This window comes from Carcharhinus amblyrhynchos, chromosome 9 (assembly GCF_965287045.1).
Source record: "Carcharhinus amblyrhynchos chromosome 9, sCarAmb.v2.hapA, whole genome shotgun sequence".
Lineage (NCBI taxonomy): Eukaryota > Metazoa > Chordata > Chondrichthyes > Carcharhiniformes > Carcharhinidae > Carcharhinus > Carcharhinus amblyrhynchos.
The window spans coordinates 94,168,393-94,456,750 of NC_137332.1; the positions used below are offsets into that span (position 1 = coordinate 94,168,393).

Sequence of the window (288,358 nt, forward strand, 5' to 3'; positions counted from 1 at the left end):
ACAATACTACAAAGCCCCCAAAGCACGCATCAACAACACTTAAAAAACCCCCTTTACATCCTCAGGATGACTCAGGAACAGAACTGGATACTTCAAGTATTGGGTTTCAGATGTTTCAGGAGGGACAGGGAGGGAGGCAAAAGAGGTTGGGGAATGGCACTGTTGATCAGAGAATGTGTCACGGCTGTAGAAAAGGAGGATGCCATGGAGGGATTGTCTACGGGGTCTCTGTGGGTGGAGGTTCGGAGCAGGAAGGGGTCAATACTTTACTGGGTGTTTCTATAGGCCACCCACTAGTAACAGGGATGTTGAGGAACAGATAGGGAAACAGAACCTGGAGAGATGTAATAATAACAGAGTTGTCGTGATGGGAGACTAATTTCCCAAATATCGATTGAAATCTCCCTAGGGTAAGGGGTTTAGCTGGGGAGGTGTTTGTTATGTGTCTTCAGGAGGGTTTCCTGACACAGTATGTGGATAAGCCTACAAGAGGACAGGCTTGATTTGATATTAGATAATGAACCTGGACAAGTGTCGGATCTCTCAGTGGGAGAGCATTTTGAGGATAGTGATCATAACTCTATCTCCTTTATGCTAGCATTGGAAAGGGATAGGATCAGACAAGCTAGGAAAATGTTTATCTGGAGTAAGGGGAATTATGAAGCCACCAGGCAGGAAATTAGAGACATAAATTGGAAGGAGGTTTTCTCGAGGAAATGTACAGACGTAATGTGGCAGATTTTCAAGGAATGTTTCTCTGGAGTTCTGCACGACAATGTTCCAATGAGACAGGGAGGTTTTGGTAGGTTACAGGAATCGTGGCGCAGAAAAGTTGTAATGAATTTAGTCAAGAAGAAAAGAAAAGCGTACAGAAGGTTCAGGGAGCTAGGTAATGTTAAGGATCTAGAGGACTGTACAGCTTGTAGGAAGGAACTTAAGAAGGAAATTAGGAGAGCCAGAAGGGGTTATGAGAAGGCCTTGGCAGGTAAAATTAAGGAAAACCCTAAGGCGTTCTACAAGTATGTGAAGAGCAAAAGGATGAGATGCGAAGGAATAGGACCTATCAAATGTAATGGTGGGAAAGTTTGTATAGAACCGTTAGAAATAGCAGAGGTGCTCAATGAATACTTCATTTCGGTATTCACATGGAAAAAGATCTTGGTGGTTGTAGTGCAGGCTTGTGGCGGACTGAAAAGCTTGAGTATGTGGACATTAAGAAAGAGGATCTGTTGGAGCTTTTGAATAGCATCAAGGTAGATAAGTCGCCGGGACCGGATGGGATGTATCCCAGGTTACTGTGGGAGGCCAGGGAAGAGATTGCAGAGCCTCTGGCAATGATCTTTGCAGTAAAAAGTCTGACAACACCAGGTTTTAGTCCAACCTATTTATTTGATAATATACTCACTAGCTTTCGGGTTAGTCCCTTCGTCAGGTGAATGGAGAGTTCTGGCCTCAGACAGAGCATATAAAGCACAGACTGTTTAGAGATTACTGATTAAAATGCGAATCCTTACACCTAACCTGCTGTTCAAGACCTGAAGTGGCTGACAATGTGAGTGGTAGGAGCACTGATCACGGTTTAAAGAGATGTGTATTGTCTCCAGACAGTACAGTAAGTGAGGTTTTACAAACCCAGGCAAGTCACGGGGGTTACAGATAGTGCGACATGAACCCAAGATCCCTGTTGAGACCGTCCTCATGTGTGCGGAACTTGGCTATCAGTCTCTGCTCAGCGACTCTGCGCTGTCGTGTGTCGTGAAGGCCGCCTTGGAGAATGCTTAGACAGAGAGGTTCTGGAGGATTGGAGGATTGAAGATGTGGTTCCTATATTCAAAGGGAATAGAGATAGCACAGGAAATTATCGACCGGTGAGTCTAACCTCTGTGGTTGGTAAGTTGATGGAGAAGATCCTGAGAGACAGGATTTATGAATATTTGGAGAGGTATGATCAAAAGTAGTCAGTATGGCTTTGTCAAAGGCAGATCATGCCTTATGAGCCTGGTTGAATTTTTTGAAGATGTGACTAAACACATTGACGAAGGAAGAGCAGTAGATGTGGTTTATATGGACTTCAGCAAGGCTCTCGTTCATCACTCAGAGGGTGGTGGGTGCGTGGAATCAGCTGCCAGCGGTGGTGGTGGTGGAGGCAGATTCGATAGGGTATTTTAAGAGACTTTTGGATAAGTACATGGGACTTAGTAAGATAGAAGGTTAGAGGTAAGCCTAGTAGATAGGGATATGTTTGGCACAACTTGTGGGCTGAAGGGCCTGTTTGTGCTGTAGTTTTTCTATGTTCTATGTTCTAAATTCCCCAGACAAGGGAAAGCCTTGTGTCTATTTTTGTGTTTCCCACTCTGGTAGAAACTAGAATGGACCCTGGTCTTTATCAACCTTCCAATTACAGGAAACCTCTGCCTTCTGTCTCCAGACCCTTTTTGTATGAAGAGGGGAGATTCGACATGACAGTTTTGCAGCAGTCATTCCAATTTCACCTCCGTTTGGAAGGATATTAATGAAGGGCACAGTCTCCGTCTTGTTCTATTCCGGTGTCCCTGCTGGATGTATTTCCATTGACTAAAGCAACTGAGGCTTCAGTTTGAGGCCTCAAACTGGTGTCACCACTGCAGATATCAGAGCAGCTTTCTTGAAGGTCAACCCACGGAAAGCAACTGGCCCGGATGGGGTATCCGGGTGTGCACTCAGATCCTGCGCGGATCAGCTGGAGGGGGTACTCACAGACACCTTCAACCTCTCTTTACAACAATCTGAGGTCCCTATCTGCTTTGAGAAGATGACCATCATCCCGGTAACTAAGAAAAACCAAGCAGTGTGCCTTAATGACTATCAGCCGGTGGCTCTGATATCCATCATTATGAAGTGCTTTGAAAGGTTAGTCATGGCATGAATCAATTCCAGCCTCTTGGACTACCTGGTTTGCCTACTGCCGCAACAGGTCCACAGCAGATGCCATTTCCCTGGCCCTGCAGTCAACCCTGGAAGATCTAGACAACAAGGACACCTATGTCAGACTCCTATTTAACACTGGTGATTTTCTTGGGAAACTCATCTTCAAACTCTGTGGCTTGGGCCTTGGCTCCTCCATCTGCAGCTGGATCCTGGACCTCTTAACTCACAGACCACAATCATTAAGGATGGACAACAACAGTTCCTCCACGATCATCCTCACCACAGGTACCCCACAAGGCTGTGTTCCCAGCCCCCTACTATACCCCTTATATACCTGTGACTGTGCGGCCAAATTCCCCTCCAATTCGATTTTCAAGTTTGCTGATGACACCACCATAGTGGGTCAGATCTCAAACAATGACAAGACAGAGTACAGAAATGAGATAGAGAATCTGGTGAACTGATACAGCAACAATAATCTCTTTCTCAATGTCAACAAAATGAAGGAGATTGTCATTGAATTCAGGAAGTGTAAAAGAGAACATGCCCCTGCCTACATCAATGGGGACAAAATAGAAAGGGTCGAGAGCTTCAAGTTTTTAAGGTGTCCAGATCATGAACAACCTGTCCTGGTCCCCCCCATGCTGGCACTGTAGTTAAGAAAACCCACCAACGCCTCTACTTTTTCAGAAGATGAAGGAAATTTGCCATGTCAGCTACGACTGTCACCAACTTTTACAGATGCACCATAGAAAGCATTTTTTCTGGCTGTATCACAGCTTGGTATGGCTCCTGCTCTGCCCAAGACCACAAGGAACTACAAAAGGTCAGTGAATGTAGCCCAATCCATTCACTCTGTCTACACTTCCCACTGCCTTGGCAAAACAGCCAGCATAATTAGGGACCCCATACACACCAGACACTCTCTCTTCCACCTTCTTCCTTCAGGAGACAGATACAAAAGTCTGAGGTCACGTATCAACCGACTCAAGAACAGCTTTTTCCCTGCTGCTGTCAGACTTTTAAATGGACTTACCTTGCATTAAGTTGTTCTTTCTCTGCACCCTAGCTATGACTGTAACACTACATTCTGCACTCTCTCCTTTCCTTCTCTATGAACAGTGTGTTTTGTCTGTATAGCATGCAAAAAACAATACTGTATGTTAATACATGTGACAATAATAGATCAAATCAAATCAAAGGCTCTTAGATAATAAATTGATATTGGAATGATCCCATTGGTTAGCTGATGAGTCAGATACTGGTTACAGGTGGGATGGTATCATTTCCAAATGGAAACTGCAGGTTTATAGTTAGTTCCCTTTCTGACAGTGAATCTGTTACTCTCTCGTACAAAGAATAAACGCATTGCTATTTGGAGATGAATGTGATATTATTCAGAATAATCTCAAAATAGGAACTTCAGCCCATTATATATTTAATTTTCACTTCGCCATACCAGAGAAAGAGGATTTGAAATGTGTGTATGGGGAAGGGGATGTATTTGCAAACCAGCTACTGCAGGTAAAGCCCATTTTCAGAGTCGGGTCAAGTTACTTGATGTTGTAAATATTCACTGATGTATATTGTGCATTGCCTAACTGCCCCAGCCCATGTTCTCACAGGTCCTCCTGCCCTGCCTAGCTGCTGGGGTTTATTCTCACCAGGTTCCTCTTACCCTGTCTATCTTGCCCACCACTGTCTCTGCCATTGAGTCAGTTCTCACATCCCTGCAGAATATTTATTCACTTGTTTATAAGCGTTTGCCATTCAGGACCTTATTGAGAACGATTGACATCATGGTACTGGGGAAAATTTGGCTGATGACTGCTAACCATTTCTCTGTCAATGAAGCCTCCTCATACCTTCCACCATCTACACTGCCCAGAACATCCATCACAGCAATGCTGTGGCCCTTATCATTGAGTCACACTTGCCTTTCCTCTATTTCTGATACCTCCTTCTTCTTTGAGATCATTGTTTTCCACCTCTCTAGTTGTCGACTATCCTCCAAATCACACCTCAGATTTCTGAGTTATCCTCAACCATTTCTTCTATCAGCTTTTGCATGGAGTGGCAACTTATTTTCAGTGCTTCACACCACTGAACTCATTCTTACTCTCTCCTGATTTTTCTGATCTGCTACCTTCCTTTAACTTCTTCCTCCATATTCATGACCGCCCCCTTGAAGGTGTCTACCCTGTGACACCTCTACACTTATAGATGATGCACTTTCTAACCACTTCATTACATTCTTCACAATCTTGTCCAACCCACTTCTACATCTACCCTAAGACAAAAGCTTCCCCCAAATCTCTTACAACAGCACAAATAAGCTTCTAACTCTCAACTTTTAACCCTCTGTCAATATTTCTGTTGTTGTTATTCTGTCTAACCTTTGCTCTCTTCTTACTTGGGTATGGCTCTGATATCCGTGCATTGAAGTTTCAGACTGCACATATCTGGTACAGGACTGGTTTAACTATCATCAGATCTTGTTGGACCCCATCTCTCCTGTGGGCTTCACTCTTTAACATTCCACCCATTAATCACTTCAGGATTGTCATGGGGAATAAGGGTGGGTACTGAATATTTTTCCTCTAGTATAAACTATCTTTTTAAATTCCTCTCCTCTGTCCACCTCCCACTGAGTTCCTTGATGCTGAGACCATGGTCATTCAATCAGCTGGCTCTGTTTCTTCCCCCCCACCCCCCAATCATTATCCCTGATGATCTGCTCAATGGTCACTGATACCTGTAATGATCCCTTCACTGCCTCTATTCAGCAGATTGCTTGTCCAACTAGCAATCTTGGATCACCATCAATTTCCTCTTGTTGAATATTGGAAAGACTGAAGTTATAGGCTGGAACATTCCAGTTATTTCTGCTGGCAGGATCTTCCAGCACACTGATGGCATAGCCAGCAAAGGGTACATTCAATATGAAATCCCATTGATAATGGCAGGACCAGAAGATCCTGCCACAAAACATACCAATATAGTGTGTGGAAAATCCCTGCCCATTGCATGAACAACAGGTAAGATTGCACCCAATGCTCCTGGCATCCAGCCAAATCTCTATTCACTGCAGTCAGATGGGAAAATCCAGCTGGTGTGAATGGTGATAAGATTCTAGCATTGTGCAGAAGAACAAAGACAATCTCTGAACCTGTCACTGATCCCATCCCTCTTATTGCCTCTGGTCTTGGGTTAAACCAGACTGAGCTTTTGAGTTTTGCCTGAGTAAGATTTTAAGGCTGATAATCCAGTGCAGCACTAAGGATCACATGGTCACAGAATCTGTTGTTTAGATTAAATTCTTTTAGCCACAGCCTGAGTTGTTCTCTCATAGATGTAAAGATCCTATGATAATATTTTAAAGGCAAACAGTGGTTAAGTGCCCTGGTTTCCCTGCCAACATTGTGACATTCATTGCAGGATTAATGCCTGGTCATTATCACATTGCTGTTTGAGGGGCCAAACATTGTATGGCAGAAACACAGCCACCAATGACTTCAAAAATGTATTTCATTGGCTGCAAAGCACTGAGACATCTGATAAGGATTGGTTGGATGCCTTCTGTATAAGGATTGTCCACAGCTTGACTTTAGTCCATCTACCACTGGAAACCACACCTCTAGAATCACAAAGCCCATTGTGCTTGTGCTGGCCAAAATAAACTGACCAATAAAAGAACTAGCTGCTCATTTTAATCCCATTTTCCTGTACCTGGTCTGCAGTCTTGCAGGTTATTGCCCTGCAATAACCTGACTAGCTCACTGCTCCCTGGTCCATCTCCCATCCTTCACAAACTTCAGCTCATCCAAAAATATACTTGTTGAGAGAACCTCTCCAATGACTTCTGTTTTCTCTTCTGCAGAATTACTTCTGTAGTTCCTGAGGATCTATCCTTAACCTCCTCCCATTTCTTATAATGGGTTTACCTGTGGATATGGTCTCCAGTCATGAGCACCAAGACCATAAGTATTAGAGTAAGAAACAAAGGAAATAACTGGGAGGAGGTCATTCATCAGCCCCAAACTTGCTCTGTCTTCAATGAAGGCATGACTGAATGTGGCTCAAACTTCACTTTCCTGCCTTTTCACACAACTCTTGATCTTTGTATTAAAAAGTGTCTAACTCACTCAAATATATTTAATGGTCCACTAAGCTTCACAGCTCACTGGAAAATTTCAAAAGCCAACTCTGCATCTAAATGGCGACCCCTTATTTTGAAACCATGGCCCACAATTCTAGATTCTCCCATGAAAGAAAATATCCTCTCCTGTCAACTATCTCCTCCACCTCAGAATCTTCCATGTGTCAATACGATCATCTCATTCTTGTAAACACCAATTAGTTAGGTCCAACCTGCTTAACATCTCAAGACAACCCTCTCAACGCAGGAATCTTTGGGATTTGTTTCCAAGCCAAGTCTATCCTTTACTATGTGTAATTGTAACAAGACTCCTCTACCTTTATATCCCCTCCCCTTTGCAACAGAGGCCAAAATTCCAATTATCTTCCTAATTCACCATACCTGTTGCTAAGTCTGATTCTTGTACAATATTCAAATCCCTCTATCGCAGTAGTCTGTTTAAATCCTCTTTTATTTTGCATGTCAAAATGGACAACTTCACATATTCCATCTGCCAACTTTTTGTCCATTCAACTTAATGTTGCTTTGCAGACTTATTGCATCATCCTAGATTTGCTTTTATTCTCACAAAGTTTGCTGCCAATACATAGATTGTAAATAGTTGAAACACCAGCATTGATCCGTGTGGCATTCCACAAATTAGTTTGTAACTTGAACATGACCCATTTACCCTGTCAGCCAATCCTCTGACATCATGAGCACCATCTTACCTTGTGCAGTAACTTTAATTAAATACCTTGGAAATCCTATTATATCTACTGATTCCCTTTTATCCACCCATTACATTTTCAAACAACTCTAGTACCTGACTGACATTCACATATTTAATTCTGCTACTCTTGATGAGTGCTTGGGACTTCATCCTTTGTGATCCATGGTAGAGTTACCTTCACCTCAAGTGAATTCAGCACAACTTTAACTTCTTGATACTATCAAAGACAGCTCAGTGATTAAGCCAGGAACCTCAATTCAAGCCTGCTCAGTAAAGCATTCAGATTTTTAAGTGCTCTCCCATTAAAAGTTTCTTAATTGTATTATTCAGATTCAACTGGAAACCAAGAGGCACTTCCTCAAATTTGTATATTCAGTCAATACTTGCAGAAACTACCTAGGGATATTGATATAACCTAGTTATTGTAACATTCTATAGTTAGTTCTTTGACAGTCTAGTTATCTACTGATATCTCTAATGAAAGTGAGGACAGTAAACCAACTGGGATTTATTCCCAGTCCAATAGGCACAGATTTAGTCTGAACAGAAGACTAAGTGTTCTTCCTAACCAGAGACACTGCTCCAGTCTGGCTGTGGTTGCTCTAGTAACCAGTTATATTTGTATTGAATCCAGTGTTGACCCTAAATTGAGTAAACTGCTTTGGATGGTAGTCTTGCAGCTATAAATCAAGATGTGGTCAATAGTCTTACTGTAGGTTGGTTTGGGTATTTCAGGATACCCAGGTCTCTTTACAGCATTAATTTTGTACTGTAAGTGGTTGTTAGAATGTGCACACCAGAAAGGGGGCTCATAACTACTGCCAAGTGCACCAGCCTCTTACTGGGCGCAGAAAAGAGGAAGAGAATTTCTGCATTGCTCCAGTGATTGGATTGAGTCCAAGGTGAATTGGGGAATGAAAAGCCCTTAAATTACTGGTGTGGCAAGAGAGAGTAAAGCAGCAACAGCAAAAGTACAAATGATCTTTAATCAAACTGGTTCCACTATGACAGACATTCAAAATTTAGAAATCAAATGTGCATAAAATCATTCAGATCCTAAATTGGACTAGTAAATAATGTAGATTTCTAATCATTTAGAACAAGGCTAAGGCTGAATGAACAGCAAAGAGATGTTAAAACGGGAAAGATTCAGACTTACAGGGATCAGTGCTGGGTATCTCATCTCTGGGTAGGAGTTGGGAAGGTGTCACTCATCAGGACTTGGGTTGACAGTAAATTGTACACTGATTATATTCCAGTTTAGTTGTGTATTTAACATGATAAACAAGCTGCAGTGTAAAAATATCCCATAACAGCAAAATGTTAATTGCAAGTAATCAAAAGCCAAGGTCAAGCAACATGAGCTGTAATCACTCTGGATTCTGAGTCAGGAAGAGTTTAAAGGTGCATTTAAAGCTGTTTTCATCCTGTCTGCTGTTCCAATATCTCCAATCACATCCATGAGTGGGCCAGTTAACTGACAGCTGCACCCATCAGACCTGAAACAAAAGATTCAGGGTTAGAAAGTACAGGGACCATTTTGATAGAGCTCCAGACTGCACATGGTCAGCCTGCAGTTAGCCTCAATGGGCACTTGTTTGACAGACAGACAGTAGAGCTCAATATAAAGATTGGAAGCTTCTTTGGAATTGTATTGTACAACACAAATGGTCAAGATTGTAAACATGGAGTCCTACCTCACAAAGCTATTACTATAGTTCCCATCATTGCCAAATAACCTGCTTTATTTGTACATTTTTTCCAGAGATGGGACTGGTAGAAATAGGGTTATACATTGTGTAAGGGGGTAGCCATTTTGGGTTAGGACAAGCAGAGGCAGAGAAAGATATAGATAGTAAAGGGGTGGGTAAAAGAGGAAAGAGAGGCAGAGAAGAGGTGGGAAAAGAATACTGTATGGAGAGATGCTGAATTGTTTATGTTCTTAACCTAACATAAGAAATAGGAGCAGGAGTAGGCCATCTAGCCCTTCAAGCCTGCCCTGCCATTCAATAAGATCATGGCTGATCTGAAGTGGATCAGTTCCACTTTCCCACCCTCTCCCCATAACCCTTAATTCCCATGTCTGTCAAAAACCTACCTGTGACTTAAATATATTTAGCGAGGTAGCCTCCACCACTTCAACGGGCAGAGAATTCCAGAGATTCACCACCCTTTGAGTGAAGAAGTTCCTCCTCAACTCTGATCTAACCTGCCCGCCCCTTATCTTGAGGCTGTGCCCTCGAGTCCTGCTATCCTTTCTAAGCAGGAAGAATCTCTCTACCTCTACCCTATCCATCCCCTTCATTACCTTATATGTCTCTAAGATGGACTATTCTCATTGATATCAGTATCATTTCAGACAGATTAGCTGTGATTGAATAAGACAGCTTCTCAAATGTGTCAGATCCCCATCCTTCACACCTTTTAATAAGGGAGGCAGAAGGAATAGATTTAGGGGTAAATGGGATTTATTCTGTGAAAAACATTTTGCAGATTTTAATCAAGATGATTTGGAATTTGATGAGCTGATGAGGAAAAGTACAGTTGCTTTGCAGTTAGACAGGGAGAAATTGTCAGTGTCTCCAAAACCAGAAACAGAATCCAGTTCTGGATGGAGAGGAGCTGTTTCTTCTAAACAATTCCCATTCACCACCACTGGTGGAACTGGTTCTCACTCAACAATTTCCCCTTTAACTTATCTCACTTCCTCCAAAAGGTGTGGCTATGGGCACCAACATGGGTCCCAGATATGCCTTCTCTTTATTGGATATGTGGAGCATTCCCTATTCCAACCCCCTCCCACAACTCCTTTATTGATACATCAATGACGATGTCAGTGCTGCATCATGCTCTCATCTGGACTTGCAAGAAATTTTTGCTTCCAATTCCTACCCCTTTATCAACATCACATGGTTCACCTCTTGACACTTACTTTCTCTTCCTTGACCTCTATCACCAGAAATGGAAACAAACTGTCCACCAGCATCCATTACAAGCCCAATGACTCTCACAACTACCTGACTACAGCTCTTCACACCCCACATCCTGTAAGGACTCCATCCTATTTTCAGTTCTTTTGCCTCTGATGCCACTTTCCAAAATAGCACTTCTGATAAGGTTTCCTTCTTTATAGAGTCAGATTTACAGCATGGAAACAGGCCCTTCAGCCCAACTTGTCCATGCCACTTTTTAAAACCCCTAATCAACTGCCTGCATTTGGCCCATATCCCTCTATACCCATTATACCCACTATACCCATATAGCTATCTAAATGCTGAAAAACAAAATTATACTTGCTTTTACTAGCATCTCTGGCAGCTTGTTCCAGACACTCACCTCTGAAAAAAATTGTCTTTCTGGACACTTGTACCTCTCTCCTTAAACCTATGCCCTCTAGTTTTAGACTCCCCCTACCTTTGGGAAAAGATATTGACTATCTAGTGATCTGTACCCCTCATTTTACAGACCTCTAAGACCACCCCTCAGCCTCCTACACGAGGAAAGAAATCCCAGTCTATTCAGCCTTCCCTTAATCTGTCAAATCCCAGTAGCATCCTAATAAATCTTTTCTGCATACTTTCTAGTTTAATAATATCCTATAATAGGGTGACCAGAATTGCACACAATATTCCAAGTGTGGCCTTACCAATGTCTTGTACAACTTCAAGATGTCCCAACTCCAGTATTCAATGTTCTGACCAATGAAACCAAGCATGCTGAATGCCTTCACTGTCTACCTGTGACTCCACTTTCAAGTTTTAAGTCAGTTTTCCTCCCACTGTGGTTGACAGGGCTCTCAACCATGTTGACCCATCACAGGGGCATTGCTCATCCTCCCTCCCAGAACCAGGATAGCCTTGATCTTGCTTTTTGCCCTACCAGCCTCCACTTCCAAAGGCTCACCCTCCATTTCCATCAACTCCAGCATGATACTACCATTCAACACATCTCCCCAACCCTCCCACCAAAATCAGCATTCTGCAGGGATTGTTTGCTCTGGTATACCCCGATCCACTTCAGAGCCAACATCTCACCTCCTGCCCATGGCACCTTCCATGCAAGGATAGAAGGTGCAACACCTGGTCACCATCCCAGGGCCTAAAAGGCACTTCTGCTAATCTGGTCTATTGCATTTGCTGTTCCTAATGTGGTTTACTCTACATCAGGGACACCAAATGCAGACTGGGTGACTGCTTTGCTGAACACCTCTGGTCTGTCCACAAGCAAGGCCCAGGCCTTCCTGTCACATGCCATTTCATTGAATTAGAGGCTGGGACTTTTGCAATGTTCAAGTAAAGCCCAATGAAAACTTGAGAAACAGCACCTCACCTTCTGATTGTTCAGTCTGGAAGGCTATAAAGTGCCCATTCATTGAGTTCAACAATTTGAGCAGAAATTCTCTTCCATTTCTTTCATCTCTTTTCATCCATCTTACTTTATTTTTCCACTTCTAAAGTCTCACTTGCCATTGTTTTCCAACAACCTCCACCCATCCCACCGGGGTCAACTGCCACATTCCTACAGTGTACCTTTGATCTCTAAACACTATTCTTTGCCTTTATCACCACTTACATTCCCTTGCCTATGCCATTTCTATATGTTAGATCACAGCTCCTATAGTATAATCTGGTCCGATTTTTCTTTGTCTTCAGCTCTGCTGAAGGGTCATCCAGATTCAAATCGTTGGCTCTATCCTCTCTGCAGATGCTGTGAGGCCTGCTGAGATTTTCCAGCATTGTTTTTGTCTAATTCAGCATTTGTAGCATTGTGCTTTTATCTGTTCATTTGTGTTTGAATGCAATTGTTGAGTCATAGTAAAATTAGTTTGTTTTCTTTAATGCTAATAAAGTTTATGTTTAATTGCCTGGGGAAAATATAGAAGTTAGAATGGGAAAGAACAGTATAATAATTAAGGTTGAGTAAATATGGTGCACTTTGATAGGACTATGCAAATATGCAACTCTAAGAAGGTTTAGCACCAGCCCTTTAGGTTCTACAGAAAGCTCTCAGCTAAAAGAAATTTAGAAAAATCTCCACACAGCTTTCATTCAATTTAATTTGCAAGTATTTGACAGGTATGATCGTCTGTTAACTCACTGGGCTCCTGACCAGAACCACAAATAGATTTTTCTTTCAAAATCCAGGTGCCAATTGATGCAGTTTTATGTCATGAATAAGATTAAAAGCTATTTTCAAGTTAAGACAAAACTATGCAAATGCCATTTAAGTATTTTTTCTTAATTAGGAACAATGTTCAAGGTAAATGAGCAAAAAGGAACTTTAGTGCACAAACAAAATCATAATTTGGAATTGGGAATGTCTGGTGTAACTGGGAAATGCCATCTAAAATAAAGCAAAATATGCTTGTATCTAGAGTCAAAGATATTCTATTTCTATTTTAAGGTAGGAGGACATTTGATTGAACTGTAAAGTTTCTCCAGGGCTCAAAGATTAAGTGACACCTATCATGTGTTAGCAAGGTCACATTGGGTGCACTTATGAGAATTAGACTGAGGCTGGAATTTTTCTAGCTGCTCACACAAGCAGGATACTCCAGTCCTGCTGACAGCACACTCCCATTGCAGGTTCCTCAGCAGTGTATGGCAGAATCAATAGTAAATTGAGTGGTGGGACCAGAAGATCCTGCTGCTGCAGAAACACAGCTAGGAGGATCCTACCCTAATTAAATTGCATTCCTCTTGGAGATTACTGCCTGTCTCAGAAAACCAAATGTGGTTAGTCTGGCCACTAACTGAATCAGGACTATATATGGAGAGATGAGCAAAGATTAAAGATCAGCTGAGTCTAGAATATGTTGGCATGATAAAGATGCTGCACAAGTGTGCAGATGTGATGTTCTGTTTACTTCACACACAATACAAGGACATCTATTTATTGATGATAGCTCAGCCTTCAACATTCCCACAAAACTCATCTTCAGACTGTGGCCTGGGCCTCAGCACCTCCCTCTAATCTGAGTTAGGAAGTTCAGGATGCAGTCAATAAGGATAGGCAACACCTCTATGATCTCACTGGTGCCCCACAAGGCTGTGCTCTTAACCCCCTTCCATACTCCTTATACCTAATTCCCCTCCAATTTGGATTTTTAATTTTGTTGATGACACCAATTTAATGGGTCAGATCTCAAAGAATGATGAGACAGTTCAGGAATGAGATAGAGAATCTGGTGAAGCAACAATAGTCTCTCCCTCAATGTCAAAAGGAAATTGTTATTGACTTCAGAAAGTGTAAAGGAGAACATACCCCTGTCTACATCAATGGGGATGAAGTTGAAAGGGTTGAGACCTTCAAGTTTAGGTGTCCAGATCACCAACCTGTCCTGGTACTCAAATTCCAACACTATATAGTTAAGCCCACTAACACCTACTTTCTTAGAAGACAAAGGAAATTTGGTATGTCAGCTATGACTCAACTTTTATAGATGCACCACAGAAAGATTCTTTCTGGTTGTATCAGTTTGGTATGGCTCCTGCTCTGCCCAAAACTGCAAGGAGCTACGAAAGGTTGTGAATGTAGCCCAATCCATCATGCAAACCAGCTTCCCATCCACTGACTGTCTACACTTCCCACTGCCTCAAAGCAACCAGCATAATTAATGACCCCACACCCCAGACATTCTCTTCCACCTGTTGAGAATAAGATAAATCTGAGGTCGTGTGCCAACCAACTCAAGAGTAGCTTTTTCCCTGCTGCTGTCAGACTTTTGACTGAACTTACCTTGCATTAAATTGATCTTTCTCTGCACCCTAGCTATTAGTAACATTACATTCTGCACTCCTTTCCTTCTCTATGAATGGTATGCTTTTTCTGTATAGTGTGCAAGAAACACTTAATACATTGACAATAATCAAAATGAGAATATGGGAAAATCAGCTGGTAAAAAGATCAGGAGATATTCAGTAATATTTTTATATATCCAGTTCAATCCACTCAAAAGTCCAAATCAGAGTCTCAGCCACAGAGACATTCCAGATCTAGGCCTCTGTCTTGGGCTTGATCTACATGATCCAAACTGATTGAGCTTTGGAGGTGCAGGGCCTGCTCCAATCTCATTTGCATCTTAGTGCAAAAGGCCAAGATGCCGCTTTTAAAAATTGCTTCAAATGAAGCCTCAGTGTAACCTTCTGACTTCAACCAAGCAGATTGTTACTACACTTGATCTTATATTCAGTCAAATTAAACAAACAGATCTGTCATGTATAATTTCTTCAACCAGCATGAAACATTCTTAAATCAGAGGCATTGATACCTACTTCATAGACAAGCTGACTTTAAAACAGATACTGCTTAGAGTCAAAGTATTACAATGTAACCAATAGTTACATGCTGAGGGACTAGCTGACCCAGTATGTACAGAAAGCAGATGGGGATTGTGGCCTGTGTTACTCAATGTAGCTTCTTTATTAAATCTTTTATCTTTGGTTCACTTTGTGAAGTTAGTTCTTTAATTGCTTGCAACTGAAGTATCAATACTGCCAGATGAACGTTAAAGTTCAATGAATTTTGAATTGGGATGGAAGGTTAGGAAGTAAAGTATGAAATTGATTACAGCTTCAAAGAGCACTGGGGTAATCTGTAGGTGGGGACAATTACTTCAGATGGATAGTGCCAAGGGTCACATTTCACTCCAGAAACATTTTCACTTAATTACAAAAATTCCTTTGAATCACAAGCTTTACCTCACCATCCATAATCTTCTGAAGGTGGAGAAAGGGAACAAAGTAGTGTACAGATTACCCCAATGTGGGCAAACATTACCACCATGAAAGGCAAAAGTGAAGACAGAAAATAAATGGGACTGCATTAGTAAATGCTGCACTTTGTTTACAGATGTCCTGATTCTTCACATCCTGCCTTTTCCTCAAGGATCAACACCTAGCCAACAGGGATGGAAGCCCCAAGATCAATGCCAGAATCCAAGAGACTGACTAGGTGAATTTTGGCAATTTCACAGATGTCATAACTATGATGTGACTACATGGTAACTGTTTAATGCAAGTGAACACCCTGGTTAGACCCATTTCCATCATCTTTGTGCTCATACAAATGACAATTGTTCTGTTCATCCTGTGTTACTTGATTCTTCACAGGAGGCTACAAATTCAGTGGATTTGGACTAGAAACAAATTGAGGCCTAAGTGAAACCACAAGGTAAATTGGATAGTGAGGGATCAATAAATTGACAATATTTGACCCTCAGCCTGGGGACTGTTGGTAGTTTGAGTGTGATCATTTTGTAGTTTGACTCATTAAGTTAAGCATTTATGCTAAAATTGATGGGAGCCATTAATAAAAACAAACCAATATATTGGAAACCAGCTGGATAAATCAAGTAGATGAATTACTCATGTCACAATTAAGTTATGTTAGAAAGCTTGGAAATGTTATTTGGAACACAAATGTTTATTAGTCTGAAAATACTTAGGCAAGCTATAATAATAACAACATGTTAATCTTGACTAAGGGTAGCTGAATAAGTCTGAGGGACCTCAACTCCCAATGACAGCCAAGTAAACCACTTATTGGCCATGACTGAATCCCACTGTGCAGAAAGGGGCCATTCAATCCAAATCTGCACCAACTCAGCACCTCATCCAGGCCCACCCTGTGCCCTATCCCATAATGGCAGACTTGAGACATTAAGGGGCAATGTTAGCATGGTCAATCCACCAACCTGCACATTTTTGCACCGGAAGAAACCAATGGAGAGAATGTGCAAGTGCCACAAGATGGAACAAGGCCAGAATCAAACCAGGAAGGCACCAGTCTAACCACTGCCACTATTCCACAGTCGAATTGCTTTACCACTGAGCTTTACTCTCAGCCTACCTTGAGGGCATGGTCTTTAGTACAGTGGGGTGGTATATTGGTTAGCACTGCTGCCTCAGCACCAGGGACCTGGGTTTGATTTCCAGTTTGGGCCACTGTGTGGAGTTTGCATATTCTCTGTGGGTTTCCTCCCACATGGGGATAGGAATAGAGGGAGAGAGGGTAGACAGAAAGTGATAAGATAATGTTTGAGGCGCTGACAGCTGTTTTCAATGTTGTCAATTCATTACTTGCTTAAGGGTGATGAGAAGTTTGTTCACTTGTTAAAGTTCTGATACTTTGCTTTTTAATCTGACTTGTTACCTTTTTAAATGAATAAACTTTGAATTCACCATTAAGGTGTTTGTCATGTGGTTATGTCTCTAGACCTGATCTGATTTATGATTGGGGTTCACTTGTTTACAATAACCCCACCATAAATCTTGGTAAAACTGACTTTCACCAACACTGGAGTTTGGCACATTCTAAATCCAATTCCTAATCAGTGCAGAGGAAGCTTTACTTTGTCTAAACTGCTATATCTGAGCTGGGTAATTCTAGCTGTCAATGCAATGATAGAAATCCATAACAGATTTGAAATAGTTATTTGCTGAAATACTTATGTGGGGGCCATGATTGCTGGAATCCAGGATTGCTAAAAGTAAAAAAAAACATGGTTAGTTCACCAAGTCAGAAGGTTGTGGGTTTACATCTTATTCTAAGACTTGAGCAGAGGTTAATACACAATGGTGAAAAGCAGGATAGTCATTCCTGGTTTGACCAATATTAAACCATTGCACATTTACAGACAGATTCTGGTCATCATTGCATTGCCCATCTGGGAGTTTGTGGTTTATAAATTGCCCTATTTCCCACATTACAATAGATTTCATTGACTATAAATATTTTGAGACAGTGGTTGCGAAAGAGACTACAAGTTCAGATTTGGATCAAACGTTATTCAGATAATAGATTGAAAGCTTGTCTGAGGAGCATTGACCAGGATGGGGGTCAGCCAGATAAATTGAGCAGTGCTGAATTTTCCCACAATTATAAAAAAGGTTGAGTTAACCTGCTATCAAAGAACAGTACAGCATAGGAACGTGCCCTTCAGCCCACCAAGTCTATGCTGACAGATGCCTCATCTAAATTTTTTTGCCTCTCCATGGTTCATATCCTTCTATTCCCTGTATTCCCTTCTATTCATGTATCTATCCAATTGCCTCTGCAATGTTTAACTAGATCCCATAGTAGCTTGTCAAACAACCCAATGAACAAGATCTCAAAAACATTTAGCATAACAAAACATTATATTGGCAATTTAGTGATTTTTTTAGAAGTGTAATTTGCCTGTTAATGTTTTAAGTTTAATTGTTATGGCTGTAGAAAATTGTGGAAGACAAGCTCTCCTCTCCCCACCCTCACAATAAATGTCATCAAGAGTAGATGGAACTATTCCCACTGCTGAAAGGATCAAGAACTAAAAGTCACAAGTTTAAAGTAATTGAAAAGCAGCAAAAGCAAAGAGAAAAAAATCATGCATTAATTGGTTACGGTCTGGAATGCATTTTGTTGTGAAGACAGGTTTAAATCAAAGTATTCATAAGGAACTATAAAATAGACTGGTCCTTGATGGCCACTGCATCATGTGGGCCAAAGGGCCTCTGCTGTAATAGGATGATAGAGAAAGCAGAAGTGAATTGCTCAGTGCCAATGCAGACACAATGGGCTGAATGACCTCCTTCTGCATCTTAAGATTCCATAAACAAGTATTAAGTTCCAACACCCTGATGTTGACAATTTTCACTCAAGCCCAATGTCCCTTCACATGGTAGTCACAGCTTGTCTTCCTTTGCTAGCTGCATTGCCACCTCAGTGCCTTAAACCCAGAATTTCATAATTCTAGTGGTGTTCAGCACAGTCAAATTCACATGTTTACAGCATTACTTCTCTGCCCTCAACCACAGACTGAAACAATACAATGCTATATTGAATTCAGGGTCTCATTTCTCCTGCACATAATCAACTCTGAACTTCTTTGGTTCTCAATCCTTCATCTCAGATACTTGCAAAAGCTGCAACAATTACTTGTCTGCTACATTTAAAATAAATGTCTGGTTACATTGCAATTTAATGTAGCTCAACTTCATTTTAAATGCCTATAGTGCAGAGTGTGCACTTGTGACCTTTAGTTCTTGATCCTTTCAGCAGTGGGAATAGTTCCATCTACTCTTGATGACATTTATTGAGGGGGTGGGGGTGGGGAGAGTAAGTGCTTGTAGTCTTCCACAGCCATAACAATTAAACTTAAAACATTAACAGGCAAATTACACCTCAGTTTAAAAAAATTCACTTTAAGTTGCCAATATAATGTTTCATGCTAAATTGAGACCTTGTTCATTGGGTTGTTTGACAAGCTACTATGGCACGTACATTGCAAAGGCAACTGGATAGATACATGAATAGGCAGGTAATAGAGAGATATAGAAACATAGAACAGTACAGCACAGTACAGGCCCTTCGGCCCTCAATGTTGTGCCAAGCTAAGTCCAAACTCAAGATCAAGCTATCCCACTCCTTATTCTGGTGTGCTCCATGTGCCTATTCAATAATCACTTGAAAGTTCCTAAAGTGTCCGACTCCACTACCGCAGAAGGCAGTGTATTCCACACCCCAACCACTCTGAGTAAAGAATCTACCTTGGACATCCCTCCTATAACTCCCACCATGAACCTTATAGTTATGCCTCCTAGTAACAGCTACATCCACCCAAGGAAATAAACTGTACTTCCACTCGACCTATTCCCTTCATCATCTTATAAACCTTTATTAAGTTGTCTCTCATCCTCCTCCACTCTAAAGAGAAAAGCCCCAGCTCTCACCTTTCCTCCAGGCAGAGGCAAAAATTAGATGAGGCATCTGTCAGCACAGACTTGGTGGGCTGAAGGGCCTGTTCCTATGCTGTACTATTCTTTAATAGGTTAATTTAAACAACCTTTTATAAAAAGTGGAAAAATCAGCACTGCATTAGTGTGTTATTACATATTAAGCTCCAGAAGGACAATTTGGAAATATCCAATAGTGATTCCAACTACTTAGTCAGAAAATTGTTCAGAGGGAAGGAATTTGCTGCCTGTGGTTTTGCCTTCTATAAAAATTTCCCAGCAAGATTTTTCTGGTTTTGATTAGTTTCTTTCCCCATATTGCACCAATACTCAAAACTAGCCAACTCCCAATACAAGGATTGTTACCACAAGCAAGGTTAACATGTCAACTTTAGGTTGGAAGCCAGGAAGGCTTAATTAATATTTGGATGTTCTGAGCCATCCTCTTTTGATAAGCCTATGAAATCAGACTACCCAGAGCCACATCCTGAGGGTAGGGGTTTCTTACCTTTAGCGTTCCTCAGCTTCATAATCACTCCAGCCAGCAGGATGGTCAGTCCAATTCCAAACCCCACAGCTCCAACAATGATCTTGTGTTTCTCTGATTCAGTTGTGCTTCCCACTTCTGTACAAGTGAAACAATCCAGGCATTACAGCAGCACAAGGTGTTTTATTGAACTAGATAGTATTCTCAGCGACAAACAAGAGCTTGACGGTAGTCACATGACTACCAAGCCATAGGATGATTGACATATGAAAGGAGTTGAGGAGAAAGCTTAAAGGTTCCTACTGATGTGCTTCACAGCACAGTGTGCTACAAAAGTAATTACAAATGCAAATGAAGTAAATCTTTGCTTTCAGTTGTGTTGGCATCTCCAAATCCTGCTGAACCTTGAGCCTCCCACACATGCATTGGCTGGGAATAGGCTACACATGCATGGTTTAGGGCTTAACTGATGTAAAAAGATCAGAAGCATGCATGAGATTCTTTTCCAGCAGGCACATGCAGTTTGGATTACCAACATTAAACATTGAGTACCTTGTGTAGCCCTTGCCTGGCTGACATACACAGGAGATCCCAGGTTCTTTGAGAATTGGAGATGCTGACCATGAAGTTGAAGACAAAGGCCCCATGCACCTACACAAAAATGGAGGCAAAAGCTGGGGAGAAGTAAAAAAATTCCCAGTAAGACAGAGATAAGAAGCAGGGACCAATAAGAGAAACAGCTCAAGATATTCCTTGTAGACTTAAACTAAATGAAAATTGTATTAAAATGGTGGCATGTATTTAGAAGGTTTTGAGGATAAAATGTTGGCAGGCAGTTCAGTTGGAGAAATTTTTAGTACAAAAGGTGTGCAATGACAAAGCGGGATAAATGGTTATCTATTGTGAATAAAGCAGGAAAGCTAGATTTGTTACGAGTGACAAGAAAGTTTAATTTCTTATGTAGGATTCCTTTTACAACATGACATCTATAAAAGGAGACTGCTAGAGCTAATGATGAGTAAAGTCTGGTTAGCACCTCAAGTCCAGTAACAGTCATTACACCCATCTTCCAGAAAATGAAGCGAAAGCAAATTTGGGAAAGATGGCACAATAGAATAAGAAGACTAAGTGGTTAGAAGCACACCAAAATTGAACAGGTAGAGAAACCCAAAGATTAGGGTAAAAGTGGACAGACCACAGAACCCTTGACAAGGCTCCTCAATGGAGAAAATTTACAGCAAGGCTGAATAAATTTATTACAAAGTGATGCTAGGTAGTGGTTCCTCAGGGAAGTGTACCAGGGCTGCCCTTTGTTCACTGCTTACAGCAATAACTGCTAGAACTGAGATTAGTCTGAAATGTAAACTATTTCCCTCCCCTCAGATTCTGACACCTGCTCAGTGCTCCCAGAATTTTGCTTCAAGTTGTCCTACATACATTACGTTTCTTACCCCAGTCTGTGTTCTTGGGTTCATTCAGGCTGCTGTGTTCCACACGACAGGTATATTTATCTCCAGACACAGGCTGACATTGGAGAAGATCCTGAACCTGATAAGTCCAGTCACCATTTGAGAACAGGACAGTGTTGATGACACCATTCGGAACGGGCACTCCATTTTTCAGCCATGTGACCTCAATCTCAGGAGGGTAAAATCCAGTAACATGACACAAGAGCAGGGCTGACTGTCCAGAATGTGGCGTTGTTTTAGGTTGGACAGTGACTGTTGGTTTGACTGGAATAGAGAAAGTTAATTTAGAAATAAAGAACATCGAATAATGGCAGCAAATGTCCGATTTTCATCTAGCCTTACTATTTGTGTAGCGTTTGGGAAGACCTTTTCTGCAAGTTCTGGCCTTCAAATCAGGTGAGACTGGCGAGACTTGCCAGTCATGGAATTGGAACACAGATCCACAGAGAAGAGCTTGTTACCCTGAAGTGTGGGAACACCTTTACCAAGTGGTGGCTTCAGTAAGATTCATGAAAGTGAAATGAAATACCAGGCCTCCTATTGGTCTATTTGTATTCATGCCAAATGGCTCAAACTTGATTAAAAATCTCCAGAAATGGTGACACCTGAAGCAGGGACCAAGGGGTAATTTGATATTCAAGTAACTGGCTGGACGCACCATAAAAGAGTGTGGCTGGGCACTAGCTCATGCCTTTCAGTAAAATGAAAAATGTAATGATAGCCTATTAGTACATTTATCTGATCAAGTTCAATGTCTTAAGGGAAAAGTATGACAGTGAGCAAGATCCTAGATTTAGGTTAAGACTAACTTCAATGAGACATAGCAAGCTAGGCAAGAATATTAATGGGTAAAGAACAGATCTGGAGAAGTGTTCAAAAAGTTGACAAAATCAGTGTATACTCCAAAAGGCAAGAGCTCTATTTGCCAAAATAAGACAGGCATGGGTAACACCACAAAATTAGATTCCAGCATGTTTTGCTTTGAGAACAAAATGCTAGAAAAATGAAGATCTGGCAAAGGTGTGGCTATGCGTACCTGCATGGACCCCTATTATGCCCACCCTATTGTGGAGCACTCTTTATTCCAGTCCTACTCAGACCCACTACTACAACTGCTGCATGCTCTTATCTGGACTTCAAAAAATTTAACTTTGCTTCTCTTATCTTCAGTCCATCTGACACTTCCCCTCCTCGATTCAACTTCCAGTGAAATACCAACCACTGACTCCCAGAGCCACCATGACTACAGCTCACCACTACTTCCTGTAAGGACTGTTTCTCCATCTCCAACACATCTGCTCTGATGCACCTTTGAAAATGGTGCTTGACATTTTTACTTTAACTGATGTTCTTACCTGTAGTTGACAGGGCACTCAACTGGGGGGGGTTTGACTGATTTCTTGCACCTCTCCCCTCCTCTCAGAAGGAGGGTATTGTGGAGGAGGGGGCCCCATCAGTTGCCATATTCAACCATCTTCTGCTAACTCCAACATGCCACCCCATTGTCCTCCTGGTCAAAATTCCACAAGGATTGTTCTGACACCCACAACTCACCATCCCATGTAATTGTAGAAAAAGTGAAACAGCTGCTTTTTTGCCTCCTCAGCATAAGGATCCAAACACTTCAGGTTAAACATTTCACTTGCACTTTTTACAACTTAGTTGACAGTATTTAGGAACATAAGAAATAAGAGCAGGAGTAGGCCATCTGGCCCTTCGAGCCTGCCCCGCCATTCAATAAGATCATGGCTGATCTGTTGTGGCTCAGTTCCACTTTCCCGCCCTCTCCCCATAACCCTTAATCCCCTCTTATCAAAAACCCATCAGCCCACGTCTTAAATATTTAGCGAGGCAGCCTCCACCACTTCAACGAGCGGAGAATTCCAAAGATTCACCACCCTTTGAGTGAAGAAGTTCTTCCTCAACTCCGTTCTAAACCACCCCCCCTTTATCTTGAGGCTGTGCCCCCTAGTCCTACTGTCCTTTGAGCAGGAAGAGTCTCTCCACCTCTATCCTATCCATCCCATTCATCATCTTATGTGTCTCAATGAGATCTCCCCTCATTCTTCTAAACTCTAATGAGTACAAGCCTAGTTTATTCAGCCTCTCCTCAGCTCAACCCCCTCAACTCCGGAATCAGCCTAGTAAACCTCCTCTGCACTCCCTCCAAGGCCAAAGTATCCTTGCGTAAGTGTGGTGACCAAAACTGCACACAGTACTCCAGCTGCAGCCTCACCAATGCCCTATACAGCCGCAGCAAGACCTCCCTACTTTTATATTCAATCCCCATCGCAATGAAGGCCAGCATCCCATTCGCCTTCCTGACCACCTGCTGTACCTGCAGGCTGGGTTTTTGCGACTCATGCACAAGGACCCTGAGGTCCCTCTGCACCGTCACCTGCTGCAGTTTTTCGCCACATAAGTAATAGTCCTTCCTACCATTATTCCTACCAAAGTGGACCACCTCACACTTGCCAACATTAAATTCCATTTGCCATTTCCTGGCCCATTCGCCCAGCTTATCTAGATCCTTCTGCAGACTCTCCACACCCTCCGTGCAATTTGCCGTTCCACCAATCTTGGTGTCATCAGCAAATTTCAACACCATAGACTCGGTTCCCTCCTCCAGATCATCTATATAAATGGTAAATAGCTGAGGCCCCAGCACCAACCCCTGGGGCACTCCACTAGTCACCAACCGCCAATCTGAATAGCACCCATTGACCCCCACTCTCTGCCTCCTATTTGACAGCCAATCCTCTATCCACGCTAACACCTTGCCCCCACCTCCATGTCCCCTTACCTTCTGCAATAACCTCTTGAGGCACCTTGTCAAACGCCTTCTGAAAATCAAGACAGACCACATCCACCGGCTCTCCTCTATCCACCGCCCTAGACACATCTTCATAGAACTCCAATAAATTCGTCAGACACGACTTCCCCTTAACGAAACCGTGCTGCGTATTTGGTACTCCCAGTGTGATCTCTACATTGTGGAGACTAAACAGATGAAACTGCTCAGTCTATAACCTTCCTGTTGCTTGCCATTTTAACTCTGGATCTTACTCATGGCCACATGTTCATCCTTGGCCTATGTTCCAGTGAAGCCTGGCACAAGCTGGAGAAGCAGCAACTCATCTTTTGGTTGGGCACATTGCAGCCTTGGGGCTTGACATTTGATTGCAAGTTCAGTTTTAAAACCCTTAAAAATCTCATGTCTCCCCCCTCCCCACTAGCCCATTTGTCTTTGGTTCTTAAAGTTGCTAATTTTTGTTGCCATGTCTTACAACTCTCCCCTCTTCAGTTCTGGTGAAGGGCTGAAAACCTCTCCAGACAGATGTTGCCAGGTCTGCTGAGTTGTTTAAAAACAGAGTACCCAAGAGCATAAAGAAACAAAATTCAGTTATAACAATGGCAGCTACCCACCCACCAATATGGAAATTTGTTTAGGGGTGCTTCTGCAAAAATCCAACCCAGCCAATTACTTCCTATTCTGTATCATTGGGGAAGTGATGGAAGGTGTTGTCAACAAGCACTTCTCAGCAATAATCTGCTCACTGCACTCTGTCACAACAAGGCAAGACAAACTGCTTTTGACAGAATTGGTTTATTGAAACAATTAGTTAGATACACCTTTGCAGCAAAATCATTGTACACTAGATTAGCATAAAACATGCAGTCCATAGTTAAGCATTAGAAATATCATTTATGGGGTTTCGGCCAAGCACTGTAAAATGGAAGTTCAGCTGACAGACATCTGATGAGCTGACGATAGAATAGCAGAAAAAGCAGTCAATCTCCTCACACCATCCAATGTGATTCTCAGAAGGATCAGTTAGATAAGACAGAACAATTTTGCCAGTGACATACCAAATGAGGAATCTTGTCCATTTGAACACTGGTTCTATTCCACACCACACACGTCAAATCTGACATGATAAAACTGTTAAAGTTCCAGATTCTCTCTGCATGGGTTTTCTCCTCAATATTTGCCTTAAGAGCTAGGAATAAAATTTCAATGAAATTCATTAGCACTCTGGAACACCATGAGGACACAAGGTGCTACACAAGATTTTGTGATGGTTCCCATCATTAGGCATCTTTGAGTGATATGGCAGGCAGCTGGTCACTGCCTGCCAATGATTAGAAATTGGAAACTCAGGAGCCTTTGTATGTGCTCATCTACATCTGGCACAGTAAGTCTCAACATCCAGTTAAAGTCCAGATTTTTTTGGCATCAAGCTTTGAGCACTGCCCTTCTTCAGGTGATGTGGATATACCAGCATTGGACTGGGGTAAACAGTAAAAAGTCTGACAACACCAGGTTTTAGTCCAACCGATTTATTTGATAGTAAACTCACAAGCTTTCAAGGGGTTTCCCTCTTCTTCAGGTGAATGGAGTGTTCTGGCCTCAGACAGAGCATATAAAGCACAGACCGTTTTACAGATTACTGATTAGAATGCAAATCTTTACACCTAACCTGCTGTTCAAGTCCTAAAGTGGCTGACAATGTGTGGAAGGAGCACTGATCACAGGTTAAAGAGATGTGTATTGTCTCCAGACAGTACAGTAAGTGAGGTTTTGCAAACCCACGCAAGTCGTGGTGATTACAGATAGTGCGACATGAACCCAAGATCCTTGTTGAGACCGTCCTCATGTGTGCGGAACTTGGCGATCAGTTTCTGCTCAGCAACTCTGCACTGTCGTGTGTCGTGAAGGCCGCCTTGGAGAACGCTTACCTGAAGGTCAGAGGCTGAATGCCCGTGACCACTGAAGTGTTCACCAACAGGAAGGGAAAAGTCTTGCCTGGTGATTGTCGAGCGATGTTCATTCATCTGTTGTCGTAGGTGAGTCATATTACTTACATCTATATTATGTACAAGCTCAAAGTCCTGGTGCACTCTGCCACCCTGATGCTCCTGCATGAGGTGCAGTTTCGGAACCAAACCTCATTTTATGATTATGTTAATCTGAATCAAACTCTACAGTTCAGGAGGCCATTCAGCTCATTGAGTCTGCACTGACCACAATCCCACCCAGGCTCTTACCCCTTGATATTTACCCACTAATCCCTCTACCCTTCACATCATAGGACTCTTGAGCAATTTTTAGCATGGCCAATCAACCTAATCTACACTTCTTTAGCCTGTGAGAGGAAACTGGAGCACCTGGAGGAAACCCATGCAGACATGAGAATGTCTGAAGTTTGCAGTGACCCAAGCCTGGAATTGAACCCAGGTCCCTGGAGCTGTGGAGCAGCAGAGCTAACCACTGTGCTACCATGCCATCCTGTGAGAGAAAGATCAAACCATTAAATGCTGTTCTCATGGGGAAATCCAGACATTTGATTGTGGTTTCACATTTTAAAATGGACATTGTGGGTCATGTCTACTGAGTTTATAATGAATTAAATCTTTGGATCAGTTTGGTTACAGGATTCAATGATATAACTCTGGATTTACCAAACAGTTTCTAAAATCACAAGATTGGTCTCAAGATTTAACAAGAAATGATTGTTGCATTGAGAATTGGGTCAGTTATTCTGAAAAGGCAGGAAGTGTCCTTGAATGTCAGCTGAACAGCTGTTGGAGCACCTCAGACCCTGGTGAGTTTGGCTTGCACGATTCATATGGGGTGATTCTTCACATGAAGTAGGATTCAAACAGTGGGAAGCAACCGATTTTCCTGCTGGTGGCAGCAACACTCAAGTCTTTGGGATAATTGCAGTCAAAAACATTGATGGAAATGTCCCCAAAGAGACTGTCTTAAAGAAATATGGGGTGAACTGTGCCAGTCTCTTGGGTGTGCACAGCAATCTTTCTACACTTAGTGCTCTGTGATTCACACCATTAAGGGGGCTCCAGGAACCTGACTCACCCAAAGTGGCTGCAGCTATGTGCTGTAAGGCAGGGCAAGTTGCATTTAAACACTAATGTTAGTCATACCAGGAAGATGACACCACGTAAAGCAGCCCCATGGTTCACCAAGAGCTGGGATGGCTGCAGTAGAGGGTTCTTCCAAGATGGTTGCAATGACCTGGGAAGCTGTGGCAGTGGGTACCTGTTCAAGCAAAATGTCCATCTGGAATGTTTATATCAACCCATCCCTGTCACCCTACAGCCTCCCAGCACATGATCCCCTAGCACCTTCCTCCAATCCCTCCGACAAAACAGCCCCCACTCCTTTGTAGAGGCACAGTACTGACATTTGCCAGCTGATTGGAATATGAGGGTGAGTGCACTCTACCAGCCATCAGGTTTTCTATTCTCCCTTCTGTTCCTGCAGGAAGGATGGCCCATGACAAGGGAGGAGTGGAAGAAAAAATCAGAGGTGGGGTCCCAGAGCTGAAGAGAAACAAAGGAGAGCTGTGACTAAATAGGTTGGCATGCAAAATGTTAAGCCACAAAACCTTCATTAATGACCTCAAGTTACCAGCTGCCCAAACACTTGTCCCTCCCTTCCACTGAACCACATGTCTTTTGCAGGAGGACCTGATGAGGCCAGGCTGTTAGGAGTCAGCCCCACCCCATTGTGACCCCTATGGAGACTAGTTGACAATCTGAGGAAATGACCCAACTGAAGACAGGCATCACATGCACCAGCCAACAGTGCAGATAGTTACCTCAGTGCAACATGTTAGTGGTCAGGATTCTGGAGCACAAGTACCATCCAGCTACTGATGCTCATCAGGTGGAACTGGGAACATCTGAGGACAGGCATGGAAATCTGCTAGAGCCAAGGGTACAGCTGAGCACCAGCCAGGTGCCAGGCCTCTGGGATCTGTTATCCTGAAACTGCTGAGGATACAGAAACATAGCCAAGGATTGCAGGAGGGGCTGTCAGCAACTGCTAGACTGTTCGGAGGAGTTCCACAGCCTTCAGTAACAGGAGATGGTGCCAGCGCTGAGCACTGAGGCCAACACTGCAAGAGTGGCACCTGGAGTGGAAAACCTGGGGCAGGAATGCTCAAGTTGCTGAGGACCTAAGAACATGCTCAAGACAGATGGTAATGACCACAGGCTTGACTTAGTCTGAGGACAGAGGCAGAGCTTGGCCCAGATTCAGAGGACCATCATTGAGGACTCGCATATCATGGATAGGAGGCAGTTGGACCTCCAAGACTTGCAGAACCAGATGCAGAGGTCTCTGGAGCTCACTCCAACTGCCCCTCTGTCCAATAGAGGATAGAACATAACAGCGCAGAACAGGCCCTTCGGCCCTTGATGTTGCACTGACCAATTAAGAAAAAAAGCAATGACCCTCTAACCTAAACCATTCCCTTTCCATCCATAAACCTATCCACAAACCTCTTAAACGCCCCCAAACTTGGCAGATCTACAACTGCAGCAGGCAGGGCATTCCATACCCTTACCACCCTCTGGGTAAAGAACCTACCCCTGACATCCGTCCTATAACTACCACTCCTTAATTTAAAGCCATGTCCCCTCGTGCTAGCTTTCTCCATCCGAGGAAAAAGGCTATCACTATCCACCCTATTTAAACCTCTAATTATCTTGTACATTTCAATAAGGTCTCCTCTTAGCCACCTTCTTTCTAACGAAAACAACCTCAAATCCCTCAGCCTCTCCTCATAGGACCTTCCCTCCATACCAGGCAACATCCTGGTAAACCTCCTCTGCACCCTCTCCAATGCCTCCACATCTTTCTTATAACGTGGGGACCAGAACTGTACACAATACTCCAAGTGCGGCCGCACCAGAGTTTTGTATAGTTGCAACATGACGTTGCGGCTCCGAAATTCAATCCCCCTACCAATAAACGCCAAGACACCGTATGCCTACCTAACAACCTTACCGACTTGATTTCCAACTTTCAGGGATCTATGCACATATACACCTAGATCCCCCTGTTCGTCAACACTATTCAGAGTCCTACCATTAGCCCTATACTCTACACATTTGTTATTCCTGCCAAAGTGAATTACCTCACACTTTTCCGCATTAAACTCCATTTGCCACCTCTCGGCCCAGTTCTGCAACTTGTCCAAGTCTCTGTAAACTATGACACCCCTCTTCACTATCTACCACTCCTCTGACTTTGGTGTCATCAGCAAATTTACTAATCCATCCTTCTATACCCTCATCCAGATCTTTCTAAAAATTACAAACAGCAGTGACCCCAAAACAGATCCCTGAGGCACACCACTTGTAACCGAACTCCAAGACGAATACTTTCCATCAACCACCACCCTCTATCAGCTAGCCAATTCCTGATCCAATTAACTAAATCACCCTCAATCCCATACATCTGCATTTTCTGCAGAAACCTTCCATGGGGAACCTTATCAAATGCCTTACTAAAGTCCATATATACCATGTCAACTGCCTTACCCCCATCCACCTCTTTGGTCACTTTTTCAAAAAAAAAATAAGGTTAGTAAGGCACAACCTACCCTTCACAAAACTGTGCTGACTACCTCCAATCAATTCATTACTCTCTAAATAACTATAAATTCTATCCCTAATAATTTTTTCTAATACTTTGCCCACAGCAGAAGAAAGACTCACCGGTCTATAATTCCCAGGAAAGTCTCTATTCCCCTTCTTAAACAATGGGACAACATTTGCTATCCTCCAGTCTCCTGGCACTATACCTGTGACCAATGACGACCTGAAGATCAGAGCCTGAGGCTCTGCAATCACTTCTCTTGCCTCCCAGAGAATCCTAGGGTAAATCCTGTCTGGCCCAGGGGACTTATCTATTTTCAAACCCTCAAGAATATCTAGCACATCCTCCTTATCTACTTCAATACTATCCAGTTTACAACCCTGTAACCGTGTTCTCCACAACTACATTTACGTCTCCCTGCGTGAATACCAAAGAGAAATATTTGTTCAGTGCCTCTCCAATCTCTTCCAGCTCTACACAACTTCCCACTGCTGTCTGACTGGCCCTAACCAATCTTCTATTCTTAACATATCTAAAGAAAGCTTTAGGATTCTCCTTAATCCTATCAGCCAAAGTCTTCTCGTGTCCTCTTTTAGCTCTTCTTAACTCACTCTTTAGCTCCCTCCTGGCTAATCTATAGCTTTCTAGTGCACTACTGAGCCTTCAAGCCTCATCCTGACATAAGCCTCCTTTTTCCCTTTAACCAGAAAATCAACTTTAGTGCACCACAGTTCCCTTACTTGACCATTTCCTCCTTGCCTGACAGGGACATACTTATCAAGGACTCAGTAGCTGTTCCTTGAATAAACTCCACATTTCAGATGTTCCCAGCCCCTGTAGTTTCCTAGTCCAACCTATGCTCCCTAATTCTCTCCTAATAGCCTCATAATTACCCTTCCCCCAGCTATAACTACTGCCCCAGGTTCATGCCTATCCCTTTCCATCACTAAGGTGAATGTAACCGAATTGTGGTCACTATCACCAAAATGCTCACCAACTTCCAAGTCTAACACCTGGTCTGGCTCATTTCCCAGCACCAAATCCAATATAGCCTCACCTCTAGTTGGCCTATCTACATACTGAGTCAAAAAACCTTCCTGCACACTTTGTAAAAACTGACCCCTCTAACAAGTTAGAGCTATAGCTATTCCAATCAATATTAGTAAAGTTAAAGTCTCCCATAACAATTACCCTATTACTTTCACTCCTGTCCAGGATTGTCTCTGCAATCCTTTCCTCTACCTCTCTAGAACTTTTAGGAGGTCTATCGAGGTCACCCTGTTGGGAGTCTTTTCTCCTATTTCTAATCTCAGCCCATACTACCTCAACAGACAAGTCCTCAAACTTCTTTTTTGTCACTGTGATACAGTCTTTGACTAATAATGCCACTCCCCCCCCTTCTACCTCCTTCTCTACTCCAACTGAAGCATTTGAACCCCGGAACCTGCAACAACCATTCCTGACCCTGCTCTATCCATGTCTCTGAAATGGCCACATCAAAGTTCCAGGTACTGATCCACACTGCAAGTTCATCCACTTTATTGCGAATACTCCTCGCATTAAAGTACACGCATTTCAAAGCAAGCTCTACTCCACCCCCACAATGCTGTGCTTTACAGCTCTCATCTATGACCCCCTTAATCTCATCCCTGCTACTCAGGATCCCACCCCCCCCCCCGAATCAGTTTAAACCCCCCTACATAGCCTTTGCAAATTTCCCCCCAAGATATTGGTTCCCCTCTGATTCAGGTGTAGACCATCTCTCTTGTAGAGCCCCAATTGTTCAAGAACCTGAACCCCTCCCTCCTGCACCATCCCCTCAGCCACGAGTTCAAACATTCTCTGTTCTTCTCTAAACTATCCCATGGCACAGGCAAGAGTCCCAAGATAACCACTGTTTCATTTGGCCCTAAGTTTCCACCCCAACGCCATAAATTTCTGTTTAATATCCCCTTCCCTTATCCTACCTATGTCATGTGTCCCCACATGAACTATGACTTGGGGCTGACTCCCCTCTCCCTCAAGAGTCTTGAACACCCACTCAGACATCCTGGACCCCAGCCCCTGGGAGGCAACACACCAGCCCCGAGTCCCATTCATTACTGTTGACCCTATCTGTCCCCCTAACTATGGAGTCCCCAATCACCAGGCCCAATCTTTTACTTCCCCTACCCACCTGAGCCTTCACAGCAGGCTCACCTCCAGAGACCTGCTCCCTTTGCCTATCTCCAGTTGATTCTTCCTCAACTGTAGCCTCCAGGACAGAAAACTTATTTTGGAGGGGAACAGCCCTGGGGGATTGTCTCCCCGATTGCTTCTTACCCCTCTTCCTAGCAGTTACCCAAGAATCATTTTTAGGAGTGACTATCTCTTTGTAACTCCTGTCAATGTCTGCCTCAACCTCCCGAATTATCCGGAGTTCCTCCAATTCCAGCTCCAGCTCCTTAACACGATCCTCTCGGAGCTGCAAGCGTGCACACTTTCTGCAGGTATAATCAGCAGGAACACTACTGGTGTCCCTCACCTTGTACATACTGCAGGAGGTGCAGCATACTGCCTGAACTGCCATCTGATACAATTTCCAGGAGGGAAAAAACTTCCCACACACTTATTAGGTTAGAGGGAGGAGGGTGGGATACTCTACCTGTGTAGAGGATCAGGTTTCCTCTCTGTACCAATTTATAGGGTCAGAGAGACAAAAACTACAACTACCAGTAAGCCTCCTTATGAGGACTTCCGGTTTCTAGTTAATTTAAAAAAGTAAAGAAAATCTACCACTGCTCGCCACTAACAAAAGAAAAAGTTAAATTACCTTAAACTTGAACTCTACACTCGCCCAAATCACTGCCTCTGTGCTGCTCCACAGGAACAATGGCAGGTACCAGGAGCACTAAGGGGGGGATAAAGGCCTTCCCCAATGTCACTGGCTGTCCCCCAACCTTTCCAAATACCCACTTACTGGACACTAGTGCATCTCATGGACAATGGGCTGATTAGGGTAGCACAGCTACATCAGGCCCTATGCCCCTTGCCTGGGAACACCCAGCAAGGGCCATCATAGATGGTGTAGAACAGTTGGCCACCTCCTAGATGTGCATCCTAGGAGGTCACCTACATTTAATGGTAGGTCATGCATTAAAGAGTCATAGGGTCACCAAGAGAGCACTGTAGTATGCACTACAAATATTCACTAATATTCTTGCACCCCACAGGTGTGACTCTGCTGCTTGTGATCAACTGGGTAAAGTTGATGTTCAAGAATGCCTGCAAGGCTCAGTCTTGTTAATTGCAAGAGAGGCCATTCAGACAACTGCATCTGCACTGATCACACCTACCAGAGTCAGTTCCCAGTGCCATGCACCTATGCCAGATGACTGGTTGGTATTCCAGGTGCTCATCCAAAAAAAATGGTTTAGGGTTATGAGGTTACTGGCCCCCAGTGATGTGGAGATGCCAGTATTGGACTGGGGTAAACACAATAAGTCTCAACACCAGGTTAAAGTCCAACAAGTTTGTTAGCAAACACCACTAGCTTTTGGAATGCTGTTCCTTTGTCAGGTGATTGGAGAGTTCTGATCACAAACAGGGCATAAAAGCACAATTTATAGAGTACTGATTAGAATGAGAGTCTTTACAGTTAATCTGCTATTCAAGGCTTAAGATGCAGACAAGGTGAGTAGATAGCATTAAGCATAGGTTAGAGGCATATTGTCTCCAGACAGGAGAGTTAGAGATGTTGAAAGTTCACGCAAGTCATGGGTTACAGATAGTGTGACGTTAACACAAGATTCTGGTTGAGGCCATCCTTGTGTAGGGCTTGGCTATCAGTTTCTGCTCAGTGACTCTGCTGTTGTATGTCATGAAGGCCACCTTGGAGAAAGTTTCTGAAGATCAGAGGCCAAATGCCTGTGACTGCTGAAGTATTTGCCAACAGGAAGGGAACAATCTTGCCTGGTGATTGAGTGGTGTTCATTCATTTGTAGTGTCTGCATGGTCTTCCCAATAGACCATGCCTTGGGACATCCTTTCCTGCAGCACATCAGGTAGACAATGTTGGCTGAGTTGCAAGAATGCACCATGTACTGGTGGATGGTGTTTAAGTGAGATAATGTCATCCATGTCGATGATCTGGCAAGTCTTGCAGAGGTTGCTGTGGCAGGGTTGTGGGGTGTTGTGGTCACTGTTCTCCTGAAAGCTGGGTAGTTTGCTGCAGACTGTTTGAGGTTGTACAGTTGTTTGAAGGCAATTAGTGAGGATGTGGGGGATGGCCCTGGCAAGGTGCTCATCTTCAATGACAAGACTCCAGAGAAGATGTTGTAGCTTCTCTGCCCTGGGGAAGTACTGGATGAAGGGTACTTGTCTGAGGTTGGTGCTGTTTTTTTGCTGTGGTGCATCAGAACTGTTGATTGATGAGTCAAGTACCATATCCTGTTCATGAAGGCATCTTTCAGTGTCTGGAGGTTTCTGTCACAATCCTCCTCTGATCAGATCCTGTGTATACAGGGGGCTTGTCCTTAGGGGATGGCTTCAATATGTTTAGGGTGGAACCTGGGAGAAGTGGAGCAGTGATGTTGCAGGCTTGCAGTAATGAGGTGACTGTCCCTTATGGAGATACATGTCCAAGAATGCAACTGATTCTGGAGAATATGGAGAGTCTGATGGTGGGATGGAACTTAGTTGTTTGTGATTGACATTTTCTTCCTTTGGACTCATGGTGAAAGGATGCATCTAGTGTACAGCATTGGTTGAAGGTCTTGTGCATTGAAGTCTTGTTTGAGCCTGTGCATGTTTGCATATTGAGGTGCGAATTTGGTCCCCATGGCTGTTTGTGTCTGGATGAAGAACTGGTTGTTGAAGATGAAAACATTGTGGTCCAGGATAAAGCAGATGAGTTGTAAAATTGCATCTGGAGATTGGCAATTGTTGGTTTTGAGTACTGAAGCAGTTGCAGCGATGCCATTGTTGTGGGGGATGCTGGTGTAGACTGCTGCGACATCCATTGTGACGAGGAGTGTCCCTGATTCAACTGCTCCATGTGTGCTGAGTTTCTGTAGGAAGTCTGTAGTGTCGCAACCAAAGCTGGGGGGTTCTTTTACAGTGGGTTTCAGGAGGCCCTCAAAGTAGCCAGAGAGGTTCTTGCACAGGGTCCCATTGCCTGATACAATGGGATGGCCAGGTGTTTGCCTTGTCTATCTTTGGAGGCAGTAGAGATCTCCAATGTGGGGAGTACATAGAATGAGAGCAGAGGATGTTCTGAAGGTCCAGATCAAAAGGTCTTGATCAGAATGTTGAGTTGATGTGTGTTCTTGGTCAGATCTGAGTGTAAGTGTTCCTTGTTGTTCAGCTGTTGGTACACTTCTTTGCAGTAATCTGTCCTGTTCAGTATGATGATGGCCCCTCCTTTGTCTGCTGGTTTGATGTGTTGCAGTTGGTTGAATGTGGATCGTGTTCTGTTGTGCTTGGGTGATGTTCAGAGCTGTCTTGAGTGCAGCTGATGAATCTGGTGTTGATGCACCTACTAATGGTAGAGACAAACATGTCAAGTCAAGGGCAGCAGTCTTCTGGAGGAACCCAATTGGACTCTTTCCTTGTCAGTTGCTGCACTGCAGATCTGTCAGCTATTCCAGTTCATTGGCTGTCTCCTTGTGTTTGCTGTTGGCAACTTGGTTTGTAGAAGAACTCCTGCAGCTTCATTTGCCTGATGAATTCCTGTGTCCATTGAGAGACTGGTGGGGGGTCCACTTTGGTGGTGGGGCAGAAAATGAGCCATCGGCTGAGAATTTCTACTTCATCTGGTTGTAGTCTGACATTCTCCAAGGTGGCCTTCATGACATGAGTGCAGAGTTGCTGAGCAGAAACTGATAGCCAAGTTCTGCACGAGGATGGCCTCAACTGGGATCTTGGGTTATGTCACGCTAACCCCCATAAGTTGCCTGAACTTGCAACATCTCACTTACTGTTCTGACTGGAGATAATATACATCTCTTTAACCTATGCTTAATGCCATCTCCACTCATTATCTGCACCTTTAAGACTAACAGATTAGCTGTAAAGACTCATTCTAATTATTCTGTAAACTGTGTGCCTTTATATGCCCTGTGATCAGAACTTTCCACTCACCTGAAGAACAGCATTCTGAAAGCTAGTGGCATTCACTACCAAATAAACCTGTTGGACTTTAACCTGGTGTTGAGACTTTACTGTTTACCCATGTTGATACAGGACTCCTGGTCTGAACTCCTCTGCCCCATTGCCTGCCAGCCCCCCAGCATTGTAAGCCCACAGTGCCAGACAGCTCTGGGTGGCATCCTCATGATCAGACCTAGGCCCCTTACACTCTCCTCTCCCAAAACCCCTGGATTATGGGCCCCCCAGCCTCAGTGGACCTGGGCACCAGGTGTGCAGTCAGAACAAGTAGGAGTCAGACCTTGTTTTGTACCAGAACAGCAACTCACTGTGGCACAGTGAGTTATCACCCTTCTGCCTGGACCAGTAATTGCTGACATGGCCAACCCAGGATCATCATCCTGGTGATATGTGAAGGGGACAGTGGTATGGTGAGCAGGTTTGAAGCTGGTGGACTCCACACCTCATTGAGAACCTTGTGGCAGAGAGGGCTTCCACCACCATCCTGCCTGACCCTTGCCACCTCCTGCCCTCTATTCTCCATGTCTCAGCCTGGGTCCTCCACATCCTCCTGGGGCCCTCCTTTCTAAAGGCATCTGCTTGGGCCCCCTCCATGAAGTCTCCCTGCTGCAGTGCCATGTTCTGAAATGAAAAAGCAGACCACCAGGATGCAGGAGATCCTGAGGGCTGTACTGGAGGGCCCCACCAGAGCAGCCCAGGCAGAACAGCATCTTGCTGTAAGGAGTTAAGAATATGACATTTAGCAAAGAAAACAAAATCTGCTGTATTAAAAAATCAGTCTGCACAGGAAAATACAGAGTCCTCACTTCAAATAATTGCAGCTATTAAACAGCTTTTTACCCCTTTGAGGGGGGAAGAGGAATTCAAGCAAAAGGCATGCTCCAATTGACAGACTTAATCTCATTTGCTAACACAATTAATCCTTTCAGTGAAAGTCAGTTTAAGGCCTCCAAGTTAGAGTGAAAGGGAAAACAAAACCAAATATAATAAATATAGGCATGTGGACTTGGATCCTTGTGCTGGGATTGGCCCACTTATCCATATTTTAGCTTCAGGCCATGACGATGTGGCAAGTATAGAGCAGCTGGAGGCTTGAGATTGACACCATATTGCTTAGGGTATTATTTGGGACAGTTCACTGGGATCACATGAATATTTTGCAAATTAGCTTCCCATAAACATTGGATTTGCTGTTGAGGTTTAACCTCACTAAAGAAACAGGAAAGGTCCTCAATCTAACCTGGACTCCTTTTCAACTCCCATTACCAAATGGTTTCACACTGTCTTCCTGTAGTTGCCATGCTAACAGCAATCACCCAGGCTGACAGGAATATTCACCTATTATCCATTTGGTTTGTATGCTTTGGCACCACTAGGTTCTTTCTAGTACATCCCTGCTATCCATTTGATGTTTAGCATATGAAGCAGTGAGACTGCAAGGCAGCTTTCTGGAAACTTGTGCTGAGGTAGTTCTGATGGACAAGTATTCAAAGAATCCTGTAAGGCCAGCTGACCCATCAATTCCAAAGCTGACAGAAAGCTTGTCCAATTCCCATAACACTACAGATTTACCATGGCTGATCCACTAACTACACATTGGATTGTGGGAGGAAACTGGAGCAAGCCCACATATGGGAGAACTCTACACGTTCAGCTAAGGCCGGAATTGAACCTGGATCCCAGGTACTGTGGTAGTGCTAACCACTGCCACCCACACAAAATGCTCATCTCTTGTTCACATTTCTCATACAATTGGAACAAGGAGCCCAAACAACCATTAGTTCCAGAAGCAAGACCATGCACTTAAAACAGGTACTGTGAAACAAAACCCACTTGTTCATATTCCTTATGTGGCCCTGATTGGGCTCGTGTCTCCTGAAACAGCCTGACAGGAGCCTCAAAGATGGAATAATTTTTGACCAAGTTATCAGTGGATTATTTGGCTAGTTGGGTCAGAATTTACTGAGCATTCCTCCAATGCAGAATTCTACATCTCTCCCAATGTAGAGAGATTAAACACCAGCAGCAGTCTGAGCTCCTTCCCAGGATCTCCATCCACAGGGAGATGTCCTGATCTGCTTGAGTTTATGATTCACTTAGAGGAGGAGGAATGCCAGAATTATCAAGTTTGATCCTATACAAAGGGATATTCAGTAAAACTGCTCTGTATGGTGTGGGATTAAAAGGAGAAACTAAAAATTAAGATGCGGCGATGTGACAAAAACTAAATAAAAATGTTAGCACCACGATTCTAGAAAAGTCAGTGACAACTGATCACAAATTCGAGTCTGAGACCAGTCTCCAGAACTGTGGACGGAGATACTGAGAAGTAACAGACTGGTGGTGATTAACCTCACTGACTACATACTTTTAAAACACCGTCAAACGGGAGAAATAGAATTGCTGCCAGTGTACAGGGAGGGAGTGGGGGGATTGGGAGCACCCAGAGGGTCCCGGGAACAGCGGGGGCACAGCACGATCCCAGTACAGGCCGCTGGTGGCATTTACCCTCCCACTCACCTCTCCGGGACAGCACATCACTTTGGTAGATGGGAACGTTGGTTTGACACATGACGAGTGCTTGCTTGTAGTGCGCTTCCGCCTCCTCTTCAGTCCATCTCTTCACACTCCCCTCCATCCCGTTCTTCACCGCGATGTACTTCTTCTGGTTAAAGTCGAAATACGCGATCAGCTCTTGGTCATAGACATACTGCTCAATATAGGTCCAGTTCCCGGTGTCGTTAAACTTACATCCGCCAATGTAGTTAAAGGAGTGAGCCCCTGTGAAAGAGAGAGACTGAGTTACTGCCCAACACACAGCCCAGAGACACCGGGAAAGGGCAGTCCCATCACAACATGGGGAAGACCCACTCCCCTCCGGGAAAACCCCCACATTGTCTCAATAATCCCAGTAAATCACACCCTGACCCTGTGTAGGGAGGATCAGGACAGCTGTGGGGTCACTCCCCTATCCCAACCACCCAGCACTGCCTGGAAATTGGTTCCATTCTGGATGGAATAAACCATGTGGAACTTAGTGACTGAGACACTAAACCAGCCATGACAAATCAGCTATGATTTCCCATGGGGGAAGAGAAAGAATTGAGGGCAGTCCCAGTGATGAGGTGGCGTGTTAAAGGATGGGATGGTCAGTGAAAGATAGTCACCATAACCCCAGGTGAACATACTGGCTTTCCTCGAGTGATGATCTATAGTCAAAAGATGTGACAGGTCAGTAGGGGACCTCAGCTCTTTTGTGCTGACAAGGCTAGATTTAGACAAGGTAAGCACTAGTTCAGGACTCATGTCCAGAGACTAGGGGAAGGGGAGGTTGGTGATGGAAGGATTCAAGATACTAGAATTGAGGGTACTTGGAGGACAATAAATGACTGAAAAGTTAATACAATGTCATCTAGTGTCAGAGAGCTAGGAAAGGTTAGGTGATCAGCAGTTGGATAAATGGGGGTCAAGGGAGCACAGTCTATCCATGAAATTCAGATTAGGGGAAGGATTCAGGACCAGTACAGAAAAATGGCATGGCGATAACAGGACATGCTCTCAGCTGACTGAATCTACTGCAAGGAAAAATTCAGACAGTTGGTAATGTAGGTTTTTGTCCACTGCTCAGCCCTGCATCAGGGCTCCCAATAGCAATTAGTCAAACCAATTCTGCAGCAGATGTTTGCAATGTATTCAGATTGTGAATATTGTTACAATTTGAAATGTCTTTGTGAAGTGTAATGACATTCACATTTCTTCCAATCAAGATGCACACTTGATGTACTGCACAGTGCAATACTGTTCAAACTATATTGGTCATGTTGCACTAGGAGCTTCAATATAATTGTTAGGATTAAGCACAATTTGCATGGTTTTACCTAGTTACCAGCTTCTGGCCATTCCCCACTGGACCCTGGGGAGCAGCTACCCCAAGCTTCAGTGCCTCCCTCAGCATGTAATCCTGGGCCTTGGTATATGCTAAACAGCTTCAATACTTGATCAGGAACCAAATTTCAGGCAGATCAAAGTGTCTTAGTTGATGATTCCCACAACAGCTGATGTGTTAAAGTCTGTCCCTTGGACTTACAGCAAGTTCAGTGATGCCAAATTACCACAGTAATGCACATGCAAAAAGCTGGGATGGCCCCATTTCCTGGAACGCAATATTCAACTGTTACAGCCACTACAGAATATGGGCAAGTAATCAGAAGTAATGGAAAAACAAAGGGGAATAAATCACAAGCACATGGGCACTTTAATTTGTGTGTATACACAATTCTGACTTTCAATAACACCAAGATCAAGTTGAGGTGGAGGACAAAGGTTTGAGTGGTGAAGCTGGAGGAACAGTATTTCAGCTTGCTGTGGAGTTCAAAAACTGAGATTATGACCACTGATTTATTGTCACATTAGTATAGCAAAATATGTTTCTTGTACTAGACAGGCAAAGCATACTAGACAAGAGGAATGCAGATAGTATTTGTCATGCTAGGATGTGGAGCAAGATCAACTTAAACAAGTCAAGTCCATTCAAAAGGCTGATGCAGCAGGGAAGCTGTTCAAGTCAGTTGGTATGTGACCTCAGATTTGTAACTTTTTCCAACAGAAGGTGGAAGAGTCTGTCATCCTTAACTATGCAGGCTGCTTTTCCAAGGCACCAGGAAGTGCAGACAATGGGTAAGCTGGTTTGAGCGATGGATTGGGCTTTGTTCACAACCCTTTAGTTTGTGGTCTTGGACAGAGCAGAAGCCATACCAAGCTGATGCACCATAGAAAGCATTCTTTCTAGTTGTATCTATAAAAGTTGAGTTTATAGACCCTGACATGCAAAATTTCCTTAGTCTTCTGCAGAAGTAAAGGTATGGTAGGCTTTTGTAAATATAGCTTTGTCAAGGAGAGACTAGGACAAGTTATTGGTGATCTGGACATGTAAAAACATTAAGCTCTTGGCCATTTCTACTTTGTCCCCATTGATGTAGACAGGGGCATGTTCTCCACTATGCTTCCTGAGTGGACTGAATCTCCTTCATTTTGTTGACATTGAGCAAGATATTGTTGCTGCACTAGGTCACCAGATTCCCATTCTTGTACTTGGTCTTGTCATTGTTTGAGATCTGACCCACTACTATGCTGTCATCAGCAAACTTGAAAATCAAGTTGGAGGGCAACTTGGCCAGTTATTCCTTATACACTATATTCCTTATACACCTATGGGTGTACAAGGAATATAGTGAGTACAGCCATGGGCACCAATGTTGAGGATGATGGCAGTGGAGTAGGTTATATTGCCCATCCTTACTGATTGGATCCTGAGCTTCCTAATGCACAGACCCAGAGAAAGCTGAGCTTCAGAATAGTGTTGAAGGCTGAGTGTCAATGAATGAGTCTGCCATTGGTATTGAGTGCAGGGCCAGGGAGATGGTTGTGGAAATAGGTGAACTTTAGTGGATCCAAACAATCCAGGAAGCTCGAATTGATTCTTTCCATGACTAACTTGAAGAACTTCATGGATGACAGTCATTAAGGCATACTGCTTGGCTTTATAGTACTGGGATAGTGGTCATCTTGAAGCAGATAGACCTCAGATTTGTGAAGAGGGAGTTCTGCACTCATTCATAGCTTTTGTTTCACTTGCCTCATTACATACTAGTTTCTTCTGCCTTTCAACTGAAGAAATCATTCATTGACCTCTTGATCCCATGCCTTTATCACTTTAAAAGGTGTAGAAATTGACCAAAAATCATCCACTCCACAGATGCTGCCAAACCAGAGGAATATTTCAAACATCTGTAGCAGTGTATCCAGAGATGTGATCAATTCTCATGCATCTCATTACATCTGTTAACTAGCACCAACACCAGGCTGCATGAATATAGTAATCTGGAGCTTCAACTTACTGGCTGGAAAGGAGTGAAAACCTTTCCACTCACTACCCAAACAAAATAAAGCTATAGCCTGGACCATTCAGCCCATTACATGCACCAGTTAATTAAAAACTGGTCATTCATTTTAATCCCACATTCCAACATCCATCTGTAGCCTTGCAAGTTACAGTACCTCAATGCAGATCCAGGTTCCTTTTCAATAAGTTCAGTGTTTCAGCCTCAACCACCAATTTAGTCAGTGAATTCCAGACACCAGTGATAAGAAATCCTCAGGATCACTACCAATCATCCTTTAGTTTATGCTCCTGATATGAGCAGTCAGGAGGAAATCAAGTCTATCCTACCTAGATCCTTAACCTCCTCTGTTCCAAGCAGAATGACCCCAGCCTATCTAATCTCTCCTCTGCTTAAATTCAAGCCCTGGCAAATTCCAATAAGTCTCCTCTGCACTCAGAGCATTAATGTCCTTCCTGACAAAACTCCAGCATGGCCAATTCCATATGCTTTCTTTATACCAGTCCACCTGTCTTGCCACCTTTGGCTCATTTCCTCAATGATTCAATATCTTCCCAGTTATTGATTATTCTCTTGCTCCATTTGCCCTGGAAATATTTGTCCACTCAAACTATTGATATTCTTTAAGAGGTGATTCACCAGGATGTTGCCTGGGCTGGAGCATTTCAGCTATAAAGGGCTGGTTACACTCAAATTGTCCTCAGAGCAGAGAAGGCTTAAGGGACCTCCGAAAAGAAAAGGCATCAACAGGAAGATTTACTCCCTTCAGTGTCAATAACTAGGAGACATTGATGCAAGGGGCAGGGAATTGGAGATTTCATAGAATCACTACAATATAGATGGAGGCTATTTGGCCCATCAAGTCTGCACCAACTTTCCAGAACATCTTGCCCAGGTCCACCCCATCAATACAATCCCATACATTTATCCTACTAACCCCCTCAACCTATACCCAAGGATTACAAAGGCCAATCCACCTAAACCCACACACCTGGAGTGTGGGAGAAAACTAGAGAAAACCCACAGACAGGGAAACATGCAAACTCCAGTCACCAAGGCCAGAATTGAACCTGACTCCCTGGTGCTGGGAGACAGCAGTGCTAACCACTGGAGAGAATCTAGAACTCACCCACTGAAAGGGTGGAGGAGGAGACGGGAACCTCAACATTTAGATGAGCACTTGAAAGACCAAAGTGCAGGAAAATGAGATTAGTGTGGATTGGTGTTTGACAGCGGGGACAAACATGATGGGCCGAAGGACCTCTGTGCTGTAACTGATTTTCCACTGCGGGGCTGATCGGTTTTATTTGCAAACTTCACAATCATACTTCATATTTAAATCTAAAGAGATAAGGGCAATTATTTTATTTTTCCTCGCTCCCTAACAGGGTTCTTACCGGCCCCGCTCTCTCTCTCTCCATTGAAGATGAGCAGGCTCCAGATGAGGAGGGAAATCCGGATCCAGAGGGATCGGGAGCCGCTCACTGGGAACAGACACATTTCACCCACAGCGGCTCCGAGACAGACTGAACCCGGACTGAGTCCCGCCAGGATTTTAAATACAGACACTGACCAATCACAACGGAGCATAAAGATTGACCAATCACATACTGATACACTGACCAATAAAGAGCAAGAAAGTCACCCAATCAAATCCATACATCAGGGGAACAGGATAACCAATCAGCAATAAGAACACGGGCAGGGAGCCAGAGGAACCAATCAGAGTTTGGAACAGGTAGCCAGTCACAGGTGGGCAAAACCATCCAATCAAAGGCGGGCTCCTGGATACAACAGACCAATCAAAACTGATCTTTCGGGTCAAACCAAGTAAACAAACTTAAATTACATTTGGACAAAGAAAAAGGGGGCAGCTCCCCAAAAGGAGGGGGAACGGCCCGAACAGAAACAAAAGGTACAAAGGAAACTTAAGACACGTCAAATCAAAATGTGATTATCGGGGTCTATAAGGCACCTCAGCCCCTGCGGTGCCCAACGGGCACGGAAGGCCTCGACAGTGCCCGCGGACACCGTGTGCTCCCTCTCCAGGGACACCTGGCCGTGAACGTAGCCGCGGTAGAGGGGCAGGCAGTCGGGACGGACGGCCCCGTCGATCGCCCGCTGCCTGGACCTGTTGCAGTCCATTTAAACTTCCCCTGTGCAGACAGGTCCGTGGGAGGCAGCAATGTTCTCGAATCATACAGTGCAGAAGGAAGCCATTCGGCCCATCGAGTTTGCACAGGCCCTATCCCCATAACCCCATGCATTTACTCTAGCTAGTTCCCCGACCCTAAGTGGCAATTTTAGCATGGCTAATCCACCTAACCCGCAAAGCTTTGGGGTGTGGGTGGAAACAAAGGCACCCAGAGGAAAGACACGCAGACATGGGGAGAATGTGCAAACTTCACACAGACAGTGACCCAAGCAGGAATTGAACCCAGGTCCCTGGCACTGTGAGGCAGCAGTACTAACCACTGGAGACAATACACATCTCTGTAACCTGTGACCAGTGCTCCTTCCACTCACATTGTCAGCCACTGCAGGTCTTGAACAGCAGGCTAGGTGTAAGGATTCGCATTTTAATCAGTAATCTCTAAACTGTCTGTGCTTTATATGCTCTGTCTGAGGCCAGAACTCTCCATTCACCTGACGAAGAGGCAGTCCCCTCGAAAGCTTGTGAGTATTATCAAATAAATCGGTTGGACTAAAACCTGGTGTTGTCAGACTTTCCACTGTACTGTCACAGGAAGCTGCATCTGGAGGGGCAAATAATCAGAGCAATTCATTAATATCTTTAGGCATGATGTGGAGATGCGGCGTTGGACTGGGCACAGGAAGAAATCTCACAACACCGGGTTAAGTCAACATTTACCTGATGAAGGAGCAACACTCCGAAGCTTGAGCTACCAAATAAACCTGTTGGACTATTATCTTTAAGTGAACATGAATCAGCTCCTTCAGTACAGTCTGGGCTGGCATTCTTCCATCTGGGACTGAGTCTGAGGTCTGGAGGCCGATTGCAAATCGCTAATTAATTATACACCTGGGATTCAGTGCCATATTCTGTGGCACCACAATGTAGAGATCTTGGTTTTGAACTGGATTGGGCACAGTAAGAATTCTCACAACACCAATTTAAGTTCAAGTTTATTTGGTATCACAAGCTTTCAGTGCACTGCCCCTTCATCAGGTGAGTGGAGAGTTGGGTTCACAAACACAGCATATATAGACACAGATTCAGTTGCAAGATAATGGTTGGAACGTGATTCTTTACAGGTACAGACAATATGAGTGGAGAGAGGGATAATCACAGATTAAAGAGTTGTGAATTCTCTCAAGCCAGGACAGTTAGTACGATTTTGCAAACCTAGGCCAAATGGTGGTCACACATAGTGTGACATGAACCCAAGATCCCGGTTGAGGCCACCCTCACGTGTGAGGAACTTGGTTATCTGTCTCTGCTCAATGACTCTGCATTGTCATGTGTCTTGAAGGCTGCCTTGGAGAACGCTTACCTGAAGATTGGAGGCTGAATGCCCGTGACCCTGAAGTGTTTCCCGACAGGAAGGGAACACTCCTGGCTGGTGATTGTCCAGCGGCGTTCATTCATCCGTTGCCATAGCATCTGCATGGTCTCCCCAATGTACCATGCTTCAGGACATCCTTTCCTGCAGCGTTTCAGGTAGATAACATTGGCTGAATTGCAAGAGTATGTACCGTGTACCTGGTGGATGGTGCTCTCACGTGACATGATGGCATTTGTGTCGATGATCCAGCACGTCTTGCAGAGATTGCTGTGGCAGGGTTGTGTGGTGTTGTAGTCACTGTTCTCCTGAAGGCTGGGTAGTTTGCTGCGGACAATGGTCTGTTTGATGTTGTGCGGTTGTTTGAAGGCAAGAAGTGTGGGGTGGTCTTGCGAGATGTTTGTCTTCATCAATGACATGTTGAAGCTCTGGAGAAGATGTCATAGCTTCTCTGTCCTGGGGAAGTACTGGACAATGAAGAATATTCCGTTCGCCGTGTCCCGTGTTTGTTTTCTGAGGCGGTTGGTGCGGTTTTTCGCTGTGGCACGTTGGAACTGTCGATTGATGAGTTGAATGCCATATCCTGTTCTTACGAGGGTGCCTTTCAGTGTCTGTAGATGTCTGTTACGTTCCTCTTCACCTGAGCAAATCCTGTGTATACGGAGGGCTTGTCCATAGGGGATGGGTTCTTTAACATGTTTTGGGTGGAAGCTGGAGAAGTGGAGCATCGTGAGGTTATCCGTGGGCTTGCGGTACAGTGAAGTGCTGAGGTGACCGTCCTTGATAGAGATGTGTGTTCAAGAATGCAACCGAGTATGATAGTGGGATAGAACTTGTTAATGTCACCACGTGGTTGATCCAGTGATTCTTTGCTAGAATCCATCATCAAAGAAGAAATAGCGAGGCACCTAGAAAAGAATGGTTTGATCGAGCAGATGCAGCACGGATTCGTTAAGGGGAAGTCGTGTTTGACGAATTTATTGGATTTCTATGAGGATGTGACTAGTGTGGAAGACAGAGGGGAACCGGTGGATGTGGTGTTTTTAGATTTCCAAAAGGCGTTTGATAAGGTGCCTCACAAAAGGTTGCTGCAAAAGATTAGGGTGCACGGAATTGGGGGTAAGGTGTTAGCGTGGATAGAGGATTGGTTGTCTAACAGGAAGCAGAGAGTTGGAATCAATGGGTGCTATTCTGGTTGGCAGTTGGTGACTAGTGGAGTGCCGCAGGGATCGGTGCTGGGGCTTCAACTGTTTACCATTTACATAGATGATCTGGAGGATGGGGCTGAGTGTAGGGTGACGAAATTTGCTGATGACATGAAGATGAGTGGAAAAGCAAATTGCGTGGAGGGTGTGGAAAGTCTGCAGAGGGATCTGGATAGGCTGAGCGACTGGGCGAGGACCTGGCAGATGGAGTATAATGTTAGCAAGTGTGAGGTTATCCACTTTGGCAGAAATAATAGTAGGAGGGATTACTATTTAAAAGACGAAAAGCTGCAACATGCTACGATGCAGAGGGACCTGGGGGTCCTTGTGCATGAGTTGCAAAAACCCAGTCTGCAGGTGCAGCAGGTGGTCAAGAAGGCGAATGGAATGTTGGCCTTTATAGCGAGGGGGATAGAATATAAAAGCAGGGAGGTCTTGCTGCGACTGTACAGGGTACTGGTGAGGCCGCAGCTGGAGTACTGTGTGCAGTTTTGGTCACTGCACTTGCGGCAGGATACATTGGCCTTGGAGGGAGTGCAGAGGAGGTTCACTAGGCTGATACCGGAGATGAGGGGGTTGGACTATGAAGAGAGACTGAATAGACTGGGTCTGTACTCGTTGGAGTTTAGAAGGATGAGGGGGGATCTTATAGAGACGCATAAGATAATGAAGGGGATAGATAGGGTAGAGGTAGAGAGATTCTTCCTGCTTAGAAAGGATAGCAGGACTAGAGGACACAGCCTCAAGATAAGGGGGGGGGGTGCAGTTTCGATCGGAGTTGAGGAGGAACTTCTTCACTCAAAGGGTGGTGAATCTCTGGAGTTCTCTGCCCGTTGAAGTGGTGGAGGCTACCTTGCTAAATATATTTAAGTCACGGGTAGATAGGTTTCTGATAGACAAGGGAATTAAGGGTTATGGGGAGAAAGCGGGAAAGTGGAACTGATCCACTTCAGATCAGCCATGATCTTGTTGAATGGCGGGGCAGGCTCGAGGGGCTAGATGGCCTACTCCTGCTCCTATTTCTTATGTTCTTAAGTTCGCCGTGAGTCCAGCAGAAGAAAATGTCATTGCTGTATCAAGTGTATAGCATTGGTTGAAGATCCTGTGCGGTGAAGAGGTCTTGTTCAAACTTGTTCATGAAGATGTTGGCATATTGAGGTGTGAATTTGGTCCCCATGGTTGTTCCGTGTCTCTGGATGAAGAACTGGTTGTTGAAAGTGAAGACATTGTGGTCTAGAATGAAGTGAATGAGGTATAGAATTGCATCTGGTGATTGGCAGTTGTCGGTGTTGAGTACTGAGGCAGTTGCAGCAATGCCATCATCGTGGGGGATGCTGGTGTAGAGTGCTGAATTGTCCATTGTGACGAGGAGTGTTTCTGTTTCAACTGCTCCAAGGGTGCTGAGTTTCTGTAAGAAGTCTGTAGTGTCGCAATAGATGCCGGGGGTTCTTTGTACAATGGGTTTCAGGATGCCCTTGATGTAGCCGGAGAGGTTCTCACACAGGGCCCCAATGCCCGATACGATGGGACGGCCGGGTGTGTTTGCCTTGTGTATCTTCAGAAGGCAGTGGAGATCTCCAACGCGGGGAGTATGTGGGATGGCAGCATGGAGGGTGCTCTGAAGGTCCGGATCAAAGATCTTGATCAGACTGTTGAGTTGACGGGTGTGTTCTTTGGCCAGATCTGTGGGTAACTGTCTGTGGTTTTCCTCATTGTTCAGTTATCGGTACACTTCTTTGCAGTAATCTGTTTTGTTCAGTATGACAGTGGCCTCTCCTTTGCTAGTTTGACGACGTTTGATATTCTGTATCAATGTTTGATATTCTATGGAGGACATGGAGCAGGTCCCACCATTATCATACAGGCAGATGGAGGCCTGCCATTGAGAAGGCCCATCTTCTTCAAAGGTGGGTCTACACTGACTCTCTGACAAGGTATCTTACCCAGCCCTCTACCTGTAACCCCATTTCCCATGGCTAATCCACCTAACTGTCAAATCTTTGGACTGTGGGAGGAAACCGGGGCACCCGGAGGAATTTCACATAGACACGGGGAGAATGTGCAGATTTCACACAGTGACCCAAGCTGGGAACTGAACATGGGTCTCTGGTGCTGTGAGGCCACCTAGGTGCCATATTTAAAAGGCAGCTGTCTTACCATTGAAGAAGATAGACCTCCTCAATGGCAGAAGCTGGAAGTTCCACCTGATAAATATTTCCTCCCACCCACTGTTGTTGTGTTCTGGGTTCTAAGATTGCTGGTGGTTTCCATCCTATGTATTATATATGTGTGTATATATATATAATATATATGTTGTATAATATATTATATTATATATATATTCCATCGTCATTGGCTACAGTTATGGTGCCGGAAGACTGGAGGATAGCAAATGTTGTCCCCTTGTTCAAGAAAGGGGAGTAGAGACCATCCTGGGAATTATAGACCAGTGAGCCTTACTTCTGTTGTGGGCAAAGTTTTAGAAAGAATTATAAAGGATAGGATTTATAATCATCTAAAGAGAAATAAATTGATTAGGGATAGTCAACACGGTTTTGTGAAGGGTAGGTCGTGCCTCACAAACCTTATCGAGTTTTTTGAAAAGGTGACCAAAGAGGTGGATAAGGGTAAGGCAGTTGACCTGGTGTATATGGATTTTAGCAAAGCGTTTGATAAGGTTCCCCATGGTAGGCTATTGCAGAAAATGCAGATGCATGGGATTGAGGGTGATTTAGCAGTTTGGATCAGGAATTGGCTAGCTGATAGAAGACAGAGGGTGGTGGTTGATGGGAAATATTCAACCTGGAGTTCAGTTACAAGTGGTGTACCTCAGGGTACACCACTTGTTTTGGGGCCACTGCTGTTTGTCATTTTTATAAATGACCTACATGAGGGTGTAGAAGGATGGATTAGTAAATTTGCTGACGATACCAAAGTTGGAGGAGTTGTAGACAGTGAGGATGGATGTTACAGTTTGCAGAGGGACATAGATAAGCTGCAGAGCTGGGCTGAGAGGTGGCAAATGGAGTTTAATATGGAAAAGTGTGAGGTGATTCACTTTGGTAAGAGTAACAGGAATACAGAATATAGGGCTAATGGAAAGACTCTTGGTAGTGTTGATGAGCAGATAGATCTCGGGGTACATGTGCATATCTTCCTGAAAGTTGGCACCCAGGTTGATAAGGTTGTTAAGAAGGCGTACGGTGTGTTAGCTTTTATTGGTAGAGGGATTGAATTTTGGAGCCGTGAGGTCATGTTGCAACTGTACAAAACTCTGGTGTGGCCACACTTGGAGTATTGCGTACAGTTCTGGTCGCCGCATTATAAGAAGGATGTGGAGGCATTGGAAAGGGTGCAGAGGAGGTTTACCAGGATGTTGCCTGGTATGGTGGGAAGGTCTTATGAGGAAAGGCTGAGGGACTTGAGGTTATTTTCATTAGAGAGAAGAAGGTTACGAGGTGACCTAATTGAGGCATACAAGATGATCAGAGGATTGGATAGGGTGGACAGTGAGAGCCTTTTTCCAAGGATGGTGATAGCTAACACAAAGGGACATACCTCTAAATTAAGGGGTGGTAATTATAGGACGGATGTCAGAGGTAGGTTCTTTACTCAGAGGGTAGTAAGGGCATGGAATGCCCTGTCTGCAGCAGTTGTGGACTCGCCAACAGTACGGGCGTTCAAATGGTCAGTGGATAGGCATATGGATAACATTGGAATAGTTTAGGTTAGAGGGTCATTAGATTGGTTCCACTGGTCGGCGCAACATCGAGGGCCGAAGGGCCTGTTCTGCGCTGTAGTGTTTTATATTCTATGTTCTATCCTGAACTTCAGCGATAGCTCCAGGTATTCTTCAGGTAATTCATAGCATCTGCACCTCTGTTAGTCTCGATATTGCTTTACATAAAACTTTAAAATTATACCTCTTATACTTACATATGTTCATGAAGGATCCATTCTCCTACAACACTAGAATGATACAGCACAGAAGAAGACTGTTCAGCCCATTGTGTCTGTGCTGTGTCTTAAGTAGAACTATTCAGTTAGCTGCACGTCCCTGCTCCAGTAAATATTTTCCCTCCAAATGATTATCTCATTTTCTTTGACTATTACTGGTGCATCTGCTTCTTCACTATTCAACAAGTGTCTACATTATCGCTTTTTAACAATGTAAGCTCAATTGAAAGCACCAATTATCTAGAGTTGGAAGTTAATATTGTGGTGAGACCTAATTATTTAGGTACGAGGAAGAATTTTGCGCTGCAACAACAGTCTGAAGAGAATTTTTCCAGCTGGGATTTATTGTTCATCCAGCATATTGATATTGGGATAAGCGTTTAACTAGAAAATATATCTGTTAGAATACTGTGACCTGTAATTTCAAGAATATTGAGAGACATTTATGTTGTGTTTATCTTTCTGATATTCTAAGAGATTATTAAACCTTAAGAGTGAAAGTAACCTTAGGAAAGAGGGGATTGTAGGAAAAGCAGAACACTTTGAAAAAGGGTTATTAGTGATATGGCTAATTAAGTTAGATTAAATGGATAATAAAAATAAAAGCACAGAATAGTAAACAGGCAGCAATGCATTCAAGGAAACAAAGATGCAACAACAAATTAGATTTCAATGGGCCATTTTGTTATGTTATAATTGGCTAAAGTGCTTCACAGGGATTTTATAAAACAAAACATGACTTCCAGTCACATCAGGTCAGGTTGTTTCGCTATTCACATATTGAGGAAAGGATGAATCTGACTTTTCCTTAATCCAGTTTTTTAAGACTACTTTTACAAACAGGAAAGAGACAGTAAAACGATTTCCTCTTCACACCTATCCATAGGCAGAAGGTGTTTCAATTAGTTTTTTAAAAAATCTGTGGCATTTTCTCAATTTCCCCTTGGATTTTGTGATCCAATTTTTCTGATTATTGACAGCAAACTCGAGTTAGCATTAATTTAGAAGGTTAGTTTATGTTTCACATTCAAAATGCAGGGAAGGAATGTTAGCAATGTCCCACTCCCGACACACGCACACAGTCAGTAAAGATGGGGGTAAGTGTGAGGGAAATAGAGTAAAGGAGTTTTACAGTACAAGAGGCTACAGAAATGAATAATAGTTCTCAAGAATCAGATGTCAGAGTCCATTGAGGAATTCTTTCACATGGCTTTTCAGTTCAGCTGGCCAAAGACTGAGGTGTAGGATTCGCCTTCAGTTTGGGCTGATACAATAAGATGATGAGAATGCACGGTGACTGAGGCCGGGATTTTCTGCTCCCGTCAGCGTCAGGTGGGTTTGACAACAGGAGTGGAAAATATTGCGAGGAGGCCAAAGTCGCATTTTACTTTGCGCAGGCCATGTTTCCTGCCAGTTGTCAGTGGCAGGCCACGTTTCCCACCATTCAACATCATGAACATCATTATGATACAATTATATCATATGTTGACTCAAGGGAGAGCAGGATTCTGGGACGGGGCGATAACTTGGGGTAAAATGGGAAGACTGCCATGTGTGAAAAGCACTGTTCCTGAGGTTGCCTTCTGCTGCTGGCCCACAGGTTTTTTGGAAGGGCCTCACAGAGAGAAAGGAAGCTTGGAGCAGTGTGGTGGGTGGGTAATTTATCACTGTCTGATGGTTCTACTCAAATTGGGGATGGCCTCTGGAGTCAAATTATTGACAAGAGCCAGTCTCATGGAAAGACATGTTAATAATAATCACCCTGTTGCAGCTAAGATCGTTCAGCTATAACTCGGTTGACATCCTGGAGTCCAACTACTAATGCAGTTTTTGCCCACTTAGTCACCACTTACGTGTGGGAGTACCAGTAATTGCCACTTAGCAATTAATTCTCGATGCACTGGCTTCCAAAATCACTGACTGCCATGGTGTGCCTCTATCATTGCTGAATGAGCAAGCAGCTACATTCCTTTAGAGTGTTGGCAATGGTTTGAGGAGACTGCTCCTAAACTTGGGCTGTGTGCTGAGGTGTGTAGTGATGGACAAGGACACACAACTTGTCCACTTCAAGCGGGATCAGTGAACAAGTTGTGTGTCCCTGTCTGTCACCGCCCCAAAAACACTTGTATGCGAAAACTTGCAAAATCCTACAAGGGTCATTTGTGGAGCCCTGAGCAACTGGCCATAGCTTTGACCACTCTATCCTGACGCTTATATTCTGAGTAGCTATCAAATCCCTGACATGTTTGAGGGTCCACAGCATCTACAGGGTTGGCTCATCGGCAATAAGGGATGCTCACAGGAAGTGATGATGATGCCTATGAGGAGGCCAAAGAGTGCTGCTGAGACCAGATGCAATGAGGCTTTTGCTGCAGCTCACTCTTTGGTGGGGATCATGGGATGCTGAAGATGAGGTTCTGTTGCTGAGACTAGCCTGGTTGAGCCCTGCAATACAATCCACAAAGGGTGTCATACATTGTAGTCATCTGCTGCACCTTCAATAACCTGGCACTGCAATGGGGAGGAGGAACTGCCAGAGGAAGAGTTGGGGGAGTGACACATTTCTTTTGGTGAGAAGGATGTTGAAGAGAACGAAGCTGCAGAGGTCCTGAAGGGAGAAGACATCAACCATGAGGCAATGACAAAGCAGATGAGCTCAGGATGTTTTTTGTTTACTTATTGGTGGGACATTGCGTTGATGACTGGCCAGCATTTACTGCCCATCTCTAATTGCTCTTGAGGAGGTGATGGTGAGCTGCCTTCTTGAATGGCTGCAGCCATGTTCTGTGGGTTGACCCACAATGCTGTACTGATGATCAAGAGTAGACTGATTGGGCGGTAATTGGCTGGGGTGGATTTGTCCTACTTTTTGTGTACGGGACATACCTGGGCCATTTTTCAACATTGTTGGATAGATGCCGGTGTTGTAACTGTATTGGAAAAGCTTAGCTCGAGAAGCAGCAAGGTCTAGAGCACAAGTCTTCAATACTACTGTCGGAATGTTATCAGGGCCCATTACTTTTGCAATATCCAATGCCTCCAATCGTTTCTTGATATAGAACAAAGAACAAAGAACAGCACAGCACAGGAAACAGGCCCTTCGGCCCTATAATATCATGTGGAGTGAATTGAATTGGCTTGCAGAGGAGACAGAGCATTGATCCTCGGAGTTTCTGAGAATGTCTGGCCCATGGCAGCTCAGTTACTCTCAGTGACTTGGGTCATATCAATTGATGTAGCGGGGAAGTTTCAATTCGCCTGATCCTAAGGCATCTTTCCTGAGTGGAACCATTGAGATTCAGAGTCACTGGAAGCTAAGGCAGTTGGGATGGGGGGACCAGCCACAGCTCAAAAGGTGCGGCGATCTCACATCGACAATGACTGGAATGAGTGACATTATATTTGTAAGTTGTGGAGACATGCTCATATCTTTGAGATTAAGGCATGACTGACGCATTAGTCACTGTGAAGGGGCATCACCAATATGGGCAATCTTACACAAAGCACATAGAGCACACTGTCTTTTTCTGGTGCAGGAGTTCAGTGTTACAGTCGGGACTACAGGAATACAGAACATCAGAACAAGGAGTCATAGAAAGGCTGCAAAAGTGAGAACTCATTTACAGAGGTGAAAATCATGTACAAGTGCTTAACACTTGTGACCACATTGTGAAACTAGAGCTCCTTAACCTTTCTAACCCTGCTGTCTTGGTGCATCCTCAATATCTACAGCAGAGGTGAAGGCAGCCTGCCGTCTGTCACACCCTATTGCTTGTGATGATCTTAGAGGGTGTACTCTCCTGTACCTCCCCCAATGCATTCACATTCTTCCTGTAGTGTGGCGCCCAGAAGTAACAACAATATTCCAGCTGAGGCATAACTAGTGACTTGTACAAGCTCAGCATAATCTCCTTCCTCCTGTAATCTGTGCCCCTGTTACTAAAGCCCAGAATATTCTCTGCTTTATTAACTGCTGTCCACTTCATCTGCTACCTTTAATGGTCTAAGCATATATACACCCAGATCCCTTTGATCCTTCACCCCTTTATGAATTATACCCCTTATTTTATATTGTCTCTCCCTGTCTTCCTATCACGAAAAACAGGAGTCCCAATACTGACCCCTGGGGTACACCACTACAAACCTTCTTCCAGCCTGAAAAATATCAGTTGACCATTACTCTCTGCTTCCTATTATTCACCCAATTTTGTATCCATGCCCCTTTTATTTCTCACCAAGTCTGATGTGTGGCACTGAATCGAATGTCTTATGAAAGTCCATGTACACCACATCAACACCATTACCCGACCAATATCAACCCTTTCTGATACTGTTAGTTAAACATGATTTTCCTTTTAAAAATCCATGCTGGCTCTTTCTAATGAAACCACGTTTGTTCATATGGCTACTAATTCAATCCTGAATAATTGTTAATTCTAGAAACTTCCTCACCACTAATGTTAATCTGATTGGTTTGTAATTGCTGGGACTATCATTTCTCCAATCATCTGCCACCTCCCCCGAGACTGGAAGATTATGGCCAGTGCCTCACACACTTCCTTTGATATCCTTGGTAAATCTCATCCTGTCCCGGTGACTTATCAACTTTCAGTACCTATACTTTATTCAACACTTCCTCCTTATCAAATTTGAACTATTCTAGTGTGTTGAGATCAGGACAGAAACACCAAGCCTGGGCCTTAAGTTGTTACCTTTGATTTTGGCATGGGTGAGCATAAGATGTTTCACTCCATGTATGATTCAAGTAACCCACTTGGAAAATTTTATCAAACAAAGTTTATTTAAGAACACAGTTAAAATATAAAAAGAAAAATTAGCATAACTTTACCAATTACAAAAAGTATGATATTGTATGAACTTTACCAGCTAACTATACTGTTCCAAGTAAAGAACCCTCACAAACATATATCCCTTTCTTCACATGGCACAAAAAAAGTATGCTCACGTGATGCTGGATTTTGCAGCTGTTTAACACCTGCTGTGAATTAGTCCTTTGGATGTTGGATGTTGGACAGCCTTCCCAGTCTTGGACATTTCAGCATGCCTCTGGGAGAGAGACTGAAATGCACTGTCTTCCTTCACTAACTTCTAATAGCGACTCAAAAAAAACAGCAGAATTTTCAACTCCAGAGAGAGTGAAGAAAAGAACTCTGTCTCAAGTCCAAACAGCTCTGAGCCAGTACCTAAACCAAAACTAAAACCCTGTATTTTGCTGTTGAAACGAATTGTCCCAATGCATCACCTAACCTGTCAGTCATCCCCAAATCAAGCCCCAGTCAGTAATCCCCAGGGATTATTTAATCCCCAGGACACAGCATTAGTCCAGATTAAAAATAAACATGATGTCCATTATATTGCTTCAGTAACAATTAGAGGACACCGACTACAGACAAAATGGCGCCAAATAAATTAACAGGGTCTGTTTGAAAAAAATGCCATTATTAAACATGATGTGGCGATGCTGGTGTTGGACTGGTGTGGGCGCAATAAGAACTCTCACAACACCAGGTTAAAGTCCAACAGCTTTATTTGGTATCACAAGCTTTCGGAGCGCTGTCCCTTCATCAGGTGAGTGGACAGCTGAGTTCACAAACACAGCATGTATAGATACAGACTCAATTTGAAGATAATGGTTGGAATGCGAGTCTTTACAACTAATCAAGTCTTTACAGGTGCAGACAATGCGAGTGGAGAGAGGGTTAAAGAGGTGTGAATTGTCTTAAGGCAGGAAAGTTAGAAAGATTTTGCAAGCTCAGACCAAATGGTGGCGGCTACACATAGTGTGACATGAACCCAAGATCCCGGTTGAGGCTGTCCTCATGTGTGTGGAACTTGGCTATCAATTTCTGCTCGGCGATTCTGAATTGTTGTGTGTCTTGAAAGGCCGCCTGGTAGAACACTTACCCAAAGATCTGAGGTTGAATGCCCTCGACTATTGAAGTGTTCATCGACTAGGAGAGAACATTCCTGCCTACTGATTTTCGAGCTGTATTCATTCATCCATTGTTGTAGTGTCGACATGGTCTTCCCAATGTACCATGCCTCGGGACATCCTTTCCTGCAGCACATCAGGTAGACAACATTGACCAAGTTACGTGAGTATGTACCACGTACCTGATGGATGGTGTTCTCACATGTGCTGATGGCATCCGTGTTGATGATCCGGTATGTCTTACAGATGTTGAGGGGCGAGGTTGTGTGGTATCATGGTTGCTGTTCTCCTGAAGGCTGGGTAGTTTGCTGTGAATAATGGTCTGTTGAGATTGTGTGGTTGTTTAAAGGCAAGTAGTGGAGGTGTGGGGATGGCCTTAGTGAGATATTCGTCTTCATTGATGACATGTTGAAGACTCTGAAGAAGATGTTGTAGCTTCTCCGCTCTGGGGAAGTAATGGATGACAAAAGGTACTCTGTCAGCTGTGTCCCAAGTTAGTCTTCTGAGGAAGTCGGGCTGGTTTTCGCTATGGCATGTTGGAACTCTCGATTGATGAGTTAAGTGCCATATCCCGTTCTTAGGAGGATGCCTTTCAGTGTCTGTAGTTGTCTGTTCCTCCTCATCTGAGCAGATCCTGTGTATATGGAGGGCTTGTCCATAGGGGATGGTTTCTTTAGTGTGTTTAGGGTGGAAGCTGGAGAAGTAGAGCATTGTGACGTTATCCATGGGCTTGTGGTACTTTGAAGTGCTGTGATGATTGTCCTTGATGGCAATGTGTGCGTCCAAGAATGTAACCAATTCTAGAGAGTAGTTCGTGGTGAGTGTGATGGTGGGATGGAACTTATGTATTTAGCGTATAGCATCGGTTGAAGGTCCTGTGCAGTGAAGAGGTCTTGTTTGAACTTGTACATGAAGATGTTGGCATACTGAGGTCCAAATTTGGTCACCATGGCTGTTCTGTGTGTCTGGATGAAGAACTGGTTGTTGAAGGTGAAGATGTTGTGGTCCAGGATGAAGCGGATAGTTGTAAAATTGCATCTGGAGATTGGCAGTTGCTGGTGTTGAGTACTGAGGTAGTTGCAGCAATGCCATCGTCGTTTGGGATACAGCTGTAGAGTGCCGAGACATCCATTGTGACGAGGAGTGTTCCTGCTCCACGTGTGCTGAGTTTCTGTAAGAAGTCCATAGTGTCGTGACAGAAGCTGGGGGTTCTTTGTACGATGGGTTTAAGGATGCCCTTGACGTAGATAGGGTCCCACTGCCTGATACAATGGAACTGCCTGGTGTGTTGGCCTTGTGTATCTTCGGGAGGCAGTAGAAATCTCCAATGTAGGGAGTAATGGTGTCGTGGGAAATTTACCACTTCGGAGTCAGACTTGGAGGTTTCAACAATACAGTTTTATTTTGGACATGAAGCTTTGGGAGAAAGCACTGGTACTCTGCAGTACTTGGCAGCTACCTTCTCAACTACACAATGGTAGTTGACCATTTTTTACCTTTTAGACAATAAGCAGTATGGACATTAGCAGTTAACACATCGTAACAAGTTGAGTAGGCAGACATGGACATCGATAATTAACACATTGTTACAAGCAGACAAGTACGGACATGGACAGTTAACATATCATTGTTCATAGAATGGATACATTAATGCAGTTATGTCCTCGATCAATGACTGGTTTTGATCTATTCAGTGGCTGATCTTGTTACATTTATGTATTTATGTCCCCATCTGTGGCTGACCTCAGACTCATTGTTCTGGGTCTGCCCTTATCTAAAGTGTCTCAAGCTCTGACCAGCTTCCTGCAGCATTTTGGATCCTGCATGTTTTAACTTCTAATTAACTGTCTGTGCCAAAAGCCAGAGCTTGTTAATGTCCCTTCCCAGGTAACCATTTTGTATCCATCACTTTAATTCCCCGACAACATTGGGATGAGAACATGGAGGGCGCTCTGAAGGTCTGGATCAAAGTCCTTGATCAATCTGTTGAGTTGGTGTGTGTGTTCTTTGGTCGGATCTGTGGATCCGTAGTTTTCCTGGTTGTTCAGTTGTTGGTACGCTTCTTTGCAGTAATCCATTCTGTTCAGTATGACGGTAGCCCCTCCTTTGTCTGCTGGTTTGATAATAATGTTGCGGTTGGTCTTGAGAGTGCGGATGGCATTGTGTTTTGTTTGGGTGATGTTTGGGGCTGTCTTTTGATGCAGCTGAAGAATCTGGCATTGATGCATCTCCTGACAGCTTGGGCATTTCTTGAAGGCACAGTATCATCACAAGTGACAGAGTTTTCTCGATTGTTACCAGTCTGGGTAGCATCTACCTGTTTGGTACATACGGAAAGAATGTATTCCTTTAATACCAAAACCACGCCCATTGCCTCCATGTGTAAGTTCTCTTTTAGATCCCTATTTGATCCTACCCCTTTTACCACATTTTTACTACTTATATGTCTGTAGCAGATTTTGGGATTTCCCTGTTGGTTGTCAGTCTTTTCTCATAATCCCTCTTCCACTTCTCCAATATGCTTTTTTTCACCTTTAATGCTCTGTATTTCTCTTGGTTCCCAATTGTATTTTCGACCTGACACATGCCATAAGCATTCTTCTTTATCTTAATTTGTAGCTCCTTTTCACTTCAGAGAGTTCTGGATTTGTTTACCCTACCTTTCTCTTTGAAGGAAATGTATCTTGATTGTCTCCAGACTACTTCTGTTTTGAAGGTAGCCCATCATTCAGTTACGTTTTTCCCACCAGCCTTTCATTCCAGCCAAACTCTGTTCTTGCCCCATGAAGTTGGCTCGCCCTCATTTAATTATTTTACTTTAACGCCTATTTTCCTTTTCAGCCATCCTAAACCTTACAATACTATGATCACTGTTTCCTAAATATTCCCCATGGACACAAGATCTACTTGGCTAACCTCATTTCCCAGAAGCAGATCCAACAGTACATTACTCCTCCTGCTGTAGAAAATTTTCCTGAACACACTATGGTGTTGTAAAATCAGTGTGTTTTAACCCTTATACGGTGGACAAATAACTACGAGGAGACGTCTTATTAGTACAAACAATATTTATTTAAACCCACACAATCAATAACCATCCGACCAACAATAAGTTATCTTACAGAAAATACTAGAATTCAAGTACAATACAAGACCTTGACTTCACTTTGTGTGACTGACAAGTACCCAAACAGATATTGGCCTTTATCTGTGTGCTGGTCTTGGTAGTTGTCTGTGTACTTTGGTCCTTTGCTCTGGTCTGGCATTCTGGCTGTAGTCTCTCTTTCTTCCTTCTTGGGTGTGGTGGCTCTCCTCTTGCTGGCGATGTTCACCATTGTTGTAGCTTGTTCGTGGGGTCAGAGAGAGAGAGAGATTCCTGGTTGTGCAGCGCCCTTTATACCGTTTGGTTTCACGCCCCTTTTTGGCCATTGCCAATCAATCAATCAGGACTTGATCACCCTGATCGATAAGAGTCCGATCAGGTGTTACCACACTGATCTCCGGGTGTGTCCCCAGCGGCCATGTCTGTAGGTGTTGAAGGCACATAGGTCACATACCTTCCTCCTAAATAAGGATTCACGGTGCCTTTACGTCTGGCACACAACCCAGTGTGACCAGAAAGTCTCTTTCATCCTGGAGATGGCCCATATCCTGTTTATTCACTCATTAGGATTACAGCCTGTTTGTCTGTCTTTAAACTGCAGTCTGTCGGTTTAGTTTCTTGCCCAATTGTCCCAGAGTGCTTTACAAAACGCCATTTTAGCTGGCTCATTTGGCTACAATGGGAACTTTGGTCGCTTTCCACCCTTTACACTATCACACCTCAGTCTACATTTGGGTAATGAAAACCCTGCGTTATGATTACCACATAATGTTTACAAATCAATCGTCAAGAAAGCTGCTCTGACATTTGCAATGGTGATTTCAGATACAGGTTCATCCAGGGCTTCCAGGGTGGAGGGCGTGCTCTCACTGACCTCTCGCTCAAAACGGGCATTGAATGCATTGAGCTCATCAGGGAGGGGTGTGTTGGAGCTGGCGATTTTATATGCCTTCACCTTGTAGCTGATTATGGCTTGCAGGCCTTGCCATTGTCGGCGAGGGTTGGTGTGGCTGGCCTGGAACTCTAACTTGATCTGGTACTGTCCTTTGGCATCTTTGATGGATCTCCTTAGATTGTACCTTCCTTCCTTGTATAGGTGAGTATTGTCTGACTTGAAAGCCTCAGATCTGAACTTCAGCAAGCAGTGGCTATCCCTGTTCATCCGTGGTTTCCAGTTGAGGAACACACGGATTTGCTTCATGGACACATAGTCTTCTACACACTTACTAATGAAGTCAATTAATGTCGTGGTGTATTCGGTGTCTGTGTGTGTGTGTGGGTTTCAAGGTGTCTGTGTGTGTGTGTGTGTGTGTGTGTGTGTGTTTCCCATTGTTTGTGTGGGTAGGTGGGTTACCAGGTGTCTGTGTGTGTAAGTCGGTTTTGTGGTGTGTGTGTGAGTGTGTCTCCCAGATTTTATGTGGGTGCGTGGGTTTCACAGTGTCTGTGTATAGTTGGGGTTTGTGGTGTCTGTGTTTGTGTGTGTGGGTGGGTTTTGCGGTGTTTGTGTGTGTGTGGGTGGGTTTTGCGGTGTTTGTGTGTGTGTGGGTGGGTTTTGCAGTGTTTGTGCGTGTGTGTGTGAATTTCCCGGTGTTTGTCTGTGTGTGTGAGTGAGTCTCCTGGTTTTTTTGTGTGTTGGTGTGTTGCTTGGTGTTTGTGTGTGTGGGTGGCTTTCCTGGTGTTTGTGTGTGTGGGTCAGTTTTCCATTGGTTGTGTGTGTGGGTGGGTTTTGTGATGTCTGTTTCTGTGGGTGGGTTTCGCAGTGTTTGTTCCTGTGGGTGGGTTTCACAGTGTTTGTGTGTGTGGGTGATTTTCCCAATGTTCCCTGGTATTTTCATTGGTCAGAACACTGAATACAGGAGTTGGGATGTCTTGTTGAAGTTGTATAAGATATTGGCAAAGCCACACTTGGAATACTGTGTATAGTTCGGGTCACCCTATTATAGAAAGGATATTATTAAACTCGAAAGAGCGCAGAAAAGATTTACTGGGATGCTACCAGAACTTGATGGATTGAGTTATAAGGAGAGGCTGAATAGACTGCGACATTATTCTCTAGAGCATAGGAGGCTGAGGGGTGACCTTGTAGAGGTCTATAAAAATAATGAGGGGCACAGATTAGCAAGATAGTCAATATCTTTTCCCAAAGGTAGGGGAGTCTAAAACTAGAGGGCATATTTGAAGGTGAGAAGGGAAAGATACAAAAGTATCCAGAGGGGCAATTTTTTCACATGAAGAGTGTTGAGTGTCTGGAACAAGCTGCCAGAGGTAGTAGTAGAGGAGGGTACAACTTTATCTTTTAAAAAGCATTTAGATAGTTACATGGGTATGATGGGTAAAGAGGCATATGGGCCAATGTGGGCAACTGGGATTAGTTTAAGGGTTTTAAAAGAAAGGGCAGCATGGACAGGTTGGGCCGAAGGGTCTGTTTCTGTGCTGTAGACCTCTATGACTCTATATGTCTATGTGTGGGTCTTTTTTGTCTCTGTGTGTGAGTGAGTCTTCTGGGTTTTTTGTGGATGGGTTTGTTTTCCTGGTGTGTGTGTGTGTGTGTGTGTGTTTTCCGAAGTTTGTGTGTGTGGGTGAGTTTCTTTGTGTGTGTGGGTGTGTTTCCCAGTGTTTGTGTGTGTGGGTGAGTTTCTTTGTGTGTGTGGGTGTGTTTCCCAGTGTTTGTGTGTGTGGGTGTTTCTTTGTGTGTGTGGGTGTGTTTCCCAGTGTTTGTGTGTGTGGGTGAGTTTCTTTGTGAATGCGGGCGGATTTCCCGTTGTTTGTGTGTGTGGGAGGATTTCCCTTGTTTGTTTGTGTGTGTGTGTGTGGGTTTTGCGGTGTTTGTGTGTGTGGGTGTGTTTCGCGGTGTTTGCGTCTGTGTGAATTTCCTGGTAATTGTGTGTGTGTGTGTGTGTGTGTGTGTGTGTGTGTGTGTGTGTGTGTGTGTGTGTGTGTGTGTGTGTGTGTGTGTGGTTGGGTTTCCTGGTGTGTGTGTGTGTGTGTGTGTGTGTGTGTGGTTATATGACGCAGGCCAGAAACTCCAGGTGTTTTGTTATGTTAGACTGCACCCTAAATTTTTCATGCCAGTTTTGTACTGGTGAGCATTGTTATGAAGTTGGTTTTGTAAAATCATTTTTAAAAAGTGTAAGATGTTCAACCAATGGGATTAGTTAAAACAGTGAAAGAAATCCCAAGAGATGTTGAGGAGCTGAAGGAGAGTCCACAGCCTAGGCATGGGCTGGATAGTAAGATAGCACCCAATCTTTTCAAAGACTTCTCTGTGTGGGTAAGATTTACTCAGGTAGAGCAGGGGGAGTAGGTAAAGAAGTTAAAACATTGGGAGATATGGGAGCTAGTCTATTTATAATGGTAAGAGATAAAAATATTTGCACTCTTTCTAAAATATTACCCAAGAAATTGGTATTCCATGGAATAAGTGGAGAGAGGTGTAGTGTTCCCCTGTGTAAGATAAGACTAGAAAGTCCAATGAAGACTGGGGAAGTGATAGTGGCAGTGATGGAAAACCTGGCTATTCCAGAAATACAGTTTATCCTTGGAAATGATATAGCTGGATCACTGATCAGTGATGCCTATTGTAGTGGAAAAGCCAAAAGAAAACCAGGAAACTGAGGAGTTAAAAGAAAAATCACCTGGAATTTTTCCAGACTGTGTGGTGACAAGACCCCACAGCCTTAAGTTAAAACAGGAAAGGAGAACAAAAGAGAAAGATGAAGGAGTTGAGGTCCAGTTATTTGACACTCTGTTTGCTGAGATAGTAAAGGAAAAACCTAAGCAGGTAGAGGATCAGGAGGAGGCGTTTAGTCCTGAAAGATTAATGGAATTACAACAGAAAGATGAGGCAACAAAGGATTTATATCATAAAGCCTACTCGGAAAAGGAATCAGAGAGCATTCCAGAATGCTATTACCTTAAGGATAAAATCTTAAGGTGGAAATGGAGACCATGGCAGGTTAGTGCAGATTAGAAATGGGTGGAAGTTCATCAGATTGTGTTGCCAGTAGAATATAAACAGGAAGTATTGCAGGTAGCGCACAAATTACCTGTAGGAGGTCATCCCAGAGTGAGGAAGATTCAGGCTAAGATACAGAAGTATTTTTATTGCCTGGATTACACAAAGATATGGTTGAATTTTGCCATATCTGACATACGTGTCAGATGATAGGAAAACCATAGGCAGTGATAAAACTTGTGCCCTTGATACCAAGTTCCATATTTTGAAATACCTATTACACAGGTTATAATTGATTGTGTAGCTCCCCTCTCTAAAAACAAAAGTGGGACCAGTATTTGCTAACCATAATGGATGTGTCAAACAGGTTTCCAGAAGCAATTCCTTTACGGAATGTCAAGGCAAAAAAGGTTGTGGAGGAGTTGCTTGCTTTCTTTACCATTATGGATTACCCAGGGAGATTCAGTCAGACCAAATTATTTAAGGAGGTCATGGATAGTTTAGGCATCAGACACTTTACCTCCAGAGAGCTGAAGAGTCTTGTCGTCTTGAATGGCCCTGATACTAGGCTGGGAAATCTGGGGAACTGGGTTGGGTGAGTATCCAGAATACAAGGCATTTGGCAGTGGGGGGAGGGTGTGGAGAAGGGTGGAGGAGGTGGGGATGTGGCTACCAGTGATGCTATGACTAATGATGTTAATGTCAATATTGAGCCTTGACACCAATGAGCTTACCCTTGTCTGTCTCATCAGTCATCCACTGGCCTAGTTTGTTCCTTAGTTTTGATGGATGAGACATTTATCCTCTTTAATTTAGTTCTGATGTATGCCAGTGCACTGATTGTGTAAAAAGATTAGCTGTTGAGGGGCAATCAGCTCCTATTCCAGTATTACCAGTATTACCTTCAGCATTAGCTTAGAGGGTGAGCAGAATTACTGCACCCTGGACAATGAGTAGATGTTTCAGAGCTCTCCAGGCCACTCAGCTCTAACAGGTATTATTGCAATGTTGTCCTCACTGTGGGCTGGATGCCAACGCATTTCATCAGGCCTCAGGGCTCAAAAGGGTATCCGAAGTTGATGTCCATCAGTCAGACTGAGTGGGGAGAGGCTGGAGTAGTGTCTTACCCAGTCTGGGAGATTGTGCTTGAGTGGAGCTCAGTGTGATGGTTAGCACAGCAGTCACAGACCATCCGAAGAATGCTCCCAGGATTGGATTGACAGAGTGTGGACTGGACACCTCATTGTTCACTCCTTCTCTTTTTTCCCATATCGTTAGTAGACAGAGACACAAGTGGAGCCAGTATTTGGCAGTAATCCTTATTGTTGTGAGACAAGGGAGACAACACTGTGCTAACACCTGAGTCTCTGGGGACAGGAGCGGAACACTGAGGAGGAGCGAGTGGCAGGGCCTGCTTAGCTGCCAGAGGCTCATCACAGAGAGTGGTCACTCTGATGTACCATCGTCAGGCCTGCGTTTACAGGCAGTGGTTGATGTTCTTGGAGATGAGTGAAAATCAGTGCGAGAGGCTCTGATGGTGGAGTTTTCCTGTCCCGCCTGTCATGGGAACTGTAGTGGCTGGGATATGGCCTATGCAAAGGTCCATTGACCTTGGGCGGGATTTTCTGGTCTTGGGGCGAGTGTGGCAGGAAAATCCCACCCTTTATGTCCAGGGACAGTGTGACGATGCTGTGCCTAAACAAGTTGTAGCTGACATTACCTGAAGGGGTGAGGAAGGCAGAGGTAATGGCAGTGATCGCTCTGCATTTAAAATTGCAGAAACACAGTTGGAATCAGTAGAAATGGCTATGATTCAAATAAAGCAGCTTGAATTAGAAGCAAAACAAAGAGAAGGAGCAACTAAAGCAAAAGAGAGAGGTAATTGCAGCAGAAAAAGAAAGTGAGAGAGTAGAAAAAGCAAGGAAAAGAGGGAAACAACAAGCAAAATAATTGAACCTGCTTGAATTACAGATCCAGGAAAAAGAAAGGAAAGAGTAAGCCTGGCAGAGGGAAAAAGGAAAAAGAGAGAAAAATTGAACTTCAGAAACTGGCATTGAAAAGTGAACATCAATGGTGGAGGTAAAAGTCTAGGGGTAGTGATGAGGACAGTGAGGAAGAGGGAACACATCATAGTCAATGTCCAGGTGGGAATCTGAGAAGGATACAGAAAATACTTTTTCATTTCATTTGAGAAAGTAGCTAAACAAATGAAATGGCCACAGACCATGTGGGTATTACTAAGAGCATAAGAACATAAGAAATAGGAGCAGGAGTAGGCCATCTAGCCCTTCGAGCCTGCCCCGCCATTCAATAAGATCATGGCTGATCTGTCGTGGCTCAGTTCCACTTTCCCGCCCTCTCCCCATAACCCTTAATTCCCTTGCCTACCAAAAAGCTATCTACTGTGACTTAAATATATTCAGTGAGGTAGCCTCCACCACTTCAACAGGCAGAGAATTCCAGAGATTCACCACCTTTTGAGTGAAGAAGTTCCTCCTCAACTCCGTTCTAAACTGCCCCCCCCTTATCTTGAGGCTGTGCCCTCTAGTCCTGCTATCCTTTCTAAGCAGGAAGAATCTCTCTACTTCTACCCTATCCATCCCTTTCATTATCTTATACGTCTCTATAAGATCCCCCCTCATCCTTCTAAACTCCAGTGAACACTGACCCAGTCTATTTAGTCTCTCTTCATAGTCTAACCCCCTCATCTCCGGTATCAGCCTAGTGAACCTTCTCTGCACTCCCTCCAAGGCCAAAATATCCTTGCACAAGTGCGGCGACCAAAACTGCACACAGTACTCCAGCTGCAACTGTACAGTTGCAGGAAGATCTCCCTGCTTTTATATTCTATCCCCCTCGCTATAAAGGCCAACATCCCATTCGCCTTCTTGATCACCTGCTGCACCTGCAGACTGGGCTTTTGCGACTCATTCACAAGGACCCCCAGGTCCCTCTGCACCGTAGCATGCTGCAGTTTTTCGCCTTTTAAATAATAATCCCTCCTACTATTATTTCTACCAAAGTGGATAACCTCACACTTGCTAACATTATACTCCATCTGCCAGGCCCTCGCCCACTCACTCAGCCTATCCAGATCCCTCTGCAGACTTTCCACACCCTCCACGCAATTTGCTTTTCCACTCATCTTCATGTCATCAGCAAATTTTGTCACCCTACACTCAGCCCCCTCCTCCAGATCATCTATATAAATGGTAAATAGCTGAGGCCCCAGCACCGATCCCTGCGGCAGTCCACTAGTCACCAACAGCCAATCCGAATAGCACCCATTGATACCAACTCTCTGCCTCCTATTAGACAACCAATCCTCTATCCACGCTAATACCTTACCCCAAACTGCATGCACCCTAACCTTCTGTAGCAACCTTTTATGGGGCACCTTATCAAACGCCTTTTGAAAATCTAAAAACACCACATCCCCTGGTTCCCCTCTGTCTACCGCACTAGTCACATCCTCATAGAAATCCAATAAATTTGTCAAACACGACTGCCCCTTAACGAATCCGTGCTGCGTCTGCTCTATCAAACCATTCTTTTCTAGGTGCCTCGCTATTTCTTCTTTGATGATGGATTCAAGCATTTTTCCAACTACAGACGTTAAACTAACCGGCCTATAATTCCCTGCCTTTTGTCTGCTACCTTTTTTAAACAGTGATGTAACATTAGCCATTTTCCAATCTTCCGGCACTTCCCCGGAATCCAGCGAATTTTAGTAAATAATTACCAAGGCTACTGATTCAAATAAAGTTGATAGATAGAGCTAATGATGTATTTATGTGACTATCAGAGGAGATATCCAAAGAGAATTACGATAAAGTGGAAAAGTTGCCTTAGGTGCTTATAAACTAGTGCCAGAAGCCTGTATACAACAATGTAAATCTTAGGAAAGAATGTGGTCAAATGTACATAGAATTTGAAAGGACCAAACAGACTAATTCTGATAGATGGATGAGGGCCTTGAAAATAGGCCAAACATATGATGCTCTTCGAAAAACAGTTATTTTGGAGGAGTTTAAGAATTTACTCCCCAAAGTAGTGAGAACTCATGTGGAAGAGCAGAGGGTTAAAACTACAAGATTAGCAGCAGAAATGGCAGATGATTATGAATTAGTTCATAAATTAAAGTTTGGTTTTCGGCCCCAGTTTCAGCCTGTGAGGGATAAAAACTGAAGAAAAGAGAACTACTCAGGTGGTTAAGGTAAAGGAGATCTTGTAGGAGATAATAAAGACAGTGTACCTCAGGTTTAAAAGGAAACATGGGAGGGTGGAAGAGAAATAAAAAGCTTCATATGTTTTCACAGTAATAAAGTAGGACACACAAAGTGAGTGTTGGTTGTTTAAAAAAAACACAGGGAAGACAGATGTGGTAAAACCGGAGAAGGCAGTGGGGTTTGTTAACGTGGTAAAGCCCAGTTGAAATGAAAGAGATGCAAAATAATCTATCGCCTGGTCAGGAATTGATTAATAAGAAAGTGGCAGATCTCTTTAAAGAATTTACTTGTGTGGGTAAGATTTACTCATGTGCACTAGGAGTAGTAAGTAAAGATGTTAAAATTTTCAGAGATATGGGAGCAAGTCAATCTTTAATGGTTAGAGATGAAGAATGTAGTTTGAAAGATTATTGCCAGAAAAGATGATAATATGTGGAATTCAAGGGGAGAGGAGTAGTATGCCATTATCTAAGGTGAGATTGGAGGGTCCAATGAAGAGTGGTGAAATGGTAGGTGAAGTAATAGAGAAATTATCTTGGCCAGAAATAGTTTATTTTGGGGAACGATATAGCTGGATCATAGATGGGAATGATGCCTACTGTGGTTGAAAAGCCAGCGGAAAATCAAACAACTGAGCTGTTGGAGGACGCATATCCTGGGACTTTTCCTGATTGTGTAGTAACAAGGTCACAAAGCCACAAGTTAAGACAAGGAGAAATCAAAGAGTGAAGATAAGAAAGTTGAAATTCAATTATCACAAATGATTTTTGGTCAAATTGTTGAAAGAACAAAAACAGGTGGAAAAGGAAGTGGATATTTTTAGTTCACGAAAGTTGGCAAAGTTACAACAGAAATATATAGGAATAAAACAGTTGTACCAGAAAGCATACATGGAAGAGGAATCTGAGTATATACCTTAAGAATATCTTAATGAGGAAATAGAGACCTTTACATATTCAGGCAGATGAAAAGTGGACAGAAGTCCATAAAGTGATATTGCCAGTAGGCTTTGAAAGGAAGTGTCGTGAGTAGCACATGAGGTACCAGAAAGAGGTCATTTGGGAATAAAAAAACTCAAACTAAAATACAAAAATATTTTTATTGGCTTGGACTGCACAAAGATGTAGATAAATTTTGCCAATCACGTCATACATGGCAAGTCATAAAACAACTTGTGATAAAACCAACACCTTTAATACCCATTCCAGCATTTGAGGAATCATTTACAAGGGTTTAAATTAATTGCGTAAGACCCCTCCCTAAAACAAAAAGTAGGAATCAATATCTATTGACTATAATGGATGTGTTTACTTGATTTCCAGATGCCATTCCATTATGTAATGTTACAGCCAAAAGAATTGTAGAGGAGTTACTTCAAATTTTTACTGGATATGGGCATCCCAGAAATACAATCAGATCAAGGAGCAAATTTTACATCAAAGTTGTTCAAGGAGGTTATAGAAAGCTTCGGAATAAAACAATTTAAATCAATTGTATACCATCGAGAATCACAGGAAGGGTTAGAATGGTGGCATCAAACTTTATAGACAATGTTGAGAGCTTATTATCAAGATTATCCAGAGGATTGGGATCAAGGAATTCCATTTGTAACCTTTACAGTTAGGGATGTACCTAATGAGTCAACCAAATTCAATCTATTTGAATTGATTTTTGGTCTTGAGATAAAAGGACCACTTAAATTAATGAAAGTGCTGCGGACTTTGATGTTAGCTTTTACCCTTTACCCTTTGAGTAACCAGACAAGTCACAGAGTTTTTTTAAACAGCTGTTTTAATGCAAGTTGCAGCAAGGATGCTGGAAAGCTATAGTTCTGTGTATACCAGAGTGGAGTATTCCAAGATACATTGGCAATTATAGTATTTAAATTCAATTCCATGTAATTAACATAAACCAATGACAATAACTTGCTTCACTGTAATACCCAACCAGTGTGAAAACGTAATGCATCATTGCTACAAATGATCATAGTACAACTCGTTCTGTGGATCACTCCCTTTGAGTTATAGACGTTGAATTTAATGAGCTTTGGCCAGCCTAATGGCCTTGGTGTATGACTGTGAAGGCTTTTAAAAGAGCTTTGTTTTTCATAGGAGCTTGTGTGACTTTTAAACCTGTGTGGCTATTAACCCTTTCAAAGAGAATTTGGTGAGTGAGCATTCTGAGACTACTTTGTTGGGCAAGTTGTCAAATTTTAGGGAAAGTTTGAATAGAGCAGGTGAATTGGCTAGACAACACTTAAAAGTGGCACAGCATGTGATGAAACAGGAAATGGATAAGAAATCAAACAATTATAGATTTGCTATTAGAGATAATGTTTTAGTATTACTACCAGTAGTCGATGTATCTTTAAAAGCAAGATTTAGTGGGTCTTATCAAATTGAAAGGAAGTTGAGTGAAATGAATTATTTGATAAGAATGCCAGATAGAAGGAAAACTGTGTCATGTGAATATACTTAAATGGTATTTCAATAGGGAAGGAAAACAGAAGAAGGATGTGTTACTGGTTTTACTCAGAAAGAAGACCTAAATCTAGGTTATTCTGAATTTGACATTCCGCAAGTGAAGTTGGATAATTAGAAAGTTATCAGAAATTGGAATAAATTGTTGAATTATCCGATCTAGTAATTAAAATCACACGGAGAAATATGTGGGGAAAGGCTGGGAAGTACTAAAATAGTTATGCATAGTTATAGATGTAGGAAATGCTGTTCCAATTAAGCAACACCCTTATAGATTTAACCCTCTAAAGTTGGCACAAGTTCAAAAGGACATTGAAAGCATGCTTAAAAATGACACAATTGAAATTAGTTGCAGTATAGGTGGTACCCAATGTTTGTGGACTACAGGAAAGTTAATGCGGTTATGAAATCAGATTCCTATCTTATTCATTGGTTGGATGACTGCAATGAGAATGTGGCACAAGTGACTTTTACCTCCAAACTTGACTTACTCAAAGGTTATTGGCAGGTACCTTTATCCGAAAGGGTGAAGGTGATTTCAGCTTTTATGACACCAAGTGGTTTGTACCAGTTTAAAGTCATGCCATTTGGAATGAAAAATGCCTAGCCACATTCCAAAGATTAACCAACAAAGTAATTTCAGGATTTAGTGATTTTTAGTTAGACATGGAAAGAACATTTGGAGCACCTAGCAGAATTTTTCAATTGACTTCAGGAGGTGTACCAAGTCATGTTCTTCAGCCATACAATTGGACATGGACAGATGGCCCCATGGGATGTGAAAACAAAGGTTATTGGGAGTCCCCGGTACCGTTGACCTGAAGGAAAACAATGAGATTTCTGGGCCTGAGTGGTTTTTACAGGAAATTTGTGCCGAATTTTAGCCGCAGGGTTGCTCCACTGACTGACTTACTGAAGAAGTGTAGCAAATTTCAATGAACAGTGGAGTGTCAACAGAGATTTGACAGCCTGAAGGCTGTGCTAATCATTGCTCCTGTGTTGGGCACACCAAATCACACAAAACCATTCACAGTGACCATTGGTCGAGTCATGTGGGTGTTACTGCTTTATTATTACAATAAAATGATGAGAGAATAGAAAGGCCTGTTGGGTATTTTTCCAAAAAGTTAAGTACTCATCAGAAAATTATTCAACCGTTAAGAAAGAAACCTTGAATTTAGTACAGGCGTTGCAATATTTTAACATTTATGTTGCCAGTAATCATTTGAGATGATTGTGTATAGGATTGTTTAGATGGAGTTTATTGTTACAGCCTTTTAATTTGAAAACGATATATGTGGCAGGAAGTGAGAATATGCTTGCCAATGCTTTGTCACAAGTTTGATGAAAGAAGAACAAAGGACAAAGCACACTACAGCACAGGAATAGGCCCTTCAGCCTGCCAAACTTGCACTGATCACATTGTCCTATCTAGACCAATGCTTATATCCCTCTATTCCCCGTTTGTTCACGTATTTATCCAGATAAGTCTTAAATGTGGCTAGCATGTCTGCCTCAACCACCTCACTTGGCAGTGCATTCCAGGCCCCATCCAACCTGTGTGTAAAAAAACTGCCCCTGCAGATCTCCACTGAACCTCTCCTCCCTTTACCTTGAACTTTGCCTCCTTGTAACTGTCATTACTGTCTTGGGAAAAAACTTCCAACTGTTCACCTTATCTATGCCCCTCGTAATTTTATAAACTGCTATCAGGTCGCCCTGTAGCCTCCGTCTTTCCAGGGAGAACAATCCCAGTTTATTCAATCTCTCCTCATAACTGATGCCCTCCATACCAGGCAACATCCTGGTAAACCTTTTCTATACTCCTTCCATGTTCTTCTGATAGTGTGGGGCCAGAATTGGACACAGTGGGCAGTATCTTACCATTGCCTTGCGTCCATTTTCATCACGAAAATTTGGTAAAGTCGGGCATGAGGCGAGTCATGCGAACTGTGCCTGTTGTCACCCTGGTTTGCACTTTACCACAGCCCAAAAATGGCTGTGATTGGGAACCCACCCAAAACGAGTGCAATGTCAATTAAATAATTCTGAATATATTGTAATCCACTGGGCTGTATGCCCCACTCTACCAGCAAATCTGCCTTTACCACCGCTTTTGCCCAATCCAGATCGGTCTGGAACAGATATGCTCAATAAAAGTCCAATTCTGGTGCTCCATCACTGAGGATTAGTGAGGAGGTTAAATGCCTATTGTCGGACGGCTCCGTGCGGCTCACAGGGAGTCCTTCTGTGATGGCCACATTGTGTTTTGGATTGGGAGGGGCCTGTGAGTGTGTGGGGAAGGGGGGTGGTGTTGCTGATCATGGTGTCCAATGTCCAATTTGCAGCACGGACCCAGGTATCAGCACTGACCTTGGGTCTTGTGGATGCTATTGGGTCCTAGTGTATGCAGCACTGTTGCAGGTGTGCCGGAAACTCTTTGAAATGGCAATGCTGCAGCCTCAGGGCTTTTCAAGCAGCACTGTCTGTGCTCACGATTTTGAGAGACAGGATCTTGCAGCACTTAGAGAGGCAAGGACTTATTAGGGACCATCAGCATGGCTTTGTGAGTGGGAAATCATGACTGATAAATTTGATTGAGTTTTTTGAAGGGGTAACCAAGAAGGTAGATGAGGGCAGTGCAGTTGATACTGTCTTGACTTTAGCAAGGCCTCTGACAAGGTACCACATGGTACATAAGAACATAAGATGTAGAGATCCTGGAGAGAGTGCAGGGGAGATTTACCAGGATGCTGCCTGGTATGGAAGGGCTGTCTTACGAGGAAAGATTGAACGAACTTGGGCTGTTTTCCCTTGAGAGACGTCGGCTGAGGGGGGATCTAATAGAGGTTTATAAGATTATGAAGGGGATAGATAGAGTAAATGGTGGTAAGCTTTTTCCGCTATTAGAAATGGATAGAACGAGGGGTCACGGGCTTAGGGTGAGGGGGGCTAGGTATAAGACAAATATTAGAGGGCAGTTTTTCACGCAAAGGGTAGTGGGGGTGTGGAATGCACTGCCGAGTAAGGTGATGGAAGCAGGCACGCTAGGGTTGTTTAAGAGTCACTTAGACAGCCACATGAGCGGTCTACATATAGGGGGATATAGCAGGCCTTACTAAACATTGTAGGCTTGGGATTCCGTTTTTGCCTTAGGGATGTTACAGTTTTTACCTGTTTAATAATGAATTTTTTGTCTCCACAGGCATTTAGGTCCACCTTGTTGACCAGCAAGGGGCATGCATGCGGCAGGTTGTAGTGGGCTGCTCTTGGATGTTGCTTCGGGAGTTGCCTATTGCTTCATGTCGTTGGTGTGCTTAAACTGGACCATCTTGAGGGCAACATGACAGCTCAGAGACTATCTCTGTTGCTGTGCGGACACATGGATTTGGGCCTGTGTCTGTGGGAGTTTGCGCGTTCTCCCCGTGGTTGCGTGGGTTTTCTCCGGGTGCTCCGGTTTCCTCCCACATCCCAAAAATGTGCTTTTAGGCTGATTGATTGGGTAACAAATTGTCCCTATATTGGACCTCCCTGATCCTCGCACATTAGGCGTAGACTAAAATCATGAATAGGTCACTGAGACAATGGGACGGCGGTGCGGGCTCATTGGGCCGAAGGGCCTGTTTCCCGTGCTGTGTTGTTCTTTGTTCTTTGTTTGTATAAGAAACAGGAGCAGGAGTAGGCCATCTAGCCCTTCCAGCCTGCCCCACCATTCAATAAGATCATGGCTGATCTGAAGTGGATCAGTTCCACTTTCCCGCTTTCTCCCCATAACTCTTAATTCCCCTGTCTATCAGAAACCTATCTACCCGTGACTTAAATATATTCAACGAGGTAGCCTCCACCACTTCAACGGGCAGAGAATTCTAGAGATTCACCACCCTTTGAGTGAAGAAGTTCCTCCTCAATTCTGTTCTAAACTGCTCCCCCCACTTATTTTGAGGCTGTGCCCTCTAGTTCCGCTATCCTTTCTAAGCGGGAAGGATATCTCTACCTCTACCCTATCTAGCCCCTTCATTATCTTGTAAGTCTCTATAAGATCCCCTCTCAGCCCTCTAAACTCCGAGTACAGACCCAGTCTATTCAATCTCTCTTCATAAGCTAACCCCCTCATCTCCGGTATCAGCCTGGTGAACCTTCTCTGTACTCCCTCCAAGGCCAATGTATCCTTTCGCAAATGTGTGGACCAAAATTGCACACAGTACTCCAGCTGCGGCCTCACCAGTGCCCTGTACAGTTGCAGCAAGATCTCCCTACTTTTATATTCTATCCCCCTCGCGATAAAGGCCAACATTCCATTCGCAAATGTGCCTGCACAAAAAACTTGTATACGCATCCTCTCCTTTACTTTAGATATTGTAATTTCTCCCACTCCTGCACCCTCCCCCCACTAATTAGTTTAAAGCCCTATCTACAGCCCTAGTTATACGATTCGCCAGGACTCTGGTCCCAGCTCGGTTCAGACGAAGACCATCCCATCTGAACAGGTCCCATCTGCCCCAATACTGGTGCCAATGTCCCATAAATTCAAACCCATTCCTCCCACACCAATCCCTGAGCCATCCATTCATCTCTTTAATCCCATTTACCCTGCTCCAATTTGCACATGGTTCAGGTAGTAATCCAGAGATAACCACCTTGTCAGTTCTGCTTTTTAATTTGGTTCTCAGATTATCATACTTCCTCTGCAGATCCTCAGTTCCCATTTTGCCTATATCGTTGGCACCCACATGAACCACAACGACCGGATTCTCACCCTCCCACTCCAGGTTCCTCTGCAGCCCAGATGAGACATCCCGGACCCGAGCACCAGGCAGGCAACACACCCTTCGGTATTCTTTATCCTTGTCACAAAGGACAGTGTCTATAACCCTAACGACACTATCCCCAATTATCAATACATTCCTCTTTACTCCCTTCACTTTGACCTCTGTACTGTGGGCAGTTTGCTCATGGTGGGTTGTTGCATAAGGTTAAATCTCACAGGGTCCAGGGTGAGGTAGCAAAATGGATACAAAATTGGCTTCTTGACAGAAATCAGAGGGTGATTGTAGAAGGTTGTTTTTCAAACTGGAGACCTGTGACCAGCAGTGTTCCTCAGGGATCAGTGCTGTGACTACTGTTATTTGTCTTTCACATTAATGATTTGGATGAGAATGTAGGAAGCATGGTAAGTAAGTTTGCAGGTAACACCAAAATTGGTGGCATGGTGGACAGTGAAGGAGGTTATCTCCAATTGCCATGGGATCTTGATCATTTGGGCCAGTGGGCTGACAAATAGCAGATGGAGTTTAATTTAGACAAATGCGAGGTGATGCATTTTGATAGATTGAACCAGGGCAGGACTTAAACTCAGTTAATGGGAGGGGCACAGGTTCATAGCTCGTTGAAAGTGGAGTCACAGGTGGATAGAGTGATGAACAAGGCATTCAGCATGCTTGGTTTCATTGGTCAGAACATTGAATATAGGAGTTGGGATGTCTTGTTGAAGTTGTACAAGACATTGGTAAGGCCACACTTGGAATACTGTGTACAGTTCTGGCCACCCTATTATAGAAAGGATATTGAACTAGAAAGAGTGCAGAAGAGACTTACTAGGATGTTACAGGACCTGATGGTTTGAGTCATAAGGAGAAGCTGGATAAACTGGGACTTTTCTCTCTGAAGTGTAGGAAGCTTATGGGTGAACTTATAGAGGTCTATAAAATAATGAGGGCCATTGACCAGCCAGTCAATATATTTTCCCAAAGGTAGGTGAGTTTAAAACTAGAGGGCATAGGCTTAAGATGAGAGGGTCTAGAGGGGCAATTTTTTCACGCAGGGGATGGTGAGTGTCTGGAACAAGCTGCCAGAGTAGTAGTGGAGGCGGGTACAATTTTGTCTTTTTAAACATGTTTAGACAGTTAGATGGCTATAGGGAGATATAGTCCAAACGCGGGCAATTGGGACTAGCTTAGTGGTTAAGAAAAAAGGGTGACATTGGCAAATTGGGCCAAAGGGCCTGTTTCCATACTGTAAATCTCTGACTCTATGATTCTACTGCATGAGTTCTGGGTGTGTGGGAAGGATGGGTGGGGCTGTGTTCGTGGGGCATGGGGGAAATGCAGCATACCCAGGCCCATCACTCTGGTGTTACAATGTTGCAGGAGATTGTAGGATTTGGGCAGTGGGGGGGGAGGTGCAGAATGGAGCCCAGTTGCACAGATATAGCCCCCTAGTGACTGAAGCGCTTGGTGATCAAGGCCTCCCTTGCCACCCTCACATGCCTGATCCTGGCAGGCAGGAGGGTGCTGATGATTCAGAGATCATAGAACCCTACAGTGCAGAAAGAGGTCCTTTAGCCCATCGAGTCTGCACCAATCACAATCCCACCCAGGCCCTGCTCCCATATCCCTACATATTATACCCACTAATCCCTCTAACCGACACATCCCCGGACACTAAGGGACAATTTCTTCGCATGGCCAATCAACCTAACCCACACATCTTTGGACTGTGGGAAGAAACTGGAGCACCCGGAGGAAACCCACGCAGACACGAGGAGAATGTGCAAACTCCACACAGACAGTGACCCGAGCCGGGAATTGAACCCAGGACCCTGGAGCTATGAAGCAGCAGTGCTAACCACTGTGCTACCGTGCTGCCCGTTATGATGATGCCTGGTGCAAACTAGTCTGACTCCTACCTGAGCTCCGCACCTGGACCCATTTCTATGTAGTGGGTAAGGGATCTGAAACCCCCATACAGGGCCCTGGGCTGAGGTAGGGTGGGGGACAGGAGGGAATCGCTCATGGGTTCTGGGGAACCAATGGCTTCATTTCCCCAATGACACAGCATTGAGGGGCCTCCCTAACTGACATCAACATGAAGAACCCCTCTGACAATTGTCAATGGAAGAGGATTCCTGTTTGAGACAAATCTGAGACAAATTAGTCACAAGTGGGTGGTGGAAAAACATTTATTGTTTCCAATAAATGTGTCAGAAGAATAAGTTCTAACATAAAAACATGTGAACAGAAAACGGTAAGGTGCTTTAAGATCTATCTAACTCGCGCAGTTCTTCACCCGTGCCATCTCACTGCAACTATAACTTCCTAATCTTACGTGGCCTACCACTACATCTCGATGTCTCCCTAAAATGTAGATTGGAGGTGGAGGGGGCCAGTTGCCAACCTCACCCCATGGCCTATGATGTGCTTGGCAGGCATCCTCTGAAGGCCCTGGCCAGCTTCAAGGTGTCTGGGACGTATTGATGACACCTTTTTCATCTCACTGCCCCTCAGATGCCCTGCTGTCAGGAAGGGGGGAGTTAGAAGGTGTAGCAACGGCCACAGACTCCTGGCTGGAAGGCCCTGGCATGGGCTCGAGCCCTTCCTTGATTCCTGTGGGTCCCTCGGTCACTCCATGGGACGGCGGTCCTTCTGCAATGTTTTCTGCTTCTCCCGAAACTCTGGCGTCACCTCACCCTGCCAGTCCTGGAGGACCACCTGCATTCTACCCATGGTGGTCGAGCCTTCAGCATTGCCACCTGAGTTGGGGGCCACCTATTAATGGTGGCAGCAAGTGCCCTCTAAAACAGGGCCACATCTACAGCCTTTCAGTCATTACCCTCTGAATGGGCCACATTCTCAAGGACTATTGATGTAACCGTTGTGTCTCAGCACTGTCCAATTGGATCTCCTGCAAGCTCTTCAGCCTCTCAGACATGGGCCACAGAATCTTGAGAAGCCTGTTGAGTCCCTCAGCTGTGGCCTGCTGTGACTCAGCCATGGCCCTCTGGGACTCTGCTGTGGCCTGTGTGACTCAGCCATGGCCCTCTGGGACTCTGCTGTGGCCTGTGTGACTCAGCCATGACCCTCTGGGACTCTGCTGTGGCCCGCTGTGACTCAGCCATCACTTGGAGCCTGCCACTCATGGTGAGGGTTCCCTGCCCCAGGCTTTCCACCCCATTAACCGCCCTTGCAGTGTTGGCCTGGGGACCACACAAGACAGGTGATAGTTGGTCTGCCTGCAAGTTTTGGGACTCCTCCCTTAGTCCTCACGCCCGGCAGGTCCCCCTGAGCCAGAAGCCTCAGACGTTCCCCCCTCCACCTGATGTACATCAGCAGATGTGTCGTGCTCACCAGAGACTGACACAGATGCTTCACGTGGCCCACCGGTGAGAGAGTCTCTGGGATGGCGAGTTGTGAAGTGAAAGCTGACGCCAAATGGTGCCACCCTTGGAGGTCCCTTCACCCTCTTCCTCCGAGGATTCTTTGGAGCTGTCAGTCTCAGGATTTATGGGAGTTGCAGTGGGGCATGATTCCAGATGGTCCTGTGGCATCCGGATCATTTTATGCAATACAGGACAGGCACAAGGTTCAGAACAAGGGAGAGAAAAGAATCTGGGAGGTCAGAAAGTTGCTTAACATTTCTCCATTGAACACAGAAAAAAGCACCAAGAGGATTACATCACAGGAACAGAAGGGGGGAGGGGAGATGGGGGGGGCGGAGGGGAGATGGGGGGGGAGGGGGAGGGGAGATGGGGGGGGAGGGGGAGGGGGTAGGGGTGGGGTGGAGGGGGAGAGGGGGGGAGAGGGGAGGGGGGAGGGGGGAGGGGGGAAGAGGGGGGAGAGGGGTGAGCGGGAGAGGGGAGAGGGAGGAGGGGAGGGGGGAACGGAGGGGGGAGAGGGGGGAGGGGGAGGGGGGAGGAGGTGACAGGGAGAGGGGAGTGGGGAAGGGAGAGGGGAGTGGGGAGGGGAGTGGGGAGTGGGGAGGGGAGAGGGGAGGGGAAGGGAGGGGGAGGAGGTGACGGTCAGAGGGGAGTGGGGAGAGGGGAGTGGGGTGTGGGGAGGGGTGAGGAGAGGGGAGAAAGGGGGGTGGGGAGGGGAGAGGGGAGGGGGGAGGAGGTGACAGGGAGAGGGGAGTGGGGAGGGGTGAGGAGAGGGGAGAAAGGGGAAGGGGAGGGGAGAAGGGGGAGGGGAGAAGGGAGGTGGTGGGAGTCGAGGGGGGGAGAGGAGGGGCAGAGGGGAGGGGGTGAGGGGAGGGGGTGGGGGGAGGGGGTGGGGGAGAGGGGGAGCGCGAGGGGGGGGTCACTGCCACTCTGCCTGTGATTGGTGCGTGGATGGAGGTGCGAGATGACTGCCTGTGATTGGTGGGGGGGGTGTGTGAGGGGAGAGGTGGGGAGTACTGCCACTGCCTGTGATTGTGAGGGGAGAGGGGATAAGATTGGTCTGGGTGGTGGTAAGTGGGGGGATAAGGGAGTCAGTAATTTGGGGGTGGGAGGGGTCTAATACTATGGGGGGGTCAGGTGGAAGCATCATCCAGCCCAGCTGGAGTCTGGCAGGAGAGCAGTGTTTATTTTTGCACAATTGCAGTTGGAAGCTCCAGTTGGAGCTGCACAGTTTTGGGTGTGTTAAACCCCAGCCCTAGGCACTGTATTGAGAAATGTACTCGCTCAAAATTTTGCAGGCAGGGTGCATAGGGGGGCATGGGGGGAGGAGGCCTTAATAACACACCCAAAAGACGAATCTGAAGCCCTCCCAGTTTCAAGTCTGCCCAGCACTTAGACAAAAAACAGTAAAATACCACCCAGTATTCCAAATATGATCTAACCAGCATTCTATAGAGCTGTAACACAATTTGCCAATTTTTATACTTGGTGCCCTGACTGATGAAGGCGGGCAGGCCATATGTTTCCTTCAGCACCTTTTCCACCTGCGCTGCCACTTTTAAAGATCTGTGAAGCTGTCCTCCCAAATCCCTGGGTGTGTCCACACTCTTGTTGCTTCTGCCAGTTATTTTATAGCCCCCACCTGAATTGGATCTACCAAAATGCATTTGTTTGGATTAAATTCCATCTGCTATTTCTCTGCCCAGTTTTCCAGCCTATCTGCATCCTGCTGTGTTCTCTGACAATCTTCACCATTAGCCGCAACTTGAAGAGTGCAGAGAAAGTAGAAAAGTACTTAAACTGGGAGTTAGGAGGGCAGAAAGGGGTCATGAAATGTCATTGGTAGACAGGATTAAGGAGAATCCAAAGGTATTTTATCTACATGTATTAAGAACAAGATGGTAGTTGGAGAAAGAGTTGGTCCATTCAAAGACAAAGGAGGGAAATTATGTGTAAAGGGTGTGAGGAAGTGGGTGAGATCCTTAATGAGTACTTTGCATCGGTGTTTGTAAAGGAAAGGGTTACGTTGATTGATGGTGTTTTGGAGGGGCATGTAAAACCTCTCGACTAAGTTACCATTATGAGGAAGGAAATGCTAGGTATATTAGAAAGCACTAAGATAGACAAATCCCCAGGACCAGATGGCATCTATCCTAGATTACTGAGGGAGACAAGAGATAAAATTGCTGGACTTGGGGCTCCATTATTATCCATCAGTGTTTTGCTATCCTGCTGAGCCCATTAATCAGAATTGTACAGAACATTATGATGAACAGATTATTAATCATGAAAGTACAGCTATAACAAAAAAACTACAAATCTTTTTACAACTTTATACAAGTTTTAATGAAATCTGTGACATGAGAAACATCTTAATGTACTAACATTGTTCACGTAGCACTAGAACAGGGTTAACAAATTAGTCTATCTGAATAAACGATTTGAAAAATGATCATGAATTCTAAGACACAGTTTTATCAAGAATATATCAATGCTCCATGTGTTCAGAAATTAGTTTCAGTTTCCGGCAGCTTCACAGGGAGTGATGAGAGCACACAATACAACAATGACAGATTCACAGGGCAACAAGAGGACACAGTGCGACAGTGATGGCTTCACCCTGGGGCTGAGCATCTTCTACCTCCCACCTAAATTGAAAAGAAAATCATCACAAAGACATTGAAAACAAGGCACACTGATTTATTAAAATCTCATTACCTGCACAATCCCTCGATCAGTACATATTAACTTACAAAATAGGAGCAGAGATAGGCCATTCAGCCCCTCGAACCTGCTGTGCCATTTCATAAGATTATGGCTGATCTATTTGTGTTTCAAGTTCAACATCCCAATGTACCATAATAATCCCTTGCTTAACAAGAATTTATCTACCTCTGCCTTAAAATTATTTAATGACCCTGCCTCCACTGTCTTCTGAGGCAGAGAGTTCAAAGTAGCACAAACCTCTAAAAAGGTTTCTCATTTCTGTCCTAAAACTGTGCTCCTAGTTCTGGATTGAACCACAATTTGGATGGTATGGTGGCACAGTGGTTAGCACAGCTGCCTCAGTGCCAGGTACCTGGGTTCAATTCTGGCCTCGGGTGACAATGTGGAATCTGCACATTCTCCGGTGTCTACGTGGGTTTCCCCTGGGTGCTTTGGTTTCCTCCTACAGTCCAAAGATGTGAAGGTTAGGTGCATTGACCATGCTAAATTGTCCCTTAGTGTCCCAAGAACATATTATTTATATATCAGTTAGGGAGAATTAGCATGGTAAAGTATGTGTTACGAGGGGATAGGGAAACGGGGATAGGACCTGGTTAAGAGTTGGTGTGAATTGATGGGCTGAATGGCCTCTTTCGGCACTTTAGGGATTCTATGATTCTAGAAGATGAAACATTCTTTTCACATCCACCTTTTTGAGACTGCTTTGGATCTTATACATTTTAAATAAGTCACCCCCAATCTTCTAAACTCCAATGGAAAAAGCCCAGCCAGTCCAACCTATCATCATTGCAGGCACTAATCTAGTTAAACTCCTCTGAACTGCCTCCAGGGCATTTAGATCCTTCCTTAAATAAGGAGACCTAAACTGCACACAGATTCGAGATGTGGTCTCACCAACTTCCTGCATAATTGAAGCATCACATCCTCACTGTTATGTTCAGTTCTTCTCAATGACGGATACCATCCCATTCACCTTTTTAATCCTTGTTGCACCTGCATATTGACATTTTGTGACTCATGCACAAGGACTCCTGGATCCATCTGCACTTTGTAATTTTGCAGCTGTTCTCTGTTAAAGTAATTCTCTGCTTTTTTTTATTCTTCTGGTCAAAGTGAACAACTTCATATTTTCTCACGTTATACTCCATCTGCCATTTTTTGCCCACTCACTCAACCTATCAAATCTGTCTTCCACCTCCTTATGCCCTCTTCACAACATATTCCCTACCTATCTCTGTGTCATCTGCTAGTGTAGCTACCATGCCTTCACTCCACTCAAAGTCATTGATATAAATTGTAAAAAGCTGAGGTCCCAGCACAGACCCCTGCAGAACTCCATTTGTCACATCCTGCCAATTAGAACAAGACCCACTCATGTAGACACTGTGTTTTCTGCCAGCCTGACAGTCAATCTTTGATCCAGGCTAATAATGTTATCCCCTTCACGTTTGCAAACAACACCATCATAGTGGGTTGGATATCAAACAATGACAAGACAGAGTACAGGAATGAGATAGAGAATCTGGTGAATTGGTGTTGTTGACTTCAGGAAGTGTAGTGGAGGACATGCCCCTGTCTACATCAACGGGGATGAAGTAGAGTTGGTTGAGACCTTCACGTTTTTAGGTGTCCAGATCACCTACAATCTGTCCTGGTACCCCCATGCCAACACTATAGTTAAGAAAGCCCACCAATGAACAAAGAACAAAGAACAAAAGCAGCCCGGGAAACAGGCTCTTCGGCCCAATGAGCCCGCGCCGCCATTTTAACATTACCAGTCCCCCCTCCACCCATGGCCCTTATCTATGCCTATGGCATTCCACATTGAGGGAAACTAATTTAGGGACAATTTGTTACACCAATCAGCCTAATAGCACATCTTTGGGGTGTGGGAGGAAACCGGAGCACCCGGAGAAAACCCACACAAGCATGGGGAGAATGTGCAAACTCCCACAGACACTGGCCCAAATCCATGTGTCTGCACAGCAAACAGTGATAGTCACTGAGCTGCCGTGTTGCCCAACATCTGGTCCAGTTTAAGCACACACTACCGACATGAAGTACTTGGCTATTCTCGAACATCCAAGAGCAGCCCAAGTACGACCCATCGCGTGTATGCCCCTCGTTGGACAACAAGGCGGACCGGCTTAAAACCTATGAATGAAAAGAGAAAAACATTAGTATCATTCCACATCCTTATACATTACCAGGGATGTCCCAAGGCTACTGAACCTTATTTAAAACAATCCCCTATATTCCTCCATCTCCAACCCACTCATGTGCCTGTCTAAGTAACTCTTAAACAACTCCAGCGTACCTGCCTCCACCACCTTGCTTGGCAGAGCATTCCATACCCCCACTACCCTCTGTGTGAAAAACCTCCCTCTAACATCCGTGTTATACCTCACCCCCTCACCCTAGGCCTGTGGCCCCTCCTACTGTGCGTTTCTAACATAGGAAAAAGCTTACCACTGTTTACTGTATCTATACCCTTCATAATCTTATATACCTCTATTAGATCTCCCCTCAGTCACCGTCTTTCAAGGGAAAACAGCCCCAATTTGCTCAATCTTTCCTCATAACCCAGTCCTTCCATACCAGGCAGCATCCTGGTAAACCTCCTCTGCACTCTCTCCAGGGTCTCCACGTCTTTCCGGTAGTAAGGCAACCAGAACTGGATGCAGTACTCCAAATGCTGCCTAACCAATGTTCTATACAACTGCAACATTAGACTCCAGCTCTTATACTCTATACCCTTTCTTATAAAGGCTAACATACCATAAGCTTTCTTCACAACCTTTTCCACTTGTACTGCCACCTTCAAAGACTTGTGCACTTGCACCCCCAGGTCCTGCTGAGTTTCTATACTCTTTATAGGTCTACCCTTTATCACATAACTCCCCCCTACATCATTCCGACAAAAATGCATGACCTCACATTTATCCAGATTAAACTCCATTTGCCATATATCTGCCCAATATACCAGCTTATCTACATCCCATTGTATTGCCTGACACTGCTCCTCACTGCCCGCCAATCCAGCCATCTTAGTGTTACCTGCAAATTTGCTGATCGCACCACCTACTCCCTCTTCCAAGTACATAAGAACATAAGAACATAAGAAATAGGAGCAGGAGTAGGCCATCTAGCCCTTCGAGCCTGCCCCGCCATTCAATAAGATCATGGCTGATCTGTCGTGGCTCAGTTCCACATTCCCGCCCTCTCCCCATAACCCTTAATCCCCTCGCTTATCAAAAACCCATCAACCTGCGTCTTAAAAATATTTAGCGAGGCAGCCTCCACCACTTCAACGGGCAGAGAATTCCAGAGATTCACCACCCTTTGAGTGAAGAAGTTCCTCCTCAACTCCGTTCTAAACCGCCCCCCCTTTATCTTGAGGCTGTGCCCCCTAATCCTACTGTCCTTTCTGAGCGGGAAGAGTCTCTCCACCTCTATCCTATCCATCCCATTCATCATCTTATACGTCTCAATGAGATCTCCCCTCATTCTTCTAAACTCTAACGAGTACAAGCCTAGTTTATTCAGCCTCTCCTCATAGCTCAACCCCCTCAACTCCGGTATCAGCCTAGTAAACCTCCTCTGCACTCCCTCCAAGGCCAAAATAACTTTGCGCAGGTGCGGCGACCAAAACTGTACACAGTACTCCAGCTGCAGCCTCACCAATGCCCTATACAGCTGCAGCAAGACCTCCCTACTTTTATATTCAATCCCCCTCGCTATGAAGGCCAGCATCCCATTCGCCTTCCTGACCACCTGCTGCACCTGCAAGCTGGGTTTTTGCAACTCATGCACAAGGACCCCGAGGTCCCTCTGCACCGTCGCCTGCTGCAGTTTTTCGCCACGTAAGTAATAATCCTTCCTACCATTATTCCTACCAAAGTGGACCACCTCACATTTGCCAACATTAAATTCCATTTGCCATTTCCTGGCCCATTCGCCCAGCCTATCTAGATCCTTCTGCAGACTCTCCACACCCTCTGCACAATTTGCCGTTCCCCCAATCTTGGTGTCTTTTATATATATTACAAAAAGAGGTCCCAGTACTGAGCCCTGTGGCACACCACTAGTGACAGACCTCCAGCTAGAAAAGGACCCTTCCACTACTGTTCTCTGTCTCCTCTTACCAAGCCAATGCCCCTACTTTGTCAGAAGATGAAGGAAATTTGGCATGTCAGCTAATACTCTCACCAATTTTTACAGATGCACCATAGAAAACATTCTTTCTGGTTGTATCACAGCTTGGTATGGCTCCTGCTCTGCCCAAGACCACAAGAAACTACAAAAGGTGGTGAATGTAGCCCAATCTATCACGTAAACCAGCCTCCCATCCATTGACTCTGTCTACACTTCCTGCTGCCTCGGCAAAGAAACCAATATAATTAAGGACCTCATGCACCCTGGACATAATTAAGGACCCCATGCACATTCTCTCTTCCACCTTCTTCCATTGGGTAAAAGATGTCTGAGGTCATGTACCAACCGACTCAAGTGGCAGCTGGAATATAATGAAGAAAAGTGAGAGGTTATGCACTTTGGAAGCAGGAATGGAGACAGACTGTTTTCAAAATGGGGAAATGCTTAGGAAATCAGAAGCACAATGGGATTTGGGAGTCCTTGTTCAAGGTTCTCTTAAGGTTAATGTGCAGGTTCAGTTGGCAGTTAGGAAGGCAAATGCAATGTTAGCGTTCATGTCAATAGGGTTAGAATATAAGAGCAGGGATGTACTTCTGATGTTGTATTAGGCTCTGGTCAGACTCCATTCGGAGTATTGTGAGCAGATCTGGGCCCTGTATCTAAGGAAGGATGTGCTGGCCTTGGTAAGGGTCCAGAGGAGGTTCACAAGAATGATCCCTGGAATGAAGAGCTTGTCGTATGAGGAACAGTTGAGTACTCTGGGTCTGTACTAGTTGGAGTTTAGAAGGATGAGGGAGGTGAAATCTTATTGAAACTTACAGAATACTTCGAGGCCTGGATAGAGTGGATGTGGAAAGGATGTTTCTACTCATTGGAAAAACTAAAACCGGAGGGCACAACCTCAGATTAAAGGGATGATGGGCTAAGGCAACAACCTTTGAGAATGTGGCCCACTCACAAGAGTAACGGCTGAGAGGCTCAAGAGCTTGTAGGAGACCCAATGGGACAATGCTGAGACACAGCGCGCTACGTCAATAGCTCTTGAGAATGTGGCCTATTCACAGAGGGTCATGGCTGAGGGGCAGCAGAATGTGGCCCAGTCTCAGAGGGCACTTGCTGCAGCAATTGACAGATAGCCCCCAACTCAGATGACCATTGCCGAGGGCTAGACCATCATGGCAAGATTGTCTGTTGTCCTCCAAGACTGGCAGGGCCAGGTGATGCCAGAGCTTTTGGAGCTCACTGCAGAAGCATTGCCATCCCATGGAGAGGCCCACAGGGACCCTAAGGGAGGAGGAAGCGTTCAAGCCATGCCGGGGCCTTCCAGCCAGGAGTCTGTGGCTGTGGCTACACCTTCTGACTCCCCTCCCCCACTCCTGACACTGGGGCATCTCGAGCAGTGGTTGAAGAGGGTGGAACCTGGCCAGGGCCCTCAAGGTTCAGGCTCTCGATAGGATGCTTGCCAAGGGCATCACAGGCCATGGGGTGTGACAGGCAGCTGGCCACCTCGGCCTCCAATGTACATTCTGGGGAGATACTGAGACGTGATGGTAGACCACGTAAAGTTAAGAAGTTGGAGCATCACCAAGACGGTATGGGTGAAGGAGAACACCAGTTAGATTTAATAATTAGGCACTGTGAATTTTCACTTGTACTTGTTATATATGAGCACTGAGTTTGAAGGCACTTTCATTGGCACCAATGTTATTGCATCCCCCAACTGTGACTAATTTGTCTCTGGTTAGTCTCAGGAATGTACTTACCCTGATCTTTATCAGAGGGAAATGATACGGGTGGCACAGTAGCACAGTGGTTAGCACTGCTGCTTCACAGCTCCAGGGACCTGGGTTTGATTCCTGGCTCGGGTCACTGCCTGTGTGGAGTTTGCACATTCTCCTTGTGTCTCCGTGGGTTTCCTCCGGGTGCTCCGGTTTCCTCCCACAGTCCAAAGATGTGCAGGTTAGGTTGATTGGCCATGCTAAAATTGACTGTAGATGCATCGGTTAGAGGATTAGTGGATAAAATATGTACAGATGTGGTGTTAGGGCCTGGGTGGGATTGTGGTTGGTGCAGACTTGATGGGCCGAATGGCCTCTTTCTGTACTGTGGGTTTCTATGATTTTTATGACACATTGATATCAGTGGGGTACAGTCCTCAGTCATAGCTACTGTGAAAATCAAGGCGCTCAAATTATTCACTGGCCACCGGGGGTGTCATGCACCAACTTACAACATGTCATGGCATCCCCACAACCAGGGAGACAATCCCACACATCCCCAACCCTGCCCAACCCAAGGCTTGCAACAGAGTTTAACAGTCCACTATCTCGCCCCCAGATGTGGGCCCAGGTCCCAGCATGAATGTGGAGCATAGGTAGGAGTCAGACGAGTTTATTCCAACGCATTACCACAGCGATGCATAGCAAGTCATCATCACCCTCCTGCCTGCCACAGAAACTCGCTAACACAGCTTACCCAGGCTCACCACTCTGGTGTTACAATGGTGCTGGGGGCCTCAACTGTTTACCATTTACATAGATGATCTGGAGGAGGGGGCTGAGTGTAGGGTAACAAAATTTGCTGATGACACAAAGATGAGTGGAAAAGCAAATTGCATGGACGGCACGGAAAGTCTGCAGAGGGATCTGGATAGGCTGAGTGAGTGGGTGAGGACCTGGCAGATAGAGTACAATGTTAGCAAATGTGAGGTTATCCACTTTGGCAGAAATAATAGTAGGAGGGATTACTATTTAAAAGGCGAAAAGCTGCAGCATGCTACGGTGCAGAGGGACCTGGGGGTCCTTGTGCATGAATTGCAAAAACCCAGTCTGCAGGTGGAGCAGGTGATCAAGAAGGCGAATGGGATGCTGGCCTTTATAGCGAGGGGGATATAATATAAAAGTAGGGAGGTCTTGCTGCAACTGTACAGGGTACTGGTGAGGCCGCAGCTGGAGTACTGTGTGCAGTTTTGGTCGCTGCACTTGCGGAAGGATACATAGCCTTGGAGGGAGTGCAGAGGAGGTTCACTAGGCTGATACCTGAGATGAGGGGGTTAGACTATGAGGAGAGACTGAATAGACTGGGTCTGTACTCGTTGGAGTTTAGAAGGATGAGGGAGGATCTTATAGAGACATATAAGATATTGAAGGGGATAGATAGGGTAGAGGTAGAGAGATTCTTCCCACTTAGAAAGGATAGCAGGACTAGAAGGAACAGCCTCAAAATGAGGGTTGGGCAGTTTAGATCGGAGTTGAAGAGGAACTTCTTCACTTAAAGGGTGGTGAATCTCTGGAATTCTCTGCCTGTTGAAGTGGTGGAGGCTACCTCGCTAAATATATTTAAGCCATGGGTGGATAGGTTTCTGATAGATAAGGGAATTAAGGGTTATGGGGAGAAAGCAGGAAAGTGGAACTGAGCCACGACAGATCAGCCATGATCTTATTGAATGGCGGGGCAGGCTCGAAAGGCTAGATGGCCTACTCCTGCTCCTATTTCTTATGTTCTTAAATGATGAGGAGAGATTAAACAAGTGAGAGTTATCGCCCCCAAATTGTCAAAAACTATGGGATGAAGTGATCAGATATTTAAGATATTATTGGGAAAGAATAAAAGGTTGATAGAAGTTATTTTCATGAGTTGTTGAGTCTAGGATTAAGTGACATAGTTTAAAAATTAGAGCCAGACATTTTAAGAGTGAAATTTAAAAACCAATTTAAAAAAAATTTAGTAAAGGATGGTAGAAGTTTGAAACTCTCCCCCAAAGAACAAGCTAGACAAGTTATTAATTTTAGATCTGAGATTGACAGAGTTTTATTATCCAAATGTATCAATGGAGCAAAGGCCAGTGTGTGGAGTTAGGTTGCTGATCAATATGACCTGATTGGTTGATGGAATAAGCAATTGGGGGCTGACTGATTGTGTCAGGCTGCATAGGAACAGGAATCAGAGTGTACAGTATTTCCCAATGATCGAGAGGTCTCATACATGTTGTGACAGAGATCATTTACTGCCTGGTGAAGTAGGGAAAAAGACAAATGCATTTTGTACCTGAAGGGAAAGGGTTAATGGATTTTGTACCTAGAATATGTCACAAACATAACCCTTCCTCATGACTGATCTCCTTAAGCTTATACTTTGGCACTGTAGCACAGTGGTTAGCACTGCTGCTTCACAGCTCCAGGGACCTGGGTTCGATTCCCAGCTCGGGTTACTGTCAGTGTGGAGTTTGCACATTCTCCTCGTGTCTGCGTGGGTTTCCTCTGGGTGCTCCGGTTTCCTCCCACAGTCCAAAGATGTGCAGGTTAGGTTGATTGGCCATGCTAAGAAATTGCCCCTTAGTGTCCGGGGATGTGTAGGTTAGAGGGATTAGTGGGTATAATATGTAGGGATATGGGGGTAGGGCCTGGGTGGATTGTAGTCGGTGCAGACTCGATGGGCCGAAGGGCGTCTTTCTGCACTGTAGGATTCTATGATACTGTTCCTGGCAGTAATGTAAGTTATTTGTTCATGTTAAAGTATGTGAAACTTTTATAACAGCTGTTAGTTAAATGTGACTGTTATTTTGTAGACTTTGCAAATCTTACCTGTTTGTATTAGTGGGAATCGTTACACAGACGGTAGTTTACGATACCGGCTTTTAACAGCTGCTGATGGCAGATCACGATACCGGCTTTTAACAGGAAGAGTCCTGCTGGGACAGCCACGATCACACAAGTAACTTCAAAGAAGGGATGCCAGCACTGCTAGAGAAGGGATTTCCTGTGTCCTGCCTGCAGGACTGTAATTCCTGATTAACTCTGGGGCTGCATCATCACCCAGGAAGCAAGAACTGGAGGTCTGGCAAGAATTGGAACTTTGAACCATGATTCCTGCTGGAGCTCATAATGTATAAATGTCCACTTGTGTTCTATGAGAAGTCTGGTAAGCCTTAATTGGAGCCAATTTCTCCCCAAAGCTTTGGAATAAAAACCACTGTATTTTGACTTACTGTCTCAGAGGTATTATTTTACCTACAACATTTGGTGCCAAAACCCGGGATCTGTTTGCGGACTCAGGTTGAATGGCCACAATCTGGGTACTGGAATAGATCACCGAACTTAATAGAGTGAGTCAAACTACAGTGGATAAGAATTTGTGTTGAGAGATTGTGTTGAGAGTTTGAGAGAGTGAAAGATGTCTGAACTGAACATAAACAGACAAGGAGGCACTTGTCCTTAAACACCCAGCCTTAGACCGGTTGTTAAGAGGGGAAATCCCCCACGCGATGGTCAGGAGTTTGAAGTGGGTGTAAAAGACTGGTGAAAGGTGCCTGGAGTGTGATGTTCAGATGTGAGTACAAAAGTGACTGTCAGTGATCACCGGAGTTAAAGGAAAAGCCGGCTTAAGCTTAAGTTTAATAGTGTAAGCTTAATAGTGTAAGTTTACAAGTGTAAGCGGTGGTACGGAGGGCACTGATCACCCCTGACAGGTATTACCAGACTCTGATAAAAGCAGCCTAGGAGTGGGAGAGCGAGAAGGGAGAATAGAAGACTCCAGGTGGTGAGTATAAACTTACCTGTATTATAGCGGGATCACAAGGACAGTGGGGACCCCAGGATTCCTGATGAATGAGTAATGAATAAATAACTGAAAGGGACAGATTCATTAAACAGATGAGAAAAGGTGGGTGGAACTCATCTCATCCGTTAGCCCAATGACGAAAATGTTTGGAAAAGGAAAAGAAAGACAGAACTAAGAAAATTGGAATTCTCTTGGTTCACCAGTTGGCTGGATTAATTAGATAATTAATTGGATAAGAAATGGGTTGACGACAAAGCAAAAATCAAAATGTTGGGATTACGCAATAGAGAACTAGAAAAGAGAAAGCAAATTTTAGAGGACCCTGGTTGGGGATCCTTGCCTCCCTATAGGTCGGCCAAAAAACCCACAGCACCCGTAAGTTGTTTGCTGGAGCAGACGAATGAAGGAGCAGAGAGAGAGCTAAGACTTTACCTGTTAAAAACCTGTTTAAAATAAGTTTAAAGCACTTTGTTCTTTGTAGAACTGTTTAAAGCATTTATTTATTGTATTTACTGCTTTAAGAATTGTGAGGGAGTGGTTATCAGGCAGTTGTGGGCCATCAGCTTTAAATCAGCGCCAGGTTTAAAAGGAGGCCTGGTGTAGACAGCGGGCAGCGTCGGAGCGGGCAGTGGAGTGAGAGGGAAGCAGAGTGAGCTAATAGGGCTTAATATCAAAAAGGGCTGGAAGGAAAAAAGGCCAGGTGAGTTTGTTTGAAAAACAAGGAAAAAAATTTTTTTTTCAAACCTACTACAGTGAATAATGGAGGGGCATGTGATGTGTGGTTTCTGTATGATGTGGGAACTGGTGGACTCCAGGGTCCATCCCAGTGAACATGTCTGCAGTAAGTGCAGGTTGCTGGAGGAGCTCCAGCTCAGGGTAGATGAGCTGGCCTCTGAGCTACAGACACTGAGGCTCATCAGGGGGAGAGAGGATGCCATTGTCAATGGGGTGCAAGTGACATCCACCCCCACTAGACTGGCTAACTCTAAGGGTCAAGAACAAAAGGGGGCTGCTGGGAGGAGGAAGGGGGGTGAGGAGCGGAGGCCTCAGCCTCTTAATCTGCATTACAGGTTTGAGGTTCTTGCTTCCAGTCTGGAAGAGGACGAGGCAGGAGAGGTTGGTGAGCAAACTGCACACGGTACAGTGATGCAGCAGGACATAGGCAAAGAGAGGGGGAAAAGGAACGTAGTAGTGATTGGGGATGGTGGGGTGAAGGGTATTGACACTGTCCTTTGTCACAATGACAAAGTGCACAGAAGGGTGTGTTGTCTGCCTGGTGCTCGGGTCTGGGATGTCGCAGCTGGGCTGCAGAGGAACCTGGAATGGGAGGGTGAGAATCCGGTCGTTGTGGTACATGTGGGTGCCAACGACGTAGGCAAAATGCGGACTGAGGATCTGGGGAGGGAGTATGAAAAGCTGGGAATGGAATTAAAAAGTAGAACCAATAAGGTGGTCATCTCTGGGCTACTGCCTGAATCGTGTGCAGACGGGCGTAGGGTTGACAGGATTAAGGAAGTGAATGGGTGGCTCAGGGATTGGTGTGGGAGGAATGGGTTTGAATTTATGGGGCATTGGCATCAGTATTGGGGTAGGTGGGACCTGTTCGGGCAGAATGGGGTTGGTCTGAACCGTGCTGGGACCAGAGTGCTGGCGAATCGAGTAAAGAGGACTGTAGACAGGGCTTTAAACTAATTGGGGGGGGGAGGGTGCGAGGGTAGGTGACGTTACGAGGTCTAAAGTTAAGGATAGGGTACAGGTAAGGGAAGAGGCCGAGGATGTCCCAATAATAGAGGGAGTAGGGGGCATGAGTATGGTTGGTGGCGTTACGGCAAATAGGGTCCAGAAGAAGGCTGGGATGAAAGCGCTTTATCTGAATGCACGAAGCATTCGGAATAAAGTGGATGAGCTGGTGGCGCAGATCGACACAAATGGATATGATCTGGTGGCCATTACAGAGACGTGGCTGCAAGGTGACAGGGACTGGGAGCTGAATGTACAGGGCTATCAAGTGTTTAGGAAGGATAGGCAGGAGGAAAAAGGGGGGGGCGTAGCTCTGCTGATTAAGGATAGCATCAAGGTGGTAGCAAGGGATGATATTGGAGCCAAGGAGCAGAAAGTGGAATCGTTGTGGGTGGAGATTAGGAACAGCAAAGGGAGGAAGACGCTGGTGGGTGTCGTCTATAGGCCCCTGAATAATGATCTGGAGGTGGGGCGGGCTGTTAACGCGCAAATAAGTGCGGCGTGCAGGAATGGGACGGCCGTAGTTATGGGGGATTTCAATCTACATATAGATTGGTCGACCCATGTTGGACGCGGTGGGCTCGAGGAGGAGTTCTTGGAATGCTGCCGGGATAGTTTCCTGGAACAGTGCGTGTTGGAGCCGACGAGGGAGAGAGCTATCTTGGATCTGGTGCTATGTAATGAGGCGGGTAGAATTAGGGACCTTGCGGTGAAGGATCCTCTTGGAGAGAGTGATCATTGTATGGTGGAGTTTCTGGTGCAGATGGAGGAGGAGAAAGTGGGTTCCCGGACACGCGTACTTTGTTTGAATAGAGGGGAGTACGGTAGGATGAGAGAAGAATTAGCGAATGTTGACTGGGGGAGCGCGTTGGTGGGAGGGTCTGCTGAGGAGCAGTGGAGGATCTTTAAGGAGATCTTTCTTGATGCTCAGCAGAAATTTATTCCGATGGTCAAAAAGGACAGTAGGAGGAGAGGTAATAAGCCGTGGATAACGAAGGAGGTGAAGGAAAGTGTTAAATTAAAAGCGGAAGAATTTAGAGTAGCTAAGAGTAGTGGGCGAGAAGAGGATTGGGAGAGGTTTAAATGTCAACAAAGATTGACAAAGAAGTTGATAAAGGAGGGTAGGAGAAACTATGAAGCTGGGCTAGCACTTAATATAAAAAAGGATAGCAAGAGTTTTTATAAAGATATAAAAAGGAAGAGGCTGGCTAGGGTGAACGTTGGTCCTTTGGAGGATGAGAAAGGGGACCTGGTGGTAGGGGATGGGGATATGGCTAAGGTACTGAATAACTTTTTTGTTTCGGTCTTCATGGAGGAGGACGTGAATAATTTGCCGGGTGTTAGTGATGGAAAGGTGGTAGGACTGGAGGGTCTTAATGACATTACTGTTACTAGAGAGGCGGTGCTCGACAGACTGGAGGGGCTGATTGTGGACAAGTCCCCAGGACCGGATGGAATGCATCCGAGGATTCTGAAAGAAATGGCGGGGGTGATAGTGGATGCCTTGGTGGTTATTTTCCAGACGTCGCTGGATTCCGGGGAAGTGCCAGAAGATTGGAAAACGGCTAATGTTACGCCGTTGTTTAAGAAGGGTGCCAGGCAAAAGGCGGGGAATTATAGGCCGGTTAGTTTAACGTCTGTGGTGGGTAAAATGTTAGAATCTGTCATTAAGGAGGAAATTGCGAGGCATCTTGAAGGGAATTGCTTGATAGAGCAGACGCAGCACGGTTTCATTAAAGGGAAGTCGTGTCTGACAAATTTACTGGAGTTCTATGAGGATGTGTCTAGGGCGGTGGATAGAGGAGAGCCAGTGGATGTGGTCTTTCTGGATTTTCAGAAGGCGTTTGACAAAGTACCTCACAAGAGGTTATTGCAGAAGGTCGAGGGACATGGAGTTGGGGGTAGGGTGTTAGCGTGGTTAGAGGATTGGTTGTCAAATAGGAGGCAGAGAGTGGGGGTCAACGGGTGCTATTCGGATTGGCGGATGGTGACTAGTGGAGTGCCCCAGGGGTCGGTGCTGGGGCCTCAGCTTTTTACCATTTATATAGATGATCTGGAGGAGGGAACCGAGTGTAGGGTGTCGAAATTTGCTGATGATTGGGGGAACGGCAAATTGTGCGGAGGGTGTGGAGAGTCTGCAGAAGGATCTAGATAGGCTGGGCGAATGGGCCAGGAACTGGCAAATGGAATTTAATGTTGGCAAGTGTGAGGTGGTCCACTTTGGTAGGAATAATGGTAGGAAGGACTATTACTTATGTGGCGAAAAACTGCAGCAGGCGACGGTGCAGAGGGACCTCGGGTTGTGCATGAGTTGCAAAAACCCAGCTTGCAGGTGCAGCAGGTGGTCAGGAAGGCGAATGGGATGCTGGCCTTCATAGCGAAGGGGATTGAATATAAAAGTAGGGAGGTCTTGCTGCAGCTGTATAGGGCATTGGTGAGGCCGCAGCTGGAGTACTGTGTGCAGTTTTGGGCGCCGCACCTGCGCAAAGATATCTTGGCCTTGGAGGGAGTGCAGAGGAAGTTTACTAGGCTGATACCGGAGTTGAGGGGGTTGAGCTATGAGGAGAGGCTGAATAAACTATGCTTGTACTTGTTGGATTTTAGAAGAATGAGGGGAGATCTCATTGAGACGTATAAGATGATGAATGGGATGGATAGGATAGAGGTGGAGAGACTCTTCCCGCTCAAAAAAGACAGTAGGACTAGGGGGCACAGCCTCAAGATAAAGGGGGGGGCGGTTTAGAACGGAGTTGAGGAGGAACTTCTTCACTCAAAGGGTGGTGAATCTATGGAATTCTCTGCCCGTTGAAGTGGTGGAGGCTGCCTCGCTAAATATTTTTAAGAAGTGGGTTGATGGGTTTTTGATAAGAGAGGGGATTAAGGGTTATGGGGAGAGGGCGGGAAGGTGGAACTGAGCCACGACAGATCAGCCATGATCTTATTGAATGGCGGGGCAGGCTCAAAGGGCTAGATGGCCTACTCCTGCTCCTATTTCTTATGTTCTTATTATGTTCTTATGTAAGAGACTTCGACCCAGATGGGGAAGAGGTCTATGATCTCGCTCCCATAACTCAGGGCGGGACACTACAGAATCCCACTGCCGCTCAGAATCCCGCTCAGAAAGGATAGTAGGACTAGAGGACACAGCCTCAAGATAAGGGGGGAGCAGTTTAGATCGGAGTTGAGGAGGAACTTCTTCACTCAAAGGGTGGTGAATCTCTGGAATTCTCTGCCCGTTGAAGTGGTGGAGGCTACCTCGCTAAATGTATTTAAGATGCGGGTTGATAGGTTTTTGATAGGCGAGGGGATTAAGGGTTATGGGGAGAGGGCGGGAATGTGGAACTGAGACACGACAGATCAGCCATGATCTTATTGAATGGTGGGGCAGGCTTGAAGGGCTAGATGGCCTACTCCTGCTCCTATTTCTTATGTTCTTATGTTCTTATGTTCTATTTTGTGTTTAATTACAGTTTGGAAGAAAGAAGAATGAAGGCGACTGTCTTAATCTGTTTTCTTTGTTTCTTTCAACGTTTTATTTTAATGTTTTAATGTTCTTTCCTAATTGTGATTTTACAACAGTGGGTTTGATAGGGAAATTATCCTGCATGTTATGGAAGTATCTAACTTCTTTCTGTGTAAGAGTTAATAAGGGGTACCACAACCAAGCATATTCATATCCATATTTGTGTATATTGTTGCAGGGGTTTAGTGACCAACAATCTGGAAAAGGGACTTTGGTTGACAGTCACTTCCAGGAATGTTAATGATACACACAGCTTGTGCTCCACATGTACTTACCTCTAGGTACCGTTTTGCTGCGCTTGCAGCCTCTGTCTCTCTTTGATCAGCAAGATAACCCCTACAACAGCACTGATGATTCCCAGGAAGAGTCCCAGAGCACAGATCACTGTCCCTGTACCCGATTTCTCCTCAGGAACTTCAGGTTCTGTACAGAGAGAGGCAGGAAAGCTATGAGTGTCTCACATTGAAACACATGGTGAACACGGCAGAGTGGAGAGACCATTGAACAAATCTACAAACTGGTGGAGAGTTTCACTGACCAGACATATGCATCAACAATCTGGATACCGGTCACAAATGTCCACAATACCATGTGATGCAATTATATTCACATATTCAAAGATCCACAGGCTAGGTATTATTGCTGATCATAAATTTAAATACAATGTTAATACATCCACAGTTAGACTACCATCTATAGAGAAAGGATATTAATGTACAGAGAGAGTAGTGTAAGGTCACCAGGATGCTATCAGGGATGGAAAACTAGTTACTAGCAGGGATGTGAGATACTTAGAAATAAGGCAGAAAAGGCAGCCATTTGGCATCATATCATTGCAGGCTTTTTGAATGAGCTATCCAATTAGTCCCATTCCAATGCCCTTTGCTCCCTAACTGTGCAATATTTCTTCTTCAACTATTTATGCAACTTTCTTTGAAAATCATGTTCCTGTCAGCTTCCTACACTCATTTCCGTAACAACTTGAGTTAAAAAAAACTTCTCCACTCTTTGAAACACTCAACAAACATATACCAACCAACTCAAGAACAGCTTCTTCCCCGCTGCCAAATCTTTGAATGAACTTACCTCATGTTAAGTTGATCTTTCTCTGCACCCTAGCTATGACTGTAGCACTACATTCTGCACCTTCTTTCCTTCTCCCCCATGTATTCTATGAACAATATGCTTTGTCTGTATAGCATGCAAGAAACAATACTTCTCACTGTATATTAACACATGTAACAATACATAAAGTAGTTGAAGAATGGAGAATTGTATCACATCCAATGGCTGAAGCACAGCACATCATTGAAGTTATATTTGATCAAGTATTAAAACAGGAAAAGAAACAGGATTTTGAGGACAGCGTGGGACAGTGGGATTCAGGATTATGGGGGGAGGAATGGGGCAATGGAATTAGTTAAGGATTTATGCAGAGCTACGGGGGGAATGGGGATGGGGAAATGACTTTGGAGCTGATGCTAAGCAATGTGAAAAGAATGGCTATCAATTGGTTTTGTTTATAAATGAGAAAGGATTATGGGCAGTTTGGGGCAGTGGGATTAGTCTGAGATTAAAAGGGCACTATGGGAAGAATCCAGAGCAGTGTGACTAGATTGGGATTGACATGGGGGTATAGGAAGTGAATTTTATAAATTTCTATGAGATCCCTCTCACCCTACTAAACTCCAGTGAATATAATCCTAACGGACTTAACCCCTCCTCATATACCCGCCCTGCCATCCCAGGAATCAGCCTGCTAAACCTTCACTGTACTCCCTCTATAGCAAGGACATCCTTCCTCAGATAAGGACACCAAAACTGCACACAATATTTCAGGTGTGGCCTCATCAATGCCCGATACAATTGCAGCAAACTATCACTATTCCTATACTCAAATCCTCTCGCCAACACACCATTTGCCTTCTTTACTGCTGGCTGTATCTGTGTGCTTACTTTCAGCAACTGATGCATGAGAATTCTAAGGTCTCATTGAGTATCCACCTTCTCAACTTACACCCACTCAAGTAATAATCTGTCTTCCTATTATTGCTCCCAAAGTGGATACCCTCACATTTATCCACATTATACTGCATCTGCCAAGCACGTGCCCACACACTCTGTCTGTCCAAATCACACTGAAGCATCTCTGTTCTCAGCTCTCTCTCCCACCCAACTTTGTATCATCTGAAAATTTGCAGTGAATATATTTAGTTCCCTCTTCTAAATCATTAATATATAATGTAACAGTTGGGGTCCTAGTACAAACCCCTGTGGAACCCCACTAATCACTGATCGCCAATCAGAAATAGGTCCATTTATGAATAGTGGAGGTCCCAGCACTAATCCCTGTCATATTTCACTAGCACGCAAGAGACATTAGTTTTCACTGTATGTTAATAAATGTGACAATAATAAATCAAATCAAAATCTGATCACCCAATCTACATCAAGATTAAAGCCACCCATGATTTCTCACACACCCCATTTATTTATTCCTGTATACTCTGTCCTACAACATAACTACTGTTAGAGGCCTATAATCTATTACTACACGTGACCTCTTATCTTTCCTACTTCTTATCTGTACACAAACTGATTCTATGAGCAGAAACTCAAGTCCACAAGATCCAGTGAGACACAGAAATTGTGAATCTTGCTGACGAGATCGTTATCTCTGATTTTCGCTGCCCCTCACTAGTGACGTAATCAGGTTCACATTCATAATAGGTATGAATACGATTACAATATATTTAAATAAATTACAAAATAATTATACAATCCCACACCATATATGTCCCCCGGCCGCATTTTCAAGTATCGCCAACATGATGTCACATCTGTGAAGTTTACAAAAGATTTACCCAGGCACGAACCTATTGTGGGGATCCCCCCCCCTCCCCGGGGCATAAAGGTGGCTTTAGCCCATGGAGGAAAGAGGGAAATGGCCAAGCAGTGCCCCTGGCACCAGTTGGCACTCGTCCTGGGGGAAGTACCGGGGTGGACCCTAGTGAAGGGGGACTCATTTATTTGTGGTTGGGGGGGGAGCAAAAGTGGGAGCTGCGAGGATGCCAGTGATGACTTTTAGGTGGGGGGAGGGGCAAACAGAGTCCGAATCAGTATTGATCATGGGGATTAGGTGGGGAGGAGGGGGAGCCCCTGAGATCTCTGTGGTGGGACAGGGGTTTCTCTGGAGAGAAACACACAGTCAGACCCTGGCACTTTGTCATTTCTGGTAAGATTCCACCCTATAACTTGCTTTTACCAGTTAAGGTCAGCTCCTTACTGAATCACAGAATCCCCACAGTGTAGAAAGTGGCCATTTGGCCCATTGAGTTGCATTGACTCTCCAACAGAGCATCTTATTCAGCCCCTGGCCACATATTTACCCCACTTGGGACACTAATGGGCAATTTAGCATGGCCAATCCACCTAACCTGCACAGCTTTGGACTGTGGGAGGAAACCGGAGCAGACATGGGAAGAATATGCAAACACAATACAGAGGGTCACCTAAGGCTGGAATTGAACCCGGGTCCCTGGCGCTGTGAGGCAGCAGTGTTAACCACTGTGCTACCGTGTCATTCAAGTAACAGAACTACCTCTGTCCCTGTTTCGTATCGTTCTAAAGTGTGAAACATGCTTCAACATTCAGGTCCAAGCCTTGGCCAACATTCAACCATGTCTCTGTGATGGCTATTAGGTTATACATTTTTATTGCCTGGCACTTGTATGGCATAAACATTGCTTGCCCCTTGTCAGCCCAAGCCTGGATTATCCAGGTCTTGCTGTATTTGGATATGGACTTCTTCTGTATCTGAGGAGCTGCGAATGATGCTGAACATTGTGCAATCATCAGCAAACACTCCCACTTCTGACCTTATGATGGATTGATGAAGCAGCTGAAGATTGTTAGGCCGAGGACACTACCCTGAGGAACTCCTGCAGAGATGTCCTGGAGCTGAGATGACTGACCCTTCACAACCACAACCATTTTCCTATGTATGACTCCAATCAACAGACACTTTGCCCCCTGATACCCATTGATTCCAGTTTCGCCAGGGCTCCTTGATGTTACATCTGGTAAAGTGCTGGTAGGGGCAGTTGGTCTCACCACATCTGGAGTTCAGCTCATTTGTTCAAATTTAAACCAAGGCTGTAATGAGGTCAGGAGCTGAGTGACCCATGGTGGAACCCAAACTGAGTATCAGTGAGCAGGTTATGGCTGTGAAATGCCATTTTGGCCATTTGGCCACTTTGGCTGATGATGTCGTGGTTCCCCAAGACGACAACTTATTTAACCCGATTGAAACAGAGAGTCTGAGTTGTAATCCTCCAAGCAGTAGACTTTATTTTCCAGTACAAGAGAAATAAAGCCGGGAGGTCCGGAACACTCCACAGAGCCCTCGGCTTACAGTCTTTTTATGCACATTTCAGCTCCATATCTCAAGATTCTTATCTCGCTTTTACAATGTGACCTCGTTTAGCCACCATTGTTTCTGTACTGACCCCTTATTTACCTTGCTTGAGATTGGTCACCCATTGTTACGTCTCTTTTCCTCTCGAAACCATGGTAGTTACATCCTTTGCCCTTATCTTTACGACTCTGCTTGTACAACAATAGTGGTTTAGCTGACTTAGGCCGAATGTGAAGAAAAACATGCTCACTTTATTCTTTCTTGCTTGTTACAATCATATATTAAGCTGGACAGCTGTATAGTACCCATTGTCTCCCCAAGTGACTGCTGTTTACTTTCATTAATGGATAACTACTATACTACTTCATCGGGTTGCATGCACTGATTTCATCAGCTATACTTGATTATGTGAAGTAACCTACTAGTCCCATCCTAAATCTATTTCAGGAAGACACTCTAATGCTATCCGTGATTCCATACTTCATACCCAGTTTAGGTACAATTATTCAGTACAAATTCTCTGAGTACTAACATGCTTACATATTGAGTACAAATTTCCTTACAATGATTATTGCAAATTCTTCAGAGCATTGCCTCAATATTTTGCACTGATGTGCTGGGCTCTCCATCACTGAGGATGAGGATATTTGTGGAGCCTTCTCTTCCAGCGAGTTGTTTAATTGTCTACCACCATTCACAACTGGACATGGCAGGACTGCAGAGCTTAGATCCAATCTGTTCATGTGGAATAATTTAGCTCTGTCTACACTTGTTGCTGAAGTTGTTTGGCATACAAACAATGCTAAGTTGTAACTTCACCGGGTTGACATCTCATTTTTAGTTATGCTGGTGCTGCTCCTGGCGTGCCCTCCTGCACTCTTTAATGAACCAGGGTTGATCCCTGGCTTGGTGATAATGGTAGAGTGGGGGATACGCTGGCCATGAGGCTATGGATTGTGATTGAGTACAATTCTAATGCTGATGATGGCCCACAACACCTTATGGATTCCCAGCCTTATGGTGCTAGGTCTGTTTGAAGGCTATCCCAATTAGTATGGTGATAGTGCTACATATCATGATGGAGGGTATTCTCAATGTGAAGAGTAATTCCTGTCCACAAGGACTGTGCGGTGGTCACTCTTACCAAGACTGTCATGGACAGATGCATCTGTGGCAAGTAGGTTGGTGAGGCTGAGATCAAGGATGTTTTTTCCTCTCCACCAGCCGCAGTCTAGCAACAGGGGAAGAAATTAACCAGTGAAAGAGACACAGGAGGTAAACTGTGTGAAGCCACAGGACACTGGAAGGGTGTTAAATGAATACTTCTTATTGGTTTTCACTCAGGAAAAGAACACAGGTACAGAATTCAGGAAAGGGGACTGTAAGCAACTTGCACAGTTTGACATAGGAAGTGAGGAGGTATTGTAGGCTCTGACGAGCTTCAAAATTGACAAATCCATAGGCCCAGATGAATTGCATCCCAGGAGATAAGGCAGGAAATTGCAGGAGCTCTAACACAAAATTTTAATTCCTCTTGTGGCCATGGGGAAAGTGCCAGAGAACTGGAAGATAGTTAATGTGCTTCCAGTTTTCAAAAAGGATGGTAGAGATGAACCATGAAATTACAGAGCATGAGTCTCACATCAGTGGTAGGAGAACATTCTGAAGGAGAGAATTAATCTCCACTTGGAAAAGCATGGGTTAATCAGAGATAATGAACATGGCTTCTTTAGAGGGAGGTCATGCCAAATTAATTCGAGGGAATTTTTTGAAAATGTAACCAAGTGTGTGGATGAGGAAAGCGCAGCCGATACAGTTTATACGCATTTTAGCAAAGTCTTCGACATAGTCCCACACGGGAGACTGATTGAGAAGGTTGAAGCACGGGAATTCAGGGGAATTTGGTAAAATAGACCCAAAACTTGCTCAGAGATAGGTGGTAGTGACTGGAGGCCGGTATCCAGTGGTGTATCACGAGTTTCAGTGCTGGGACTCTTATTGTTTGTTATATACATAAATGATACAGATGATAAAATGGGGTAGGTGCGGGGGGGTGGGGGGGGTGGATAATAAGCATGTTTGCTGATGATACCAAGATTGGTAGGGTGGTTAATAGTGAAGGAGGTCAGAGGTTACAGTAAGATATAAATGGATTGTCAGATGCAATCAGATGACCGGAGCAATGGCAGATTGTCTTTAACCCAGATAAATGCAAGGTGATGCACTTTGGAAATAGTACATCAGGAGAGTGATGGAAGGAATCATTAACAGTGCTATCAAGCAGCACCTGCTCAGCAAGAACCTGCTCAGTGACGCCCAGTTTGGGTTTTGTCAGTGTCACTCAACTCCTGGCCTCATTACAACCTTAGTTCTAACATGGACAAAAGAGCTGAGTTCCAGAGGTGAGGTGAGAGTGACAGTCCTTGACATCAAGGCCGCATCAAGTGTGGCATTAAGGAGCCCAAGCAAAACTGGAATCAATGGGTATCAGAGGGCAAACTCTCCGCTGGTTGGAGTCATACCTAGTACATAGGAAGATGGTCATGGAGGGTCAGTCATCTCAGCTCCAGGACATCTCTGCAGGAGTCCCTCAGGGTAGTGTCCTAGGCCCAACAATCTTCAGCTGCTTCATCAATTGCCTTTCCTCTGTCATAAGTCAGAAGTGGGGATGTTCGCTGATGATTGCACAATGTTCCGCACCATTCACAACTCCTCAGATACTGAAGCAGTCCATGTTCAAATGCAACAAGATTTGGACGATATCCAGGCTTGAGCTGACAAGTGACAAGTAACATTCGTGCCATACAAATGCCAATGACTATCACCAATAAAAGACACACTAACTACTGCCCCTTAACATTCAAATGGTGTAACCACCACTGAAACCCCCACTGTCAACATCCTTGCGGTTACCATTGACCAGAAACTCAACTGGACTCATTATAGAAACACAGTGGCTACAAGAACAGGTCAGAGGCTAGGAATACTGCAGTGAGTAACTCACTCCTGACTCCCCAAAGCCTATCTGCCATCTAACATGCACAAGTCAGGAGTGTGATGGAATACCCCCCACTTGCCCAGATAGGTGCAGCTCCAGCAACACTCAAGAAGCTTCACACCACCCAGGACAAAGCAGCCTGCTTGGTTAGCAACACATCCACAAACATTCAATCTCTCCACCACTGACACTCAGTAGCAGCAGTGTGTACTATCCACCAGATGCACTGCAGCAATTCACCAAAGATCCTTAGACAGCACCTTCCAAACTCACAACCACTTCCATCTTGAAGGACAAGGGCAGCAGATAAATGGGAACACCACCACCTGCAAGTTCCCCTCCAAGCCACTCACCATCTTGACTTGGAAATGTATCACCATTCCTTTGCAGTCGCTGGGTCAAAATCTTGGAATTTTCTCCCTAACAGCGTTGTCAGTCAACTCACAGAACATGGCAATTCAAGAAGGCAGCTCACCACCACCTTCTCAAGGGCAATTAGGGATGGGCGATAAATGCTGGCCAGCCAGTGATGCCCATGTCCCACAAATGAATAAAAAAGAAAATTGAAGTGCCCCACCCAGAGTACATTCAGTGCCCTTGTCACTCTCAGTGCTTCCTCCAAGTAGTGTACCCTTCCAAGAAGGATACTGACTAATTCATCAGCTGAGGGGGAGACAGTACATGATAATCAGCAGGAGGTTTCCTTGCCCATGTCTGGTCTGATGTCATGAGACTTAATGGGTCCACAGTCGATGTTGAAAACTCCCATAACAACTCCCTCCTGACTATATATACACCACTGTGCCACTGCTACCTCTACTGGGTTGTCCTACCAGTAGGACAGGACATATCCAGAGATGGTAATGGTGGTGTTTGGGATATTATCTGTAAGGTATGATTCCATGATTCTGATTATGTCAGGCTGTTGCTTGACTAGTCTGTGAGACAGCTCTCCCAATTTTGGCACTAGCCCCCAGATGTTAGTGAGGAGAACTTTGTAGGATTGACAGGGCTGGATTTGCCATGTTCATTCCTGGTGCTTACATTGATGTTGGGTGGTTAGTCTGGTTTCATTTTTTATCCAATTTCCTTAAGTTGTTTGATATAACTGAGTGCCTCGCTGGACCATCTCAGGATCAACCACACTGCTGTGGGTCTGAAGTCACATGTGGGTAAGGGTGGCAGATTTCCTTCACCAAGGATGTTAGTGAACCAGATGGGTTTTTACCACAATCAACAATGGTCTCATTGTCATCATCAGGCTTTTAATTCCAGATTTTTACTGAATTCAAATTTCACAATCTACTGTGGTGGGATTCAAACCTAGGTCCCTGGAGCATTAACCTAGGTCTCTGGATTGCTAGTCCAGTGACAAAACTACTGTGCCACCACTTCCCTGCACTCAATCCAGAGATTATTATCTTTGAGGTTCTGCTTTTCAATTTAACCTCTCGTTGCTGATACTTGCTATCCAGAATTTCCTTCCTAGTCCCATTTCTGCTGTCAGTATCCCACATAGACCACAACAATGGGATCCTCCCCTTCCCACGGAAAATTCCTCTCCAGCCCTAATCAGATGTCCCAAACTCTGGCATTGGGCAGGCAACACAGCCAGCTGGATTCTCGTTTTCCTCTGCACAGAACTGTGTCTATCCCTTTTGCTATACTGTCCTCTACCACCACAACATTCCTATTTACTCCCCCAACATGAATGGCTTCCAGTACCACAATGCCAAGGCCAGTTCACTTGTCCACCTTGCTGTCCCCATTCTCATCCATACATTCTGCACCTATAGGGCATTTGCTGAGGCTCCTATGTTCTCAATCCCCTTACCTGCTTCACTCGCAGACACACTCTCCTGTCCCGGACCACTGACCAAATCAGAGGGCTCTATTCTAAGGGGTATACCTGCCTTCTGGAACAAAGTGTTCAGATAACTTTCCCCCTCCTGAATGCATCGCAGTGTCCACAGCTCAAACCTTATCTCATTCATTCTGAATCAAACTTCCTGAAGCTGCAACCATTCGCTGCAGATATGTTTGCTGTGGATCACATTGGTGTCCGTGCCAACTCACATACAGCAGATGCAACACATCACCAGCCCTGCCATCATAACTTTGTGTTAATTTATTTGTTCTTAATTTATCATTGATTTCTTTTCACAATTAAAGTCTAAAACAGGATTTGATATGATATTCTGCTTCTCAGAAAAGGTGAAACATTAGTTAAATCTCTTTTCTGCCCGAGATTTCACTAAACATAGTCTGGAGGTCCAAGTTGAGTGAAAAACTCACTCATGAGAATAATTCAAACTAAATATTTCTAACTATATAGAACATGCAGCACAGAGAAAAAAAGTCCCAAAATGTAATGGACACATATTGCACCTGGCCTGATACAGGCTTTTATTCTGTTGTGCTACACACATTTTCTGCAGAATGTAATGGAAGTTCAACACTGAACAGAGATTCATTGCTGAAGATTACACAATGAACCACTTATTCTCATTCCCTGTAGACCAAGATTTGATTGAATTACAGATGTTGATATTTATTGGATTCTAATTGTAAATCCAATCTAATGCCCCAACCATACTCAACAGCCAGTTAAACTAATTATTATATTTTATTACATGAGATTCTATCCACATTTGAAGTGCAAAAACATCAATTGAGGCCTTTGAAGAATGAGACATGAAGTCTGACTCTTCCACAGCATCTTGTTAGAAATCAATTCTGAAACCAGTTCCCAGATAATCAAATCCAAACTCACTCCAAAACACAGTCGCTGGCTGCTCCAGACCCTCATGTTCCACATGACAGGAATACATGTCTCCAGGACTCGGGGTGAATTGCAAGTATGTGAATCTCTGGAAGGAATAATCCTTCTTTATATAATACTCTGTGATGTTGATGCCATTAGTCAGTTCTTCATTGTTCTTCCTAAACTTCATGGTGATACGTGGAGGGTAGAATCCATCAGCCAGACAGATCAATGTGTTGGGCTGTCCCCATTCTACCAAGACTTCAGGGTACATGGCAATCTGAGGGGCAACTGTGAACAGAGAAAGGAGACAGCATGGGTACAATTAACCAATGTGACGTAGCAGAATAAATAAAATATAACAGATAGACTGTGCAGTGTGGAAAATATACAATGAGCGACCAAAATCAATTCCTATCAGTTCAGATTAGAAATTAAGCTACTTCAACATGCAGTGGAGAGATAATTAAAGAAAGAGTTTACATTTATAAAGCCTCTTGTCTCATCCTCAAACTCCTTACAAACAATAATTTCCATCTGGTATCTACATAGCAAGATCCTGCAAACAGAGTTGAAAATCATGTTCATCTGGATTAATGGCACAGAAACAAACTTGACTAAGATGCTGGGAGAAATATTGACTCTTTCAGTAGCACCAGGGGGCCTTCAACGACCACTTTACAAAAAAAAGCAACCTCAATTTAACATTACATCTGAAAGGTGGTGCCTCAGAATGTCTGTTCTGGTTTGATGTAAGTTGCTACCAGGACTTCTTGAATTTCTTCAGTTTTTGTAGGCAGCACTTGGTATTAAATATCCCTAAATATAAATTGTTCAGGAAGGACAGGAATGGGGAAAACATTGCAGTGCTGGAGAGAGAGAGAGAGAGAGAAAGAGTGAAAGTGAGCATCCAGCTCGATCAAGGGCAGAATCTATTTGGTTTGAGCTAAAACCCAAAAAAAGTGCAATTCCATTGCTTGGTGTAGTCTATAGGCTACCAAACTAGAAAGATGCAGAGGGACAAATTAGCAAGGGAATGGCAGAGGTGCAAGAATTATACAGCAGTTATAATGGGAACTTCAATTATCTGAATATAGACTTGGATAATAATGGGGTAAAGTGCAGACAGGGATAAGAGTTGCTTGAGTGCGTTAAGGAGAACTTCCATTGCAGTATGATTCCAATCCAATGAGAAAGGAGTACAATAAGATGTCTCTCCACTCACCTGATGAAAGTTCGCAATTCCAAATAAACCCGTTGGACTTTAACCTTGTGTGATGAAACTTCTTACTGTTCCCACCCCAGACCAACGCCAGCATCTCCACATCAATGAGAAAGGAAGCATTGCTGGACCTGGTTTTTTGGAATGAGGGGTCCAAGTGGATCAAGTATCAGCTGAACATTTAGGGACAGTGATCATTGTATTGTAAAGTTTAGGATGGCTATGGAAAACAGCAAGGAACAATCCAGTAAAAATAATGAACTGGGGGAAAGCCAAAACTCAATGGGGTGAGAATGGACCTGAGCCAGATAAATTGGAGTCAAAGGTTGACAGGAGGAACAGTAACCGATTTCCGAATTTACAGATAATCGGGGATGTCATATATATTGAGTGAAGACCAATGCAAAATACTTGTTCAATTCATCTGTCATAACCCTTCTTTCTAGTACTAATTTCCCTGATGACCTAAAAGTCCAATGCAAACTTCCTTAACTCTTTTAAGGGAAGATGGTGGCACAGTGGTTGGCACTGTTACTTCACAGCACCAGGGATCCAGGTCCAGTTCCAGCCTCGGGTTTGTGTGGAGTTTGCACCTTTTCCCTGTATCTGTGTGGGCTTCCTCTGGGTTCATCCCATTGTCCAAACATGTGCAGCCCTTCTAAATTGCCCCTTAGTGTCCAGGGATGTATATGTTAGGGGGATTGGCGGGGTTATGTGGAGTTATGTGGAGCATAGGATGCTCTATCCGAGAGTCAGTGTAGATTTGATGGGCCAAATAGCCTCCTTTTGCCTTGAAGGGTTTCTATGATTTTATGAACAAGGGGCTGCCTTTAAAGAGCAGATAGATCAGGCAAAGTCAAGGTTATTCCCACACAGGAGAAAGGCAGAAATCCAGAGCTCCCTCGATGACAAAAGAGACAAAGATTAAGCTGATGGAGAAAAAGAATATTTATAACTGATGGCAGGTAGAGAATCCAACAGAGAACCAGGCTGAATATTGAAGGTTCAAAGTGGAATTGATAAAGCAAATAAAATAAACGAGAGCATGAAAAGAGACTGGCAGCTAACAAAAAAGGGAATCCAATGGTCTTCTGTAGGCAAATAGATAGTCAAAGAGTGGCAAAGGAATTATGACCATAGAGGCAGGCTGCATTGCTGAGCTGTTAAATTAATACTTTGCATTGGTCTTTACCAAGGAAGATGTAGCACAGGTCACTGTGAAAGTGAGATAATTCAGACACTGGAAGAGTTTAAACTTGACAAAGAGGTGGCACTGGATAGGCTGTCTATACTTAATGTAAGAAAACAAAAGTGGATGAGATGCATCCAAGGATACCAAGGGAAGCGATAGTAGAAATTACAGAGGCAGTGGCAAAAATTTTCCAGTCTTAGAGTCAGGAGTGGTGCCAGAGGACTGGAGAACTGTAAATGTTTCAAAATTGGAGGATGATACAAAACATGGAAGTATTGTGAACTGTGAGAACAGTGTAGAAATTCAAAAGAACACTCAGGTTGGTGGAATGGATGGGCAAGTGGGAGATGAAATTCAATAGCAATAAGTGTGAAGTGATTGATTTTGATAAAAGAATGCAGAGACAATATAAAGGATACAATTTTAACAGGGCTGCAGGGTCAGTGGGACCTGGGAGTATAAGTACATAAATCATTGAAGGGGACAGGACAGGTTAAGAGAGGAGTGGCACAGTGGTTATCACTGCTGCCTCACAGTGCCATGGTCCTGGGTTCGATTCCTAGCTTGTGTCACTGTCTGTGTGGAGTCTGCATGTCCTCCGTGACTGGATGGGTTTCCTCCCACAGTGTGGAAAATGTGCTGGTCAGGTGCATTGACCCGAACAGGTGCCGGAATGTGGTGACTGGGAGAATTTTGCAGTAACTTCATTGCAGTGTTAATGGAAGCCTTACTTGTGACGAATAAATAAACTTTACTTTAATAAAGCATGTAACATCCTGGGCTTTATCAACAGGGGTATAGAATATAAAACCAAGAAGCTTTGTTAAACCCGCACAAAACATTGTTTCAGACCCATCTGGAGTACTGTCTCCAGATCGGGACATGGCACTTTAGGAAGGCTGTGAAGGCATTAGAGAGAGTGCAGAAAAGATTCATGAGAATGGTTCCAGGGATGAGCAACTTCAGTTTCACAGATAGATTGGAGAAGTTGGGACTGTTCTCCTTGGAGAAGGTTGAGATGAGATTTGATAGAGGTTTTCAAAATCATGAAGAATCTGGACAGAAGAGACAAGGAGAAACTGTTCCCATTATTGGAGGATTGAGAACCAGAGGTGAAGGGGAGTAATACCCAAACCAATAATTATGGAAGAGAATAGTGGCCATATCATATTAAGTAACTATAGCCAGTGAAAACAAATTATATATTAAGCTGATAAGCTGCTGAATAAAAACTGTCTGTTCAGGTAAGAGGGGAAGAAGCCTGGGGAAAGGCCTTTGAGGCAGACATTAGAATGATTTGTTTTAAAAATGTCCTTCCAGATATGAGGTGAAGATAAAGGAATCTTGACCTTGGGAAAAGCTATTAAAGTAGCCATTAGGTTGATTTGTGTTCTAATATTTAGACACCGCTGTAGTGTTAAGAATAGTTGGGACAATGGCCTATTGATGCAATTAAAAATTTTATGCTGAGTGGATATTGTAATCAAGCAAGCGTAAGGCAATTGTGATTGATTTTAATATCTGCATCTCATGAATAATGTAAGCTTAATCCATAATTGTGAGTGGATAGAGATAACTCTTACGATTTGCTTGATCAATGCTAATTACTTGTACTCAAATTTGAAACTACAACATAACGTGTATTTCTGAATTCAGCACTCTGATCAGTCTTAAAGATTTGGTCAGTGAATGGCCAGGATTTAGAATGTACTATCTGAGTGTGATGGAGGTAGATTCACACAATAAGTGGTTAGGATTGGGAATGTACTGTCTGAGAGGGTGGGAGAGGCAGGGTCAAACAGCAAGTGGTTAGGATCTGGCCTGTACTGTTTGAGAAGATGATGGAGGTAGATTCACACAGCAAATGGTTAGGCTGGAAAGCATGTCTGAGAGTGTGGTGGAGACAGATTCACACAGCAAGTGGTTAGCATCTGGAATGCACTGTCAGAGTGTAATGGAGGCAGATTTACACAGCGAGCGGTTAAGATCTGGAATACACGATTGACACAGTGAGTGGTTAGGATCTGGAATATACTGTTTGAGAGTATGGTGGAGGCAGATTCACACAACGAGTGGTTAGGATCTGGGAGTGTGGTGGAGATAGATGGCCCTAAGTGAATTGCTCCTTTGGAGAACCAGCGCAGAAAAGACGTGACAAATTGCCTTTGTGTAATTCTCCCACAGTTCCCAAGGTCAAGATTCCTTTATCTTCACCTCGTATCCGGAAGGACATTTTTAAAACAAATCATTCTAATGTCTGCCTCAAAGGCCTTTCATGATGTGGACTCTACGACAACGGATGAATGAACATCGCTTGACAATCACCAGGCAAGACTGTTCTCTTCCTGTTGGCGAACACTTCAGTGGTCACGGGCATTCAGCCTCTGACCTTCGGGTAAGCGTTCTCCAAGGCGGCCTTCACGACACACGACAGCGCAGAGTCGCTGAGCAGAGACTGATAGCCAAGTTCCACACACATGAGGACGGTCTCAACAGGGATCTTGGGTTCATGTTGCACTATCTGTAACCCCCGTGACTTGCCTGGGTTTGCAAAACCTCACTTACTGCACTATCTGGAGACAATACGCATCTCTTTAACCTGTGATCAGTGCTCCTTCCACTCATATTGTTGGCCACTTTAAGACTTGAACAGCAGGTTAGGTGTAAAGATTTGCATTCTAATCAGTAATCTCTAAACTGTCTGTGCTTTATATGCTCTGTCTGAGGCCAGAACTCTCCATTCACCTGAAGAAGAGGGAAACCTTGAAAGCTAGTGAGTTTACTATCAGATAAATCGATTGGACTCAAACCTGGTGTTGTTAGACTTTTTACTGTGTCAAAGGCCTTTCCCCAGGCTCCTTCTCCTCTTACCTGAACAGACAGTTTTTATTCAGCAGCTTATCAGTTTAATATAAATTTGTTTTCACTGGCTATAGTTACTTAATATGATATGGCCACTATCCTCTTCCATAATTATTAGTAGTGGGTATTATTCCCCTTCATCTCTGGTTCTCAATCCTTCCAACAGTGGTAAGAAATTTCAAGATATTTATCAGTGACAATGAACAATGGCAATATATATCCAAATCAGGATGTGACATTTAAGGGAAATTGGAGATTGAATTGTTTCCACATATTTCTCCTCTTGATTTATCAATATTAGAGATCGCAGATTGAGGTGCTGAAAGCTGGTGTGATTGCGAGTGGGGAGGAGGATGTTAAAAGGCTTCAAGGTGATTTAGACAATTTCAGTGAATGAACAGATAGATACATGATAGATGCAGTAAAACATGGATTAACGTGAAGTTCTCCACCTCAGATGGAGAAGCAGAATGGCAGATGATTATTTAATCAGTGAAAGATTGGAAATACCGATGTACAAAAGGATCTGTATGTCCTTGTTCCAACCTCATATCTGTGCTATCACTATATCTATTTCCACCTGGATCTCAGCTCATCTGCTGGTAAAATTCTCATTCCTGCTTTGTTCCCTCTAGACTCAACTATTCCAGACACTTGGCTGGTCTCCCAAATTTTACCCTCTTATAGCTTAAAGTAATTCAAAACCTGCTGCTCCAGTTTTAACCCACACCATTTCCCTATCATTACCCAGTGACCTACTTTGGCTGCTTGTTTGTTTTGATTTTAAAAATCCTCATTTTCAAATTCCTGCATAGCCCCCCCCCACCTCGATTCCTCTGAGATATTTGTGCTTCTCTAATTCTGGCCTCTTGAGCACCTTCAATTTTAATTAGTCCATTGTTGGAGTGCACACCTTCTGTTGCCAAGGCAGAAAGGTCTGGAATTCCCTCCCAACACTGCTCTGACTCCGAGTCACTTTCCTCTTTTATGACAGTGCTTAAAATCTCTCTCTTTGATTAAGCTTTTGGTCACTGGTGTGATGCTTTTATTTTCTAATGTTCCTGTGAACCGTCCTGGGACGTTTCATTACATTAAAAAGGTGCTATATAAATTTGTTGCAATTGTAAATACTTTGTAAACATACAACCAACGCACTGGTGACAAACAGCTGGCCAAAGAGCTGAGGGACAATTTTTAAAAACTCAATGAAATACATGGATGGGGGAAGGGAGGGGAGTGGCAAAACTTTCCTGAAGAAATACGGTGTGTGTACGGTTACAATATGTTGGAATTATTTACTTTCCTGTTCCAAATCAGTTCCTTATCACTGTTGCTTTGATGTACACTTATGTGAGTGACTGCCCCAGAGAAGCAGGATTGTGCTCAATGGATACATGCAAACTACAGTCCTATAATGTCCTGAGGGTCTCAATGCATTTCAACTGCAGTTAATGAAGTCCTTCCTGTGCTGGACCCACTCAAATATTTTAAGGGGCAGTCAGATCATACTAAACTGTGTATTAGTGTGCTATGAAACCATAGGAAGTATTCTTTCTGGTTGTATCACAGCTTGGTATGGCTCCTGCTCTGCCCAATTCCCTAAGAAACTACAAAAAGTCATGAATGTAGCCCAATTCATCACACAAACCAACTTCTCATCCAAGCAGCCAGCATAATTAAGGACCCCATACATCCCAGGCATTTTCCACCATCTTCCGTCAGGAAAAAGATACAAAAGTCTGAGGTCCCGTACCAACCGACTCAAGAACAGCTTCTTCCCTGCTGCCATCAGACTTTTAAATGGACCTATCCTGCATTAAGTTGATCTTTCTCTACACCCAAGCTATGACTGTAACACTACATTCTGCACACTCTTGTTTCCTTCTCTATGAATGGTTTGGTGTGTCTTTATAGCATGCAAGAAACAATACTTTTCACTGTGTACATGGGACAATAATAAATCAAATCAGAATCAAATATCTGTGTTCAAAGATTGCTGTCAAGAGTAGCAGCTGATGGTGCTCTGCTGGAAGACAGGGAGGGAAGAGCTTCTTTCTGGAGTACATAGCACTATGACCAAGAGGTACCTCCTTGAAACTTTGAGGATCAGTGTGTGAAGGGGCTGCACTTCTCCACACAACCAGCCTCCTACTGCAGGGAGAGGTCAAAGCGAAGGAAGTAAAGAGGCATGTAGTGGTAATTGGGGATAGTGTAGTTAGGGGCATTGACACTGTCCTTTGTGATAAGGATAAAGAATACCGAAGGGTGGAATGGCAAATTGTGTGGAGGGTGTGGAGAGTCTGCAGAAGGATCTAGATAGGCTGGGCGAATGGGCCAGGAACTGGCAAATGGAATTTAACGTTGGCAAGTGCGAGGTGGTCCACTTTGGTAGGAATAATGGTAGGAAGGACTATTACTTATGTGGCGAAAAACTGCAGCAGGCGACGGTGCAGAGGGACCTCGGGGTCCTTGTGCATGAGTCGCAAAAACCCAGCCTGCAGGTGCAGCAGGTGGTCAGGAAGGTGAATGGGATGCTGGCCTTTATAGCGAGGGGGTAGAATATAAAAGTAGGGAGGTCTTGCTGCAGCTGTATAGGGCATTGGTGAGGCTGCAGCTGGAGTACTGTGTGCAGTTTTGGTCGCCGCACTTACGCAAGGATATTTTGGCTTGGAGGGAGTGCAGAGGAGGTTTACTAGGCTGATGCCGGAGTTGAGGGGGTTGAGCTATGAGGAGAGGCTGAATAAACTAGGCTTGTACTCGTTAGAGTTTAGAAGAATGAGGGGAGATCTCATTGAGACATATAAGATGATGAATGGGATGGATAGGATAGAGGTGGAGAGACTCTTCCCGCTCAGAAAGGACGGTAGGACTAGGGGGCACAGCCTCAAGATAAAGCGGGGGGGCGGTTTAGAACGGAGTTGAGGAGGAACTTCTTCACTCAAAGGGTGGTGAATCTCTGGAATTCTCTGCCCGTTGAAGTGGTGGAGGCTGCCTCGCTAAATATTTTTAAGACGCGGGTTGATGGGTTTTTGATAAGCGAGGGGATTAAGGGTTATGGGGAGAGGGCAGGAAAGTGGAACTGAGCCACGACAGATCAGCCATGATCTTATTGAATGGCGGGGCAGGCTCGAAGGGCTAGATGGCCTACTCCTGCTCCTATTTCTTATGTTCTTATGTTATGTTCTTATGTGTGTTGCCTGCCTGGTGCTCGGGTCCAGGATGTCTCATCTGGGCTGCAGAGGAACCTGGAGTGGGAGGGTGAGAATCCGGTCGTCGTGGTTCATGTGGGTGCCAGTGACATAGGCAAAATGGGAACTAAGGATCTGCAGAGGGAGTGTGCAAAGCTGGGAATCAAATTAAAAAGCAGAACCGACAAGGTGGTTATCTCTGGATTACTACCTGAACCACATGCAGATGGGCGCAGGGTAAATAGGATTAAGGAGATGAATGGGTGGCTCAGGGATTGGTGTGGGAGGAATGGGTTTGAATTTATGGGGCATTGGCACCAGTATTGGGGCAGATGGGACCTGTTCAGATGGGATGGTCTTAGTCTGAACCGTGCTGGGACCAGAGTCCTGGCGAATCATATAACTAGGGCTGTAGATAGGGCTTTAAACTAATTAGTAGGGGCGGGGGGGTTGCAGGGGTGGGAGAAATTACAATGTCTAAAGTAAAGGAGAGGGAACGGGTGCAGGTAAATGTTGAGGATGTTCCGCTAATTAAAGGAGTAGGGGGCATGAGAGAGGTTAGTAGCGTTTCTACAAATAAGGTCCAGATAAAGGCTGGTATAAAGACACTTTACCTGAATGCATGAAGCATCCAGAACAAAATGAATGAGCTGGTGGTGCAAATCAGCACAAATGGGTATGATCTGGTGGCCATTACGGAAACGTGGTTACAGGGTGACAGGGACTGGGAACTGAATATCCAGGGGTATCAGGTATTTAGGAAGGATAGACGGGAGGAAAAAGGGGGTGGGGTAGCTCTGTTAATTAAGTATAATATCAGGGCAGTAGTAAGGGAAGATATAGGCTCCAAAGAGCAAAATGTGGAATCGTTGTGGATGGAGATAAGGAACAGCAAGGGGAGGAAGACGCTGGTGGGTGTGGTCTATAGGCCCGGAAATAATAACTTTGAGGTGGGGCGGGCTGGAAACAACCAAATAAATGATGCGTGCAAAAACGGAACGGCGATAATTATGGGGGATTTTAATCTGCATATTGATTGGATGACCCGAGTCGGACGCGGTGGGCTTGAGGAAGAGTTCTTGGAATGCTGTTGGGATAGTTTCCTTGAACGGTATGTAACTGAACCTATGAGGGATCGAGCTATCTTAGATCTGGTACTGTGTAACGAGGCAGGTAGAATTAGGGATCTTCTTGTGAGGGATCCTCTTGGGACAAGTGATCATTGTATGGTTGAATTTCTGATGCAGATGGAGGATGAGAAATAGGGTCCCGAACCTGTGTCCTCTGTTTGAACAGAGGGGAGTATGATAGGATGAGAGAGGAATTGGCGAATGTAGATTGGGGGCATGGATTGGTTGATAGGACGGCTGAGGAACAGTGGAGGATTTTTAAGGAGATCTTTTTCGGTACTCAGCAGAAATATATTCCGATGGTAAAGAAGGAACGTAGGAGAAGAGATAACCAGCCGTGGTTATCGAAGGAAATAAAGGAGACTATTAAATTAAAAGCTGATGTGTTCAGAGCGACTAAAAGTAGTGGGCAATTAGAAGATTGGGAAAGATTTAAAAAACAACAAAGAATGACTAAGAAAGCGATAAAGGAAAGATAGTGTATGAAGCTAAACTAGCTCTAAATATAAAAAAGTGATAGTAAAAGTTTTTACAAATATATAAAGGAGAAGAGACTGGCTAGAGTGAATGTTGGACCCTTGGAGGATGAGAGGGGGGATTTAGCGGTGGGTGACGAGGAAATGGCTGAGACTTTAAATAAGTTTTTTGTGTCGGTCTTCACGGAGGAGGACACAAATAGATTGCCGAATATTAAAGGTAGAGGGGTGGTAGGAGATGAGGTCCTTAATGCGATTACTGTCACTCGAGAAGTAGTGCTTGATAGACTAACGGGACTGAAGGTAGACAAGTCCCCAGGACTGGATGGAATGCATCCCAGGGTTCTGAAAGAAATGGCAGAGGTGATAGTAGATGCCTTAGTAATTATTTGTCAAAATTTGATGGACTCTGGGGGAGTGCCGGAAGATTGGAAAATGGCTAATGTTATGCTGCTGTTTAAAAAAGGTAGCAGACAAAAGGCAGAGAATTATAGGCCAGTTAGTTTAAAGTACGTAGTTGGAAAAATGCTAGAATCCGTCATCAAAGAAGAAATAGCAAGACACCTAGAAAAGACTGGTTTGATCAAGCAGACGCAGCACGGATTTGTGAAGGGGAAGTCGTGTTTGATGAATTTATTGGATTTCTATGAGGATGTGACTAGTGCAGTAGACAGAGGGGAACCGGTGGATGTGGTGTTTTTAGATTTCCAGAAGGCGTTTGATAAGGTGCCTCACAAAAGGTTGCTGCAAAAGGTTAGGGTGCATGGAGTTGGGGGTAAGGTGTTAGCGTGGATAGAGGATTGGTTGTCTAACAGGAAGCAGAGAGTTGGAATCAATGGGTGCTATTCTGGTTGGCGGTTGGTGACTAGTGGAGTGCCGCAGGGATCGGTGTGGGGGCCTCAACTGTTTACCATTTACATAGACGATCTGGAGGAGGGGGCTGAGTGTAGGGTGACGAAATTTGCTGATGACACGAAGATGAGTGGAAAAGCAAATTGTGCGGAGGGTGTGGAAAGTCTGCAGAGAGACCTGGATAGACTGAGCAAGTGGGCGAGGACCTGACAGATGGAGTATAACGTGAGCAAGTGTGAGGTTATCCACTCTGGTAGAAATAATAGTAGGAGGGATTATTATTTAAAGGGCGAAAAGCTGCAGCATGCTACGGTGCAGAGGGACCTGGGGGTCCTTGTGCACAAATCGCAAAAACCCAGTCTGCAGGTGCAGCAGGTGGTCAGGAAGGCGAATGGGATGCTGGCCTTCATAGCGAGGGGGATAGAATATAAAAGCAGGGAGGTCTTGGTGCAACTGTACAGGGCACTGGTGAGGCCACAACTGGAGTACTGTGTGCAGTCTGGTTGCCGCATTTGCGAAAGGATATATTGGCCTTGGAGGGAGTGCAGAGGAGGTTCACCAGGCTGATACCGGAGATGAGGGGGTTAGCTTATGAAGAGAGATTGAATAGACTGGGTCTGTACTCGTTGGAGTTTAGAAGGCTGAGGGGGGATCTTATAGAGACTTACAAGATAATGAAAGGGCTAGATAGGGTAGAGGTAGAGAGATTCTTCCTGCTTAGAAAGGATAGCAGAACGAGGAGGCACAGCCTCAAAATAGTGGGGGGGGGGGGGGGGGGGCGTGGTGGGCAGTTTAGATCAGAGTTGAGGAGGAATTTCTTCACTCAAAGGGTGGTGAGGCTCTGGAATTCTCTGCCCATTGAAGTGGTGGAGGCTACCTCGCTGAATATATTTAAGTCATGGGTAGATAGATTTCTGATCGATAAGGGAATTAAGGGTTATGGGGAGAAAGCGGGAAAGTGGAACTGAGCCACTTCAGATCAACCATGATCTTATTGAATGGCGGGGCAGGCTCGAAGGGCTAGATGGCCTACTCCTTATCCTATTTCTCATGTTATGTTCTTCTGTTACTCCAAGATCTGCTGCTTGCTGAGATTCTGCATTCATAGTGGCTGGTAAAGGCTCCACAATCCTACATTTCCTGCCTCAAGTTTCTTCCAGATTGCTGCACAGACTGCCACGTATACATATATCCAGCAGATCACCAAGGTCCATTCTGTCAGAACAATTGTTTCTTCAGAAGGAACTCTTCAAATGCAAATTATAAAAATATAACAAAACTTACCTCAATTTATAAATCAAATAAAGGGAGGGATGCTTCTGACAAGGGATGCTCAGGAAAGTTGGGGCTTCGAACAAAACAAAAAATGTGAATAAAATGTTGCCTCATACCTCCGTGTCTGTGTTGGGAGGCAAGGGTAGCAAAGAATCCAGGGTCATTCCCAATTGCCCTCTGCTGGAATCAGGGTGGCCAGGTTAGGCTAAGAAATTGAATGTTCCTTCCACTAATAGCTACCTGATGAGTGTTTTCCTCTCTCTCCCCATCCCCTCTCCCCCCACTCCCCCACATTTTCTCCATTCTGGTATGACGGAATCATTTTGGGTGATTCGCAGTTAGGGTTCGGGAAGTTGTCTGGAATGGGGAAAACGGAAACATCTCTGTTCCGTGGGGCGGCACAGTGGTTTGCACTGCTGCCTCTCAGCGTCAGGGACCCGAGTTCAATTCCAGCCTCAGGTCACTGTGTGGAGTCTCCATGTTCTCGCTCATTCTGCGTACGTTTCCTCCGGGTGCTCCAGTTTCCTCCCACAGTCCAAAGATGTGTGGTTAAATTGACTGTTAGTGCCGGGGCATTAGCAGGGTAAGTTCGTGGGGTTATGGGGATGAAGCCTGGATGGGATTGTGTTTGGTGCAGACTTGAAGGATCTCCTTCCTCCTGCAATGTAGGGAATCTCTGATTCCATGATTTCCCTGGCTCGGTAGTGAGGGCCTCCAGTGGGTAGAGGCCTGTCGGTTCCACACCTTCCCCTCCCCAATAACTGTAAAGTTTCACCTGGGGGAACCTGCCAAGGTTCAGGGGCCTACTCTTATATTGAAGTTGTTGCTAAACAATGGGTGCCAAATGATAACCATTTTGTTCTTGGGGGCACTGACGGTGGAGGGAGGCATTGGTTGGTGGGGTGCGGGGGGAGGTGTGGGAGTAATTGGGTATCCCAGAGAGCCAACACAGGGGAGGGGTGGCAGAATGGGTTGAACAGTCCACCACCTATTACTCTTTCACCCTCCATGGTTACCACATGGGTGGATCTGCAAAATGATCCATAAAACTGACACATTTTATCTGTGGAAAAGCAATAATAATCAGGAGGAGATTAATGAGAGGAAAAAATTGGTGATTTTTTAAAAATAATCATGTGAAGGGTGTGAGTTTGCCAGTTCGGTGTTGGAGGGGTGTGGCGGGGGTGGGATAGTTCCTGGGATAGCCTCACCTGGTGACCATGGCAATGGCCTCGTTTTTCCAACCAACCGGCTTCGCTTTCTCTCTTTTCTCCCCCCTTTGCCCCACCTCTTCTCCCCTTTCTGTGCATCAGCCCCCCCATCTTGTCTCCCCCCAATCTTCCCCCCACCACAAGGCACCCACTTTTAAAATGTCCCTATTACCACAAAACCGCAGGGCTTGGACATTTCCAATCCTGATCTGCGTTGGCCCTCAGTGAAGATGACTGTATCCTCTGGGCCCAATGTTGGTTCTATTTGAGGGGACTATTTTCTGTGCACCCAGTCCTGCCTCCTCACCCCCCACTCCCCACACCCCCCATCTCCTCACCCCCCACCCCTCCCCATCATCCCTCAACCCCCCTCCCCCTCCCCATCACCCTCCATCACCCCCCTCCCCTCACCCCCCATCACCCCACCCCCCTCACCCCCCCACATCACCCACCACCCCCCACCCCCTCCCCACCACCCCCCCTCCCCCCACCACCCCCCCATCACCCCCATCACGCCCCCCCATCGCCCCCCATCACACCCCCCATCACCCCCCACCCCCATCACAACCCCCAACCCCCATCACCCCCCATCACCCCCCCAATCACCCCCCACCCCCCAATCACCCCCTACCCCCCATCATCCCCCATCACACCCCCACCCCCATCACCCCCCAATCACCCCCCATCACCCCCCATCCCCAATCACCCCCCCACCCCCCATCACCCCCCCACCCCCCATCAACCCCCAATCACCCCCCCACCCCCAATCACACCCCCGCCCCCATCACACCCCCCATCACCCCCCAATCACTCCCCATCACCCCCCATCCCCAATCACCCCCCAATCACCCCCCCACCCCCCATCACCCCCCATCCCCAATCACCCCCCCACCCCCCATCACCCCCCCACCCCCCATCAACCCCCAATCACTCCCCCACCCCCAATCACACCCCCACCCCCCCAATCACCCCCCCACCCCCCATCAACCCCCAATCACCCCCCCACCCCCAATCACACCCCCACCCCCCAATCACCCCCCCCACCCCCCATCAACCCCCAATCACCCCCCCACCCCCCATTCACACCCCCACCCCCATCACACCCCCCATCACCCCCCCACCCCCATCACCCCCCCACCCCCATCACACCCCCACCCCCATCACACCCCCAATCACTCCCCCACCCCCCATCACACCCCCCATCACCCCCCCACCCCTCATCACCCCCCCACCCCTCAATCACCCCCCACCCCCCAATCACCCCCCCACCCCCCATCAACCCCCCATCACCCCCCCACCCCCCATCACCCCCCAATCACCCCCCCACCCCCATCACCCCCCAATCACCCCCCCACCCCCCAATCACCCCCCACCCTCCATCACCCCCAATAACCCCCCACCCACCCCCCATCACCCCCCCACCCCCCATCACCCCCCCACCCCTCAATCACCCCCCACCCCCCATCACCCCCCCAATCACCCCCCCACCCCCCATCACCCCCCAATCACCCCCCCACCCCCCATCACCCCCCCACCCTCCAATCACCCCCCACCCCCATCACCCCCCAATCACCCCCCCACCCCCCATCAACCCCCAATCACCCCCCACCCTCCATCACCCCCAATAACCCCCCACCCACCCCCCACCCCGCAATCACCCCCCCACCCCCATCACCTCCCCAATCACCCATCAACCCCCAATCACCCCCCACCCCCCATCACACCCCCAATCACCCCCCCACCCCCATCACCCCCCACCCTCCAATCACCCCCCCACCCCCCATCACCCCCCCAATCACACCCCCATCCACCATCACCCCCCGACCCTGCATCACCCCCCTAATCACCCCCCACCCCCCATCACACCCCCACCCCCCCACCCCCCCATCACCCCCCCACCCCCATCACCCCCCCACAACCCCAACACCCCCCTATCAACCCCCCTCCCCAATCACCAACCCCCACTCCCCCCATCCCACGCCCACCCCTCCATCACCCCCCTCCCCCATCACCCCCAACCCCCACTCCCCCACCCCCATCCCTCCCACTCCCCCATCACCCCCAACCCCCTCACCCCCATCCCTCTCCCACCACCTCCAACCCCCCCCACCCCCCACCCCCCATCCCTCCCCCATCACCCCCAACCCCCCCCATCCCTCCCCCATCCCCCACCACCCCCCCTCCCCATCATCCCCAACTCCCCACTCCCCCCACCCCCCATCCCTCCCCCTCCCCCCATCACCCCCCTCCCCCATCACCCCCCCACCTCCCCATCACCTCCCCCCACCCCATCACCTCCCCCCACCCCCCACCCCCCCACCCCCATCACCCCCCCACCCCCCCTTCACCCCCCTTCACCCCCATCACCTCCCCCCAACCCCCCATCACCCCCCTTCACCCCCCCATCACCCCCCACCCCCCTCGGGTCGAGGTGAGACCAATACAAACTGGATGGTTTACACTTGGCAGGACCGGGACTGATGTCCCTGGGGGAAGTCGGGGGGGTACTTTCTCGAGTGGTTGGGTTGGGCTTAAACCTAATATGGCAGGGGGATGGGGACCTATGCAAAGATTCAGAGTGGGGAGGGGCAAAGAACAAGAGGAAAGACAATAAGGAAAATAATAAAAGTAATAGACAGAGAAGTCAAGGGCCAGAGTCAGATAAGGATACTGTAAAAAAAAGTAGGAATGGGACAAGAAAAATTAAAAAGGTTCACCTTAAGATTTTGTATCTGAATGCTCGGAGCATTTGATACAAAATGGATGAATTAGTTGCACAGATAGGTATAAAGGGGTATGATATAATTGACATTACGGAGACATGACTGCAGTGTGGCTAAGGATGGGAACTAAATATTGAGGGATATTCAGTGTTTAGGAAGGACAGACAGAAAGGAAAAGGTGGTGGAATTGCACTGTTGATTAAAGCTGATATTGATATAATATTGAGGAAAGGTATTAGCACAGATGATGTGGAATCTGTATGGGTTGAGTTAAGAAACACTAAGGGGCAAAAAACATTTGTGGGGATGATATACAAACCACCAAACTGTAGTGATAATGTTGAAAATAGCATTAGACCAGTGATGCATGTGTTAAAGGAACATCTGTGATTAGGGGCGACTTTAATCTGCACATAGATTGGGAGAGTCTGTTAAGAGGTTAATCCTCTTTACCTCGCGTCGTGATCTGGTGAAGATATTTGAGAAGGTGTTAGTTGTTCTTAAATTAACATTCATATTCAATAAACAAAGGCCTGACACTCACTTTAGGTGAATAATTAACATGGTATTTCATTTAAATAACCAGGAACTTTAACTAAACAAGTGACATATTAACTAAAGTGTGTTTTGATTGAAATGCTGTTCGAATAATACAAGGGACATTCATTACCAAAACAGTAAATAACAATGTTAGTCACTCTCAAAAAAATATATAACCAGGTCTGGTAGCGTTCGGGAGTTTTGGATTTCTTCTGTAGTTGTCCGCTGTCTGTAAAGTCTTTCTCACTCGGTATCCTTCTGTTAGATAGCTGGATAATTCTCTTAAGAGCTATTTAAACTGGCAGCGGTGTAGAGTTACTCTGAAGATGAATGCTGGCTTTTTTGACTGGCAGCCCTGGCCTCTGGAGATGTTCTTCCAAAATATTCTCCCTCTGCAGAAAAGACTGTTGCTTTTGCCTTTATACCTGTGAAGCCCTGGGAATTTTCTTACACCATGATTTGTTTGATGCTGTCAACACTATCAATTCTTGAGTGTATATGAGATGGTTTTCCTGGACCAATACATTGAGGAACCAACAAAGGAACAGGACATCTTGGACTGGACGGCACAGTAGTTAGCACTGCTGCCTCACAGCGTCAGGGACGCTGTCTGTGTGGAGTTTGCATATTCTTCCACATTCTGCCACATTCACCTGCTGCAGAAGGTTAGGGTGCACGGAGTTGGGGGTAAAGTGTTAGCGTGGATAGAGGATTGGTTGTCTAACAGGAAGCAGAGAGTTGGTATCAATGGGTGCTATTCTGGTTGGCAGTTGGTGACTAGTGGAGTGCCGCAGGGATCGGTGTGGGGGCCTCAGCTATTTACCATTTACATAGATGATCTGGAGGAGGGGGCTGAGTGTAGGGTACTGAAATTTGCTGATGACACGAAGATGAGTGGAAAAGCAAATTGCGTGGAGGGTGTGGAAAGTCTGCAGAGGGATCTGGATAGGCTGAGTGAGTGGGCGAGGACCTGGCAGATGGAGTATAACGTTAGCAAATGTGAAGTTATCCACTTTGGAAGAAATAATAGTAGGATGGAATATTATTTAAAGGGTGAAAAGCTGCAGCATGCTACGGTGCAGAGGGACCTGAGGGTCCTTGTGCATGAGTCGCAAAAACCCAGTCTGCAGGTACAGCAGGTGATCAAGAAGGCAAATGGGATGCTGGCCTTTATAGTGAGGGGGATAGAATATAAAAGCAGGGAGGTCTTGCTGCAACTGTACAGGGCACTGGTGAGGCCGCAGCTGGAGTACTGTGTGCAGTTTTGGTTGCCACATTTGCGAAAGGATATATTGGCCTTGGAGGGAGTGCAGAGAAGGTTCACCAGGCTGATACCGGAGATGAGGGGGTTAGCTTATAGAAACATAGAACAGTACAGCACAGTACAGGCCCTTCGGCCCTCAATGTTGTGCCGAGACTGGGCCAGTACTCGTTGGAGTTTAGAAGGCTGAGGGGGGATCTTATAGAGACTTACAACATAATGAAGAGGCTAGATAGGGTAGAGGTAGAGAGATTCTTTCCGCATAGAAAGGAAAACAGAACTCGAGGGTACAGCCTCAAAATAAGGGGGGGAGGGCAGTTTAGAATGGAGTTGAGGAGGAACTTCTTCACTCAAAGGGTGGTGAGTCTCTGGAATTCTCTGCCCGTTGAAGTGGTGGAGGCTACCTCGTTGAATATATTTAAGTCACGGGTAGATAGGTTTTTGATAGATAAGGGAATTAAGGGTTATAAGAACATAAGAAATAGGAGCAGGAGTAGGCCATCTGGCCCTTCGAGCCTGCCCCGCCATTCAATAAGATCATGGCTGATCTGTCGTGGCTCAGTTCCACTTTCCCGCCCTCTCCCCATAACCCTTAATCCCCTCGCTTATCAAAAACCCATCAACCCGCTTCTTGAAAATATTTAGCGAGGCAGCCTCCACCACTTCAACGGGCAGAGAATTCCAGAGATTCACCACCCTTTGAGTGAAGAAGTTCCTCCTCAACTCCGTTCTAAACCGCCCCCCCTTTATCTTGAGGCTGTGCCCCCTAGTCCTACTGTCTTTTTTGAGTGGGAAGAGTCTCTCCACCTCTATCCTATCCATCCCATTCATCATCTTATACGTCTCAATGAGATCTCCCCTCATTCTTCTAAACTCTAACGAGTACAAGCCTAGTTTATTCAGCCTCTCCTCATAGCTCAACCCCCTCAACTCCGGTATCAGCCTAGTAAACCTCCTCTGCACTCCCTCCAAGGCCAAAATATCTTTGCGCAGGTGCGGCGCCCAAAACTGCACACAGTACTCCAGCTGCGGCCTCACCAATGCCCTATACAGCTGCAGCAAGACCTCCCTACTTTTATATTCAATCCCCCTCGCTATGAAGGCCAGCATCCCATTCGCCTTCCTGGGGCGAAAGCGGGAAAGTGGAACTGATCCACTTCAGATCAGCCATGGTTTTATTGAATGGCGGGGCAGGATCGAAGGACTAGATGGCCTACTCCTGCTCCTATTTCTTATGTTCTTATGTTCCCGTGTCTGCTTGGGTTTCCTCTGGATGCACCAGGTTCCTCCCACACATCAAAGATGTGCAGATTAGGTTGATTGGCCATGCTAAATTGACCCTAGTATCAGGGGGATTAGCAGGGTAAATGTATGGGGTTATAAGAATAGGGCTGGGTGGGATTGTGGTTGGTACAGACTTGATGGGCTAAATGGCCTCCTTCTGCACTGTAGGGTTTCTATGATTAAAGAGAACTATGATAGTATGTGGCACATGGATTGGGGTACATTACTTAAAGGCATAGTGGTGAATAAACAATGGCAAACATTCAAGCAGCACATGAGTGAAGTGCAACAATTGTTCATTCCTGTCTGAGATTGTACACTTTGGCAGCAAAAGTGGCTAAGCACATTCTGTTTTCCTTGCATAGTCCAAAGGTGTGCAGGTTAGGTGGATTGGCCATGATAAACTGCCCCTTAGTGTCCCAGGATGCGTAGGTTAGAAAGGCTAGTAGGGTAGATATGTGGGGTTACAGAGATAGGACCTAGGTGGGATTGTTGTCAGTGCAGACTCGATGGACTGAATGGCCTCCTTCTGCACAGTAGGGATTCAATGGTTACTACCTGAATGGTTATAAATTAGGAGAGCAGATTGTGCAATAAAACCTGAGTGTCCTTGTACACCAGTCACTGAGGATAAGCATCCAGGTGCAGCAAGCAGTAAAAAGGCAAATGCTATGTTGGCCTTCATAGCAAGAGGATTTGAGTACAGGAGCAGAGTTGTCATGCTGCAATTATACAGGGCCTTAGTGAGGCCACAACTGGAATATTCTGTGCTATTCTGATCTCCTTATCCAAAGAATGTTCTTCTGATGGAGGGAATGCAGAGAAGGTTTACTGGATTGATTCCTGATTGACATATGGAGAGTGTTTGAGTTAGTTAGGGCTGTATTCACTGGAGTTCAGAGAATGAGGGGGAAATCTTGTAAAAATCTATAAAATTCTAACAGGACTAGACAGCGTAGATGCAAGGAGGATGTTCCAAAAGTAGGGGTCACAGTCTGAGGATACTGCGTAAACCATGTAGGATTAAGTTGAGAAATTTCTTCACCAAGAGAGTGGTCAGCCTGTGGAATTTGCTACCACTGAAAGTAGCTGAGGCCAAATCACTGTACATTTTCAAGAAGGAGAATCCACCCATCTCTCCCTGATTATTATTGTTGTCAGTATTATGATAATATTTCATCGCTGAAGTCCCCTCCCACAATCAACATCTAGGATGTTAACATTGACCAGAAACTGAACCAGACTAGCCATATAAATACTGTGGCTACAAAACAGGCAAGACGCTGGGAATCTCCTGCAGAGAGTAGCTCTCTTCCTTTCCTTTAAATTCATTTATGGGATGTGGGCATCGCTGGCTGGCCAGCCAGCATTTATTACCATCCCTAATTGTCCTTGAGAAGGTGGTGGAAAGCTACCTTGTTCAACCACGATTGTCCCTGAGGTGTGGGTACACCCACAGTGTTGTAAGGGAGGGAATTCCAAGATTTTTGACCCAGCTTTTTGGAGGAATGGCTATATATTTCCAAGTCAGGATGGTGAGTGACTCCCCAGAGTCTGTCCAACATCTTCAAGGCACAAGTCAGGAGTGTAATGGAATGGTTCCCCTTGCCAGCTCTCATAACACTCAAGAAACTTGTCATCCAAAACAAAGCAGCCACTTGATTGGCACTTTTTCTAGAACCTCCACCACCAAAGCACGGTTGCAGCAGTGTGTATCATCTATCAAATGTGCCACAGTAACTCACCAAGGCTGCTTCAAAAGGACCTTCCAAACCTGCAAACTCTTTGAAGGAAATGGGTAGCAAATACATCGGAACACCACTGTGTGGAAGGTTCCCTCAATATGCCAACCTGATTTGGAAAGATATCAAAATTTCATCGCTATTGCTGGGTCAAAATCCTTGCTCTCCCTCGCTAACAGCATCTTGGTGAAGAAATTTCTCCTCACCTCAGTCCTAAAAGCTTTACTCCTTATTCTCAAACTATGACTCCTAGTTCTAGGCTCCCCACCATTGGAAACATTGGCTGCAATTCTCCTATTGTGACCTGCAACTTTTCTGTTGGGTCACGGTGGGAAATGCGCACCTGCAGCCTTGAACTGGGATTTGCGCATGCGCCGGGAATGTGTATCTCCCAGAGCCGGCAGACAGTCAGCGGTCAGATCACGCCACAAGTCAGCGGGAAGGCAGTTAAATCTGTTTGAAGTATACAGATTGGTTAATTACCAGGATCCTTCAGGCCCTGATTGAATCTCCACCCCACCATTCATTCCGGCAGGGTTGAGAGTAACTCCTCACGTTCTAGGAACTAGCAGGAGAGCCTGCCGGAGTGAAGTGGGGGAGGGAAAAATCGGGGCCTCCCACAGGGTTGGGTGGTGGGGAAATGGTACCCCTGGGCATGGGCACCCTGGCAGTGCCAGCCTGTGCCCCTTGGCACTGCTCAAGGGGCAAAGTGCCCATGCCCGGGGGCACTTTGGCACAGTCCATTGGGCATCGGGAAGTGCCAAGGGGTGGGGCCCATTGTGGGCTGGACTAGGTGTGATTGGTAGGGATGGGGTGTCCTGCTGCCACTCTGCAGAGGGATTGGTGTGGGATGGAGGGAGGGTAACAATTGGGCTGGGCTGGTGGGGGTTCTGACCCTGGAGAAGGGGTCTGCCAGGATCAGAGAGGTGGGGAGTGGTTTGGGCATTGGGGCGCTCTGGGACAGGGGGTTGGCGGGTGGGGGGGGGGGGGGTGGAGGTTTAGGGCTGGCCCGGGAATTGCTGTGGGGGTTGCGATTGGGCAGTGGGAGGGACTAGAGGGGCAGCACTGCAGGGGTCCCAGGCTGGCTAATGGGTGGTTGACAGTTTGGGGCCACTGAGCACATGTAGAGATCCAGAACTGTCAGACTCTGGTGTGAATAGGCTTCTCCTCCTCCCTGGGTTTTTAATGAGATTCACGACTGGGAGCTCTGCACTGAACAGATTGGGGAGATTTGAGTGAGAAGCTGAACTGACAAAACAGTTCGGATTTAGAACAGTTTTCCCACCAATTCAGCGCTTTTGGAAAAATTGTAGCCATTCTTTCTGAATCTACCCTATCTAATCCTGTTAGAATTTTATAAGTTTCTATGAGATTCCTTTTCACTCTTCTAAATTCCAATAAATATAATGCAAATCAATTTAGTGTCTCCTCATATGACAACCCACATCCCAGGAATCAGTCTGGTAAACTCTTCACTGTGCTCCCTCTATACAAGGACATCCTTCCTCAGATAAGGACACCAAAACTGCACACAATACTCCAGATGTGGCCTCACCAACACCCTGTACAATTGGAGCAAAACATCCCTATCCTCAAATCCTCTTGCTATGAAGGCCAGCATACCACTTGCCTTCTTTACTGCCTGCTGTACCTGCACATTTATTTTCAGCAACTGATGCACAAGGACATCAAAGTCTCGCTTGAGTATCCACCTCTCTCAATTTACACCCATTTAAGTAATAATCTGTCTTGCTATTCTTGCTACCAAAGTGGATAATTTCACATTTATCCACATTATACTGCACCTGCCATACAAATGCCCACACACTCAGTCTATCCAAATCACGCTGAAGATTCTCTGCACCCTCCTCACAGTTCATCCTTCCATCCAATTTTGTATCATCTGCAAATTTGGAAATAATACATTCAGTTCCCTCTTCCAAATCATTAATATATAACGTGAACAGTTCTGCGTCAGCTCTACCCACAGATTCCACATCATTGGAGCTAATATCTTTTCTCACTATTGTGTTAATTTCCTCTCTAACCAGCAATACAAATCCACTGCCTTTTCCTTTTTGTCTGCCTTTCCTAAATACCCCTGGATGTTCAATTCCCATTCCTAGTCTCCATAATTCCAACTATATCATACCTGTTTATATCTATTTCAGTGATTAATTCAATCACTTTATTGCAAATGCTCCACACATTTTTGCACAATGCCTTAAGGTTTGTGTTTTTAACATTACTTGTCTCATTCCTACTTTTTTTTCCACTGTGGCTCTGTTTGATTCTGGCCCTTGGTATCCCTGCTATCGCTTTTCTTACTCCCCTTTCTGTCTTTTGTTCTTATCCTCCTCCTGACTCCTTGCATAGGCTCCCATTCAGTTTGTACTGGTCCTACCTCCCCCAGAACAGGTCCCAATGTCCCAGGAATCTGAAACCCTCCACCTCGCACCATCTCTTCAGTCACATATTCATCTTCTATATCCTACTATTTCTGCTCTGACTAACACGTGGCACTGTTAGTACTCCTGATGTCACTACCCTTGAGGTCCTATTTTTCAACTTACTTTATAAATCCCCACATTCTGTTTTTAGGGCTGAATCCCCCCTTTTTTTTAGGAAACCTATATCACTTGTACCAATGTGTATCATGACCATGGCTGTTCACCCTCCCCTTCGAGAATATCCTCAGCCACTCTGAGACATCCTTGTCCCCAGCACTAGAGAGGCAACATACCATCCTGGAGTCTAATTTACAGCCACAGAAACGCTTGTCTATTTCCTTTACAATTCTCCTCTCGGTACTGCTGTCTAATTCAATGTCCTCCTGTCACACTCTCCCCTAGGTGCTGCAAATGTCTCGTCACTTGTCAGCCAAGTCTGAATGTTATTCAAGTTTTGTTGCATGTGAATGTGGACTGCTTTTGCAGGTTTTTTTTGAAAATAAGCTGTGAAACAAATGCCATCAAGGAAAATAAAAGATTACAGACCAGCAGAAGACACTAGTGTTTTGGTTATGAAGATTAGGCTTTGAATTGATACAAGGTGTTCCAGTAAAATATAAACTGCTTTTCCTGCAAAATTGACTATAAAAGGACTTCACACAATGGAAAATCACTGGAGAAAGCAAAAGAAGGATGAACAATTTTTATCTGGCCGACATGGACTACAGACAACAATTTGGCTGATTTTTAACTGTCTCTGAAATTGTCGAACTAGTCACTCACTTCAAGGGCAATTGGGGATGGGCAACAAAATCTGACCTTGCTGGTGACTCTCACATTCCTTGAAAGCGTAAAGAAAAGATTCTGTGTTAAGTATCAGTGAACATTTAATTTGCTATGAGTAAAGTAACAAAGCTGCTGCTATTTTCTTTTCTCAACCTGTTAAATTTATAATCATTATCTGGAGCCATTTTCATTTTTCTGCATCCAGTTCAAATTGGTATCCATATTAAATCTGTTAACGTGGATACAAATTAACTATTAAAAATATCAACATTTTAAGAGAATCATATGTTCTCTTGTAACTTGCAAACCATAAAAACTGTGAAAGTCATCATAGTCCCAGTGACTATAGGCTGCTCTGCTCTTTTGAGGGGAAGAGTTGACTGGTGGTGATTTAACTTGAGGATCACCACACTTCAGCCGATATGAGAATTGAACCCCCATCGCTCTGCATCATGAACCAGCCATCCAGCTATCTGGGCTAACTGAGCCCCTAGAAAAACTGTTCCTGGATTCGGCACTATGGTGCAAGCAGCCACTGAGCCTTTGGATTTGGTACCATGGTACAAGTGATCACCGGTTTTGATGTCATGGTGTAATTGGTCCCAGGACTTCTGTCTCAATGTAATGGAAATAATGTCATGTTAGTCATGCATGATGAAGATGAATGATGAGATCTATTGCTGCTGCTGTAAACATCTATGCTTAACTGGTGAAATTACTCCTTCACTGCAAACAACTTATGAGACTGATCTGATTTTGCCACCTGAACAAGTAATTGAACAACCATCAGTCCCTCAGGTCAACCGTACTCCAACACACCAAGAGATCAGTACAAACACCTGGTACAGCATCAACCAATAATTTGCATATATGAATCTGGAGCAGGAGTAGGCCACTTGGCCCCTATAGCCTGCTCCAGTATTCAACAAGATCATGGTTGATCTGATTGTAACATCAATTCCTACCTATCCCACTCTCTTGTTAATGAAGAATCTAGCTATGCCTTAAAAATATTCAAATATTCTGATTCCTCTGTCTTTTGAGGAGGAATTCTAGACACAACTCTCAGAGAAAAGACATTATCCTCATCCTGGTCTTAAATGAGTGACCCTTTAAGTAGTGACCTCACATTCTTAATTCTCGGACAAGACATTCTCTCCGTATTCACCCTGTCAGTACCCCTCAGGAACCTAAATATTTTGATCAAGTCACCTAAACTTTTCTAAACTCCAGCCTAGCTTTTTGAATCTTTCCTCATAAAACAATCTGTCTATTCCTGCTAATAGACTTGTATAACTTTTATGTACTGCTTCCAACACATTTAAGGAGACCAATACTTACCCAGTGATCTTGTGTGTGGCCGAGATAACTGAAGCTAACATGACCAGAGTACATTATGGATTGAAATTCCTGTGATTTTTGCATACTATTTTCTCTTTGAAAAGTGGATTTTGGATAAGTACAGTTTTAAATAGTTAATATACACATGGTAATAAGGTTTGATCTTTGGGGTCACTGTAGTAAAGACACCCCACTGAACATGATACAATTCTCATTATTTCACTGAAACCTGCTCCCAGTTACAACCCCCAATGGGATCAAGGGCTGGGATTCTCCCAAAACAAAACTAAGCGCCCAATGGGTGGGAAACAGGAGCTTTTCCACCCATTTTTTGAGCGTACTTATCAGAATGAATCTCCGACACTCTGTGCAGAGTGATTTTTGATGGGTGGAGCAAGCCGGTAAACACACGAGAGCCAAGAGATCAGAATCACCACCCCATTGCTTGTCTCTTGCGATCTTACTGGAACAGGATTTCTGGTGTAATCGGCTTCTTGCCCGTTTCTGGGGAGACGCTGAATAATTTATTTAAATAATGTTTTGCATGTGTTTAGTGAGCTCATTTGCCTTTATGGCCTTACAGAAACAGGTCTCTCAAGCGAGGAAAAAACCTGCTCCCTATAGATGGGGAACAGTCATGTTGCTCTTGCTGGTAGAAGAATGAGGGGAGATTTGATAGAGGTGTATAAGATGGGTATAGATAGAATGAATGCAAGCAGGCTTTTTCCACTGAAGCGAGGGGAGAAAAAAGCTAGAGGACATGGGTTAAGGGTGAAAGGGGGAAAAATTTAAAGGGAATATTAGGCGGGGGGGGGCAGTTCTTCACACAGAGAATGGTGGGAGTGTGGAATGAGCTGCCAGATGAAGTGATAAATGTGGGTCACTTTTAACATTTAAGAAAAACTTGGACAGGTACACAGATGAAAGGGGTGTGGAGGGATATGGTCCAGGTGCAGGTCCGTGGGACTAGGCAGAAAAATGGTTTGGCACAGCCAAGAAGGGCCAAAAGGCCTGTTTCAGTGCTGTAGTGTTCTATGGTCGAACCAGAGGCTGTTGAGGCCGAGAGAAGGTGGGTGGGTGCCCCATGGACAGTTCCAGCCTGGCACCTTGGCACTGCACCCACCCCTCCCCAGCCAGCTCCAACCCCAACTTGATGGCAAGCTCTGATCACCCTCCTCACTCTTTCTGCCCTACCCGAATAGACCCCATCCTCTCTGGTCTCATCCTCTTGACATTGCAAGATGCCCAGTGGGCAGTACCAGGCTGGCAATGCCCCAGGGGTTACCTCCCCCTTACCTCTGACCTCCTGGGGTGCCTCCCTGGCCCCTCCTTCTCTCCAGGGGGTTTGGGCTCCCTGGTAGTGGGGAGCTGTTGTAAACCCGGCTGCAGTGAATCACTCCTGGTGGGCAGGAGGTGAGAGGCTGACGGACCCGCAGACTTCAGCTCAGGCTCCGCCAATAGTATTTAAAGAAAGATTTCATTGACATTTCCATGTGATAATCAGCTCCAAATTCCCAACTGATTGCCCGAAAAATCAGCGCCTGGGAGACTGGCGGCCGGGATTGACTCCCAAATACACATTCCCTGGGATTGAATCCAGAGCCGCGGGACTGGGGAGGTGAATCCACGGGGAGGAGCCGCGGGACTGGGGAGGAGCGGCGGGACTGGGGAGGTGAATCCACGGGGAGGAGCGGCGGGACTGGGGAGGTGAATCCAGGGGGAGGAGCCGCGGGACTGGGGAGGAGCCGCGGGACTGGGGAGGTGAATCCACGGGGAGGAGCGGCGGGACTGGGGAGGTGAATCCACAGGGAGGAGCCGCGGGACTGGGGAGGAGCCACGGGACTGGGGAGGTGAATCCACGGGGAGGAGCGGCGGGACTGGGGAGGAGCCGCGGGACTGGGGAGGTGAATCCACGGGGAGGAGCCGCGGGACTGGGGAGGTGAATCCACAGGGAGGAGCCGCGGGACTGGGGAGGTGAATCCACGGGGAGGAGCCGCGGGACTGGGGAGGAGCGGCGGGACTGGGGAGGTGAATCCACGGGGAGGAGCCGCGGGACTGGGGAGGAGCCACGGGACTGGGGAGGTGAATCCACGGGGAGGAGCGGCGGGACTGGGGAGGTGAATCCACAGGGAGGAGCCGCGGGACTGGGGAGGAGCGGCGGGACTGGGGAGGTGAATCCACAGGGAGGAGCCGCGGGACTGGGGAGGTGAATCCACGGGGAGGAGCGGCGGGACTGGGGAGGTGAATCCACAGGGAGGAGCCGCGGGACTGGGGAGGAGCGGCGGGACTGGGGAGGTGAATCCACAGGGAGGAGCCGCGGGACTGGGGAGGAGCGGCGGGACTGGGGAGGTGAATCCACGGGGAGGAGCGGCGGGACTGGGGAGGTGAATCCACGGGGAGGAGCGGCGGGACTGGGGAGGTGAATCCACAGGGAGGAGCCGCGGGACTGGGGAGGAGCGGCGGGACTGGGGAGGTGAATCCACGGGGAGGAGCGGCGGGACTGGGGAGGTGAATCCACAGGGAGGAGCCGCGGGACTGGGGAGGAGCGGCGGGACTGGGGAGGTGAATCCACGGGGAGGAGCGGCGGGACTGGGGAGGTGAATCCACAGGGAGGAGCCGCGGGACTGGGGAGGAGCGGCGGGACTGGGGAGGTGAATCCACAGGGAGGAGCCGCGGGACTGGGGAGGAGCCACGGGACTGGGGAGGTGAATCCACGGGGAGGAGCGGCGGGACTGGGGAGGTGAATCCACAGGGAGGAGCCGCGGGACTGGGGAGGAGCGGCGGGACTGGGGAGGTGAATCCACAGGGAGGAGCCGCGGGACTGGGGAGGAGCGGCGGGACTGGGGAGGTGAATCCACGGGGAGGAGCGGCGGGACTGGGGAGGTGAATCCACGGGGAGGAGCGGCGGGACTGGGGAGGTGAATCCACGGGGAGGAGCGGCGGGACTGGGGAGGTGAATCCAGTCCCGGCCCCCGGGGCTCAGGGGGGTGAACCCGGTTACTCACCTCTCGGTTCCGCGGTTCCGTTCCACCTTTGCTTATAAATATTTAAATTCTGTATATAGATGGCGATATCAGCTGAGATTCCCTCCTCTCCTCCCTGTATTGTGAGGTGCTGGAACTCGGGAATCCGCGCCACCTCCTTCTTCAGTTTAAAATCCATGTAAAAAACCTCATCCCCGTCCACCTCCACATCCCACTGTTTATCCGGAATACCGTCCTGAACCACACAGACCTGGACTTCCTCATGTACATCTGTGTGTGAGAGAGAGACAGGGTTAAAACTAACAACATCTCACCCAGAGAAACTTAAACATCATTAAACCCAAATAAACCGAGTGAAACAATCGTCCCAGAGCTGGAACACAAACCAGATTAAACTCATAAAACAACCACATTCCCTCCTTTCATTAATAAATGATCCTTACTCAGGTCACCTTCTCCTCACTGTGTCCATGGCCAATCTGATATGTACCAGTCAGGGGTCAGAATGAACCCCTTTGACTAAATTCCTGCCTGGATTTTTCCTGGGAGTGGGCTTGTGCATCATGCTGGGCTGCCCGTCTTGCTTCGTCCCTGAGTTTGGTTTATTTGGTTGACATGAAAAATATTGCCAGTTGCTGGAAGGAAATGGGATGTACATCAGGGTCAAATCCAGAATTGTCCAGAGCTCACCATCCAAACTGAGGATGGCAGACAGGACTCCTGGCGCTGGAGGAACCCTCTCCCTCCACTGGCTGGGCTGTGGCTGGGATTTGCCAAATTTTGAGTAAATGTATTCCTGGAGGTTTCATTTAATCCCTAAGCTCCTGTCATCAGTCAGTCAACGCACCCATCTGTGTGACCCACTGACTGCCTACAGAAATCAAAGAGACTCATTTCACAACTGGATAATGCATGATTGTCAGCCAAACAGCACCTTTCGTTTCTCAGCCTTTTGGCTGGGATCAGGTGTCAGATCAGGTCTAGGATGGGGTGCAGTGCCTTATCTTTTCAGTTTTTCTTGTGAGACCACAAATTGGATCTTGAATTTGTTTTTTGAAACAAGCAAGGAATAGATGTGGATCTGCCCAATCCACTCTGAGCATTGGCTTTGTAGCTTTAAAGATGGATTTTTAAAAACCCATAGAATCCCGACAGTGGTCATTTGGACCATCGATTCTACACTGTCTCTTTGTAAGAGCATCTTACCCAGTGTCACCACCTGCCTCGCATTCCCCCCACCACCTGTCCTATCCCTGTGCATTTATCATGGACAATCCACCTAACTGGCATGTCTTTTGGACTGTGGGAGTCACCCGGAGGAAACCCATGCAGCAAAGGGGAGAACGTGCAGACTCCACACAGTCTCCCAAGGTTGGAATTGAACCCAGGTCTCTGGCAGCACCGCTAACCCCCATCCCCATTGTAAATGTCTTTTTAGCAGAAAACAAAAACAGAAAGTGCTGGATAAACTCAGCATGTCTGGTAGCATCTGTGAAGAAACAGTTAATGTTTTGGATCCAAATGACTTTTCTATAAAAAATCATTCAGTTTATTATGAGTTTATCTAGCATTTTCTTTGTTTTAGATTTCCAGCATCCACAGTATTTTGCTTAAATATTTTTAAATGTCTGGTAAAGAGAAATGTCCAAAAACATTTTAAAAATGTATTTATCATAGAATCCCTACAGTACAGAAAGAGGCCACCCAGCCTGCACTGACCACAATCCCACCCAGGCCCTTCCCCCATATCCCTACATATTTTACCCACTAATCCCTCTAACCTGCGCATCTCAGGACACTAAGGGGCAATTTTAGCATGGCCAATCAACTTAACTCACACATCTTTGGACTGTGGGAGGAAACCAGAGCACCCAGAGAAAACCCACGCAGGCACCAGGAGAATGTGCAAACTCCACACAGACAGTGATCCAAGCCGGGAATCGAACCCAGGTCCCTGGAGCTGTGAAGCAGCAGTGCCAATCACTGTGCTACCGTGCCACTCATATCTTATTTGATATCCTTATGATTTATCTGCACACAGCAGCATTATGGGGATTGATGTTCAATTCCTGGAGACTTCAGACCACTCCTGGAAGATTGATGCCCCTAGCTGCAGCTTCAGTCATTTTCACCACCCAGAATACTGCCCCTGCCCTCCCCACCACCTACTGCCAGGAAGCTGCCACCTTACCCTGTACTTCTTTCAGTCTCTGTGAGAGATGGGGGGATGGGGGTGGGTAGGTGGGGCATGAGGTGAGTGGGGGCAGGGGAGTGGTAGGTGGAACTTGGCTTGGAATTGGCATAATAGGCTACCTACTCCTATGTTAAGTAAACACGTTATGAGGATAGATTATTTGATTTGATTTATTATTGTCACGTGTATTGGTATACAGTGAAAGGTATTGTTTCTTACACACTATACAGACATGTTAGGGAACATTGTATGCAGATCATTCTAATCAGTAGTTAAAATCTCTTGTTATTCTCAGTAATTAAAATCCCTTGTTATTTGTACTGAATACAATGATCCAGACCATGCCTGTCCACATGTGGGAATTTTGTCCTATCTCTGAGCACAGACTGATTGATTATTTTATTGAGACAAGGCTAAATTTAAACCAACAAATTGACTCAATTTTCAGGCACAAATTCACAAACAGGTTCTCAACGAGAATCAAATTTAACCTTTGATATAGACCTAGTTTTATTACACAAGTTAGTATTCCCTGAAGTGTCTCCAACCTTAGCTCTATGACTGGATAATGGACTGTGTTTACCTTCAGGTAGGCAGCAAATTGGATTACAATATCACAATAGTGTTTAGGTGAAAAAGTTGAACTTTACTCTAAGTATAAACTTTACTGTAAGTCCAATCTCCGGTGCAACATGATCTCGCCCACATGGGGATGGGCTAGCAGCCACCAGAGGAAGGCCTGTGCATTAACTTTCCTTCTGCCAAATCATCAATATCATTATATTGAAAGAAACTTTATTGGCATGAAGTGAAATCTCAAGCTAACATAGGAGGAAATACTGTAACTATCTTTAACATAAGAAACAAAAATTGTGAAAGGCAATCCAAACACATGCATAGAAATTACATATGGTCAGGCAAACATTTCACAGCGATAGACCACCTTCCAGCCATTGGGGTTTCTATTCACAGACATTAGTACATATATTCTGAAGTATAAAATGGGATAGCCCTTTCAGAAATATCCCTGCCAAGTGGAGCATTAAAAAGCAAGCTCTGAGACTAGTGGTACATGTAGATTTTTAAAAACTCATTTAAGGGGTGTGGGTTTCACTGGCAGCATTCATGCTTCCCATTGAGAATCATAGAATAGCTACAGTGCAGAAAAAGCTATTTGGCCCATCGAGTCTGCACCTTCTCTCCAACTGACAACAATCCCACCCAGGCCCTATCCTCCTAATTCCATGCATACCCCACTAATTCCTCTAACCTACACATCTTGAGATACTAAGGAGTAATTTAGCATGGGCAGTCAATCTAATCTGTGCATCTTTGGACTGTGGGAGGAAACCGGAGTACCCAAAGGAAACCCATGCAGGCATGGGGAGAATGTGCAAACTCCACACAGTCACCCAAGGCTGGAATTGAACCCGGGTCCCTGGTACTGTGAGGCAGCAGCAGTGCTAACCATCTGCCTTCTTGAATCACTGCAATCCCTGAGGTCTAGGCATTCCCACAGTGCTGATAGGGAGGAAATACCAAAATTCTGACCCGGCGACAGTGAAAAAAAGGCAATAAATTTCCAAGTCAGAATGGTGAGTGACTTGGGAGGGAAATCTCCGGGTGGTGGTGTTACCAGAAATCTATAGCTCTTGTCCTTCTAGATGGTAATAGCCATGGATTTGGAAAATTCTGCCAAAAGGACCTTGGTGAGTTCCTACAGTGCATCTTGTAGATGGTACACATGGCTGTTCATCAGTGGTGGAGGAATTGAAAGTTTGTGGATGGGATAGCAGTCAAGCAGGCTGCTTTGTCCTGGATGGTTTCCAACATCTTGTTGGAGCTGCACTCATCTAGGCAAGTGCAGACTTTCCACCAAATGCATGACTTGTGCCTTGTAGATGGTGAACAGGCTTTGGGGAGTCAGAAGATGAGTTATCCTTACAGGATTCCTAGCCTCTGTCCTGGTCTGCTTGCCACAGTACTTATATGGATAGTCCAGTTCAGGTTCTGGTCAATGATAACTCCCAGGATTTTGATCGTAGTCTATTCAGATATGGTAATGCCATTGAAAGTCAAGGGGTGATGGTTCGACTTTCTCTTGTTGGAGATGGTCATTGCCTGACACTTCTGTGGACAAATGTTACTTGCCACTTGTCAACTCAGTCCTGGATATTGGATTTTGCTGCATTTGGACATGGACAGCCTCAGTTACTGAGGAGTCACAAATGGTGCTGACGTGGTGAAATCATCGGCAAACACCCCCACTTCTAATCTTATGACAGAGGGAAGGTCATTAATGAAGCAGCTGAAGATTTTTGGGTCTAGGAACTACCCTGAGGGACTCCTGTGGAGAGATCTTGGGATTGAGATGATTAACTTCCAACTGCCATAACCATCTTCCTTTGTGCCAATAACTATAATCAACAGAGGGTTTTCCCCCTGATTCCCATTGACTCCAGTTTGATGCCACACTCAGTCAAATGCAGCCTTGATGTCACGGGCAGTCATTCTCACCTCACTTATGAATTCAGCTCTTTTGTCCATGTTTGAACCAAGGCTGTAATGAGGTCAAGAGTTGAGTGATCCTGGAGGATCCCAAACTGAGCATCAGTGAGCAGCTTATTGCTGAGCTGAGGAGGTCACTTTAGTTCAGTTGGCTGGAAGCTGATTTGTGATGCAAAGCGACACCAACGGAGTGGGTTCAATTCCTGTAATGGCTGAGGTTATTCAAGAAGGCCCCACCTTTACAACCTTGCCCCTCGCCTAATGTGTGGTGATCCTCAGATTAAATTACCACCAGTCACAGCCTGTGGTCACCTGGGATTTTGGTGACTTTATTGTTAAGCAGGTGCTGCTTGATAGCACTGTCGATGATCACTTTCATCACTTTACTGATGATCGAGAATAGACTGATAGCATGATAACCGGTTGGATTTGTCCTGTTTTTTGTGTACGGGACATACCTGGGCAATTTTCCACATTGTTGGGTAGATGACAGTATTGTAACTGTACTGGAACACTTTAGCTAGGGTGTGGTAAGTTCTGGAGCACAGATCGTTTGCCAGAATATGGTCCATAACCTTTGCAGTATCCAGTACCTTCAGCCATTTCTTGATATCACATAATGTGAATCAAATTGACCGGAGACTCACCTCTGTAATGTTGGGGACCACTGGAGGAGGCCGAGATGGATCATCCACTCTGCTCTTCTGGCTGAAGACTGTTGCAAATGCTTCAGTGTTAAATTTTGCACTGATGTGCTGGGCTCCTTTGTGGAGCCTTCTCCTTCTCCAGTGAGTTGTTTAATTGTTCACCACCATTCATGGCTGGATGTTGCAGTTACCCTGTCTTGAGTTGCTAAACCTGTTTGAAGTCTAACCCATTTAGAACAGCGGTAGTGCCACACAACATGATGATATGAAGATGTTACTTTGTCTCCACAAGGACTGTGCAGTGGTCACTCTTACCAATACTGTCAGGGAAGATGCGTCTGTGGCAGGCAGGTTGGTGAGGATGAGGTCAGGTATGTTTTTCCCTCTTGTTATTTCCTTCAGCAGCTGCTGAAGATCTAGTCTTTCGGAGTATCATGGTGCTACCAAACCATATTCTACACCCTTACCACCATGGAGGAGTACTGATTCATCAGCTGGAGGTGGGGGTGATATATGTGGCAACAGCATGCACTTTCCTTCCCCATGTTTGACCTTATGCCATGGCACCTCATGGAGTCCATTCAGTCTGATCTCATGGCACACGGTTAAACTTGACAACTTCCTCCTGAAGTATACCCTGTGCTGCTAGCTCTACTGGGTGCGTGCTGGCACATCATCTATGATTCTATGAGTATGACTATTCTGTGAGACAGCTCTCCCAGCTTTGGCACAGGCCCACAGATGTTTGTTGTCATTGTCATTTCTGGTGCCTAGGTCCAGTTTCATTCCAGTTGGTAGACTTTCTGTGGATGGATACAACTGAGTGTCTTGCGAGGCCATTTGAGACTCAATGACAACACTGTCCTTACCTAGTCACCAAATGGTAGGATTTAGGATGTAAGTGACTTGGGCAATGGTTTATGGTCACCATTACACTTTTAATTCCAGATTTTTTTTATTGAATTGAATTTATTATCTGCATTACCCTGGGTCTGTGGGATTACTAGTCCAGACAATACAACTACACCACCCTTGGGAGATGATAGGTGGTTTGCTAGATGTGAAACTCCAGTGTTATAGGGTCAGGAGCCTGGGCTAGGGCTGCAAGATTGAATCAGATGGCTACATTAGATCAAGGCCTGTGTTGGGGACCAGAAAACTGGATAAGTGATAATAACCAGACCAGGTATCAGCATCTCTGTATTGAGATGCTGTCCCAAAGTCAGTTGACTGGACACAATCTAGGGATCTACTGTAGGCTGTGAAGCTTACATAGTTGGCCCTATAGTTGACAGCACTGGAGCTGTGGAAAGTGTAGAAGGTCAGTCAGTATGTCAGACATTCATAGGACAGGCCTGGGGAGTTTTCACTATGGCTGGTATAGTCAGAAATAAAGCCGATCACAGAGAAAGTGCAGGAAGGAGGGAACATTCAGATCTCTTGTCTTGATAAGTTGTGCTATGTGGCTGGGAACTAGTAAACTTGTGCATATTAACCCAGACATCATCGGCAGAAGTAGCCAAATAGCATTGATGGGCCTGTGACTTGTTGTGGCCAGTATGAAGGTAGACCAAATCATTAACATTAACTGAGGTGAGTGCTGGGTGCACTCCTAGAATGGACCTTAGATTTCTGATCAGTGAGAGCTGATGCTGAGTCCTAATAACCCTGTCACTGGACAGGAAAATCTGTGGATTGATAAACTTAATTCATTCCATAATTCTCTTCCAGAAAGGCCTTGGGAATGGAGGAAGGATTTGAGCTGAGCAGTGGAGGTAGGCAGAGCCAAAGGTGTAATAGGACCTCCATTCTTGACATAGAGGCTTGTCTTCCAGTTCCCATACCACCGTCTCTGCTATTGGGTTCTCATTGAGGTTCTCTGGTTTCCCAAACTCAATCGCAATGTGGGGTTCCTGAAGCACCGTGTGTCCCCAGATCATCCAATGAATGAAACCCAGTGCACAGATAGAGGAGAGCATTCCTCCCAGGTTGCATTGTTCATTGACAATGTTGTAAGTGAGATACTCTCGTACAACCAAAATGAGCCATTGCTTCAGCGGCAATAAGATTCCAAGCACCTCTGGAATGTCTGAGACTGAGGTACAATAGTATGTGGTATGGTCTGGAGACCAGCATGAATATGACACCTATCCATAACCCATTCAATGGAAGAAGCCATATCGAGCACATAGAAACATTGATGGGTGATCAGTCAGAGCAGATGACATGATGGGAGAATCAGGTTTAGGTGGAGGGTCAGTATAAGGCTTTCCAGAACAGTACATGGAATGATAATACATTCCCTCATCCTGCACACAATGAATAAACCATCTTGAACAATGGTGAGTGCCCTAAGGTAATGTTTGACATTGGGAACGTTGTTAAGCTGATTTAAAGCACCAGTGCCTTGCAACACATGGACATGTGTGTGAAAAGAAAGGCAGCTGTAGATCCAGACATGCCCACGGCAGATCGAGTGTATACACAAACACCTTTGTGGGAATGACTACTCCACAACACTTCATTGAAGGTTTAGAATTTGGTTGCTTTGATCTGTTGAGTGATGTGCTTGCACAGGGAAATCTTACATGGGAGAGGGCAATTTTCCACCAAAAAATCAAAGTATCTAAAAATCAAAGCGGGAACACGGGAGGTTTACGTGCCTGTTTTTTTTGGGTGAGCTGAGTTTCATGAATTTACGGCACTCGGCAATGTAGAGGCCGCCAGGTGATTCACGCCAGTAGTGGGGAGTGACAGAGCCTAAACCCATTGGAGAGGCCTGCAGCAGAGTGCTCAGGGGGGTCACATCCACTCTCCGCCCCCCCTGACCACTGGCCTCTCAATGGCTGGCCTTGATCTCCGCTTGTCAGCATCGACCTATGATGGCTGATCCCAACATTAACGCCCCCCCCCCCCCGATGCAGGGATCCCCCTTTTCTCTGCTTCCCTCACCTGTCTCTGCCCCTGTCTAGCCCTGCCCTGGTGAGGACCTGCCCCCTCAGGACTCACCCTTTGGACACTGCCAGTGTGCCAGGCTGCCTGTGCCCAAGTGGCACTGCCCCCCAGCCCCTCCCCACCCCAGGTGGTGTCAATGGCTCCAATCTCCCCAGGGGGCCATGAAGTCTGGTCTCTGTTCTGGGTACCAGCTGTGATCCCCAAGGAATGAACCTCCACCGGCAAGGTTGGAGAGCCAAGTGTGTCCAGACAATAGCATCTGGAGCTTGCTAAAAGGATTTAAATGAGGAAATGCAGATTTAAATCAGCCTATCACTGTTCCCTGGCAAAATAACGCAAATAAAAAGGCCCGAGAGTTTTGCAGCCTGCTAACCATTGGACAGGAATTTGAATTTTAAGGGGCGATTTTCCCAGTCCATGGACTGGGAGTCTCAAATGGAGGCCGTGTAGTGGGCTTCCTGCTGGGTACCATGGTTCTATGCCCACCAGATTTCCTGTCTCATCAGCACTACAGAAACCAGCGTGGAGCTGAATAAATTATGATAATACTGATTTCAATTCAATTTATATATGATTAGTGGGCCTGGGACTGAAGTCTCTGGGCCCGCTAACCTCTCCCCCCACTCGCTGCCAGGACTGTTTCACTCCAGCAGGATTTACAACAGCTCCCCACTTGCCGGGAGCTGGCGGCCTGACCCCACTGTCAATCAGTCTAATCGAAACCTTACTCAGAAACCCTAGAAGAAAAACCAAAATAAACAAAATGCATTAATTTAGATTAAAACAAACACATCCCGAGCTAAAATCAACCATTAACCTGCATTCTCAGCGTGTGAGCTGCCAGGTGCAGACAAATTGGTATCAAATCAAACAGCTGAATTTTAAACATTACCCCTTACAAAAAACATGATAAAAATACAAACACGATAAAAATATATTTCTTAAAGGCATAGTATTATATGTCCAAGGATGGGTTTATAAAGTCAATGTGGAAGTCTGTTAGACAGAAGGGGGACCATGGAGGCCCCCAGGAGGTCAAGGGTAATGGGGGCTCCCCCTGAGCATTGCCAATCTGGCAGTGCCAGCCTGGCTCCTTGGCACTGCTGGAAGGACAAAGTGGCAATGCCCAGGAGGCACATTGGCACTGCCCACATGGCTTTGGGCAGCACCAAGAGGGTGAAGCCAGATGGGGTGGGGTCCATTGGGGCAAGGCCTCATAGAGGAGATCGGTGGGTGTGGGGGTCCCACTGACACTCTGTAATGGGATCAGTGACAGAGGGAGGGAGCCAGTGATGGGGGCTGGACATCGGGATGGGGAGGTGGGGTCTGCATGCCGGGGGGCCCGGGGCTATGGGGTGGTGTCAGGACTGTAGGTGGGGGCGGGGAGAGTCGGGGCTGCCGATGGCGGAGTGGGGTTGGGTGATCAGCTGCCGATGTGGGGAGTGGGGGTAAATCGAAACGGGCTGGGAGTGGGAATGGGGTGAAGCTGGGCCAGCCACACCTGGGAGGCCAGTGATTGGGTGGTGAGGGTGCACAAGGCCAGTGATGCTGGGTTGTAGGGCTGGACAGCGATTGGGAGGCTAACAGTGAGGGCTACTGTGCTTGTGCCAATCTTGGCACTGACAAATCGATGCAGTAGCCCATTCAGTGCTAAGCTGCTGGCCTCTCCAGCAGGAATCGGTCCACCCTGGATTTTTAGTGTGATTCACGCTGGTGCACTCTGTGGTGCAGTGTGGGAGATTCATTTTGAAAATCCCGCTGATAAAGCCAGTGTGATTTACTCCAGTTTTATGCAAATTCAAACTTGGAATTTCCTTGGGAGAATCCCACCCCTAGTTTCCTGCTTATATTTCCAACCCTACTAAGCTATTCGACCAGAGTAGTGTAGTGGTAAAATCATGCCCAGCATTTGAGTCAATGAGTAAAGAGTAATATTTGCAGCTTACTGTAGCGGCCAATATCAGGACAGATGTGGCAAGCTGATGACCCCGTTTGACCTTTTCACAGAAATGATGGGTCAAGGATTTCCATGGTGATTCTGACATCTTCAGGCCAAGCAAAGACTCCAGGCTTTCAAGGATCTCAAATTGTTATTACAACTCCACAGATTTGTTCCTGACACACTGAGGGCAGCGATATTTCAGTGTGTAGATTGTACACGTCCCACATTAACACCTCCTGATCGGGACTCCTTCAGCCACTTAGGATAATTCACTGATTCTTCCAGATCTTTGTGTCTCTCCTGGTCTCCACTTAACTATATACTCCTCTCCCACTGTCCCTCCCTCTCCCCCTTTGTTCTCTGCTCCTCTGTCTCTCCCTCTCTCCTGTTTACTCTGCTCCTCTCTCTGTCTCTCCTCTTCCCTTTGCCCTCTTCTCCTCTCTGACTCTCCTGTTCTCACATTTTTTTGTCTCTCTCCCTTAATGGCTGTTTTTCTCTGTCCCATTTCCACTGACCTTTTATTTGTTGTTTTCATTGCTCCCATGTCCATGGAAACTGCTGTGTCCAATCCTTACAGCATTTTCCAGTCTCCCTCCCATTCCCACCTACTTGTCAATTTTCCACTCAACTTCCCAACTCCCTTAAAACCCAACCTTCAGCCCCCTGCAGTTCTAACCTCTCTGTCCCCTCCCCCCAACAACTCCACTGATGTTACAACTCTGGACACACCTCTCCCCATCCCACCCCCACCTTATACCCCTCCTCCCACTGCATAACCCCTCCCCCACCCCATCCCCCTCCCCCCACAGTCTCCCAACACCCTCCATTGTTTCTCCTCCTGAATCTGCCCAGATTTCCAATTCCCCACCCCGTCCCCACCCCAATCTCCTAACTACTCCAAACTGTTTCACTTCTGCCTGAGTCTAATTGTAAATGTATCTTCAAGCTTCTTTTTTCCTGCTGCAAACTTCTTAACCCTGTCAGCCCCCCCCAACCCCCATTCCCAAGTCTCCTCCCCCTCACCTCCAACAAGTGAGAGGAGTTTATGGATTTCTTTGTCACTAAGATTATTACCTTCCCACCAGCTGCCTCTGCCACTTCCTTCCCTTTCACTAGCCTGCCCGGATAAACTTCCAGTAATATTCCCTCCTGGCTGAGCCCTGAATTCACATCTTCTCTCCTATCTCCCCTCGTGCCCTCTCTGAGCTCATCTTATCCTGTTCCCTCGACCTTATTCTCACTGAATCACCCAACTTCCCCTCCTGCTCCCCGTGTTCACCGATATTGTTCACCGTTCACTCTCTCCAGATGTTATCCTTCTCTATTTAAATTATATCATCAAAAACACCCTCCTGACCCTTTTCCAATCGGGTTCTCTCACAGTACTGAAATTATTCTTATCAAAGTCCACAAACAATATCGTATTTGACTGTGACAAAAATGAACTTCCTCATCCTTCTCGGTGCTTCTGTTCTCTGTGGGGTTCCTGACCCCCCCCAGCTCACCTTCTCAATCCATGATTGATTAACACCACACCATCCTCCTCCAATAGCTCCCCACTGTCACCCAGCTGGGTGTGACTGCTCTCAGCCAGTTCTATATTTAACTGTGGTCAGAGACCCCTCATTGACTCTCTCTCTGCTCTCACTGTTATCTAAGGTGTGGCTGTAGTGAGTGGTGTGGATGTATTTCAGGGAAGTTAGATATGGACATGATGGAAAAGGGATTTGGGATGAGGAGATTGATCTGAGGTGGAATATAAACACTGGATTATTCCGGTTTGCTGGAATACCTGGATTCCGTGCTGTAATATTCTGTGTAATTCTATGGGATTTATTCTTGTCTGTCTCCTGTTTCACCTCCAAGCTCTGCTCCTCAGTGACACCATCCAAAACTCTGCATTGAGTTTCCGCCTGTATGTTAATAACACCCAGCTCTGCCTCCCCATCACATTTCTGACCCCCCCACTATCTGATTTGTCACATTGTCCAATATCCAGTGATAGTGAGCAGAAATACCTTCCGAATAAATATTCAGAAGATCAAACCATTGTCTTTAGTCTCCAGGTAACCATTCCATTTCCCTCCCTGGTCACTCACTGAGATTGAACCAGTCTGCTTATAACCTCGGTGACCAGATGACCCAGAGGTGAGTTTTGTCCCTCCACCACTGAGATTGCCTACTTTAACCTCTGTGAAATCTCATGCTTCATGCTATCTGTTGCTGAATCCCTTCTCCATGCACCAGTTACCCTTTGATTCAACAGTTCTATTGCTTCCTGAACTAATCACCTATCTTTCACCCTTGACTGGCCCATCGAGCCTGCACCGACTCTCCAAAAGAACATACTACCCAGTCCCACCCTCCCTATCCTAGCCCCGTAACCTCTCACATTTCCCAAGGTTAATCTACCTAACCTGCACATCTGAGGACACTAAAGGGCAATTTAGCATGGCCAATCCACCTAACCCGCACATCTTTGGAATGTGGGAGGAAATCGGAGCACCCGGAGGAAACTCACTCAGAAACAGGGAGAAAGTGCAAACTCCACACAGTCACTCAAGGTTAGAATCAAACATCTGTCCATGGTGCTCAGTCAACATGACAGCTCGGTGACTATCACTGTTTGCTGTGCAGAGACATGGATTTGGGTCAGTGCCTGTGGGAGTTTGCACATTCTCCCCGTGATTGCGTGGGCTTTCTCCGGGTGCTCCGGTTTCCTCCCACATCCCAAAAACGTGCTCTTAGGCTGATTAGTGTAACAAATTGTCCCTAAATTAGTCTTCCCTCAATCTTCCCCAATAGGTGAAGACAAAGGTCATGGGTAGAGGAGGGCACTCATAATGTTAGAATGGGGGCGCGGGCTCGTTGGGCCGAAGGGCCTGTTTCCCGTACTGTGTTGTTCTTTGTTCTTCATTAACTTGAAATCATCCAAAGCTTTGCTACTTACATCCATACTCACACCCAGTCCTGTTTCTGTGCTCAATGATCTGTATTCACTCACAATCTGACAATGCCTCAAGTTTAATATTCTTATCATGTTGAAATTTGTTTGTGTCCTTACTTTCCCAGGTCTCTGTAACCTCCTCCAGTTTTACAATCCTCCGATTACTCTGTATTCCTCCAGCTCTGGTCTCTTACCAATGGAGGAAATGGTTTCAGTTGCCTCGATCCTAAACTCTGAATTCTTTTCCTGAACACTCCACCTCACTCTCCCCCCTTTCAGAGACTTATTTGTAATCGGTTATTTCACCAAGCAAGTCATCCCTTACAGTGATTCCTTCTTGGATTCTCTCAAGTTTTGTCTGATTAAACTCCAGTGAAGTGCCATTTTCAGACATTTTGTTCTGTAAAAGGCACTATATAAATGCAAGTTGTGCTTGTTGAAATACAGAATAAATGTAACACACAGTATACAGATTATAATTCAGATCATCAGGTGGTGAAGGATAGAATTGAAGCCTAATTATTATTCACTTACAAGCTTTTATTTACAGGAACACACATTACATTTCATGTCCTCATCTACAATACCAACAACATATCAGTCTGCTGCTATATATAAAACTATTTATTAACAGGACCATAAATTACAGAAATATACCTGCTTCCTGCTCAATGGATATTATGAGTACAGGTAAATCCCCAGTACCAGAATTTAATTAAACATCCAATTAATGTACAATTAACACTTCCTGGAATAACATCACACAGAGTCCATTGAAATCAAGTTTTGTCTGATTAAACTCCAGTGAAATGCCATTTTCAGACATTTTGCTATGTAAAAGGCACTGTATAAATGCAAGTTGTGCGTGTTGAAATACAAAATAAATGTAACACACACTGTGCAGATTATAATTCAGATTGCCAGGTGGTGAAGGGTAGAATTGAAACAGAATTATTATTTATTACAAGCTTTCATTTACAGAGACACACATTGCATTTGTGTATCCACCTACAATACCAACAACCACATCAGTTTGCTGCTATATATACAACTATTTATTTACAGAACTATAGATTACAGACAAATACCACCTACCTATTCAGTGTATATTATGACCACAGGTAAATCCCCAGTATCAGAACTTAATTAAACATCCAGTTAATATACAATTAACACATCCTGGAATAACATCACACGGAATCCAGTAAGATCAGAGATTAATATTTATAAACTATTTACAGTGGCATAACTCACATTTCACAGCCCAGGCTCCATGAATCAAAACCAGCAGCATGACAATAAAGTATGTCCCAATTTCCATTGTAATCCTCTTGTTTCTCCTAATTCTGACCCCAGCTCCTCTCAGTTTGCTGCCAGTATCTATCTGAAGTCAAGTTACTACCTCACTCACTTCACTGAAATATCACTCTGTAATTGACATGTAGTTTAGCGTTAATAAACCAATCAGAAATTCAGATTTCCTTCATCAGATTTCCTCCAATTTCTGGGTGAAATAGCAGCCTGCTCGCAACTTCTCTAAATGATCCTTGAATTGTTTTATTTGAGAGAGATTAGCAGTAGGATGAAGATTTTTGAAGGTGAAGAGGTATTGAACTAAACGGTCTCTTGTTGGTGCTTTACTGTTTCCAGTCCCTCCTGCTCTCCCCCATGTCTAATGCATACTCTCAGCTGAAAGACCCTCCTCCATTCTGATCCATAGAATATAATCCCTACAGTACAGGAGGCCATTCGGCCCATCGAGTCTGCATCGACTCTCCAAAAGAGCATACTACCCAGTCGCACCCTCCCTATCCTAGCCCCGTAACCTCTCACATTTCCCAAGGTTAATCTACCTAACCTGCACATCTGAGGACACTAAAGGGCAATTTAGCATGGCCAATCCACCTAACCCGCACATCTTTGGAATGTGGGAGGAAATCGGAAAACCCAGAGGAAACTCACTCAGAAACAGGGAGAAAGTGCAAACTCCACACAGTCACTCAAGGTTAGAATCAAACATCTGTCCATGGTGCTGTGAACACAGTAAGAAATCTCACAACACCAGGTTAAATTCCAACAGGTTTATTTGGTAGCAAAAGCCACTAGCTTTCGGGGCTCTGACCTTTTGTCAGGTCACCTGACGAAGGGATAGCACTCCTAAAGCTAGTGGCATTTGCTACCAAATAAACCTGTTGGACTTTAACCTGGTGTTGTGAGATTTCTTACCATGTTTACCCTGGTCCAATGCCAGCATCTCTGGCCAGTAGAGGGAGCGTTGTTTCTTTATATATATTCTGCTTCATTCTAACCTAAGATCCTGGTTGAGATCAGAACATAACATTTGGCTAAGATCAAGTGTAGTATCAACATGCTGCATTTAGTTGAAGTCATTGGGTTACATTTCAGCTCCATTTGAAGTAATTTTTAAAAGCAGCATCTCGGCCTTTGGGCTAAGATGCAAATGAGATGAAGCCTTGGAGGAGGAACTATGCCAACTCCAATCAGCTTGGATCATGTAGATCAAGTCTAAGACAGGAAGTGAGAGCCCTGTCCTGTCAGCTTGGATCGGGAATGTCTCAACTTGTTGGGACTCTGAATTGGCTTTAATTTGATTTGATTGGATTGGAATAAAGTTTAAAAAAAATTCTGCTTCATTCTCTTAGGTGGCAGGGGTGAAACTATGATCAAGCAGGTGGTTCGCCCAGGACTATACCTTTAGGGATCATTTCTATAGTTTTTTCCGAGAGAAATCCGTTCTTATCAGAACAGATTCCAGACATCAGAGCGATTGACCGTCTACAACACTGGGACTCTGCTGTTATTGGTGGATCTTCATGCTGGTTCCAAGCCTCTAGCTTGGACCTAACGCTGGTACAGTGAGACTCAGTGTGTTCAAGCTATGGCTATGGCTACAGCTGCTCCGAGAGCTACAGGCCAGGGACTGCCCAATACCATCCGGGTGAAGCCTTTAGGAGAAGGCTGGCCTGTGGGCCGTGACTACCTTGTCAAGAAGGTATTGTTCGAGTGCTGTGGATTCCAAACAGCAGACATCTACGGTGTGGCTGAATACAGCAACCAGCCCGACGTGGATGTCAGTTTCAGGAGCCTGTCAGGATGCCTCATGTTCCTGACAGTCCTGAAGGAGAAAGGCAAAGAGGGGTCCCTCTCTATCCTGACAGCAGAGCCCCTGTTCACCGTGCTGTCCCAGCGGAACCGGGTTATCACATTCCAGGTGTATAATCCCTACGTCCCAGCGGAACCGGGTTATCACGTTCCAGGTGTATAATCCCTACATCCCAGCGGAACCGGGTTATCACATTCCAGGTGTATAATCCCTACGTCCCAGCAGAACCGGGTTATCACGTTCCAGGTGTATAATCCCTACATCCCAGTGGAACCGGGTTATCACGTTCCAGGTGTATAATCCCTACGTCCCAGCGGAACCGGGTTATCACATTCCAGGTGTATAATCCCTACATCCCAGCGGAACCGGGTTATCACATTCCAGGTGTATAATCCCTATGTCCCAGCGGAACCGGGTTATCACATTCCAGGTGTATAATCCCTACATCCCAGCGGAACCGGGTTATCACATTCCAGGTGTATAACCCCTACGTCCCAGGGGAACCGGGTTATCACGTTCCAGGTGTATAACCCCTACGTCCCAGGGGAACCGGGTTATCACGTTCCAGGTGTATAACCCCTACGTCCCAGCGGAACCGGGTTATCACATTCCAGGTGTATAATCCCTACGTCCCAGCAGAACCGGGTTATCACATTCCAGGTGTATAATCCCTACGTCCCAGCGGAACCGGGTTATCACATTCCAGGTGTATAATCCCTACATCCCAGCGGAACCGGGTTATCACGTTCCAGGTGTATAATCCCTACGTCCCAGCGGAACCGGGTTATCACGTTCCAGGTGTATAATCCCTACATCCCAGCGGAACCGGGTTATCACGTTCCAGGTGTATAATCCCTACGTCCCAGCGGAACCGGGTTATCACATTCCAGGTGTATAATCCCTACGTCCCAGCGGAACCGGGTTATCACATTCCAGGTGTATAATCCCTACATCCCAGCGGAACCGGGTTATCACATTCCAGGTGTATAATCCCTACGTCCCAGCGGAACCGGGTTATCACATTCCAGGTGTATAATCCCTACGTCCCAGCGGAACCGGGTTATCACGTTCCAGGTGTATAATCCCTACGTCCCAGCGGAACCGGGTTATCACATTCCAGGTGTATAATCCCTACGTCCCAGCGGAACCGGGTTATCACGTTCCAGGTGTATAACCCCTACATCCCAGCGGAACCGGGTTATCACATTCCAGGTGTATAAGCCCTACGTCCCAGCGGAACCGGGTTATCACATTCCAGGTGTATAATCCCTACGTCCCAGCGGAACCGGGTTATCACGTTCCAGGTGTATAACCCCTACATCCCAGCGGAACCGGGTTATCACATTCCAGGTGTATAATCCCTACGTCCCAGCGGAACCGGGTTATCACATTCCAGGTGTATAATCCCTACGTCCCAGCGGAACCGGGTTATCACGTTCCAGGTGTATAATCCCTACGTCCCAGCGGAACCGGGTTATCACATTCCAGGTGTATAATCCCTACGTCCCAGCGGAACCGGGTTATCACGTTCCAGGTGTATAATCCCTACGTCCCAGCGGAACCGGGTTATCACATTCCAGGTGTATAATCCCTACATCCCAGCGGAACCGGGTTATCACATTCCAGATGTATAACCCCTACGTCCCAGCGGAACCGGGTTATCACATTTCAGGTGTGTAATCCCTACGTCCCAGCGGAAGACGTGCTGACGTTCCTCTCCAGGTTCCTGGAGGTGAAGGGAGAGAGTGTGGACGTCATGGGTAAGTATGGGATCTGGACCTGTCAAAGACAGGTGAAAGTCACTCTGAAGGCTGAACCCAAGGGAGGCCTCCTACACCCACCCTCCAATTTTGCCATCGGAGGGAATCGAGGCTTCCTGTACTACACGGGGCAGCGGCGAGTGTGTCACATCTGCGGCAAAACCGGCCATCTTGCCTCAAGCTGCAGCACCACCTTCTGTAGAAACTGCCTGAAGGAGGGACATGCGACCAATGACTGCAAAGACAGCAAATGGTGCAACCTGTATGGGGAGGCTGGCCATGTTTACAGAACCTGCCCCAAGTGGAAAGTCACCTATGCCCAGATTACCAGAGGCAAAGCAAGGAAGGCAAATGCTCGTACCGCCTCAGGAAGCAAGAAATCCTCCACAAAAGAAGCTGACCCAGAGAAAGCTTCTGAAGCAGGGGTGGACCCCCCAATGCAGCAGGATGACACATCCGTACCACCAACAGCAGAGGACATGGAGCAAGAGGAAGCAGGCCCCGAGAACCCCTGGCAGGACACAAGGTCAAGGAGAAACAACCGGAAAAGGAAATCCGTGGTAGCTCGAGCCTCCAATGGTGATGTGTCCTCAGATAAGAACATAAGAACATAAGAAGTAGGAGCAGGAGTAGGCCATCTAGCCCTTCGAGCCTGCCCCGCCATTCAATAAGATCATGGCTGATCTGTCGCTGCTCAGTTCCACTTTCCCGCCCTCTCCCCATAACCCTTAATCCCCTCGCTTATCAAAAACCCATCAACCCGCGTCTTAAAAATATTTAGCGAGGCAGCCTCCACCACTTCAACGGGCAGAGAATTCCAGAGATTCACCACCCTTTGAGTGAAGAAGTTCCTCCTCAACTCCGTTCTAAACCGCCCCCCCTTTATCTTGAGGCTGTGCCCCCTAGTCCTACTGTCCTTTCTGAGCGGGAAGAGTCTTTCCACCTCTATCCTATCCATCCCATTCATCATCTTATACGTCTCAATGAGATCTCCCCTCATTCTTCTAAACTCTAACGAGTACAAGCCTAGTTTATTCAGCCTCTCCTCATAGTTCAACCCCCTCAACTCTGGTATCAGCCTAGAAAACCTCCTCTGCACTCCCTCCAAGGCCAAAATATCTTTGCGCAGGTGCGGCGCCCAAAACTGCACACAGTGCATCTGCACACAGATGAGGAAAAGAAAGCTGGCAGACGATGAAACGTCAAACGGCTCAGTGTAAAAGCGACCCGGGAACCACAGCAGTCACTAACCACCACCGACATGGTAACAGACGGGGTCCATCCAGGCGATGGAGGCACCAGTGCTGCCCAGGCTATCCTGAGCCTGCAGAGCAGGAACAAGGACACTAACAACGTCCAACGTGGAGACCAACCTGCAACCCCGGCACCAACCGAGGGCAGCACAACATCACAGCTATCAGGGATCTGAGCCAGGGTCGGTCTGCTACCTCAACCCTGCAGCTCTGCAGAGTTTCATCAACGTCACAGGGATGTGACACTGAGAGCGTGTGGACAAGAACTGACAAATCCTTTACATTGTTAAAATGGCTTTAAACTTTACCACTATAAATGTACGCAGCATTAAAAAGGGTTTGAGATGTGCAGCGACCTTATCCTACCTGGCCAGTGTCAAGGCTGACCTTCCTACAGGAGTGTGGGATACCTCACCTCAGCAGTTACAGGAGTGTGGGATACCTCACCTCAGCAGTTACAGGAGTGTGGGATACCTCACCTCAGCAGTTACAGGAGTGTGGGATACCTCACCTCAGCAGTTACAGGAGTGTGGGATACCTCACCTCAGCAGTTACAGGAGTGTGGGATACCTCACCTCGGCAGTTACAGGAGTGTGGGATACCTCACCTCAGCAGTTACAGGAGTGTGGGATACCTCACCTCGGCAGCTACAGGAGTGTGGGATACCTCACCTCAGCAGCTACAGGAGTGTGGGATACCTCACCTCAGCAGTTACAGGAGTGTGGGATACCACACCTCGGCAGCTACAGGAGTGTGGGATACCTCACCTCAGCAGTTACAGGAGTGTGGGATACCTCACCTCAGCAGTTACAGGAGTGTGGGATACCTCACCTCGGCAGTTACAGGAGTGTGGGATACCTCACCTCAGCAGCTACAGGAGTGTGGGATACCTCACCTCGGCAGCTACAGGAGTGTGGGATACCTCACCTCGGCAGCTACAGGAGTGTGGGATACCTCACCTCAGCAGCTACAGGAGTGTGGGATACCTCACCTCAGCAGCTACAGGAGTGTGGGATACCTCACCTCAGCAGTTACAGGAGTGTGGGATACCTCACCTCGGCAGCTACAGGAGTGTGGGATACCTCACCTCAGCAGCTACAGGAGTGTGGGATACCTCACCTCAGCAGTTACAGGAGTGTGGGATACCTCACCTCAGCAGCTACAGGAGTGTGGGATACCTCACCTCAGCAGTTACAGGAGTGTGGGATACCTCACCTCAGCAGCTACAGGAGTGTGGGATACCTCACCTCAGCAGTTACAGGAGTGTGGGATACCTCACCTCGGCAGCTACAGGAGTGTGGGATACCTCACCTCAGCAGTTACAGGAGTGTGGGATACCTCACCTCGGCAGTTACAGGAGTGTGGGATACCTCACCTCAGCAGTTACAGGAGTGTGGGATACCTCACCTCAGCAGTTACAGGAGTGTGGGATACCTCACCTCGGCAGCTACAGGAGTGTGGGATACCTCACCTCAGCAGCTACAGGAGTGTGGGATACCTCACCTCAGCAGTTACAGGAGTGTGGGATACCTCACCTCAGCAGTTACAGGAGTGTGGGATACCTCACCTCAGCAGCTACAGGAGTGTGGGATACCTCACCTCAGCAGTTACAGGAGTGTGGGATACCTCACCTCAGCAGCTACAGGAGTGTGGGATACCTCACCTCAGCAGTTACAGGAGTGTGGGATACCTCACCTCAGCAGTTACAGGAGTGTGGGATACCTCACCTCAGCAGTTACAGGAGTGTGGGATACCTCACCTCAGCAGTTACAGGAGTGTGGGATACCTCACCTCAGCAGTTACAGGAGTGTGGGATACCTCACCTCAGCAGTTACAGGAGTGTGGGATACCTCACCTCAGCAGCTACAGGAGTGTGGGATACCTCACCTCAGCAGCTACAGGAGTGTGGGATACCTCACCTCGGCAGCTACAGGAGTGTGGGATACCTCACCTCAGCAGTTACAGGAGTGTGGGATACCTCACCTCAGCAGTTACAGGAGTGTGGGATACCTCACCTCAGCAGCTACAGGTGTTGGTCCCACGGACCGTCCATCTGGTCAGGTGGGAACGACTGCCGTTCCTCGGGCCGAGGCATCCTGCTGTGGGGAGGTGGCTTTACCACCTCCGAAGTTAGGGAGGTGGTGAGGGGGGATGCCTCCTCGTAGCAGACGTCACGTACAAAAGCTGCCCTCTCAGACTGATGAATGTGTATGTCCCTGCCGTCAAAACCGAGTGGCTGGTGGTTTTTGAGCAGCTGCCACTGCTGCTCACCACCTCCAGGCCGGTCATTCTGGGTGGGGATTTCAATTGTATCATCGACAAGGCCCACCGATCCAGCGGGGCTGAAAACAAACTGGACGCTACGTCCAGAGCCCTGCTGGAGACGGTCAAAGATGCCAAGCTGCTCGACATCTTCAGCAACCCAGCAGACGGAGGGCAGCACAGGTACACGTGGTCACGGCCAGACGGGGCTGTCCACTCCAGGATTGACTCAGGCCCACCGACGTCAGGCCGGTGTTCTTCTCTGACCACTGCCTCCTGCTGGCTGACTGTCAGCTGGAGGGAAACCAGAGAGTGGGCAGGGGGTCCTGGAAGCTGAACGTAGAACTGTTGACCCCAGAGAACCTCGAGGAACCCAGGAGGGTTTACCAGGGTTGGAGAACCATCAAACCCTTCTTTGAGTATCCATCGGTCTGGTGGGAAACCACCAAAGACAACTTCAAAAGGTTCTTCATTCACAAAGGAGTTCAGAAGGTCAGGGAGAGATGGGGGGACATGTCCCGACTCCAGAAAAGCACGCAGGAACTACTCCAACTGCAGTTGATGGGGGTTAATGTCAGGGAGGAGCTCCAGGAGGTGAAGAGCCAGCAAACCTCGCTCTTTGCCTCGGAGGCAGCCAAGGTCATCTTTCGGTCCAGGGTCCGCTCCGTGGAGCAGGACGAAAAGTGTTCGCGTTTCTTCTTCCAGAAGGTACACAGAGAAACCTCTGTGATCAGCAGTAAATTCTGAGGCATGTATATATTTTTAAGGTTTGAAATGTTATGACTGTAATTTGTATAGAACTGTAAAAAGGTTTAATTCTGCACTGTTTGCAATTCAAAGACATGTAGATTTGCAATGGTTTATTTGAGATTTTTATGAATAAAGTATATTTTTGGAAAGAAAAGAATTCTGCCTCATTCTTGGCCTTTTGACTAAGATCGAGTGTAGTGTCGACACGCTGCACTTGGTTGAAGTCATTAGGTTACATTTCAGCTTCGTTTGAAGCAATTTTTTAAAGCAGCATCTCAGCCTTTGGGCTAAGATGCAAATGAAATCAAGCCTTGGAGAAGGAGCTATCCCTGCTCCAATCAGCTTGGATCATGTAGATTGAGCCCAGGACGGGTGGTGAGAGCCCTGTCCTGTCAGCTTGGATCGGGAATGTCCCAACTTGTTGGGACTCTGAATTGGATTTAATTGGATTGGATTGGAATAAAGTTTAAAAAAAATTCTGCTTCATGTACTAGTATTTGAACATAGAACATTACAGCGCAGTACAGGCCCTTCGGCCCACAATGTTGCGCCAACCTCGAGGGCTGAAGGTTGGCGTAACATCAAGGGCTAAAAGGCCCGTACTGCGCTGTAATGTTCTATGTTCTAATATGAAGCAGAATATATGGAAAGAAAGATCACTCCCTCTACTGGCCAGTGATCTTTCCTTAGGGGCAGCACTGCTGCCTCACAGCACCATGGACAGATGTTTGATTCTAACCTTGGGTGACTGAGTGGTTGTCACAAATAAAACTGAAAATGTTGGAAATGCTGAAAAGGTCAGGCATCCTCTGTGGAGAGAGAAGCGGGGTTAATGATTTCTTTCATGATGATCTGTTATTGATATTGATCAGAATCCCTCCTCAGGAGGTTCAGATAGCCAAGTGGTGGTGAGGAGCCTAATTACAGAATCTCAAAGTGCAGAAGAGGCCCTTCGGCCCATCAAGTCTGCACTAGCATGTGAGATATACATTTACAAGCTTTTATTTACAGAGAAACGTATTACATATTGTGTACCTACCTACAATCTCAACATCCACATTCAGTCTGCTCCTATATATAAAACTATTTACTTACAGAGCTATAGATTGCAGACATATACCACCGACCTGCTCAATGTATATTCTATGAGCATAGGTAAATCCCCAGTTAATACCCAGTACCAGAATTCAAACCCAGTGAATATACAATTAACATGCCCTGTGATATTGGGATAAAGATCATAACGGAATCCCAACAAATATCTGGAAATCTTTATTTTTGCCATTTTCATCTTTTCCCTCTCCAGAAGATGCTGTTAACAGAGGAATCAGGTTAAGGTGAGGAGGGCAGGAACCTCAGTCACTGAAATCAGCCAGTGAAAATCTCAAACCCACAAGATGTTTAAAATGTCACAGTTTTGTGTTTGGGATTTTGCTTTTTCACTTGACAGCCATTCTATTCACAGGTCTCCCCAAAACCCTTCTTCTTCTCAAATCAGGTCAATCCTGGAGATAAAGATAAGGACACATGTTTACTTTACCCCTTGATCTTCGCAATAAAACTTTAGCAGATGTGTCATTGTTTATTGCCAGCCCTGTCTCAGCTACAAACCCTCCCATTACTGTCACACAGTGGGTCTATGTACAATCAGATTCCCTCTACACTGTCCCCATCAAACATGATGTGGAGATGCTGGTGTTGGACTGGGGTAAACACAGTAAGATGTCTCACAACACCAGGGTAAAGTCCAACAGGCTGTTCCTTTGTCAGGTGGGTATGTACCAAGATTGGGTTCATGTCACACTGTCTGTAATCCCCATGACTTGCCTGGGCTTGCAAAATCTCACTAACTGTCCTGTCTGGAGACTATACACATCTCTTTAGCCTATGCTTAATGCTCACTCCACGCATATTGTCTGTACCTTTAAGACTTGATTACCTGTAAAGACTCACATTCCAATCATTATTTTATAAATTGAGTTTGTATCTTTATATGCCCTGTTTGTGAATAGAACTCCCACTTACCTGATGAAGGGGCAGTACTCCGAAAGCTAGTGGCTTTTGCTACCAAATAAACCTGCTGGACTTTAACCTGGTGTTGTGAGACTTCTTACTGTGTTTACCCCAGTCCAACGCTGGTATCGCCACATCAATAATACACCCCAGTCCCTGTGGTACCCAACAGGCATGGAAGGCATCAGTAGTGCCCTTGAACACCGCATGCTCCCTTTCCAGGGACAGCTGGCTGTGAATATAGCCACAGTAGAGGGGCAGACAGTTGGGTTGGACGACCCCGTCGAGCGCCCATTGCTTGGATCTGTAAATGCCATGTCTCGCCAGACCCAGGAGCAGGTTCACTTCTTCCCTATCCCTCCCTCCACATGGGTGTGGAACTGAAGTGCAAACAAAACTTCAATAAAAGGTTTTTTAGAAAACTGAAAAAGTTGTGCAGCCTAAAACTTCTCACATAAACATGGTCCACGAACTCCGCAAGGTTGCAAGAAGGGCACTCTTGGGATCCTATGAACCAGTACAACCTACGATTGTACATTGGAGGGTTCAGCATCCTCCACCACAGGTCCCCGATATAGTGGGGGAAGATCCTTCCATAGAGTGACATCCACTGGGGAACTTCACCCAATGGGAATTTCTACAGGAAATGAGGATGCACTTCATACACATTTTATGATCTATTAAAGTTTGATGGGAAATCGTGTGTAACTTGTGCCCAAGATGTTGATAAGAAACTGAAAGGAAAATGTCTGATTGGTGTCTGTTTCCAAGAACAAGCTAAAGTTCTTTATTTATTAAAAAAAATGCTGGGAATAATCGGCAGGTCAGGCAGCATCTGTGGGGAGAAACAACTACATAGCGGCCCTCTGGAAGGATTCAGCTATGAGGGAGCCCAAGTCTACCTATAGAACTGCACCTTGACAAGATCAGATTAAGCCCAGAGTGACAGCAGTTCCTGTAGCGCCCCACCCAATACAACACTGCGATGGTTGCCAGAGTCAGGACGCACAGTCTCCTGAACCAACATGGCGGAAAAGGGACAGGAGAATGCATAACCTGGAATCCCTCCCTATCTCTGACGAGGAGCAACTAGGTGCGTTGACAAAATCAGAATCCATCAAATTGTCAGTGAGACTGAATGGACATCCAATTTTAATGGAGGTCGAAGGGGAGACAGTGTTTAACAAGGTATGCACTGGACTCCAACCCTTAGTCCTGACCAAAACTTTGGCAAGTCTGAGGACCTATACAGGGGAACCACTGAAAGTAATGGGTTCAACCCTTGTGCCAGTTGCTTATGGGAAGCAATTAGTTAGGCTGTCGTTAATGGTAGTGGAAGGTTTGGGACCTATTAGGGTGAAATCGGTTAAAAGAGATCCAGCTAGATTGGACAAATATCTTCCAGCTGGAAAATGGTCGCCTGAGTGAGGCCCTGAATAAATATCCGGAGATTTTTTGGGAAGGCCTAGGAACAATTAAAGGAGTCAAGGCAAAATTGCATGTTGACCCGGAGCTTGTTCCAAAATTTTTTGCAAAGCCCGACCAGTACCTTTTGTGTTCGGGGGAAAAGGTTGATGCTTAAAGCAAAAAATTACTGCACGAGGGAATAATAAAACCAATCCAGTTCACGGAATGGGTGGTTCCTATCTTAAAGCGGGATGGCTCGGTGCACCTTTGCGGCGATTTCAAACAGATGATAAATCGTTACACTCAGCTAAACAAATACCTAATTCCCAGGATTGAGGACCTGTACACAAAGTTGGCAGGACTTCTATTCACAAAACTGGACATGGTCATACAAGGTTGGGCACCGCAGGGGATGGGGTGCATTACTGACCCAAATAATCACATTTTAATTTGATGTTTCTTAAGTTTCCTTTGTAGTTTGTTTTTGTTCGGGCTGTCCCTTCTTTTTGGGGAGCTGCCCCTTTTACTTTGTCCTAATTTAATTTGAGTTTGTTTATTTGGCTTGACCTTTAAAAGAGGACCTGCAACCACGGCTGGACGAGGATGCGCAAAAATTCACCACGATAAACACGCTGAAAGGCTTCTTCCAGTATAAAAGATTGCCTTTTGATTTTTCAGTTTGTGCCATAGAGGACCATGGAGAGCATCCTGCAGGGGTTGCCACAGGTTGTCATTTACCTAGACGATGTCCTCATTACAGGTAAAACAAGGGCAGAACATCTGCAGAATCTGGATGAAGTTCTCAAGAGATTTGCAGCAGCGCGAGTGCATTTGAGAAGGGAGAAATGCATCTCTTTAGCACCACTAATAATATTTCTCAGATACAAAGTGGATAAGTCGGGCCTACATCCTCTGGAGGATCGGGTCTGAGTGACAAAATTCGCCTCGGCTCCCACAACCATCCAGGCGCTATGGTCATTTTTAGGACTAACATACTATGAGAAATTCATACAGAATAGGGCCTCCATTTTTGGAACCCCTCTACCAGTTGCTAAAAAAGAGACAAGCTTGGGAATGGTTGGCCCACCATGACAGGGCCTTCAAGAAAATTAAACAGCAACACTCATCTGAAAATATATTGATACATTATGATAAGGAATTGGTACGGACCTATGATGCGTCCCTATATAGAGTTAGCACATTCCTGGCACACAGGTGGCAGAATGGACAAGACTGACCAATAGCGTATGCCTCCAGGACCCTGGCAATGGTAAAGTGAAGATATGTCCAGACTGGAAAGGAAAGACTGGCAGTCTTCACAGTCAAAAAATTTCACCAGTATTTACATGGGTGAATAGAATGGGCGACAGACTAGTGGGACTGATGGTGGACAAGTCCCCAGGACCGGATGGAATGCATCCCAGGATTCTGAAGGAAATGGTGGAGGTGATAGTGGATGCCTCAGTGATTATTTACCAAAATTCGCTGGATTCCGGGGAAGTGCCGGAAGATTGGAAAACGGCTAATGTTACGCCGCTGTTTAAAAAAGGTAGCAGACAAAAGGCAGGGAATTATAGGCTGGTTAGTTTAACGTCTGTTGTTGGAAAAATGCTTGAATCCGTCATCAAAGAAGAAATAGCGAGGCACCTGGAAAGGAGTGGTTTGATGGAGCAGACGCAGCACGGATTCATTAAGGGGAAGTCGTGTTTGATGAATTTATTGGATTTCTATGAGGATGTGACTAGTGTGGTAGACAGAGGGGAACCGGTGGATGTGGTGTTTTTAGATTTTCAAAAGGTGTTTGATAAGGTGCCTCACAAAAGGTTGCTTCAGAAGGTTAGGGTGCACGGAATTGGGGGTAAGGTGTTAGCGTGGATGGAGGATTGGTTGTCTAATAGGAGGCAGAGAGTTGGTATCAATGGGTGCTATTCGGATTGACGGTTGGTGACTAGTGGGGTGCCGCAGGGATCGGTGCTGGGGCCTCAACTATTTACCATTTATATAGATGATCTGGAGGAGGGGGCTGAGTGTAGGGTAACGAAATTTGCTGATGACACGAAGATGATTGGAAAAGCAAATTGTGCGGAGGGTGTGGAAAGTCTGCAGAGGGATCTGGATAGGCTGAGCGAGTGGGCGAGGACCTGGCAGATGGAGTACAATGTCAGCAAGTGTGAGGTTATCCACTTTGGCAGAAATAATAGTAGGAGGGATTACTATTTAAAGGGAGAAAAGCTGCAGCATGCTACGGTGCAGAGGGGCCTGGGGGTCCTTGTACATGAGTCGCAAAAACCCAGTTTGCAGGTGCAGCAGGTGATCAAGAAGGCGAATGGAATGCTGGCCTTTATGGCGAGGGAGATAGAATATAAAAGTAGGGAGGTCTTGCTGCAACTGTACAGGGCACTGGTGAGGCCGCAGCTGGAGTACTGTGTGCAGTTTTGGTCGCCGCACTTACGCAAGGATATTTTGGCCTTGGAAGGAGTGCAGAGGAGGTTCACTAGGCTGATACCGGAGATGAGGGGATTGGACTATGAAGAGAGATTAAATAGACTGGGTCTGTACTCGTTGGAGTTTAGAAGGATGAGGGGGGATCTTATAGAGATGTATAAGATAATGAAAGGGATGGACAGGGTAGAGGTAGAGAGATTCTTCCCGCTCAGAAAGGACAGTAGGACTAGAGGGCACAGACTCAAGATAAGGGGGGAGCAGTTTAGAACGGAGTTGAGGAGGAACTTCTTCACTCAAAGGGTGGTGAATCTCTGGAATTCTCTGCCCGTTGAAGTGGTGGAGGCTACCTTGTTAAATATATTTAAGACATGGGTAGATAGGTTTTTGACAGACAAGGGAATTAAGGGTTATGGGGGGAGGGCGGGAAAGTGGAACTGATCCACTTCAGATCAGCCATGATCTTATTGAATGGCGGGGCAGGCTCGAAGGGCTAGATGGCCTACTCCTGCTCCTATTTCTTATGTTCTTATGTTCTGAAAATTTACATTCGTAACAGATCATTAAACCTTTGCTGGGTCCACTGAAGGAAGACAAAGAGGTGCTGCTGATTAGCGTCAGACCGGATCCAGCGTTGGGCATTATTGCTGGCGGCATATCAGTATCTATTGGAACACCAACCAGGGATTAGAGTGGCAAATGCCGATGCCTTAAGTCAACTACTGTTACCGGACACACCACCATTGGTACCCAGAATGGAGGAGACAGTGATGACATTAAACTTTCCGGATACCCTTCCAGTGGATGCACACAATATACGCCATGGATGCAGAAAGACCATGTATTGGTGAAGGTAAATCACCTGGTGCTAACAGAGCAGCTGGAAAGACCGGTCCATCCACAGTTCCTCCCATACTGGAGCAGGAGAGAGCAGATGACGGTAGAAGACGGGATCCTGCTGTGGGGAGCACAGGTTGTTGTCCCAAGGCTGGGCTGTAGGGCCATTCTGGCTGAACTACACCATAGGCACCCTGGAGTATCAAAAAATGAAGATGCTGGCCAGGAGCTACATCTGGTGGCCAGATCTGGATGCAGACATAGCGAAACTGGTAGGACGGGGGCAGAAGACACCACTGGTAGCCCTGCTGCACCTGTGGGAATGGCCAGGTAGACCATGGTCGCAACTCCATGTTGGGTTCCATGTTTCTGGTGATAATAGATGCCCACTCAAAGTGGTTAGACGTCTATAAACTAAACTTGGCAAACACGATGGCAACTATTGAGAAACTGCACACCTTGTTCGCACGGGATACCAGAGGTATTAGTTTTGACGTATGTTGAATTATTAACATTCGCTGAGAGAGGCACTTTGAAGAGGCTGAGAGAGTTTGGGTCAGAAGTTATGCAAATGGACCCGCCTGGGTAACCGGAACAGTTGCGACTAGGACAGGACCGGTATCCTACTGAGTACGTGTAGGCAAGGCAGTGATAAGGAAACAGCTGGACCAGGTCAGGGCCTCAAGCTCTCCACCCGTTCCAGAGCCGAGTCCACCCTGTGACCCTAGGGGCGAGCAGAGACCCCTCGACAAGCCAGTTCCACCTGGCTTGATGGGGTCTCAGGGTCTGAAATGGACACAAGGGACGAAGCTGCAACCAGTCTGGTGAACCTACATTGCACATCCCCTATTGCAAGTATATCCATCCTCAGGTAAGGAGGCTAACACTGTACACAGTACTCCAGGTGTGGTCTCATCAATGTTCTGTACAATTTCAAAAATATGAACAAGGAACAGGAGTTGGCCATTAAGCTCCTCCAGCCTGCTTGTTCCATTTAATAAGATCATGGCTGATCAGAGAGTAACCTCAACTCTGCATCCCACCTACCCCGATAATCTGCCATTGCCTTATTCACCAAGAATATATTCACCCTGCCTTAAAAATATTTAAAGAGTCTGCTTTCCACTACCTTTATAGGAAAAGAGTTCCGAAGACTCATGACGTTCTGAGAGAAAGAAATTTGACTCATATCCATTTTAACCATATTCATAGACAATCCCTTATTTTTAAACTGTGATTCATAATTCTAGATTATCTGATAAAAGGAAATATCCTCTCGCCAATATCCCTCAGGTTCCCTCATTGTTTTAATCAATTCACCTCTTACTCTTCTAAATTCCAGTGAATACAAACCTAGCAAATCCAACCTTTCTTATAAGACAATTTACCTTTTTCAGGTATTAGTCTGGTAAGACTTCTTTGAACTGTTTCCAATGTATTTATATTCTTCCTTAAATAAAGTGACCATTTCTGTACACAATACTCCAAATGTGGTCTCACGAATGCCCTGTGGAACTGAAGCATAACCTCCTTACTTTTGTCATCAATTCCCTTAACAATGAATGATGACATTCTATTAGCTTTCCTAATTACTTGTTATACCTGTATACTAACCTGTTGCAATTCATGCACTGGGCCATCTAGATCCCTCTGCATACAGAGCTCTGTAATCTCTCACCATTTAGATAATATGCTTCTTTTTCATGCTTTGGCCAAAATAGACAATTTCACATTTTCCCACCCTCCAGGAAACTGGTACACAGAAATTACAAGCAAGTCTACTAGAGACCACAAACCATTGTCAATTGTCATAAGAGGACAAGGAAGGAAATCTGTCATCCTTACCTGTTCTGGACTCTATGTGGCTCCAGACCCATAGCAATGTGCTTGATTCTTAAATGCCCTCTGAAGAACCACTCAGTTTTTAAAGCACTACAGAATCTACAAAAAGGAATGAAACCAGACGGGTCACCTGGCACCGAGGCAGCACCCAAAAATGACAAAAGCAACCCAAGTCCTGCTGACCCTGTAAAAACCTCCTTATAAACATCTGGGGCTTGTGCTGAAACTGGGACAGCTGTCTTACAGACTGGTCTAGCACCAGCCTGGCCTAATCATAACCTTACAGATAATGTCCCAGAAAATACAATCACCATCCCTGTGTATGGGCTGTCTTACAAACAGGACAAACACACCAGGGCTGGCGGCACTGTGCTGTACAGTGTAGGGAAAATGAGTCTTAATAATTCTTTTTGCAAGATCATTGTGATATACTAAGAACCAAGCTTGTGTGAATGGTTTAATTGAAATGGAGACAAAGGACAACAAAGATCAAACATCAATAAAGGAGGTGTGAGGACAGATGGTTTAAAATGGTCATGAACAGAGAACCATGAGAGCTTGAATGGGGATTTATAGAAGGCAAATAAAATAGGTGGTTGTTTTATTTGAAGAAGAACGTACACAATTGGAAGATTGTAAATAGGGTAAGTTCACTTTATAAATACACTAGCCAGTAAGCTTTTTAAAAAAGGTTGATCAATTCTGGGAAAAGGAATTTTTAAAGGATTGTAGAAATACTAGATTATCAGATCAAAGGAGGGAAACAGCTTTAAGAAACATTGTGGGTTGTGTTGGTGGTGACTGTGAGATCTCAATGTATGTCGAAGCCAAACCTGCGAATATCAGTTTGCTGCCACACTCAGAGGGCAACAGGGCATTGGGTGGCAATGTTACTCGAATGTACTATGGAGTATGCATCTGAGAATTGGTGCCATCAAAAAGGATCAAAAAGCTCTGAGTTTATTTAAATCAAAATCTTTTTGAAAATGTTTGAAAAATACTGTTAACTGTGTAAAGGTATTCTTGTGTTTTAAATTTTATTTTCTTTTTTCTTTATTTTAGTAAATGTTTAATTTTAATACATAAAATAATGAACAATTGGTTAATGAGAGTCACTTATCTTGCCTTCAGATACCTCCTCTTTATATACAAATTGCAAAATCATTGTGGTTAATTTGTACCAAGTTTCCATTTGGGATTTAGACAGCTTGGCACTTACCCTCTGCCTACCATAACAAAAGTCAGGATGGAGTTGCCTTGAAAGTCCTCAAAAATGACAGAGGACCTCATGAAGTCTCGTGGCATCAGGGCAAATAGAACAAGGTCATTTCCTGCTAGGTGGGGAATTTCAATGTCCATCACTAACTGTGGCTTGGTATCACTACTACAGTTCAAGCTGGCTGAGTCCTAAAGCTGCTAAACAAGGGCTGGGGCAGCTGGTGAGGGAAAGAATGAGAGGGAATAACATATTTAACCTCATCCTCACCAACTTGCCTGCTGCAGATGCATCTGTCCATGACAGTATCAGTAGGAGTGACCAACACACAGTCCTTGCTGGAATCAAAGTACTGTCTTCACGTTGAGAGATACTCTCTGTGATATTGTGTGGTACTATCACTGTGCTAAATGGGACATGTTTCAAACAGATCTAACTTCTCATAACTATTCATCCATGAGGTGCTGTGGGCCATCAACAGTTCCAGAATTTCTCAACCACAAATCTGTAATCTGATGGCCTGGCACATCCCCCACTTCACCATTACCACCAGCCAGGGATCAACCCTGGTTCAATGGGAGTGCAGGGGGCACGTCAAGAGGAGGTGTCCAAATTAGCCTAAAATGAGGGGTCTACATGTTGAAACCATAACACAGGATTACCTGTATGCTAAACAGTATAAACAGCAAGTAAAACAGACAGAGCGAGGTGATCCCAGTACTAACTGCCTGCTGCAGTTGTAAATGCGCCTAGTTTGGGGGCGTTTAAGAGATCCGTGGATAGGTTTATGGGTGGAAAGGGATTGGTTTAGGTTAGAGGGTCATTGGCTTTTTTATTGGTCGGCGCAACATCGTGGGCCAAAGGGCCTGTTCTGCGCTGTAATGTTCTATGTTCTATGTTCTATATCTAAACTGCAGCCCTGTCACATCCCGCTGTGAATGGTGGTGGACAACTAAGTAACTCACTGGAGGAGGAGGGTCCACAGATACTCACATCATCATGGATGGAGGAACCCATCAGTTCATTGACAACAATCTTCAGTCAGAAGGGCTGAGGGGATCATCCATCTCGGACTCAAATATTTTTCTGCTTTGTTCTTGTCCATTCCAGCTCTCCCTCACTCTGGCTCTCCCTCACTCCGGCTCTCCCTCACTCCGGCCCTCCCTCACTCCGGCCCTCCCTCACTCTGGCTCTCCCTCACCCCAGCCTTCCCTCACTCCGGCTCTCCCTCACTCCGGCCCTCCCTCACTCCGGCTCTCCCTCACTCCGGCCCTCCCTCACTCCAGCCCTCCCTCACCCCGGCTCTCCCTCACCCCAGCCTTCCCTCACTCCGGCTCTCCCTCACTCCGGCCCTCCCTCACTCCGGCTCTCCCTCACTCCGGCCCTCCCTCACTCCAGCCCTCCCTCACCCCGGCTCTCCCTCACCCCAGCCTTCCCTCACTCTGGCTCTCCTGCACTCCGGCTCTCCCTCACTCCGTCTCTCCCTCACTCCGGCTCTCCCTCACTCTGGCTCTCCCTCACCCCAGCCTTCCCTCACTCCGGCTCTCCCTCACTCCGGCCCTCTCTCACTCCGGCTCTCCCACACTCCGGCCCTCCCTCACTCCGGCTCTCCCTCACTCCGCTCTCCCTCACTCCGGCCCTCTCTCACTCCAGCCCTCTCTCACTCCGGAACTCCCTCACTCCGGCCCTCCCTCACTCCGGCCCTCTCTCACTCCGTCTCTCCCTCACTCCAGCTCTCCCTCACTCCGGCCCTCCCTCACTCTGGCTCTCCCTCTCTCCGGCTCTCGCACACTCCGGCCCTCTCTCACTCCGTCTCTCTCTCACTCCGTCTCTCCCTCACTCCGGCTCTCCCTCACTCCAGCTCTCCCTCACTCCGCTCTCTCTCACCCCGGCTCTCCCTCACTCCGGCTCTCCCTCCCCCTGTTCTCCCTCACTCTGGGGGTGTAATTTAGCCGCAGGTGCAAATCCTATAATGGCCGTTAAATTGCGCGAGAGGCCAAAAACGGATTTGTGGCGGTGAGATAGAATCATAGAAACCCTACAGTGCAGAAAGAGGCCATTTGGCCCATCGAGTCTGTACTGACAACAATCCCACTCAGGCCCTACCCCCATATCCCTACATATTTACCCACTAACCCTCCAACCTACACATCTCAGGACACTAAGGGGTAATTTTTAGCATGGCCAATCAACCTAACCCACACATCTTTGGACTGTGGGAGGAAACCGGAGCACCCGGAGACACGAGGAGGATCTGCAAACTCCACACAGACACTGACCCGAGCTGGGAATCGAACCCAGGTCCCTGGAGCTATGAAGCAGCAGTGCTAACCACTGTGCTACCATGCCGGAGATTTCCGATCATGACCTTCCCAGTTCCCTTTTGGTGATGTGATCAGGTTCACACACAGCAAGGACACGAGTCTGATGAGCACGGATTAGAATACATTACTTACCCACCTTCACACTGCATCTTCTATCCTCAACTTATCTTCCCACCAATCAGCCCTGACTGCTGCAAATCACCATTGCTGTTTAAAAATGGAGCTGAGTACAAATGTCTCCATGGAGCAGCTGGAAGGGAGAGAGGACCCTGGCCAGCTCAGGGAGGGCAGCTGTCGGGGTGACTAACATCACTCACAGGGGTCAGTACGTTTGTACTTGGTGGAAAATGAGTCTGTTGTTGATGGTGAGTAAGTCTGTTCTCAGTGCTAGCTGACTCTGTTTGTGGGGGGGTTTTCAGATTGAGCTGGAGGGGAGGGGTACACGGGATGGGGGGGTGGGGAATGTGTTCTGTGCCATGCAGCCTGAGCATCTTGGCAGGCTGGTTGTGATTCCACAAGACAAATGCTACTTGAAGCTCCCTGCATGTGGAGGATTGGGGGTAGGGTGGGGGTGAGGGTGGGGATGTGAGGGTGGGGATGTGAGGGTGGGGATGGGGGGAGGGTGCAGGGTGGGGGGGTTATTGGCTGCAGCTGAGTATTGACAGTGCGGTGATTTTAAGTTTGGAGGGATGACAGTGATGAGCTCCCTGGTATCTGCTGCTGGAGATAACACAGCACCGATTAGCACAGCCAATCCCTGAAGTGGGACCAGTCACACCCAGTCAGTATGTTCGTTATATTGACTGGGCCTCAGGAGTTGACCCTTTGCACCATCAGCTTCCCACAGTGCCAGAGGCTGAGACTCGGCTTCAGATATCAGGGCTGCCAGCGAGTGCCTTGAGAACAAGGGCCGAGGGAGCTCACATCTCTCCGGGGTCCACAGTGCCTGCAGGTATAATTCCCGGGTCACACCCCCCCCCAGTCCCTCCACACCTGCCAGAGCTCACCTCACTGCCCAGATACCCTCATCCAGGTCCTCAAGTGGCCCCATGATCAAGGAAAAGCAGCTGCAGACTGAGCTGCAGGTCAGAGTGGGTGAGGGTAAATTCAAGGATAGTGGGGAAGGGGGGGCGCAGGGGGGGCAGGGGGGGAATTGATATAGGTGTGTGTGCGAGCACTGCAAATGATTTTCCTGAACTTGATGCTTCCACATCAAGGTAGCCAATGGGTCAAGGGATGGAAATACTGAGTTGTTGGATCAGAAACCTCACTCTGTGTATTCCCATGGAGCCATTGGAGCTCGAGCAATGATATTGATCACAGTGAGAGACGAGGAGAGGCTCCAGCATCAATGTGTAGCTGTACTGACACTGGAGTGTCACCGTGATAACCAGGAGACCCCACCCGCCCAGAGAGCGAGCTTGAAGGTAGAGATGTCAGCCAAGAGTCCACCAACCTCGGCTCTCCTTCATGGAGCTCACCAACAGTGTGTGCTGCCAGAGTCTCTGATTGACCAAGCAGACAGTGAGACACCTTTGCCACCTCTGCCTCGCAGACTTGGCACCATGCGGTGCAGGCGGGTACCTTCTGCCTGTGGCCGTGAAGGGCACAGTAGCTCTGAATATTTCCAGGACTCCAGGGGGAACCTGTGTGGGATCTTGCAGTAATCCTCCCGTAAGTGCATCCATGAGGTTTTGGATGTTCTTTATTCCAGGGTGAGGGATTATATTCACTTTGACCTCGATTGAGCCAGCCAGGATAAATGTTCCTCCGGGTTCGGGCAGAGAGCTGGTCTGTCACAGGTGCCAGGGTAATTGCCTGCACCCATGTGCCCCTCTGCACCCCATGGCACAGGGAGCCTAATGACCATTCAGTAACTGAAAGGGTTTCCACTTTCTGAATGTGCCACTGGTCTGTGAGCACATTAGATGGATAATGCAGCTGTGTGCCAGTTTCCTGGGGAGTGTCCACAACAGCTTCATTCTTGGCTAGTCCCAGATCCCGGAACTTGTGAGGGATACTCAATGCTTCAGGGATGGCTCCTCAGGGACAAGGATTATCTCCCTCAGGACATGGCTGATGACACTAAGGCAGAGGCCACAGACTGCTGTGGGGAGCTGTTCCAAGATACTGTGACTCACGCAGTGACTGAGAAGGACATCAGTCTCCTCAAGATGTGTTTCGCTGTCTGGACAGGTCATGTGGATCCCTACAGTATCGCCCCCACAGGCTCTCCTGCATTGTGCTAGTCTGCTGCTCCATCCACAACCTCAAGGAGATATCAGCAGAGGGTCTGAAGGAGCGGAGAGTCTCCTCGGGTGAGATGGAAATAGGGAGGGAATCTCCAGAGGAAGCAAAGGAAGGAGCCAGGCAGGGGCCAGGGTGCGCATGGGCAGGAAGGTTAGAGACACCCAAATCACTGTATGGTTTCTGGAGGGTGAAGATTAGGGTGGACACTTGGTTACCCCTTCAGGATGGGACGGGGGCGGGTGGGAGGGAATGTGGGGTGGGGGGGGAGCGGGGGGGGGGTGGGGGGGGGAGCGGGGGGGAGGGTGCGCCCAAGGAGGAGTGGGGGTTGCGAGTTGTCACAACTCAGGGAGTTGGTAATCAACAATTTCATCAATGTAGAGGGATGAAGATGACCCGCAGTGAGGAGTGGCCTGTGATACCCCTCAGAGACTCTGCTAATGTCTGACTGTTGCCTGTCTGATGGCAGCTTGTTGACTCCCTGATGCCTGGGCCATCTCATCACGATGATGTGGGGTCAGTCGTCTCTCCTGATGCTACCTTAGGGATTTAGGGTTCAGTCAGAGGATTCCCAGTCGCATTACTGTGTCCTGTCAGTGTGAGTGAAACACTTGCACTGAGATTCTATCATCACATAGAGAGGTTTCTGGAAGTGGGAAGTCAGATGGACTGGACACTCCTGGGGTCTCCTGGGTGGAAGGTTGTGGAACCTCCTCCCTTTGGGTGCTCATGGGCCTCTGGGTCACTCCATGAGATAGAAAGACAGCTGGACTGAAATCCAGAAACCTCAATGTCCCCTGACCCTGGCACTGTTAGATTGCCACCAGAGTCTGCACCATGTGGCTGATGCCCTGAACCATTGAGTTCAATGCCTAAACTGTGGAGCTTGTGGACTGAGCCAAGCTTTAGATACTTCACACCACAGATCTGACTACAAGCCCACGTGGATATCATTCTTTCAGTGTTGCCCAGGTGCCTCGCATTGCTGGCAAAATATCCTGCAAGAGATGGTCTGGGACTCCTCCATTTGGCCCAGCAATCTCAGGAGTGTCAGTGACACCACTGCCTTTGCATCTCTAGCAGATGAGGGATGAACGTATCCTGAGGTACAGCACCTGCCTGGGACACAGCTGAGTCCTAGGATCCAGCAGACCCCTGACTATCTAATCCCTGGGATGTTCCGGTCTTCACCTGATGTGGAACGGATGCAGTGAGATGTTCACTCTGAAGGCTGCCTGCTATGGCTGATCATGGAAGTGTCTGTCTCCGTGCTGGTGGAGGGTGCAGGTAACAGCTGTGATACCTCTTCACTGTGCTCCAGTGATATCTCCTCAGTAGGCTGTTCCTGGCTTGCTGCAGGATCCCTGCAGGTGGAGGGGACACACTGCTCGGGTAATTTTCCTGCAAGGAAAGGGACATGCTATTAGTGCATGGTCTGGGAGAGAGGAAACTCACGTGAGTTTGGGCAGATGGATGAAAACGCAGAGGCTCCTCACTTTTCTCTCTCTCAGGCCCAGTCCCGTTCCTACTTCCCCCTTACGAGCTCCAGTGCACTCTCCTCAAAAGGAGTCAGGATCCTTGGCTCTGCCATGCCATCCCCCATCTTTCCTCACTCACGGTGATTATGAGCAAGTTTACCCTGCGGGGAGACAGATGGGAATGATATTAGTAGACTGTGTGCAGGGTCAGATGGCAGTGAGGCCTGGCATGTGTGGGCGCTGTGTGTGAGTCGGGATGGATGATGAGGAGAGGAGTCTCAGGGAGATGAGGAAGTGTGCAGGAGGTCAGGTGGTGAAGCACAGCAAGGTGGCAGCATATGGTCCCTGTGGCACGGTGAGGGGTTTCTGAGAGGGAGACAAGAAGTAACCGGTAACACAGAGGACGTCATTCATTTCCTTCTGGCACTGAACCTCTGTCCTCATGTGGCACTCACCAGTGCAGCTACAGTCTCCCATGTGGGGTTGGTGACCTTACTGGAGGATCTCCTGCCCATCTTAGGGCAGATATTTCCTTTCACTCCTCCACAGCATCTAACATTCGTGTGGAGGCTCCCTCTGTGATCTTTGGAGCTGGTTTTCTTGCTTCCATCCTCTTGGCTTGGCTGTGAGTAAGTTCTCTGGAGCTGTTTAAATGCAGCAGTCCCGAGGGTGAACTGCTCAGATGACCCCCGGAGTGGGAGACTCTGAAACATTGTGCCTCTGGTGCAGCTTATTTTCATGTGGAAATAACTTTTTTTAAAGCATTAAATGTTACAGTTTGGATCGAGCTGTCAGGATTAACACTAGTTTTCATGCCAAAAGTGACATTTAGCCTCATTTTGGGAAAAGACTGCCCAGTGGCCATTAATTTCCTGCTTTTTCCCTACTTCCATTCTTGAACAATGGTACCACATTAGCTTTCCTCCAGTCCCCTGGCACCTCTCCTATGGCCAGACAGGATTTGAAAATTAGTTTCAGAGCAATTTCCTTCCTTGCCTCACACAGCAGCCTAGGATACATCTGGACCTGGAAATTTATCCATTTTTAAGACCATTAGAATCACTGATACCTCTTTTTTCAATGTTAATGTGTTCAGTTTATTACAGTCTACCTCCCTGCTTTCTACACCAATATCATTCTTCTCCATAGTGAACAGAAATGCAAAATACTCAGTTCATACTCACCTACATCTTTTGCCTTTACACACTGCTTACCATTTTGGTCCCTAATGGGCTCTCTTCTTTCCCTGGTTACCCACTATTCCTTAATATAATTATAAAACACCTTGGGATTTTCCTTTGTTTTGCTGCCAGGGTTTTTCATGTGCCTCTTTACTCTCCTGATTTCTTTTTAAAATATTCCCCTGCCCTGCATTTTCTATTCTTCTCTCGAGCATCCAATGTTTTTAATCTCTTGTATCTATCATAAGCCTCTCTTTTTTTCCTTTCCAATCCAATCCTTGATATCCAGGTTTTTCTGGATCTCTTGTGTCACTCTTTATCTTTATGGGACCATGTTGGCCCTGTACTCTCTCCATTTCATTTTTGAATGACTCCCACCGCTCTGATGTGGGCTTGGGTTCAGTTCCCCTAAGGCTGCCGAACCAGAGGGAGACGGAGAAGAGACAGCAGAGTAGACAAACTGTTAATAGAGAGGATGAGGAGCTGGAGGGCTCTCACCAGGAGGCCCAGCCAGGCTTTTTAGGGAGCCTCCAACCAGTGTGTTCAGTATCTCTGCATCATTGGGAGGTGGTCACTGAACTGTGCTACTAGTGTGTGCCTGCTAACTTGGCAGCTGTCATTACACATTCATCTGCAATAATCAGCAGTTACGTTCAACTTTCATTCTCCGCAATTGCTCAGCAGCAAGGCCTATCCACTGTACATCTGGAAAGGGAAAGGGCACTGAGACCAGGACACTGGGGTCAATAATAAACATCTGGAATGGGAAAGGGCACTGAGAGCGGAACACTGGGGTCAATAATAAACATCTGGAATGGGAAAGGGCACTGAGACCAGGACACTGGGGTCAATAATAAACATCTGGAATGGGAAAGGGCACTGAGACCAGGACACTGGGGTCAATAATAAACATCTGGAATGGGAAAGGGCACTGAGACCAGGACACTGGAGTCAATAATAAACATCTGGAATGGGAAAGGGCACTGAGACCAGGACACTGGGGTCAATAATAAACATCTGGAAAGAGAAAGGGCACTGAGACCAGGACACTGGGGTCAATAATAAACATCTGGAAAGAGAAAGGGCACTGAGACCAGGACACTGGGGTCAATAATAAACATCTGGAATGGGAAAGGGCACTGAGACCAGGGCACTGGGGTCAAGAATAAACATCTGGAATGGGAAAGGGCACTAAGACTAGGGCACTGGGGTCAATAATAAACATCTGGAAAGAGAAAGGGCACTGAGACCAGGACACTGGGGTCAAGAATAAACATCTGGAATGGGAAAAGGGCACTGAGACCAGGGCACTGGGGTCAATAATAAACATCTGGAATGGTAAAGGGCACTGAGACCAGGGCACTGGGGTCAACAATAAACATCTGGATAAAAAAGGGATAGCAGCAGACAGCGGGCAGCGTCGGGAGCGGGCAGCGGAGTGAGTGGGAACTGAGTGAGAAGGGCTTTGGCTCGCTGGGCTTAGGAGGGAGTAGGCTTAGAGAAGGTGAGTGGCAGATTTCTACCTTTGGGCACTTACTGGAGGTTGGGACATGGCAGGGAATATAGGGAGGAATGTAAGTTGTGTCAGGTGCCACATGTGGGAGTTCCTGGTGGTGTCACGTGTCCCCAAGGTCCACATCTGCAGTAAATGTTTGGAACTGCAGCGCTTGAGGGCCCGGGTCAGGCAACTCGAGGGGCGTCTGGAAGATGCGTTTCTAGTCAGGGAGAATGAGGAGATAATGGCTGGGAACCATGAGCAGGAGGAGGTCTCGAGGGCTGACGACAAGGGAGGATGGATGACTGTTAGGAGGGGAAAGAGGGAGAAGAAGAGTAGTCAGGGTCCCCAGGCACCCCCAGAGGCCCCCCATGGTTCGTCGACAGGGGCACAGAAAGATAGGCAGGAAGGGGAGACTGATTCAGAGGGACAGAAGGGGGCTGGCAAGGTGATAGTGGTAGGGGACGGGAGGGTCCGAGGTATTGATAGGAGGTTCTGTGGGCAGAGGCGGGACTCCAGGATGGTGGTCTGCCTTCCTGGAGCAGGGGTAAAAGATGTATCGGAAAGGGTAGAGGGTATTCTGAAAGGGGAGGGGACCCAGGCTGAGGTCATAGTACATGTAGGGGAGGGGGACATAGGAAGGAGGAGTAGGGTAGAGGTCCATAGGCAATTTAGGGAGTTGGGGGCCAAACTAAAGAGCAGGACCTCCAGGGTGGCATTCTCTGGGTTGCTGCCCAGAACCAGCAGGGCAAAGAATGACGAGATCATGCAGCTGAATGCATGGTTGAGGGATTGGTGTAGGGTAGAGGGGTTTACTTTTGTGGATCACTGGGAGGTGTTCAGGAGAGAAGGGCAATTGTACAGGAGGGGTGGGGAGAATTTGAACGGGAGGGGAACTAATGTCTTAGCGGGGAGGTTAGCTGGGGTGTTTACGAAGGATTTAAACTAATAGGGAGGGGGGGTGGGGATGTGGCTGGGAGAGAGGCGGGTGAAAGGAAAATTATCAGGGAGAAGGAGGTTCCGAGGGACACTCGTGGGTTGAACTGTATCTGTTTCAATGCTAGGAGTGTGGCAGGGAAAACGGATGAGCTTAGGGCCTTGATGTTTGTGAGGCAGTTAGATGTGGTGGCAGTAACAGAGACGTGGTTACAGGAAGGGCAGGACTGGCAGCTGAATGTTCCTGGGTACAAGTGTTTTAGGTGTGACAGAGGAGGGTTGAAGAGAGGTGGAGGGGTGGCACTGTTAGTCAAGGAAAACATCACAGTAGTGCAGAGGGAGGACAGTATGGAAGAGACAGGGATTGAGTCGCTGTGGGTGGAGTTGAGGAATAAAAAGGGAGAGATCACATTGCTAGGGGTGTACTATAGGCCACCCAACAGCCCAAGGTCGGTGGAGGAAGGCATTTGCAGGGGCATTTTGGACAGGTGCAGGAAGAATAGGGTGGTTGTAGTGGGTGACTTTAATCTTCCTGGAGTGAATTGGAGGGGGCCTAGAGCTGGGGGTACGGAGGGGGAGGAGTTTGTAAAGTGTGTTTTGGAAGGGCCTCTAGAGCAGTATGTAACTAGCCCACTAGGGGAGGGGCTATACTTGATTTAGTGTTGGGTAATGAGCCGGGGCAGGTGGGTGAGGTAGAGGTAGGCGAACATGTGGCTAACAGTGACCACAAGTCCGTCTACTTTAGGATAAAAATGGAAAGGGATGAGTGCCGGCCGAACGGGAGTGTGCTGAACTGGGGAAAGGCGAGCTATAGCAGGATTAGGAGGGAGCTGCAGGACACAGATTGGGAAGGACTGTTAGCTGGAAAGTCCACGGTTGACAAGTGGGAGGCTTTTAAGGGCAAAATGAAATGGTTGCAGGGGAGGTATGTTCCGATTAAGCGGAAGAATGGGAAAGGTAGGATCAGAGAGCCGTGGATAACAGGGGGTATTGAAGACTTGGTCAGGAAGAAGAGGGAGGCGTATGTTAGGTCGAAACGACTGGGTACGGAGAGTGCGCTGGAGGAATATAGAGAGTGTAGGAGGGAGCTAAAAAGTGGTATTAGAAGGGCAAGGAGAGGGCATGAAATGGCTTTGGCTGGTAGGATTAAGGAAAATCCAAAGGCATTTTATTCCTATATTAGGAGCAAGAGAGTAGTTAGAGGGAAAATTGGTCCTCTTAGGGACAAAAGTGGGGAGATATGTATTGAGGCGGAGGGAATGGGGGAGCTCCTGAATGAATACTTTGCTTCTGTATTCACGAAGGAGAGGGGTTCGGAATCGTGCGGTCTGTTAGAGGGAGCTGAGGACCTGCTGCAGGAAATAACTATTACGAAGGAGGAAGTGCTAGGGCTTTTAGGTAGCGTAAGGACGGATAAAGCTCCGGGGCCTGATGGTATTTATCCCAGGCTGCTTAGGGAGGTGAAAGATGAAATTGCTGGGCCTCTGGCGCAAATCTTTGTCTCTTCTATGGACACAGGTGAGGTCCCAGAAGACTGGAGGGTAGCACATGTGGTGCCGCTGTTCAAAAAAGGTAGTAGAGATAACCCTGGGAATTATAGGCCGGTGAGTTTGACATCGGTGGTAGGGAAATTAATGGAAAAAATAATTAGGGGTAGGATGTATGAGCATTTGGAGCGTTGCGGTCTGATTAGGGATACGCAACATGGCTTTGTTAGAGGGAGGTCGTGCCTTACGAATCTGGTGGAATTCTTTGAGGAGGTGACAAAAACGGTTGACGATGGGAGAGCCGTTGATGTCATCCATATGGATTTCAGTAAGGCGTTTGACAAAGTCCCTCATGGTAGGCTGGTAGAAAAGGTTAAGGCGCATGGGATACGAGGTCAGGTAGCTAGGTGGATTGAGAACTGGCTGGGTAATAGGAGACAGAGGGTAGTGGTGGAGGGGACTTTGTCCGGCTGGAGGCCAGTGACCAGTGGTGTGCCGCAGGGCTCAGTACTGGGACCTCTCCTCTTTGTAGTCTACATAAATGACTTGGAAGAGAGCGTAGGTGGTGTGATCAGCAAGTTTGCTGATGACACCAAGATGGCAGGGTTGGCGGGTACCGAAGTGGATTGTCAGGTGATACAGCAGGATATAGATAGGTTGGTGCATTGGGCAGATAGATGGCAGATGGAATTTAATCCGGACAAATGCGAGGTGATGCATTTTGGAAGGAATAATGTAGAGAGGAGCTATGTGATTAAAGGTAGACAAATTAGGAGTATAGATATACAGAGGGACCTGGGAGTGCAGGTTCATAAATCCATGAAGGTTGCGACACAGGTGGAGAATGTTGTCAGGAAGGCTTATAGAATGCTAGCCTTTATAGGAAGGGGCATAGAGTTTAAAAGCTGTCGTCTAATGCTTCAGTTGTATAGAACGTTGGTTAGACCGCATTTGGAGTACTGCGTCCAGTTCTGGTCACCTTATTACCGGAAGGACGTGGAGTCTCTGGAAAGGGTGCAGAGGAGGTTTACCAGGATGTTGCCTGGCATGGAGGGGCTGGGTTACGAGGAAAGGTTGGAGAAACTGGGACTGTTCTCCTTGGAAAGACGAAGATTGAGGGGGGACATGATAGAGGTATACAAGATAATGAAGGGAATAGACAGAGTTAATAGAGAGAAACTGCTCCCTAGATTGGGTACTAACACAAGAGGGCATGATTTAAGGGTGAGGGGGGAGAGGTTTAATTTAGATATGCGAGGAAGGTTCTTTACGCAGAGAGTTGTGGGGGTATGGAACGCGCTACCGAGTAGGGTGGTGGAGGCGGGAACGTTGGATTCGTTTAAGGTTTACTTAGATAGACACATGAGTGAAACGAGGATGGAGGGTTATGGTAGGGGTTATTGAATAAGGGTTAGAACCTCGGGAGACACCGGAAAGGCAGACTTGTGAGATTAACGTTTTTGTCTTTTATTCCACAGGTGGAGGTCCACCTCGTTGTCAAACGAGGGGCATGCACACGGTGGGTCGTGCGTGGGCTGCTCTTGGAGGTTCCGGGAGTGGCCTAGTACTTCGTGTCGGTGTGTGTGCTTGATCCTGGACCAGTAGACGGGCGCCGCAACAGCTCAGTGACTAGCGCTGCTAGCTGTGCAGATACATGGATTTGGGCCTGTGTCTGTGGGAGTTTGCGCATTCTCCCTGTGGTTGCGTGGGTTTCCTCCGGGCGCTCCGGTTTCCTCCCACACCCCAAAGATGTGCTCTTAGGCTGATTGGTTTTACCAAATTGACACTGTTCTCCCCTGAATCTGGCTAAGTCAGGGGTTCTATTGGTAGATACGCAGGGTAGAATAGGTGTAGGGTGATGTGGCGGCGCGGGCTTGTTGGGCCGAAGGGCCTGTTTCCCGTGCTGGGTTGTTCTTTGTTCTTTGTTCTAGAAAGGGCACTGAGGCCAGGACACTGGGGTCAAGAATAAACATCTGGAATGGGAAAGGGCACTGAGACCAGGACACTGGGGTCAATAATAAATCATTAATCAACAGTTGGAATGTGAAAGGACTCTGCGGCCGGGACATAAGAACATAAGAACATAAGAAATAGGAGCAGGAGTAGGCCATCTGGCCCTTCGAGCCTGCCCCGCCATTCAACAAGATCATGGCTGATCTGTCGCGGCTCAGTTCCACTTTCCCGCCCTCTCCCCATAACCCTTAATCCCCTCTCTTATCAAGAACCCATCAACCCGCTTCTTAAAAATATTTAGCGAGGCAGCCTCCACCACTTCAACGGGCAGAGAATTCCAGAGATTCACCACCCTTTGAGTGAAGAAGTTCCTTCTCAACTCCGTTCTAAACCGCCCCCCCTTTATCTTGAGGCTGTGCCCCCTAGTCCTACTGTCTTTTTTGAGCGGGAAGAGTCTCTCCACCTCTATCCTATCCATCCCATTCATCATCTTATACGTCTCAATGAGATCTCCCCTCATTCTTCTAAACTCTAACGAGTACAAGCCTAGTTTATTCAGCCTCTCCTCATAGCTCAACCCCCTCAACTCCGGTATCAGCCTAGTAAACCTCCTCTGCACTCCCTCCAAGGCCAAAATATCCTTGCGCAGGTGCGGCGCCCAAAACTGCACACAGTACTCCAGCTGCGGCCTCACCAATGCCCTATACAGCCGCAGCAAGACCTCCCTACTTTTATATTCAATCCCCCTCGCGATGAAGGCCAGCATCCCATTCGCCTTCCTGACCACCTGCTGCACCTGCAGGCTGGGTTTTTGCGACTCATGCACAAGGACCCCGAGGTCCCTCTGGTGTCATTTGTTATAATCCAGATCAGAAACTCCCAGGTATTTTATAAGGTCAGCCTAGACCTTAGGTTTTGCATTTTGAACTTGTTACGGGTAAGTATCAGATGTTTCACTTCAGGTATGATTCAAATGATCCACTAGGGAGCTTCTATCCTTCTGCTTTTCTTCCCTATCAAAATACCTTTTAATCATGATCACATGCTCGGTGAATTTTCCTTCTATTTAGCATACTTATCAAATAATTCACCTCGCTCAATTTCCTTTCAATTTGATAATGCCTAATAAACCTTGCTTTTAAAAGTTCACCTACCAATGGTACCAGTAATTTATCCCCATTATCCCCATTAGCAAAACGATGAATTTTTGACTTCTTACCTGCTTCCTGTTTCATCACATGCTGGACCATTCTTAAATGTTGTCCAGCCAATTGAGCTGCTCTATTTAACCTTTCCCTAAAATTTGACATATAGTCTAATAATGTCATCTCAGAATGCTCACTCACCAAATTCTCAATCAATTTACTTGGTCCTCTTACCTCATGACCAAAAATCAATTCCAATAGATTGAATTTGGTTGACTCATTTGGTGCATCCCTAACTGTAAAGGTTACCCTTTATCCCAGTCCTCTAGATAATCTTGACAATGAGCCCATAACATTGTCTTTAAAGTTTGATGTCATTGCATTCCTGTGATTCTGTATGGTATGCAGTTGATTTAAATTGTTTTATTCCTAAGCTAGTCATAACGTCCTTGAACAACTTTGATGTAAAATTTGATCCTTGATCTGATTGTATTTTTGTGGGTAGTCCATATAGAACAAAGAACAAAGAAAATTACAGCACTGACCATGCTGCCCAATGAACTAAAACCTCCTACCCTTCCGGGGACCATTTCCCTCTATTCCCATCCTATTCATGTACTTGTAAAGACACCCCTTAAAAGTCACTACCGTATCCATATCCACTACCTACCCTGGCAATGAGTTCCAGGCACTCACTACTCTCTGTGTACAAAATCTGCCTTGTACATCTCCTTTAAACCTTGCCTCTCACACCTTAAACCTGTGCCCCCTAGTAATTGACTCTTCTGCCCTGGGAAAAAGCTTCTGACTATCAACTCTGTCCATGCCTCTCATAATCTTGTACACTTTTATCAGGTCTCCCCTCAACCTCCATCGCTCCAGTGAGAACAAGCCAAGTTTCTCCAAACTCTCCTCATAGCTAATGCCCTCCATACCAGGCAACATCCTGGTAAATCTTTTCTGTACCCTCTCCAAAGCTTCCACATCCTTCTGGTAGTGTGGCGACCAGAACTGAACACTATATTCCAAGCGTGGACTAACTAAGGTTCTATAAAGCTGCAACATGACTTGCCAATTTTCAAACCCAATGCCCCTGTCGATGAAGGCAAGCATGCCGTGTGCCTTCTTAATTACCTTCTCCACCTGCATTGCCACTTTCAGTGACCTGTGTACCTGTACAGCTAGATCCCTTTGCCTATCAATACTCTTAAGTGTTCTGCCATTTACTGTATATTTCCTATCTGTATTAGACCTTCCAAAATGCATTATCTCACATTTGTCCGGATTAAACTCCATCTGCCATCTCTCTGCCCAAGTCTCCAACTGATCTATATCCTGCTGTATCCTCTGATGGTCCTCATCGCTATTTGCAAATTCACCAATCTTTGTGTCATCTGCAAACTTACTAATCAATCCAGTTACATTTCCTTCTAAATTTTTTATATATATTTCAAACAGCAATATGTAGTAAAACATTTCAGTAATTTCTCTATAATCCTTAGCTGTAATATTGCATAATGGGATAGCTCTGGAAACCTAGTAGACACATCCATTATAGTCAATAGATATCGAATCCCACTTTTGTTTTAATTAAGATTCACATAAATGGTTCCTTAAATGGGTATTAAGGGCACTGATTTTATCATTGCTTGAGGCCAGGACACTGGGCTCATTAATAAACATCTGGAATGGGAAAGGGCACTGAGGCCAGGACACTGGGGTCATTAATAAACATCTGGAACGGGAAAGGGCACTGAGGCCAGGACACTGGGGTCATTAATAAACATCTGGAATGGGAAAGGGCACTGAGGCCAGGACACTGGGGTCATTAATAAACATCTGGAATGGGAAAGGGCACTGAGGCCAGGACACTGGGGTCATTAATAAACATCTGGAATGGGAAACGGCACTGAAGCCAGGACACTGGGGTTTTTAAAACATTTCTGTGCTCTTCCTGCAATAAGAAGTCTCATAACACCAGCAGGTTTATTTGGCAGCATAAGCCACATGCTTTCAGAGTGCTGCTCCTTCATCAGGTGAGTGGGATTTCCGTTCACAAACAGGGCATGTAAAGACACAAACTCAATTTACAAAATAATGTTTGGAATGTGAATCTTTACAGGTAATCAAGTCTTAAAGGTACAGACAATGTAAGTGGAGAAAGGGTTCAGCACAGGTTAAAGAGGTTTATATTGTCTCCAGACAGGACAGTTAGTGAGATTTTGCAAGCCCTGTGGGGATTACATATAGTATGACATGAACCCAAGATCTTAGTTGAGGCCATCCTCATGTGTGTGGAACTTGGCTATCAGTCTCTCCTCGGCAACTCTGCGCTGTCATGTGTCGTGAAGGCCGCCTTGAGAACGCTTACTCGAACATCAGAGGCCGAATGCCCGTGATTACTGAAGTGTTCTCCAACAGGAAGAGAACACTCTTGCCTGGTGATTGTTGAGCAGTGTTCATTCATCTGTTGTCATAGCGTCTGCATGGTCTCCCCAATCTACCATGCCTAGGGACCTGCTTGGGCTTGCAAAATCTCACTAATTGTTCTGGCTGGAGACAATACACACCTCTTTAACCTGTGCTTAACCCTCTCTCCACTCACGTTGTCTATACCTTTAAGACTTGATTACCTGTAAAGACTCGCATTCCAACCATTATTTTGTGAATTGAGTTTGTGTCTTTGTATGCCCTGTTTGTGTGCAGAACTCCCACTTACCTGATGAAGGAGCAGTGCTCTGAAAGCTAGTGATGTTTGCTACCAAATAAACCAGGTAATGTGAAACTTCTTGCTGTGTTTACCCCAGTCCAAGGCCGGCATCACCTCATCATGTCTTCCCACAATTCAGAAGCACTGCTTTCAATTTATTGAAACCCTATACCCATCACTGTGAGTATGCCACCTTCCTCTATCTCAGATTCTGTGGTCTTCACCTATTCACTAGTATAGAGAGAAACCGTGAGGTGGGGGGTGATTGCTGAGTGTCTTTTGCCCTCTCAGTATCCTCCAAACAGAGGCACTGTCCAGTATATATCCCATCCTAATCCTAACCATTCCTCTAACTTTGCAGTACAGCGGATGTGATGCAGTTCATGACTGTGTTAGCAGAGGGTGCTAGGATACTATTACACTATGGAGAAAAACAACTCCCATTCCAACACCTTCACCCAGAGACAGCTGACTCCACAGGAAGCTGAATTCTAATTGGCCAGTTTGGGCTTTGACTTGGGTTGTAGTTGCACGTCCTGTATTTCTCGTCTTTGCAGGACTCATTTCCGTTCTTGGGACTTTCCAACCCATGGTAACTCATAATAAAATGTTCCCCTGTCAAGAGCATTGCTGTGTTGATGTCTGTAGTAATGTTAGATTGTTCCAGTCACTGTTAATAACCTCGCCTCACTCCATCTGTTTGTCCAAAAATATACTTCATTTATAAATGTCATGACAAAATATTTGCATTGAAAATTACAAAATAATTCAACTTTTTTGACTCTATACAATTTTAATATTCTCAATATTTACACAATACATTTCCGTATCAGACATTCAAGCTGAAAGCAAAACATTTCAAATTGAATATGAAGCAAGTGCAATAGAATTCACTTCTATTGTGAATAGAATAGCATGTCCCACTCTCAGGTGCCTCAGTACAATTTCAAAGTTGCTGCCATTCACATTGTATATTCCATGTGGGACCTACAGCCTGAGGGGCTCTGCACTAAACAATTTCCAGGACACCCTGGGAGACACTCCTCACATTAATTCTAGTCTGACCCCAAACCAGATTGTACCTGTGCTTTCCAGTGCTACTATATTAATATAGAACATTCATTTGTTTATTACATTCCCACTTAGTGAATTATTTTTGAAGGTCATCCATCCATCCAATATTGAAAAGTCCAGCAGCCAATTTATCTGACTCTTTTGGTGGTGTTGCATGGGGAAGGATGTTGACGAACTGATATTTTTTATATGTTTAGCGTATCTTCACATCCATAAAATGTTTTTTACTCTTTGGGGAATAGTGAGGGGAAGCAGTGGAAGAACTTCCAAGTTGATTATCAGCTGTTGAACTCTCCAGCTGTGGCCAACAAGTCCTGGCGTTGAACTCGAACCCGGAGTTTCTAGTTCAGTGGTAACAGTGCTACCGCTGCACAACAGGATCTCCACACCACTGATAGTCATTGTATTTAATTGTATATAGATTATGGACATTTCCAGAGAAGTGATGGCACAGTGGTATTGTCACTGGGCTAGTAACCCAGAGATGAAGGTAAGGCTCTGGGATCTGGATTCAGATCCCACCATGGCAGATGGTGAAATTTGAATTCAATAAAAATCTGGAATTAAAAGTCTTATGATGACCATGAAACCATTTTCAATTGTCGGAAAAACTCACCTGGTCCACTAATGTGTTCTAGGGGATGAAATCTGCTGCCCTTATCAGGTCTGGCCTGCAAGTGACTTCAGATCCACAGCAATGTGGTTTAAATGCCTAGCAAGTCATTCAGTTTAGGGATAATTAGGGATAGATAATAAATGCTGGCTGAGCCAGCAATGCCCATATCCCAGGAATGAATATTAAAAAATTGGGGATTCACTTGAATCCCAATAGACACAGATTGAAATTGTGCTTATTTACATTGCTTGTAATGTGTAGCTGTGTAAATATAAAGGTGTGTAAAAATTGGCTCCAATTCCTCCTTAACCAATGCGTGCCTTAGGAAGATTTATATTCCCTGAATAGGAAACAGGCTAATGGGACCTGGTATTAACATAAAAACACCTCTGTCAAATCAACTTTCCATCCAGTGTCTCCCCAACAGACCCAGGAGAGTGACTTTACCCAGAAACTCAAGGTGCTGGACAGTCTCTGGAGTGACCAAGATGGGACATTGAGCTGAAATACTGGCTGACCCACACGGTACTGACTGTGATTCTCTCATCCTGCGGGAGCAGGCCAGAATTATAAGTCAGCCGATTTGAGGGGTTCCCGTGAACATTTGTGCTACACTTGCGTTTCCAGCGCTGGAATTTTGGCGCAGTCTACTCTGCACCAGAAATCGGCAGGGAGACATGGAAATGATTTAAATAAACATTTCCCTACAATTTAAATGAGATTACTGAGCCCAGGACTGAATTCTCTTTCACTAAAGCGGGGTTGCACAAGTTACCCACTTTTGGGAACAAGTGGCCCAACCCGGTGGGAATGAAGGGGGGTGCAATTGGGGATCCCCCAGGGGGTCAGGCAGTGGGGAGTTGGTGCCCCCAGGGCAAGGGCACCCTGGCAGTGCCAGTCTGGGTCTCCTAGCACTACTCAAGGGGCAAGGTGCCCATGCCCAGAGGGCATCTTGCCACTGCAGGCAGTGCCACAGTGGTGGATCCTATCGCGGATAAGGCCCACATAGGAGTTGTTGGGTGGGGGGGGGTCTTGCAGCCACTTTGCATTGGGGGCAGGAGGGAAGCCAGTGACTGGGGTGGGTGGGAGGTGGTATCTGCTGGGGGTGGGGTTCTGTAGGGGGAGGGGACTGCTTGTGGTGGTGTCCATGGGGGAAATGGGGGTGATTTTCAACATGGGGGGTATTGGAGATCGGGGCAGTCTAGGACGTGGGGGTGGCTGAGAATGGTCGGGGGGGGGGCGGCTGTGATTGGGTCATTGGACGGTTGAGAGGGTGCACTAAGGGGGTCCCGAGCTGGCCAGTAAACGGGAGGCTGACAGTTCGGGGCCAGTGTGCGTGTGCAGAGGCTGCTGGTTTCAGCCTCCCGGGTGGGAACGGACCCATCCCCTGAAATGTAACGACAATCGTGTTGGTGACCTCTGCATTGCACAGAGTGTGGGAGATTCTAGTGTGAACTCCCACTGAAAAAATAGTGGGGATTTATACCAGTTTCCCTGGGAATTCAACACTTTGAATTTTCTGGGGAGAATTCCGCCCACTGTCTTGATTCATGTGTTGAAGTGTGTCAATGGACCAAGTGTTTGGAGGATTGGTATTTAAATACCTGTGGATGTACGGTATGCAAATTTCCAGAAGGCATGTGACACGGTGCCGCAGTGCAAAATAAGAGCTCATGGTGTAGGGCTAACATATCAGAATGGAAAGAGGATTGGCTGGCTAACAGGAAGCAGAGAGTAAGCAGAAATGGGTCTTTTTTCTGGTAGTCAGGATGTGATGAATGGAGTGTCACGGGGATCAGTGCTGGGGTGTCAACTGATTACAATTTATACCAATAATTTGGTAAAAGGTAATGTAGAGGTTGTTGAAAAGGATGAACTTCAAACAATAGGCATTACAAAAATTCATTGGGATTAAAGGCAGACAAGTCCCCAGGGTTAGATGGCCTGACCTCGGGTCATAAAGGAAGTGAAGGCATTTGTTGTAGTATTCCAAAATTCCCTGAATTCTGGAAATGTTCCAGTGGATTGGAAAAAGACTGATGTTCGAAGGCAGAAAGTAGGAAACTGTAGACCAGTCAGTTTAACGTCTGTCACTGGAATGTTTCTGGGCTCCATTATTAAGGAAGTAGTACAGGATATTTGGAAAGTCGAAACGCAATCTATCAGATTCAATATGGTTTAAGAAGAATAAATCATGTCTGAGTTATTTGCAAGAGTTCATTGAAGATGAAACAAGCAAAGTGGATAATGGGTGTACTGTCAATGCAGTATATTTGGACTTCCAGAAGGCATTTGATAAGGTGCCACACAGGAGATTAATGCACAAGGTAAGATCCCACGTGGTTGGATACCTTGGATAGAAGACCGGCTAACCAACAGAAAGCAGACAGTGGCAATAAATGAGCCTTTTTCTGGTTGGCAATCTAGTGGTGTGCCACAGAGTGCAATCCTTGGGCTCCAGTTATTTATAATCTACATTAATGACTTGGATACAGGCGCAGAATGTACTATAGTCAAATTTTCAGATGACACTAAAATAGGTGCGATGAAAGTTGCAATGAGGAAATAAGAAATTTACAAAGACAATGAGTAGCTTAGGTGATTGGACAAAATTTAGCAGATAGAATTTAATGTGGATAGGTGTAAGATTACCCATTTTGGTCAGAGGAATACAATAGCAACTCATTATCTAAATGAAGAGAAACTTCAGAATGCTTCGGTGCAGAGGGATCTGGGTGTTCTTGTGCACAAGTCAGAAAGTTAGTATGCAGAAGGAGAAGGTAATGAGTAAGGCAAATGGACTTTTGGCACTTGTTGCTAATGGAACACGGCATAAAAATAGGGAAGTTGCAACTCTGTTGGGTATTGGTGAGATCGCATCTGGAGTACTTCACACAGTTTTGGTCCCTTTACTTGAGGAATGATGTAAATGCATTGGAGACGGTTCAGAGAAGATTCACTAGATTGATTCTAGGGATGAAGGACTTGTTTTATGATGGGAGATTGAGCAGTTTAGCCTATACTCGCTGGAGTTTAGAAGAATGAGGGGAGATGTAATTGAAGTATATAAGATACGAAAGGATATTAACATAGAACGCATGTTTCTCTTTGTTGGACATTCGAGAATGAATTTTAGGCAGATTTAAAACAGAACCAGAAAATCCAGTCCTTAATGTTTCAGGTCACAGGTATAAACATGTATAGAAAATAGATGCAGGAGTAGGCCATTTTGCCCTTCGAGCCTGCTCCACCATTCATTATAACTATGGCTGATCATCAAATTCAATACCGTGATCCTGACTTCTCCCCGTATCTCTTGATCCCTTTCGACCCAAGAACTCTATCTAATACCTTCTTGAAATCATACAATGTTTTAGCCTCAACTACTTTCTGTGTAGTGAATTCCACAGATTCACCACTCCCTCGGTGAAGAAATTTCTCTTCACCTCAGTTCTAAAATGCTGACCCCCTTAACTCAAACTATTAGTTCTGGACTCCCCCACCATTGGGCACATTTTTACTGAATCTATCCTGTCTAACCCTTTTAGAAATTTATAAATTTCTATGAGATCCCCTCTCACTCTTCTAAACTCCAATGAATATAATCCTAACCGACTTAATCACGGGATTCCTACAATGCAGAATGAGGGCAGTGCATCAAGCCTGCTCTGACTACAGTCCCAGCAAGATCCTCTCCCTATAACCCCATTTATTTACCCTATTAGTCACTCTGACACTAGGGGACAAATTGGCATGGAACTTCAACCTAACTTGCACATCTTTGGAGTGTGGAAAGAAACTGGAGCACCCGGAGAAACTCACGCAGACACGGGGAGAATGTGCAAACAGTTACCCAAGGCAGGAATTGAACCCAGGTCCCTGGTGTTGTGAGACAGCAGTGCTAACCGCTGTGCCACCATGCTGCCCAAATCTCTCCCCGTATTTCAAATCTGCCGTCCCAGGAATCAGCTTGCTCAATCTTCGTTGTACTTCCTCTATAGCAAGGACATCCTTCCTCAGATAAGGACACCAAAACTGCACACAATACTCCAGATGTGGCCTCACCAGCACCCCATACAATTGCAGTAAAACACCCTTATACCTGTACTCAAATCCTCTCGCTATGAAGGCTAACATACCATTTGCCTTCTTTACTGCCTGTTGCACCTGTGTGCTTATTTTCAGTGATTGATGCACACGGACACCAAGGTCTCACTGAGAATCCACCTCTCTCTGTTTACACCCATTCAAATATTATCCTGCCTTTCTATTTCTGCAACCAAAGTGGATAACCTCACATTGATCCAAATTATACTGCATCTGCTATGCAGATACCCACCCAATCAGCCTGTCCAAATCATACTGAAGTATCTCTTCATAAGAACATAAGAAATAGGAGCAGGAGTAGGCCATCTAGCCCTTCGAGCCTGCCCCGCCATTCAATAAGATCATGGCTGATCTGTCGTGGCTCAGTTCCACATTCCCGCCCTCTCCCCACAACCCTTAATCCCCTCTCTCATCAAAAACCCATCAACCCGCGTCTTGAAAATATTTAGCGAGGTAGCCTCCACCACTTCAACGGGCAGAGAATTCCAGAGATTCACCACCCTTTGAGTGAAGAAGTTCCTCCTCAACTCCGTTCTAAACCGCCCCCCCTTTATCTTGAGGCTGTGCCCCCTAGTCCTACTGTCCTTTCTGAGCGGGAAGAGTCTCTCCACCTCTATCCTATCCATCCCATTCATCATCTTATATGTCTCAATGAGACCTCCCCTCATTCTTCTAAACTCTAACGAGTACAAGCCTAGTTTATTCAGCCTCTCCTCATAGCTCAACCCCCTCAACTCCGGTATCAGCCTAGTAAACCTCCTCTGCACTCCCTCCAAGGCCAAAATATCCTTGCGTAAGTGTGGCGACCAAAACTGCACACTATACTCCAGCTGTGGCCTCACCAGTGCCCTATACAGCTGCAGCAAGACCTCCCTACTTTTATATTCAATCCCCCTCACTATGAAGGCCAGCATCCCATTCGCCTTCCTGACCACCTGCTGCACCTGCAAGCTGGGTTTTTGCGACTCATGCACAAGGACCCCGAGGTCCCTCTGCACCGTCGCCTGCTGCAGTTTTTCGCCCCGTAAGTAATAATCCTTCCTACCATTATTCCTACCAAAGTGGACCACCTCGCACTTGCCAACATTAAATTCCACTTGCCATTTCCTGGCCCATTCGCCCAGCCTATCTAGATCCTTCTGTAGACTCTCCACACCCTCCGCACAATTTGCCGTTCCACCAATCTTGGTGTCATCAGCAAATTTCGACACCCTACACTCGGTTCCCTCCTCCAGATCATCTATATAAATGGTAAATAGCTGAGGCCCCAGCACCGACTCCTGGGGCACTAAGACTTGGTTCTTTTTCTGTTGTTGGCATCTCTGGCATGAAGTGAGAGAAATACATACTGGCACACACCCGGACATGGTCAGCTAATCCTTGGATACCTAATCCTTCTTAGATTGGTCTTCTATATTTACTTACCTTCGCGGGTCAGGACAGTGGTTGCTTGGTTACTTGGCTTGTGGGATGCATGGTGGCATATCATCCTCTTAAGAGTTTCTGAGATGAGGGTGAATTGGATGGCATTTCACAGATGGTGGGGCGTATGAGGCACCTCAGGGGTGCCTAGTTTGCTTTGCTCCATGTATAAAACAATGTCAGTACCTTTGGCCTGTTGGCCCTCATTCTAGTGCATCGCTAATCCTAGTTTAGCTCAATTGAGTAGGTTAAGGCAGTAGTGTGTGTGTTTATCTGGGTCAGGTGGGCAGAGAACTGATCACCGTCCTCCCAAAATGTCCCCTTGTGGTGGTTTCTGGACTATTCTTCATCTTGAGTCTTGGTTCTCTGGTGATACTGTTAGCTGTGGGACCTCAGAATGAATATAAGTACTTTGATGCAGCATTGTTAGTATTTCTTTGGTTGGAGATTCGGCTGGATGGAGAAGTTGGTCACCCTCCTGAAAGCGGTCTTATATAGGGATTTCCAGACTGTCCTCCTTCTTAAGGCTTGGGCTGTTCTGAGGGAGCAGTATCCTATTTTGTCTGAGATTCAGCTGTACTGTTCCTAGTAGCCATTTTGCTAAAGTGTACAAGGGTAGACCTCGTCTGACATCAATTGTTCCTCTCTCTCTGGGGTTTTCTTTCTTTATCTGGGTGGTTGAGGTGCTGAAACAGGTTCTGATTTGTTTAGTTAACTCCAGTGGATTTCCCTTATCTGCTGGGGGGAGGAGGATTATATCTGTCCCTGAGTTATTCTGTAGACGGGTCTCTTGACAATTTTTCTTCTCCTTGTCAGTTGGGTTTCCTTGGTGAAAAATGTTTTAGGTTTGTCGCTAATGGGGGGCCTGAATGGTGCCCCTGATATGGCTGAAAAGGAGTGAGATCTGTTGTGTTGCGAATCTTGGCATAGTGCAAGGATCCTTGGCTTACTGGCTCACGTGTAGGGGAATGTACATTGCCATGCCACGTCTTGTAGCAATGGTGGTATCCTAATCTTCTCCTTTTTCTGGGGTATCCTTTCATCGCTTGAAGGGCTTGGGATGCTGAGTTAGATCCTGATTGGTTATATTTTACTTAATAAGGAATCTCGTATGTTGTGTAGCTCTGTCTTTGTTATCCTGTGGAGGAAGCTGTTCATCATGGTACCAAGTGCTCATGGCTTTATCCAGTTATCTCCCATCCTTTCATCATCCATATCCATATTGTATCCTTACAATAAGTTGATCTTTCTCTCCACCCTAGCTATGACTGTAACACTATAATCTGCACTCTCTCCTTTCCTTCCCTTCCCCACAGGTACTCTATGTAAGGTATGTTTTGTCTGTTTAGCACACAAGAAACAGTATTTTTGATGTATACCGACGCGTGACAATAATAAATCAAATCACTTTCTTACCTCCAACAGCCAGAATCATGTGACCAAGTGGAGGTCCACTGTCATCAATAAAAAACATTTGCTTTGTGTACAACGAAACAAATTGGCCATAATAAACTTCATCAAACACAACAGCTTTGGGGTCCTCCTCACAGCTCACCCTCCCACCCAACTTTGTATTATCTGCAAATCTGAGGATAATATATTTAGTACCTCTTCCAAATCATTAATATATCATGTGAACAGTTGGAGTGCTTGCACAGATCACTGCAGTACCCCACTAATCACTGCCTGTCAATTGGAAGAAGACCCATTTATTCCAACTCTTTGCCTCCTGTCTGCTAACCAGTTTTCTATCCACCTCAAGACACTACCTGCAATCCCATTGCTTTGACCTCACACAGTAATCTGCTATGTGAGGCTTTGTTGAAAGTGTTCTGAAAATCTAAATAAACCACATCTACCAGGCCTCCCTGATCAACTCTACTAGTTACATCTTCAAAGACTGCTAATAGATTGATCAAGCATGATTTCCCCTTTATAAATCCATGCTTTGTCTGATTATAACCACTGTTTTCCAAATACTGCATTACAAATCCTTGATAAATGACTCTCACAACTCCCCTACTACTGACATTAGGCTCACTGATTTATAGTTCCATATTTTCTCTCTACCTTCCTTTTTGAATCAAATTGCTCAAAGGTCTTATGATTTTATGTTCTTATGATCAGCAATGAAGGAGCCCAGAACCATGTTGCCAGTTTCCTGAGCTTCTGTTGTAGCAACTCCTCATTCCATGGAAGCTGTCTGCCATTCTATAGGGATACCATTATAAAATCTAATGGAAGTTTCAACTCCAATCAACAGATGTTGGGTTCTGGTTGGGATTGGCCAGTCCTTTCATGTTGCAGAGAACAGTTTCTAGGCTACGACAAACCATAAGGAAGAAGGAAATGGACTTCTCCTTTCTTGAGCTATTGCCCATAAATGTTCAGGCAGGCTGTTTATTGCACCAAATATTTTGGTATCAGACCTACCAACAATGTTCTGATGCTCCCCACCGTGGCAATTTTTTATAGCAGTGGGTTGTGGAACCAAATATGGAACAGACTATTTTACACCTTCTTAACTATGATAATAATTTGCAGTTTCTCTCAGTCTTACTGATAAACCGGGTCCATGCTGAGAGGCACCGGCAGGGTATTTAATTAGATAACTGGTTAGAGCTGGGTCCCTGGCCAGCGGTGGCGCTCCTATCTCACTGGAAGCTGAGCTAGGTTAAAATCACGGGGTTTAGCACACATGTGAAGCAAGTGACACAAAGTTGGCAGCTGGAGACTGGGTGCTGCTTAATTCCAGGATTTGGGTGAGTGAGGGAATTCGGTGCTGTTCTGGCCTTTTACAATGGAGTGATCCAAAAGAGGGAATGAGGACAGTGAGACTCAGAAACCCAGAGGCATCAAGTGGGTGTGGGGAGATAACTGGTGAGGTTTCTCTCTTCTATAAACCAGGACAATAGGTTAAACCATTACTGGGGAGATATAAGTATTATATAAAATTTAGAACATAACTAGTTATGAGTATGGATAATTATTCAGTGACAATCTGAACTTGAAACTAATTAATGAAATACAAACAGGACAGATGATGTGTTGCAGTTCTGGCATGTGGGAACTGATGGACATCAATGCCAATTGAATTAAATTCTATAACTGCTTTAATGAAATTTGAAATTGTGTCTCCAGATTATTAATTGAGATTCCTGGATTACAGAATCCTCATTATTCTAGGATTGATCAGAGTAAAAAGGAGATCTCCTATTTATTGACTATAGCTCAGCCTTTAACACCATTATTCCTCCAAACCTCATCTCCAAACTCTGTGGCCTGGGCCTCAGCTTCTCCCTCTGCAACTGGACCCTGAACTTCCTAACTCACAGACCACAATCAGTAAGGATAGGCAACAACACCTCCTCCATGATCACCCTCAACACTGGTGCCCCATAAGGCCTAATTCTCAGCTCCCCACTATATTCCTTATACACCTATGGCTGTGTGACTAAATTCTCCTCCAACTTGATTTTCAAGTTAGCTGATGACACCACCGTAGTGAGTTGGATCTCAAACAATGACGAGAAAGAGTGCAGGAATGAGATAGAAATCTGGTGAACTGGTGTGGTGACAATAATCTCTCCCTCAATGTCATCAAAATGAAGGAGATTGTCATCGACTTCAGGAAGTGTAGAGGAGAACGTGCCCCTGTCTACATCAACACGGACAAAGTGGAAATGGTCATGAGCTTCAAGTTTTTAGGTGTCCAGATCACCAACAACCTGACCTGGTCCCCCTTGCTGACACTATAGTTAAGAAAACCCACCAATGCCTCTACTTTCTCAGAAGACTAGGAAATTTGGCATGTCAACTGTGACTCTCACCAACTTTTACAGATGCACTATGAAAGCATTCTTTCTGGTTGTATCACAGTTTGATTGACTCCTGCTCAGCCCAAGACCGCAAGAAGCTACAAAAAGTTGTGAATGTAGCCCAATGCATTACGCAAACCAATCCCCCAACCGTTGATTCTGTCTACACTTCCTGCTGCCTCAGCAAAGCAGCCAGTATAATCAAGAACCCCACACACTCTGGACATTCTCTCTTCCACCTTCTTCTATCGGGAAAAGGATACAAAAGTCTGAGGTCACGTACCAACTGACTCAACAATAGCTTCTTCCCTGCTGCCATCAGACTTTTGAATGGACTTACTTTGCATTAAGTTGATCTTTCTGTACAACCTAGCTATGACTGTAACACCCATTCTGCATTCTCTCTCATTTCCTTCTCTATGAACAGTATGCTTTATCTGTATAGCATGCCAGAAACAATATATTTCACTGTATACTAATACATGTGACAATTTTAAATCAAATTAAATCAAAAGATCTTGTAGATCAGTGTTAGTGCCCCTACCACTGGACCAGAAGCTCCGGGTTTGAGTCCAATGCCAGGACATATTGGCCATGGAAGGAGCTTACAACATGGTCCAATGTGCTGATAATCAGCTCGGGAATCCTTCCACCACTATTCCCCAATGGGTAAAATACTGGGTGTGAAGATACACTAAAAATACTGACCAGAGTCAGAGTGAGTGAGGTTTGACTGGAGTAAAGCAAACACTGTCAAGGATTACTCCCAGTGATGTTTGATCACAGGCTGTCTAACTATTCAGTTTGTAAAGATTGGAGAGCCTGTGGGACTGGCTGGGCCTGTTAATAATCTCACTGTACACTGATCCAGAATCAAATCTTCACCAACATACTCTACCCAGCAACTGATGACTCCTCTATCTGATTGGCTGTCGGACAGCCAAGCTACTGTTTTCACATCATTCTGCTATTAGTCAGATTTCGCAATGTGGAGTTAGGTTATCTTCAGAGACAGGGACTTTCCATCAAAATCTCCAATTACCAGCCACACAACCTGTTCTTTCCCAACGCTACACAATCTACTGGAGTCAGTGTCAATCTTCATTCCAGTCTTATAGACAGGGACTTTCCATCAAAACCTTCATTTCCCAGCCTCACACAACCTACACTTCCCCAACACCACACAAATCAGATTTACCTGGTGTAACAACAGGAGTCAATGTCGATCTTCATTTCATTCCAGAGACAGGGACTTTCCAACTCACATTCTCAGTATATGAGTGAGACTGGAAAGGCCGACATCTATTGTCCATCCATAATAATCCTTTACTGATAGAATCAGACAGATCAGAATGAGATTATTATGTCTGTGTCAACTTTTCAAAGAACATATTAACTATTCCCACAATTCTGCTCTTTACCCACATCACTGCAAGATTTTATTCAAATTATTGTCCAATTCCATTTTGAAGGTTGTTATTGAATCTGCATCCTGCACCCCATCAGGCAATGCCGTCCAAATAATCAATGTTTGCTGTGTAAAAGAGGTGTTGCCTCTGGTTCTTTTCCCAGTCATCTTACTGACCTTCTCTCAATCGGTTTCTCCTTATTTACCCCAATCTAAACTCTTATTGATTTATACACCTCAACCCGCTGAAGCTATCCAGCATTTTCTGTTTTAGGACAGAATTTTCCATTCTGTGGACTAACTCCGGTGGCAGGAAAGTGAGTTTGATTCCCTGGATATTGGGAAGGGTTCTTGTGCTAAATTGTCCACTGTCCAGTTCATTGTAAATGCATCAATGAGGAGCTCATTGAATCTTGTGACAGAGCAGACAGGGATTTATCCACTCTGCCATTACCGTAAACATCCCCACTGCCCCCCCGTACCTCCTCTCCACACACACACACACACACACAGTCGCTCTCTGCAGTTTAGACCTTGTTGTGGTGAGTAATGGCCCCTCAGAGGAAACAAGTCCTTTCCTCCACGTTTAGTGACAGCTCCCTGGAAAGACTCCTTCAGGCAGTCTGGGATTGCTGGGAGTTTCTTGACTTATGGGATAAAAGCTGGAGATCCACCAGTCTCAGCCTGGGAGGAGGTTGCCAGGAGATCAAGGCCTGTGACCCTCAGAAGAGGATTGAACTGTAATACAGGCAGAGGATGAATGATCTCAACCATTCCATCAGGGTAGGTCAACCTTCTCACTCTCACTGACTCACTTTTAAGGTCATCAGGTATTCACAGGATCACAATCCTCAGGACATCAGCACTGATTGTCTCACTGATGCTTTAGCATCTCCACCCTTACTGGGAGCACTCAGCAAACACAGCTGGCATTCATACTTCTCATCTCCTTTTATTTCCCTGCTGCTTTCAGTTTATCGATCAGTCTTTAGGCAGAACATGACCTCCCGCAGCAACAGAGGAGATCTCAGACTGGTGAGGGAATATCAGGTTTGAGGCCACTGTCCCCCTATAAGGAGCACAAGGCAGAGCTGGCCTGAGAGAGCAGGAGACAGAGCTGGCCTGAGAGAGCAGGAGGGAGAGCTGGCCTGAGAGAGCAGGAGGGAGAGCTGGCCTGAGAGAGCAGGAGGGAGAGCTGGCCTGAGAGAGCAGGAGGGAGAGCTGGTCTGAGAGAGCAGGAGGGAGAGCTGGTCTGAGAGAGCAGGAGGGAGAGCTGGCCTGAGAGAGCAGGAGACAGAGCTGGCCTGAGAGAGCAGGAGGCAGAGCTGGCCTGAGAGAGCAGGAGGGAGAGCTGGCCTGAGAGAGCAGGAGGGAGAGCTGGTCTGAGAGAGCAGGAGGGAGAGCTGGTCTGAGAGAGCAGGAGGGAGAGCTGGCCTGAGAGAGCAGGAGACAGAGCTGGCCTGAGAGAGCAGGAGGCAGAGCTGGCCTGAGAGAGCAGGAGGGAGAGCTGGCCTGAGAGAGCAGGAGGCAGAGCTGGACTGAGAGAGCAGGAGGGAGAGCTGGCCTGAGAGAGCAGGAGGGAGAGCTGGCCTGAGAGAGCAGGAGGGAGAGCTGGCCTGAGAGAGCAGGAGGGAGAGCTGGCCTGAGAGAGCAGGAGGGAGAGCTGGCCTGAGAGAGCAGGAGGGAGAGCTGGCCTGAGAGAGCAGGAGGGAGAGCTGGCCTGAGAGAGCAGGAGGGAGAGCTGGCCTGAGAGAGCAGGAGGGAGAGCTGGCCTGAGAGAGCAGGAGGCAGAGCTGGCCTGAGAGAGCAGGAGGCAGAGCTGGCCTGAGAGAGCAGGAGGCAGAGCTGGCCTGAGAGAGCAGGAGGCAGAGCTGGCCTGAGAGAGCAGGAGGCAGAGCTGGCCTGAGAGAGCAGGAGGCAGAGCTGGCCTGAGAGAGCAGGAGGGAGAGCTGGCCTGAGAGAGCAGGAGGGAGAGCTGGCCTGAGAGAGCAGGAGACAGAGTTGGCCTGAGAGAGCAGGAGGCAGAGCTGGCCTGAGAGAGCTTGGACCATTCTTGCACAAAAGGCAAGATCGGCATCTCCCAATAAGCCAGTGAGTGTCCGTGCAGTTTCTGGATCTTCATGGGGTCCCTCTCCCATATGTTCCACAGGGAAAGGCTCTTCCCTTTACCCTGCCTGAAGGCAATAGGGCCTTCTTCACCTCCTACTCTGCATGAAAGTCATAAAAAGGACAGTGTTACCTGATTATTTCATGCTACCTGCATCTTTGTGCTTGTAGAGAAATAGATGAGAGACATGATTAAACATTAACCTGCAATCATCACCTTCCATCGCCGAGCTAGGGAGAGTCATTGTCCAGCATTTTTGCCGGTGAGATTTTCCAGTCTCGCCGAAAGCAGTTCCCATGTAATGGGTTCCCTGGCAGCGTGGCGAGTGAGAAATACAAATAGCTATTGAATTCAGTGGGACTGGAAGATCCCACTGGCAACCAATGCGAACCACCTCCGCCATCGGAAAACCCGCTGTGGAGTGAACTGGAAAATCCCGGTCGTTGTTAATCCCTGGGATAAACCTCATTCCAGGTATTTCATCACAAGATCCTCTCTTGCAGCTGAAGCACATCATGAAGGATCACAGGTGTCTGAGGGTCCTCAAAAGCACCACCCGTGCCCCCCCGTTCTCCTGCCCCTCCCTCTCCCACATCCCCCTTCTCCCCCCTCCCCATGACCCTAACACCCCAGGCACGACAGCACATTTACAAAGGGGATTGGATCTGGATGAATACAAGCAGCTTCTATCAACCTCAGTCAGGACACTGCCACCCAAATCCTTCCATTAACATTTGAGTCTTCCCCATGTGTCTCAGTTGAGCTTTGTCCTGAAGTGGAAATTATTAGAGTGCTCCTTCAATCAGTAGGAAAGGGCAGTAATGGATGGTTCCCAAAAGCTCTCAGACCCTTCCTCCAGCAATTCTTTACAAAGTTACTTTCCTGCAGTGTCATTGCATCAAGCTGTCGAAATAGTATTGCTCTGATTCCACTTTGAGAGCAGCTTCCAGTCTTCTCCTGTCATTATCCACATCCTTCTACTCTCCTTAATCCTTAACAAACCCATTCCCCAGATCACTCTCCTACTTCCCCCTTTAATCACGGAGCCCATCTTCATTATTATTGATACTCCTGTTCTCCCCCTAATCTATTTTCTGCGGATGTCCCCATGCTCCATAATGACCACCCCTTGAAGCTCCCAAGCACAGTGACCTACAGGAATCCCCCCACCCATGAGACCACCAGATGTCTCCCTCTTCAAACCTGGACTGGGACTAAGACATGGATGCCAGGCACAGCCCTATTGTATAGTTACATTCTGGCTCCAACACTGTGGGACCCTTTTAAAGTGGTTGAATCCCACCTTATTAGTGCTGCCAGCTCCAGTGGGAATTGTCCCAATTTTCCTGGTGGCAGCTGGAAATTACGCCCCATGTTCTGGTTATTTCAGGTGCAGCATGGTGGCACAGTGCTGCCTCACAGCACCAGGGACCCAGCTTCGATTCCTGGCTTGGATGACTGTCTGTGCAGAATCTGTACGTACTCCTCATGTCTGCGTGGGTTCCCTCTGGGTGCTCTGGTTTCCTCCCAGAGTCCGAAGGATGTTCATTGGCCATGCTAAATGCATCCTGAATGTACCCAAACAGGCACCAGAGTGTATCAACCGGGGGATTTTCACAGTAACTTCATTGCAGTGTTAATGTATGCATACTTGTGACAGTAATAAATAAACTTAAAAAACAGCTGAAGTATGATATATTGCCTTTTATAAATTCAGCATAACCTCCCTGCAATCGTAATCTGTGCCCCTTTCACCACCAGCAAAGTGAGTTTAATGAGTGAAACAGGAAGTTATCGCAGTGTTAGTTTGACTGAAAACTCTCCCAGAGAATATTTCTCTAAATGTTGTGGGTGTCTGAATTTGGAGAGAGTTCAGGGTAAGTGTGAGAGCAGACAGGAACACACAAAACCCACAGCTTCTGTTTGGGCAGCTGGCATCCTGACTGTGGACAGGCTCAATAGGCTGTTACCAATAGGAATTTAGATCATCAGGTTGTCATCTGTTGCTGAGAGACATTCTCTCCTGGAGTTCACATTTTATTACAATGCTTCTAAATAACCCAGTCCCTTTGCATCTCTCGGGTGATCCAGCTCCCTGAGCTTAGCTGTGGTGAAATACCTCAGTAAAACAGTTTGAGATATATGGACACTAACCCCAGATACAGGGCTGTCCCATCACAGGTTAACACTCAGAGCATCTTCACAAGGAGAAACAGAGCTGGACACAAAACAATCCCTTCCTGGCTGAAATGGGGACAGTCTTTGCTTCATTTTGGCCGTTTAACTTCCTGTCGGACAGTAATCTGAGGGAAATGTTTATTTTAGTGCAGCCAATCTGGTTTCAGCAGGAAAAGACAATTAATGCAGAAAATCAGAGCCTACACTGTTTGAACCAAGAATGTTATCAGATCTTAGTGTAGTTAAGGACACTCTGCACTGTTACAGTGTAGAAGAAGCCCATTCAGCCCATCATGTCTGCACTAGCTATCGAATGAGCAACTCATCTGCCAGTCTCCTGTCTTCTCCCTGTAACAGGAGATGTAACAGGAGAATCCCGACAGTGCAGAAGAAGCCATTCAGCCCATCAAGTCAGCACCAACTCTCTAACAGAGTATTTTACCCAGCCCTCTCCCCCATCCTATCCCTATAATCTCACACATTTACTATGGCTAATCCCATCTAATCGCCACATTTTTGGACACTAAGGGACAATTTAGCATGGCCAATGCACCTAACCTTCACATCTTTGGACTGTGGGAGAAAACCAGAGCACCCAAAGGAAACCCATGCAGACACAGGGAGAACGTACAAACTCCAAAAAAACAGTCACCCAAGGATGGAATTGAACCTAGTTCCCTGGAGCTGTGAGGTAGCAGTGATAACCACTGTGCTACTCTGCCACCAATATTGTCACTGAACTAGTAATTCAGAGACAGAGCAAGTCTCTTGGAACCTCAGTTTTGAAATTTTAATTCAGCAAAAAAATCGGGAATTTAAAAGTCTGATAATGACTGTGAAACCATTGCTGATTGTTGTAAAAGTCCATCTGGTTCAATAATGTCCCTTTGGGGAAGGAAATCTGCCATGCTAACCTGACCTGCCCTACATGTCACTCCAGATCCACAACAATGTGGTTGATCCTGAAGTGGCCACTCAGTTGCATTATGAAGCAGAACAGGAATGGAACTGGATGGGCCACCCGGCACTAGGTACTGGACTAAACAATGGTAAACTCAGTCCTGTCGACCCTGCAAAGTCACCCTTACTAACATCTGGAGGCTTGGGAGAGATATGGTACAGACTAGTCAAGCAACAGCCTGACATAGTCACACTCACTGAATCATACCTTACAGATAATGTCCCAGACACCACCATTACCATCCCTAGGGACATGTCCTGTCCCACCGTCAGGACAGACCCAGCAGGGGTGGCAGTATAGTGGTATACAGTCAGGATGGAGTTGCCCTGGGAGTCTTCAACATTAACTCTGGACCTCATGAAGTCTCATGGCCCCAGGTCAAACATGGGCAAGGAAACCTCCTGCTGATTAATACGTACTGCCCTCCTTCAGCTGATGAATCAGTACTTGTCTATCTTTAACACCGCATGGAGGAAGCACTGAGGGTGGTAAGGGTGCAGAATGTACTCTGGGTGGTTTGATAGTACCAGCACAGAATGAACTGGTTGGGTTCTAAAGGATATAACTGCTAGACAGAACTGGTGATGGAAACAAGAGGGAAAAACACACTTGACCTCATTCTCATCAACCTTCCTGCCATAGGGTCATCTGTCCATGACAGTATTGGTAAAAGTGACCACTGCACAGTCGCTGTGGAGACGAAGTCCCATCTTGACATTGAGGATACCCTCAATCGTGTTGTGTGGCACTATCACCGTGCTAAATGGGACAGACTTCAAACAGATCTAGCTGTTCAACACTGGGTAGTTTAGGCCATCAGCAGCAGCAAAATTGTACTCAATTATAATCTGTAACCTCATGGCATATCCCCTACTCAACATGACCATCAGGAGATCAACCCTGGTTCAATGGAGAGTGCAAGAGGGCATGCCAGGAGCAACTTCAGCCATATCTAAAAATGATGTGTCAACCTGGTGAAGCTACAACACAGGACTATTTATGTGCCAAACAGCATAAGCAGCAAGTGATAGACAGAGCTAAGTGATTCTCCAACCAGTGGATTAGATCCAAGCTCTGCAGTCCTTCCACATTCAGTTGTGAATGGTGATGGACAATTAAACAGCTCACTGGAGGAGGAGGCTCCATAAATAATACCATCCTCAATGATGGAGGAACCCAGCACATCAGTGCAAAAGATAAGGCTGAAGCTTTTGCAACAATCTTCAGCCAGAAGTACCAAGTGGATGATCCATCTCGGCCTCCCCCAGAAATCCCCAGCATCTCAAATGCCAGACTCTAGTCAATTCGATTCACTCCACATGATATCAAGAAACTGCTGAAGGCACTGGATAATGCAAAGGCTGTTGGCCTGACAATATTCCAGCAATTGTACTGAAGATTTGTGCTCCAGAACTTGTCGTGCCCCTAGCCAAGCACTTCCAGTATAGCTACAACACTGGCATCTAACCGGAAATGTGGAACATTTTTCAGCTATGTCCTGTACACAAGAAACAAATCCAGCCAGGCCAATTACCACCCCATCAGTCTATTCTCGATTATCAGTAAAAGGATAGAAAGGCCATCAACAATGCTATCAAACAGCACTTACTCATTAATAACCTGCTTATGGACGCTCAGTTTAGGCTCTGCCAGGGTCACTCAGCTCCTGACCTCATTACAGTCTTGGTTCAAACATGGACAAAAGAGCTGAATACTAGAGGTGAGGGTGACTGCCATTGGATCAAGGCAACATCCTCTTCACTGCCTGCTTTCCCAACTATTTTAGCATCATCCACAAACTTTGCTACATTACACACTGTTCCTGTCTGCATTATTTATATAGATTCTAAACAGTTGATGTCTGAGGGCTGACCCCTGTGGTACCCTGCTAGCTACATTTCAACAACCAGAGAAGGAGCCATTGATCCCTACCCTGTACTTTCTGTCAGTGCATGAACATTCTATAATGAGGAACACTGCAGCAAATGGACAGACCTTCTCACATCTGGTTTGACTATCAGCATCAAGAAGACAAATGTCATTGTCCAGATGTTACCATCTCACCATCGATCAACATTAAAATCAATTCATGCTGCAAAATCTGCAGCAAACTGAGTAGGAGGGTGTGAAACAAGAGCAACATGACTGTAAACACCATCCAATTTTCTTTGGAAATTTTTTATTGGCTGGAATTCTCCAGCTGTTCATGGCCCACTGCTGCTGCCAGTGAGAATTTGGTACTCAGCCAAATCTCCGTTCACTGCAGTGATTGGGAGAATCCGAGCTGTGGGTGAGGTTTGAGAATCTGGCCCATTGTCTTTGCTTTCACCATCCTTGTGGGCAGTGAGTGAGGTCATTACCATCAGCTACATAAAGAATGTTCTTCCTCATATTCCCTCTGCATCTCTTACCAAAGTCTTGAACCTTGTCTCTTAGTCCTTGTACTATTTTGTCAGACCAATGCTGTGATAAATACTTTAATCACAGAAGATTGTTCCTCTTCAAGGACTAAGGATATTCTGGAAGAATTTGTCTTTGTAAAATACACCACTCTTAAAGTGTTAGTTCAGGGGCTCTGGTTGTTCCTGGTAAAGATGGCATATTCAATGAAAAGGTAATTAAGCAGTTTTAAAGAAGCTGGTGAACTATTTACAGAAGGGTCACATGATAATTCATGGTTTTGAAATAAAACCATACCTGGAAAACTGTGTTTAAAAGCTGGTAGGCTGATTTGCTTTTGGGAGGATGGCAGCTTGGTGGGGGAGAGTAGGAAGGAGGAGGATCAATTGCTTGGATAAAGGCATAAACAGTCCTTGAAGTTCTTGACCCAATCCAAAGGTGAAAACAAATGAAAGTTGCTCCAAATTCGCTCTATATTCTGAAATGGACCGACTGTAAGATTCTCTCAAAGTACACCTGAAAAGTAGGCAAGAGTCATTGACTATTTCTCAGACCAGTAAGTCATGATGTGGACTTTTTACCAGTAAGTCAACCAGACTCTATTTCAAGGACTTCATCCTTTTCCTTTGAACCATTGATTTTTAACAATTTGGCAGAATTCTTCTATTGTATCTTTTTGTGTGTGAGTTAAGATATTTATAAAGAGTAATTATACTTTCACATTTCATACTCTATGCTACTAAGCTTTGCTCTTCTACTTGACAAGAATAGTTTTATAATAAACTGATAATTTTGTTGTCTATTGAAGATATCAATGGGTGAAGCACATACTTAGTCATGTAGCTGGCTGAGAAAATAATTTAAATAGAGGTTGTGACCCATAGTGTAGTGGAACTAGAGACAGACAAGACACTCCTTCAGTCCAGGTTGTAACAATGGGAACAGTTCTCTTTCTCTCCCTTATCTAAATCTCTCTTGATCTTGTACTGCCCTGTAAAATCTCTCCTCAATATCCTTTGTCCCAAAGGGAACAAACATCAGTTTCTCTAATTTAATCTTGTAGCTAAAGTCCCTCATCCTTGGATTAAAACAAGGTCAACAACCCAGAGGCCTTGGAGTGTGCTGGCACCATCAGTGTACACTCATTGCTAAGTCAATGATGTCTGCACTGGCTCAGCACATTCATTGGACAGCAGCTGTATAACCAAAGATCTTCTGCAGAGTGCACTGCAGGATGCAGTGCAGGATTAAACCAGGATCACTGCAGGATTAAACCAGGATGCTGGGCACCTGTATCTCTGTAACAAGGACAGCTGTAAGCAGGATATGGCGATCGCGGACATTGCCAACTGACAACTGACAGACAGTCATCAACATCTGTGACCTCTGGAAGCTGACTTTTTGGAATGGCATTGTCAGAGGTGAGTAGAAATAGAAAGCTCATTTGAAAAGAGGACTCAGAGAAAACAGTGGCAGCGAATCCTGAACTCTCTCAGCCCACTGTCTTCCTTTGCAGCAAATACAGTACAGACTGTCATATCAGAGTGGGGCTCGGCTGTCAGACTCGGTGATGCTTAACACAAAGTCAACCATCATCTCATGAGATGGAGGATAATAACTAATTCATGATTGGACAAATTGTGTAATAAGGGCAGCAGCGACACGATCCTGAGAAAGCCCAAACTGAGTGAATTGGTTATTGCGAAGTATGTGCTGCTTTATAGCACTGTCAATGACCCTTTCTATCACTTTGTTGATGATCAAGAGTAGACTGTGGGCTGGTAATTGGCTGGATTGGCTCCTTCCTGTTTCTGTGTACAGGATGAAGCTGGTCCATGTTGTAATTCTATTGAAATAGCTTGGCTAGTACAGCTGCAAGTTCTGCAGCATGAGGAGTATTGTCAGGACCCATTGCCTTTGCAATACCCAGTGTCTTCAGCTGTTTCTTCATATGAGGAGTGAATTAAAGATTGAAGACTGAAATGCTGGTGACCACTGGAGGAGGCTGAGAAGGATCATCACTTCTGGCTGAACATTGTTGAAAATGCTTCAGCCTTATCTTTTACACTGATGTGCTGGGCTCCTCCATCATTGGCAATGGGGGATACTGGTGAAACTTCCTCCTCCAGTGAGTTGTTTAATTATCCACCATTATTCACAGTTGGATGCAGCAGGATTGCAGAGCTTAGATATGATCATTGCTTGTGGGATCATTTAGCTCCGTCTATTACTTGCTGCTTATCTGTTTGGTATGCAAGTGGTCCTGTGTTGTAGCTTCACCAGGTTGACACCTAATTTTTGGGTCTGCCTGGTGTTGTTCCTGGGAAGCCCTCCTGCACTCCTAATTAAACCAGCACGGTGGGAATGGCAGAGTGGGGGATATGCAGGGCCATGAGGTTACACATTGTGGTTGAGTACAATTCTGACATTGTGGCAGTGTGATGCAGCATGTTTTTTTAAATTAATTTGCAGGATATGGACATTGTTGGCTATTCCAGCATTTATTGTCCATCCCTAAAAGCCATTCAAAAGGTGGTGATGAGCTGCCTTCTTGAGCCGCTGCACCTGTGGTGTATGTACTGTTAGTGCTGTTAGGGAGGGAGTTTCAGGATCTTGACCCAGTGACAGTGAAGTAACAGCAATATAACAAACTTACAAGGTTGGTGTTACCATGTATCTGCTGCATTTGCCCTTCTAGACGGAGCTTTGGTGAGTTCTTGCAGTGAATGTTTCTGACGGTGCACAGTGCTGCTGTTACTGTGTGTCAGTGGTGGAGGGAGTAACGAAGGTCTCCTCACCGTGAAGGGAGTAAGTTTTTCTCCATGAGGACAGTGTGGTGCTCAGCCCCCCAGCATATTGTCATGGACAAATGCATCTGCAACAAGTTGATAGAAGACAGAAGAATTTAACAAAGGGGAATTGCAAATTGGTGCTAATTACAAGCCATTTAGAGTAGAGTTGGGGAAGGTCTTACAATCAATAATCTGGGACAATAAAAGGTGCCATTCATGTACCCTACACTGTTTGTGCTAATAATGAAGTTTTCTGTATTGAAATATAACCTCAGAAATACATTCTGCCTGGCAACAGATGACATGTCTCATTTTTAAAATTTCATTGGTTAAGTATGTTTGTCTTTATAACATATTAATGACACTTGACAGATTAAGCAATCGCAGTAAAATGTTGATTTGCTGTTTGTAGTCGGGGATTTTCCACTCATGCCCTTCCCCCTCACTGCAAACTGGAACCCAAGTGAAACTCTCTTTGCAGCTCTGTGTTTCTTAATCTAGTGGAAACAATTCTCAATAATAAACTCTCCTTCCTCCACCTGACTGAACCTGTTCTCCAGAAAAAAATTCCCTTTCAACACCACTCACTTCCTCCAAATGAACAGAGTACCTGCTCTGTGTACCTGCATGGCTCCGAGCAATGTCTGCCTTTTTGTGGGACATGTGGAACATTCCTTATTTACTCCGATTCCCATTCTCATCCTTTTTTCCGCTCCATGGATGATTGTATTGCTGAAGCTTCCTGTTCTCACTGTGAACAAGGAATTGAAATGACTTCTTTCCAATTGTCACCCTTCCCTCCTCTTCACCTATTCCCTGACCATTCCCACCCTTAACTTCCTTCTATTCTGTTTTCAGGGAAGGCTATTAAGGACATTCACCAAATATACATATAAACATACAAATTAATAGCAGGAGTAAACCCCTCGAGCCTGCTTCACCATTTAATGAGATCATGGCTGATCTGACTGTAACCTCAACTCCACATTCCCGTCTACCCCGATAATCCATCACCCCCTTGTTCACCAAGAATCTATCTAGCTCTAATCCTGTCAGTGGGTTTCTATTCACTGATACAACTGGTTTGATTTGAGTCCATCAAGTCTGTTCTGAATATGATCACGCCTAAATCTTCTGCTCACCTCCAATTTCCCACATTGTCTCCATTTTCTTTGATTTACAGAGAGATTAAAATTCTCTCTATCACAGACTTGAATATACACGATGATGGAACATCCACCACTCTTAATATAAAGAATCCCAGAGGTTCACAGCCTTCTGAGAGAAGTAATTTCTCTCATCTCAGTTCTAGATAAACAATTCCTGATCCTGCGACTGTGTCCTGTGCTCTAAATTCCCAGACAAGGGAAAGCCTTGTGTCTATTCTTGTGTTTCCCACTCTGGTAGAAACTAGAATGGACCCTGGTCTTTATCAACCTTCCAATTACAGGAAACCTCTGCTTTCTGTCTCCAGACCCTTTTTGTATGAAGAGGGGAGAATCGACATGACAGTTTTGCAGCAGTCATTCCAATTTCACCTCCGTTTGGAAGGATATTAATGAAGGGCACAGTCTCCGTCTTGTTCTATTCCGGTGTTCCTACTGGATGTATTTCCATTGACTAAAGCAACTGAGGCTTCAGTTTGAGGCCTCAAACTGGTGTCACTACTGCAGATATCAGAGCAGCTTTCTCGAAGGTCAACCCACGGAAAGCAACTGGCCCGGATGGGGTATCCGGACGTGCACTCAGATCCTGCGTGGATCAGCTGGAGGGGGTACTCACAGACATCTTCAACCTCTCTTTACAACAATCTGAGGTCCCTATCTGCTTTGAGAAGATGACCATCATCCCGGTAACTAAGAAAAACCAAGCAGCGTGCCTTAATGACCATCGGCCGGTGGCTCTGATATCCATCATTATGAAGTGCTTTGAAAGGTTATTCACGGCACGAATCAATTCCAGCCTCCCAGACTATCTGGATTCACTTCAGTTTGCCTACCACTGCAACAGGTCCACAGCAGATGCCATTTCCCTGGCCCTGCAGTCAACTCTGGAATACCTAGATAACAAGGACGCCTATGTCAGACTCCTATTTATTGACTACAGCTCAGCCTTCAAACCCGATGAGTTTCCCACGAAATTCATTTCCAAATTCTGTGGCCTGGGTCTCGGCACCTCCCTCTGCGACTGGATCCTGAACTTCCTAACTCACAATCAGTAAGGATAAGCAACAACACCTCCTCCACGATCATCCTCAACACCAGTGCCCCACAAGGCTGTGTTCTCAGCCCCCTACTATACCCCTTATACACCCATGACTGTGCGGCCAAATTCCCCTCCAATTCGATTTTCAAGTTTACTGACGACACCACTATAGTGGGTCAGATCTCAAACAATAACGAGTCAGAATATAGGAATGAAATAGAGAACCTGGTGAACTGGTACGGCAACAATAACCTCTCTCTCAATATCAACAAAATGAAGGAAATTGTCATTGAATTCAGGAAGTGTAAAAGAGAACATGCCCCTGCCTACATCAATGGGGACAAAATAGAAAGGGTCGAGAGCTTCAAGTTTTTAGGTGTCCAGATCATGAACAACCTGTCCTGGTCCCCCCCATGCTGGCACTATAGTTAAGAAAGCCCACTAACGCCTCTACTTTCTCAGAAGACTAAGGAAATTTGCCATGTCAGCTATTTACAACTTTTACAGATGTACCATAGAAAGCATTCTTTCTGGTAGTATCACAGATTGGTACGGCTCCTGCTCTGCCCAAGACTGCATGTGAAGGTCAGTGAATGTAGCTCAATCCATCACGCAAACCAGCCTCCCATCCATTGACTCTCTACACTTCCCGCTGCCTTGGCAAAACAGCAAAATTAAGGACCCCACACACCCCGGACATTCTCTCTTTCACCTTCTTCCTTCAGGAGAAAGATGCAAAAGTCTGAGGTCACGTATCAACCGACTCAAGAACAGCTTCTTCCCTGCTGCTGTCAGACTTTTAAATGGACTTATCTTGCATTAAGTTGATCTTTCTCTACACCCTAGCTATGACTGTAACACTACATTCTGCACTTTCTCGTTTCCTTCTCTATGAACAGTATGTTTTGTCGGAATAGTGTACAAGAAACTATACTTTTCACTATAATTTAATAAACGTGACAATAATAAATCAAATCAAATCTGATCAAAATCAAAGGCTCTTAGCAATTGGTATTGGAATGATCCATTGGTTAGCTGGGATAGTGATGAGTCAGATACTGGTTACAGGTGGGATTGTATCATTTCCAAATGGAAACTGCAGGTTTATAGTTAGTTCCCTTTCTGACAGTGAATCTGTTACTCTCTCGTACAGAGAAGAATAAACACATTCCTATTTGGAGATGAATGTGATATTATTTGGAACAGTCTCATATGTTGGGCTGAAGTTCCTATTTTATCTCATTTTCACTTCCCCATACCAGAGAAAGAGGATTTGAAATGTGTGTATGGGGGAGGGGATGTATTTGCAAACCAGCTACTGCAGTTAAAGCCCATTTTCAGAGTCGGGTCAAGTTGCTTGATGTTGTAAATATTCACTGATGTATATTGTGCATTGCCTAACTGCCCCAGCCCATGTTCTCACAGGTCCTCCTGCCCTGCCTAGCTGCTGGGGTTTATTCTCACCAGGTTCCTCTTACCCTGCCTATCTCGCCCACCACTGTCTCTGCCATTGAGTCAGTTCTCACATCCCTGCAGAATATTTATTCACTTGCTAATAAGACTTTGCCATCCAGGACCTTATTGAGAACGATTGACATCATGGTACTGGGGAAAAACTGGCTGATGACTGCTAACCATTTCTCTGTCAATGAAACCTCCTCATACCTTCCACCATCTACACTGCCCAGAACATCCATCACAGCAATGCTGTGGCCCTTATCATTGAGTCACACTTGCCTTTCCTCTATTTCTCTGATATCTTCTCCTTTTTCGAGATCCGCATCGTTTTCCACTTCTCCAGTTGTCGACTGTTCTCCAAACTCCACCACAGATTTCTCTCTGAGTTATCCTCAACCATTTCTTCTCTCAGCTTCTGCACGGAGTGGCACCTTATTCTCAGTGCTTCACACTACTCTGAACTCATTCTTACTGTCTTCTGATTTTTCTGATCTGCTGTCCTCCTTTAACTTCTTCCTCCATATTCATGACCACCTTCTTGAAGGTGTCTGTCCTGTGACACCTCTAAACTCACAGATGATGCACTTTCTAACCACTTCATTACATTCTTCACAATCTTGTCCAACCCACTGCCTTCTACATCTACCCCAAGACAAAAGCTTCCCCGAATCTCTTACAACAGCACAAATAAGCTTCTAACTCTCAACTTTTTACCCTCTATCTATCAATATTTCTGTTGTTGTTATTCTGTCTAACCTTTGCCCTCTTCTTACTTGGGAATGGTTCTGATATCCGTGCATTGAAGTTTCAGACTGCACATTTGAGCATATCTGGTACAGGACTGGTTTAACCGTCATCACCAGATCTTGTTGGACTCCATCTCTCCATGGGCTTCACGCTTTAACACCCGACTTATTAATCACTTTAGGATTGTCATGGGGAATAAGGGTGGGTACTGAATATTTTTCTCTGGTATAAACTATCTTTTTAAATTCCTCTCCTCTGTCCACCTCCCACTGAGCTCCTTGTCACTGAGATCATGGTTAATCAACTGGCTCTGTTTCTTTCCTCCCCTATCCCATCAAGTGACCCCCCCCCCCTCACAATCTTTTAGCTTTCTCTAGTCTCTCTCTTATTTCATCTAATTTCTTCCTCAAGTTCATCCTGTCTGAGAAACCCATTCCTTGTTCACTCAACCCCTTTCCCACCTGACTGCTGACCATCTAATTTCCTTACCTGGTACCATGTTAACTGAAAGTGTTGATAATTCACCCCCTCTTCACAAAACCCAACTTTTCTTGACCTTGCAAACCACTGCTCCATCTCAAACCTCTTTTTCTTGCCACAATCACTCAACGTGTTGTCACTTTCTGAATCAATCATCATCATCTTTTCTTCAACTGCCTATTTGATTCCATTCCCTCCCCACTTGATTTCTGCTCCTACCACAGTACTGAAACAGCCCACATCAACATCATAAAGATCATCCTCTGTGACTGTGACCAGGATGCGCTATCCCTCCTCAAATCCAGCCTACCCCATCCTGATGCTCCAACACCATCCTAATGATCTGCCCCACTTGGTTCCACTCTTTTCTATTTGACCATGGGTGAAGCATCTTTAGCAGAAGCCCAGTACTACTGACTCACACTCACCATAAATCTCCAAAGGATCTATCTTTCACTTTCTCTCCATCCTCTTCTGTTATCAGAATTAGCTTCAACATTCATGCTAACATAAATATGTACCTCCCTGATATCTGTATCCCTCCACTGCCTCTTTATTTAGCAGATTGCTTGTCCAATTAACAGTCTTGGATCACCATCAATTTCCTCTTGCTGAATATTGGAAAGACCAAAGTTATAGGCTAGAACATTCCGGCTGTTCATGCTGGCGGGATCTTCCAGCACAGTCTTGGCATATCTGGTGATGGGTACATTCAACAGGAAATACCGCTGACAACGGCAGGACCAGAAGATCCTGCTGCAAAATATGCTGTCTAGTGTGTGAAAAATCCCTGACTATTGGGTGCAATCTTACCTGTCGCTCATGCTATGTTCCTGGGGTCCATTCAAATCTCTGTCCACTGCAGCAGGAGTGAGTGGTGATGAGATTCCAGCATTGTGCAGAAGAACAAAGACAATCTCTGATCTTGTCACTGATCCCATCCCTCTCATTGGTTGGATGGCTTCTGTATAACAATAGTCCGTAGCCTGACATAGTCCATCTACCACTTGAAACCTCACCTATAGAAACATCACAGAAAGAGGCCATTCAGCCTATTGCGCTTGTGCTAGCCAAAATAAACTGACCAATAAATAACTAGCTGCTCATTTTAATCCCATTTTCCTGTCCCTGGTCCACAGCCTTGCAGCTTATTGCCAGGTTTGAGTAGCCCACTGCTCCTTGGCCCATTCTTCATAAACTTCAGCTCATCCAAAAATATAGCAGTTGCAAGGGAGCCTCTCTAACAATGACTTCTGTTTCTTCCTCTGTGGAATTACTTCTGTAGTTCCTCTGAGGATCTATCCTTGGTCTCCTCCCATTTCTTATCATAATGAGTTTACCTGTAGATCTGGGTCTCTAGTAATCATACATATAGATTAAGAAACAAAGGAAACAAGAACTGCAGGAGGTCATTCATCAACTCCAAACTTGCTCTGCCTTCAATAAGATCATGGCTGATTGTGGCTTAAACTTCCTGCTTTTTCCCATAACTCTTGATCCTTTGTATTCAAAAATATGTCTAACACACTCTAATATATTTAATAGTCCACTCAGCTTCATAGCTCACTGTGGAAGAAAATTCCAAAAGCCACCAAGTCTCTGTATCTAAAAGGAGACCCCTTATTTTGAATCCATGGCCCACAACTCTCGATTCTCCCATAAAGGAAAACATCCTTTCCTGTCAACTATCTCTTCCACCTCAGAATCTTCCATGTCTCAATATGATCACCTCGTTCTTATAAACCTCAATAAATATAGGCTCAACCTGCTTAACATCTCATCAAACAACCCTTTCAACTCAGGAATCAACTTAGTGAGCCTTTGGGATTTGCTTCCAAGGTGAGTCTATCCTTTACCACGTATAATTGTAACAAGACTCCTCTACCTTTATATTCCCTCCCCTTTGCAAGAGGCCAAAATTCCAGTTTTCCTAATTCACCATACCTGTCGCTAAGTTTGTGATTCATGTACAAGAATACTCAGATCCCTCTATCAAAGCAATCTCTGTTTAAACCCTGTTTAATTCTGCATGCCAAAATGGACAACTTCACATATTCCATTTGCCAATTTGTCCATTCAACTTATCAATGTTGCTTTGCAAACTGATTGCATTGCCTTAAATTTGCTTTTATTCTAAGTTTGCTGACAATACAGATTGTAAATAGTTGAAGCACCAACAACATTAATCCCTATGGCATTCCACAAATTAGTTTGTGACTTGAACATGACCCATTTATCCTGTTAGCCAATCCTCTACCTGACATCACGAGCACCATCTTACTTTGTGCAGTAACTTTTAATCAAATACTTTTGGAAATCCTAATACAATATATCCATTGATTCCCTTTTATCCACCCATTACATCTTCAAAGAACTCATGAATATCAGTCAGGCAGGTGTTTAATTCTACTATTCTCTTGCTGAGTGGTTGGGACTTCATCCTTTGTGACCCATGGTAGTTACCTCCACCTCTCAACTCTAACCACTTGATACTATTAAAGACAGCTGAGTGACTGAGCCAGGAACCTCAATTCAAGCCTGCTCAGTAAAGCAATTCAAATTTTAAATGCTTCCCCACTAAAAGTTTACTTGTGATTATTCAGATTCAACTGGAAACCAAGAGGCACTTCCTCAATTTGTTTACTCAGCCAGTACTTGGAGAAACTACCAGGGACATTGACACAAATGCCCAGTTATTGTAATAATTTCCTAGATACAGATAGGGATTCTTTGACTGTCCAGTTATCTATTGATATTGCTAATGAGTGAGGACAGTAAACCAACTGGGATTTATTGCCAGTCCAATAGGCAGATTTAGTCTGAACAGAAAACTAAATCGGTGTCCTTCCCAACAGCTATATTTATATTGAATCCACCATTGAGTAAACTGCTTTGAATGGTGGTGTAGTTTTGTGGCTATAGTCTTGGATATTGCAGGATACCTAGGTCTCTTGCCTGAGTTAATTTTGTGCTGTAAGATGGTTGTTAAAATGTGCACAACAGGAAGGGTGCTCATAGCTAAAGCCAAGTACACCAGCCTTTTATGGAGAGCAGAAAAGTGGAAGAGAATTTCTGCATTGCTCCAGTGATTTGATTGTGGTGTCCCCAAAGTGATTAACTGGGGAATGAAAAGCCCTTAATTACTGTAGTGAGGGCAGCAAGTGAACAATAAGCAGCAACAGCAAAAGTACAAATGATCTTTAATCAAATTGGTTCCACTATGACAGACATTCAAAGATTAAAAATCAAAATCTGCATAAAATCATTTACAGATATTAAATTGGACAAATAATATAGATTTCTAATCATTTAGAACAAAGTTAAGGCTAAATGAACAGCAAAGATATGCTAAAACAGGAAAAATTCAGACTTCCACCCAGGGATGTGATACAGGGATCAGTGCTGATGTGTCACATCTGGGTGTAAGGGACTTGGGAAGGTGTCACTCACTCATCAGGACTCAGGTTGACAGTAAGCTGTACACTGATTATATTCCAGTTTAGCTGTGTATTTAACATGATAAACAAGCTGCAGTGTAAAAATATCCCATAACAGTAAAATGTTAATTGCAAGTAATCAAAAGCCAAGGTCAAGCAGCATGAGCTGTAATCAGTCTGGATTCTGACTCCGGAAGAGTTAAAAAGGTGCATTTAAAGCTGTTTCATCCTGTCTGTTGTTCTAAAATCTCCAATATCCGTGAGTGGGTCAATTAACTGACAGCTGGATTCATCAGACCTGAAACAAAGATCCAGGGTTAGAAAGTACAGGGACCATTTTGGTAGAGCTCCAAACTGTACATGGTCAGCTTGCAGTTAGCCTTAATGGGCACTTGTCTGACAGACGGAGACAGTAGAGCTCAACAATATACACAAGATTGGAAGCTTCTTTGGAATTGTACAACACAAATGATCAAGGCTGTGAACATGGAGTCCAACCTTGCAAAACTATCACCATAGTTCCCATCATTGCCAAGTAACCTGCCTTATTTGTACATGTTTGCAGAGATGGGATTGGTAGAAATAGGGTTGTACATGGTATAAAGGGGTCTGAGTAGCAATTTTGGGTTAGAATAGGCAGAGAAAGATGTGGATAGCAAGCAGGTAAAAGAGGACAGAAGGAGGGAGGTGCAGGAAAGAAGAGGAAAGTATTGTTTATGGAGGTGTTGAGTTGTTTACAAATGTTCTTTGTTGCAACTTCAAAGAGCCTGTTCAATTATTAAAGTTACACTTTCTTCTTACTGTTGTGACTTTTGCTGTTTAACTTTGACTTGTTACCTTTTTAATGGTTAATAAACTGAAATCCTTCAAGGTGTTCATTCTAGTCACTATGGTTAATCTTTAATGTGGCACAATTTACAATTGACGCTATTGCAAACAACTGAATTTCATAAATTAGTTTAGGTAACTACATTAATGGTTCTCAAGTGGCAGAGATGTGACTAAGATTGAGCACTTTTAATAATAAATTAATGCTGCATGTTTGGAAACAGCTAACTGACGATAAGACTAAAAAGCAAGCATAACTGTTCTATTTTGTCTTAGTACCAAGTGAATCTAGACCATTGATCTGGGAAAGTTTGAGTTATGTTGCAAATGCCTATTTAAAACTGAGTTTGAATAAAATCAACCACTTGAATCAATTGAAGGTTAACAGTAAGATATGGAAGTCATGAAAATGTATGAATCATTTAGCTTATTAGCATATCATTGTTTAACATCACTTCAGACAGCACAATAGATTTTTTTGAGCTTGAGAAAAATGCACAAGACCTCCATTCCAAACAGATAAAGAAATCCAGTTAAAGCAGCTGGAACAAGACAGAATAGACAGTCTTGTTACAACAGCAGGGCTATATTTTGCTTCTGCTAGAGAGAGACAGTTGTGAAAGCAGAAGATTAAGCAGAGACTTCCACAAGCTGAGGAAGGATGTGTCTTAAACTGGAAAAGTGTGACTCAGATTTTAGGAAGTGTTTGATGGGAGCAAGTGGAGATGGACTATTCTTGTGTCTAAGTATTATTTCAGACAGATTAGCTGTGATTGAACTTTGAGGGAATGTGTCAGATTCCCATTCATTCCTTTTGATAAGGGAGCCAGAAGGAATAGAATTAGGGGAAATAAAACTTATTGTGAAAAGGCATTTTGCAGACTTAATCAAGATGATTGGGAACTTGAGCTCATAAGGAAAAGTACAGTTGCTTCTGCAGTTAGAGAGAAACTATTGTTAATGTGCCCCCAAAACTAGAAACAGGATCCAGCTCTGGAAGAGTGAGATGAGCTCTTTTCTTCCTGAGGTCTGAAGAATCTCCATCAAACACCACTCATCTGATTGGAGAAACCAGTGTTCAACAATTTCCCTTGAACTTCTCACTTCCTCCAAATAAAAAGGTGTGGCTATGGGCACCTATACATGTCCCAGTTATGCCCATCTCTTTTAGGTTGTGGAACATTTCCTGTTCTAGTCCTACTCTAGCCCCCTCCTACAACTCCTTTATCTGTACATCAATGACTATTTGTGCTACTTCATACTCTTATCTGGAAATTTTAAAATTAATTTCACTGCTTTATCACCATTACATGGTCCATCTGACTCTTCCCTTCCTTGACTTGTCTATTTCTGGTGATACTGTATCAGTGTCCATTACAAGCTCATTGATCTTCACAGCTACCTTGACTACAGCTCTTCACACCCCACATCCTGTAAGGACTCTATTCTATTGCCTAGTTCCTTCGGCTGTTGCACCTGTTCTGATGATGCCACTGCTGATATATTGGTCTTTAACTGTGTTTTCCACCCACTGATTGACAGGGCTTTCAACTTCATTCAAAGCATTCCCTGGGCCACTGCTCTCACCCCCTTCCAAACCAGGATTGGGTCCCTAGTCCTCACTTCTTCCCCCTGCCCAAAAACAAAAATCAGCATTCTGCAGAACTGTTCTCTGGGACACCCTCCTCCTCACCACCCCAACCAACAATCAGACGCAACACCTGCCCCTTTACTTTCTCCCATGTTCTAAACACCTTTCAGGTGATCTTCAATCTGGGAGCAGCAAATGCAATAAACCAAATGTGGTTCACTCAGACCAAATGCAGGCTGGGTGACCACTTTACTGAACACTTGATTTGTTTTTCCACAAATCTGGCTTTCCATCTCCCCATCCCACTAAGGTTAACTGACTGCATTCCTACACTCCATTTACTCACTGATCTTTAGCACCATTCCTAGCCTTTATCATTCACATTCCCTTTATCTATGCCATTCCTATCTATTGTAGCACCCCCACCCCCCTGCATGATTTTCATCAGCTGATGAAGGGTCATCCAGACTCAAAACATTGGCTCTATTTTCAGCATAGATGCTGGCAGACCTGCTGAAATTTTCCAACATTTTTGTTCTACATTCCTGCATCTGTAGTATTCTGCTTTGTTTCTATTTGTGCTCGAGTCACAGCAAGTTAGTTTTCTTTAATGCTAATGAGTTTTAATTCCCTAGGGAAACATCATAGAAATTGGAATGGGAGAGAATGGTATAATATTTAAAGAAAAAGTTTAGTGCAAGTTACATAGGGTTATGCAAATGAGTAAATACTAAGTGGTTTAGCTCAGTAGGGTGTTGATATAGAAAAATCTCCATAGCTTTTTAAATAAAACTTCCTACAAGTTAGTTATAAAGGGGAGATTGATCCCTCAGAGCTAACACCTAACCCCTTCAAAAGGGGAGTATCTCATTTTATATATGATCTGTTAAGTGTGAGAAATACTACAATCTCTTCAATGACTGATTAAATCAAAATAACCACCTGGGACTCAAGTAACACTGAACAGGTTAACTATTAACAAACCAAATAAAATACTGTTTAATAGAATGCTGTTACCCATTTCCTACTAGTCACTCAAAATAAACAGATTTTATCTTGGAATATTCTGTCTTTGCTATCTTCACTATGGAGTTGAGGCTCCCTTAAGACATGAGCTGTGGAAGAGGTTGCTAGCTGTCCCATACCCCTAATGACATGGCAATATCCCCAGTGTGACCATCTTGGTAATCAAACCAAATTCAAATCTGATTAGGCTGCTGTTAGCCCAGTTTAAAATATGCATTTTGCTAAATTCAAAAACAGCCTGGCCTTCTGATACAATGTTTCAGTCTGTGTACTGCATGCACCTGCAATTAAACCACCTTTTTAAAAGGGACCATACACTGATTGATGCTAGCATTTTACAATTACCAATTTCTAATGTTCTACTCAACTTAAGTTGAAAAAGGTTTTGACAGGTATGTGTGTCTGTAAACACTCAGCTCCTGAGTCAAAGGGTTTTTCTTTTGAAAAGAAGGTCCCAATAGATGGACTCTAATGTCAGGAATGAGATAAAGTTACAAGTTAAGACAATAAAATGTAAACACCATTTAGTATTTTTATTTAAGAACACCATTTATTGGAGAAACAAAGAAAGGAAACTTGTTGGCCCTAAAACAAAATTCATTTGGAAAGCAAAATGTCTGGTAAGAAATAGAAATGCCATCTAACAAAGAACAAGCAAAATATGCTGATGTCTAGAGACATTTGAGTTATGTTTTAAAGATAGGACAATATTTTATTGAACTGCAAATATTTTCCAGGGATTAAACAAGATTAGGTGGTAACTATTGCATGGCACACCCCACTGCAGGCTTCCCAGTAGTGTGGGATGGAATCAATGGGAAATTCATTGACAGTGGTGGGACCAGAAGATCCTGCCATTGGTGAGCTGTTCTGAGAAATGTGGCTAAGAGATTGGAGAATCCCACCCTAGTCAAAATTAACAGATTCCTCTTGGGAAGTAGTAGTGTCCTTGCCTTGAACTTCAAGTGCTTAGTCTGGCTGCTATCTGAAACATCAGGATTATGTGGAAAGATAAGCAAAGACTTGAGACCAGCTGAGTCTAGAATATGTTGGCATGTAGAGATGCTGCACAAGTATTGTTTGAAGTAGCCAACAGAATACATGGGCAGTCAGCTGGTTCAGAATTCAGGACATAGTCAAATTGAAAAAACAGGTCAGTTATGTACAGCTACTTCAAGCAACATGGGATGTTTTTAATCCAATTCAATCAAATCAAGTCCAATTCAGAATCTCAAAGTCAAGACATTGCTGATCCAAGCTGACAAGACAGGGCTCTCACCTCCTGTCTTGGACTTGATCTACATGATCCAAGCTGATTGGAGTAGGCACAGCTCCTCCAAGGCTTGATCTCATTTACATCTTAGCCAAAAGGCTGAGATGGCACTTTTAAAAATTGTTTCAAATGAAGCTAACTGTAACCTAATGACTTCAACCAAGCACAGCATGTCAATACTACACTCTTGCCAGAGGCAACATGTACTTTGTAAATAAGTTGATTTTAAAACAAAGGTGCTGCTCAGTCAAAATGCTATAAATGTAACCAATAGTAACTGAATGCAATGACTGTCACTAGAGAGTAGTGCTTGACCAACTAGGACTGATGATTGACAATCCCCAGGACCAGATGGAATGCATCCCAGGGTTCTGAAGGAAATGGCAGAGGTGATAGTAGATGCCTTAGTGATTATTTTCCAAACTTCGCTGGATTCCAAGGAAGTGCCAGAAGATTGGAAAATGGCTAATGTTACACTGCTGTTTAAAAAGGGTAGCAGGCAAAAGGCAGGTAATTATAGGCCAGTTAGCTTAATGTCTGTTGTGGGAAAAATGCTTGAATCTGTCAAAGATTAGTGAGGCACCTTGAGAAGAATTGTTTGATAGAGCAGATGCAGCACTGTTTTGTTAAGGGGAAGTCATGTCTGATGAATTTATTGGAATTCTATGAGAATGTGACTAGTGCGGTGGATAGAGGGGAACCAGTAGATGTGGTTTCTCGATTTTCAGAAGGCGTTTGATAAGGTGCTGCACAAAAGGTTGCTTCAGAAGGTTAGGGGGCATGGATTTGGGGGGTAAGGTGTTAGCATGGATAGAGGATTGGTTGTTGAATAGGAGGCAGAGAGTTGGTATCAATGGGTGCTATTCTGATTGGTGGTTGGTGACTAGTAGAGTGCTGCAGGGATTGGTGCTGGGGCCTCAACTATTTACCATTTGTATAGATGATCTGGAGCAGGGGGCTGAGTGTAGGGTGTTGAAATTTGCTGATGTCACAAAGATAAGTGGAAAAGCAAAGTGTGCAGAGGGTGTGGAAAGTCTGCAGAGAGATCTAGATAGGCTAAGCGAGTGGGCGAGGACTGGCAGATGGAGTACAATGTTAGCAAGTGTGAGGTTATCCACTAGCAGAAATAATAGGAGGGATTACTATTTAAGGGTGAAAAGCTGCAGCATGCTACAGTGCAAAAGGACCTGGGGGTCCTTGTGCATGAGTTGCAAAAACCCAGTCTGCAGGTGCAGCAGGTGATCAGGAAGGCAAATGGGATGCTGGCCTTTATAGCAAGGGGAATAAAATGAAAGCAGGGGGGTCTTGCAGCAACTGTACAGGGCACTGGTGAGGCTGCAGCTGGAGTACTGTGCGCAGTTTTGGTCACTGCAGTTGCGCAAGGATATTTTGGCCTTGGGAGTGCAGAGGTTCACTAGGCTGATACTGGAGATGAGGGGGGTTGAACTATGAAGAGAGGCTGAATAGACTGGGTTTGTACTTGAGTTTAGAAGGATGAGGGGGGATCTTAGAGACGTACAAGATAATGAAGGGGATGGATAGGGTAAAGGTAGAGATTCTTCCTGCTCAGAAAGGACAGCAGGATTAGAGGGCACAGCTTAGAATGGAGTTGAGGAGGAACTTCTTCACTGAAAGGGTGGTGAATCTCTGGAATTCTCTGCCTGTTGATGTGGTGGAGGCTACCTCACTAAATATATTTAAGACCAGGTAGATAGGTTTTTGGTAGGCAAGGGAATTAAGGGTTATGGAGAAAGCAGGAAAGTGGAACTGAGCCACTTCAGATCAGCCATGATCTCATTGAATGGCAGGGCAGCTCAAACAGTTAGATGGTGCTCCTATGCTCCCAGACCAGCTGATCTAGTATATATAGAAAGCAGATAGGGATTGTTGGGAAGCTTTGGCCCATGGGTGTGGCTAGTGTTGGTGTAATTGTTTATTAAATCTTTATCTTTGGTTCAGTTTTGAAAAGTTAGTTTTTAATACTTCAGTTGTGAGCAATAATACTGCCAGTTGAATAAAGTTTAATGAAGTTTGGATTGGGACAAATGTGAAGTATGAAATTGGTAACAACTTTAAAGAGAACTAGAGGATCTTAAGTTTAGTAGTCATGGCATGAATACTGATGTGAAATTGGCAATACTTTCTGTAAAAATGTTATGATTGAAGTAATCTGTAGGTGGGCAATAGATGGATAGTGGCCAAGGGTCACATTTCACCCCAGAAATATTTTCACTAAATTTCTTGGAATCACAAGCTTTATTAATCACCATCTATAGGCTTCTGACGTGGAGGAGAAAGGGAACAGAACTAACTGGAGTAGTGTACAGATTACCCCAATCTGGGCTAACATGTTATCTCCACAAAGGCAAAAGTGAAGGCAGAGAAAATAAATGGTACTGCATTAGTCAATTAAAACTGAAGAGTAAATACTGCACTGTTTATAGATGTCCTAATTCTCCACGTTCTGCCTGAACTTTTCCTCCACATTAGCCAGGGATGGAGGCCCCTGAATCAAAGCAAGAGACTGACTAGATGAAATTTGGCAATTTCACTGGATGTTATTAACAATGATGTGACTACATCCTAACTGTTTAATGCAAATGAACACCCATTTCCACCATCTTTGTGCTCATGCAAATGACCACAATTGTTGTTCTGTTCATCCTTTGCTACTAAAGTCTTCACAGGCAGTTACAAATTCAGTTGATTTGGGCTAGAAGTCAATTCTGAGGCCCAAGTGAAACCCACAAGGTAAATTGGATAGTGAGGAATCACCTAGGGACTGTTGGTTGTTCTAATGTGATCATTTTGCAGTTTGAATCATTAGGTTCTTAATCATTTTCTGCTAGAATTAATGGAAGCCATTTTAATAAAAACTAACCAATATTATTGGAAACCAGCCAGATAAGTCAAGACAACAACTTTGTTAAAATTAAATAAGCAATTCATTAAGACATGTTTAGAAAGCCTGTGTTATCTGGAACACAAATGTTCCAAATTTATAATTAAACTTGATTATTATAGTCTGAAAATGTGGAGAATAAGATTATAGTCTCAGAATGACAAAGATAACTTGTGTTAACCTTGAGGGGGGGATGAATAGCTTTGAGGGGACCTCACCTCAGGATGACAGAGCCACATTAACCAATTATTGGCTGCAACTCAAGAATCCTCACTGGAGGTCATTCAGCCCAAATTTATCAACTCTGACAGCATCTTCTCCAGGCCCACACACTTGGCTAATCCCCTAACCTGCACATTTTAAGACATTAAGGGGCAATTTAGCATACCTAATCCACTTAACCTGCACATCTTTGCATGCAGAGGCAGCAACCCATGGAGACATGGGGAGAATGTGCAAATTCCACAGAGACACCCAAGGCTGGAATTGAACCCAGGTCCCTGGTGCTGAGGCAGCAGTGCTAACCATTGCCACCATGCCAGTCAAACTGCTCTACCACCAAGTTATACCTCAGGTCTGCTTCATGATAAGCATTGTCTTAAACTAAGAATGTTCATAATTAGTTAAAAACCAAAAGGCTAATTTTTATTCATTGACAGGTTAAGATTCTGAAGCCATTTTTTGTAATGAATGGACAGACTGATGTAAAGATAAATGTGTAGTGATGGGATGTTAGAGAGAGGAAGAGGGAAACAGAAGAAGTGGGAAGAGTGATGTTTATGGTGAGCTGTTTTCAATGCTGTCAATTCAGGATGCTCTGGGAAGCATGTTCAATTGTTAAAGCTTTGTTTAGTTACTGCTGCTAATTGACACTGGGCTTTTTATCTGTGACTTGTTGCCTTTTTAATGGTAAATAAATTGAGTTCACCATTTAAAGTGTTGTGGTTATGTCACCTGCATCTGATCTGATTTATGATTGGTGGGGTTATTGTAAACAAGTGAACACCATAAATTGAGATAAACTGAAAACTGGCTTTCACCAACACACAAGAGTTTGGGACATTGAATCCAGTTCAGAATCAGTGCAGGAGGCTTTACTTTGTCTAAGCTGCTGTATCTGAGCTGGGTAATTCTATGATACAAAATGTTATAATTGCCAGAATTCTTCATTTGGAGAATCCACACCAACAGATCTGAAAAAGTTTTGCTGGAATACTTACGTGGGCCATGATTGCTGGAATCCAGGATGGCTGAAAGAGAAAACAAATATTGTTAGTTCACAGTCAGGTGGTTGTGGGTTTACATTTATTCCAGGATGACAAGAGGTTAATGCATGGTGAAAAGCAGGGCAGTCATTTCTTGCTTTGACCAATATTTAACCATCTCATTGCATTGCCCATCTGGGACTGTTTTAGAAATTATTTGTCCTGTTTCCTACATTACAGGATCATAGAATCAGAGGTTTACAGCATGGAAACAGGCCCTTTGGCTCAACTTATCCATGCTGGCCCTTTTTAAACCCCTAAACTAGTCCCAACTGCCTGCATTTGCCCATATCCCTCTAGATAGTTAGATGGGTATAAACACAGAAAATTGTACACACTTCTACCACCTTGTTCAATACTCACCACCCTCTGGGTACTTGTATCTCTTCCTTCTCACCTTAAAGCTATGCCCTTTAGTTTAAAACTCCCCTACCTTTGGGAAAAGAGATTATCTAGCTGATCTATGTGCATGAGTCACAAAAACCTAGCTTGCAGGTGCAGGTGGTCAGGAAGGCGAATGGGATGCTGGCCTTCATAGCGAGGGGGATGGAATATAAAAGTAGGGAGGTCTTGCTGCAGCTGTATAGGGCATTGGTGAGGCCGCAGCTGGAGTACTGTGTGCAGTTTTGGGCGCTGCACCTGCGCAAAGATATTTTGGCCTTGGAGGGAGTGCAGAGGAGGTTTACTAGGCTGATACTGGAGTTGAGGGGGTTGAGCTATGAGAGGCTGAATAAACTAGGCTTGTACTCGTTAGAGTTTAGAAGAGTGAGGGGAGATCTCATTGAGACATAAGATGAATGGGATGGATAGGATAGAGGTGGAGAGACTCTTCCGGCTCAAAAAAGACAGTAGGACTAGGGGGTACAGCCTCAAGATAAAGGGGGGGTGGTGGTTTAGAACAGAGTTGCGGAGGAACTTCTTCACTCAAAGGGTGGTGAATCTCTGGAATTCTCTGCCGTTGAAGTGGTGGAGGCCGCCTCGCTAAATATTTTTAAGACGCAGGTTGATGGGTTTTTGATGAGGGATTAAGGGTTATGGGGAGAGGGCGGGAAAGTGGAACTGAGCCACAACAGATCAGCCATGATCTTATTGAATGGCGGGGCAGGCTCAAAGGGCTAGATGGCCTACTCCTGCTCCTATTTCTTATGTTCTAATTTTATAGGGCTCTATAAAATCACCCCCAAGCCTCTAAAGTGCCAGAGAAATAGTCCCAGTCTATCCAGCCTCTCCTTATAACTCAAGGATCAAGTCCTGGTAGCATTCTACATCTTTTCTGCTCTCTAGTTCAATAATATCCTTTCTATAATAGGGTGACCAGGACTGTACACAGTATTCCAAGCATGGCCTTACCAATGTTTTGTAAAAGTTCAAGATGTCCCAACTCCTGACCAAATGAAACCAAGCCAGCCAAATGCCTCTTCACCACGGTCCACTTGTGACTCCACTTTCAAGTAACTATGAACCTGTACCCTGAGATTTGTTCCAACTTCAATGCCCTACCATTAACTGAGTAAATCCTGCCCTGTCAACTTTAGGTTTACCAAGGCTTAAAATATTTGGGTGTTCCCAGCCATCACTAAGCTCTCTTATTAGGGCATTCTATGAGAACAGAGTCACTGAGGTTGGGGGTTGTGTGCTCAGACTGAACAGAATCTTACCTTTAGCATTCCTCAGCTTCATAATCACTCCAGCCAACAGGATGATCAGTCCAATTCCAAACCCCACAGCTCCAACAATGATCTTGTGTTTCTCTGATTCAGTTGTGCTTCCCACTTCTGTACACATGAAACAATCCAGGTGTTAGAGCAGCACAGGGTATTCTATTGAACTAGAGAACCTACAACTACATCATCAGAAAGCTGGATTCAATTTTAACCCCTTGTTCAAAGTGAATCACATTCAAGGGAAGGGAAGTGGATAGGCTGCAGTATGACTCTGGCAAACAGATAGTAAAGCAAAGTGGAAAACCAGGAATTGATGAAATGCTGACTGCAATAGACTTTCAGCATTCCTACACAGCTCCAGCAGTTATACAAATGCCAAAAAAGTTATGTCTTATGGTTAATCATAGGAGCAGAATTAGGCCACTCAGCCCATTGCATCTGCTCTGCCATTCAATTATGGCTGATTTTTCTCATCCCCATTCTCCTGCCTTTTCCCTATAACCCTTGATCCCCTTAAGGACCTATTTCTGTCTTAAAGACACTCAATGACCTGGCCTCCACAGCCTTGTGGCAGGGAGTTCCACAGATTCACCACTATGGCTGAAGAAATTCCTCCTGTTTTAAAGGGTGGTTGTCCCTTTAGTCTGAGGTTGTACCCTCTGGTTCTAGTTTTTCCCCTACTAGTGCAAACATCCTCTCCATGTCCACTCTATCCAGGCCTTGCAGTTTCTTGCAAGTTTCAATAAAATCCCCCTCATTCTTCTAAACTCCCAAATACAGACCCAGAGTCCTCAACCATTCTTCATATGACAAGCTTTTCATTCCAGGGAATCATTGTGAACCTCCTCTGGACCCTTTCCAAGGCCAGTACATCCTGTAGATATGGGGCCCAAGACATCTCAGGTTCTGACCAGAGCCTTATATAGCCTCAGAAGTATGTCTGCATTCTTGTATTCTAGCCCTCTCAAACATTGCATTTGCCTTCTTAACTGCTGACTGAACCTGCATGGTAACCTTGGGAATCTTGAACAATGACTCCAAAGTCTCATGTTTGATCTCCTAAGCATTTTCCCTTTTAGAAAAAAGTCTATGCCTCCATTCCTCCTTCTAAAGTGCCTAACCTCCCTTTTCCACATTGTATTCCATCTGCCACTTCTTTGCCCATTAAGTTGTCCCAGCCTTTCTGCAGCCCTCCTGCTTCCTCAATACTATCTGTCCCTCTATGTATCTTTGCATCATCTGCAAACTTAGCAACAGTGCCTTCTTCCAAATTGAGAATGTATATTTGGATAAGTTGTGGTCCCAGCACTGACCTGAGGCACACTAGTCACCTGCTGCCATCTTAAAAAAGACTGCTTTATCCCCACTATTCTGTCAGCCAATCCTCTAGTCATGCCAGGATTTTAGCTTAACACCATGGGCACTTAATTTAACAGTCTCCTAATATGACACCTTGTCAAAGGCCTTCTGAAAAAAATACATCACATCTACTGGCTCTCCTTTGACTTCCTTGTTACCTCCTCAAAGAACTAACAGATTTGTCAGACATGACCTCCCTTTGATAAAGTAGGACTGAGTCAGTGTGGCTTTATCATGCACTTCCAAGTAGTCTGCAATCTCATCTTTAATAATGGACTCTACATTCTTGCCAATGACTGAAGTCAGGCTAACCAGCCTATAATTTTCCATCTGCTGCCTCCTACCCTTCTTAAAACAGTGATGTTACATTCACTACTTTCAGTCCTCTGGTACCCTCCCTACCTCCAGTGATCCCTAAAAGATCACCAATGCCTCCACAATTTCCTCAGCTATCTTAGTATTCTGGGATGTAGTCCATCTGGTCCAGGTGATTTAATCCACCTTTCAGTTTCCCTAGAATCTTCTCCTTAGTGATGGCCACTACACTCACTTGTACCCCGATTCTCTTGGAGCTCTATATCCCACTGGTGTCTTCCACCATGAAGACAATGCAAAGTAACTAATCAGTTCCTTTGCCATTGCTTTGTTTCCTATTATTACTTCTCCAACCTCATTTTCCAGTGGTCCAGCAGCTATTTTTGACTCATTTTATATATAAAAGTCATTACTAGCTGGTTTACACATTTAATCTTCTCCTTCCTTACTGCTTTTAGTTGTCCCCTGCTCACTTTAAGGCTTCTCACTAATCCTTGCCACCATCTAATTTTGCTGTCCTTGGCTCCCCTCAGCCATGGATGCCTTGTCCTCCCATAGGGATGGATTTCTATTGTGCCTCCCAAATAACTCAAACTCCTGCCATTGCTGTTCCACTCTTTACTTGGCTCCCTTTCCAGTCAACTCAGGCCAGATCCTCCCTGTCTTTGTAGTTACCTTTAAAGGTAATACTGTTACATCTGATTCCAGCTTCTCCCTCAAACTGCAGGGTAAATCCTACCATTGTGGCCATTGCTCCCCAAGGGTTCTTTAAGGGGCCTCAAGTCCCCTAATCATGTCTGCCTCATTACACAAATCTAGAAATTGCCTGGTTCCCAGTAGGCTGTCACAAGCTGCTCCAAAAAAACCATCTTAAATAATTCCACAAATTCCTTTCCTTGGGATGCACTACCTACCTGATTCAGTCTATCTGCATATTGAAGTCCCATGATAATTGTAATATTGCCTTAATCTCCTGAATTATTTTCTGCTCCACATCCTGACTACTGCTAGGGGGGCCTGTACACAACTCTCATCAGGGTCTTTTTACCTTTGTGATTCCTCAACTCTACCCAGAGATTCTATGCCTTCTGATCCTGTGTCATTCCTTACTAACTGCAACCTGCCCTGTTTGCCCATCTGTCTGTCCTTCTGATAGGACAGATCCTTGGATATTCAGATTCCAGCCCTGATCCCCTTGCAGCCATGTCTATGATGCCCACATCATACCAGCCAATTTCTATGTGCAACAAGCTCATTTAACTTGTTCTGTGTACTGTGCACATTTAGACACACTCAGTCCTGCACTTACCTTCTCATTAGTCACTTTTTCTGCTCTGCTTAAGGTTAGATTCCTACCACCTATATTCTGTTCTATTGGTGTGAGGGTATATGAATTGTTTAAATAAGTGCACATCCCAGCTAAGTAACACTGATCACTAAAAGTGCAAGTTAAGGGGAATTTCAGCTTTCAGATTAAGCAACACAAGAGTTTGACATTAGTCACAACTATCAAGATATGGAATGACTGAGTTATGCAAAAAGAGCTTAAGAAACTGAATTTCTAGAGGTTCCAAACTGGTGTGCTGAAGGCCCCCAGAAATGTGCCACAAATAGGACTAAATGTGAACATTTTAGTATAATAAGCTAAATCTAATCTTTGTTTCAGCTCTGATTGGCATCTCCAAGTCCTGACCACACATGCTGGCTGGGAATGGGCCACATGGTTTGGACTGGACCTAACTGGAAATATATAACTGACCCTTTCCCAGCCTGGGCATGCATGGCTTGGATTACCAATTTAAAATATTCTGAACATGTTGCATGTAGCCCTTGGCTGGCTGACATGCACAGGAGAACCCAGGTTCTTTAGAAATGCTGAACAGAGTTGAAGATGAAGTCCCTGTGCAAAAAAAACAGGGACAGACACCTGGGAGACAGGGAGAGGTTGAATTTAGAAATCAGGACAGACAACTGGGAGAAGTAAAAACAAAGTTCCCAGTATGGGAAGACAAGAAAAACAGGAACCAATAAAAAGAAAACTTCAACATTGTATTTGACATATGATTAGGGATTATAAACTTCTTAAACTAATGACAATTGTAACAGTGGCTTGACATGTTTAGGAGATAAAATGCTTGAGGGGGCAGTTCAGTTGGACAAAAGTAGTGTGCCTCAATTTTTTAGCATAACATGAGCCCTGACAAGTTGTGAAATACTGCTCTAGATCTCTCCCTCAGCCACATGCCAGAATAGACAAAGACAGGAAGCTCAACATTGCCAAAAGCTGTTATGGGCCTTAGCACCTATTCTGAGAAGATAAAAGTTATCCTAGGAGGACAGGCTACATTTCAACAGGAAAGGAGTTAGTTAAATGGATAAAAAGGATAATGAAATTAAACCATAAAGTTGATAAAATGTTTATAAGCAGTGATACATTAAAAAGCAAGGAATAAAACAGAAGTCAAGGGACATGGAGCAGTGCTGAGTAAAATGTGATTGCCAGTTGGAATTTGGAGTATGTTCAGCATGAATCAAGGTGCAAAACACTGAAGGAGACAATATACATTCAGAAAGAAATGTTTGCTGCAACATTGATGTAGACAAGGTTTAGACAGTCAACATGACTAGGGCAAGTGGTAATCCATAGTGAATAAAGCAGGAAAGAAAAGATTAGTTGCACAGTGACAAGAAAGTTGAATTTCTAATATGTAGGATTCCTTCTATAACAATCCCAAAAAGGAGATTGCTAGATCTAATAAGTGAAATCCACTATGCAAGAGTTAGCACCTAGAGTCTGGTAGTGGTCACTCACACCCATCTTCTAGAGGAAAGGGAACCATGGCAGATTTGGGAAATATGTACAATAGATGATCAGCATGGATGTTTTAACACATAATAACCACACTAGACTTAAGTGATTAGAAGCAAACCAAAATTAAACAGGGAAATAGAGAAACCCAAAAATGCATACATAGACCAGAGAGCCCTTGACAAGGCTCCTCAGAAGACCACTGAAGAGAACAAGCTGAAGCAAATTAATTAAAATGATTTAGAATGGAACAGGAACATTTAAAGTGGGTAGTCGTTCCTTCTCAGGGAATCTGTACTGGGGCTGCCCTTTGTTCACTGCTTGCAGCTGCTAGAATTGACAGAACATTAGCCTGAAATGTAAACTATTTCCCTCCCCAGAGATTCTGACACCTGCTCAGCATTTCCAGAATTTTGGGGTTTTATTTTAAGTTGTATTACATATAGATTGTGTTTCTTACCCCAGTCTGTGTCCTTGGGATCATTCAGGCTGCTGTGTTCCACACGACAGGTATATTTATCCCCAGACACAGGCTGATATTGAAGGAGATCCTGCACCTGATAGGTCCAGTCACCATCTGATAACAGGACAGTGTTGACAACATCATCAGGAACTGGCACTCCATTTTTCAACCATGTGATTTTAATTGCAGAAGGGTAAAATCCAGTAACATGGCAGGAGAGCAGGGCTGACTGTCCAGAATGTGATGTTGTTTTAGGTCGGATAGTGACTGTTGGTTTGACTGGAATAGAGAAGAGTTAATTTAGAAATAAAGAATGTAGTATAATGGCAATAAGTGTTTTGCATCCACATCCGATTCTCATCCATCCTGATACTTTGCGTGGAATTTGGGGAATATCTTCAGTTAAGTCTTTTTCTACAAGTTCTGGTCTTCACTCAGGAAAGATTGGCAAGTCTTGCAAGTTGTGGAATTGGAACACAGATCAATGGGGAAGAGTGGGAACACCTTTATCAAGTGGTGGCTTCAGTAAGATTAATAAATGAGAAGTGAAATGAGATATCAGGCCTTCTATTGGTCCAGTGGTTCCTGGCTTTTGCTATTGGTTCATTTGTCATCATGCCAAATGGCTGTAAAACAGTAGCTGGGCACTAGCTCATCATGCCTTTCAGTAAAATGAAAAATGGTACTTTTATCTGATCAAGTTCAATGATGTATTTGAAGGGGAAGACATCAAACAGTGACCATGATTCTAGGTTTAGGCAAGACCAACTTCAATTAGCCAAATTGGAGATTGCTCACAGTAAATTGGGTAAAAAGGACAGGTCTGGTGGTGGTGTTCAAAAAAAGATGTAGAATTGGTGTATACTCCTTAACAACAAGGACTCTAATTTCCAAGACAGGTGTGGACAACTGAAGTATGAGAGAACACAAAACTAGTTTAAAGTACAAGTAAACCCCTGGATACAGGGAAAGCTCAGCAGGTCTGGCACAAAAGGTCTGGTAATGGGTACCTGCATGAATCCATATTAGGCCTGTCTTTTTTTCAGTTGTGGAACATTCATTCTGATTTATTGAAGGTTTAAATTTATATTTTGCAAAAATTACACTTAGCACAGATGTACAAGTTTCAAGCATCATTTCAAACATTACAAATTGAAGGTTTCCCAATGCAGTTTTTTTTAGTGTATTTACAAACACTGGACAACTTACTCCACTGTTTCCATTTAGTGCATTGACAACTGTTCAGTGCCACTTCATGTACAACTGGAGCTCAAAATTAATTTTGCTTCAAATTTCTACCTGTCTCACCTTTACATGGTTCATGTTTTCCTTGACTCTTGTCTCCATTTCCAGTGATAGACTGATCACCAATCACAACCCACTGACTCCCACTGCTACCTCAAGACTTGTAAGAACTCACTTCCACACTTCACCTCCATCTGCTCTGAAGATATGACCAGTGCTCCATCTCCTTCCCATATAAAGGTAGGTGAAACACCAGCTCCTTCACCTCAGCACAGGTGCCACACATTTTGGGTTGAGCAACATTTCACTTGCACCTTCAGTTTAGGAGATCCAGAGGCTTCTGGAGCTCACTCCATTAACCCTGTCACCATGGTTAAACTAAAATAGAGGGTGCTAGAAAAACTCAGCTGATGCAGGATGATATTTCAAGTCCTTTGTCCTCTTAAGGGGAAGACCATAGACAAACTCAAATTAAATTAGGACAAAGTAAAGGGGCAGCTCCCCAAAAAGGACAGGGAACAGCCTGAACAAAAACAAAAGTATAAGGGAACTTAAGACACATCAAATCAAAATGAGGATTGAAGGGAGGGGGAATATGTTAGAGGGAGGAGGAAGTGCTGGATGGAGTCCATGCCAGGGCCTTTCATCGAGACGACCCTGGCCCTACTGAATCTCCACTTCCTGACACCTGTCGATCTCATGGGCAACAGGATGAACAGGGTGGCATGGCAATATCAATGAAACCCAAAATTCAACTGTGGCCTCCAGGGGCTCCTGCTAAAGGCAGAGGCCATGGGGTGCAGAACAGTTGACTGTCTCCACCTTTGTGTGCAACTGAGGTGGGGGTGGGGTGTTACTAGATGGAGTGGTAGGACATGCAAGATTTAAAAAGTTGTAGGTCACCAAGAAGGCAATCACTGTAGTTAGGGATAGGGTAATATGCATTGTAAATCGCTTAAATATTCTTGCACCCCGTGGCTGTGACTGTCTGAGATCCACCTTGACTGTACCTGGAGACTCATTGTCAGGGGCCCTTCGGCCCACTGAGTGGGCAGTGATAATACCTACTGGAATTGTGCAGATCAGTGCCATGCACTGGTGTCAGATCTGATTGACACTTATTCCAAGTACTCATCTGAAAACTGTCAAGAGTTGAGGTCACTGATACCCACTGCTGACTCGGTCGAGTTCCTCAGCTCTAGTTGCTGCTGGTCCCCCAAGCAGTCCCAGCAGTGGGGAGGGAGAAGTGGGTGCACAATGCCATCTCAGGCTGAGTCATTCTCATCACCCAGAGTCTAGGTCCAGCCCTCAACCACCCCCCTCTGCATTTCTGGGTCATGTCTCCCAAAACCTTGCTCAGAGGTGGACCCAGGTACCAGCGTGCAGTCAAAGATCTGTCATCACCCTCTGCCTGGATCAGTAACTTGCTAACATGGCCAATCATGCTGGTGTGATGTCAATGGGACCCATGGCAAGGTGGTGGACCCCACACTTCCTATTGTGAGGACCTTTGGTAATGAGGGCCTTCCTCACCTGTTCTCCACCTCTTTGGCCTTGTCGTCTTCAGCCTCCTGTGCTTCGTCCTCCCCCGTGGCACTGATCTGCCCCATTCTCCTCCTCCTCAAGCGCCCCCCCCCCCCCACCCCCGCCTCTCCGGGAGCCCGGTTATGGTGTACAGGGAGGGAGTGGGGGGATTCCCACCGGCTGCAGGAAGCTCAGCCCCTCAGAGGGAGGGAGCACCCAGAGAGTCCCGGGCACAGCACGATCCCAGTACAGGCCGCTGCTGGCATTTACACCACCCCCACCCCCGGCTCACCTCTCCGGGGCAGCACCTCACTTTCGTCGATGGGAATGTTGTTTTTACAAATGGCGATCCTTTCCTGGTACCGCGCTTCCGCCTGTTCATTCCATCTCTTCACATCCCCCTCCATCCCGTTCTTCACCGCGATGTACTTCCTCTGGTTAAAGTCGAAATACGCGGTCAGCTCCTGGTCATAGACTTGCTGCCAGATATAGGTCCAGCTCCCGGTGTCGTTAAACTTACATCCGGTAATTAAGTTAACGGAGTGAGCCCCTGTGAGAGAGAGACTGAGTTACTGCCCAACACACACACAGCCCAGAGACACCGGGAAAGGGGAATCCCATCACAACATGGGGAAGACCCACTCCCCTCCGGGAAAACCCCCACATTGTCTCAATAATCCCAGTAAATCGCACCCTGACCCTGTGTAGGGAGGATCAGGACAGCTGTGGGGTCACTCCCCTATCCCAACCACCCAGCACTGCCTGGAAATTGGTTCCATTCTGGATGAGAAACAGAAAATAACCCATGTGGAACTATGAGATACTTTTTTCCATCGCCCACAGACGGAAATGAAACTGAACCGAGGACGGTCCCAACGAGGACAGCAGTGTGTTAGAGGATGGGGTGGTCAGTAAAAGATAAAGTTGCTATATCCCAGATGAACACACTCCCCTTTGAGGGCATGATGAACTGTCAAAGGCTGCTGACAAATCAGGAGGTGGTAGAAGACAGAACCAACTGATCTGTACTGGCATGATCAGATTTAAACGGAAAGGTGAGTACTAGGACTCAACGTGTGCAGAGACAGAGGAAGAGGTTGGTGATGATGGAAGGGTTGAGATAGAGTTGAGGGTATTTGAGAGCGAGTAGATGGAGAGGAAATAAATACAATGGTCACTTAGCATTAGGTGCTAGGATGAGAGGTCAGGTGGTCAGTTGCAGGGAAATGGGATGGAGCAAGAGATGATCTCAGAATGAGCAAGTCGGAGAAAATGGGAGGAATTCAAGATCAGCCTACAGGACAATGCTCTCAATACTGACTTTCTTGAATTTAAAGACATTAGTAATGAAGGTTTTTTGGTCCACTGCTCAACCCTAATCATGGCCCCAGTAGCAATTAATGGTCAATCAATTCTGCAGCATACTTTAGAAAATGAGAGAAACAATGACATTGAAGCACCTGAGTGCAACATGACCAATGTAGTTATGTACTGTTCATATTAAGCAGTGTGGGGGTTTTACCCAGTTACCAGCCAGTGACCTTTCCTCATTGGACCTACAGCAGTTGCCCCACGTACATCGTCCTAGGCTTTGGAATATGCCAAACAGCAACACTTGATGGGGCCAAGCTTCAGGCAGATCAGAAGTTTTAGAGTTGATGATTCCTCAGCACTAGCTGATGTTTTGTTTTGGCAGCAGATAAGCTAAAGTTAGTTCCTTGGACTTAGAACAGAGCAAGCTGCAGTGATGCCAGAGAGATAATTACCAGTTTAGTAATAGAGGCAATGTGTAAAAAGCCGGGGGAGAAGGGAGGTTGCCCACAAATCTGCCTGTTCCTTGGGATGCAATATTCAACTGCTGCAGCCACTACAGAATATGGGCAAGTAATCAATGGGATAATTGACAAAACAAAGGGAATAAATCTCAAACACTGACTTTTTAATCTGTGTGCATATTTATAACATTTACTTTTCAACATCCACAATTTAGGAGGTGGAGGACAAAAGGTTTGAGTGGTGAAGCTGGAGAATATTTCAGCTTTCCTCCACTCTCCAGAGCAATCATGTCCATCCTGATGCATGCTGGCCAGAAACAGACAAAACCCCAGCTGAGTAGTAACATGTTTTATACAATTCCATCATTATATTCAATACCCCACCCACTAAAGGAAAACTTATGCTTTCTTCACCACCAGTCCTGCCACCAAGGGCATGCACTCCAAAGTGTCACATTTCCAAACCACTGTCTTCCCATTTACTGAATAATTTCTTGCTTTATTTGCTCTCCCCAATGCATCCTCACTTTTACAGGCAAAATTCCATTTGCCACTTCTGTCCACTCAAACTATCAATACAATTTTCACAGCTTTCCTCTGCAGAGGTGATTCACCAGGATTTGCCTGGGCTGGAGAATTTCAGCTGTGAGGCTGGTTAGGTTCAGATTGTCTTAGAGCAGATGAAATGAAGGGCATAGATAGGAATAGGTCTTCCCTTTGAGGGATGGGTCAATATAACAGTTATAGTTTAAGTTAAGGGGCAAGGAATTTAGAGATTTAATAGAATCCTTTCAGTGCCAGAGGTCATTTAGTCCTTCAAGTCTGTACCAACTTGCCAACAGATCTGCTCAGGTCTACCCCATCCTGTACTTCCATACAGGGCATGTATGGGTGTCAGGGAGGGGTAATACCTTTGGTGGGGGAACATGTCATGTCCTTTCAGGGTAGTTTGTCCATCTTTTGTCCCCACCTGGCACTCAGCTCACTTGTGGCTCCCTGTAGCTGTTTGCATGTGACAGCAGCCACACCCCAGGCAATGGCCTTGACAAGCCAGCTAAACCAGGTGAGGGTGGCCGACTGGTCTCAACCCTCAGTGAGATAGGGAGTTGTCTATCCCAGCATGTGAAGGCAGAGTCTGGAGGATTGAGCAGAAGAGACCAATGGAAGGTCCATTGGTTAAGGCAGTCTCTGCAAGTGTCGTGGAATGTGAAGAGCAGAATAAGACAGACATCCTGGTCATCCACTGCACCTAGTCCCACCTCCAACTGTCTTGCCACTGAATCTAGATGGGAATTGGGAAGAGTGAGGCTCATGCTGCACAACTTTCCCTCACTAATCCAAATCAAGCACTAGTTTCAACACCAGTGTCCTGTGGCAATGGGTGTGTGACAAAGCAGCAGGTATGGATACACTGGGAGCTATAGTCATGGATCTGTATGCAGGTGGCACAGGTCTAATAGTTGTTTTCCATTGATCACAGCAGCAAAACTTGGCATCTACCTGGGTGACTGAGTAGTCCTCTTCAGGAGACACTGCTCACTTCTGTTGAATGAGGAAGGGGCTAGAAAAGTTGCCCTAAACATTGCCTGCTTCACCACACCCTGGCCAGTTTACTGCAGCTGGCAGGGATCCCATCTTGCTGTCAAACACAATAAAAACACAAGGTGACTGCACTCACCATTGGCACTTGGAATGTGTGCATGCTTTTGGGCAACCCTACAACAGACAGACCAGAGAAGAACAGCCTTAATTGCCAGAGTTGCAAGATACAACATTAACATTGCAGCCCTGAGCAAAACTTGTTGTGTCAATGTAGGTCAGTTGACAAACTGGAGGTGGGTACACTTTTTCTGGAGCAGTCGTGGTAGCAATGAGCATTGAGATGCTGGAGTTGATTTGCCATCAGGAGTCACCTTGTTTAGAAACTTGATAGTCTATCGAAGGGTGTGAACAACCAGCTTATGACATTACAGCTTCCACTACAGAACAGCAGTCAAGCCATCCTGATCAGCACCTATGCCCCCATAATGAACAACCCAGACAAGACAAAATGTCTAGTTCTTCATAGAACTTGTCTATCAACAGTGATCAGTACCAACAAGCTGATCTTGCTTGGTGATTTCAATGCAAGAGCAGGGTGACTCTGCAATCTGGCAGGAGTCATTGGGAGGCATGGAGAGGACAAGTGTAACAGTCACAGCCTACTCTTAATGAAGACCTGTGTCGCACAAAACCTCATCAACACAACCTTCCATCTGCCTACCTGTAACAAGACCTCCTGGATGCACCCCTGCTCTAAGCATTGGCATCTTATCAACTATGTCATCATCAGGAGAAAATATAGGCAGGATGTCAGAGTAACCAGACCATGTGTGGTGTTGACTGCTGGACAGATCACAGGCTCACTGTCTCCAAAATGAGGCTCTGTATCAGACCCAAGGTGATCACAACGAAGCAAGGTTATGAAAAGAATCAATGCAGCCAAGCTAAGGACCCCCAGTATAGCTTCAGCACTGGCTGACTTAGAAATCAAGCTTGCTGACCTACACCTTGCATGCAGCACTGAGAATGACTGGGAACACTTCAGGGATGCTATCCATACATGTGTGGAAGATGCTCAGGCCCTCCACCCGCAAGCAGCATGACTGGTTCGATGAGAATGACAAGGAAATACAGGTTCTACTTGTTGAAAAGCACTGTCTTCATCAGACCTGTAAGAACAATGTATCTTCAGCTGCCAAGAAAAATGCTTTTACTAGTGCTCACAGGACAGTCCAGAATAAACTAAAATGCAGGATGTCTGGCTAAGTGCCAAGGCAGATGAAATACAGGGATACACTGACAACTTAAAACGGTTCTTTGAAGCCCTCTATGGACCTCAATGTCAGGAGTTCTCCCTCCTGAGTACGATGGTACAACTCATTACAGAGAAAGCTCAGATCCTGCGGGGATGGGCTGAACACTTTGAAGCCATCCTCAACCAACTGTCATCTATTAACATTGAGGCAATAGACAGGATTCCCCAGCTCCATGGATGACCCACTGGTAGTAGCTGAAGTCACAAAAGCTGTCAGCCAGCTATCCAGTGGCAAAGTCCCAGGGCAGATGCCATAATCCCCCCCCCCCCCAACAGAGATCTATAAAGCTGCTGGTCCTGCACTTATTGAGAAGCTCACCAAGTTGTTCCAGTCCTTTTGAAAGGAAGGACCCATTCCTCAGGAACTTAGATGCTTCCATCATCCACCTCTACAAGAGGAAGGGCAATCAGCAAGTATGCGACAACTAAGGAATCTCACTGCTCCACAGGAAAACCCCTCAAAGAGTCCTGCTAAATTGTCTTGTCACTCATCTGGAGCTGGGCCTGCTTCCAGTGTCAGTGTGACTTCTGACATGATTTTTTGTTGCACACCAACTTCAGGAGAAGTGTCAGGAGCAGAATCACAAGCTCATGAAAGCCTTCGATACTGTAAGCTGACAAGGCCTGTGGAGGATCATGTCAAAGTTCAGCTGCCCCCCAAAATTCAGATGGTACGCCAGTTCCATGATGGCCAGAGTACTGAATGACAATCCTGAGGCATTCCAGTCACCAATGGCATCAAACAGGGCTGTGTGGTCACACCCACACTGTTCAGCCTGATGTTTACTGCCATGCTGAATGATGCCTTCCAGGACAGTTGCTGGAATCAGCCTCAAGTACAAAGTGGAAAGGAAGCTCTTCAACCTGAGGAGACTTCAAGCTATTACCAAAGTGAAAAAGACTGTTCTGAGAGATTTCCTCTTTGCTGAGCCCTGTATGCTGGCTCAGAGCCAGAGATGCAAGTCAGTATGGACAAATTTTCCACAGCTTGTGACAACTTTGGACTCAATGTAAAAAGACCAAAGTCATGCACAAACCTACTCCTCATGGACTGTACCCAAAACCCATAATCACAATCAAAGGACAGAAATTACAGGCAGTGGACCAGTTCACTTATCTTGGCAGCACCCTCTCCCAAGCAGTACTACTGATGTAGAAGTTAAATGCAGAATAGCAAAGGCAAGTTCGCTTTTGGTAGACTGCACCCCACTGTATGGAAACACCAAGGAATCAGCCCAGCAACATAACTGAAGGTCTGCAGAACCATGGTACTCACTACCTCCTGTATGCCTGTGCAAAGGCATGCAAGACAGCTCAATCATTTCCACATTACTTATCTTCAGAATATTACACAGCCGTTGGCAAGACAAAAGTATCAGACACCAAAGTTCTCTCTACAGCAAGTCTATCATCAGTCCGCACATTGCTGAGGAGAGCACAGACCCAGTGGGCAGGTCATGTCATCCGTATATCGGACGAGCACAAACCCAAGCAGCTTTTTTTGGGAACTCTGCTGAAAGATGCTCACATGGAGGGCAGAAGAAACATTTCAAAGACACACTCAAGGCCTCCCCAAAGTCACCTGACATTGACATGACCACCAGGGAAACACTAGCACAAACCCACACTACCTGGCACTGCCTCATCCACAAAGGCTGTGAAGCTCATGAAGCAAGATGTATTGCTGAAGCACAACTTAAACATGAGCTGCACAAGTCCAGAGCTACCAGAGCAACAACTACAGCATCTACACAAGTCTGTCCAGCATGTGCCAGGACATTGTGCCCAAATTGGCACAGTCATCTGACACCACATCCAGCCTCAAAATGACTAATGGTGAGGTAGTCCTCAATGAGGATGGGCAAACAACTCCCATACATTTATCCTACCAATCCCCTAATCTACAGGGAAGGAACAATTTAGCATGGTCAATGCACTTAACCAGATTGTTTCTGCATGCAGTTGGAAAGGCAAACAGAACATATAAACCCCATAAAGACAGTCACCCAAAGACAGAATTGAATCTGGGTCCCTGCTGGTTTGAGGTAAGGATGCTAACCACTGGGCCACTGCTTTGGAAGAAAAATGTTTCCACACAGCAGGTGAAGAGCTGGAACTCACCAATGAAAGGGTGGCAGAGACAGGATCATCAATATTGATATGATCATTTGAAAGACCAGAGCTAGAGAACAAGTGCAGGAAAATGAGATTAATGCGGATTGGTATTTGATGACAGGGATAGACATGGGCCGAAGGACCTCTTTCAGTGCTGTAAAGCTTTGAATCAAGGAAAAGCTGATGGGGTGAGAGAAAATAGATGGAGCATGAGCAGAGTAGATAGGCCGAATGGTCTTTTGTTTTATAAAATTGATTCCTCGCTGAGCGGAGGATTGATTTTATTTGTAAACTTCCTATTCAGACCTTACATTTAAAACCTAAAGAGAAAGGCAATTCTTTCATTTCTTCCCTGTAACAGGGTTCTTACCGGCCCCGCTCTCTCTCTCTCCATTGAAGATGAGCAGGCTCCAGATGAGGAGGGAGATCCGGATCCAGAGGGATCGGGAGCCGCTCACTGGGAACAGACACATTTCACCCACAGCGGCTCCGAGACAGACTGAACCCGGACTGAGTCCCGCCAGGGCTTTAAATACAGACACTGACCAATCACAACGGAGCATAAAGATTGACCAATCACATACTAAAACGCTGACCAATAAGGAGCAGAAAAATCATCCAATCAACTGCATACATCAGAGGAACAAGGACCAATCAGCATCAAGAGCACGGGTAGTGTAACAGAGGAACTAATCAAAACTGGGAACGGGCAGCCAATCAGAAGTGGGATCGCGGGCAGTAACAAACCAATCAGAGGCGGGTATGGGTGGTCACCTGTCCAAGTTCGATATCGACCAATCAGAGCAGAGAATGGCTCTGCGTCGAGCCCTAATAAACCAATCAATACTGAGACAGGGGCCCTGACTCTATCAGTAAGAAAACCAATCAGAGGCGGGTATGAGTAAATCGTCATCTGTTTCCAGGTGGAATTGGGCGGTTTATTTAACCTGCCCCTGTGTAGACAGGTCAGCGGGAGAATGTTCTCACCACGGGAAGCTGCGTTTGGAGGGAAAAATAGTCAGAGTGATGTATTAATATTTTTAGGTGAACGTGGATCAGTTCCTTCAGTACAGTCCAGGCTGGGATTCTCCTGTCTGGGACTGAGTCTGTGATCAGAGGGACAGGGAATGTTTCCCGCTCTGGAGGCTGATTGCAAATCGCTAATTAATTATACACCTGGAGATCAGGTCCATGTTCTGTAGAGGACATGGAGCAGGTCCCACCATTATCATACAGGCAGACGGAGGCCTGCCATTGAGGAGGTCCATCTTCTTCAATGGTGAGTCTGTATTGACTCTGAGAGAGTGTCTTACCCAGCCCTCTACCCTATAACCCCATTTCCTTTGGCTAATCCACCTAACTGTCAAATCTTTGAACTGAGTGAGAAACCAGAGCACCTGGAGGAAATCCATGCAGACACAGGGAGAATGTGCAAACTCCACACAATGAATCAAGCTGGGAATCAAACCCAAGGCTGTCTTTACAACTCTGATCTATCAATTTTCCTAGATGAGCATTGGTCCGTTGTTATCAACAACAGCAAATTCAAATTTGACAGGTCTTAAGTTTCCTTTGTACTTTTTGTTTTGTTTGGCCTGTTCCCCTTCCTTTTGGGGAGCTGCCCCCTTTTTCTTTGTCCGAATGTAATTTAAGTTTGTTTACTTGTTTGGCCCACCCAAAAGACCGACCCGAGAGATCGACCTGAAAGACCCTGACAGCTGAGTGACTTCTTTAAACTGATTGGCTGTCAAAATTCAAAGATCTGTTACTAAAGCAACCCTGATGCTTGGTTGTGATTACAAATGTTGCAACCTATGTGCCTGCATTTCAAACATCCAAGCACTGAACACAAAACTAGCTTTTGAAGTGCCCACACTTCACAAACTCAACTTCGCAACACCTCTCCCCTCACGGAAAATAATTGAACAACCAATGTACAGCACAATTAGTCAATCTTGCCTCAACTTTATTCATAAGTCTTTAAAAAGTGGCTTTTTTTCATTGCAAAGGGCATTACTTTAAATTGATGTAGCCCATTTGGGGTTACAAAAGCAGAAACCTCTTTTTCTCTCACTGACAAAGCTTCTTGCCAGTAACTGAAGTCAGTCCAACTTTGTGATGTAATTAGCTTGTCCTATTTTTTACACACAATCCTCCTACATTGGAATTAGATATGAGTCACTGCTTTGACCTTTCAATAATCTATGCAGAATGGTTGAGTACCATCAGGTTTGGGAACCAATGCGATCAGCAAACTCTACTCACTTTGACCTGGCTCTATGATATTGTCTTGTATCATCGTTTCTATTTCCTTATGAACTTCTGCTTCTTTGAGAGTTAGGACCCTAGTTTCTCACCCCCCATCTGTATCAGAAATCCTGCACAAAGTAATGTGCTTATTCAGAGAACCAGTGAAGACACAATGGGCTGAATGGCCTCATTCTGCTCTAGAACAATTCTGAGATTCTGTCACTAAGTCCTTGCAAGGTGGAAGGCTAGATGGAATAGAGGAACAATCTTGGGGGTTCAAATACACCCATTTCTAAGTGTTGCTATTCTTCTCTCAGAGGGTGGTGAATCTCTGGAATTGTCTACCCATTGAAGTGGTGGAGGCTACCTCGTTGAGTATGTATAGATAGATTTCTGATAGGGGAATTAAGGGTTATAGGGAGAAAGCGGGAAAGTGGAACTGATCCGCTTCAGATCAGCCATGATCTTATTGAATGGCGGGGCAAGCTCAAAGGGCTAGATTGCGTACTCCTGCTCCTATTTCTTATGTTCTTATGAAGCTGATAAGGGTGTTGTTTTATTGGAACAGCATTTTCTCTGTTAACCACATGTACTCTGACATTAGTCCTACCTACTTTATTTCTATGTGGATCCTCATAGCACTGTAACCAGTTTTTCAATTCAGTGCTCCGTTCTTGGGACAGATACTCATTATCCAATTCCGGATTTTAAGGACTTCTTCATTATTTAATTGATTTTTAGGTGCATCAAAATCCACATCAACGGGATTTGATTCCTCACTCTGAGTGATAATAGGATTGGATTCCTCATTCTGAGTGGCAGTAACTATACTTGTTTCTTCAATTCCTTTTCTTGTCATGAATGGGAAAATCTATTTAGTCTTGGTTAAGTCAAAAAGTGGGAAATGGCTCTGGAAATTGCTAAAGAGGTTTTGAGGGTCAAAGATGTGTCCCAAATTTGCTAAGAAACTTTAGAAAGACAGAGAAAGGTGACACTTGTAGAATTGGCAGACAGACTAGAATTGGGTTTAAGTAGAGATAGTAAGAAAGCTGAACTTGTAAAGGAATTAGTCAAGCATTTCGGAATAGCAGAGAAACAGTCAAGTGTAGTGGAGTTCGAAAAAATTAGATTGCAACTGTGAAAATTGGAGTTGGAAAATGGAATTAAAAAGCTGGAGTTAAAGAGAAAAGAAAAAGAAAGAGAGAGGATGACCCAAGAAAGAGAAAGAAGAAAGGGAAAGAGAGAGAGCAGAAAGAGAGAGAGAAGAAAGTGATTGTTTCAGTTAGAAAAGAGAAAGTTGAAAATGGAAGAAAAAATCCTTCGAACGGCAGGAGAAAGAGTACCAGGTAGAATTAATAATGAGCAGATTCATTATCTGGTCAGGTTATATACAAATTTGTCCAAACAGTACCAAAATTCAAGGAGAAGGATGCAGAAGACTTTTTCATCTCCTTTCAGAAATTGGCTACACATATGAAGTGGCCAGAGGATGTGTGGGTAATATTAATTCAGACCAAATAGTTAGGCAGAGCTACTGAGGTGTTTACAGCATTGTCAGAGGAGGTGCTGGGGAGCTATGAAGAGGTAAAGAAGGCTGCTTTGAGTGCATATGAATTGTTACCAGAGGCATATAGACATACGCTCAGGAATGTATGAAAGCACACAGGTCAGACCTATATCAAACTTGAGAGAGTGAAACAGAACAGTTTGGATAGATGGGTGAGAGCATTAAAAATGGAAAAGACAAATGAAGCTATTAGAGATATAACTCTGCTGAAGGAGTTCAAAAACTTACTTCCAGACGGGATGAGAACTCGTGTTGAGGAGCAGAGATGGTGGATGAATACGAAATAGTGCATAAATTAAAATTTGGCTTCCAACTGCAATCTTATGCCATTTTGTGGGAAATTACCACTTCAGAGTCAGACTGGGGATGCAACAATACAGTTTTATTTAACGAAGCTTCGCGGAGAAAAGGCACTGGCACTCCGTAGTACTGGACAGCTACCTTCTCTCAACGAGTCAATAGGAGCGGTCCATCTTTATATCTTTTACACAATAGATGGACCGGACATCATTAACACATCGTTGTAATCAAGGAGGTAAACGATTGTCAACACATCGTGATAGACAGATACAGACATGAGCATTTTAATATCACGTTGTTCCATGAATGCAACTGTACAGGGCACTGGTGAGGCCGCAGCTAGAGTACTGTGTGCAGTTTTGGGCGCCGTACTTACGCAAGGATATTTTGGCCTTGGAGGGAGTGCAGAGGAGGTTTACTAGGCTGATGCCGGAGTTGAGGGGGTTGAGCTATGAGGAGAGGCTGAATAAACTAGGCTTGTACTTGTTAGAGTTTAGAAGAATGAGGGGAGATCTCATTGAGACGTATAAGATGATGAATGGGATGGATAGGATAGAGGTGGAGAGACTCTTCCTGCTCAAAGGACAGTAGGACTAGGGGGCACAGCCTCAAGATAAAGGGGGGGGTGGTTTAGAATGGAGTTGAGGAGGAACTTCTTCACTCAAAGGGTGGTGAATCTCTGGAATTCTCTGCCCGTTGAAGTGGTGGAGGCTACCTCGCTAAATATTTTTAAGACGCGGGTTGATGGGTTTTTGATAAGAGAGGGGATTAAGGGTTATGGGGAGAGGGCGGGAATGTGGAACTGAGCCACGACAGATCAGCCATGATCTTATTGAATGGTGGGGCAGGCTCGAAGGGCCAGATGGCTTACTCCTGCTCCTATTTCTTATGTTCTTATGTTCTTATGATACATTTACTCTTTATCAATGACTTAGTCTCGGTCTATTCATACAGAAATTGGTTTTCCTGCATTTATGTATTTCTGTTCCAATTCGTGGCTAATCTCCCTATCTGACCCCATTGTCCCAGGACTGTCTTTATCTTTAAGGTGCCTGGCTTCCTGCAGTATTTGTTCCCTGTATGTTTAATTTTAAATAACTGTCTGTCCTGTATGTTTTAAATTTCAAGTAGCTGTCTACATTAAAAGTCAGTGCCTGCTTAATGTCTTTTAACCCTTCATGTGCCGGGCAGCTGTTTTATGCCAGGTATCCATTTTTATGATTTTTTTCCACCACAGTCCCCTCTTTTGGTGGGATTATTTATCATTTTTAATAATCCCTAGACCAACAACTGCATCTTCACATATACAGGTGGTTTTCCTTCTTTTTTCCTTTGTTTCTTCGGAAGTCTTCAGGAATCTTCATTGTGGTTTCTTCTTCAATGGATACACTGGCTCCCGGCACAATTCTGGTTATCATAACCTGGCAGCAGACTTTTAGGTATCCAATAATCAGACAACAGAGAATTACAATTGAAATGAGTTTGACCAATCCATGTAATAAATAAAATTCCCAGGACCCCCTCCTACCAGCCATTCCAGCCAGTTACCTCCTTTCTTGGGTCCCTGTCTGAAGCTATCAAGTTGTTCTCTGATGTTATTGACTTGTGTAATGTTATAAGACTTGTCCGTGACATGAGTTATGCATTTATTGCCTATAATTGTACACACTCCCCCTTGTGCTAGCTGGGAGTCCACTGCGTATCGTGTTTGTTGTGCATATAATCTCAGTTCAGCCATTTCTTTGTTAACGGCTCCCAGTGCTCTAGGATTGTTAGTCCACAAACAAAATGATTCCTATTCTTTGCACGACTGCCAAACCCCACTCCGTCGCCACCCCAGAGATAAGGCTCCAAGGAACCCATATCCCAGTGAGGTTTCCATTGTGCCCGGTAACATTTAGTGTCATGATTATGAGTTTGTTCATATTGCCAACTGTTCCGTTTATTTGACTCCCCGTTTGATCCCATCACTTGGTAAGTATCAAATGGGTATGTCCATTTGGCTGAGCTTACATACGTTCCATTGCACTGTCCACAGTTGAGTGTCTTCCCGCAGTTATATTCAGATATTTCTGTTCCTCGCAAGTGCAAGTAATCTGTCCCTTATTAACCCAACCATGTTGACGGACACACTGCGTCTGCACACAGGAATCATTCTTAGGGACCAAGGCATAGGCACATCCCCATCCCTGCCCTGTAAAACAAAGCGGATAGCTTGCAGTATTTGAACAAGCTTTTCCTCCCACCTGTTGGAATCCCACGCACACAGGATCTGTGGAGTTTACAAGTCCAACACATCTCCCCTGTATACCTCTTTTATATTTGCCAATATGTCCCTTACAGGGTGCATCTGATGTATCTACAGTATATAAATCATGAGGGGTCCACCCAAGGGTGGCTACAAATAGGGCTTCTACCGATTGTGCTAACGGGTAACATACAGTTTGATTCCCGTGTAAATGTATGTGAGCTTAGTAAAATAGATTATCCTCCAATCCAGTCAAATTTACAGTCGCGACAACGCAAAGTAAAGCAGTAACATATGTGATTACATACATATTCGCAACGATCAAATATCGAACCTAACACTATAATTTATATAATCTCCAAAAGTTATACTATCTATTGACCCGCACGTGCCAGTTGTTCTTGCTTACAGTCTTTGCCTGTGTTGAGGGCAGCAATTCTGTTAATTCACTCGTTCACTCATTCATTCATTCATTCCTTTGTGTAATTTCAGCTGTGTCCAATGTTTCCATATGCCTTTCCCTCTTATGTCTATACAGGCACAGGTATCTTCACTAATTATAACTTCATATGGCCCATTCCATTTTGGTGCAAACCCTGTTTTGTCAGGAATTGTTTTTATTAGGACGTGACTCCCCACTGTTGGGACATCAGGGAGCATTTCAAGATCTCTCTCTTTGTCTCTTTGTTCCTGATTACTTCTTACCAATTTGCGCACCCCTTTGAGTTGGGTGCTTAGTTCCAAAACATATCTCCTGATTTTATCTTTTAGTAGATCTAGATTGGTCCCACCTGTTATGATGCTTTCTGGTAATTGCATCACCCATCCTATCATTAGTCCACAAGGGATAATTCCAGTTATCTGGTTTGTGGTAATCTCATTAGTATAGTGGGCAATACCTCTGTCCACATTTTTCCTGATGTTTGTATGGCTTAGGCTAGTGCATTCTTAAATGTTCTATTCATACATTCCACAATTCCAGAACTCTGTGAGTGGTAAGGGATGTGAAATTTTTGTTTTATCCCCATTAATTGGTATACTGTTTTTACCACCTTTCCAGTGAAGTGTGTCCCTTGCTCCAAATTGATTTGTCGGGTACTCCCCATCTTGGGGTCCCTCTTTTGCCAATATCCTAGTCACTGTGGTAGCAGTACAATTTTAGTACCCACCTGGTGAACTGGTCTATAATAGCCAGAGAATAAGTTTTGTCATGGGATTGTGGTAGTGACCATGTGAAATCCATTTGCAGATGTTCCCAGGGTCCCTTTGGTCTAGGCTGGTGTCCCATTTTAATTTTTATGGGTCTACCAGGGTTGTGTTGCCCGCATGTCACATTTCGGTGACAGTGTCAGGCTATATCTCTTCCCATCCCTTTCCACCACCATTCCATTCCTATATTGGTTATCATGGCCTCTCTACCCACATGTGACAGTCCATGGTATAGTTCCAATAGGGTGTTTTTGTATGCACTCTGGTGCTATTACCTTATCTTCCCATCTCCAAATGTTGTCTGTTCCTTTGACTGCTCCCAGTGCTTCCCATCTCTCCTTTTCCTCTTTTGAGGCATCCTCATGTAAGTCCCGGATATTTATCTTCTCTCCTGTCTGTTCTATCACTGCTATTGGCAGCTCGCCAATTGTCTCCTGTTCTAAGGCTAACTGTGCTGCTCTATCTGAGGCTTGGTTTCCTTTGAAATTTAACCATTCCGGGTTATCTCCTCTTGGTTCTTTCTGGTCTGCTTTCATTTTGATTACTGTGGCTTCTCTAGGTTTCTTGCTGGCTCTCAGCAATGCCTCAATTCTTTGCTGGTGCTTAATAGGGATTCCTCCCGTGGTTATGAACCCTCTTCTTCCCCATGCTGTCATATAGTCATGTATGACCCCGAACGCATAGCGACTATCTGAATAGATGTTTACAGGTTTAAATGTCAACAAAGATTGACAAAGAAGTTGATAAAGAAGGGTAGGAGAAACTATGAAGCTGGGCTAGCGCTTAATATAAAAAAGGATAGCAAGAGTTTTTATAAATATATAAAAAGGAAGAGGCTGGCTCGGGTGAACGTTGGTCCTTTAGAGGATGAGAAGGGGGACTTAGTGGTAGGGGATGGGGATATGGCTAAGGTCTTGAATAACTTTTTTGTTTCTGTCTTCACGGAGGAGGACGTGAATAATTTGCTGGGTGTTAGCGATGGAAAGGTGGTAGGACTGGAGGGTCTTAATGACATTACTGTTACTAGAGAGGCGGTGCTCGATAGACTGGAGGGGCTGATTGTGGACAAGTCGCCAGGACCGGATGGAATGCATCCGAGGGTTCTGAAAGAAATGGCGGAGGTGATAGTGGATGCCTTGGTGGTTATTTTCCAGAAGTCGCTGGATTCCGGGGAAGTGCCGGAAGATTGGAAAACGGCTAATGTTACGCCGTTGTTTAAGAAGGGTGCCAGGCAAAAGGCGGGGAATTATAGGCCGGTTAGTTTAACGTCTGTTGTAGGTAAAATGTTAGAATCCGTCATTAAGGAGGAAATAGCGAGGCATCTTGAAGGGAATTGCTTGATAGAGCAGATGCAGCACGGTTTCGTTAAAGGGAAGTCGTGTCTGACAAATTTACTGGAGTTCTATGAGGATGTGTCTAGGGCAGTGGATAGAGGAGAGCCGGTGGATGTGGTCTTTCTGGATTTTCAGAAGGTGTTTGACAAAGTACCTCACAAGAGGTTATTGCAGAAGGTCGGGGGACATGGAGTTGGGGGTAGGGTGTTAGCGTGGATAGAGGATTGGTTGTCAAATAGGAGGCAGAGAGTGGGGGTCAATGGGTGCTATTCGGATTGACGGATGGTGACTAGTGGAGTGCCCCAGGGGTCGATGCTGGGGCCTCAGCTTTTTACCATTTATATAGATGATCTGGAGGAGGGAACCGAGTGTAGGGTGTCAAAATTTGCTGATGACACCAAGATTGGGGGAACAGCAAATTGTGCGGAGGGTGTGGAGAGTCTGCAGAAGGATCTAGATAGGCTGGGTGAATGGGCCAGGAAATGGCAAATGGAATTTAATGTTGGCAAGTGTGAGGTGGTTCACTTTGGTAGGAATAATGGTAGGAAGGATTATTACTTACATGGCGAAAAACTGCAGCAGGCGACGGTGCAGAGGGACCTCGGGGTCCTTGTACATGAGTCGCAAAAACCCAGCTTGCAGGTGCAGCAGGTGGTCAGGAAGGCTAATGGGATGCTGGCCTTCATAGCGAGGGGGATTGAATATAAAAGTAGGGAAGTCTTGCTGCGGCTGTATAGGGCATTGGTGAGGCCGCAGCTGGAGTACTGTGTGCAGTTTTGGGCGCCGCACCTGCGCAAAGATATTTTGGCCTTGGAGGGAGTGCAGAGGAGGTTTACTAGGCTGATACCGGAGTTGAGGGGGTTGAGCTATGAGGAGAGGCTGAATAAACTAGGCTTGTACTCGTTAGAGTTTAGAAGAATGAGGGGAGATCTCATTGAGACATATAAGATGATGAATGGGATGGATAGGATAGAGGTGGAGAGACTCTTCCGGCTCAAAAAAGACAGTAGGACTAGGGGGCACAGCCTCAAGATAAAGGGGGGGCAGTTTAGAACGGAGTTGAGGAGGAACTTCTTCACTCAAAGGGTGGTGAATCTCTGGAATTCTCTGCCCGTTGAAGTGGTGGAGGCTGCCTCGCTAAATATTTTTAAGACGCGGGTTGATGGGTTTTTGATAAGAGAGGGGATTAAGGGTTATGGGGAGAGGGCGGGAAAGTGGAACTGAACCACGACAGATCAGCCATGATCTTATTGAATGGCGGGGCAGGCTCGAAGGGCTAGATGGCCTACTCCTGCTCCTATTTCTTATGTTCTTATGTTTTATCTTCAGCTAACTCTAGTGCGTGTGTGAGTGCCACTAGTTCTGCCATTTGCGCAGATAGATCTCCGCCAATCCTTTCTGACCTTACCGTTTCTAATTTGTCATTCCCTACCGCCCACCCTGTTTGGGGTGATCCTTCCACATATTTGCGTGACCCATCTACAAAAAGGGTCTCCTCAGCTGTTACTAAGGGTGTATCCTTTATCCTACCCTCTACATCCTCACAATTGTGCGGCCCTCCCACATCTAAAATCCCTTCTGCTGGGTTATCCCCTGTGTCCCGTATTATTGTTACAGACTTGCTTGGAGGTAGGAGGACAGCTTCCCACTTAGTCCTTCTCATGTTTGAAACTGACCTTAGTTTTCCCGTGTTCAGCATCTCCACCAAGGTGTGTTTTGTGTGAAGGATTATATTCCCCGTCATGATTACTGGCTCGCTAACCTTTACAGCCCAGGCAGCGCAGTCCAAGGCGACTATGCACCTTGGCAGACTGGTGCCTACCAGCCCTTCTGCGGTGGAATAATACCCTATGGGTCTCTTTCTGTCACCATGGTCCTGTATTACCACTGTGGAATAGAACCCTCCCTCATTGCTACAATGGATACGGAAGTCCTTATTAGGATCTGGTAATCCTAGTCCAGGGGCTGATATCAGTTCTGTTTTTAGTTTACTGTAAGCCTCTTCCTGCTCGGGTCCCCATTCTACAGGATCTAAAGTTGGTTTTCCCCCTTTGACTAATCTCTGTATGGGTTCTGCTAATTTTGTGAACCCTGGGATGAAACTGCGGCTATAGTTGAATAATCCTAGCACCTTTCTGAGCCCTCTTACGGTGGCGGGTTGCAGGATTTGTTGTATCGCTTTCTTTCGGTCTGTTGGCATTTCTTTAAGTCCTTGGGATATAAAGTGTCCTAGGTATACGATCTGTGTTTTCCCGATTTATGCCTTTTTGGGGCTCATCTTTAACCCTGCGGTTTTTAATTCGCTCAGTACAGAGTACAAGGCTTCTTGATGTCCTGACTTGGACTCCAAAGCTATTAGGATGTCGTCTACATATTGTAGAATTGTACTACCCTCTGGCAGTTCTGCCCCGTTTAGGATGTCACTCATTACTCAATGGAATATAACGGGGCTGTTGAGGAATCCCTATGGTAAACGAGCCCAAGTGTACTGTTTGTCTCCCACTGTAAAGGCAAATTTGTCTTGGTATTCAGGATCAAATGGTAAGGACCAGAATCTGTTGGCTATGTCCAATGCTGTGAATATTTTGTGCTCATATGACAGGATTGTCAAAGGGTTCGCTACAATGGGGTGCAACTTGGATGTAACTTTATTGAGTCTGGTGTAATCTATTGTGAGCTTATAGCTTCCATCAGGCTTGCTCACTGGCCATGTCGGAGAGTTAGTGGTGCTTGTGGTTTCTCTCAGAATCCCCTTTCCACTAACCCTTTAACTGTCTCCACTACAGCTTTCTCTGCCTCTGCTTTTATTGGGTATCGCCGGTGTGGCTTATGCTCCGGTTTCGGTACCTTTTTTGGGTCCATTTTAGTCAAACTGGTATCTAACTTTGTTTTAGCCCATACCTCGGGGACAGAAGCACAGAGGGCTCCTGTCTCTAATTCCCAATTTCTGGTGGTGACTGTGGCCACCTTAATAGTTTTGAGGTGACTTGTGAATTTCCCTATTCTAGTTTTCCGACAGTCCTGTCTTGGCCAGATCCCTTTCCACAGTCTATCAGAATCTCATATTCTTTCATCAAATCATTTCCCATTATTGTACCCTCGTTCTTCTTGCACACATAAAACCACATTGGTATATATAGATTATTTATCTCATGTGGTCTTGCTCAAGTGGATGGGTGTTTTGTTCCCTCCTATCCCAGTTAGGTAAATCATTTTATTTGTAGTGGGTAAGGGTAGGTCGGTGACAGATATAGATGCTCCTGTGTCCACTAGCATCTCACATTGCCATCCCCCTACTAGTGCTGATACATAAATCCTCTCTCCTTACCCTAGTGAATGGGGGCTGCAGACCGTCAGTCTTGCTGATCCCGGAGGTCCTGTGGTCCCTCAGGTTCTGCTATAGTCATGGATCGGGTCAGGGGTCTCCCATACTTATCCTAACACACTGCTTCTGTGTATCCCCAATTATTACAGTGGCTGCAAGGTTTTCCAGTGTTCCCAAATCTGTTTCCTTTCCGTGGGGCCCCGCAATCCCTCGCTAAGTGCTCTTGCCGTCCACAATTGTGGCAAGCCAATTTAGACTTTGTTCCATTCCCATTACTGTAAGCTGCTACTCTTTCTAGCCTTGTTCTTGCCTGGAATTTCTCTTCTCACGGTATGCCGCTAGCCAACTCTACCAACTTATTTTGGGACATAACCACTCCCATTTTTAGGATGATTTGGTGAGTGCTGGAGAGCCCATCCTTAAAAGCCTGGATGAATGCTCGATCTCCTCGAACTGGGTTTTTTTGTCCTGAGCACACTTGATATACCTGGAACAATCATTCCCTGTATTCAGAAGCTCCTTCCCCTTTTAACTGTTTTGTTGTGGTTATTCTGCTCCAGTTAATGGGAGCATTCCCTAATACTCTCTGAATCTCTGTTTTAAACTGGGTGAAGGGTGCCCGTTGGGCATCTGTCTCCGATATTGGACGACTACATATGTCCACCACCCCCCACTATAATCCCGTGCTGGAGGAGCGACGGGTTCACCTGCTACCTGCCTCCCCTAATCTGCTGGACAGGCTTCCCTGACCAGCTGGTGTATGTCTCTGAGGTGTAATTGGTGTCCTATCCAGATTGTGTTTAATTCTTCCCAGAATTTAGTGTTTTCACTTCTAGGTTGTAATTTACTCAGGGAAGCCACTATCCGCTGCCTCTCACCTGGGGTGAAGAGTTTATAATTCGCTTTTGGCTGCACATCTGTTCCCCCTCCAGTTACTGGCACTAAGTTGTGTTCTAGCACTTCCCACTCCTCTGGAGGAGCAGTTGGCCCCTGTTGCGTGGACTCATAAGGAGGTAGAGGAACAGTTTCCCCTCTCCATTGCTTCTCTACTAATACCTGATTTTGTTTCTCCAGTTCCCTCACTCGGGATTCTAATTCTTTAATCTTTGTTTTATCTTCTCTCCACTTCTTAGTAGAGGCGACTACTTCCTCAATTAGACCAGCTAACTGATGTACTAACATTACTCCTATCCTCCTTGTCTTGTTTCTCTTTTCTTTATCTATCCACTTTCTCTGCTGCTGTAAGGTCTGAGAAGTATCCCAGCCATCCTTTTGCTTTCTCTTTATTAACTGTTTCCTATCTGTCATGTAAACTTCAATGAGGGAACCTGCAGATTCCCTTTTAACTTCATTATCTGCCATTTCGCAGACTTCAGTATCCCCAGCCACGATTACTCCCTAGTAAAGTGTGCTCTCTACCATGGGGACTTTACTACCCTCAGCCACTACTCTAGCACCGTGTTTCACTACCCCCTCAGGGTTTCAATTTATACTTACGGTTCCCACTATTACCACCTCGGCAATGTGCTTCTCCACCGGAGTCCGGCTGTAGGTCAGAGTTGATCAGGCTCCTTTTCCGCCCCACTTTTGCAACATTGACACTACAGTTCCCAACTTCACAAACTTTCATGCAATCAGATGGCAACTCTGCATTTGTTCGCCACTAGAGTTTGATGTTAACTGACCTCTGCCACTTGTGCTTCATAATCCTAAGTGCCCTTGGTGTCTCTTTTCCCACTTCAATACCTGACCATAACGTGGAGGATTTCCCCTCTTAACGCCTGGTCTAAGGTGAGGTTCAGAGACAGGCACTACCTTGTCCTCGTCGGTCAGCACAAGTCACAAGTCACTTATCACTGTCAGCAGTTAGTACTTATCACTATACCATATACAACAATACTTATTACTACAAATACCCCTTAAGTTTAACCCCTTGCAAGCTATATTCTTGACCTGTCCGACTCTCTATCCTGGTGCCGATCGTGGCCAATCGATCTCACCAGTAATCGGATTCAGCTGACTACGCCAATTGTTGTGGGAAATTACTACTTCAGAGTCAGACTGGGAGTGCAACAATATAATTTTATTTAATGAAGCTTCGTGGAGAAAAGGCACTGGCACTCCGCAGTGCTGAGCAGCTACCTTCTCTCAGTGATACAATAAGAGCGGTCCATCTTTATCCCTTTTACACAACATTAACACATTGTTGTAATCATGTAGGTGAATGATCGTTTAACACATCGTTATAGATAGATACAGGCATGAGCATTTTAATATCATAAGAACATAAGAACATAAGAAATAGGAGCAGGAGTAGGCCATCTGGCCCTTCGAGCCTGCCCCGCCATTCAATAAGATCATGGCTGATCTGTCGTGGCTCAGTTCCACATTCCCGCCCTCTCCCCATAACCCTTAATCCCCTCTCTTATCAAAAACCCATCAACCCGCGTCTTAAAAATATTTAGCGAGGCAGCCTCCACCACTTCAACGGGCAGAGAATTCCAGAGATTCACCACCCTTTGAGTGAAGAAGTTCCTCCTCAACTCCGTTCTAAACTGCCCCCCCTTTATCTTGAGGCTGTGCCCCCTAATCCTACTGTCTTTTTTGAGTGGGAAGAGTCTCTCCACCTCTATCCTATCCATCCCATTCATCATCTTATACGTCTCAATGAGATCTCCCCTCATTCTTCTAAACTCCAACGAGTACAAGCCTAGTTTATTCAGCCTCTCCTCATAGCTCAACCCCCTCAACTCCGGTATCAGCCTAGTAAACCTCCTCTGCACTCCCTCCAAGGCCAAAATATCTTTGCGCAGGTGCGGCGCCCAAAACTGCACACAGTACTCCAGCTGCAGCCTCACCAATGCCCTATACAACATTTCCTCTTTATCAATGACTTAGCTTCAGTCCATTCATACAGTAATTGGTTTTCCTGCATTTATGCATTCCTATTCCTACTTGTGGCTAATCTCCCTATCTGACCCCATTGTCCCAGGACTGTCTTTATCTTTAAGGTGCCTGGCTTCCTGCAGTATTTGTTACCTGTATGTTTAATTTTAAATAACTGTCTGTCCTGCATATTTTAAATTTCAAATAGCTGTCTACATTAAAAGTCAGTGCCTGCTTAATGTCTTTTAACCCTTCATGTGCTGGGCAGCTATTTTATGCCAGGTATCCATTTTTATGATTTTTTTCCACCACACCATGAAGGACAGAGATTGGGGCAGGGGGAGATCCTTCCAAGAAAAACCAAAAGTAGATAATATTGGGAACAGTTTACCACCATAAGATGAGACACACAAAGACACAGTGCTGGTGCCTCAACAAAAACCCTGAGAAAAAGAAAGTAGTAGAAGAGGCTCCACTAGTGACACTAGCTAAGGTAGTGAAAGTAATCTCGAAAAAAGTTGAGGAGTTGAAGGAGAGTGTGCAGCCTCGACACAGGCTGGATGATAAAGTAGAACCCAACCTTTTCAAAGACTTCATCTGTGTGGATAAGCTTTACTCAGTTAGAACAGAGGAAGTAGGTAAAGAAGTTAAGATAGTGAGAAATATTGGAGCCAGTATGTCTCTAATAGTAATGAAAATATTTGCATTCCTTCTGAAATATTGCCTGAGAGAAGGCTAATGTATGGGAGAAATGGAGGGAAGAATAGTGTTCCCATATATAAAATAAGACTGGAAAGAACAATCCAGTCAGGGGATGTAATAGTGGGAGTGATGGAAAACCTGGCTGTTTCAGGAATACAGTTTATTCTGGGAAATGATATAGCTGGATTACAAATGGGAGTGATGCCCATGGTAGTAAAAAAGCCAAAAGGAAATCTAGGAACTGAGGAAGAAAAAGGAAAATACCCTGGAAATGTGTCGGACTGTTTGGTGACAAGATCCAACAGCCATGAGTTAAAACAGGAAGGTAAAACACAAAGGGAAGATGAAGGAGGTGAGGTTCAGTTAGCTGACACTATGTTTGATGAAATGGTAAAAGAAAAACCTGAGCAGGTAAAGGATCAGACAGTGGTGTTTAATTCTGAAAGATTTTCACGGTATATCGTGTGAACATGCTCAAACAATATTAAGACAGGAAAAGGGAACCAGAGAAACTGGTATTAGTTATGTCCATTCAGAGTGAGGAATCAAATCCCAAGGATATGGATTTTGATGAGCCTCAAACCAAATTGAACAATGCAGAAGTCCTTAAATTGGAATCAGGTAGAATAATATCTGTCCCAAGAACAGAGAACTGAATGGAAAGAACTATTAAAGGAAGATGAGGACCTATGGAGGAATGAAGTGGGGAGGGCAGATGCTGTAGTACATGAGGTTGACGTAGGGAATGCTGTTCTCATAAAACAACACCCTTATAGGCTTAATCCTCTCAAAGCAGAGCAGGTACAAAAGGAAGTAGAAGCGATGCTACAAGACGACATAATAGAGCCAAATCAAAATAAATGGAGTTCGCCAAATGTGGTGGCCCCCAAACCTGATGGTACTCAACAATTTTGTGTGGATTGTCAAATGATCAGTGCAGTGACAAAACTGGATTCCTAGCCAATCCCAAGGTTGGAGGATTGTGTGGAGAAAGTTAGCCAAACCACCTACCTCTTAAAGATGAACTTATTTCTGGGTAACTGGCAAATACCTTTCCATTGAAAAATGGCCATGAGTAGGTTCAGACTTCAGAAGAGACTGACCTCCAGCATTTTGTGCTGTGACAAGAAGAAGGTATGGCTGGATCTTAATGAAACGAATGAGACTGTCAATGCCCGTTCCTGTCAACAGATCAAAAAATTAATGAAAGATGGTGTAATTATCTGCAAGCCTGTGACTGTACACTTGCGTGCTCAATGCAAGAAGATCACCTTCACATGCAGGAAGGGCCAGCACATGAGTATCAGTAAGTATCAGTAAGCAAAAGGGTACAGTTAATGCTCGCATGCAGGAGAAACTAGCATGGATAAGGAGAATGAGAATTGTAAGGTGTCTGCTTCGCAGACACAGGGAGTCTAAGAAAATCAATCGCCATGGCCTGCATCTGAAGGTGACGGGTAATATCTTCAAGAATAAGCATATCTTGATGGAACACATTCACAAACTAAAGGCAACTAAGGCTCGCAAGAAGCTACTGGCTGACCAGGCTGGAGGTCACAGGAGCAAGGAAACTCGTAAACACCATGCTGAGTATTGCAGGCCAAGATGGAAGTGCCTTTGCCAAAGGTTTGTGCCCATGGAGAAGCCGAAATTCTGAAAATTATCTGCACAGGTAAATGGAAGAAAAAATATGGATGAGGATGGTTACTAAAATTTGCTGTGTTGGAGATGGATTCACTCTGAAACCTCCTAAAAATAAAAGAGTTATCATTCTGACGGGTTGACATTTTAAGAAGGCCCATGTAACCCATCCAAAACAAGTGAGTCTGATCACTCCAGGGCACATCCATGTGACTAATCCTCACGAGGATGACAGGATCATCGCACTGAAGCGAGAGTTCATCCTCCCGAAAAATTTGGGGTAAAAGGACGACCAAGAGATTAAAATGGAACACACTCACTGGCAAAACTTTGTAAAAGTATGGTTCTGTATCAGGCTATAATGAAACTGTTAAAGACACATTAGATTAGAGGGATTAGCGGGTAAAATATGTAGGGATATGGGGGTAGGGATATGGGTGGGATTGTGGCCGGTGCAGCCTCGATGGGCCGAAGGGCCTCTTTCTGCACTGTAGAGTTCTATGATTCTATGACACAAGCTACTTGATGCAAGATCCACCAAAAGAAAAAAAGGGCACTATTTTGCACTTCTGTAATTTTTTTGTTATTCATGAATTGGTTTAAAATGATGGAAGTTGAGAGAAATTAAAAAACCATCTTTCAGAGAAAAAGAAATGAAGCCATCTTTTGATAGAGATGATTCATTTTTTTCTTTAGGAGGAGGTGTTATGAAGTTGCATATATTGGGTAAAAATGTGGTGCTTAACAAATGTAAATATTGAAAAGAAATGGTAAGAATACCAAAATAAATCATATAGCATTGTCTCTTTCTGTGGATTTGAAACTAAAGATTCAGGTTTGCAACATTTGTATCCAAAGCAGCAGCCTGAGTTCCAAAAGCCAGTAAAAAGTCTGACAACACCAGGTTTTAGTCCAACCGATTTATTTGATAATAGACTCACAAGCTTTCGAGGCTTCCCTCTTCGTCAGGTGAATGGAGAGTTCTGGCCTCAGACAGAGCATATAAAGCACAGACACTTTACAGATTACTGATTAGAATGCTAATCCTTACACCTAACCTGCTGTTCAAGTCTTAAAGTGGCTAACAATGTGTGTGGAAGGAGCACTGATCACAGGTTAAAGAGATGTGTATTGTCTCCAGACAGTACAGTAAGTGAGGTTTTGCAAACCCAGGCAAGTCACGGGGGTTACAGATAGTGCGACATGAACCCAAGATCCCTGTTGAGACCGTCCTCATGTGTGCGGAACTTGGCTATCAGTCTCTGCTCAGCGACTCTGCGCTGTCGTGTGTCGTGAAGGCCGCCTTGGAGAATGCTTACCCGAAGGTCAGAGGCTGAATGCCCGTGACCACTGAAGTGTTCGCCAACAGGAAGGGAACAGTCTTGCCTGGTGATTGTCGAGCGATGTTCATTCATCCATTGTCGTAGCGTCTGTATGGTCTCCCCAATGTACCATGCTTTGGGACATCCTTTCTTGCAACGTATCAGGTAGACAATGTTGGCCGAGTTGCAAGAGTATTTACCATGTACCTGGTAGATGGTATTCTCACGTGTGATGATGGTATCCATGTCGATGATCCGGCATGTCTTGCAGAGGTTGCTGTGGCAGGGTTGTGTGGAATTGTGGTCACTGTTCTCCTGAAGACTGGGTAGTTTGCTGCGAACAATGGTCTGTTTGAGGTTGTGTGGTTGTCTGAAGGCAAGAAGTGGGGGTGTGGGGATAGCCCTGGCGAGATGTTCGTCTTCGTCAATGATATGTTGAAGACTCCGGAGAAGATGTCGTAGCTTCTCCACTCCGGGGAAGTACTGGACGACGAAGGGTACTCTGTCCACTGTGTCCCGTGTTTGCCTTCTGAGGAGATCGGTGCGGTTTTTCGCTGTGGCGCATCGGAACTGTCGATCTATGAGTCGAGCACCATATCCTGTTCTTATGAGGGCATCTTTCAGGGTCTGGAGGTGTCTGTCACGATCCTCCTCATCTGAGCAAATCCTGTGTATACGGAGGGCTTGTCCGTAGGGGATGGCTTCTTTAACATGTTTAGGGTGGAAACTGGAGAAGTGGAGCATTGTGAGATTGTCTGTGGGCTTGTGGTTCAGTGAGGTGCTGAGGTGACCGTCCTTAATGGAGATGCGTGTGTCCAAGAATGCAACTGATTCTGGGGAATAGCCCATGGTGAGTCTGATGGTGGGGTGGAATTTGTTGATATCATCATATAGTTGTTTCAGTGATTGTTCACCATGAGGCCAAAGGAAGAAAATGTCATCGATGTATCTAGTGTATAGCATTGGTTGAAGATTTTGTGCAGTGAAGAAGTCTTATTCGAACAGGCTTTTGAATTGGACCAGTGAGTTTAAAGTAAGCACTCAAAGACACATAACCAATTGAATTCAAATGCAAAGTCTGTTGACAGCCTCAAGCCACTTCGATTGCTGGAAGACTGTGAGGTAGTTCCAGGTATTTAAACCTGAACGGGGAGATTACGGTCAGTGTAATCTTGTCAACTCTCTACCCAAGAAGGAGGGAGAAGCGAGTCTTTTATATTGATTCCTGCATTTTAATATACTTACCATCGACAGTCAAAAATACATCAACTTGGAAGATGTTTTAGTCCTGAACAGCATAGACCTTCAGATTTCTAACAAATGCCTGGTGGTATATATATCCTTCTGAAAATGTTCAGAATTTATAAGCCTTTGTTTCATTCATGAGTCTTGTATTATCCTGACAACATTCTATTGGGGAGTTTATTCAATTTGTTAATTGTTTTAATAAGGTTGTCACCAGTTTTAAAATAAAGACCTGTTAATGATAAAGAGTGTCAGATCCTGTTTTAATTTACCTAAACTCATAACTTCCTACTCCCTCACGCACATTATTTAAGATTACGAGGTGAGATATATCCCTTTGGGGGCTTTCAAAATTGCGCAGAGGAAAACATCACTTCAGCAATATAACAGTCCTGCTTCAGCATGTTTACAAGACATACCCTATAACATTTTTTCAATTTGGCATCTTTACCAGATAATTTACCTGACTTCACTTTTTCTCAATCTGATAGGAACCACTAAACCTCATTTTGAAGGCATCTCCTATCACTGGTAATACCACCAATACATTATCCCATGGGAAAACGTATAACTTTTAGATTTTTTATCTGCTTCACCTTCTCTCATCTCAGATACATAATCCAACTGAGATTTCTGACTTCAGACTTATCAACTTTTCCTTAATTAGTTTTAAAGGCTTTTACTTTGTGTCTGAGTATCAACTCAAATGGAGTAAAATGAGTCAATTTATTTGGAGCATCTCTAATAGCCAATAATACAAATGGGATATTTTTATCCCAATCAGTTGACTGATCCTGGCAATAAGCCCTCAACATGTTCTTTAGGGTCTGATGCCGTCTTTCCAATGCTCCCTGTGATTCAGGATTCTACTTGAGGTAAAGTGTTTGAGGTCTAAACTATTAATGACCTCCTTAAGTAATTTGGCAGTAAAATTAGACCTTGGTCAGACTGAAGCTCCCTGGGTAATCCATAATGGGTAAAGAAAGTAAGCAACTCCTCCGCAATCTTTTTTGCCTTGATATTCCATAATGGAATTTCCTCTGGAAAGCTGGTTGACACATCCATTACGGTTAGCAAATTTTGGTTTTAGGAAGGGGACCTACACAATCAAATATAACCTGTGTAAAAGATCCTTCAAATATGGGAATTGGCATCAAAGGCACAGATTTTATCACTGCCTATGGCTTTCCTACTATCTAACACGTATGACAGGTACAGCAAATTTCAACCACATCTTTGTGTAATCCAGGCCAATAAAAGTGCTTCTGTATCTTAGCCAGAGTCTTCCTCACTCTGAGATAACCTCCTACGGGTAATTTGTGTGCTACCTACAATCCTTGCTGTCTGTATCCTACAGACAATTCAATCTGATGAACTTCCGCCCACTTCTCATCTGCACTAACTTGCCAAGGTCTCCATTTCCACCTTAAGATTTTTTCCTTAAGGTAAAAGCACTCTGGAATGCTCTCTGATTCCTTTTCCGAGTAGGCTTTATGATATAAATCCTTTATTGTCTCATCTTTTGTTGTAACTCCATCAATCTTTCAGAACTAAACACCTCCTCTTGATCCTCTACCTGCTTAGGTTTTACCATCTCATCAAAGAATGTCAGCTAACTGGACCTCAACTCCTTCATCTTGCTCTTTTGTTCTCCCTTCCTCTTTTAACTTATGGCTGTAGGGTTTCGTCACCACACAGTCCGGAAAAATTCCAGGATATTTTTCTTTTAGCTCCTCATTCCCTGGTTTCCTTTTGGCTTTTCCACTCCAATGGGCATCACTGATCAGTGATCCAGCTATATCATTTCCAAGGACAAACTGTATCCCTGGAATAGCCAGGTTTTCCATCACTTCCACTATCACTTCCTCAGTCTTGATTGGACTTTCTATCCTTATCTTACACAGGGGAACACTACACCTCTCTCCATTTTATTCCATTGATTACCACTCTCTCGGGCAATATTTCAGAAAAAGTGCAAATATTTTCATCTCTTACCAATATACACAGAGTAGATCCCATATCTCTCAATATTTTAACTACTTTACCTACCTTTTCCCCGCATTCCCCTTCCTCCCCATTCTACCTGAGTAAATCTTACCCACAGAGGTGAAGTCTTTGAAAAGATGGCACTATCTTAATATTCAGTCCATGCCGAGGCTGTGGACTCTCCTTCAGCTCCTTGACTTCTCTCAGGATTTCCTTCACCAATTTAATGAATCCACTGGTTGAGCCTCTTTTACCACACCCTTTTTCTCTGAGCCTTTCTTAAGCCACTAAAACTGTGCCTTTGTGTGTCCCGCCTTATCACAGTGAAAACACCTCATGTCTTTCATCTCTTTTCCACACCCTTGGGTTTCTTTTCTCACAGGTGGTAAACTGTGCCCAATGTCATCTACTTTTCATTTTTCATTAAAGGAAAAATTTCTATCCAATTTTTGTCCCTCATAGACTTAAATTGCTGTCGGAAGCCAAATTTCAATTTATGCACTAACGTGTATTTGTCTGTCAGCTCTGCAGCTTTTCTTGCTGTCTTAACTTTCTGTTCCTTAACATGAGTTCTTATCATTCCTTAAAGTGAGTTTATAAACTCCTCTAGCAGAATAATATTTTTAAAAGCCTCACATGTCTTTTCGAGCTTTAATGCTCTCACCCATGTATCGAAGTTGTTTTGCTTAATTCTTTGAAACTCGACATATGTCTGACCTGGTTCCTTCCTCACATTTTTGAACAATTGTCTACATGCTTCTGGTACCAATTTGTAAGCACTCAGCCTTCTTTACTCCTTCATATTTTCTGATACCTTCTCTGACAGCGCTGCAAACACCTCAGTAGCCCTGCTTACCAACTTGGTCTGAATTCACATTACCCATACCTCTTAAGGCCAGTTAATCTTTAGCCAATTTCTCAAAAGAGATGAAAAAGGCTTCTACGTCCTTTTCATCAAATTTTGGTAATGTTTGAACATATTTCTACATAGCCTTAGCAGAAGGTTGGCTATGATGAGTTTGCTCCCCATCGCTTCTATCTTGTACTCTTCTTCCTGTCATTTGAATTCTTTTTCCTTCAACTTCCAACTTTCTGTTTTCTAACTCAAACAACCTTTTCCCTTTCTTCTGCTAGAGCCCTCCTCTCTCTTTCTTGTCTCCCTTTTCTCTTTCTTCTCTCTCTTTTTCCCTTTTTCCTTTTTCTCTTCCAGCCTTTTAATTTCACTTTTTAATTCCAACTGTCTAATTTGCAACTTAATTCTTTCTAAATCCACTACACTTGACTGTTTCTCTGCTAGACCTAAATGCTTGACTAAATGCTTGGGTGACATGGTGACACAGTGATTAGCACTGCTGCCTCACGGTGCCAGAGACCAGGGTCTGATTCCCAGCTTGGGTCATTGTTTGTGCAGAGTCTGCACGTTCTCCTTGTGTGAGTTGTGAGTTTCCTCTGGGTGCTCCAGTTTCTTTCCACAGTCCAAAGATATGTGGGTTAGGTGGATTGGCCATGCTAAACTGCCCCTTAGTATCAGGAGGACTAGCAGGGTAAATGGATAGGATTATGGGGATAGGGCTGGGTGGTATTGTGATCTGTGCAAACTCGATGGGCCGTATGGCCTCCTTCTGCACTGCAGAATTGTATGACTCTTACTCTATTACAAATTCAGTTTTCTGATTTTTCCTGGTTAAATTCAATCTAGTCTGTTTGCTAATTCTACAATGTCATCTTTTTCTGTTTCTCTTGGCAAATTTGGGAAGCATCTTTGACCCCCAGAACCCCTTTAACAATGTTAAGAGCTATTTCCTCATGTAGGTTTATTTTAAAGAATTAAGACTGTGCAAATCCCTCACTTAAGGCATGATTTTGCCATCAAGTCATACCGTTTTTAGGGTGTGAAAATTTGATAAAGTTGGGTGTAAGGCAAGTACTGTGATCCACGACTGCCTCCGTGCCCATTCCCCCTTTACCAAGCGCTTAAAATGGTTATGATTGGAACTGAGCCCAAAATGAGCGCGACATCAATTTAAATGCATTTTCATACATTTAAATTGACTTAGTGGGCTGGAATCCCAAACTTACCGGCATTTACCTCTTTACCATTGTGTTCGCCCGTACAGATTTGGTGTGAAACAGACATGGTCCGCAAAGGTCTGTTTCGGACACTTCAGCTTCTGAGGAGGTAAGTTCAGAGCTTCCGGCGGCTCTCTAACTCAAATTGGTGGTGGTGGGGCGGGGTTTGGGAGGGGGGAAGAGGCGGGTTAGAAGGCTCTCTGGTTGCGGGGGGGGGGCAAGGAGAGAGGTAGGTGAGCTGGCTCTCTGGGGGAGAGAAAGGTAGGTCAGATGGTTCTCTGGTGGGGGAGAGGGAGGTGTGTCAGATAGTTCTGTGGTGGGGTGTGGGCAATCAGTGGAGGGAAGGGGGTACACTACCACTCTGCTTATGATCAATGGTGGGGGGAGGGGGGGCAGGGGGCTGCGATCGGTCTGGGTGATGGGAGTTGGGGGACTAAGAGGGACAGTAATGTTGTGGGGGTGAGACAATGTCTGTGGGGGGCAGAGGGAGGCATTATTGGACTTGGGAGCAATGTAGCAGGGGAGCCACATTTCTTTTGCGCATGTGCAGTTGGAGGCACCAATCAGAGCTACAGGGTTTTGGGTACATTAAGCTCCACCCACAGGCTTCTGCAATTCAGAATTGCTGCTTTATTTTCAGGCAGAGTGCGTATGGGGGCACCTGAGAACAGGTCTAAAAGTCAGATCTGAAACATTCCCAGATTCAGCACTTAGAATCAAAATGGTAAAATTGGAACACTTAGGGCTGATCTAAAGACTTAAGACTGTTCGGATCTCTTTAGGGCTGTTCAGATCCTGGACCCAGAGCCCCCAGCCTGTATTGATGCAGAGGTTGACCCCCTTTTTGAGAAGCCATGCCAAATTTTCCAAACAGGATTACCTCACTTTGTAATCTGTTAAAAGTGTTTGGGAAGGTGTGAACTGTTCTTCATTAATGTTTAGAAATTCATTAACAGAAAGACCTGACACTCACTTTCAGTGAATAATTAGCAAGTTATTTATTTAACCAATCAGGAACTTTAACTAAACAAGTAACATATTAATTAAAGTAAGGTTTGACTGGAATGCTGTTCAAATTAATACAATGATCATTCATTACCAAACAAAAAAATTAGTCACTCTTAGAAAAATATACAAACAGGTTTTGTGGCTTTGGTAAAACCTTTGGAGTTCTGACAATTCCACTGTCTGTAAGCTCTTTCTGATTTCGTCCTTATTTGTTAGATAGATGGAGATTTCTCTTAAGAGATATTTTAAGCTGCTCTGTGTGTGTGGGGGGTTGGAGGGCTGTTGCTCAGCAAAGTGTCCAATATCCAATTTGCAGCACGGACCTGGGTCTCAGCACTGTCCTCGGGTCTTGCAGTGCTGCTGGGTCCTTGTGCACTCAGCTCACTTCCAGCTAAAGGGTGTGCAGAAAGCCCTTGCACATTGTACTGCTACAGCCTCTCAACTTTGCAAAGAGCTGTGTTGCTGAGGGGCATGTGGGTGGGGGAATGGGCAGTATAGGCACTATGAGCAGTGGCTGTTGCTGGGCTAGGGGCAAGCAGCATTTCCTAACCTCAACATGTGTTCCACTCCATTTCCAAATCACCCCCCCCACCCCCCTTCAGAGTGATGAGATGGCTTTTGCAATGCAATTGATTGATCTTGCTATTCTTTTGATTGCTGCTGGAGCTGAGGAGGAGGAACAAGAGGAAGAATTGCAAGCACAGGAAGCCCAGGCCTTACCACTCACAAGAGTAGAGGCAGATGGCCACTGGAAGCTGGCAGGGAAAGGAGGGAGCAGAGATCCTGGCAGTTCTGTGCACGAGTGTCATTTGAACAGATGTCAGATGCTGTGTGCCACTGACATCTCTGTCTCCTAAAGTCAATACTGCCACACCTGTGCCATTTGTTGCAGGACCAGGCACCTTGGGATTGGTGGGTGGGGTGTGGGGGGGGGTGCGCGCAGGGCACCCACTCTTGGTGGTTGTCAAATTGATGTTCACTCTGAACATTTATGCAATTGGTTCCTTCCAGACCCCTAGTGGAGATGTCTGTGGCATTTCCCAGTCAGCTGTGCACACCTGTGTCAAGCAGGTCACTGAAGCCCTGTACACCCAGGCTGGGCAGTACATCAAATTTAACCTGGACCAGGCCCAGCAGCGTTTGCAGCCATTGCGGGGATGCCTAATGTGCAGGGGCCATCGACTGCACCCTGTCCCCTCAAGATCCCGCTGCAGAATCCACAAAGATTTGTCAACAGAAAGGGGCTCCACTCCCAAAATGTCCAGCTGTTGTGTGACCACAATATGAACATTATGCACATCTGTGTGAGACACCCTGGAATTGTGCATGACAGTTTCATTCTCAGGAGGTCTTTGAGGAGGAACCCATGTTTTGGGGTCGTGGGTGACATGAATACCAACTTTGGACATGGCTGATGACACCTGTGCGGAGGCCTGTGATTGAGGAGGAGACCTGATATAATAAGGTCCATGTAGCCACCTGCTCGATAGTGCAGAGGTGCATAGGACTCCTCAAGACGTGATTCCGGTGCTTGGCGAGGCCTTACACAATAAGAAGTCTTATAACACCAGGTTAAAGGCCAACAAGTTTATTTGGTAGTACAAGCCACAAGCTTTCGGAGCACTGCCCCTTCATCAGGTGAATGGGATTTCAGTTCACAAACAGGGCATATAAAGACACAAATTCAATTTACAAAATAATGGATGGAATGCGAGTCTTTACAGGTAATCAAGTCTTAATGGTACAGACAACGTGAGTGGACAGAGGGTTAAGCACAGGTTAAAGAGATGTGTATTGTCTCCAGACAGGACAGTTAGTGAGATTTTGCAAGTCGTGGGGGTTATAGCTAGTGTGACATGAACCCAAGATCCCAGTTAAGGCCGTCCTCATGTGTGCGGAACTTGGCTATCAGTTTCTGCTCAGCGACTCTGTGTTATCGTGTGTCATGAAGGCTGCCTTGGAGAACGCTTACCCAAAGATCAGAGGCCAAATGCCTGTGACCTTACAGCACAGCCCCGTGATCTCTTCCCACATTGTGTGATGTGCTGTGCCCTACACAACCTGGCACAGCAGAGCAATGACAGGAGAAGCAGGGTGTGGAGACCGACCAGGCTGGTGTCACTGGGGAGGAGGCTGCCCAGTAGGAGAAGGAGGAAGAGGAGGAGGGCCATGCTGAGCAACACTGCCCAGCCGCTAGAGGGCTGGCAACTTGAATGAGGCATGACAGGGCAGCTAGGGAGGCTCTGATCACCAGATGCTTCCGACACTAGGGGGCTGTGTCTGTGGGTTCCATTTCCCACCCCCAAAAAAGTCCTTCTATCTCCTGCAACATTGTCACATCAGAGGGGTGGGCCTGGGTATGCTGTGTTAATGAGTTTCTTTGGCCTGCAGGAGGGTGAAGACAACTCGCTAAGGATGATGCCCTGGTGCAAACTAGTCTGACTCCTACCTGAGCTCCACATGCGCACTGGCACCTGGGCTCACGTCTGTTTAGTGGATAAGGAATCTGTAAACCCCCATAAGAGTGCCCAGGGGTGTGTGGAGTGGGGGACAGGAGGGAATCGATTGTGGGTTCTGGGGAACCAATGGCTTCATTTTCTCAGTGACACCGTATTGAGGGGTCTCCCAACTGACATCAACATGAAGCATCCCTTCAGCAACCATCAATGGAAGAGGATTCCTCTTCAGGACAAATCTGAGACAAATTAGGCACAGATGGGTGGTGAAAACAACATTTAATGACGACAATAAAGGTGTTTAAATAATAAGTTCTAACGTAAAAAACGTTTGAACAGAAAGCGTTAAGATGCTTAAAAATCTATCTAAGCAGTGCAGCCCTTCACCTGTGCCATCATAGTGCAACTACAACTTCCTAACTTTGTGAGGAATCCCAAAGCTTTCAGGCAGACCAGCTATTGCCTGTCTTGCATGGTTCTCAGGCCAAAACTACAAGGATGGTGTCCGCAATGGAAAGCCTGAGCGGGGAATCCTCACCATGAGTGACAGGCTCCAAGCAATGGCTGAGTCACAACAGGCCTACCACCATGTCTCAGTGTCTCCCCAGAATGTATGTCGGAGGTGGAGGGGTCAGCTGCCTACCTTGCCCCATTGCCTGTGATGCACGTGGTGGGCATCCTCTGGAGGCTTTGGAGTTTGAGGCCCTGGCCTACTTCCAGGTGTCTGAGACATATCCATGACACCTCCTTCATCTCGCTGCCCCGGTGTCAGGAAGTGGGTAGTCACAGTCATGGTCTTCTGGCTGGAGAACACCGGCATGGGCTCGAGCCCTTCCTCCTCCCTTGGGGTACTTGTGGGTCACTCCATGGGATGGCAGTACTTCTGCAGTAAGCTCCAGAAGCTCTGGGGTCACATGGCCCTGCCAGTCCTGGAGGACCACCTACATCCTACCCATAGTGGTTGAGTCTTCAGCAATAGCCACTTGAATCAGGGGCTACCTGTCAATGGCCATAGCAGTGCCCTTTGAAACTGGCCCCTCAGCCATGACCCTCTGTGACTGGGCCACATTCTCAAGGGCTGTTACGTAGCCCGCTTATCTCAGTGCTGTCTTGCTGGATCTGCTGCAAGCTCTCGAGCCTCTCAGCCATGGGCTACAGAATCTCGAGAGGCCTGTTGAATCCCTCAGCTGTGGCCTGCTGTGACTCAGTCATTGCTTGGAGCCTACCACTCATGATGAGGATTCCCTGCCCCAGGCTTTTCATCCCGGATGCCACCCTTGTAATATTGGCCTGGGAATCACACAAGACAGGCAATAGCTGGTCTGCCTGAAAGCTTTGGGATTCCCCACAACAGCCTCATAGTCGGTCCAGTGTGGCCGTCAGCCCCTCCTGCATTCCCTGGCTCTATTGCTGCATCTCCAGCAGCTAAAGGAGAAGTGATCTCAGAGGCCCAGCCAGTAGCCTGGGGCCAGCTAAGTCCTCACCTCCAGCAGGCCCTCCTCCATCAATATACATTATCAGATGTGTTGTGCTCACTGGAGAGTGACCCAGAAGCTTCACCATTAACTGGACCCACTGAAGTGTCAGTATCTGGGCTGATGAGTTGTGAGGTAGCAGCTGATGCCAAAACAGTGCCGGCCTTGGAATTCCCTTCACCCATATCCTCTGAGGACTCATCCGAGGTGTCTGGGGCAGGATAGGTGGGAACCTCAGTGGGGGTCAGGATGCCCATTGGCCCCGGGGTATCTGGATCTGTCCCTACAACAGGACACAAGTGCAAGGGAGGGGGAGAAATCCAGGATGCAAAAAAACTTGATTCACGTTTCTCCATTGAACATAGCACAAAGAAGATTACATCACAGGAAAAGGTCCTTCGGCCCGCCAAACCTCCAGCAACCAGGCTGCCCATCTGAATTGTAACTCCCTACCCTTCCGAGGACCATATACCTCTATTCCCATCACGTAGCTGTAAAGATGCCCCTTAAAGATCACTCTTGTATCTGCCTCTGCAATCTCCCCTGCAGCAAGTTCTAGGCACCCACCTCCCCCTCTCTGAAAATAAACATGCCCCATTAAATTTCCTTCAAACCTTGCCCCTCGCACCCAAAACCCATTCTCCCTAGAAGTTGCCGCAAATTGAGTGGAGGATTGACAGGTGCTCACTTCTTGAATCCAACCTGACCATGCTGTCACTGACGCCCCACATCTCCCCTTCCCTGGACAGTTACAGCGCCCACTCTTCAAAGGGGGTGAGGACTTGGAGGTCTGACTCACCACCCCCTGTCTCCGCCCCCTCACTCGTGTTATGCTTGGTCTTCTCTTGTGGGGACAGAAGGAGCCATGAAAGAAATGATGGCGTGACTCCTGCAGAGTGGTGGCCCTTAGAGGGCAAGCACAGTGCTACTCTTGGCAGGGTAGAAAGGAGGTTCTTGGGGGTCAGGGGATGGAAGTATGCAGGGTGCTGGGGATGGGAGAATCTGGGTGGCGGTTTGGTGGAAGATGCTAGATGGGGTTAAGCACTCACCCTTGCTGCGCAGATGATGTCATTGACATTTCTGAGGCACAGCATCCCCCGTTCTGGGGGCCAATGCCATTCCATGGAGGTGACTGCGTCCCAGGCTGCAATACCTTCAATCCCCCTGGGTCTGCATCAACCTGGGGAGAACAGGGTGTCCCACCTCACCTCTGCTGCATCGAGCAGCCTCCTGAGGCCCCCTTCAGTAAACCGGGGGGCTGGTCATGTGCTCATTTTTTTTCTGCCTGCCTGCCTATCCTTGGGATTTTTATAGAGCTGTCCCATTAGGGCAGATCAGCTGCAGGCAGTTTGGCAGAGCATTCCAGCAAGTTACATGCAGTTTGCTTGTTCACGTTGAGGGAAGGCAAGTGAGCACCTGCAGGTGTGCAGATGGGGGTGGGGTGGATCAGTGCCTTTATGATTGGGGACAGTAGAGAGAGAGGGAGGTGTCTCACAGCCATCGGAGTCCATTGGAGGTGGGGGCCTTGTGCAAGAGAGTCCAGGGTGGGGAGGAGGGGGTGGGGTGATAACTCTGCCTGCGATGGTGGGGGTGAAAAGGGGGCCGCTGCCACTTTACCTGAGATTGGTAGGGGAGGGGGCAGAGAGCTGCAATTGGTCTGGGTGAGTGAGGGGGTGGGGGGATAAGGGGGTCAGTAATGTTCTTGGGGTGGGGCAATGTCCATGGAGGCCAGGGGGAGACATTATTTGGCCAAGGAGGGATGGAGCAGGGGAGCAGCATTCTATTACTTTTTGTCTGTGCAAGCGCAGTTGGAGGCACTGATCAGAGCTGCAGGGTTTTGGGAATGTTAAGTCCGGCCCACAGGCTTGTGCAGGGTGATTCAGACTCGCTGATTTTTTTACAGGCAGAGTGCACATGGGGGCACCTCAGAACACGCCCAGAAAATGGATCTGAAACACTCCCAGCTTCAAGTTCAACCAGCACTTAGAATAAAAATGGTAAAATAGCGGCCATTGTCTCTCCCTGGTCTTCCTATCAAAAAACAAGAGTCCCCTGGGGAACACCATTACAAACTTTTCTCCAGCCTGCAAAATATCAATTGACCATTACTCTTTGCTTCCTATTATTTAGCCAATTTTATATCCACATTGCTATTGTTTATTTTACTCAAAAGCCTGTTTTGTGGCACTGAATAAAATGCCTTATGAAAGTCCATGTATGCTACATCAACACCATTACCCTACCTACATTGACCCTTTCTGATACCATTAGTTAAACATGATTTCCCCTTTAAACGTCCATGCTGGCTCTTCCTAATCGAACCACATTTGTTCTATTGCAAATAACTGTTAGTTCTCGAAGGTTCCCTGCGACTGATGATAAACTGTTTGATCTATAATTGCTGGAGCCATTCTTCAAACCTTTTTGAAAAGGGCATAACATTTGCAATTCTCCAGTCCCCTGATACTTTCTGGAGAAAACTGGAAGATTATGGCCACTTCCTTTGATATCCTTGGATATGTCTCATCCTGTTCTGGTACCTTGTCAACTTTCAGTACTAACATTCTATTCAACACTTCCTCCTTATCAATTTTGAACTCTTCTAGTGTGTTAAGATCCTGGTGTTTTATGAAGTTAGTCTAGACCATAAGTTTTACATTTGAATTTGGGACAGGTGAGCAGAAGGTATTTCAGTTGAGGTATAATTCCCACTAGAACACAGTTAGAAAATAAGACAAAAGCTTACATAGCTTTTACCATTAATAAAAGAAAACACAATATTGTATAAAACTTAACAGCTAAAATACTGTTCCAAATCAAACAACCCCCACAAATCTACTTTCTAGGCTTTTCTAGGCTCATATGACGCTGGATTTCTAGCTTTTTACACCTGCTGTGAATCAATTGCGTGGAGGGTGTGGAGAGTCTGCAGAAGGATCTAGATAGGCTGGGCGAATAGGCCAGGAACTGGCAAGTGGAATTTAATGTTGGCAAGTGCGAGGTGGTCCACTTTGGTAGGAATAATGGAAGGAAGGATTATTACTTACGTGGAGAAAAACTGCAGCAGGCGACGGTGCAGAGGGACCTCGGGGTCCTTGTGCATGAGTTGCAAAAACCCAGCCTGCAGGTGCAGCAGGTGGTCAGGAAGGCGAATGGGATGCTGGCCTTCATAGCGAGGGGGATTGAATATAAAAGTAGGGAGGTCTTGCTGCAACTGTACAGGGCACTGGTGAAGCCGCAGCTAGAGTACTGTGTGCAGTTTTGGGCGCCGTACTTAAGCAAGGATATTTTGGCCTTGGAGGGAGTGCAGAAGAGGTTTACTAGGCTGATGCCGGAGTTGAGGGGGTTGAGCTATGAAGAGAGGCTGAATAAACTAGGCTTGTACTCGCTAGAGTTTAGAAGAATGAGGGGAGATCTCATTGAGACGTATAAGATGATGAATGGGATGGATAGGATAGAGGTGGAGAGACTCTTCCCGCTCAGAAAGGACAGTAGGACTAGGGGGCACAGCCTCAAGATAAAGGGGGGGCGGTTTCGAACGGAGTTGAGGAAGAACTTCTTCACTCAAAGGGTGGTGAATCTCTGGAATTCTCTGCCCGTTGAAGTGGTGGAGGCTACCTCGCTAAATATTTTTAAGACGCGGGTTGATGGGTTTTTTGATAAGCGAGGGGATTAAGAGTTATGGGGAGAGGGCGGGAATGTGGAACTGAGCCACGACAGATCAGCCATGATCTTATTGAATGGCGGGGCAGGCTCGAAGGGCCAGATGGCCTACTCCTGCTCCTATTTCTTATGTTCTTATGTTCTTAATTCTTTGAATGTTGGATCAAATCGCTGAGGCTTCCCAGTCCCAGACTTTTCAGCACACCTTTGGGAGGGAGAGGTAGAAATGCACTGTGGTCCTTTACTCACTTCAAAGACAGCAGAATTTTCAACTCTAGAGAGATGGAACCAAAAAAACTACTGTCCGTCTCAAGTTCAAACAACTTCTGAGTTAGCACCTAAACCAAAACTAAAACCCTGAATTTTTCTGCGGAAACAAACTGTCCCAATGCATCACCTAACCTGTCAATCATCCCCAAATCAAGCACCAGTTAGCAATCCCAAGGGATCATTTAAATCCCAGGACCCTGCATTAGTTTAGGTTAAAAATACGTATGATGTCCATTATATTGCTTTAGTAACAATTAGAGGGCATTGGCTACCGACAAAATAATGCTAAATAAATTAACAGAGCCTGTTTGAAAATAAATGGCAGAGAAACATGATTAAAATGCATTCCTTAAAGGTACAGTATCATCACAAAACACATTTCCTCATTGTCACTATTGTCTAGGTAGCAAGTACCCTGGTACATATGGGTCAGTTAATACCAATACCATGCCTCTTGCCTCCATGTTTAAATTCCCTTTTAGGTTCCTAATTGGCCCTACTCCTTCTTTTACTATTTATATGTCTGTTGGCTTTCAGTTTTTTCTCATATTCCCTCTTTGCTTCGCTTCTCCAATGTGCTTTTTCACCTCCTCTCTGAATGCTCCATATTCCTCTTGGTTCTCAATTGTATTTTCAACCTGATACATGTCATAAGCACACTTTTTCTCCTTTACCTCAATTCCTATCTCATTTTCAATCCAGGGAGTACTGGGTTTGTTTACCTTACCTTTCCCTTTTAAGCTTTACACTACAACACCCCAGTTTACATTTGGGTAATTAAAATTCTCCATTATGACTACCCTATAATATTCACAACTCTTTGTAATTTGTTCTTCTGCATTCTTCTCTATTAGCTGGTTCTTTGAATGTGTTAGCCACGCAGCTCTTAGCCTTGCGAATGCGCCACAGTGACTCCAGCCATCACTCGATCTCTGAAACTCAAGTTTCTGCAGCTGGCAACAAATCTTGCACATATAGTTATCTAGAACACTGGTAAATCCATAAGAACGTAAGAACTGGGAGCAGGAGTAGGGCATCTGGCTCTTCGAGCCTACTCCACCATTCAATAAGATCATGGACTCAGCTCCACCTACCCACTCGCTCACTATAACCCTTAATTCCTTTACTGTTCAAAAATTTATCTATCCTTGCCTTAAAAACATTCAATGAGGTAGCCTCAACTGCTTCACTGGGCAGGGAATTCCACAGATTCACAAAACTTTGGATGAAGAAGTTCCTCCTCAACTCAGTCCTAAATCTGCTCCCCCTTATTTTGAGGCTATGCCCCTAGTTCTAGTTTCAACTGCCAGTGGAAACAATTTCTGTCTTATCTATTCCCTTCATAATCTTATATGTTTCTATAAGATCTCCCAGCATTCTTCTGAATTCCAATGAGTATAGCTCCAGTCTACTCAATCTCGCCTCATGAAGCAACCTTCTCAACTCCAGAATCAACCCAGTGAATCTCCTCTGCATCCCCTCCTGTGCCAGTATATCTTTTCTCAAGTAAGGAGACCAAAACGGCACACAGTACTTCATGTGTGACCTCACCAGCACCTTATACAGTTGCAACATAACTTCTCTGTTTTTAAACTCCATCCCTCTAGCAATGAAGGACAAAACTCCATTTGCCTTCTTAATTACCTGTGTTGTGGGAAATTCTTTTAGATGGCCTGATTAATTTAAATACTGAATCTTTTCATTAAACATTTCATTTCACAAAGGCAAAAAAAGTTTATTCAGTTCAATGTAGTTCTTCAGTTAAACTACTTTTTATTAAAACATTGAAATGTTAGAATCAAAAACATTACAGATCGCTTCTCGGCCTTTTGGCTAATATCAAGTATAGTATTGACATGCTGTACTTGGTTGAAGTCATTAGGTTACAATTTAGCTTCATTTGAAGCAATTTTTCAAAGCGGCATCTCAGCCTTTTAGCTAAGATGCAAATTAGACCAAGCCTTGGAGAAGGAGCTATACCTGCTCCAATCAGCTTGGATCATGTAGATCAAGCCCAAGACAGGAGGTGAGAGCCCTGTCTTGTCAGCTTGGATCGGGAATGTCTCAACTTGTTGAAATTCTGATTTGGACTTGATTTCATTGAATTGGAATAAAAACAAAATAAAAACTACGAGTTAACAATATTCAAATAAACATACAATCAGGACAAGACAAATTTTATTTTGGCCAAAATGGGAGATCAACCTACACAGCAAATGCGCTAGCAGGCTTTCACAAAAGTTCTCAGATTTCATGCCAAAGAGCAGAATTGATTATAGGTTTTGTTATCAAATTATACAGCCCAGCAGTTAATTAAAAGCAATTTCAGTCATTCACTGATCTGTCAATCTAACAATCGCATGTACTTCAATTAATCATATTTTGACACATTTAAATATTGATCTGTCATTTGTCTGTCCATTTTATGGAAGTTCTCTCCCAAAAATGACTTCTTATGATTCAGCTTTTCTCTGATCAGTTTAAACTAGCTCTAATACTAAAAGACAAATTTATCTTTTGGTATTATCACCCAGCCTGAGTAATTTACCTTGTTACATAATTTGTGCCTGACTTGTGTCATCTTTCATGAATACATCTTTCATTTTACTGGCATGTTACAAATTAATTCCTTAGAGACATTATTAAGATGTTACTTAAATTTTTTTTAAATTCTCAAACCACATATTAAAACATTAGCTGCTAATTATCCTCTTGTGTGTATTTGGAGTTAGTCAGAATTCTCAACTACAATCTGTAAACCAAATTTTTGTGTTTCATGCACAAGGACACCCAGATCCCTCTGCACAGCAGCATACTGCAAATTTTTTTTGCTGCTATTCCTACCAAAATGGATGACCTCACATTTATCAACATTGTACTCCATCTGCCACACCTTTGCCCACTCATTTAGACTATTTATATCCCTTCACAGACTTTTAGTGTCCTCTGCACATTTTGCTCTGCTCATCTTAGTGTCATCTGCAAATTTTGACACACTACTCTTGGTCCCCAACTTCAAATCATTGATATAAATCAAACAGTTGCAGTCCGAACACTGATCCCTGAGGCACACTACCAGTCACTGATCGCCAACCAGAAGAACACCCATTTTCCCCCACTCTTTGCTTTCTGTTGGTTAACCAATCCTCTATCTATGCTAGTACATTACCCATAACACCATGCACCTTTATCTTATGTAGCAGCCTTTGGTGTGGCATCTTGTCAAATGCCTTCTGGAAATCCAGATAAACCACATCCACAGGTTTCCCCATAGTCCACTGTGTATGTAATGTTCTCAAAGAATTCCACCAAATTAGACCTTCCCTTCGTGAACCCATGTGTGTCCTCCCAATGGGACAATTGATAACCAGATGTCTCGCTATTTTTTCCTTGATGATAGATTTGAGCATGTTCCCTACTACTGAAGTTAAGGTGACCGGCTTATAATTACCCTTCCTTTTTTAAATAGTGGTGTCACATTTGCTGTTTTCCGATCTACGGGAATCAGACCAGTGTCCAATGAATTTTGATAAATTATCACTAGTGCACTCACTATTTCCCACACCATTTCTTTTAAAACCCTGGAATGCATTTCCACCAAGGCCAGGCAAGTTGTGTACCTTTAGCCCCATTAGTTTGCACAACCCACTTTCATGATAATGATAGTCCTTACCTGCCATAACCTTCTTGTCATCAATTTTTTCATATTATTTGTGTCTTCCACTGTGAAGACCCTCACAAAATACCTGTTCAATGCCTCAACCATTTTCTCATTTCCAGTTATTACATCCCCCTTCTCATCCTCTGAAGGACCAATGTTTACTTTAACCACTCTTTTTTGTTTTATATATTTGCAGAAACTTTTGCTATTTGCTTTTATATTCTGAGCTAGTTTACTCTCAGAATCTATCTTACTTTTCTTTATAGTTTTATTCTTGTCTTTCTGTTGACCTTTAAAGATTTCCCAAACCTCTGATTTCCCACTAGCCTTTGTCACTTTGTGTGTATTTTCTTTCAATTTGATACCTACTTTATTTCCTTAGATATCCATGGCTGATTATCTCTTTTTCTACAGTCCTTCCTTATCACTGGTATATACTTTTGCTAAGCACTGTGAAAGATCGCTTTGAAAGTCCTCCACTGTTCCTCAGTTGTCCCACCATAAAGTTTTTGCTCCCAGTCTAACTTAGTCAACGTCTCCCCCATCCTTTTACAGTCTCCTTTGTTTAAGCACAAGACACTGGTATTGGATTTTACCTTCTCACGCTGCATCTGTACTTTAAATTCAACCGTACTTTGATCGCTTCTTCTGAGAGGATCCCTAACTGCAAGATCATTAATTATTCCCATCCCATTACCCAGGACCAGATCTAGGAGAACTTGCTCCCTTTTCGGTTCCATTACATACTATTCAAAGAAGCTATCACAGATACATTCTCTGAACTCCTCCTCAAAGCTGCCTGATTTGACCAATTGACATGCAGATTAAAATCCCCCATGATAATCGCTGTACCAGTTTTACATGCATCAGTTCTTTGTTTATTTCTTGCCCCACCATGATGTTATCATTTGGCGGCCTATAGACTATGCCAATCAGTGACTTTTTCTTCTTACTATTTTTACTTTCCACTCAAATGGATTCAACCTTTTTTCCATAGAACCGATATCACCTCTCACTACCGCTCTGATATCATCTTTAAATATCAGAGTTACACCGCCTCCCTTACCTTCCTGTTCATCCCTCCGAACAGTTTGATACCCCTGGATATTCAACTCCCAGTCGTGACCATCCTGTAACCATGTCTCTGTAATGGCCACCAAATCATATTCGTTCACAATGATTTGTACTGTCAACTCATTTGCCTTGTTTTGAATGCCACGAGCATTCAGATAAAGTGCATTTATGCTAATTTTTGTACCTTCTTTTTGAATCCTAACACCTCCATTAATAACATCTCCCGAGTTCTCCTTCCTTTTAACTTTTTTCCTGATTTTCGATGTAGTTAAAACTTTCTCCCGTATGCTAACCTGCTGCTTTGCTTTTTATTAACTATTGTACTTCATAAGAACATAAGAAATAGGAGCAGGAATAGGCCATCTAGCCCTTTGAGCCTGCCCCGCCATTCAATAAGATCATGGCTGATCCGTCGTGGCTCAGTTCCACATTCCCGCCCTCTCCCCATAACCCTTAATTCCTTTGCCTATCAAAAACCTATCAACCCGCATCTTAAATATATTCAGTAAGGCAGCCTCCACCACTTCAACGGGCAGAGAATTCCAGAGATTCACCACCCTTTGAGTGAAGAAGTTCCTCCTCAACTCCGTTCTAAACCGCCCCCCCTTTATCTTGAGGCTGTGCTCCCTAGTCCTACTGTCCTTTCTGAGTGGGAAGAGCCTCTCCACCTCTATCCTATCCATCCTATTCATCATCTTATATGTCTCAATGAGATCTCCCCTCATTCTTCTAAAACTACTTCTGTAGTTTTACTCTTCCATTCCCCCCATTTGCTTGTTTAAAGTCCTTGTGACCACCCTATTTATTCTTTTTGCCAGAACACTGGTTCCAAATCAGCTCAGGTGAAGACCATCCCAGCGGTACAGATCTCTCTTCCAATATTATGCCAATGTCCCATAAAATAGAACCTTTCCCACACCATTCCTTTAGCCACATGTTAACTTCCCTAATTCTCTCAACTCTATGCCAATTTGCACGTGGCTCGGGTAGTAATCCAGAAACTAGAATCCTTGAGGACCTGTTCTTTAGTTTAGGTCCTAGTGTTTGATAGTCCCCAAACAGGTCCTCTTTCCAAGTCTTGCCTATGTTGTTTGTCCCAACATGGACCACAACAATTGGATCCTCCCCCTTCCACTCCGAAATCCTTTCAAGCCGGCCAGAGATGTCCCTCACCCTGGCACTGGGCAGGCAACATACCATGCGGGACTCACAATCTGGCTTACAAAGGTGCTATCAATCCCCCTAACTACCCTATATCTGTTGGACAAGGTCATGAGCTGAGGCTCCTCATTTCCTGAATTCAGGATCCCCTTTCCTGCCTCGCTTGCAGTCATATCCTGCTGTCCCTGATCACTGACTGAATTAGGGGTATCTAATCTGCCAGGTGTGACGGCCTCCTGAAACAAATGTCCAGGTAACACTCCTCCTCCTGGATGTCCCTCAGCATCTGAAGCCTGGACTCCAGCTCATTAATTCCGAGTCGAAGTTCTTTGAGCAACCAACACTTGCTGCAGCTGTGGTCATTGCAGCTCGCAATATGGTCAGCCAGCTCCCACATCACACAACTACAGCACATCACCAGCCCAGCCATCTCTACTAGATTAGTTTTGTTTTTTTGTAGTTTTGCAGTTCTCTTTTTCAAATTTAGCACAGATTTCCTACAGCCAATCAGGTCACAGCATTCTTTTTCAGTTTTTTTTCCCCTATGGGAGTTAGATTTATACTCTCAGTGCTGCTGCTGCTCCGCCTGCTCCCTGGAGGTTAGGCCGCAGGTCCCTGAGGTAAGTTAGATTTATACCCACAGTGCTGGTGCTCTGCATGCTCCCTGGAGCCTGTCCCTTTACAGTAGCTCCTCCACAAATCACTTACTGAAAGCAATGACTGCACCAATGCAAATTTTCCCCGCAACAGCTGATCAGCATCGCCACACTGCTGCCCTTACTGGATGCATGCCTTCACTTAAATACTGAGGGTGTCTTCCAAAGGTTCACTTTCTGGAAGCAGTGACTGTGCCTATGCAAATTTTCCCTACAACAGCCAATCAGCACTGCCATTCTGCTACACTTGCTGGATCTTTAGACATATTGCAGGACATCATGCACTTCTCTGAACTGCCCTGCCACATCTTAACTTTCCTTCTTGTTATTGCGAAGTTGAATTTATAAAGATGTAAAGAATGTAAAAAAATGCTAGAGAGAAAAATGTTGTCTGGTCCCTTTAAATGCTAATTTTTGTTTCAGTGTTTGGAGGTTTAAAATGCGAGATACATCCAAAGTTCAAGCTGAAATATTTGTGTCCAAGGCCATACAAAAGTGTTGCATTGGTAACAGGCTTCTGCATTTGAATGTTTGAATTTTGCTCAATCAATTTAAAGCAGGTACTCAGCTACCAAGAACCTGTGAGATTTGAATTTGATGATGTTGAAAAACATCAGGTCAATCCTGTTGTCAGAAAATTGACAGGCCTTCACAGGTATAAAAGAGAGTGTAAGAGGAAAACGAGGGTTAGCGACTGACACTTCTCAAGTCGAGAGGAAGAAAGCAGCTCTCCACCTGCCAGCTGTATATATCTCTTAAGAGGACACACATCTAACCAGCAAAAGATACCAAATCAAAAATAACTCACAGACAGAGGGACTTCACAGAAAAATTCCACAAAACCTGGTTGTATATTTTTTGGAAGTGACTAAATTCTTTTTTTTGTTGATCAATCAGTATTGTATTTATTTGAATTCCAGTAGAATCTTATTTTATTTGGTATGTTACTTGTTTAGTTAAAGTTCCCTATTAGATATAAATAAATAAATTGTTAAACATTCATTTTAAAGCGAGTGTCAGGTATTTCTGTCAGTTAACCACTAAACGTTACTGAAGGATTGTTCACCTTCCCACACACTTTTAACGGATTATGAAGCGAGGTATTCCTCTTTGGGGGATTCGGCATTACATCTTAAAGGGGAAAAAGATCTGTGTTATAACATTGTGCATTAATCCTATTTTACTTTGGGTCACGTGTATCACCTTACTATATTGCTGCTATTGTTCCTTTGTTCCACACAGTAGTTTTTTTACACGCAGCTCCTTACACTGAGTACTTACCTGTTTCTTGTGTTGTCTTTCATTCCATTGCTGCTTACAGCAGCTGAAGTACTCATCAAATAACCATCCTCTTCTCCTGTCTGAAGGCTGAAAAAATTAGAAAGCAAAAGAACACCTCTTATCCCTGTACACCGAATTCCCAAATATACAGATTGGACTGTGTCCCATTCAGGATGAACTCTAGGCTGAATAAACTAGGCTTGTACTCGTTAGAGTTTAGAAGAATGAGGGGAGATCTCATTGAGACGTATAAGATGATGAATGGGATGGATAGGATAGAGGTGGAGAGACTCTTCCCGCTCAGAAAGGACAGTAGGACTAGGGGGCACAGCCTCAAGATAAAGGGGGGGCGGTTTAGAACGAAGTTGAGGAGGAACTTCTTCACTCAAAGGGTGGTGAATCTCTGGAATTCTCTGCCCATTGAAGTGGTGGAGGCTGCCTCGCTAAACATTTTTAAGAAGCGGGTTGATGGGTTTTTGATAGGCAAGGGGATTAAGAGTTATGGGGAGAGGGCGGGAAAGTGGAACTGAGACACGACAGATCAGCCATGATCTTATTGAATGGCGGGGCAGGCTTGAAGGGCTAGATGGCCTACTCCTGCTCCTATTCTTATGTTCTTATGTTCTCTCCCACTGCTGGTGCACCACTTCCTGATCGTACATTTGATAAATCCCCTTTCTTATATAAAGCTAAGAAGAGTCACTCCCTGAGTTAGCTTACTGCTACATTATCAACATCTATTCAGGTTCTATTCAAGAAAAGATGCTGACAGTTAGCTGTCACTCAGTAACTGCTCCTCCTCCCTATGGGTGCTTGCAGGCCCCTGGCCTCCTTCCTGAGATAGAGGGGCAGCTGAAAGCTTGAGAAGCCCTGCCATCCTCTGCATTATCTTGTGGATCCCCACTGTGTCTGCACCATGAAATGCATGTTCCACAGCAGCGCATGACAAAAGTCTTTCTTGCACCAAGGTTTGCACTGTGGCCACTCCTCTCACTGAGTTGTCCTTTTTGCATTGGAGCATCAGCACAATCACCTTAGACAGAAGGCATGAGGACTCCTCCAATCTGTTTCTCAATCCAAGGAATGTAGCTGACCTGATATTCCTGAGTTTACCGCTGGGGCTCCAGGAACTGAGGCATGACCAACTCCAGAGGCACAACACCTGCCTGGGGCTCAGCAATGTCCTAGCCTTTAGCAATCCTCTGAGTGTTAGTTCTCTGGAACGTCTCTGTCTCCACCTGCCGTGGATCAGAGTGTGTGAGGTGCTCACCAGTTTGTGACCAGAAGGCCTCTCTAAAATTAGGTCCCAGCGAGGTGTGTGCTTCTGCACTGGTGGACGGTGTGGGTGAAAGCTGTGATGCATTTTCAGTGTAAACGTCTGAGAATTCTTCTGTGGCACGGTAGCACAGTGGTTAGCACTACTGCCTCACAGTGCCAGCATCCCAGGTTCAATTCCAGCTTGGCACTGTCTGTGTGGAGTTTGCGCCTTCACCCTATGTCTGCGTGTGTTTCCTCCGGGTGCTCCGGTTTCCTCCCACAGTTCAAAGATGTGCGGGTTATGTTGATTGGCTATGCTAAATTGCCCTGTAGTGGCAGGGGGATTAGCAGGGTAAATGAGTGGGATTGTGGGAATAGGGCCTGGGTGGGATTATGGTTAGTACAGACTCGATGGGCTGAATGGTCTCCTTCTGCTCTGTTAGGATTCTATGGTGGAAGAGCTAGAATCATTGCTAGAGGATGGCGTGGGCTGGTTTCTAGGTGTGTGTGTGTGTGTGTGCGCGCACGCTTGTATTGTTACGACACAGAGGTTAATCCCCTTTACCTCGCATCGTAATCTGCTTAATTATTTGGAAAGGTGTTCTTAATTAATGTTTCGAGATTTGTCAACATGACACTTGCTTTAAGTGAAGAATTAACAGGGTATTTTGTTTAAATAACCAGAAACTTTAACTAAACAAGTAACATATTAACTAGGGTACAGTTTGTCTGAAATGCTGTTTGGATAATAAAAGGAAGATTCATTACTCAAAGCAGAAATAACAGAATTCTAGTCACTCTCAAAGAAATGATACAACCAGACTCCATGGAATTTGGAAACTTTCTAAAGTTCTTCTAAAGTTGTCCAGTTGTCTGTAAGCGCTGATTAATTTTTACCTTACAGAATGAATTATTTTTAAGACCTATCTGAAACTGGTAGCATTAAGAATTAACTGCTCCAGCTAATAAGAACATAAGAACATAAGAAATAGGAACAGGAGTAGGTCATCTAGCCCTTCGAGCCTGCCCCGCCATTCAATAAGATCATGGCTGATCTGTCGTGGCTCAGTCCCACTTTCCCGCCCTCTCCCCATAACCCTTAATCCCCTCTCTTATCAAAAACCCATCAACCCGCGTCTTAAAAATATTTAGCGAGGCAGCCTCCACCACTTCAACGGGCAGAGAATTCCAGAGATTCACCACCCTTTGAGTGAAGAAGTTCCTCCTCAACTCCGTTCTAAACCGCCTCCCCTTTATCTTGAGGCTGTGCCCCCTAGTCCTACTGTCTTTTTTGAGCAGGAAGAGTCTCTCCACCTCTATCCTATCCATCCCATTCATCATCTTATACATCTCAATGAGATCTCCCCTCATTCTTCTAAACTCTAACGAGTACAAGCCTAGTTTATTCAGCCTCTCCTCATAGCTCAATCCCCTCAATTCCGGTATCAGCCTAGTAAACCTCCTCTGCACTCCCTCCAGGGCCAAAATATCCTTGCGCAGGTGCGGCGCCCAAAACTGCACACGATACTCCAGCTGCGGCCTCACCAATGCCCTATACAGCTGCAGCAAGACCTCCCTACTTTTATATTCAATCCCCCTCGCTATGAAGGCCAGCATCCCATTAGCCTTCCTGACCACCTGCTGCACCTGCAAGCTGGGTTTTTGCGACTCATGCACAAGGACCCCGAGGTCCCTCTGCACCGTCGCCTGCTGCAGTTTTTCGCCACGTAAGTAATAGTCCTTCCTACCATTCTTCCTACCAAAGTGGACCACCTCACACTTGCCAACATTAAATTCCATTTGCCATTTCCTGGCCCATTCGCCCAGCCTATCTAGATCCTTCTGCAGACTCTCCACACCCTCCGCACAATTTGCCTTTCCCCCAATCTTGGTGTCATCAGCAAATTTCGACACCCTGCACTCGGTTCCCTCCTCCAGATCATCTATATAAATGGTAAATAGCTGAGGCCCCAGCACCGACCCCTGGGGCACCCCACTAGTCACCAACCGCCAATCCGAATAGCACCCATTGACCCCCACTCTCTGCCTCCTATTTGACAACCAATCCTCTATCCACGCTAACACCCTACCCCCAACTCCATGTCCCCTGACCTTCTGCAATAACCTCTTGTGAGGTACCTTGTCAAACGCCTTCTGAAAATCCAGAAAGACCACATCCACCGGCTCTCCTCTGTCCACTGCCCTAGACACATCCTCATAGAACTCCAGTAAATTTGTCAGCTCAGAGCCATTAATATAACGGCTCTGAGCTGCCCTTAACTGCTTCAGTTGTTCTGGCCCTGTTTCTGGTTGAACTCCTAGCTCAACCCATGGTAGAACTTCCAGTTTAACTCCCCTCAAGGCAGTTGCATTCTTTTTATGACTTATTAACATTCTTATACTCAGATTGACTTGAGATTGACAATAATAGTAAATTCAAATTTGAAAGGGTTTATGAGTTGAGGGTTTTCTTTAAACTCATGCACTGTTAGCTGAGTGTCTTCTTTAAACTCATAGGCGAAGACAAATGCAAAAACCTGCAGAGCCAGTTACCAAGGCAACACTGAGGCGTTTGGTCCAAAACAAATGTTGCCATTTGTGTACTCTGTATATCTGCATTTTAACCATTTCAACTTTGAACACAAAAACAGCTTTTTAAGGGACTCCACACTGTTTTCTTCCTCTAACGGTTTTTACAATTCTTTTACATCTTTACAAGCATTCTTTGCATCTTTACTAACTCAATTTCATAACAGTGTGTGCACACATGAGTGCATGCGCATATGCGTGAGTGTTGTGTTCATGCATGATAGATGCATGCCGTTATTAGCTGCAGCATGGACTATACACGTAGGGAGGTTGTGATGGGACTGTGTGAAACACTGGACAGATCACAAGCGGTATACTGTGCGCAGTGCTGGTCGCCACAATATAGGCAAGATATCATCACACTGGAGTGGGGATACTGCCTGTGCAGAGGCCACAGAGTACAGCTGAGACCAGATAGAATGAGGCTTTTGCTGCTACTTGCATTCTGGTAGATCAGACCACAGGGATGCTGAAGATATGGTTCTGGTGCCTGGACCAATCTGGTGGAACCCTGCAATACAATCCCTAGAAGGTGTCACGTATTACAGCTGCCTGCTTCACCCTGAACAACCTGACACTACAATAGTGTGAGGAACTGCCTGAGCAGGAGATGGAGGAGTGGCACTTTTCCACTGATGAAGAAGATGAGGTAGAAGATGAAAAGGAGTTCCTGGAAGGAGAGGAGTTTGGCCATGCGGCAGTGGCAATGGCCAGGAGGGCAGCAGAGCTCAGGATGTACTCATAGCCTCCCGATTCAAGGATGGTGATAGGGCCAATGATCCCACCATCCTGAGGTCCCTTCCATGTGCACAGCTGGTCTGACTGTTGGCAGTGCATATCCTCACTGATATGATGCATTCATGAAGAGGGTGCGGTTGCCCATAATCTCCACATTGCAAGATGATGATGGGAATAGTCTATTGAATCCCAAAGAGCTACTTCTTGGCGTTTCCCCAGGATCCACAGCAGAGGCAGAGGCAGCCTGTTGTTTGTCATGGCCTGTTGTCTGCGATGTCCTTAATGGTTTTCCTGTAGAGGGCCGGGATCTGGAGAATCCAGTGCTGCTGTGTGGTAGTGTCATCCTCCTTGGCCTGTGGGGCTGGAGTTGATTCGGTCACAGGAAGGATGGAGTTGAATAGGTTGGAGACTCCTTGAGTCTCCTGGGTAGAAGCCTCTGGGCTGTATACCAACTGCTCCTCTTCCCTATTGGTGCAAGAGGGCTCTTGGCTTTATACTTAGGATTGAGGGGTAGATACAATGAGGTCAAGAAGCCTTGCTCTTCTCTGGCATTGGCACTCATGAAGGGCCACAGGTTCCTTAACCTTAGAGTTCACACTATGGAGTTCATGCTCACCACTGCAGGACTGAAGTCTCACGCCAAGGTCTCCATTGCGCCTGCCACTCTCGAAGCGTTGACTTGGCTGCCTCAGTGTTGGCAATGTTTCCTTAAACAGAAGGCATTGGGACTCTTCCATTTGGCCTCTCAATCCAAGGAATGTCGCTGATATTCCTTCCTGGGAAGCTCAGTGACACAGTGGTTAGCACTGCTGCCTCACAGCACCAGGGACCCGGGTTTGAATCATGGCATGGGTCACCGTCTGTGCGGAATCTGCACGTACAGCGCGGTGTTAATGTGGGTTTCCTCTGGGTGTTCCAATTTCCTCCCACAGTCTGAAAGATGGGCTGGTTAGATGTATTGGCCATGATTAATTCTCCCTCAGTGTAATCGAACAGGTGCTGGAATGTGGCAAACTAGGGGATTTTCACAGTAACTTCATTGTAGTATTAATTTAAGCCTACTTGTGACACTAATAAATAATCTTAAACTTATATTGATTGTTTCCAACTTTGTCTTTGGAGCTCCAACAACTGAGGCATGAAGTCCAGAGGCACTGGTCTCCAACAGTGTTCTGAAAGCCAGGACTCTGGGATTCCCTGCCTGAAGAAGAGGGAAACCTCAAAAGCTTGTGAGTTTACTATCAAATAAATCAGTTGGACTTAAACCTGGTGTTGTCAGACTTCTTACCGTGTTTTCACTGCCTCCACCAGCTGTGGATCAGAGAGAGTGAGGTGCTCAGCATATTGTGGCCCTAAGGCCTGTCTAATACAAACCGAGATGTGTGTCTCTGTGGTGGTAGACAGTGTAAACGATAACTGTGACACCTCTTCAATCTCCATGTTTGAGAATTCAACCTCGTTGGTCTCTGGAGTGGGCTCTTCTGCCTGATTGGTCGAGGCCCTGAGCTCCTGCCCTGATGCACCTGCAAAACAAAGATGATTTCATTCGTGTACAACAGGAATATTCAGAGAGAATAGACAAGATTCATATTAGCTTGGTATGATCATAGAATCCTACAGTGCAGAAAGAGGCCATTTGGCCCATCAAATCTGCACCAACCACAATCCCACCCAGGCCCTATCCCTATACCCCCATGCATTTACCATAGCTAGTCCCCCTGACACTAATGGGCAATTTAGCATGGCAAGTCCACCTCCCCCACACATCTCTGGACTGTGGGAAGAAACTGGGCACCCAGAGGAAACCCACATAGACACAGGGAGAACATCCAAACTCCACACAGACAGGAATCAAAACCGGGTCCCTAGCACTGTGAAGCAGCAGAGATACGATGGTGTTCTGTGTTCTCACTTGGTTTTTGGCACCCACCTCGTCAACAGCACAGGAGTGGTCATCCTCCTTCCCAGCCAGATGGAGGATTCTCTCCTTGGACTGCAAGAAGATTTTAAATGTGGCCATCCCTCCACCTGTCTGCAATCTCTCCCTTTTATTATGTGCCAGCTCGTCCTGAATGGAACAAATGGACAGAGTGTAAACAGGACACATGCCATGAACATGTACCCCTAGATCTCTTTGTTTTGTAACTCTCTCCAACGCCCTACCAATAACTGAGTAAGTCCTGCCCTGGTTCGATCTACCAAAATGCATCACCTCACATATGTCTAAATTAAACTCCATCTGCCATTCAGTAGCCCACTGGCCCAATTGATCAAGATCCCGTTGTAATTGGAGATAACTTTTTTTCACTGTCCACTGTGCCGCCAATCTTGATGTCATCTGCAAACTTACTAACCATGCCTCCTATAATCTCATCCAAATCATTAATATAAATGACAAATAACAGTGGGCCCAGCACTGATCCCTGAGGCAAACTGCTAGTCACAGGCCTCCAGTTTGAAAAACAATTTTCTACAACCACCATCTGGCTTCTGTCAAGAAGCCAGTTTTGTATCCCTTTAGATACCTCACTCTGGTGAGAATTAACTTTATGTAACAACCTACCAGGCAGTACCTTATCAAAGGCCTTGCTAAAGTCTGTGTAGACAACATCAACTGCACTGCCCTCATCTACTTTCTTGGTTACCCCTTCAAAAAACTCAATCAAATTTGTGAGACATGATTTTCCACTCACAAAGCCATGCTGACTGTCCCTAATCAGTCCTTGCATCTCTAAATGCCTGTAGATCCTGACTCTCAAAATACCTTCCAACCATTTACCCACCATAGATGTGAGGCTTACTGGTCTGCAGTTCCCAGGCTTTTCCCTGCAGCCCTTTTTAAA

The 288,358-nt window shown here is 45.2% G+C and overlaps 3 protein-coding genes and 1 pseudogene across 4 annotated transcripts; 1 reads left to right on the forward strand and 3 right to left on the reverse strand.

Moving 5' to 3' along the window:
- Window positions 1–8,745: 8,745 nt before the first annotated feature.
- On the reverse strand, window positions 8,746–240,646 carry LOC145348093 (H-2 class II histocompatibility antigen, E-S beta chain-like). 2 transcript variants are annotated; one of them, XM_080196234.1, is made up of 6 exons: window positions 240,512–240,646; window positions 233,687–233,944; window positions 230,623–230,904; window positions 225,674–225,790; window positions 223,971–224,000; window positions 8,746–9,277 (listed from the first exon to the last, which is right to left on the reverse strand). In XM_080196234.1, the coding sequence occupies exons 1-6, from the start codon at window positions 240,612–240,614 to the stop codon at window positions 9,252–9,254; spliced, it is 816 nt and encodes a 271-aa protein (XP_080052360.1). In that variant the 5' UTR covers window positions 240,615–240,646; the 3' UTR covers window positions 8,746–9,251. The 2 variants fall into 2 exon arrangements, with proteins under 2 accessions (XP_080052360.1, XP_080052359.1); XM_080196233.1 differs by lacking the exon at window positions 8,746–9,277 and adding an exon at window positions 214,877–215,428.
- Window positions 17,165–43,422, reverse strand: LOC145348229 (H-2 class II histocompatibility antigen, E-S beta chain-like). Its single transcript, XM_080196429.1, has 5 exons — window positions 43,303–43,422; window positions 38,526–38,786; window positions 21,431–21,712; window positions 20,001–20,117; window positions 17,165–17,262 (listed from the first exon to the last, which is right to left on the reverse strand). The coding sequence occupies exons 1-5, from the start codon at window positions 43,403–43,405 to the stop codon at window positions 17,165–17,167; spliced, it is 861 nt and encodes a 286-aa protein (XP_080052555.1). The 5' UTR covers window positions 43,406–43,422.
- On the reverse strand, window positions 80,792–149,434 carry LOC145348095 (H-2 class II histocompatibility antigen, A-U alpha chain-like). The gene is made up of 5 exons (XM_080196237.1): window positions 149,313–149,434; window positions 134,887–135,135; window positions 106,356–106,637; window positions 96,443–96,590; window positions 80,792–81,111 (listed from the first exon to the last, which is right to left on the reverse strand). Exons 1-4 carry the CDS (start codon window positions 149,377–149,379, stop codon window positions 96,445–96,447), a joined length of 744 nt encoding a protein of 247 aa, XP_080052363.1. The 5' UTR covers window positions 149,380–149,434; the 3' UTR covers window positions 80,792–81,111; window positions 96,443–96,444.
- A 16,387-nt stretch (window positions 240,647–257,033) lies between the features above and the next one.
- LOC145348624 (large ribosomal subunit protein eL19 pseudogene) lies at window positions 257,034–257,619 on the forward strand (annotated as a pseudogene).
- Window positions 257,620–288,358: the final 30,739 nt, after the last annotated feature.

Coding starts and splice junctions, on each gene's coding strand:
- LOC145348229 (XM_080196429.1), bottom strand. CDS start 43,405: ATGTGTCTGTTCCCAGTGAGCGGCTCCCGATCCCTCTGGATCCGGATT. Junction 21,713..38,525: donor TGATGTGCTGTCCCGGAGAG/GTGAGTGGGAGG, acceptor TCTCTATTCCAG/TCAAACCAACAGTCACTGTC. Junction 20,118..21,430: donor ACCCAAGAACACAGACTGGG/GTAAGAAACGTA, acceptor TCACTTGTACAG/AAGTGGGAAGCACAACTGAA.
- LOC145348095 (XM_080196237.1), bottom strand. CDS start 149,379: ATGGAAATTGGGACATACTTTATTGTCATGCTGCTGGTTTTGATTCAT. Junction 106,638..134,886: donor CGGAACCGCGGAACCGAGAG/GTGAGTAACCGG, acceptor CTCTGTTCACAG/TTGCCCCTCAGATTGCCATG. Junction 96,591..106,355: donor GCCAGCGACTGTGTTTTGGA/GTGAGTTTGGAT, acceptor CTCTCTGTACAG/AACCTGAAGTTCCTGAGGAG.
- LOC145348093 (XM_080196234.1), bottom strand. CDS start 240,614: ATGTGTCTGTTCCCAGTGAGCGGCTCCCGATCCCTCTGGATCCGGATC. Junction 233,945..240,511: donor AGAGAGAGAGAGCGGGGCCG/GTAAGAACCCTG, acceptor TCTCTCTCACAG/GGGCTCACTCCGTTAACTTA. Junction 9,278..223,970: donor TTCCAGCAATCATGGCCCAC/GTAAGTATTCCA, acceptor CTTTTGTTTCAG/GTCTGATGGGTGCAGCTGTC.